Source organism: Chamaea fasciata, unplaced genomic scaffold (assembly GCF_029207755.1).
Source record: "Chamaea fasciata isolate MVZ Bird 193981 ecotype frontalis unplaced genomic scaffold, bChaFas1.0.hap1 SCAF_7, whole genome shotgun sequence".
Classification (NCBI taxonomy): Eukaryota; Metazoa; Chordata; class Aves; order Passeriformes; family Sylviidae; genus Chamaea; species Chamaea fasciata.
In genome coordinates, this window is record NW_027094092.1 from 61,025,718 (window position 1) to 61,300,927 (window position 275,210).

The following is a 275,210-nucleotide window of genomic DNA, read 5'->3' on the forward strand; positions in this document are numbered from 1 at the left end:
TTCCCAAGCTGGACATAAGAAACATCCAGCAGGTCTGGATGTCTCCTCCTTCTTTTGCCCTCAGCTGTGTTCTCTCCATCCATCTTGCCAGGACTTCTCTCTCTTTCTGCTCTTTGTTTTTTCCCCCTGGCATTTTTTGTGCTCTCATCACGTGCCCACATCTGCTGCCATCCCAAGTGTCCCCAAAAGGGGCCATTCCAGCAGTGAGAAACCCTTCAGGGTCCCACAAAGTCTTCCTTATCCCTCTTATTTTGGAGCGTGAAGCAGGTGAAGCACTGAAAACTGCCAAAGTGATGCCAGGAAGCTTTTAGGAGGTTCAGCAATCCTGAACTGGGCTCAGGGGTGGAAAGGTGCCCACAGAAAGCCTGGGAATGGCTCCACTGCAGGCCCTTCACTTGTGGCCGTGGGTGAAGCAAGTGTGTGTTCCACTGGGGAGGAAAACCAGCCTGAAAAACACAAACCACAAACTTAAAAAAAAAAAAATAAAATTCAAATCTTGTTGAAGGTGCTGCAGCAGTTATGAATGCCTTCCACGTGAGTTTGTTAGACTGTGAAAAATTAAAGATATTTTAGCAGTCAGATGAAAAAACTAGGGCTGAAGTATTTTCACTGCTTTTAAAACCACCTTTATTATCCTGCTCAGTTAGAAATTTCTGCAGCTCTGCATCCACCGTTACCTGGCGAACCTCGGTGTCTCGTTGAAATAACCATGGCTGTTCTTCCTCCTCAGACTACAGCACAAACAGATCACATTCTCCAAACCCACGTAATGCCTTATGTAAAACCACTTAACATTCCTTTTGAGGCTGGGACCCGTTCAGATGGAAGATGCAGCATAAAAGCACATTCCTGAACACGCTTGACCAGAAAAGCAGCGTGGTCTGGGGTGGAAAATGCAGTGTGTGCTCATGAGTACGGGCCTGGCAGGGCACAGGGGCCATGTCTTGCACTGAAAACTCCGCACAACTCATTAGAATCATTAGTTAAATCATTAAGGTTGGAAAAGCCCTCCAAGACCATTGAGCCCAAGCCTTAACACAGCACTGCCATGGTTGTCACTGACTCATGTCCCCCAATGCCACATCCACAATGCTCTTAAAACCATCCAGGGATGGTGCCTGACCACCCTTTCCTTGAAGAAATCTTCCCTAATATCCAACCTCAACCTCTCCTGGCACAATTTCAGGCAGTTTCCTCCATTTTCCCAATCATGAAATGGTAACAATAATACAGCCCCAGCACTGCTTTTATCTATGGACAACTCCCAGATGTGCTTTCCCAGCAGGGACTGAGACCCAGCTGGGAAAGGTGGATAAAAGCTCAGCACACGAGGTGGGCAATGAGAACTCACTCTCCACCACTGGAAAGATGGGATGAGAAACTGCACCTCCAGGTGGGAAGTGAAACTTAACCCAGCAAGGACTAAACTCGGCAGCTTTTGCAGTGAACTGCAGCCCCTCAGATCCGAGAGACGTTCTAGGAGGCCAAGTCTTAATGCACCATCTGCCACTGGAAAATGAAATGTCCTTCTTGCTGCGCTGTCATCTGATGGTTTGTCAGGAGCAGCAAGTCAGCAGAGTGCAAAGCAGCATCCAAGCCCTTCAGCTGAGGAAGGGGAAAGAAAAAGGACACAAATAGCTCCCTATCGGGAGCACAGGAAGCTGATTTATGAGGGGAGAGGTAATTGCTTTGTTAAAAATCACTTGAGGAAACACAGCTCTCTAAAGGGTAAAGAGTTCCTTATTTGTTGGGGGTTCAGGAAAACTTAGGTATTTATGTTGGAAAGGACGTACAGGATGCAGAAGGCTTGGAGAGTACAAGGGGAAATTAAATGGGAATCTCTTTAAGAAGTGAGCAGCCCTGAGCTCTCCTGTTCCTGGGAGGCGGGGCAGGTTACATTTTGCAGCCCAAAGGAGCCCATAAATAAATCCCAATAAACCCAAAGGCCACTCTGCAATTCCCAGGAGTCTGCACGCGTTGCCTTTGAGCTTAACCTAAAGCACCACAGATCCTCATGAATTCTGCTGTGGAGCCTGTGGTTTGAAGGAAAATCTTGTGCAATCCACACCACTCTGTCAGGTACTGCATGTGGGATTTCTGAATCCAAGAGCAAGTTCAAAGCCCAGGCTCCATTTTAAACCGAGGATCAGAGCCTGGCTACATTGTCATTAGACTATACTGGACCTGCCTGGGCTGTGTGGCTGCCAAAGACGCAGAATCTGTTCTGAAATAACCAATGCTGGACACCAGAGACTCCTACATCTGGCATCCATTGGAATTTTTTTTCTACCTAACTTCTGCAGACGTATTTCCTGCGCTGAGTATGTGGTAGTTTTTACGCCTAGAAAATCACACCTCCTTTTCAGGCCCTAATGATTCTCCGTGCACCAAGTGCTACTGCAAATCCCAGCATTCCTCTACTCCCTATCCCCACCTTTGGACTTCTTAAATTGTTCGGCATTGATTTCTAGACCACGGGTGAGCTTTGCCCAGAATTTCAGCTGCTCCGCTGAGAATAATTGGGAAAGGCAGCTATAAATGCTTTCCACTTTGCAGTTTCACAGCAGGTTTTTTTTTTGACTTAAGTGAGCCCAGGGAGACAAGTCCCAGCAAGTCCGAGGTAATTCTGGTGTGACTTTCATTGCACTGGCTGCCCACAAAGCTGAAATGCCACGGTACCTGATTAACCCATGAGAAGGGATTACATGATGTGGCTGCAAGGCTGCAATCCAGATCAGTCCTCCTCGTCTCCCTCCTCCTTTTCCTTCTCCTCTTGAGCCTCTCTGGAAGTATCCCAGCCTCTGGTGTGAAAGACGGAAAGCTCAACCTGGTGTTTGGTAAAAGAATATATATGGATATAAATATACATAAAATATAGGTGGTGTAGACAAACTGGGGCTTTCTTCCTGCCTCAAACCAAGGGGTACAGGCTGAAAGCTCTGCCTGTCCCTGCACTTCTCCCTCCACAATGAAGACCTGTTGGAACAGGGTCAGAAGAGGCACAAAGATGCTCCGAGGGCTGGAACCCCTCTGGAGCCAGGCTGGGAGAGCTGGGAATGTTCACCTGGAGAGGAGAAGCTCCAGGGAGAGCTCAGAGCCCCCGGCAGGGCCTAAAGGGGCTCCAGGAGAGCTGGAGAGAGACTGGGGACAAGGGATGGAGGGACAGCACACAGGGAATGGCCTTAAGCTGGGAAAGGGAAGATCTAAGTTGGATATTGGGAAGAAACTCTTGGCTGTGAGGGTGAGGCCCTGGCACAGAGCAGCTGTGGCTATCCCAGGATCCCTGGAAACGTCCCAGGCCAGGGGCTTGGAGCAACCTGGGGGAGAGGAAGGTGTCCCTGCCATGGCAGGGGGTGGAACGAGATGGGATTTAAGTTCCCTTCCAAAGCAAACCACGCCAGCATTCGGTAAGCCCGGGCCGCGGGGGCCGCGGGGGCCGCGGGGAGGGCAGCGCGCGTTAACAGCCGCACGGCAGCGGTTCCCGGAGCGGGGCCGGGCCGGCAGCGGGGCCCGCGGTGGCCGCGCCGGGGCGCTGCGGCGGCGCTGCCCGCCCGTCCCGTCCCGACCCGAGCGAACCCGGCCCGGCTCGGCCGCGGAAGGAGAACGAGAAGGAGGAGGAGAAGGAGGAGGAGGAAAAGGAGGAGGCGACGGCGGCGGTGGTGCTCCCCCTCCCTCCTTCCCTCCCTCCCCGGCGGGACAAAGGGCTGCGGCGCGCAGGTAGGAGCCGGCCCGGCCTGGCCGCCCCGGCGGACGGGCCGCAGCGCCGGCGGCACCGGAGCTCCCTCCCGCCCGGCCCCGCTTCTTGCCTACCCCGGCGCTTCCTGGTTAGCCCGGGGAGCCGCGGAGGGCGCGGCCGCCCGCCCGGCCGCCTTTGTCTGGGCCGCCCGGAGCCTCCCCCGAGCCGCCGTGTCCGCCGCAGCAGCCATGGGCCGGGGGCCGCCGCGTTAGCAGCATCCCGGGGCCGGCGGCGACGCGGCGCTGGACATGGAGCCGGCGGCGCGGGCCAGCGGGGATATCCTGAGGCGGAACCCGCAGCAGGACTACGAGCTGATCCAGCGGGTGGGGAGCGGCACCTACGGCGACGTGTACAAGGTGAGCGGCGGACGGGGGGGGCGGCCTCTGGCAGAGCCGGAGGGTTCCCGCTCGTGTGCGGGAGCATTGGCCGTGAGGGAGGTGAGGCCCCGGCACAGAGGAGCTGTGGCCGCCCCATCCCTGGAAGTGTCCGAGGCCGGGTTGGATGAGGCTTGGAGCAGCCTGGGATAGTGGAAGGTGTTCCCTGCCCCGTGGCAAGGGGGTTTGACTGAATGAGGTCTTTAAGGTTCCTTCCAACCCAGACCGTTCTGGGGTCTGTGCTTGCAGCGCCGGAGGAGGTTCTCTCTCACCGCTGCCCTTCCTGGAGGTTGGAATTGGCGAATATCGCCAATTCCACGTTACTGCCCGAGGAGGTAGAGGATATCTCTGGGCTGTACCTGTTTGCAGAACGCATCCAGTTAAAGCACCTGATTAAAAGGGTGCCACTTTATCCCCGAGGTTAATAATAGCCCGTGAAAGGCAGAAGCAGATTAGAGCTCTTCAGAAGCTGGAACGGAGCTGCAGCACGAGGTAGAGCTAACATCCTGTAGATGCTCTTGGAATGGTGCATGCAAAGAGGAACCCTGCCCATGGCACGGTGTTGGAACTGGGTGACCTTTTAGGTCCGTTCCGAGCCAAACCATCCTGGGATTCTGTAATTCCGTCTTGGTGCTCCCATCACCAGGACCACAGGCATGGGAGACAGGAGATGCCGGCAGTGTTCTTCTCATATGAGCCCTGTCCTCACCCATCAGGGGTGTCCCTCACCCATCAGGGGTGTCCCTCATACCTCGGAGGATCAGCAGCTTTCAGGGCTGGGCGAATTTATAAAGAAAAGCCACGAAGTTTTCAACCTGCTCTTGGCAATGTGCGTGTTCAGCTGCACGGGGAGGGAGGCTGTGGGATGTTTTTCCTTTGTAGAGCTGTTTGAGTGTGTTTTAAATAGACCTGACACAGCCAGGCGTGCAAGGGAAGGTGTGTTACTGTGCCACATGAAAGGCAGCAGTAATTGCTCCTGCTGGGGGAGGGCCCTTTGCTCATGTTCAAATTGAAGTTTTATAGATGGATCCTGTTCCCACCACCCCTTTGAAATGGTTGCTTATGACCTCAGGGGAGTTATTTTTAAAAGTTTTCGTGGTGCATATTTACCTTCCTCTTTTATTTTTTTTTTTTTTTTTTATTTTCTCCTACAGTGCTGTTCACAGATCAGTCAACTTCTTTCCTAGGGGTTCTAGCACTAAATCCTTTAAAAGACCATTTCAGCTGTCACAAATCTGGAACTCGGCCTACCTTGAGCTGCTTTGTTTGCGTATGTGTGTGCCTGCCCGGTGCAGGGCAGCAAGACAAGAAATAACTAGTTGCGTTGCAGGGAAGTGTTTTTGTGTCATCACTTTGTGGAAAAAAAAAATAATAAAAAAAGAAAAGAAATATTCTGCTTCTCATTATCCTGGTAATTAGTGGAGAGAGCTGTGCTGACATGTCATCCAGCTTCCGGTTCCGGAGCTGGGTTGGATGCACGGCTCTGCTCCGTGCCGTGTAAACACATCCATCCCCTCTCAACAAAAAAACCCCCACAACTTTCTGCCCCCCTCCTCCGCTCCCTGGGTTATGAAAAATGCGCCTTCTCCTCCTGAGACGGTCTCAGATAAGGAGCAAACCCAAACTTTCTCCTCGTGCAGCCTGGTGAATGGAAATCACAAAGAGGTTCTTGGCAGCCGTTTCAGGCGTTGTTACGAGTCCCAAACGAGTATGAAGTTAATGAGTTTGAAGTAGTTGGAGAGGCTGCGTTTGTTTCTAGGTCACTGGTTTGCTCTTTGTTTTTGTGAAGGCCTGCAACAGGAACTCTATGGAGGGAATACTGAATCAGATGGCACTGCCTCTTATGACAAATGTGCGCAGCAAACTTTATTTCTTCAAGTCGTTGACGTTATGATCGTTTTAAAAGTGAAGCAAACCTTTTTTTTTTCTTGAAGGGGCTTAAGGTATAAACATCGTACTGTTATTTTTCTTAGTCCCTGGTAAGTCTCAGTGCAGATGGCACATCTTGTGCTCGCTGAGGGCTGTCAGGAGTGTTTATAAAACACATTTATTAGTGAATATCCAAGTGTTTTTATGTTGCAGAGCTCGGGAAAGGTTTGCTGGAGAGTGCTCTTAAATTAAAATGGAATTTTCCCCTCACCTCTTCAAGTGGTTTCTCTGCTCCTTCACCAATAGTGAGTCACCAGCGTCTCCAGCACAGTTGTTTTTGGGATGTCTCAGCCAGACAGCCTCTCTGCTTGTGGGACATCTACCTCTTCCTCAGATGCCTTTTGGTGCTGGTGGTTAATGCTTTAAATTCTTCCTGGGAAATTTGGTAGCTTTTAGAGTAATTGGCTCTTTTTTTGGACGGTGAAGGTGGAGGTTAAGCAAATATTTCTCTTCCCTATTGGGTTACAGAAGAATATTTAAGGCTTTTCCAAAATTCTCCTGCACGCTTTGCTTTTCGTTCCTGCCATGGAAGCTTTAAACAGAGATGTGTTTTCCTTGTGTTTGTGGGGTTTATTTCTCTTGTCTGTCACATGGCGCACAATGGCTGATTGTAGGATTGCTCCTAAGTGCTGGGCTGTTGATGTTGTTTTAATATCTTTTTTTTTCCCAAACTGCATTTCAGGGCTGGGGAGAAACCATCTGTAAATAAACTCTTGTCTATTCACAGCCTGTGTAAATAGATCCAAGTTTGGGTCTAGCGGTCTTGGAAGTAATTTCCATTACAATCCTGACTTGTTACTTGTCTCATCCGTGGTGGGAAAGCTTTTTTTTTTTTTTCTCTTTTTAACAGAGGCTATTAATATCAAACCAGTTCTGTTCCATTGGAATAATTTACCCCTCACAGCATTGCACCAAGATATCTTGAATTACTGACTTGTGAAAGAGGTTGTCATAACGAAGATGAGAATTGGGACTTAGTGATATGCTGTTTAAAAAGTAGTATTTTCATGTCCCCAGTGTCTCTCAAATCTAATCTGACTTTCCTGGAAAGGACTTCTCACCGTGGTCATAAAAACGAAAATCTCAAAGCAGTGTTTAAAAATGGCACAAATTTGTTGTGTTTGCAGTCAGAAGTTCTGAAATGCGTGTGTTTCGTGCTGAAATAGATGTTGTGTGTGTGTGGTTAATGAAAAAAACACACGTTTGACTGGGGTTTTGGTGCAGAAAATGTAAAAAAAGCTGCTGGAGACTGTAAATAGAATTGAACCTCCAGCACGAGGAAGTGGCTGGTGAGATCCCATCCCAGGTAAATTCCCGGTGTGGTCAGATGTTTCCCAGGATGGGTTTTCACACCAGCATGACCCGTGAGTGAACCTGCAGCTTTTCAGTCGGGCTTTGTAGTCCTAATTTGTTCAGGGCTGGTTCGATAACGAGTCCACACCATCAGCTGCATAATCACACATTCCTGCAGCCCAGTGGTATTTTCTGGAAGTATTTGGAATAGCCTAAGACTGGCCTGTTTTGCTTAACTTGTGGAATTTGGTTGCATCAGAACATCCAGTCATTTGCTTGTGTGTAATTGTGGATCTCGGTGTCCTCATGGGGCTTTGGAAAACAAGGGTTGTATTCCGGGGATAACTCGCTGCTGCTCGTCCTTCCCGAGTGAATTTTTTATTGGGGTGTTTGTTAATGGCTCTGAAGAGGTTTGGTGGAGAGATTTAGGGGGAATATTCCAAGTGTCCAAGGCCAGGTTGGACGAGGTTTGGAGCAGCCTGGCATAGTGGAAGGTGTTTTATAGCACGGGGTTGGAATGGGATGAGCTTTAAGCTCCCTTCCAACCCAAACCATTCCCACAGCTCAGCTTTTTTTTGTGTGTTTTTCATTCCGAGTGGCCCCGAACAAGAGTTTGAACCGATCCTGGCTTCTGCAGAAGGGGAACAAAAGGGTGGTTGATGCAAATGGCTGTAAATCCATCCTTGTTGAAGGCTGTTGTTTGGCAGCTGAGCCCGGAGCCCATGGATGTGCCGGGCCCGGCACCCCGGGATGAATAGCGGGATGTCTGTGCTCCCCGATGATCAAACATGACCTTGTGCAGCAATTCTAAAGCTGGCTTGTTTGGGCTTTTGCAAGCAGGATTGTGAGCAGGGCCACAGTGGCTTTCTTGAAAAGTAAGCACAAGGGACAAGGAATGCACCAAATTCGTGGCAGAAGCTGCCTGTAAACAAGAGGCGCTTTTTCATTGAATACCATGAAAATTTCATTCTTTCTGGAGTCACCTGCTCAGTCTCTTTTCCCCTTGAGATTGTTATCATTATTTTTTTAATCCCCTGCGCCAAATAAAGGCATCAACTTAGAAGACAGAGAAACCTGCAGTGTTTTGCCACTGTTTGCTGCTGGAAAACAGCGAGCGATGAAATTGGGTTGTGGCACACACAGACTCTTTGCTCAAATGCAACTTAAAACAAGCAACAAAAATATTTGTTTTGTGTTTCCTTTTTGAAAAGGTTGCCATAAGTGTGTGACTCTGTCCAGTTTGAATCAGGCTTCAACTCCGCTTGTGTGGTCGCTGCCTCGTTCTCAGAGCTCTGCATTCTAATTCCTGGGGCAGCCAAAGGCTGTTGAGAACCTGGATTTGATGTTTAGAAAATATTTCTCAACGTCATCCTAATCTCTCAGATAATGAAAATTTATCAGTTGTAAGTGTTTTATTGCTTAAGTCAACAGGTTAAGAACAGAGTATTAAAGGGTTTTTTTCTGATGCCAGAGAACAGTTATGGCCGTGACAGCTTTTAATCACATATTCCCAGCTTCATACAAATCCGTTTTGGCAGCTGCAGACCAATTGGATTTGGCCATCCCTGACTCAGCACTTCCGTCCCTGGTGAATATACATTGCTTCCACATATAAATGACCATAAAACATCTGTCATAGGGGGGATTCCACTCTCCCTCTGCAGATCAAAGCCCTCTGGTCAGCAGTGTTTGCTGTAGCCATGCCTGAACTCCGTGTGCTCTTTTTTTTTTTTTTTCCGTAGGAATGGTGTTTGGAATGACTTCAAACCAGTGCTCTTGAGTTTTTTCTTACTGCTGTGGAGTTCCCCTTCTGGGGAATGGCTCGCTTTTCTTTTAGGATGCAGTCAGTAGGATTTCTGTTTTGAGAACTAAGATGCTCCATGGCCTGTTGACACCCTCTGTGAGGATATTCAGCAGTGGAAGGTGAAACCTTTGGGGCTCCATTTGAAAATACTTGTAATAGTTTTTCTTATTAAGGATTTGGTCTTTGATGTGGGATGTTCCAAGCTGTTTGGCTTTAAATATTACATCCTGTCACTCGTGTTTCTGTTTGTCAGGAGCTGTAGTAACAGGGCAAGGAGTAGTGGGCTCAAAGTGAAAGAAGGAAAATTAAGATTGGATGCGCAGAAGGAATTCTTGGCTGTCAGGCTGAGGAAATCCAGGCACAGGGTGCCCAGAGAAGCTGTGGCTGCCCCTGGATCCCTGGAAGTGTCCAAGGCCAGGTTTGGAGCAGCCTGGAACAGTGCAATGTGTCCCTGCCCGTGGCAGGGGTGGAACTGGATAATCTTTAATGTCCCTTCCATCCCCAACCATTCTGGAATTCTGTGTTTTCTGTTAATGAGAAGTTACATGGTGGGAGTAGTGTTTCCACAATGGTAATTTCTCTTTGAGGAGCAGGCAGTCTCCAAAATCTTAAAAATAAAGTCTGAATTTTTTCTCAATGTGAGATATCCATTAAAAGGCAGCAAACAGTGCAGTTCACACACCACCCACCCCCCCAGCATCAGGGACCTGAGAGGGAAGAACAGATCAAAGATCAGAACATTTGCCTGCCGGGATCTCCTTCCTCTCTGCCTCCAGAAGACGCAACGGCCATTTCCACTGCCAACGTTTGGAAAACCTGGGCAGCATCCAGGATTTCTGGGATGAGCGGCTGACAGAGCCCCAGTTCTGTCAGCGAGGTGCGTGGTAGGAGCTCACAGATCATCCCTGTCACAGGGAGCAGCTCTTCCTGTCGGCGAGGCCGTGACGGGGTTTGGCAGCGCGTCCCGCTGACACCAGCAACTGTCCGTCCTCATCCCAGCTGGAAAAACAACCTTCCTTGCCACCTTCAGCCGTGTTTGGCACCTGCTGCTTGCTTGCAGCTGGGAGTGAAGAGGAGAGGCAGCATCAGCCCGAGGTGGTTCCTGTCCAGCAGAGCGGGGACATCTCCATATTCATGAAGTTGTTCTTCAGCTCAAGGAGGTCGCGGTGCCGTTGTGGTTGGGATTGCCGAGGCTTTTCACAAGGACGCAGGAGTGATAAGATAAAAGGGAATGGCTTCACGCTGACAGAGGGCAGGGTTAGATGGGATTTTAGGATTAAATTCTTGGCTGGGAAGGTGGGGAGGCCCTGGCACAGGGTGCTCAGAGAAGCTGTGGCTGCCCCTGGATCCCTGGAAGTGTCCAGGGCCAGGTTGGATGGGGCTTGGAGCAGCCTGGGATAGTGGAAGGTGTCCCTGCCCATGGCAGGGTGTGGAATGAGTTGGTTGTTAAATTCCCTTTCATCCCAAAATACTCCGGAATTCTGTGACTTCCTCACACTTTGCCATTTCATTAGGTTTTCAGATTTTAAATTTCCCAAAGAAGCTAGAAGAGCTCTTTCCCAGTTTCTGAAGGATTTCTAGCAGGAAGAGCACTCAGCAAGGTTTGGTGGACGCAGCCACCTTTGATTTGGGGAGTTATGCTGGTCTCAAATCCATTCTGGATTTCCAACAAAAAAATCACACGTGGAAGCTGGATAAACCCTTCCTTCCTAGAGAGACAAAAATTCGTGAGTTTGGCACAGAGAGGTTTCTGTTCTGCTCTTCAGCTTTCTAAATTCTTTCACCCAACTGCTGGAGTAATTAATTTCATCCAGCGCAGTGGATGGTGTCTGCAAGGTCCTCCTCAGCCAAAACTTACCTTTTTCCATGATGGATGGAAAACACCGTGTGGAGAAGCTGCAACTTGCTTCCAGGATTGTCCTACTCCAGTACTTTTCCCTAATCCCTTATCCTGTGTGTTGCTCTATGTGTTTCCACTGGCTTCTGTTCTCCTTAAGATAACAAAAAGATTACACAAATATAATCATGGATACCCTCAGAACTCCCCAGTCCTGGTGTCCAAAAACTGCTGCATTTACTGATCCTTCAAAATGGCATCTTCAATGCCAGATTTAATATCTTGGCACGTTGGAATTACTCCTCCCCCAAGTATATTTTTGTGTCTTCTGCATGAATATAGTGTCTAGGAGGTTCGTGTTTTCATAGAGATGAGGAAGATTTGGCTGGAGGGAAAGAACGTCTGAGAAAAGAAAGCTGAATGAACCATATTTTCAGCTCAGTTTAAAAAAGCTGGATTTGTAGCGTGCTTGAAATGTGAACTTTGATACATTCCAGGAAGGCAAGTGGTGTTTTTCTTCTGAGTGAAGAGGTTATTGCAGGGGGGACTCTCTTGTCTTAGTGATAAGAAACCATTCCTAAGATTTTTTTTTTTTGAGTAGCTTTGTCTTGTGTAGCGTTAAAGACATAACTTCTTACATTTGAGGGAATGGCCCACCCCAAAAAGCTGTATTTGTGATGATCCACCCCCCCAAAAAAACCTATTTTTGTCCTGTTCTCAGCTGTGTGTGTGATTCTTTGCTGATCATTGCTGTTGAAGCAATAAAGAATTGAGTTCCGTTTGCCTTAACTTGCTGTTTAACGTACGGACATGCAAGATCAGGGTTGGATTACTAACATCAGGCTCCCAAAGATGTTTGGGGGATTTAGTCATTAATCCCAGGGGATGATAAGTGGTGAAGTCTCTTGTACAGGCACAGAGATGTAAACATGGTAGGTAAAAAGAATAAAGGTGGGGCCCGACCGTCTTTTATGGATGGATATTTTTTTTTTCCCTTGATAAAACGAAAAGAATTAAAATTTGACAGGAAGCAGTGCCTGATGGGTGCTCGTTGCTCTCAGTGATGGAACAGCTTCAGGTGTTTGTGTTTTATTTATCAGGGGTTGGGAAACAGCAGCAGCTGAAATTTTGAAGCATTTGGTCTGCAGTGAGTAGAGTATTTGTTGTGTTCCTTGTAAATATTCACAGCCCAGACCCCAGACAGTCCCCAGGACGAGCAGTTTCTGATAAAACCATTTAGTTTTCTCAGGCATGTGTGTGATTAAATTTAAAGCCCTGGTTGAGCTCTGATCCTCTGCTCCTTGGTTAATTATAAAGAGGTAGGAATAACCTCTGGCTTCACACAGAGCCTTCTAAACTTTGCCAAACAGTTCCTGTCCTGTGAGTCTTGTTTTTAAATGTGGCTCACAGCATCAAACAGGACAAAGGGATTTCTGAGGATGGATAGAGAGATCTCGAGGTTTGGTTTCGTGATCCATCAAGCCTGTCCAGAGCACATGAACGTGGATTTTTCCTTTTCCTCATTCCGTGGGTGTTGAGGTTTGTGTAAATCCTGCAGTGGGATGTCTTGAGTACAGACTGACTGTGCTGGCTCCAGGCAGCTCCAGGAGGGATGGAGGAGGAGGAGGAGGAGGAGGAGGAGGAGGAGGAGAGGCTGTGGCTTTGCTCCATGGAAGCATTCTGTGCAATTCCCCATCCCTGGAGCTGTTCAAGGCCGGGTTGGATTGAGCTCGGAGCAACCTTGTAGTAGTGGAAGTGTCCCTGCTCACAGCAGGGGGGTGGAAGGAGGTGTTGTTTGGGTGTTCCAACCCAAACCATTCCACGACTTTTGGAGTAACTTTCCCCTTGTGCTTTGCTGTGCTTCCTCGAGCGGAGCCGAGGGAGATTTTTTGGGAACAGGGAAGCAGCCAGGCTGTGCAGAGTCTCCACCACGATTTCCTCTGGCTCTCTGGAGCACATTCCTCAGTGGTGTCTGGCTGGGGAAGGCTGCTGCATGGAAAATGCACACAGCTGCTGCAGGGAGAGAGGGCATTGCATTCCTTGGAGATGGGAGCGGTGGGAGAGCCGAGTGTCCAGCCTGGGATGGAGGGATGAGCCTTGAGGGCTCCCCAGGGGTCCAGCAAAGGTGAATTTAAAACCCTACAGAATCACAATAAAGAAAATAAAATCCATGTAGACAAAATGTTTTGAAATGCTAAAATTTAAAAGTACTACTTTTAAAATTCCACTTAAATCGTCAGGCTCAATTTACCAGATTATTCTAATTAGGTAATTACACATATTACTTGGGCAGCAGGGTTTTGGTTCATCTTTCAAAGCAGAGTGAGGAAGTCGCTGGCCAAGTGCTTGAAATCAGGTGACTGACGTGAAACTGATGCTCCATCACTGTAGATGAAATTGCAGAAAAAGATTTCTTATTTTCATGACATCTCAGAAAAGAGCCTTTTTTTTTTTCAGGTGACATCATTTACGTGAGTTAATCAGTTAAAATTAAGAAAACAATAATTTAAAAAAAATCAGACCATTTTTTTTTTTTTTCCCTCTGTTCTGGCTAAAAATAGAAGTGTGAGAAGATAGATAACTTGCACGATTTTCAGTTATCATCTGCAATGAAATGGCAGCATATTTCCTCTTTACTTCATCAGCAGAAGTGCAAGACATATTTTATCTGTAACCTTTCTCACATACCAGCACATTTAGAAACTTCAATTTTTTCCTCACTAAAAAAAAAAACAACCTCCTGAAATGTCACTTCTGTTTATTCCAGCAGAATTCCACCTTCTGATTTTTGAGTTTTCTCCTGGATTAGAGATATTGCTGATCCCTATTTCATCACCATAAAATGAAGGCTGTAAATAATTGCTGGGGTTTATTTTAGTAGAAACAGCTGTCCCAGTATCAGAAAGAAGCATCAAATCTTCCCCATCTCCCACCCCAGCTGATATTGTCCAGATGCAAACCAAAGCTTAATTGTAGAACAGAAGAAGAATCTTCTATTTTTAGCTAATTTTCCTTTAACTTCTTCAGTTACACAGCTTCTTTATTAATTCTGTTCTGGTTACTGGTTTGTTTAACAACAAAGAGCAAAACACTGACCTGTTTTCTTCATCACAAGGCAAATTTATGGCTTGTTCCTTTTGATTTTGTAATTGTGAGTTCTTCTCTGAGGAGCTGAAATTTTAAGGATTACTGAACAGCTTTGTTGGAGGTGGAACTTTCTACCTAAATCTGCATTTTCCACCTGAATCTCTCTAGATTCGATTGGATAAATTATGATAAGGAAAAGGAACAGATACAGATTTTTACCTTTGCTTTGGAGGGCTTGATGTAACATTTGCAATCTCAAAATTCTTTTTTTTTTCCTCTTTAAAATGCAAGTGGAGCCTTCTCAGTTTTGCCTTTCTGAGGAGACACATCTCACTCTGTGTTAGCTCGTATTTACAAAGCAGTAGAAAACACCTTTTTCTTTGGTAAAGAAGGAAAGATGGTCTTAAATTCTTTATTTTTTATAAAAAAGCAACCCATCTTTTCCTTCAGGAATTTATTTTCTTCCTGTCTGGAGAGCCAGATTTTTAATTTTTTTTTTTTTTTTTTTTTTGTCAGTGAAAAGAGGACACACAGATACTTTCTTTCAAATATTTCGGTTGTCACATCTCTTAGTTCTTTCATCTCTGAGGAATAAATAAACTCCCCTGCAGCTGGTGAAATGTATAATCTTTTAATGTTACTTGGGTTTGCACTCCATAAGACTGTGAGGGTTGGTGGTTTTTTTTTGCTGTCGTGTTCTATGCATTCAACATAGGAATACAACAAAATTGTTCTACATTTCTTCTCCCTATCTTCTGGTGAATAAATCCTTTTAAAATCCATCTTGGTTCGTAGTTTAATGTATTTGAAGATATATTTTCTTTCTCTTTTCCCTATTTTATACCCTGGCCTGTAAAGCTGTTGGGCATCTGTTCATTTTTAAGTGTATCAGCAGCTCCATGGGCATTCTTTGATTCTCATGATCTTATGTTTAGAAATGTTTATTATTCCCCAGGAGAGTGAGTTATTTCTAGTAGCTTTTCAAGTCACTGTAATGCACACAGTTGTAACTTGAAAAGGTTCTTTTCTGGTTTGGTTGTTTTCTCCAGCTGAGTTCAAAACTGGAGCCTTTTTAAATTTTGTATTTTTTTTTCCCCTCATGTGGTATTTGTTTGTATCTTTCGTGCTGCATTAGTTGCTAAATAGTACTTTTGTGGTCAGGGTCTGTTTCTAGCTTTAGCTTTTCAGTTTTCAAAGGATGATGCCAAATATTTTGCAAAGGATGATCTGCCAAGAAAATTTCACAGGCCAATAACCGACCTCTGCTTGGAAGCGCACGGCTGACTTCTTTTGTTATTTTTTTGTTCCCCCCTTAATAAATGTTAAGTTGTGCGTTGATCTTTGCTTTATTATTGTTATCTTTATTGCCCCAGGTCTTTGTCCTTCAGTAATTATCACCAGGGATGAGAATTAAATGTTTTTAGTGGCTCCTGAGACCTGTAAAACCCCTCTGCTTATCCAAATCCCCCAGTCTGGTTTTCTGGAGAATAAAGGGAGTTGGCCTCACATCATTAATGAGCTGTTAATCCCTAATTGCTTGAGTTAATTGGCCCTGAGTAAGAAAGTGTCACAAGTCTCTGAGTGAAAGGTAGGTTCTCCTCCTCCCAATTTTTCCCTGCTGGAGATAAACTATCTAAATTTCACCAATTGCCAGCAAAAGTAAATACATCGAAGCCTTATTTGCATTCTAGCCCTGGTCAGGAGTGCCAGCAGCGGATCTGGGAATTCAGGTTTTAATGTGGAATTTATTTAAATCCCGGGGCTTCTGCGTGTCCTGAGTTCTGTCCTTTCAACATGGGAAGCTGTAAATGTGGAAATAGGGAGTGACAGCTGGGAATTTTTCACCCAGCCTCGTGCTGCTGCGTGTTCTGAGGCGTGAGGACTGGCAGGATCCATCTGGAGAGCGCCCACAAAATCAATATTTGTGCTCGTACAACGTTCAGCTCAGAGATCCAAAGCGATGGCTCTGTTGCGACTTACAGAATAAAACGAGTAAAATTAGCGTGGAAATCTTCATTTTGGGTTTATCCCAAAAAAGCAGTGACTGCTGGTTGGTAGAGATGATTCTCTTTTAGTGCCTTGAATCTGTAAAGTCTCTGTTTGGGAAATAGTTTCTGAAAGCCTTTGTGCCTTCCACTATAAAGGAGTCTGGTACTGCTCTCCATCTCCAAAAATCCAGCTGGAAGGTTACAGGGAGAACAATTTCCCCTGGATCTTTCTGCTTCCTAAAAGACAAACAGCCCAGAAAATTAGGAATGGTGTTCAAGTGTCGTTTTCCAGCAGCAGAGAGCAGCCAGACTTCTGCCAGAGGTGTGAGCAGACCTGCAGTGAGGAGTGGAGTGTCCCCATGGGGAGGGACAGCTGGAGCAGCACTCTGTGAGGAGACATTTGGGGTTGTTCAGCCTGGAGAACAGAAGCTTTGGAGTGATTTAATTGTGGCCTTTCAGGACCTGAAGGAGCCAACAAAAAGGATGGAGAGACTTTGAGCGAGGGCCTGGAGGGACAGGACACAGGGAATGGCTTCCCACTGCCAGATGGGATGTTGGGAAGGATTTGTTGCCTGTGAGGCTCTGGAATAGTTCTCCCAGAGAAGCTGTGGCTGCCCCTGGATCCCAGGAAGTGGCCAAGGCCAGGCTGGACAGGGCTTGGAGTAACCTTGGCTAGTGGAAGGTGTCTCTGCCATGGCAGGGGACTACAACTGGACAATCTTTACTATCCCTTCCGAGTCAAACCATTCTGGGATTTTGTGATTCTGTGACAGTTGTTTCTCTCTGGCACAAATCAGCCAATCCAGTAAGATTTGCATTAACATTTGCCAGAATTGTCCAATTTTGGGGTTTTTTCTAAGCTTTCCTCCTTCGTTCCTTTTATGCTTTTAATCCATGCCACAGACCTTCAGAGGTGAAAAAATATCTTCAGCATCTGTTGCAGAGACACTCAGCAGCAAGGAGAGACTTCCCCGGGCTCATACTCTCTTTAGGTTTTCTTGGCATGGGGCTGTGGGGAATTTTGCCTTGATTTTGCTTATTTTGTCTTCTATTAAAGAGGGTTTAAACCCCCAAACCGAGAACTGCAGCTGTGTGGGTTTGATACAGGCACCATCTAGGGAGTAATAATCCATGGATTATTCTATTATTATTAGATTATAATACCATATTATATTATAGTGCCACATTATTATTATTATCATTATTATTATTATGCCATTATTAGGAGTTTTTTGAGGGTGCTTTTTGGGTGTGCTGGGCCTGGGAGAGGAACCAACACATTTTACTCAGTCCAAAATTGGGAAACAGTAGTGTGAGCTGCTATTTTTGGCTGGAGCCAGGAGAGGTGATTCTTCCCCTTGACCCCATCCTGACACCAAGATTGGGATCTGCTCTGAGCAGATGTGGCTTTGCTCTGGCCTCTCTGCTTGGGTTAACCTGCACGTTTTCAAGGATTTTTTTTTTTTTTTAGAGCTTTCAGAGAGTTCGGGGCTTTTTACAAAAGAACTTTTCTTAATGTACAGCACTGCAAAAAGCTGCAGCGTCCTTTTGTGAAGAATGGCAATTTTAAGCTCACACAGTGCAGATTAACTCTTGTTGCTGTTAGTCTGAGTTGTTTTCTGGCTTCAGCTGACGTTTTAGGAATCCTCAGCTCTACCCTTGGGGTGTTAAACTGACCTGGTAAAGAGATTGTGTTTAAGAGGAGCAAACATCTTTCCAGTCATTAAGGGTATGTTGCTGATATTTGTTTCTTTCCACCTCTGGTTACAAAGCATTTCCTAAATCTGTCAGCTTTATGTAAATCACAAGTGTATGCAAAATTGTATAGTTAATTGTAATGAGCACTAGGGGACGTTTATTTAAACTTCTGCATTAGGACATCATTCTAACTCTGTTAGAGTCCAGCAGATCACCATCCACCGAGAATTCCCACCAAGTTTTCATGGTTTTAGGGCAGCCCATAAAAATGAGAGGCATTTCTTTGGATCACTTCAGCTGGGTGAGAGCTCTTGACAGTGACAGATGTCAATTCAGAGATGTGGGAAGGTGAATTCAAGAGTCTGCTTGATGATGCTGTGAGACCTGGAAAGAAAAACACAGCGCAGTGGGAATTTCCAAACCACACGGAGCAGGTTACGAGTTGCAAAGTGTAAGAGGTCAAAAACTGGAAAGCAGAGGAGCTTCTTTCACTCACAGGGCAGGAGGTCAGGTACCTTTTGAAGAGATATTCGGTGTCTGGGGACAAGCAGGCAGCACTTGAGGCAGCAGAAGATCGTGGTCAGTGGTGAGTGAAGCTTGGCAAGGGGTGAATAAGCTGGGGAGGGACGGGAGGGCAGCCACAGGAGCTGCAATTACGATTCAATTAAATGAAGACACGCTCCAACAAACAGCTCCTCTGCTGAATGGAGCCGTTGATCCAAGGCTGGAGATGAGACAGCGACGTTGGGGAGAGGAGAGGGTTTCACCATGGAAATGGAAAACACTAATTTGGAGCCTGTGAGAGGGATATTGCTGCATGAATCTTCCCTTTCTCTTCCTCGGTGGTTAGGAGAAAGTGGCAGGAAGAGGACGCTGAGCACAAATTCAAATGTCCAGGATTCTCCCATTTTTCGACCGTCTCACGTGGCTCAGCACTGTGGACCCCCTGGGCTGGAACTGTTGGGCTTGCACTCTTGAAAACAAATAAAACACAAGTGCGGAGTGCACAACTGGTTCTGAAACCAGTTCTCTGTGTTATTTCTGGTGGTTGGCTCCAGAAAATGTCCTCCCCAGAGTGTGTTTTCTCAGGTGTGGTGTTTGGGTGTGCGGTGGGAAGCGCCGCACACGGGGATTGCCACGGCTCTCACCTCGAGTTCCATTGTCCCACAGCGGCTGTTTGGGAAGAAAGTCAAGTCTCAGTGGGAAACCCCAATGATTTTTTTGTGTGTAATACTACAAAACTCTCCCAACTCCCCAAAATAGTCCTGCTAACAGCGCTGTCACGTTAGTGGGGTGGGATGTGCTCGGTCACTACAGCAACGCAATGGGATATCCCAAAAAAAAAAAAAAAAAGGGGAGAGTACTTGTGTTTGTACTTTATGTTTTGTTTTGTTTTATTTTGAACACAGATTCCATGTGGTGGAATTAGTATTCAGCTGCTAAAATATTCTGGAAGAGCTGTGCTCAGTGGGATGCTGTCATTCATCCTCTGTCAGGCTGTGGGACAGCTGAAGGGGTGACCAAAAGGCTGCTGCCAAACTCTTCTTTCTCAGTAAATAAACTCTGTAAATGACATTGAGCAAAATGAAATTTGCTTGTGGTTCACCTCATTCAAATACATTCTTGTTCTGATCCCATTCTTGTGTGGCTCATGTTGGAGCTTTGCAATCCTTCTCCAAAATCCTAGAGTTCTCGTTTTCATTCTGCAGGGAACTTGATCTTCAGGTTTGAGTCTCATGAAATAAAATTAGGATCAATACTAATAAAGGGCAAAAGCTTTGTCTTCCTCTTGGAGAAAGTCTTACAGCAAATGTCTTGGGAATCTGGGATCTACTTCTGTCCTGTGGAACTGGACCGCATTGCTGATGGAGATGTGGACACCAACGCTGAGCCTTTCAGCCTTTAGTGTCAGATGAATTCTTAGGAGACTTTCTTATGTATGGAACGATCAAAGCCAGAAGAATTAGAGACAATAAGACATCTAAGAAGTTTTATCTTCCTTAGAACTGAAGTATTAGATTTCAGAAGAGATCATTAAGGTTCATTATATACATGTCATCCTAATGGGATAAATGCATCCTAATGGGATAAAGGCATATAAATGGTTATTTTCTTTGTCAATAATAGCTCACGAGATACTGAACAGGTCTGGATTACTTGGCATGAAGTAATAGCTTCCCTGGCCTCTGGCTGCTTTCAGCAAATTTTGAATTGCGACTTGAAATACAGGGGAAATTTCAGGGGATGAGGAGGAGGCAGATATTTTGTTGTTGGGCTCAGAAAACATAAATAACGTGAGTCGAAGAACTGTAATTTCTTAGCCTGTAGTTCCCCCTCTGCAGTGCAGAAGTGTATGAATAAGACAGACTGATAGATCATTAACTAATTTTTCACATTAGGGACTTACATTTTTGTCAAATATCATTTCTAGTCAAATTTCAGGTTTGATTCACAAAGCCAGTGATGATGTGGTGCCTCCCTGTCTGAGACTTCCTTGCTAACTGCATGGTTCTTTTTTTAAAAACACTAGAACGATGCAGACTGCGGTGACTGGTGGGAAATGAGGATTTCTTTAACCAACACGTCCCAGAGTGATCTGAGGAATCCTGATCTGACAGTTTTCATATCTAGGTGTGTACACGGAGAACCAGTTTTTAGCCCTCGCCTTGTTGCATTTTTAATGAGAGCGGTAATTAATTATTGATGGAGTGTTCAGCTGGCAGGTGGCAGAGGGGAAGGTGGAGCTGTGTGTACCTGACAAAGCTGCTGCAAGCCCAGAGGAAGGGACAAAAGCCTCGGGTGACGTTTATGGGCGGGTGACGTCTCTTGGGAAGCATTTTGGGTGATTTGCTGCGTGCTCACAATGCCAATGTCTAGACTGGAGATCTAAACCCATTCCTTATCTGTGAGCATCCACACAAGGATTTGGGGGATCAGGGAGTAGTTGGGATTTTGCCTTTGGTTCTGGCACGACGGGCGGTACAGATCACGTGTGGTCTTGGTGTCATCAACTCAAGAATGTGTCTGGTGGAAGATGAAAGCTGTGGGACCAGAAGACACAGTGGCTCAGACAACTTGATATGTTTAGGTCATAAATATCAACCCAGTGGGGACTTTCGTGTTCCAGCAGGCAAAGTGTGATGATTGAAACCCAAAATAGTCCATGTCCAAGCTATAGATTATATATGAGCCTAATGGTGATATTGGAAAGCAGCAGGACACGATTTAGTGGAATTGTGTCGTGCGTGAGAGCTGAGAGCCAGGAACTGCAGTGATCCCCAGCCTGAACCTTGAGATCCCAGCCAAGCAGACCTTTGGCAGACTCCATCCATTCCTTCAGGCTTCAGCTCGACAGTGGCAGTTACTGCTTGTATGGAAAAGGAATATTTGGGAGGAATATGATCCTTGCCGTGCTCCAGAAGTGAAGCTGATACTCTGGAAACAGTGCTGGCGACTTCTATCTGAACAGCTGAGCTGCTCCTGGATAAAAGTTTGGATAGTGGAGCATCCCTGGCTTCACTGAGGCAGAGTGTGTGTCCCTGCTGGGAACATCCCTGTTTCACATTGGTGTAACAGGACCAGAGCAGTCCTAATCCTTTATCCCACCGGGATCCACCTGCTCCTTCAGGAGTCTGAAGGACGCCAAAGATTTTGCTGTGGTCTGAAAACACCTCGGTGGGAAGGTGCTTTCAGAAGTGGTGAATGTTTCCTTTGTGGTTTGCAGATGACTCTGATTTGGTCTGCAGATATTTCAGTCCTTTGTAGAGTCGTTCAGGTTCTCTTTGAGATCAAGTTGAGTCATATTTGTGTCCTTGGCCTGCTTTTTCACGCCCATCTCATGTCTTAGCACTGCAGGACTTGGACAGGCCAATCATTGGGTTGGGTTTGGTTTGGTGTGGTTTGGTTTGATGTGTTTTGGTGTGGTGTGGTTTGGTTTTTTTCCTGGCTGGAAAGCCTTTCCCTATTTTGAAGGTTGACTAAGTGTTAAAACTGAAGGGTTAATCCTTCAGGCTCTTGATTTTTCCTTATTTTAAGATGTCTTGTCCATGCAGAAGAGAAGAATTTTCTGTAATGATTCTCTTCACAGGGTCAAATTTCCTTTACATGCTCATCTCAAGTCCAAACTGATTTAACTTTACCCAGTTTTCCCTCAATTTCCTGCAATCCACCTCTTCACCAGATTTCAGCTGTTCAGGAGACTGCATATTTGTTAGGGTAAGAATGAAACCATTGGGATTAAACTCCTGTAACTCTTGGATGCTCAGCCACAGGGCCTAATTAAATCCAATTGTGTAAACTGAATAATAGTTTAGCTCTGGTGATGGTGCCTGAGTGGTTTAGTTACTGGAAAGTGTTCATGAAATCCCCTCTTAGAACTTTCTGTATCTGAGGCTCCTGTAACGCCTTCTTCCAGCACTGAATTCTCAGTTGGAATTTGGAACATGTCCAGAGAGGACTGTTCTGTAAAGGCTTAATTGGAGCTTCTTCTTCTGAGGAGGAGGACTGTGGGGACCAGGGAAGGAGTTTTCAGAGTGAAGCTGTTGCAGAGAGCTCTGACTCATTCCTGGTGTCTCTCCTGCCCCTCTCAGTTCCACTTTCGGGGCACACTGAGGTTTAGCACCATCAGATGCGTGAGCCCCTGATGCATCTTGGAGTGCCAGAAACTTCCCTTTAAAATGGTGGTTTTGAGAGGCATGAACTCTCATTTCCAGGTTCAGGAGGAATTTCTTCCTCGAAAGGGTGGGCAGGGGCTGCCCAGGGAGGTTTGGAGTCCCCATCCCTGGAGGTGTCCAGGGAATGACTGGATGTGGCTCTCAGTGCCCTGGGCTGGGTGACAAGGCGGTGGCAGTCCTGGACGATCTTGGAGAGTTTTTGCAACCTCAATGATTCTGGGATTTGCTGATGGATGGTTTAGAGTCTGGAAAAGAACTGCCAGGAACACTTCACAATTCCAGCCAGGCTGCTGCTGTGCTGATTTCTAAACCCAGATTATCCTCACCCACGTTGGTCTCCGCTTTGCATTGTATTTGTATCAGACAACATCATGTTTTTTGCACAATCTGTAAGACTGTGAGGTGCCTTTGACTTGCAATTAAACATATCTTAACTCTCTTGTTTCAGGCTAGGAATCTTCATACAGGAGAACTGGCTGCTGTAAAAATAATCAAATTAGAGCCTGGTAAGTTTTACATTCTTTCCTGTCTTTTTGAATCACATTTTTTCATTTTTTCCATGTGTTTATTTTCACCCACTGTGAAGTTCTAGACAAAAGAAGTGTTTGGGTTGTTTTGGGTTGGTTTTGTTTTTTTTTTTTGTTTGTAGTTTCAGTGGTTAGATGACAGGAAGCCCTGCAGGATGTACCACTGCTCTTGGCTGTGTCAGGCTCACTATTTCCTCCTTTGTTTTTATCTGCCTGATCAATTGCTGCTCGAAGAGATGTTGCAATTACAACGTGTCGTTAGTACAAAGAGAAGATTGGGGACAGATGGTAAATTGTGAGCTCTGAGCTAGTGAGGAGCTGATGGGCTGTGGGAGCTTGAGAGGGGGAAGTGATCCTACCTCCCACCAAAGGCGCACTGGGAAAACCAGAGCCCTGTGTTTGAATGTGTCATCTTTTCTTTAAGCTGTGCTTAGACAGGAGGATGGCTCCTACTGTCACTTCCCCGTGGAGTTTCTGCCAGTCCTCCTAAAAGCAGGAGAGCCAGGGGTTCTCTCCCTCGCTGCCCAGGAGATTTGCTGAGCTGAAGTTTATTCTGAGCCCTGCACAGAGAGTTGAAATCTGAAATTGTGTCCTGAGTGGAAATCATAGAATCCTAGAACGGTTTATGCTGGAAGGGTCGCAGAATCCCAGAATGTTTCGAGTTGGAAGAGAACTTAAAGATCATCCAGGGCTGAAGGGCCTCGAGGGGAGGGTTAATTTTTATTTCTGCTTGGTTCTGTGCAGAAAAAAAAAAATGGGTTTGAAGGCTGAAGGTAGAAAAAGCATGGGGAGACTTGGGGAGAAGTGAAAACCACTGCCTCTGTGTGACTGTGGCTGCTCAGTGCCCTTGGCAGAGCAGGCCTGGGTCTGTTAGGTGGACTGCAGTGCTAAGCTTAATTAGGCAGTGGGAACAAAGTGGGAATCCCTCAAACCCTGTTTGAAATGCTGTGGCCAGAGTTTGGTGCAGTGGGGCTGTGGAGAGCAAACCACTCTCGCCAGCAGGTCTGTGGTGAGGCACAGCAGTGCTTTAGTGACAGAAAAAGGATGACAATAACCCAGTGCTGCCTTGGTGAGAGGGTTCCTCCAGCATTGTGCCACTGCAGTAATCCAGGTGAAGTGTATGTGGTTTTATTCTGGATTTGAAGAACTGTTGTGAAAGCTGAAGTGAAGCAGAGGTTGAATCCTCTGTCCACAAAACTGAGGGAGGAGAAGGATTCTGCCTTTCCTTGGTGCTGCTTAAGCACTACAGTGATAAATGCAAGACTCTGGCCTCAAATCTGAGAAGCCCATTTTAATTAGGACTGATGACCACGTCTTGTGTTTAATTATGTTGGTCTGATCACCACAGGGAAGCGATTTCTTCTAGTTTGTTTTGGGTTTTTTAATCCGTCTTCTTTTAAATGTTGCCAGCCTGATCTCCATCCATCTCATGTACACCCACAGCCTCTTGGCAGGGATCTTGGTGGGTGTTTGGTTTTGAAGGAGTATTCACAGCATTTATTTACTTCTTCCTTTTTAAGTCTCATGTTCGAAATATTCCAGATTTTTAAAGAAATCAATAATTGGCTGCTACAGGCTTCAATTTTTCTGATTAATTTTAAGGGTTTTGAGTAGTTTTTGAAGACTGGACTATCAATTCCTGGACCAGGTCAGGAGCTGTGTTGGAATTACCTGTGCTGGTTTCCTGGGACGGGCAGCCCCTCCAAACACCAACACAAGTTCCTCACACAGCAGGGCACAGCTGGAATAAAATTAATAATAAATTCCCTGAGTTAGTCAGTGGAGAAATAGACTTAGGAGTTACATACAGCATCTTCTGGAGAAGAGGAGGAGGAGGCGTCTCATCAAGAGCAGTCAATTAGCTGATGGAAAAATCAGAGCTCCAAACTCAACACTTGATTAATACATAGATGGGAATTGGGAACAAAAGCCAAAAGCCTGAAGCAGAGAGTGCTCCGGGGGGGTGAGGAATGTGTTGAATGAAGGCTGAAGGAGCTGCACTCAGTAAAATGACAGGATTTGAGGAGGGTCAGGACATTGCTGGCATGGCTAGGGGGTGACTCCTGGTTTGTTCCTGTTCCTCCCTCATCTCCTGCAGGTAGTGAGTGAGTACCCAAAGAGACTCCAGCTGGAAACAGATCCCAGCATGGATCTGTCTTTTATTTCATCAGCTCTTACCTTTGTCTCTTCTCCAGACAAAGAAACCAAGCTCAGCTTCGAAGCTTGCTGTCACTAATCTGTCTGAGTTTGGGGCAGTTCTCTAGGTCTGCTCCCACAGTCACTTGAAGTCCAAATTGTGTTTTTCCCTTTTTTTTTTTTTTTTCTTTTTTCTGGCATAGACTTTGGAGAGCATTAGGCAAAAGTATTATGGCACGCTAATGACATTTCCCAGCATTCCCTGAGCACAAATGCTTCAAATAACTTGGGAGCCAATTCTATTTCAGAAACTAATCCAACTGTACTCAGCAGCAGAGCAGCCAAAACTGTCTGAAACACTAAAGCCTCTTCCTTCTATGGGTTTAGCAGATGAATCGAGGGGGGACTCAATACAAAGAGGGAACTATTTGCCAGTGGAGTTTTCAGCCACGGAACTTTCTCCCTGGGAGAATATCGTAAAAAATATTTTTAAATACGCTAATGTCTGCTTTAAATGCTGCTGTCGTGATAAATAATGCCCTCTGTCGTGTTCAGAGCCTTCTGCAAGGTTACAGAAGAATCTCACTGTTGGGGTTTGGGGGTTTGGTGGTGGGGTTTTTTTGGTCCAGTGATTGCATTTTCCATTTGAGATCCCAGAAATAGTTACCTATTTCAAGTTGGATCCTAAACTGGACACGGAGCTGTAGGAGGCAGAGTCATCCAGAGGTGTGAGGTGGTGTGCTCGGTGCATTCCAAGCCAAGATGTGCTTCATGAGGTGTGTGTCGAATGCCGTGGTTCAGCCAGCTCAGGAAGGTGATTTTCCACATGGCCACGGGGCTGAGTCAGGGTCAGAGGAGGGTCTGGCCCCTCTGCTCCCCGAGAGCAGAGCTGCACTGTCAGCCCAGGGCCTCTGGGCACGCAGGCAAGCCAGCCTCATTTCCCATACAATAAATTCCCCAAGGATGACACGAGCTGTGGAGAGGAACCAGCCTGAGGCTGATTCGAACTAAGCCTGAGGCTGATTCAGACTAAGCCTGCTGGGCTTGAGCCCTTGTTGGCAGCGCCTGGGGTTGAAGAAATATGAAAATAACTCCTCATTACCACACAGACCTTCCATGCCTTGTGCTGTGCAGCCTGGTTGGGTTTGGGATCATGTCTGGGGCTGAATGCCTGAGGTTCCAGAGCCATTAAAGCCTGGACATGGCCCGTGTGTCCCATTCCATGTCCCACGTGGTGCTGCCGCGGCCTCAAAGCTGCTCAAGCCCGCACAGAGCAAAGCAGAGGCAGCGTGGACTTCAAATCCAGAGTTCATTTCAATTTTAATTACATTCAACTTGTTGAAATGGGGTCAGATTTTACTTTGCATCCTTACAATGAATTTAAAACCCACTGTTCTTCTTAAGAAATGTGTGGATGCAGAGCAGCAATCCAGGTAGTGCAAGTTTTCACTTAAAACAGAGTTTCTGGGATGGGGAAAGTCGACCAAAGGGGTTGTGGTGGGGGAAGGAAGTGCTGCAAGTAGGGAAGGAGCTGGAAAGTCACACATTTTAGTTGGAAAGTGATGCAGAGTGTGACACTTGAATTAGGAGGCCACATCGTTTGGTAAAATACATCAAGAAAAATAGCAATAGTGAAGAGGGAGAGCGAAGATGAAAGACTGAGCTGCACAGCAGTGGGTAGGTAAGGCAAGGAGAGAAGAAAAGGAACTGCTGAGAGAGAGGAATCCCAGAAGCCCTGAATGGTTGGGGTTGGAAGAGACCTTAAGGATCATCCCAATCCATCCCCTGTCATGGACAGGGACACCTCCCACTCTCCCAGGTTGCTCCAAGCCCTGTCCAGCCTGGCCTTGGACACTCCAGGGTTGGGCCAGCCACAGCTTCTCTGAGCAATATCAATTACATGTTGAGAGGCTGCTCATAAATTGGACCCAGGCAGGGCAGAAGAAAAAAATCCACAGGGAAACTGTTCTGGTGTTGGAACACTCACTCCAAACTGTCGTGTGCTCCTTGCTGTGGAGCTCCTGGCTGCGCATGACCATCAGAAATATTTTGTGTCAGCAGAGAGATAATGAGGACCATCAGTGGTTAGCAGTTGGCAGCTCCATGCCCAGCAGGAAAATCTGCTGGTGGAAACATCACTGTTTCCAAAGAGCTGCTTCCTGCTTGGAGTCAAGTTTCTGGAGTTTCAAGTTTGGGGAATTGAAATTCTTTCTGTCAGACTGCAGGTTTCCATGAGTCCCATGAAAAGCAATCTGGACAAAACAGCATAGAAAAAAACTTACGTAGAAGATCTGGATAGAACGGGGGGAAAGCTCCTGCATTTTGGGAAAGCCATCCCTCTCATCAACACAGCCTGAACCTTCCTGAGGTTCAGGACAGTGGTTTGGAGTGAGTGGTTGGGATCTGTTGAGCACAGGGATGTTGGGAAGTCAGCACAGGCCTCACCTCTGGGAGAGCTGGGGGTGTTCACCTGGAGAAGAGAAGGCTCCAGGGAGAGCTCAGAGCCCATTCCAGGCCCTAAAAGTGCTCCAGGAGTGCTGGAGAGGAGCTCTGGGTGTTGCTTGGCTCTGGAGTTTGTGGACTGGGGCCCTCAGTTGTCATTCCCATAGGGATTCCTCTCCTTGTTTGGGAACTCAGGTTGTTGAAATAAGAAATGCTTGAGGAATGGTCCCAGCAGAGGCTGCAGTGGTGTGACCCTGCTCTTCATCCTTCAGTGTCCCTTACAAGTGTCCCTCCAATCCTGTTGTTAAATGCCGTCTTGTTTTTAAATTATGACTTTTCATTGCAGTATTAAAAATCCCAGGTCAAGCTGCCTGGAGAGGTTTGGGGGTCACCTCTCCATGTCCATCAGCGTGGTGGGGACTGTGAGGGAGTGCACACGAGAGCTGCAGCTGGAAGGTGTTCAAATGTGCCTCTGTCCCAACCTCTGGTGACACTGGGATGTCACTTGTCTCCTCCTGGCTGCCTGTCCCTCCCTCTGCTCCCACACAGCCCCAGCCCCGTGATGCAGCTCTGAAGTGATGCAGAATAAACCAATTTGAAACAAACCCAAGGGATTTCTTCCCCTGGATGTCACCTTTTAGACAGCAAAAGGACTCACAGCTCTTCCCAGGGATAGTTGTGGCAAGTGACATTCCTGCAGGATGGGACCACTCAGATCAGTGGAGCACGTGAAAATACGTGCAGGAATAAACTTGACTAAAAACCCATGGGGATCTCAGGGGTGCCCAGACTCCCAGCAGTGCTGTGGGAGAGGCACTGGAGCCTTCAGAGCCTTCCCATGCTGTAGGATCCGGGCTCCACGTGCTCTCCCTCCAGGAAAACTTAGCAGGATCTGTCTACATTCCAGCTCTGCATAGAATCAGAGAATCGTGGGGTGGTTTGGGTTGGAAGGGAACTTAAAGATCATCCCATTCCTCCTCCTACCGTGGGCAGGGACACCTTCCACTATCCCAGGCTGCTCCAAGCCCCATCCAGCCTGGCCTTGGACACTTCCAGGGATCCAGGGGCTTCTCTGGGCACCCTGTGCCAGGGCCTCCCCACCCTCCCAGCCAGGAATTCCTAATTCCCAATCCCCCATCCATCCCTGCCCTCTGGCAATGGGAAGCCATTTCCTGTGTGCTGTCCCCCCATCCCTTGTCCCCAGTCCCTCTCCAGCTCTCCTGGAGCCCCTTCAGGCCCTGCCAGGAGCTCTGAGCTCTCCCTGGAGCCTTCTCCTCTCCAGGTGAACATTCCCAGCTCTCCCAGCCCCTCACACACATGAGCTGTGTAAGTAGAACAATTCACAGCCGCTGATGTGCCACCAGTTTCCTCCATGATGTCCCGTTTAAATCCAGATTCATCACGGATTTACCAGCCCTTACCTTGCTCAGCTTCTGGGATGGGCTCAGATGCCACCCCCCAGGACAGGGGCTCTGGGTTCCTGCAGTCCCCTCCCTGCCAGCTGGGGACAAGCAGCCACTCGTGCCCATCCCAAGGAGAATATTCCCTGGTGGGGCTGTGAATTTTTGAGAGGTAAAATTCCACAGCAGAGGAGGCTGCAGTGACTCAGTCCCTGCTCGTGGGCCCCTGATGGATGTTCCCAAAACTGCCCACGTGTCAGCAGGCAAACCCCAATTTTCCCAATTCTCTCTTACGCACCGTCAAATCCCCTAAAACAGGTCTCTTGGTGTGGATATTTTGTCACCTTTGGTCTAATTCTTTTTATCTTGCTGTCTCCCTCTCAGCGAAGTATTTTCTGCAAATTCTGCCTGGCTTTTTCCCTGCTATCCAAGGGTATTTAATTTTTTGCCCTATTCCAGCATCTCTTGCCAAGATTAATACTCCAGCTGCCTGGAAACTCTGAATTGGTTTGTTTTGTATTCGTTCTTGTCGTCCTTGAGCAACTATACATCTTCTCTCCTATCTCCGTGTCTCATCTTTCAGAATCATTTCCTCCATATTTTAGCCAAACTTTTCTCATGCGTAACTTCTCTTCTTTCCATCCATTTGCTACTTCGCTCTTAGCTCCCTGTCTTCTTTCTCTTCCAAATCCTTTTTACCCCCTTTCTCTGTAAGTAACCCCCATTTCTTGCATGAATTCTTCATTTTTGAATTGCAAATCACAAAATCATCTTTGCTGTCTCCCTCTACTACAGGCAGGATCATTCCAAGTCATTCCTGGTGGGTTTTTGTTGAGTTTTCTTCTTTTTTCTTTTCTCATTCATTGGAAATTTCACAGATTCCCATCCCTGATATTACTCCAGTAGGGAAAAAAAAACCCAACCTTTTCATCTATCCAGGGAATGTAGGTTAAGGCAATTCAAGCCCATCTCTAATTGTCCTGTTATAAAACTGGCGACAGATTATCCCTTCTCCCCGCTTCCCTGTTATCTTTTATGTGCATGAAGGTTGTTATCTTTTCACTGCCAGTCCTTTTCTAGCCCAAATCTCTGCATTCCCTTCAATTTCCCCCCATTAGTCACAGTTCCTAGAGCTGCCTTGGCGAGTGGGGCAGCACGATCCACGCTGCTCCAGCTGCTGCCTGCGAGGCTTTGCTGGTTTTGGGATTGCTTCTCCACCATGATTTTCACGTGGGTCAGGATTCAGCTGTGCTGAAAGGCTGCAGCTGACCTTTCAAGGATTCTTTGGATTTGAAGAGGCCACTGGGATTTGGCATTGGATCCTCTGAGCTCGTGGACGACGGGTGGTGGAGAGAGATGGGATTTTTTCAGTGTGGGGTGGGAGGATTTTTGCTTTCAACCTTGTTTGGATGTGACTTTCTTGAAGATAAGTGAGTAGTTTGAAAATGGTCCAGTTGTTGTCTGCGAGAATTCAAGGATTTCCCTTAGGAAGTTTCTTGGAGAAATGGGAGGAATGAATCCATGAGATTTAAGCTCGAATTAAAGGATCTTATAAAAATGAATGAGAGGGACTTTGAACAAGGACAAGGGGGAATGGCTTTAAACTGGGAGAGGGTAGATTTAAGTTGGATACTGGGAAGGAATTCCTGGCTGGGAGGGTGGGGAGGGGCTGAGATGGAATTCCCAGAGAAGCTGTGGCTGTCCCTGCGTCCCTGGAAGTGTCCAAGGCCAGCTTGGACAGGGCTTGGAGCAGCCTGGGACAGTGGAAGGTGTCCCTGCCCATTCCTTGCTTCTCTAATCCCAGGAATCCTTCACTCACAGTGATCATTTATACGCAGGATGTGCGAATCCAAGTGAAGCTGTAGCTGCAAGGTAACCCCTAAACCAAGCCCAGTGTGAAATCCGTGCTAAATTTGTGGAAGTTGTGTTGCCTTTTCTCTTTCTCATTGGTTAAAAAAAATACTACTGATGTTTATAAAAAGCCTCTTGACATTTGAAACTTCTCTACTACTGTTTTCCTGCCCCAGTGAAGTGTTTCTCCGTGCAATTCAGCATCAAGAAGCCCTTGAGGATTTACTGAAATCAGTCAGGGGCGGATTCTTGCGAGTGGGTTCCCTTTTACCTTTGCATTTCATAGCTATTTTCTTAAATAAAAGCCTGGCAGACATAAAGGTTGTGATAATTTCTTTTCCAACACACTGGTACTTCTTTTACTTCTTTCACTGTTCTCAGGGAAGCTGCCTCAAAGCTCAGCAAATATAAACATCTATTTTAAAAGAGGTTATTAAAAAATATTAGCTGTGCTGCTACTTAAATAAACACACGAAGAATTCAATTTACAGCAGTGCTTGAGTCCTCTTGGACTTGTCAAAATCATCTGAATTAAAGGGAGCAAGATAAAGCACGTTGTGTTTTCTGGGTTGGACATCCCTGACTTTAATATAGAGGGGAATTTTACTGGGGAAACTTTCAACAAAAGTAAACATCCCAGAATAATTTGGGTTGCAAGGGACATGAAAGGTCATCCCATTCCTCCTCCTACCATGGGCAGGGACACCTTCCACTATCCCAGGCTGCTCCAAGCCCTGTCCAAGCTGGCCTTGGACACTTCCAGGGATCCAGGGGCAGCCACAGCTTCTCTGGGCACCCTGTGCCAGGGCCTCCCCACCCTCCCAGCTGAGAATTTCTTCCTCATATCCCATCTAAATATCCCTTTTTTCATCTTAAAGCCATTCCCCTTGGTCCTTCCATGCCAAAGGATGAAAAAAGTTAATATAGAAAACAATGAAAGCAGAGCTGCAGGGTTTGAGTTCAGGATTCTGGGGAGAACATCCTCTGCTTGGAAATTCTCCCAAGGGGATTTATTATCTCTCTCTATATATAAAATATATAATCTGATAATATATAGAGAGATAATAAATATATACAGATAATATATCTGTATATGTATAGATGATACAATTAGAATTCTGTTGTATAAATACAAACAGAAATTACATCTCTGAAATGATTGCTTTTTTGAATTTATGAAAAAATTACCCTTTTATGTTAAAGTGGCAGAAACATGCCCTGCTCATTATTGATTTTTTTCAGTAGATCCTTTTTTTCCACCCCCCCCTCCAAAAGAAACCAAAGATATTTCGGATGTGCCAATGTTCACAATCACCCAAACCCCCCCTCCTGAGGAGGCAGCTCTGAGTCAGCCCAGTGGGCGTGCAGGCCCTTATGCTCCATCCAGCTCCGTTGGGAATGAAAAATTCCTAATAACCACCCTCTGGAATGTGGGCTCTGGAGCGAGCTGCCAACAGTCCTCGCTCCTGTTGGGAGCCTTGTGCTGGGAGCAGCTGGATGCAAGTCAAGATTCAGAAGTGGAGTTTGAATTTCCTCCCGCCCCTCCCTGGATCCCTGCGCTGGTTTTCCCTCTGAGCTGGTGGATCACTCTCAGGCCATCCTTGCTCTCTTGGTCTTTAAGAAATATTTGTGCCTTCAAAAAACCCAGAACAAGGAATTCAGCTGAGGGTGACGGGCTGGCGTGCTGGGAAGGGCTTGGCTTGGCCCCAAACCTCTTGGCATGTTTTCCCAGATCCTGAGCATCCCTCCAGACCTCTGTGAAGGTTCAGCAGTTCCTGATGTAACCCTGGCTCCTTCCTGTTTTTCAGGAGATGACTTCTCACTGATACAGCAAGAGATATATATGGTTAAAGAATGCAAACATTGCAACATAGTTGCCTATTTTGGGAGTTATCTCAGGTAAATCTCACTTTTTTTTTTTCTATCAACATTCCTGCTGGTTCTCTCCTACAGCAATCCCAGTCTGGTTTAGTCCTTGTATCCTCATTAAATCTTCTTCCAGACCTTGAATTGCCCTTGGTTTTTTTTTTTTTAAAGCCAACCCAATTGGCTTTAAAAAAACAAAAGTGACTAATATTTTGTTTTCTCTGCTGGCCAAAAGGCCGGAATATTTTTATCACTAGGAACAGAAAGAAACTTTTCCCTTGGAGACTCTTGCAACACATCCAGTCCCACTCACACATTTATCAGTTCTAATAGAAAAGCAGCTCATTATTTCCTCTAGAGCAGAATTGCCTTTGGATATTTTATTTAATTATAGTTGTCTGGGCTGTGAAAGTATGGCTGGGGAGTTAAAAATTCGAGCTGCTGGTAATTACATTTTTCACAGTGTTGGTGTAACAGAGACAGAACCAAGCTGCATTACATATCATAGAGGAAATCAGGGAATAATCTCCATTTCTGTGCAGCTCTGCCATTTAACAATTGGATCTGTGGAAATACAAATCTGCATTTTGCCCGGTTGGTCTTTTTTTTTTCTACGAGACTTCATCTTTAGCTTTCTTGGAGGGCTGCATTTGAATAATCTCTGCAGCCCAAATGGACTCAACTGGCATTTAAAATTCCCCATTTGGAAGAGTTTTTTAGATATAATGAGGTCATTTCAATTCAAGAATTTAAACACTGAGTTCAGTGTGATATTTAATGTCGTTTTGCTGACGGCAGATAAGCCTGAGGTGTTTTATTGTAGAGTTAAAGCACCACCTTTTGTGTTTGATAATGTTAAAATATTTCTCAGGGACCTTGGCATAAAACTTTTGATTGGTGAAAATTGATTTTGATAACATGAGAATTTTTATTAATAAATATTAATTATTATATTTAACATAATAATTATATACATACATATATGTGCATATATATAATTATATATATACAAATTATAGGGGAATTTGTATTAATAACAACGTAACAGCTGGTCATGTATCAGAATGTGTATTTTTAACAGAGAGTGATCAAGACTAATAAGAAATAATTCAGATAATGATGATTAACTCTGCTCTGCATCCAGATCAATCAGTTTCTGATACCTGTGCTTTAATTTTGTTTTGGTAGCCGTGAGAAGCTGTGGATATGCATGGAATACTGTGGTGGGGGATCCCTCCAGGACATTTACCATGGTACTTGGGCACTTGTTTTCACATTTTTAATTCTGGGGAGCTTTCTGCAAAAAGAAAAAAAATAAATAATAAACCTGCAGGGAAGGGTTGGGACTGATGTGGGGGTTTTGGGGGGAATAAACAGTGGTTTTTAGCTGCAGTCAGTAGATTTTGAGAGCACTTTCCAGATCTGGTGACCAGCATTTTTTAATATTTATCATACTGACATTTTAATATTGACATAATATTTGACATTTAATGTTTGACATTTTATGGCTGAGCAAGTTGGATCTGGACACTGTGCATGGGGTGAGGAGGCAAGCTTTCATTGGGAAATCTCAACATTTGATCTTGAAAGGGGGAAAAATTACTCTTTATTCCTGCCCCTGTGGAATACCATCTCACTGTTGTGTTATTTTCCTTCCTGAAGTTTCATCTGGAGTTGTTGATGCTGTAGAATAATTTTTGGGAGTTGTTGGAAAAACGGTTGGGGACTTGCTCTGCCTTTAAATGATAACAATGAGTTTTTAAATGCCTGAGCTCTTTCTGCTTTATTTTTCAACTGCTTAATACAAATCCTTTAAAATAATTCCCAACCCCTTAGAAAGTCCCTGATATGAAACATCCCCATTTCTAATATTAAAATATCAGCAGAAGTCACTTTTAGTTTGCTGACAATGCAGAATACTACAAAATCACTCGTAAAATAATAATTAGATTCTGTGAAAACGGGTTTTCTTCTCACTGTGATGGGTATTGTCTTCTGTGATGGTGCTGTTGGGATTTTTTTATTTTACAGAAAGCCTTTCTGTAAAGCAAGCAAACAAACCCCTCTTTTCAGCTCAGTGTACAATAGAGATCATGTCAAACCAGCCTTTAACTTCGGCACGAACAAACCACTTTTATTTTTTTGGCTGCTTCACAATGTTATTTACGTGCTGTATGCTGTAAACTGAATTTTTGAATCTTCATTTCCAGTAACAGGACCTCTGTCAGAGCTGCAAATTGCTTATGTGTGCAGAGAAACTCTACAGGTACTGTACTTCTGCGGTAAAGTGTTTATTCCATGTAAATAAAATAGACAGAGAAAATGAGTTCAGTTCCAGCATTTCTGTTGGGAATCAAGCAGAAACCAATTAACCAGGGTAACCTGTTCTTTTCCATGCTGTAAATAAAAACGACCAAGAAATTCCAGTGTGATACAGTGCAAATGGTTGCTTAAATTTTGAACTGCCTGCCCACCCTGTGGTGGTAAATTTAATGATGTGTGGGGGTAAAATGCTGCAACCAGATAAATAAAATTCTCGTTCATTTTGTGACTGCTGATAGCGAAGAAATACGAGATGAAGCATCCCTTATCTGCAAATCTCAAATGTCTCCACTTCCAAATTGAGAAAATTAAAATCATTACATGGAACTGGCTTTTTAGGATGTTTACAAATGGCAGAATAATTCACTGTGTCTTTTTATTTCCAGGGCCTCGCTTATTTACACATGAAGGGCAAAATGCACAGAGATATAAAGGTAACTTGGAACATAGAGAAATTCATCTCACAGTTCCAAGTGGAGGAAAAATACTCCTAATAAAGATTTTTAATTCATTTTGTTCTAGGGTGCAAACATTCTACTGACAGACCATGGAGATGTTAAATTGGGTGAGTTGCCTGAATTTTGTAACAGGGATTTTTGAGCCATGTGGATGTGGCACTTGGGGACATGGGGTAGTGGTGGCCTGGGCAGTGCTGGGCTCCAGAATTTAAAGGTCTTTTCTAACCTAAATTATTCCACTATTTGGAGCAATAGATGATGATAGAAGGTGATGACGAAGGTGTATATCCGTGATTGAAAGGTTTTTTCCAGCCTAAATTACTCCATGATTATTTGGGGCAATAAACGATGACAGAAGGTGGTGACAAAGTGTGTATCCATGATTTAAAGGTTTTTCCCAATCTAAATTATTCCATTATTGTTTGGAGCAGTAGTTGATGACAGAAGGTGATGACAAAGTGTGTATCCATGGCCAGGCTGTGTAGGAGATGAGAAGTTTTGTATTCTATCAAGAAATTAGAAATAATTTCATTATTCAACCACCAAGCCTTTAAGGCTCCCAGATTTTCTTGGAATTTGCCATGCTGGCATTAGCTGATCTCAGTTTTCATCCCTGGCCAGGATGGCAGTTGTCCCTCAGTGAGGATCCCCTGTTGGGGAGAGCATCTCCAGAGCCTGGCAGGCTGTGCAGAAGTGGGATCTGCTCCTGACTCTGTGTGCGGTGTCGGGCAATTCCACAGAAGTGGAGGAGAGGAAAACTCTCATCCCACTGTCATCATCCCACTGCAGTCGGGGCACTTGTGCCTTACTTCAACCTCCAGACCCCTGTGAGAAACCAGGAGTGCTGTGTTGGGAGAGGACAGCTTTTTAAAGCAGGGAAGAATTGGAATAAAACCTTGACACTGAGAGGAGATTTTGTGAGGTTTTTATCTTCTTTTCTTTTGTTAGAGCCGGGATTAAATGCTCGGGAGACACAGTTCATGTTCAGACTCAGATGTTTATTAATTCTTATCTATGTTACAGTCTCACAAGTCGTGAGCTCTTTCTAACAAAGTGAAAAATGGCTCTGTCTCTAACTCTTTCCAAGGCCTTTTAAGCACAAATTGTCCAATTATGAAATGACACCTAAATTATTTTGACTTTTAACCCAATAACCAACCACTCGTGGCCCGCAATGTGGATTTTTCTACCCAACTACAAAATCCCACCCAGACCCATGAAGAAGATGAAAAAGAAGCACACAGCCTCTGCCCTAAATCCTCCATCTTGCTTTACATATATTACTATATTCTAAATCCTTAAATTCTAAGTTTTGCCCCCTGTGACATCACACCCTTCTATCCAAACCCCACACCCACAATCCCGGTGCTGTCACTCAATTTTGGGAGCCTTTTCCACGGCCTCAGGTCCAATGCAGTGTTTGCTTGGGGATCAGTGCCTGTGGGCACAGAAAGTCTGGAATCCTCAGTGCCCAGGGTTCCAACAAGATTCCACTCCCTGCATTAAACTTGGAATACACAGTGGTACCTGCCTTTTGCCTCACTGGATTTTCCCAAGTTATCCTCCAGCTTTCATGCCACCAATCAATCAAAATAAAATTGATTTTAAAATGATTTTTGGCTCTGCAAGACCACCTGATGTTTGAGAGTTCTGAGGCCAAGGGATGGTTGGCCCCTAGACAGAGTCTCCAGGGCAGAGAACAGATGCCCCATCACAGTTCCTCCACAAATAACACACAGAAAATGCCTTTTCCAAGGCATGGTGCTGTTTTTCCTCTTAAATTGAATATCCACAGATTCTGCTTGATGTGCTGTGAGATGGAAGAATGATCTAAGAGAGGAACTGTGTGTAGAAAGAAAACTCTTTGATTTGAAGTCGTGTCAGTGAGGACTTCAGTGATCCTGTTGTTAATCTGCAACTGTTTCCCTTAATGAATTTTTAAATTTGGATGAGACACGTGATTGTTCTTTCATAACACGGGAAGATTGGGGTCTTCAGCTCTGATTTCTAATGCTCTGATGGTTTGATTTTATTTTCCAGCTGACTTTGGGGTAGCAGCAAAAATCACAGCCACTATTGCAAAGAGGAAATCCTTTATTGGCACCCCTTACTGGTAAGAAACCACTTGGATTGCTGTGCTGCGAAGCTGAGCCTATATTTATGCCAAAAATCCTCAAAATAAACACATATGTCTGTAGAAATGGCATAAATTCCCTTTCTTCCAAGTAAAATGCCCGAAGGGTAAAAATCTGGGAAGCACTGATTGGAGCTGATCTGTTGGTGTAACAAAAGCTACTTGATATTTGAGGCAGGCTCGTTGTTTCTCCCCAAATTTATTTTTGCAGAATATTCTCCCTTTTCTTGGGAGGGATACCAGTGGTTATTTAGTTTCTCAGCCTTCCCTTTTTAGTGACAAAAATAGCGTCGTTCCAATTTCTGTGCAGAAAGGAAACCAGATTTCCAAACTTACCTTTTAGTCATCCCTCCTGAATAATGTCATTTAATATGCAAATGATCATGGTAAATCTTCAGCTGGATTAATATGCAAATTTAGCTGGGTTTAGGCGTCACTGGGATGCAGAGGAGCTGCCTGGGGTGGTGTTCTTGGGCAAACAGCTTCATCCAGACAACGGCTTTTGAAATTGTTGCTCCCCTGGAGAAGGAGGGCTGAGGGCAGGGGGATTATTTCCTGGGAATTCCCACATTTCCTGGGAATGCTGAGCCTGGTGCTATTCCCAGCAGCCCCCAAAACACCTCTGGGTGTTCCCCAAGGACATCTCAGAGGGGATTCCCTGTTGGGAATGGGGGTTGTGTCCAGAGGTGATCCAGATGCATCCCCTCTCCTAAGATGCTTATTTTTATTAGGATTTTATTATTTATTTATTATTACTGGATCTTATTTAGAACCAGAAGAAGCTTTTGAGTACTTTGTGTCACTGCCTTGCTCTTTAATGTGACTTTCTTGCTGTGTTTCATGTTTGTTTTTATTATGTTGTATTCAGCACATTCATTGTGCGTCCCTTAGTTTGCGTTCAGACTTTTCAAAAGATTATGCCCACTGTGTAAAACGTACAAAGTTCACATTAATTTTCCTTAGATCCAGGATATTTCTAGAGGTTTAGGAAAAAACAAAACAAAACAAACAAACCAACCCCCTGAAATACATACTTTGTAGAATAATATTGAAACAAATTGAATCCTCGTAAGTGTATAGCTTAAATTAGTGTGTAATGTTTTATGTATATGTAAATAAAAACTTGAAAAGTATTTCTGTAATGATCAAAACCCAATCTTAATTTACTCCATCAGACATAAAAATATTTGTATTCTTCCTTTTCATTTCCCCCCACCCTCTTCTTTCTTTCTTGGGGAGGGAGGAAGTGAGATATTTTAAACCATAAATCACTGTCGCAGACATCCAACAATCCTACGTCATTTAATTCTTTTTAATTAAGCCTATTCAACTCAATTGTTTTGTTTTAGTACACAGTTCTGTGATTTCGTGCACAGCTCTGTAATTCTCCTTGAGGGCAGGGACTGAAGGCAGGTGTTGGTTTCGCAGGATGGCCCCCGAGGTGGCGGCGGTGGAGAAGAACGGCGGCTACAACCAGCTCTGCGACATCTGGGCCGTGGGCATCACCGCCATCGAGCTGGCAGAGCTGCAGCCACCCATGTTCGACCTCCACCCCATGAGGTTTGTGCCCTGGGGGGCTCCTCTGCCCTCCAGGACCTCCCTGGATCCCAGCAGAAATTGTCAGGATTCGCTGGAAGCTTCTCCGGTGCTCAGAAGGAGAAGCTCGCACCAAGATTCCTTCACTGAATTTCGTGTCTGTCTTCAAGGCTTCAATCTGCTAAAAGCTTGCATTTGGAATGGAAATTCTAAGCAAAACTTTGAAATTGTTACGTTTCTGGTGGCACCTGGCCTAGTGGGAGGTGTCCCTGCCCATTGCAGGGGGTTGGAACCAAATGGGATTTAAGGTCACTCACAACCCAAACCATTCTGGGATTCCAGAATCAAGAATCTGCTGAGGGACAGATTTCAGACAGATTTACTGGTGATAGGAAACCACTGGAGAAGCCATACCCTAATATTCAACTTCTAAAGGATTTTAAAAGTTTTAATATTTTAATAAATTTATTTATTTATTTTAATATTTAATTATTTAGATTTTTATATTTTGAAGGATTATGGCACTAAAAATATTTTATTTAAAGATAAAATCAGCAGGTTGCCTGTATCTCTCCTTTAAACCCAGTTCAAATTCCAGCCCAGTTTCACCAGTATGATTCTCACCATAAAGTGTTAAAGTATTTAGATTTTAGATTTAAATTTTTTTATTATTATTACCATATTATATCATCATTCTTTCTTTCCCTTCAGGGCTCTGTTTTTAATGTCGAAAAGTAATTTTCAACCGCCAAAGCTAAAGGAAAAAGCAAAATGGTAGGTGGAGCTCCTTCCTTTGATCCGTATTTTATTGGAATTACATGAGCCTTAAGGTTCCTTCCAACCCAAACCATACTATGAATTTATAGATAAAGGGAAAAAAAACCCCAGTTTTTATTATTGAAATAATTGAAATTTGAAATAATAATAATTTGAAATCTGTTATTATTGAAAAATTATTGTTATTATTATTATTATTATTATTTGGTGCTCTTTGTATGTTCTGGAAGAAAAATCTCTGTCCTTTCTCCTTAATTTCTGTCCTGGGACACTTGCCCCTGTCATTGGGGCAGGTAATGGTTTAATCCTTTCCTGATTTCTTTACCCTGTGAGAAATTCCTGGTGCCATTCTTGGTTTATTTTCTGTACCAAAATGTTTTCCATGCAAATTCCATCAATCAAATGGGGTTTTTTCCCCTGTTCTGTCGACTTGGAAATGTAATTATTCAAACCTGAGGTGAGATACCTGCACAATATTCTCTTGTAATCTGCTGAGCAACTGTCCTAAAATCAGTAATACCTTGAAAACTTCAGCATAAACCTTCCTTTTCTTTAAGGTCAGCAACATTCCATAATTTTGTCAAAATAGCACTTACGAAAAACCCAAAGAAGAGACCGACAGCAGACAGACTTCTCTCTGTAAGTGATCTGGGGACATTTGGTGACCTCTTCTGCTTCAAAATGAGGAGCAGAGCAGTGGGAAACCGAAGGGAAACCAGTTTTCTTTAATCTTAGAACTCGGTTGGTGAAATCTGAGGGGAAAACGTAACGATCAGCTGTTAGCCAAGTGGATTTTGTTCGGTATTTTTACAGAGTTTTGTACAATTTTTGGCCAATCATAGAAATTGCCTTCGTGTTCTCAACCTTGCCCTTCCTGCAAGTGGCTGCCTCGGCCTTGGAGCTGTGTAGAAGTCAGACTTTCCTGACTCCCAGAAATTTCAGCGTGAAATTCCTGATGCATCTCTGCTTTCCCAAGCTCTGAACTACTGATGTGAAAAAAACGAAGTTCAGGTGTAATTATTAATTTGATCCGAGTTTAATTTGCAAGTGGCCCAGAGCGTGTTGGTCCCATATTTATGTTGTTAGCAAGTCCAGCTTTAAGGAGTCACTAAAATAACAGCTGAACCTCCAGAAAGCACAAAAAATAAAATTTAGAAACTCTATTGAATGTTTATTACTGAAAGTTATCTATTAATTACTTGTTAAAATTTCTTTTTTTGTGTGTCCTTTCCTGTGGTTACAGCACAGCTTTGTGGGGCAGCCTGGTCTCTCGAGGTCTTTAGCAGTTGAGCTGTTGGACAAGGTCAACAACCCCGAGAACCACACCCACTACGGGGAAGTCGACGATGACGATTTTGAGGTGAGGACATCTTTTATTCTCTGCCTTTTTGTTCAGGCGGGCAGTTTAAACGCCTTGCTTTGCTTTGGGAATGTGAGATCGAAGCTCTGACAGCTCGTTCTTGTTGGTTTGGTCGTTGCTGGACGCTCTTCCCTCACCTCTCCCTCCCACCTGTGCAGCCTCACTCCGTTATCCGCCACACGATCCGCTCCACCAACAGGAACATCCGGGCAGAGAGAACAGCATCCGAGATAAACTGTGAGTTCCTGCTCTGCTTTCCCCTTTTCTTGGGAGCGATTTGCCTCTGGTGTCGTCGTTTCTCAAAGATCTCTTTCCGTTTGGGAAGCAAACGCTGGAGAAGCAGCGTATGAATCTTCCGTAATAATTATTCGAAACTGAAATTAACATTGATATCAATGAAATACTCAGATGGATCTAAGCTGAAACACTGGTTTTATTTGAGTGTTTTGGGGTTTTATCTCCAGGTTTGATCCAAAGCCTTTGGTAGCACCAGCGCTGGCAGCTCCACGTGCATCACACTCTGGGAAATTTGCTCTTGAAGAGCCTTTCTCCTCTTTCACGTGCATTTCAAAGTCACAGGTGGTTAAATAGTTACGTACTTGTGACTTGGTGTTTGCTTTTGGCCTTTCTTGTGGCTTTCATATATGCAAATTCAAGCTCTCACACAATGAGGCTGACAGTGTAAGTGCTGCTCGTTTGAGAGGCAAATTCAGAGTTGTGTACACAATATTTAATTCTGTTCCTACCTGCATTTCACTGTAGTGAGCACTGAAAGGATCCCAGTGCAAGACCGTGTGTATTAATTGTGAAATTATTGTATTTTGTAGTTGATAAGCTGCAGTTTGAGCCCCCTCTACGGAAAGAAACAGAGGCTCGGGATGAAATGGTAAGGCCAAGTTTGGGGTTTCCTTTCCTGATTAAAATCACAATACCTTCAATATTTTGTGGTTCAGCCCTTAGCAGCTTGCTGGAAAAATGTTTTTAAAGTTCCCTAAGTGACCCTTACTGGACCTTCCACCATCAGTTTTTGTTTTCCTGTTACTTGTTGCTGCTTGATCTGGACATTACCCCATTTCCAGGTGCTGATTTTAACTCTTAAGAAGAAGAAAAAATAGGTTACCAATAATTGGTTTCTAGATTGTAAGATGTTATTTCTCTTTGGAATTTGATTTTACTGCTTGTGGATTGTTCTGCAGGGCTGGGAAATCCCTCAGGCTGGTGTGGTGGTGAATAATGTACTTCAAGATAATTTAGTTGGACGGGGGGGAAATAAAATGACAATTTCTGCATCTTCAGGTTGTGGCAGCTGGCAGTGGCTTTGCTTCACATTGGAATCCTTTCGTTGATGGAAGCAACAAGTAAGTACAGATAAAACCAGCTTTTATGTCTGTGACTTACTATGAAACCGAAAGAAAAATGAGTTATGTTCAAAGGATCAAACCATAAGCCCTGATCCCCTTTAATATTGATAAATTAAGGAGTTGTAACCCAGTGTGCAGCCCTCCTTTCCATTCTCTTGGAGACTGACTTTTAATCTCTTTTAACCCCCACCAGGAGCTTGTTGTAAGTTTGTAGGTGGGAAGTGAAGTGTAAATGCACCGCCAGGACAGTGACATAACCCAGCCACAGTGAATTTCCTGCAGCAGAGCTGAGTGCAGGATCCTGCTCTGGCCTCACACTTCTCTTCTGAGCCTATGGCTGTGGTTGTGACATCCTGTGACAAGGCCTGTGCACAGCCCTGAACTCGAGAAGGGGAAGGAGAAACCAGTTGTGAATGTTGAGTTTTACCAAGCTCAGTAGCACTGCACCACTCCTCCTGCTGTGGGTGTAATTTATCACTCAGCCAGGGACTGTTTTGGGATGAAATTTTTTAGGGGAAGATGTTTTTATAGCTGCTTTCCCTGGGATAATGCAGGCCTGAAGTACAGGAGCACAACTGTCTCCAAGTCAGGACTGATTTTTTTTTAGGTCTGTACCTTCCTTTGGCTGCTAAAAAGTGGATTCTGCCTTTAAAGGCAATCCCTGGATTTGCAGTCAGGAGTGTGGAGGTTCAGATGTAGGGAAAGATGATATCTGGGCTCAAATCATTGCTCAGCTCAAAGAGCCTGTTTCCCATCTTTATTTGGAACTCAGCAGCAGACAGTGAATTTCTCTGGCTTTTTTTTTTTTCCTGCAGATAAAAGTCTTGCATAAGCTGTCAGCTGACATTCCAGCCCCCTGGAAAGCTGCTGGAGATTGCCAGGATTTGAGCCTTTTTAAGCATCCTGGTTTTCCTGCTCCCACTCTGCTTGGAGCAGGAGTTTGGGCGGCTCTGGGCCTGAAATTTGGGGATCTCTGGGCCTGAATTTTGGGAGGCTCTGGGCTGTGCCTCTCCCCTGCCCTGTTTTTCTCCCTTCCCTGTGCCCTGGGATTGTTTGTGTGACCCTGCTGAGCTGCGGATTGGAGCCTTGCTGGGAGTGCTGGATTTTCTGGGAGGTCCAGGAGCAGGGAGGGAAGCTCCTCCTGGCACAGGGGCTCAGGGATTTGATCCTGTTCCTGTGGCTTTTTGTCTGTAGCAGGCCGTGCTAAAGCTGCAGCCAACATTCCCAGGGCTATAAATCAATAAATAGGTAGAGATTGATTTGGAAGGAGGGCAGGGACAGCAGTGCTGGATGGTGGATCCGTGCTGCTCGCTTGGAAACCACTTCCAGTTGGAAAGATAAACAGGAAATGCATAACTCCTCTGTCCCAGCAGTTCTGAGTAATCCCTGGGATGTCCAGAGAGGATGTGCGTGCTGGGGGGTCCTTGCTTTTCGTGCCTTTTATCGCAGTGGATGCTGAAGGATATCTTTGACTTAGGAATTATTTGACTGGGAAGGGGAATACCAGAATGTTCATCTGGTGATTGACGTGATCCCTCGGTTTTCTCGCTGCAGCATTTTAAAATTACCTTTGTGTAAACGTCCTGCATGATGGAGGTGGTTTTTATTGATGGATCCCAGAAAGATTGGGGTTGGAAGGGACCTTAAAGCCCATCCAATTTCACCCCCTGCCATGGGCAGGGACACCTTCCACTATTCCAGGTTGCTCCAAGCCCCGTCCAGCCTGGCCTCGGTCACTTCCAGGGATCCAGGGGCAGCCACAGCTGCTCTGGGCAACAAGAACCTTTCAAAAAGAAAGACTTTTTCTCCTTTAAATTTTTTTATAGTTCCTGTTGGCAACTGTCTGCTGCTCTCCCTCAGAAGTGACTTGCAGGGATATTTCACATTAATCCAATTTTGGCTGGGTTTTCCTGGTCATTGCCCTTTAAAGACACAGCTTGAAAACTGCCATTTTGCAAAATTTTATCAGGGTTTTTTTTTTTTTTTTTTTCCTTCAGGGTTATATTTTCATTGCTGCTTTGATCCTCTGATCCTCTGGTCACAATTTTTCTTCTTTTTTTTTTCTTTTTTTTTTTGTCCCTGGAGTAGCTTTAAAACAAAAATTCCCACTGTAGTGGGAAACAATCTGGGTCTTTTGTCTATATGTATAAATAAGGAAACTTCCCTTTAAAAGCTTTTCTCCATTTGTCTCCCAGTTACTTCCTCTGTTGTTTTCTTTTTTCTTTTTATATTGTACTCTTGGTAGACATTTCAACAGCATTTAAAATGCCAGATAAGGAAATGAAAGCTGATGGTGTGGCAGAGAGAGATCCAGCGATTTTTCGGGGGTAAGGAGAAGGAAAGGAATTTACAGAGTGGAAAAGGGCTCAGAGCAGAGAATGATTTGTTTTGCAAAGGGCTGGGAGATGCTGGTTGTGAAACCCAGTGACATCAGGGATGGGTTGAGTTGCACGTGTCGACCTCAGAGCTGAGCTCTTAATTCTGTAAACATTCTGCCTTAGGGGACTGCTCACAAAATTTGGCGATGGCAGTGAAGATGTTGAAGAGTGAGTGCATCTCCTTCCTGTACAGTTGCTCTGCTCCAAAACCTCTTCCCCTCAAAATGCTGCAGGAGGCTTTGCCACTCACTGAGGAAGGGCTGGCTGCTCTCCCAGCGCCTAACCCTCACTTGGCTCCTTCCCTGATCCTCAGGAGAAATCCCAAAACTCTGCTTTCTCCCCTGCTCTCCTTCCTGAGTTACCTCACGGTCCCTGTGGAAGTGCCCAAGGCATAAAAGCAGATTTTTGTGATTTATCCATCAGCCAGGAGCGAGGCCTGGCTGTGACGGGATGTGCAGATGATCCTGCCCAGCTCGGGTGGCCGAATCCAAAAGCAAGACTGCAGACTGGAATCCCAGAATCCCAGAATGGGATTAAAAATCATCTCGTTCCACCCCCCTGCCATGGGCAGGGACACCTTCCACTGTCCCAGGCTGCTCCAAGCCCCATCCAGCCTGGCCTTGGACACTTCCAGGGATCCAGGGGCAGCCACAGCTTCTCTGGGCACCCTGTGCCAGGGACTCACCTCCCTCACAGGGAAGATTTTCTTCCCAGTATCTCACCTAAATCTGTTCTTTTCCAGCTTAAAACCATTCCCCCTGGTCCTGTCACTCCAGGCCTAAGTCTACAGTCCCTCCAGCCTGAGATCCAGTCCCTGAATGTATACTGATTTACAAACTTCAAATATCCTTCCCCACAGATTGCTCTATAACATCGGTAATTGTGGAAGGAGTTCATTAAAAACCAACACTCCTAACGAGATTAATGAGCTTCTCCCCTGCTCTTGCATTTCTAGTTTAACCCTGTGTGTGCAAAGCTCTGCTCTGCCTTTTCTGTGCCTCTGGTTTGTCTCATTTCCAGTCCTCAGGGAGTTCTGGCTTTGGTTTAACTGCTGCCCTTTTCATTGCAGAGCGACACTAAAGCGAGCTGGGCCGCCCCCGCTGCCTCCCAAGGTGAGAAATGTGGGATTTAAGGGATTTAGCCTGGCTAGGATGGCCTCTTGTTCTGCATTCTGCCTGTGATACCCCATCAGAGAGGAACCTCTGAAATTATTCTGCGCTCAGATGTCTTCTTTTCGTAGAACCACAGATCTCCTGAGCTGGCAGGGACCCACAGGGATCACCCAGTGCAGCTCCTGGCTCCAACAATCCCACCCCGGGCATCCCTGGCAGTGCTGTCCAAACACTCCTGGAGCTCTGGCAGCTTTGGGAATGTCACCATTCCCTGGGGAGCCTGGGCAGTGCCCAGCACCCTCTGGGGGAAGAACCTTTCCCTGATTTCCACCTAAACCTGGCACAGCTCCAGCCATTCCCTCAGGTCCTGTCCCTGCTCACCAGGGAGCTTCTTACCTTTCTTGTATTGTGGTGCCCAAAATCACACACACATTTCAAAGGCTGCTACATTTTTTATGTAGCAGCAGTCCGACTTAAATTCAACTTGTTCTTCCCGCTTACCATTCCCAATCCCTCACATCTCCCAAGTAACCATTCCCCTCTCTGGTTCCTTGCAGCCGAGGATGAACATTTACCCCGAGGAAAACCTCCCGGATGACAACAGATGCCAGACAATAAAACACTTCCCAGACCCCCAGAGCAGAGCCCCAGCAGCCCACAGGAGACAGAGCATCCCAGTCTGTGGGCCCCAGGCAGATTCCTGCCCCGTGGGGATGACCAGCAGCATCAGCAGCCCCGGATTGCTCACAGCCAGATACAGCGACCTGGGTAAATAAATGCCTTACCTGTCCTAAAGCTGCCTGGCACCTTGGGAAAGGAATTGTTTCCAGAGCCAGCTGTTCCCAGTAGATAATACTTTAAACCAAGCTGATCACGAGGTGAAATTTTTCTTTTCCCACGTGTGGTTCTTATTAGAGCCATTGCCCTGTGGTGGGAATGTTCTTCCCGAAACAAGGACACTCAGCCAGTCAGTCCCATTGCTGTGTTGCCTGCAGGAAGAGGAGAAAAACAATGAATGTGTGGGGAGGACTTTGCCACAGGAGAAAAACAATGGATGTGTGGGAAGGACCTCGCCACAGCTTTATTCTCAGTGGGATTTGTCCCAGGGACTGTTTGGATAACGGGAAGCGTGGGCACTGTGCTGGGAAGGGTTCAGCTCCCTGAGATGTGGCTATGGAATGTCAGAGCTTATTCCTCCACTCCAGCTCAGCACAGGGGAGAAGAGATTTTCTATTTCACTGTGGCAAACAAGCTGCAAACCATGTCTGGGCTCCTTTTCAGGCAATGGGAATGGGATGCTGAAACACATCGAGGAGAACGCAGAAGGACCCGGACAAATCCCTCAACTGCCGCGGAAAAAGGAGAAGAGAGATTTCCCTGTAGGTGTTGGGACTCTGGGGCTGATGTGACTGCTGTGTCCTGCAGCTCAGTGCACAGGAGGGGTTTTAAAGCCTTTCTTTCTTCCCACAGAAACCAGCAATCAATGGTTTGCCTCCCACTCCGAAGGTGCTGGTAAGAAATCCGTGTGCACTGGGAATTATGGAAACCTCTCTCTGCTGTGGAGGGTTTATGCTGGAATAAGGCACCAACTCACTTGGGTGGGATTTTCCGCATCTCACAGCCAGTTGTTTTTCCAGTGCTGAATCCACAATATTTGTTTTCCATTTTTTAAAACCTTCCTGTCACTGTTCAGACTGGATGTGAAAGGTTGGGGGCTTCCCTGGCTCTGTGAGTTGTGATCTCTAGTGGCAGCACTGCCATGTCCCCAGGTGCCACATCCACACAGATTTTAAATCCCTCCAGGGTGTATTGTTGTTACCCAGTAGGCACCTCAAGTTGTTGGTTCCCTTTTGAGCCCTCTTTGCATTTTGGGATGTCCATAAATTGAAATTAAAAGGCGTGATAGGCTGTGGGTGTTCAGCTGTGTGTGAGTGGCCGGGAAATCAACTCTTGACACTCTAAATTTGTTTCAGGTTTCGGTTTTGGTGTCTTTCAGATGGGAGCCTGTTTTTCCAAAGTCTTTGATGGTTGTCCTTTGAAGATTAATTGTGCAACTTCATGGATACATCCAGATACTAAAGGTAAAGTCATGTTAGGTTTGCTGATGGGCTTGGGAAAGAAAATAATTTGTGAAGTTATTTTAGGTTCGCATTTGAAACCTCACAAAGTGGGAAGGGAGTAATCCCTTTGCCTTGGTTTTTTCAGATCAGTACATCATCTTTGGCACAGAAGAAGGGATCTACACTCTGAATTTGAATGAACTTCACGAAGCAACCATGGAACAGGTGAGTTCTGGTGGCTTGAACACACAGAACAGATTCGGGGATATTCTGGAGCAGTGAAGTTTGACACTGGAGGGAGAAGGTGGATACCAGGCTCTGGGGCTTAAAGAATTCCCATCAAAGCCAAAAATGAAAACCTGAAAATCATTTCTTCCCTGACCTACCTGTGCTTTTTTAGGTGCTGCTTGTGTAACACTGCTGTCAAATCTTCCATCTCCTTGGAGAACAATTCCCTGCCCCTTCTCCCTCCATTCCATCCCCACTAGATGGCACATTGCAGCTCCTTGGATGCAAAGCCCTCAATCATTTAATTCAGCTACTCTTGTTATCCCCAAGAAGCTTTTCCTGGGCTCTTTAACCCTTTCCAAAGCCTTTCCATGCAATCATGGTCTTAAATCTGGTGTTTCAGAGTCAGGATGTCCTTGGAATCTCATTCCTTGTGTGTTTTCCTAAATTATTTCATCTAACAGTTTTCTCTGGGCTTTTCCACGTGCTTTTTTATGTCCCAGTGAAAGGTTGGCTGTGCCAGTGGTGGGTAGGGAGAACATTCAGTGCACTTCAAACAAAGTTTCCTTTTCCATGAAAGCATTCCCAGGTGGCAGAGGTCAGCTGTGACCACCTCAAACCCCACAGGCTTCTGCCACACCATTTGTCCCCACATTTCCTTTTAGCCATTTGATGATTTCTCCCCTCCAAATGCACATTCTGAACTCTTTCTCCAGCTTTTAATTCTGGTTGCGTCTTCCAGTGTGCTTCCTGTCTGTCCAAGGTTAATATCTCCCAGTTCCAGGAGGATATTTTTATTCCATTTCTAGTTTTTTGTTTTTCAGTGGAATCACTGAATAAACCCAGAGCTATTCTGTTAAACAGAAAATCGCTGGGAGATACTCAGAGTTTGTGTCCAACCAGTTGGATCTTTTCTTTCTACACTTTCTCCTACACCTATTTTCTTCTTTTGTACATGAGAGTGGCATACAGGACAAAGTGTTCTAGAATCATGGAATGGTTTGGGATGGAAGGGAACTTAAATCCCATCCATTTCCACCCCTGCCGTGGGCAGGGACATTTTCCTGTATCCCAGGCTGCTCCAAGCCTGTCCAGCCTGGCTTATTCCAATATTCCATGGTCTGTCTGTGCAGGGCTAAGTAAAGGTCCAAAACAGGGAATAAACAGGAAGATGGGATTTTCTCCAGTGTGGATCCCTGCAGGAATGGGGATGGAGGTGGATCAGGCAGAGAAAATCACAGTTAAAAGTTTCTGGATGTTTCTATTAATGGAATTCTTTTCTTTTTTATCCAGTTGTTTCCTCGAAAGTGCACCTGGCTGTACGTTATCAACAACACCCTGATGTCCCTGTCAGGTGAGTGCAAACGGAGGGGAGATGATGGCAATTCTAAATAAACAGGAACGTTGAAAGTCATGACTGACTGCAGTGTATTTGGTTGGTCTGGAGAGGAGAAGGCTCCAGGGAGAGCTCAGAGCCCCTGGCAGGGCCTGAAGGGGCTCCAGGAGAGCTGGAGAGGGACTGGGGACAAGGGATGGAGGGACAGGACACAGGGAATGGCTTCAAATTGGAAAAGGGGAGATTTGGGTGGGATATTGGGAATTAGGAATTCCTGGCTGGGCTGGAATTCCCAGATTTGCTGTGGCTGCCCCTGGATCCCTGGAAGTGTCCAAGGCCAGGTTGGACACTGGGCTTGGAGCAGCCTGGGACAGTGGGAGGTGTCCCTGCCATGGCTGGGGTGGCACTGGATGACATTTCATGTCCCTTCCAACCCAGACTACTCTGGGATTCTGCGGTCCTAAAACAAAACCTGATATTGAAGGGGAACGAGGTGGCTTTCAAGCACTGCTGATCCAGCAGTTCTGCTGCTTGGATTTACTGATTCCTGAGCAATCAGTTGTCCTGGAATAGAACATTCCAGACAGGAATGAGGCACTGTGCCATGGAGGCTGATGGTGGGCCTGTGCTTTTAAACATGCAGGATTTATATAACACTTGTCTTGGTTTGTAGATACAAAAATAACCAAAGGAAAATATCTATAAGAAAAATAAGAAAAATAAAATTTATTGTTGTTTTATAATTGCAGCCTTTTAAAAATGCTTGCATAAAACTAACTAATGAAATGAGCTCTGATTTTCTCTATACTCATTATTATTTTTATCATGTTTTCTTTTACTTCATATCTGGACTTGACCTACCTGCCACCTGTTTGTAGAAGGTAATTTTTCCATGTTTGCATTTTCCTGAGCATTGCAGTTGTGTGCTGTGGAGGAGTGGCTGAGATATCAACCGTGCCTTTCTCTCTTACAGGGAAAACATTCCAGCTCTACTCCCATAATTTAATAGCCTTGTTTGAACAAGCCAAAAAAACAGGATTAGCTGCTCATATTCAAACCCACAGATTTCCTGACAAAATATTACCGAGGTACAAACCTTTCACCTATTGGCAATTATTAATAAGTGAAAATAGCCATAAATTGTGTTGGTGCTGTTGAGTTGGTGCATGAAGGGCCCTGACATCTCTTGCTGATGCCTTTTTTTTTTTTTTGTGATTATTATTCCAGGAAATTTGCCTTAACAACCAAGATCCCTGACACAAAAGGATGCCACAAATGCTGTATAGGTGAGCAAATAAATCCAGCTGGGCCATTTATTCCCCTTCCCCTTGTCCCCGGACATGGCATGTCTGAAACTCATTTCTTTTTAATAAACTTAAGAGTTCTTTGTTCAGAAGAAAGGCTGAGGGGAATTGGGGTGGTTCAGCCTGGAGATGTTCCAGAGTCACCTAATTGGGACATTTCAGTGCCTGAAGGAGCTACAGGAAAGATGGAGAGAAACTATTTAGCAGGGATGGAATGCCAGGACAAGGGGGAATGGCTTCCCAGTGCCAGAGGGCAGGGATGGATGGGATATTTGGATTAAATCCTTGCCAGACCCCTGGCACATCCACACACATCCACAAAATCCTTTCTGCTTTGTCACCTCGGCTCAAGGTGTGACCCAGTTCCAACTTGTAGTGAGGAAAACTTGAATATTTTCCACCAAGAAAGGATCAGGAGGAATGAAAACTCTGGCAGGCTGGGGAGGGCAGAGCCATAAGTGCAATTGGAAGGGCACAAAAAGAATTAATTAAAGCTTGGGGAGTTGTGGATTTGTCTGCAGCTGGGGCTGCCTACACAACCTTTGTCCTTTGCAGTGGTGGCCCTGGTGCTGTGTGAAATCAGAACCATGGAATTATCAAGGCTGGAAAAGCCCTCTGAGATGATCCATCCATTCCCCCAGCACTAACCCACGTCCCCAAGTGTCACATCTGCAGATTTGTTCCTTTCCACCCCTAAAAATGAACAGAAAGCTGCACACTTGGACATCCCGTTCAGCTCATCTGAAGCGCCCACAACAGCCATGTTTACAACTCATTCCTGAGATCAGGCTGCTCCTGCATCCAGCAGAGCTTAAAAAACCACCCCCAAACCCTGCCTCATGGATTTCAGGAGCTATCAGAGCTCCCCAGGACCTTTCCTGCTTGGGGATTGTTTTATTCCAACGCCAGCCTGACCCCGAGCTCTCCCTCCCGCCTCCCACAGCCCCAGGGGGAGGCACTGCAGCTTTTCTGCCCACTCAGCCTCTGAACTGGGACTCCAGGAATGCAACTGGTTATTAATTAAAGCTGCAATTGAATTTATCTGGAACGTGGCACGATACTAACCACTGTGGATGTTGGAATGGGAAGCCAGGAATGCAGCAAGTGGGAAACTGATGGAACGAGATGGGCTTTAAGGTCCCTTCCAAGCCTAATCATGCCATGATATAATTTTATGATGCTATTTTTTAACTCATTTGTAAAGCTAACTGTAGAGTTGGGGTTTTTGATGGTTGGTTTTGTTTTTTTTTCCAAGTATGCATTGAACTTGCAGAGCTTTAAAATGACTGTTTTCTGGGGTTTTTTTTTCTTATTTTATGCAGTACGAAATCCATACACAGGCCACAAGTACCTGTGTGGTGCGTTGCAGTCTGGAATTGTTCTGCTTCAGTGGTATGAGCCAATGCAGAAATTCATGTTAATAAAGGTAAGCATTTGCTTTTTAGTTTAGTTCAATAGTTACCCAGCTGTTGAAATAACCTTTGCAGAGTTTGTGATGGAAAGTACACCTCGGGCTGGTGCCATTTGTGGCTTGCAAGCACTTGAAAATCTGGCTGGACACATTTTGACTCAGAAAATCTTGTGACTGAAGTAATTTAAGTAATATCAAAGTGCTGGATCAAGCCCAGCACTGGCAATAACAGACCATGATCCACCTCTGCCCAGCTTCAAAAAAATTCTGTGCATTTATACTTCGTGCATGTTGTTGCAGAGTCATTTCGAGGTAAAATCAAACTCACAGAGTTTTGTTGATGTTTTGTTTTGACTTTTTTTTCCCCCCAGCACTTTGATTTCCCCCTGCCCAGCCCTCTGCACGTGTTTGAGATGCTGGTGATCCCCGAGCAGGAGTATCCCATGGTGTGTGTGGCCATCTCCAAGGGCACGGAGCCAAACCAGGTGGTGCAGTTTGAGACAATCAACCTGAACTCTGCCTCCTCCTGGTTCACAGAGATCGGGGCAGGTGAGGCCCTTGCTCCCTCTTCCAGCTGGTTTGATGGCTGGGAATGCTGGATATTTCTTCCTTGGAGTCTTTTGGAAACCCTTAAGGCTTGGTAGCTTCTCTGCCTGAAGCAGATGGAAGCTGATCCCAGATTGGAAAAGCTGGAGAGGGATTTGGGATAAGGGCTGGAGGGACAGGACACAGGGTATGGCTCCCACTGCCAGAGGGCAGGGATGGATGGGAGATTGGGAAGGAATTCTTTATTCAGAGGGTGGGGAAACCCTGGAATGGAATTCCCAGAGCAGCTGTGGCTGCCCCTGGATCCCTGGAAGTGTCCCAGGCCAGGTTGAGCAGGATTTAGAGCAGCCTGGGACAGTGGGAGCTGTCCCTGCTCATGGCAGGGGTGGAATGTGATGGGATTTAAGGTAACTTCCAATCCCAACTATTCTGTGATTCCCTGATTCTCTGTTGAGCTGACCTGCCCACATCAGTGCAAGCTGTCCTTACTAAACACCTTTTCTTATTTAAATTTCCTCAAACATCAGTCAGAGCCTGCTGCTTGGGTTCTCCTTTGTGGTTCCATGCTGTTTCCTGGGATCCTGCTCTTTCCCCTCCTTTCCTGCATAAAAACTCCCAGAACTGGATTCTTGTCCATCCTCCAGCCCTTGGGGGAGGGTTGTTATCTTCAGCTGGCTCTTAAAAAGCACAGATTTGGGTTATTTTTAAGACCTGGTTGATATTTTGCAGCTGCTTTTCTCCTTGGCCTTTGTTGGATGTACATTTTTACCTTTAAAAATTGGTTTTTTACCAGCTGTAGGAACAACTTCATTAATAAAAGCTGGGGAAAAAAAATTCTATTAAACTAGTTTATTATCATCACAATCTTTCCAGATGTGGATTTCTGGGAAAAGAGTGGGGGTTTAGGAAGTAAAAGTCCTTTTGTTTATTGTGGTGCCTCTCTATGGAGGAAGATGTGCTGAACCATCGCATAAAACGTGTTTTATCCATTTAAAGTTGTGTTTTTCTATTAAATAGCTGCTTTGACCAGAGAGGTTTGTGCTTCTCTCAGAACATTCTGGGATCCTAGAGCCATTAAAAATCAGAGTAACCAAAAAAAAAAAAAAAAAAAAAATCAGAGTAACAAAAGAGCACAGTGAAAAAAGCTTGAGGGAGGGGGAGGGCAGAGTCTCTTGTTGTGATATAAATATAAAATAATCTGTTTTTTTCCCCCAGGCAATCAGCAGTTGGATGCCATTCACGTGACACAGCTGGAGAGAGACACTGTCCTGGTCTGCCTGGACAGTGAGTAACACAAAACTCTCTTGGATAACTCACTACACCTCGTGCAAAACTTGGGCTGCCACACTTGTTGATTTGAACTTTCACCACGAGGGGGTTTTTTTGTTTTGTTTTGTTTTGTTTTCCTCTACATTATTAATTTGTGTTGTAATGTTTCCAAAAAGGTAGTTTGGATAAGTGGGATTTCATTCTGTTTTTTTTTGTAATTCCACTTTTCCCTCTTCGTGTGTGCGTCACTCTGTCAAGTCTAAATCCACACCAAGTGGTACAAACTTTCCTGGATGTATTTTGAGAAGAAAGATGCTCTTGGCTTCATCTGCAGATATTAAGTTTGGGTATTTCTATGTGCCTTAAAGATCAAATTTGTATTTTACACTTCAGTCCTTTTCAGCAGTGGGTTTTAATGCTGATTTTTCTCTTTCTCTTGAGAATTTGTGAAAATAGTGAATTTACAAGGGAAATTGAAGTCAAGCAAGAAATTGGCTTCTGAGCTGAGCTTTGATTTCTGCATCGAGTCAGTGGGTGAGTGATTTGCTGCTCTGGTGTCTCTCAGGGGTTTAAGAATTCACTGTTGAAAGCCTGACTGGTTTCTGGTCATGTCCATAGCAATGAGAACAAAAAATGGGCAGGAAAAAGTGGTTTAGTGGTACATAAATCAGTGTTAGCCTTCTAAAAGTTAAGATTTTATTTCAAGTAATAGCACATCCATTTTTTTTTTTTAACAGTCAGGGTAATAATATTTGAATGTAATTCTCAAGCTGCTGTCTTTAGACTAGGACAGGAGGTTTTTTTAAAACTTGAATTGTAGCTGTCAAACGAGACTTCCTGCTGTAATAAACTCTGAGAATCACTGAATTAAATCACTCAGAGCTGGCAGCTCTGTGCTCTCTGTGTCCCTGACTGGAAAACTCCCATTTTCCATCATACATCTATTTTGAAGTAACTGTAATAATTCAGGTGATGTGTCATTTCCAGCAGCCTGCAGTGCTTTGGTTGGCAGTGTTTGTTTTTTTCCACTTCCTGAGGGGTTCTCCAGAAGCACTGGGAAAACAAGGATGCGGGGAATGGGGTGTGATTGTGTCCCTGCTTTGCAGTGTGCCTTCAGGACAGCGTGCTGGCCTTCTGGAAACATGGCATGCAGGGCAAGAGCTTCAAGTCAGATGAAGTGAGTGATCTCCAGCCTCTCCACTTTAATTCCTCCTGTTCTTTATTTACCACTAGATCCTTTGGCTTCCCTCTCTGCTTCCCAAATGAGAATGCTCCCATTCCACAATGTTTAACATCAATTTATCCATTTCACTCCCGTGCTTTGCATTAAATTGCATCTGAACGTTTCTTTCCTTTCAACTCAGACCAATAAATTTCCTTCTGCTGCTGAAATGGATCTGAAAATCTGCATTTTTCTGCAGGTGACCCAGGAGATATCTGATGAGACCAGGGTTTTCCGCCTGCTGGGCTCAGACAGGTAATCTCCCTGCAGAAACAGAAGCCTTTTGTTTTATTTAAACCAGCTTTCCTAGTTTCCCAGCTGGGCCTGGCTGCCAGCCCAGCCCAGCTCTGTCTGTGGGCACCAAGTGTCAGGGAGAGAGGAGAGATGCTCTTGCCTTGCAGGGTGCCCAGTGCACTTCTGGAAGAGCCTGCTCCTGGTTTTGGATTGTCCTGGTGAGCTGGGAATTACCTTGGCAGGAGTCAGTTAAAAAACAACCTTTCCTGGTCTGGAAACAGCAAACTAGAACTCCCTCAGGTTTTAATCACAGTGATCCAAATCCACACATTATCCATAACATCCAGCGGATCCCTTCCAGCTGCACAGGTGGGCAGAGGTGCAGCTGTCCCCAGGTCTGCAGCCTGAGCAGAAGCTGCCCCAGGCTGGACACGTTCACTTGTGGATTCTCAGCCAGGAATGGGCAGGGATGAGTCCAGCAATCACTTCCAGCCACAGAATTCCAGGCTGGTTTGGGTTGGAAGGGACCCTAAAGCTCGTCTTGTTCCACCCCTTCCACTAGACCAAGTGGCTCAGAGCCTTGAACACCTCCTGCTCTCAAATCCCTGATCCTCTGCTCCCTCATCTGGCCTTGGAACTGCCAACCCCTTTGGTTTGTATTTTCCATCTCTGTACAAACGGGGCAGGAGTTTTTCCTGCCATTCCAGTGAGATGTGGAGTCACCTTTTTACCCTGGATCGCTCTGGAGCTGCTCAGGTGCAGAGGTGAGGATCAGGGACAGAAGCTGTTCAGAGAGTTCATTTGAGAACTCTCTGAGGAAAACAAAATGCAGAGGCAAGTTTAATCCTAAAACCAACAAGAACTGGTGCAGAGAAATGCTCAGCATTTGGGAGAGAGGGGGCAGGTCAAAGGCCCAACCACACCAGCTGATGGTCAAGGTCCAGCAGCGCTCAGTGTGCCAAGACAGGGAGAGAATCATTTTCCAGAGTGGCCCACAGGAACATGATCAGCAGGACAAAGGCAGAAATGGGCTTGAGTGATCCCTGTGAGGTGAGGGGAATTGTTGAGGTTGCTTATCAGAAGATGTAGGAGGGATAAACAATCTGGGCTGCAGATGATGGGACTGTGGAATTACAGAATGGATTGGGTTGGAGACGACCTTGAAAATCACCCAGTTCCAACCCTTCCACTACATCTTGTCCTTCAGTGTTTTTATCGGAAGTGGTGCTGGAAAATGAGGAGACTGGTTAAAGAATGAGACACCCAAGACATCTGGGGGGAACCTCCATCTCCAATCTGTAGAAACCCCTGAGTTTCCTCCTCAGGAGTTACACCAAGAGCTGGTTTTTCCTCCCTTAACTGTGGACCCCGTTTGTGTTTTGTTGCAGGGTGGTTGTGCTGGAGAGCAGGCCCACAGAAAACCCCACAGCTCACAGCAACCTCTACATCCTGGCTGGACATGAAAACAGTTACTGAGCAGCACCCACCCACCGAACACCAGAGGGAATTGGCCACGCTGGGACCCAGGAGCTCCAGGGAACCGGGACTGGCCGCTCCTGACGCCGGAATTGTGTTGGTTTTTAGGGTGGGGATCAATCCATTTTTGCAGCTGGGAACAGCTGGTTCTGTCTCTTGCCACTGTGTGGTTGGTTATATCGAGTTTGCTTAATAAAAGCTGAGATAAAGAGCCCTTTACTCGTTAGTTCTAGGGAAACAGAGCCTTGAAACATGTTCTGCAGTAAAGGTGCCATAAACTGTTAAATATTTCCCTTCCCTTGGATTTTCCTCTTGTTCTGTAGATACAGATCTAGTGCTGGCTGTTGGCCCTGTTTTATACTGAGTCTTATTCTTAATAAAACAAAGATTTGTGTAGGAAGTGAAAGTATCTGCAAAGCTTTTTGGTTTTAAATCTGCCATTGGGTATGGCTTTGTATAATAGACTATTTAATCCTTATTTATTAATCTGCTGCTAGGATGGGGTAATGTCTAACTTTTAGCAAAGGAAGGTTGCAGAGCAGCTTACTTTTTTTTTTTTTTAACTATTGTATAAAGATTTGATTATTCTTTTTCCTTGTAGGGATGTAGTGCATTACTGAGGGGTGTGTTACCGTGTTGGGTGATGATGTAAAAAAAAAAACAAAAACAATTGCAGTTTTGTACAACAAAGTATTTTGTATTGATTTTTCTGCCTGCAGAATTGCCATAAAAGGGATTTTCTTACTTCCTAGATGTAGGGTGTGTGTACACAAAGTAGAATATTGATATCAGATTTGTTGCTCCTGGGTGGCTGTGTACAATATCCATGTGTGTGTGTGTGTGTGCATGCGTGTGAAGTTGCCTGGCAGTGTGTATTTTTTATATATATATTTATACATATATATATAAAAATGTACAAAACATATATGCTTTATTTTCATAAATTAGGGATAAGCCTTGTGACACTGAAGTGGAAATTGTAGCAGGTCGTCATCCTTAATGAATGAAAGTATCATGTATCCGACTGCCCACGACGTGTGGTTTATTTATGCTCTTCCAGAGGGGAGCCTGGAGCCACAGCTGAGCCTGAGCAGCATTCCAGCTGCTGTGCTTTGGGAATGGCTGCTGCCCCAGCTGGGAGTATAAATAAACATGATAAGAACCAGTATTCTTATATCCAAGCTTTGATCACTTTTTGGTCACCTGCTTTTTTTTTTTCATTTTTTTTTCTTTCTTCCCTTTCTCTTTCTCCATTGAAGAGTCGCATCGGTTCCTTTTGTCTTCCTCATTAATTAAAATTCTTGAGGTACCATGAAATATAGACTGACTCCAGGAGAGCATCTGGTTTTACTACCTCACATTACCCTGCTGGCTTTGATGTGAACACTCCTCGGGCAGGTGCAGTAGCAGCTCAGAAACATTGGAATTCAAAGGGTTGGGGTTTTTTTAATCAAATGTCTGTTCAGCTCCTGAGATCTGCTGCCTAGGAAGGAGAGGCTGGAATTCCCAGGTCATTTGAGCAGAGCAGGAAAGGTGTGTGACAGCTGGGAATGGTTTGGTGCTGTGTTGGCATCGGGCTCCGTGATCCATAATTTAACACAGAGGGAATTGTCTGGGCCCACGTGATGGCTCAGGGACGTCTCCTTACTCAGGACAGCTGCAAGTTGGGAAGGTCTCCAGAGGGGAAAACAGCCCTGCACACATTTAGCATTTTAGCCACTGTCATTCCAAACTAATTCTTGCTGACCTGACATCCACGTCAAGTCAGGCTTTTCGGTTCTGACGCTGTGTCAAAGCTTAGTAAGTAGTAAGTGTACGGATAAAATTTACAGATCACCCCAAAGAGCATGAAAAATGTGCTTTGAGGGTGGTCAGCTGGAATTGGATCAGCAGCATTAAAAGCAGGACGTGTGATTTTTGTCTTTTAATGGCGTTCTCTAGTGTTGAAATTACTTCTCCACAGGTTAACAGTGACTGGTGATTAACCTCAAATGGTGCCGCTCCTGGTCTTTCAAACAAAAATTAAGGTGAAGTGAAGCACCAGGTGTAGATATTGTAGAGCAAACACTTTTTAATTTACCTCATTCACTACAGAAGGTAATTTCAGCTTCATCTTTGGAAACACTTAAAGGAGATCTCTAAAAGACTAGAGAAACCTGTAAATAAAATCAGAATATTTATGGGGAATAACTGGAGTAAATAACTCTTAGGTCATGACACTGTCATGCAGAAATAACGAGCTGAAAGTGTTTTTCTTTGACACGAATGGCTGGTGCTTTGCTGGATCATAAAGAATAAACTTAGGAAAGTCTTCGTTTCATCAAACCTCCTTTAGCTGTTGAAGCATTTCTGATGGCATGTTGTGAAATGCTTTCTGCTGGTTTCATAGACAGTGGCATTTATTTTTTTTCTGGCATGATCTGCAAGATGCTGTTTCCTAGCATAAAAACCTCACTTTTGTTCCGTGCCACGGAGCAGATTTGCATGTTCCGTAGTCAACCCAGCCAGCCTCGGTGACTGATCAGTGTAATTTGTGTTTGACTGTTTAATTTAGTCTGCCGTTGTCTGTATCTTTGTTTTTGTGGAATTTCAACCAGGCTTGAGAAAGCCTAACAGGGGGAGCTCGGGGGTGATTGAAGCAGAAGCTTGCTCAGCCCGTTCTTCCTCGCTCAACATTTATCAAACTTTCCATTATTGGATGCACGAGGTCACGTACCCGAGTTGAAAGCCTTAAAACAGACTCCCAGAGCTCTTGGCAGTACAAACAGCATGGGGGAGAGCAGTCTGTGGATTAATCCCTTTGGATTTCCCAACCAAATTCCTCGCAAGTGAAAAATACAGCTGGAACTGTGCTGGCATCTCTTTGAAGAAGAAAGGTACAACGCATCAGGGAGCCACGGTGTCTCTGGATGGAAAGGACAAGACTGGGAGACTCTGAAATGTGCTTTTTTTTTTTCTTTTCTTTTTTTTTTTTTACCTTCTTTAGTCGTTAGGTGTAACTGAGACTCATAACTGCACTCGTTCAGTTTGTGTAACCAGGCTTTGTTCCACGGGAGTTTCTGTTGCAGTCCAGTCTATGCCAAATAAACTGCTTTATTTGATCTGTGGCGTGGTGACTCGCTGGGAACAATACCTTGTCAGAGGGATCTGGGGAGAATCCAGCCCGTCTCCAGGCTTTGTGGCTGCTGTGGGAAGGGCCTGGCGCCGCTGGTCTCCATCCTCCAGACTGCTGGGAGCCAGCAGCAGCTCCCCGGGACAGCACAGGAGGGAGAAATCGGGGACAAATTATCCCCTGCCCAGCCCTGCTGCCAGTCACCTGGGAACACCAAGGAGCCACTCAGGAGTTGTTTGGCTGGAAAAGCGGAGGCTGCCTTGTGCCTGGGAAGAGAGCAGGGGCCGCTGGGCTTCAAAGAGCTGCTCAGAGGAGGAAAACACGGCTCAGCCTCGGATCTAGAGCAGTTCACACCTCGTCCTCACACTCTGGGCTGTTGGCTGCAGGTGCTTCAGGCGCTGTACCTGTATCCCAGATCTTCAGGGATCTGCTGAGGTAGAGGAAAAAAAGAGGTTGAAAAAACGGTGTCGTGAACGCGCCTTTGGACAACACAAAGAACTGCCAGTTACTGGCTGTTATATTTATAAATAAATATGTGTACAGGAATATTCCTCCTCTGCAAGAGATTGTTACCTCTGGGGGTCAATCCTGGCAGCTGGAATGTGAGGACTGCACATCTCCGATGGATGTGGCTTAGGAAGAAAAATAATTCACGGATCTTTGTTCTGAGTTGGGAAGCACCTCGGGAAAGGACTGGGAAGGGAGGAGGCGTGAGGTGGAGCGGGGTGCCCACAGTTATATTCAGATCTAATACTGAAAGCAATTCCCACCACAAAAGGCCACCTTGGTCAGGGGATGAGGAGAGGGATGAGGATCCAGGGACCCAGACCGGGTGCACCAGGAAAGAGAACGGGATGGTCAGGGATGGAAAAGCTCGAGCTGAGGAAGGGTCTGGCTGCTGGCAGGAGCCCATTCAGTGTCAGAGACACTGGAACCGTGCAGTGGGAAAATGTTCCAGGGAAACCTCCAGGGAAGTGCGGGCGCTGCTTGAGGCTGCGGAAGGCTGCTCCCTCTTCCAGCCCCGCAGGAAAACGGAGACAAACTCGACGACCCTCTGGAAAGGCAGAGAGGGGCAAAGACAACGAGATCACGGCAGGGAGGTTGGAGCTGGATGCTCCTTAAAGTCCCTTCCAACCCAATCCATGAGCGGTGACTCCATGAACGCGGCGCTGCGGGGCATGATGCCCGGCGGGGATGGCGAGGCGCGGAGTCAGCTCGTGACCATAGCAGCGGCCGTGGGGATCCCCCGCCGTCCCCCCCTCTCCCCCGGCGGCCGGCCCGGCCCTGGCGGTGTCCCCGGGGCGGTTCCTGGGGCCGTCCCCGCCGGGGAGACTCCCCCGCCCGGGGCCCGCCCCGGCTCCGCGCTGAGGCGGCGGCGGCGGAGCTCGGCGGGAGCGCCCGGCCATGGAGCGCTACGAGAAGCTGGGCAAGGTGGGGCAGGGCTCCTACGGCGTCGTCTTCAAATGCCGCAACAAGGACACGGGTCAGATTGTGGCCATCAAGAAGTTCCTGGAGTCCGAGGAGGAGCCGGTGATCCGGAAGATCGCCCTGAGGGAGATCCGCATGCTGAAGGTGAGCGGCCGCGGCGGGACGGAGCCCGCTGGCGGCACGGGCTGCGCCCGCCATGGCGAGCCCTGAGGGGGCTGCCGGGGACGCTCGTGAGGGGACAGGGTGTGAGGACACCCGTGAAGGGACATCGTGAGGCTGCAAGGTGTGAGGACAGCAATGGAGGGACAGAGTGTCTCGAGGGGACGGGGCGTCGTGAGGGGAAAGGGTGCGAGGGCAGCCATGAGGAGAAGGGGCGTGAGGGCATCTGTGAGGTGATGTGCTGTCTGTCGTGAGGGGGGAAGCAAAGAGACGGGTGTGAGGGAGCACCATGAAGTGCCCCGGTCAGTCAGTTCCTCTGGGAGAAAGCCGGTGCCGGGGAATGTCCGAGCTGCTTGTCCGGGGATGGCCATGCCGGGTGACCCTGCCCAGCCCAGGCGGGAGCAGGTGGGAGCTGGGACGCGGCCATGAGCGGGTGCCCGCGGATTTCTGCAGGAGCTGCGGCCGGCACGGTGTGCCCTGCACAGAGGGATTGACCCAGGCTCTGTCCCCCCATGGAGTCAGCGGTGTCCTGGCCGGTGTGGGCACAGCTCTGCCCTTGGTGTGTGTCACAGGCCCCTCTGCGCCCAGGAGATGCCGCAGAACTGCTGGAGCCAATATGGGCAAAAAAGTGAGGGCAGGCAGCATGAGGAGGGAGACAGCCGAGGGATACAGCTCTCCCTGCTCCGCAGCTGATAAATCTGCCCCAGCTCCTCCTTAAAACGCCCTTTGTGAGCCGCTGGTTGTGCAGGATCCAGCTGTGGATTGAATTCCAGGGGCTCTGCAGGGTCGGGTATTCCATCCGCATGGAAGCAACAGCAGAACCGCCGGCAGTGAGTTTTTGTCTTGTCTTTGCTGAGCCTTTCCTGACCTCTCCGTGAGAGCTCGTCCTCACACAGAAACGGGTTGCTCCTTCAGCCTCTGGCTTTGTTTTCCCGATGACATAAAAGCAGGGGAGCATCTGCAGGGAGTCACACCCCCGGGTCTATCCAGCGTGCAGAAATGAGGAGAGACCCGGGGGAAAAGGGGAGAGGATCGGGTAAGGTTTCCTTTCACACTCCCGGCTTCTGGGCAAGGATTCTGCAGCCAAAGGCTGTGCCTGTTGCTTCATGCTTCTGCAGACTGTTGGGACTCTGTCCCATCTCTTTGGAACTCGTGTGTTCCTTTGGTCTCCATAGTTTCCTGAGGCTTTAGAAACGTGTTGTGTGGGGGAAAAAAAAAAAAATTCCTTTTCTTTGTTACAAACTTGCCGCTGGGTGATGGCGCACAGTACCCTCAAGCTTTGTGTTCCAAGAAATGGGAAGTGTCCCCTTTGCACTTTCTCCAGGGTGCTCATGATTTGTACACCTGCTATCCCAGGAGAAAAAAATCCTCTAGGAAAAAGCGTAATTATTTTTCAGTTAGATTTTGGGCGGAAGCAGCCTAGGTTTTTCTCCTATGCAAAGTAAACAAAGCAGCTATATGATTTCAGTAAACAGTGCTAGATTTACATTGAGATTTAAGTGATATTAAACATCTGAAAAATAAAATAACCATGGCAGAGATGCCTTGTAAAGCAGCTGGGAACTGCATCATCCTTAAGGATCTGAAGCCACCACAGCAGGATCTGTGCTGGGGCGCTGTTGACTTTAACAAGTGCAGACCTGCTTGACTCTTTTCAGCTTTTTCTCTGCGAATAGCAACAGTTTGTTTGCTTGTTTGCTTGCTTGTTTGTTTGTTTGTTGAGGCACATCCTGGCTTAGGCAACTCCTGTTTGTCAGAGATGGGGTGAGATTGTGTTTCATCAGTAGAAAATGATAAATCCTTTTTCTGCCCAATAAACACCTTGCAGACAAAGGGATTTTTGTGGCCAGGAGCCAAGGGACGTGCAGTGGGAGTTTGCAGAGTCTTGAAGCCATGGAATCCCAGAGTGGTTTGGGTTGTAAGGGATTCCAAAGATCATCCCACCTGCTGCCCGTGGACACCTTCCACTATCCCAGGCTGTTCCAAGCCCTGTCCAGCCTGGCTTTGGACACTTCCAGGGATCCAGGGGCAGCCACAGCTTCTCTGGGAAACCTGTGCCAGGACCTCCCCACCCTCCCAGCCAGGAATTCCTTCCCAATGTTCAAATACAAGAGAGAATGGCTTCCCACTGCCAAAGGATTAGATGGAACACTGGGGAAGAACTTGCTGCCCACCCATTTAGCTCAGCTCCCAAAACAAGCCCACAGAGGCCGAGCTGTAGCTGAGCTGTGCTCACAGAAAGGGTTCAGCTGAAGGAATGGTGACCCTGCAGGAAAAATCTGCCCTCCCACACCCTCACCTCCTGACCTGCCCGTCCCCTGTGTGTTGCAGCAACTCCAACACCCCAACCTGGTGAAGCTGCTGGAGGTGTTCCGGAGGAGGCGGCGCCTGCACCTGGTGTTCGAGTTCTGCGAGCACACGGTGCTGCACGAGCTGGACAAGCACCCCCGCGGGTGAGTCCCCCTCTCCCCTGGAGCTCCCGGCACGGGCTGGCCCTGCTGCTGCCCCTGCTGCTGCCCCGCGGCTTCGCGGAGGAGTTTCATGAATTACACCTGAGGTTTCTCAGCCCCGTGCCGGGGCTGTCTCTGTTGCTGTGGTGTGGCGCAAGGATTCCCTCAGAGCCCCGCTCGCCGTGGAGGTGGGAGCGCTGAGCTGAGCATTTGGGAGAGCAGCAAACCCCAGGGCCGGGAGCAGCTTGTGTCCTGCTGCTTCCACTGCTGCCATCACTGTGGGCACTGCGGCAGGGGCACTGGGCACACGAATACACAATCAGGGACTTGCGGGAAATGTTCCTTCCCTTTGAAGGAAATGCTCCCCATTTGCTGCCTGATCACTGGAACAACTCCAGCGTGAAGGAACATGTACCAGCTGGCTGCATGCTTTGCTTTCCAGCTTTGCTAGGGCAGATGGTCAAGTCTTTGGTGGTCAGGTTAAGATGGGTGCTGATTCCAGCTCGTTTGACCAACTCCATCCCCTTTTCAAGCTCCCAGAGCAGCACTCCCATCATTCTGGGATGTTTCTGGAAGGAATCCCTACTCACAGTGTCAGCACAGTGCCACTGACCCACTGACAGCAGAAAGTGAAAGCCAAACTTGAAAGAAAAACTCAGGCTTGCATTGTTTTGGTTTATTCTGGGGTAGTTTGTTTTTTTTTTTCTTTGTTATGAATCAGAAGCTTTTCAGAATTTGACATGTGAAATAAAATTGTGTTTGAGTTGGAAAATGCCAAGACTGTCACTTCTGCCTTTCCTGGGGCTGTTGAAGATCATTACAGACAAACCAAGGAAGTTCAAGAACTGTCGCCCGGTAACTGGAAGAAAGGAGAGGGGGCTGGGAAGTGTTTGCTGGCTGTGGGAGGGAAGCAGAGGGATCCAAACCAACGCAGAGCTTTATACTCTTGTCTGAGCACCCTTCCCTGGCCCATTTTTCACCTCTCCACTCTGGACAGTCAGTGCCACGGCAGCATTCCATGTATTTATCCCATGGATACTCCAGCAGTTCCAGCCCTGGGAGTTGCTGAGGCAGAAATTCCTGCTGGCCTTTGAGGATTGCCAGGAACTGTGGATGCTGAACACAGCCACAGGACAGGATGTGACAGGGACTCACACACTTTGCTGTGTGCTCACAGTGGCAGTGGCACTGGACAGAAATCCTCGTGTCTTCTTGCCCTGCCTGGCTTTGGAAGTGTTTCCTGACTTCCCTGGTGGTTTTGCTCAGAGATCCCCGTACAGTGTCAGCACTCATCTTCCCTGAAATTGTGAATTTATTATTCAAGGCCGGAATAAAACTGTGGTTTTTCCAACAGGGTGCCGGAGTACCTGGTGAAGAGCATAACCTGGCAGACCCTGCAGGCTGTGAACTTCTGCCATAAACACAATGTGAGTCCCCTGACCTGCACTAATGATTGCTGGCACGTGGCCTTGGAGGAGAGAGGGGGATTCTGTTGGCATCCTCCTGATTCCGGAGCTTTCATGGGATGGAGTCAGATGGAATCTCCTGTTTTCACCAGGAAACACATCTGAAATAGTGGTGCATAGCCACAGCAGCTGCCTTCACTCTCACACAGGCCCCTTGGCTTGGCTGTCAGGGGATGATTTGCCCTAATGGCCTTAGATGAGCTTCCAGGAGGAATGGGAATGATCCTCGTGTCATTCCTTGTGCCCTGCACCCCTGCTGACCTCCAGGAACCTGCCTTACAGCTCAGCAGCTGGGACCTGAGCAAAGTGCTGCTGATTTCACAGGAACTCCCTCAGTTAGCTGGCATGGGGTTCAGTCATGGCACCAGTGAAAAGATTTCAAAACTTAGACACGATAAACCCATTTTACTCCCTCCTCTGCTCTCTGGAGGGAGACATGAGTTGTATGCCTGACAGGTACTTCAGTGGGAACGTTTTAAGAAGCAGGGAAGGAGAAGGAGCCTTTTGCAGAAGCACTTTAGGCAAAAACTCTTTGTTCATCTGCTGACATGTGAGATTTAAGAGTGGGGCAGGAGATGGCCCTGGAATGGCTGTTTTGTCTTTGCTGAGAGAATCATGTCCAGTTGAGCCACAGGAACTTGGCCACAGGTCTCTCCTGCTTCCAAGATTTCTTGGTTTGCATCTTTTTTCCGTTCCCCTGCTCAGCCTGGAAGATTTAATGGAGTTTGAGAGCAGAGGGAACAATGAGCTGCTGCAGCCTGACCTGCTGTAGATCACAGGCAATGAGGTTTTATGCAGCTGCCCTTTCTGGAACTCCGTGACTGTGGTTTAATAAGCAGCCTTTCAGTCCTCAGGAGGAGACACAGTAATTTACCACCAGCTTGGCGAGGAAAGTCCAAGGTGCTTGCTCTGAGGTGATGGTGGGAGAGGGACAACCTGAGGGAGACCCCAGTGAGTTGAGCAGAGCAAAAGGAATAAAGGTCTTTGTTAGTTTGATCAGCAGAAATTCTTTGCCAAGCCCAAGTTCAGTTGTGAAGGACAAGGTCACCTCCAAAGAATCACAGAATTGCTGATGTTGGAAGGGATCTCTGGAGATCTTCTCATCCAACCCTTCCAGTCAAGCTGGATCAGCTAGAACAGGCTGTTCAGAAAGTTTTCCAGTCAGGATTTCCGTATCTCCAAGGCTGGAGGCTCCACAGACTCTCTGGACAATCTGTTTGGGTGTCTGGCCACGGTCTCAGTAAAAAAATATGAAATAAATTGGTTAGGTTAAAATGGAATTTCCTGAGTGTTCAGTTTGTGCCCGGGGTCTCTGTCCTTTCACTGCACCACCAAGAGCAGCCTGGCTCAGTCTCCTTTACTCCTTCCCATCAGGGATTTAATGCACATTGAAGAGTTTCACCTGCAGCCTTTTCCTGATGGTCCCAGCTCCCTCCTCCTCTCCTTGCAGGTCAGACGCCCCAGTCCCTTAAATTTCAGTGGCCCTTGACTGGAGTCACATCTTCCCTCTGTGGAGGGTCCCAGAGGTGGCCGCAGCTCCAGGTGTGTCTCAGCTGTGCTGAGCAGAGCTCTCACTGAGCTTTGAGAGCAGAATCATTCGGCAGGAATCCCCAGGGGGTTCAGGGAGCTGACTCCGTGTTGTCCAGGGGATACAGAGCTGGCAGCTGGAGCTGGGAGCCTGCACAGTGTCACTCCCCAAAGGTCACTGTCCTGCTGCTCAGAAATCCTTCCAGCTTCCCTTTCTGCAGGAATAACTGCCCGCCACACTGTGCCAGGGGGGTGTGGCTGAATTTAGCTGAGGGACAGCTTAAATACTTCTAACCTTGCTTTTTGCTTTTTTTTCTTCTTCCAGTGCATCCACCGGGATGTCAAGCCAGAGAACATCCTGATAACAAAGCACTCGGTCATCAAACTCTGTGACTTTGGATTTGCTCGAATACTCAGTGAGTGCTGGCCCTTTATGAGTGTGGGGTGAGCCATTCCAACCCTCACTGACACCCTGCAAATCATCCTATAGAAAAGGCTGCGCGTTTTCCCAGGGAAGCTCTGCTGAACGCTGGGTTGGGATTCCTTAACCTTGCAGGGAGGGAGCCCAGACACGGCGGTGACATCTGAAAACAAGCTGAGCTCCCTGCGGGGCCGCTGGGGGTGCTGGCATTGGGAGATGGAGCTGCCCCGCCGTTGTTTATGCAGGGCTGGAGACACAGCTGGAGCTCCCTGGCAGGAAGAGCCCCTCTGGCTGCCTCTGCAAACAATGGCTTCACATTTTCCGTTGTAAATATACCCCCTAATTTGGGGTGGTTTTTTTAGCTCCTCTTCAGACAAATCACATGGGCTCTGAGAACTGCCCACTGCCTGCTGCAGGGCCCTGCTGCGGAGCTCTGCACATTTCATCTGGAGGAGAACACACTCTTGATTTGTACCAGATCCTGAGCGTTTCCAGAGTTGAGTTCTGCTGGTGGCCAGTGACTCAGCCTGCTCCAGCCTGCCCAGGAGATGCCCCAAAATGTAACCAATGCTGATGGCTCCTCTGCATCACTGATCCTGTTAGTGTTGAAACACACAATCACAGAATGATTATAAGTAGCTGCTTTTATTGAAGAGCTCTGGGAGTCAGGGGTACAGGATACAGACCCGAATCTGACTCCCACATGGATCCGGGATACATGTTTTTATACCCTTTCGTTATATAACTCTATATATTAATTATTAAACCCATATTGTTCTATTGTATACATTGATCTGATCCGAGCATGAATTCTTGTAGTTTTCATCAGGCCCCCCAAACATAATTTCTCGTGATTCTTAAACAATAATCATATTCAATTACCAAACAATCATTACATTTAACAGTTATATCATTTATCATATGATTATGCAGGTGCAGTTTCACATGATCTAGTAAAGACAAAGCCCAACCTTCATTCCCTTTCCCAGGCCTATCCCAGCTCAACCTTTCTTTCCACCTCCCCTGAACCTATTGTATACAATCCCCATGATTTTAGAAACATTTTAACCCTATGCTGTCAATCCCACATTCCTGTCGGTGTCTCTCTCTCTCTCTGCCCTGGCCCCAGCGGGTCCCAGCGACTCGTACACCGAGTACGTGGCCACCCGGTGGTACCGCTCCCCGGAGCTGCTGGTGGGGGACACGCAGTACGGGCCCCCCGTGGACGTCTGGGCCATCGGCTGCGTCTTCGCCGAGCTGCTCTCGGGGCTGCCCCTGTGGCCGGGAAAGTCGGACGTGGATCAGCTCTACCTGATCCGCAGGACGCTGGGTGAGTGTCCCCTGCTCCCACAGCTCCTCCGCAGCTTCCCGCCGTCTGTGCTGGCAATGGGGAGTGGCCAGCGGGGAGTTTACCCACATCTCTCCCTTTCGAACGTGTTGGTTTGTTTGAGGGGTTGCTGTCGGTAAGAAGGAGCTGGGTTTTCCTGGTATGATGTACAATGTGCTAACAGTGGAAGCTACTGCAGCACTTTTCCTGCCTTTTCCAGCCCTGTGGGAGATTCTGATACAATTGGAGTTTTCCCATGTCTGCAGCAGCAAGAGCAAAGGCCTTGCTGCCTATTTGCTTGTTTTCCATGTCAGAGCTGTAAAGAACTTAAAGCTCCCTTTTGCCGGTTTTCCCAATGATCCCTGCTGGCTGAGAATCGGGATCGTTGCCTGCAGACTGCCTGGAACCATCCCCTCACTCCCCTTAGCAGTGGTGGCCTCTGGGTGTGCTGCAGGGCAGATGAGGAAAGATCTGGGATGTGCTTGGTGACCACTGGACTCCCCTCCTGCTCCCTTGGGGTGATGCTGGGGTGTGGGAGCACAGCAACCTCAGCTGTCTCCACACAGACATAACCACGAGGTGCCTGTCTCAGAAAGGACCAGGTTTTGCATAAAGGTTTAAAAGATCCAGGTGTTTTTCGGGGTTTGGTACCCAGCAAAGTGGTCAGTGAACAGCTGGATTCCATTCATCCCAGCTTTGGAGGTCTCAGAAGTGTTGTCATTGCCTGTTGAGGGCTGTGTGCACATCACACAGCTCCACATGTTTCTTGCTGCTCATCCATGAATTTAGGAGCCACTCTGTATTTATTTGTTAAATAAAAGAGCCATTATCCCCCATAACACTTAAACTCATCCAGTCCCATTGATTCTTTTCAGTTTTGGTGTGTAACATCTGATTTCTTGGGTGACAACGAACAACCCCCCACTTTTAACTGAAATTCCTTGGAATAAACAGAGAGTTGTGATTTTAACTGAGCAGTTTATAAAACTACAAAGGTGACTAATGGCTTTAAACAGATAAGCTCCTTAGCTAGAAAAATAATTCATCGCTGACTGCTTCATCCTCCAGAATCCATTAATGCCAGTGTAAGGCAGTAATAATTGATTTTTAATGATAGGGCTTCAGCCAGAGGAGATTCCCATTGATTGTTGGACCCAGGTGCTGGAGCGAGGCAGTGCTCACAGAGCAAAGCTCCTTGATTGAAGCTGTGCCATTCTGGGGTGGGCACTGTACTGGCTCCCTTGTTGTGGATTTCATTTTAACATTTCCTGCTCTCTGGGGTGCTCTAAGCTTCAAAAAACGCTGCCTTGGGGAAAAGCTGCAGCAGGTTCGGGGGGGCTGTGCTCCTGCTCTTTCCTGTACAGCACCCTCGGAGTGTCCAAAGAGAATTTCACCCAAAAGGAGTTAAATTGCCCTGAAGCTGGAACACGTGTGGCCGTGCCTTTCCTTCAGCACAGTCACACGGGTGTGGGATCACTGATGGCCAAAATGGGCATTACTTGTCACAAAAGAACGTTGCCTCGGCTCACTTGGTGATATTCCTCCTCCTCAGATGTTAGATGGCATCAGCCTCGTTAGGGGATAGAGCCATGTTCACTGCAGGCACTGTAAAATCAAGCAAATTATTCTGATTTTTAAGTATTTTTTTTTTTAATTCTTGCTCGAAGGGGATCTCATTCCCAGGCACCAGCAAGTGTTCAGCACCAACCAGTTCTTCAGTGGGGTGAGAATTCCAGACCCAGAGAGCATGGTAAGCGCTGCCTCCAGCTGCCCTTCCCTCCCTTCCCCGTCCTTTGCTGTGGAGCATTTTTTCCGTATCCAAAATCTTTGTCCTGTACTTTGCCAGTGTGCACCAGACTATTACTTGGAGGTAGCTGAACCCTTCATGACATTTCAACTTCCAGCCTGTGTAAAAGCAGTCAAGAAATGTTTCATCTCTGCTGCTTTCCCCCATTTCTGGCGGCACATCCTCAGTGCTGCCGGGCCTCTGAGCACATGGAGTGATGGAGGCATTTTGTGAGGAACAGCTCATGCTCCTGTGGGAAGCTGGGTCTTGGTACCCTGGTGTTTGCTCATGTGAGTCCATTCACTGCTTTTGTTCCCTGCAGGAACCATTGGAAATGAAATTCCCCAATATTTCATACTCTGCACTGGCCCTGATGAAGGTAAGGGAACTCCAGCTTGTGGAGGAGGCCTGCACTGGGATAAACAAATCACCTGGTGTGAGAGTCTGGGACGGAGTTATCAGAGATTCAGTGGAAAATAGATCAGGTTTGCTGCCCCATGTGATTGCACCTGTTCCTTGAGCCACAATTCCTACTACAATTGTGGTGTCCCCATCCATGGAAGTGTCCAAGGCCAGGCTGGACAGGGCTTGGATCAGCCTGAGACAGTGGAAGGTGTCCCTGCCCATGGCAGAGGGTCGGAACTGATGATCTCTAAGGTCCCTTCCAACCCAAACCGTTCCATCATTGATTTTGGTAATTGTTGGATAATTAGCTGCTCCTCAAGCTTCGTGCTGCCTCTGAAAAGCCACTCTTAGAATCCCTTTAAAAAACCATGAACACGTGTACCAGTGGGAATCCTGGTGGGCTGTGGGGAACTGTGCAAGGAAGGTTTTGTGTGATCTTTCGCCAGGGCTGCCTTCGGATGGACCCTGCGGAGAGGCAGAGCTGTGAGCAGCTGCTGCAGCAGCCCTACTTTGACACCTTCAGGGAGGCAGCAGAGCTGGGCAAGGAACACGAGAAGAGCCCTCGGAAAGCATCCAGGCTGACTCGGAAACACATGCCAGGGGTGAGCTTTCCATAGGATTTGATATTCCGTGCCTGTGTCTCTGTGTGAGGCCAGCGTGTTACGAGCCCCAGGAAGGTTCATCACACTCTGAGGGTTGCCAGCAGCCTCTCAGAAATGGCTTAAGAAAAATGAGTGAGATGGCTTGATCATTAGCGTCTGGAAAAGCAAAAAGGTTTTAATTAAAGAGAAAATAACAAACTATCCAAAACAAATGAATAAAAGCCGTGCAAGGTGCAGGGAGGTTCCTTACACCTGCTAAGACACCCTGAAAATGCACTGAGAGACTCCGTGCTGTCTCTTAAGTACTCAGCGATCCAGGAGGGGTTTTTGGCCTGCTGCCCAAAAGAGAACAGCCACATTCCTTGAGGAACAGCTCAAGGGTCCAACAGGTGCCTTTGTCCTGGCACTGGGCCAGTTACAGTGAGTGGATCATCAAAGTTCCTGGTTCTTTTCCTTACAGGTGAAACGAAGACTGAGACCCAAATCTTTTCCTAATACAGGAACACCTGCTGGGGTGTGGGGGTGCACTGCAACAGGGGCTCTTCTTTTGGTGGCTCCCAGGGTGGGCTGTGCTGGCAGCTGAGGGTGTTGGGCTGGTCTCGGTTTCATCCTGAGGAGAAAACAAAGCCCCTGGCTAAAGAGTAACTCGGTACAAACTGGATTTTGCACTGCAGCTCCATGGGGCACTGGGGATAAACAGCACAGCCCTGTTTGGAATTGGGAATAAGGCACACATGGAATTGTGCACACATGATAAGGTTCATCCAGGAATGTGCACTCCTGACAAAGAGCAGCAGGAGGGCTGGACAAACTGGACCACACTCACGTGGCTGGTTTAATTATCAGTGCTCTGGTGCTTTTTAATCCTGAGTTATGGAGCTGGAATAAACACCACTTCTGTTTGTATCTGCTGATGGGACAGGATCCGCTGCTCGGTTCCACTCGTTACCCCACAAACTGGGTGTTTCTGCAGCTGGAGCTGCCAAGCAAATGTCTCCCCACTGCTCTGGCTCTTCCAGACTCCATCCCAAGTCCTCAAATCCAGCCTCACAATGCAACTCATTCCACAGTTCTTTATTCCTGTGAGCCACATTCCCCATGGCAGCTCCAGTGCTGAGCTGGGAACAGGCAGGGAAGCTGGGGGTGAGGGATGGAGAACTGCTCCAGGCTGTCAATTCCTGGGTCAAACTGATTGGCCTCTTCCATTTCTGTGACCTGGGATATTTTTCTTGCCTGATGGAATTCTTGAATGAGTTGTTCTAGTTGCAGTTCAGTCATAAACCCTCAGAATCTCAGCTTGGAAAGTACAGGATTACAGTAGGAATAGTTTTATAGCTCATATTCCACGTGGAAATTGCTTCCATGTGTGCTTTATTCCCGTTCCAAATACACATGGTGTAACTTCTCCTTTAGTTACAGCACCTGCCTCAGCTGACCTGCAGCAACATTCTCCCAGCTTTGGACAGCAAGAAGAACTGCTGCAAGACAAGGAAATCCAAGTACCACTTCCCAAACATCTGACCGGGTGGCACATCAAAACTCAGTTGTTCAAAAGTCCTCCAGGATTTATAAATGGAGGCGAGGCAGTGGAAAACTGAATTACTAAAAGTTACGGCACGTACAGGATGGTCTGTCCTCTACTCTGGGTCACTGATGGACAGGAAGTGATGCACAAAGAACTCCTTAGTGCTCTGTGTACAAAGGCAAATACATCCTGCTTTAATTCCCGATTCCTAATTCCTGGTTCAGGATTACCCCATCCCAGTGCTTCCAGTATGAAATTCCAAACTCTGCCCTGTCTGTCCCCTGCATTTCAGACTTGGCGGGAGAGCTCGACCTTGCCAAACACACGAGTCCCTTGTGTCCCTGCTCTGCGAGGAGCTGTGTGTGCTGCTGCAAGGTGGGAGATGTGCTGGTGTAGCCCAGGCTGAGAGCTCTGAGCTCCGGGGACACGCCGGGCTCCCTCCTGCCCTGACTGAGCTCAAAGTGCTGCTGCTGACTTCACAGGCTCAACAGGCACCACGCCCAGAACAGAGCAACATTATTCCTGTTGTTTAGGAGTCTTTCCAGAGCTTTCTCCTGCAAGTTTTCTCCTTGAATTCTGCTTCTGACAAGAGTGAACGAAGGCACTTGCTTGTAGTTACAAAAGTGATTTTATCAAAACTAATCATGAATGTAATTTATAACATTGGCCAGACACGGGCAGGAATTCTACCTGCGTGTTTGTGTTAGAACGACTGGGGTCTGTGGAATCTCAGAATATAATATTGTGTTCATTTTGAATAAAAGAAATGTAGCTTCTTTTTCCAGTTTACTGGAGCTATTTTACTATATAAAGCTTTACCGCTGGGCAAGAACATCCTCTTCTCATTGACACTTGAAGGAAAAATGTTTTGCCGGTACGTTTTGCGTTCCACAACAGTGAAAGCCATTTCAGCGGGGCCGATGCCACGTCCTGCGCGTGCCTGTTGGCTCGTGTTCCCTTACCCATGGGAAGCCACCTCTGAGACAGCACTGACTGCTTGGAGCTGCTGCTTTCTGCCCTTCCCTACGCCCAAAGCCAGGGATTTACTGCACGTGCTGTGTTCTCCCTGAGGATGAGCCATTCCCTCTGTGCTGGTCAGGCCCCACCTCCAGTCCTGGGGGCAGTTTTGTGTCTCTCACAAGAAAGGCACTGAGGGGCTGGAGCGTGTCCAGGGAAGGGAATGGGGCTGGGAAGGGGCTGGAGAATTCCTGAGGGAGCTGGGAAAAGGAGGCTCAGGGGGGACCTGGTGGCTCTGCACAAGTCCCTGCCAGGAGGGGACAGCCGGGGCAGGCTCTGCTCCCAGGGAACAGGGACAGGAGGAGAGGGAACGGCCTCAAGTTGCACCACAAAGCTTTAGCTTTGGGGAAATTGGGGAAAATTCCTCCCTGGAAAGGATTGTCCAGTCCCTGGCACAGCTGCCCAGGACACTGCTGGACCATTCCTGCAGGGATTTAAAAGCCGTGTGGATGTGGCACTTGGGGACACGGGTCAGTGGTGGCCCTGGCAGCGCTGGGGGAACATTTGGACTCCACGATCTCAGAGGACTTTTCCAGCCTCAACAATCCTCAATGGCTTTTACTGATCAGGAGGGATGAGGATGCAACTCCAGAGCTGACAGGACTGCTGTAGCCCATGGCAGCACACAGCAAACACGTGCTCAGGGCTGTGTCTAAGAGCTGCTGCTCCTGACCCTGCCTGCCTGCAGATCCTCAAACCAGACAAAACTCAGAGTGAAGAACGCAAAAAAGACCCAGAACCTCTTTTATTAAATCAACACCCACCCACCGGGTGAGATTCTCCCAGAGGGAACAGCACCAGCACCACACACCAACATTCCCCCCAGTGCCACTTTGCTTCTGTGCAATGAAATACTGCAAACTTGAACTGAGGTATTCAGAGCTTCCTAGTAAAACAGGAAACAGATGCCTACGTGCAGAGGCCTGCCTTGTCTGTCGTTTAAGCTTAATAAAACTTAACTGCATGATTTCTTCAAAGGTCACAAACACCTTTGAGGCTGGACTGGGAAAGCGGAGCTTATTTCCATGCTGGAAATACAGCAGTGTCTACAACTTCATTTATGCAACACAAGATAAATCCTAGGAAATCACATGTCGGTTATTGCTGCTGTGTTTAATCCAAATCCAGCTCCAGCTGTAGTTTGGGCAGTGCCTGCTGAAGGACACGGAAGGTCTTTTCTTTCTCTCTGATCCCAGGAAGGTCACTCAGATACAAATATTCCAAGTTCCTGCAAATATTTAAAAAGAAAATGGGCAACTAAAAAGAAAATGGGCAACTATCATTGAACTGCTGGCAGAGAAATTGGAGAAATTATTCTACTGCAGCTGTTTTGAGTATTTTAAATGGTGTCTGGCTCTGCTGGAAGTTTGTTTCTGAAGTGAAGGCTTGGGGTTTTTAGCTGCAGTATCCAAGTGCATCCCATTCCTGAGCACCCAGAGGTGGCAGAGAGGGTGGAGTGACAGGAGCTGTGAGGTGGAAGAAGCTCTGAAAGCTACAGAACACAGAGCTGCTGCAGGAGAGGGGTCAGGAGAAGAAGCCAAGCTGATCCTTAATTATTTATCCATCCCAAGGCAGCCACCCCACAGCCCTGTAAGCTTGGAACAGTGAGGCTGCAGCCCCTGCACCCAGAGCAGGGTGCTGGGGAAGCCCTCCGTGCCCCACTCACGTCAGCTTGTGGAGTGCAATGATTCCTTTGTCAGTGACATTGCCACAGGAGATGATCTTCAGCTGCTGCAGACTCTTCTGCAGGGTGCTGGTCTCACTGAGCCTCTGCAGACACTGGTCCTGGATGTATATGCACTTCTCCAGTTTGATATCTGTCACGTGCTCCAGCCCATCTGCAAAGGCAAAAGGGAGGATTTGCTTCATAATTCACAATTCCAGGACCAGCCTGGGCTGGTTGTTCAGTTCTCAATTTAATAACTGCCCCTAAAACCATCCAGCAACACATTCCTTTGTACGGTAACACACATCTCTGAATCTCCAAAGTGCCTTTGTGGTTAGTTCAGCTATAGGAACAACTTCAAACATTCAGAAATGTTTGAATCATTTTGCTAAGATTTCAAGAGCTTAGAAACGGGCAAGTAACAAAAAACCAACACAATTTTGGATAATAAACCATGACTCTGACATTAAAAAGTGCTAATGTCAGAAATTCAGGGTCCTTTGCTATGAAAAAATAAACCAGCCTGTTCCCATTTTGCTTTCTGTTATTTGAAGACCACCTGAAACACTTGTTTAATCTCTTCTTTTTAAGAGAGCTTTTTATTTGTCTTTTTAAAGACATCATAAATGCCTGGAGAATGAGCAGAACTACGACTTCAGAGACACCAAAATCATCCCTTGGTGCAGAAGAAAAATAATATTTACAGTGCTTTTTGTTACAAACTCATGGAATTTTGTGACTCTCCTTAGTGCTACAGCCACCTCAGGTAAAAGCTGAAGTTCTCAATGTCTTTCCACTTCATAGCACACCTCCAGCAAAGCCTTAGGGACTGATAAATATTTGTAAAGGGGGAGAAAAACCACAAATGGTTTATCAGTATCTTGCTAAGGAAGGAGAAAGTGGCACCACTATTCATGTTTTTGTGAGAAATGAGCTTTACTTTTTTTTTAGAAGTTTAGTAAGGGATGAAAAGGGACTCTACAGTGCTGGGAGCAGAACCATAGCTAGCTGTACACTGGTTTATTATAATAGCTCTTTTAATTTACTTTTTTATTGCATTGATCAAATGCATGTTTATGAAGATTATATATATTTAAATATTCCTTTGAGTTCTTTTACATGCTCTGGGAATTCTTTAGCTTGGTTTGACTCTTGACTTGATGTGTAATGCTGTAATTTGATTTTTGGGAGCTGTGTATGTGATTTTCTTATAATGTACATGCTATTTCTTTATAATGTGTATATTATTTTTTACAATGAAAAACTGGCATTATAGATAAAGGGTCAGTGGCAGAAACCCTCTTCATATCTTTTTTTAAATGTCATTTGTGTGGTTTCTTCAATGTTTTTCAACAATACAGATAGTTTTAGCTATTTTCACAAACTTATTTGAATTATTCTTACTCTTAGCTATAAAAACAAAACCATTAGCTATTTTTGCAAAAGTTAACATTACAACACACAGCTTCTGTTTTAATACTTTGCAAAAGCTTGAAATATAATATATGTTTGCTACAGTAAAATATATATGTGTTACACATGGCTAGGGCATGTATAACATCTGTATTGTACATAACATTGTACATAACACTGTACATAAGGTGTGCAATGTTTGGGCATTGGCTACAAAAGCTGACAAGTTACACTGTATCAAAAATAGTTAACAGTGATTACAAATCACTTATTATAGTTAAAAATTATTACAAATAGTTTAAAGTGACTACAAATCACATATTATATCAGAACGGTCGTGATTAATTTGCAGAAGTTAACATATAATAGCGAAAGCCAACAAGGACACAGTTATTCAACTGAGGCGATTAAAATGAAAGCCACCAAGAGCCAGGCCGGTGTGCACGTACCCAGGTAGTCGAAGCCTCTGTACATGATGCAGGAGTCGGTGGCGTTGATGGCCTCGATCTTGTAGGTACCCAGGGGCCCCGTGGGGAGCGCGTTGTAGTCCTGCTGCCAGCGGGGCGAGCCCCGGTACCGCACCAGGGCCCCGCAGCGCAGCAGCCACTCCGAGGCCGCGCGGTCCGGGCCCACGGCCTGGATCCGCTCGTGGTCCACCCTGCAGGGGACACGCAGGGACCTCAGAGTGCGAGAACACACATCGACACACACAGAGCTCCCTCCGAGTGCAGGAACACACCTACACACACACAGACCAACAACTGAGGGGTGTTTGTAAAGATCTTATTCCATTATCAGCCTTGTAAAAGGGTGAGACACAAGAGATGGAAAACCCAACGCCGTTCTATTGATGCCTTAGGTTTTATCTCCCATGTATTTCAGGTTCTGTGGTGCCCAGGGGCGCAGTTCTGAGCTCACAGTCAGTGTCACTCAGCTCTGCACACAGCAGGGACACAAAGCTGCACACCAAGGACAACTTTCAGGCCCAGCTGAAGGGAGGAACGAGCAGGACCGGACCTCACAACCTGCAGCTGGGATTGGACAATTAAACCCCAATATGCAAATGACCCAAAACTTATAAAAATATAACATCTTGTGACTGCTCAGCCATTTTGTGACCATTTCAAATCCACCTTGGGTGTAGCCCTGGCCAGGCTCTTGTCCTGCCCAAAGTGTATCTTAAAGGCCTTTCAATAAATATCTACTTTAGCTCTGTCCAGTCTCTGTTCCAGGTCAGCCTTCCCAAGGCATCACTACCAGAAGCCAACCTATTTCTTTGTTACAGTATCTTCTAATTGTTTTTCAGCCTATTAGCTTTTGCCACACAATGCTGCTAATACTTCTACCACCAATCACTTGTTATTTTACTCCATGTAAATTGTAAATTATTTCCCTCCATGTCTTGCTACAATGCACCTTTCACAGTTCTAATTCTCCAAAGTATCGGGTCGGTTCGCAAGGCGACGGTTTGAAACTTGTTTCCAGTTCCATTTCTCTCTCAAGCTCTTCTCTATTCCACGGCCTTTCTCGGTCTGCACATCTTATCCCACAGTTTGCATACAGATCTACAAGACTACGTGAGCTTTCAGTCAGGCTTTGAGAATCCTCTACAGATCCATTTCTCACAGGAGTGTGAAAGGACATCCCAATCCTCTCCCCCTTTCTCCTGGGTCTCATTCCCGCGTTCTGGATAGAGACCTGGGGGTGTGACTCACTGCAGGTGCTCCCCTGCTTTTATTTCATCGGGAAAATAAAGCCAGAGGCTGAAGGAGCAATAAATAATGGAGAACAATAATTGCTCCACAGCAAATGTCTGGTTACGTGCACGGTCAGAGAAGGAAGGATGTGATTTACTGGAAATGGTCGACGGGTAATTTCTGGATTGTGCAAGGCTCAGTCTGGCGTGAGGTTTTTTAACGTAAGTGGGAGATGCTTTTTGGTAAAAAAAAAAAATACAAACACAACCGGACTTAACTCTCCTGACGCGTCTGTAAGGAAAGAAAACTGTGCTAGTGGTTAAGGCGAGTTTGGAAGTCAAAGAAGAGCAGGATTTAGGGACGGGATCCATGTGCCCAGCTTGCCTTGGCCATTCCAGGGAAGGGGCAGAGCACACACCTTCCCCTGGAAGGTCACGGCTTTGGAATGGGAAGCAGATATGGAATGACCCCTCGCCAACAACCAACATGCAATCCGGGGGGAAAGAGGAGCGTTAAGGACAGAAAACATCTTCTGCAGCGTAGGGGCTTGGTCGTCCCGCTTCACGAACCGCGCAGAGAATTCGAAGGAACTGAAAGTTAATCATTAACCAGCGACTCACTCTTACTTGTTGAACACGGCATTCAGCCATCCCCAGAAGGCTCTACAGCTGCCCGGCGGCAGCGGCGGCTTCCTCACGAGCGTTCCCAACGCCATCATCGCCTTCTTGCGGGCGGCACAAGGGGGAAAGGGAGACGTTCCTCGGAGCGGCGGCGGCGGCAGCAGCCGGGGAAGGCCGAGCCGCCCTCAAGGCCTGAGCGGGGCCGGCAGCCCGGCGGGGCCCGCGGCTGCGGGGGGAGCCCGTCACCGCCGCCGGCGCCCAGCGGCCGAACCTTGCCCGGAGGCCGGCGCGGAGCTGCCCTGCCCGGCGGAGCGGGGCAGCAGGAGGAGGGGAGAGAAGGAGGAGGAGGAGGAGGAGGAGGAGGAGGAGAGGAGGACGCGGCCGCGGCGCTCCCTCCGCCCCCAAGATGGCGGCGGCGCTGAGGGGCCGCGCGGGCCCGGGCGGGGCGGCGGGGCTGTGGCGGCTGCAGAGCCGGCGGCGGAGGTGAGGCCGGGGGCGGCGGAGGTGAGGCCGGGGGCGGCGGAGGTGAGGCCGGGGGCGGCGGAGGTGAGGCCGGGGGCGGCGGAGGTGAGGCCGGGGGCGGCGCGGCGGGCCCGCCTCACACCCGCACCTTCCCCAGCTGGGCCTTCTCCCCTGCTCTAGCCCCGAGCCGAAACCTTATCCCTGTCCGCTGTCCTTTACCGTCACGCCTTCGCCTCTCTTCTTACCTCTGCTCATCCACTTCCCCTTCCCCTTTCCGTGTCATTTTCCCCTATCTATTTCCTCTTCCCCATTCCTCTTTCCTATATCCTCTGTTTGCTATATCACCTTTCCCTATCCCCTTTTCCTCTCTCCTATATCCCCCTGTATTCTCTATAGCCACTTCCCCTATACCCTTTACGTGCTTTCCCTAACCTTTTCCCCTTTACATTATTAATCACCGCTGTCCCCTTTCCTCTATCCCCTTTTCCTCTCTCCTGTATCCCCTGTATTCTGTATAATCACTTCGGTATTCTCTATAGCCACTTCCCCTACACCCTTTATGTGCTTTCCCTAACTTTTCCCCTTTACATTATTAATCGCAGCTATCCCCTTTCCCTCTCTCCCATACCCCCTATATTCTCTATAATCACTTCTCCTCTATCCTCTGTAGCCACTTCCCCTACATCCTCTATCTGCTTTCCCTATCCTTTTCCCCTTTACAGTATTAATCACCGCTGTCCCCTTTCCTCTATCCCGTTTCCCTCTCCCCTATATCCCCTTTATTCCTTACATCCCCTCTCCCCACTATTCCTGGCATCCCCTTCCCCTCTCCCTACCCTTTCCCCGTTCCCCCGTCCCTTTCCGCCGTCCCCCGTGCGGTGCCGGGGCTGTCCTGACGCCGTGTCCTTGTCCCCGCAGCTCCTTCGACGTGGCCGTGGTGGGCGCGGGCATCGTGGGGCTGGCGGCGGCGCGGGAGCTCATCCAGCGCCATCCCTCGCTGGCTTTCGCCGTGCTGGAGAAGGAGCAGGAGCCGGGTACGGCCCGCGACGGGGGACAGGGGACAGCGGGAGGCTCCGGGACGCGCTGCCGGAGCTTCGTGGATTCCTAAGTGCAGGGATCAGCTTTGGGGAGAGCGCCTGCCCTTGTTGTTGGAGTGGGTGCGTGGATTTCCCATCCTGGGTGTGTTCTGGACAGGGCTTGGAGCAGCCTGGGATAGTGGAAGGTGGCCCTGCCCATAGAACAAAGCGATGTGTGAAGTCCCTTCCATCCCAAGCCATCCTGGGATTCTGTGATGACTCTCCCCTAACAGAGAATTTCTTCCGCCCTTCTCCCAGGGACGTGTCCTTCAGCAGAGCTGTCATCGGTCTGGGCTTGGCTGCTGGGGCTTCACATTGGGAATTTTAAGTTAAAATATCCTGAGCGTTGCTGCTGCACTTTGTGCAAGCTGCAGTGGGATTGCTGAAGCTCCATCAGTAATGGAATGTCAGGAGAGAGGAGCAGGAGGGTGGATAACCAGGACAAGGAGTAGTGCAGGTTGTGGAAGGGCACAGGCAGGTCCTGCATGGAGCTGGGAGAATCCCAAGGGATAGACATCAGTGATTAACTCCAAACAGGACCTGTGAGCTCAAAATCTTAAGTATCTCCATCAGCCAGGCTATAAATTGTTCTTGAGATGTTCCATGACTGATACAAAATGATTTTTTACCCCCAAGACCCACACAAAGTCCTTAAAGCTGTGTGAGTGCCAGGCAGGAATGACCTCTGGGCATCCACACCTTAAGAGGGGGGAGAACCTGACCAAATTACTTCAGTAAAAATGTTTGTGGTGTTTTTCACCTCCCTTTTCATCTGTTTGCAAAGAGGAAATAGCAACCTAATCCACTTCGCAAATACTCAAAGAATCCTCCCAGGCCTGCTAGCATGTCCAAAGGAATTGTGGATTGATACTGTGTTAGATAAGGCTTAAAGAGATGCATTTCGTTGTAAAAATGGGATTTTTTAAAATTCATTTTAGCCTGTAAAACATTTGGATTGTTTGGCTTGTTCTTGAAGGAAAAACTTGTGTTTTTAGTTTGGTTTTTTTTTTTCCCTGTTGATCCAACACAATGCAGGCTGGGATGGATTCTCATTAACCAGGGCTGGCTGTCTCAGTGTTTCTCTAACCTTTTGAGGCCAGGGGAGGAATTAATTTTGCAATTCTCTCACTTGATCGTCTCTTATGATGCCAATTTAAGGCAGGACCTCAATTAACTCGTTTTTCTGACAGCTGAGGTAATTAAGTGGGAACAAATGTGTTCTAACAGTGTGTTTTTCTTTCTCTTCAGCCCATCACCAGAGTGGACACAACAGTGGTGTGATCCACAGTGGGATTTACTACACCCCAGGCTCCCTGAAGGCCAAGCTCTGTGTGCAGGGGGCAGCTCTCTGCTACAAATACTGTGACCAGAAGGGAATTCCCTACAAGCAGTGTGGGAAGGTACAGCAATTCCTGATTCCCTGCTTTCCCCTTGGAAAGTGAAGCTGTGGAATGTGGGTTACAACACGTGGCATAGGCCTGGTCCTGGATTTTCTCCACGCTCTCCCAAGTTGCACATGATTTTCCACATAAACGTGTCTAATGTGCATAATCCCCAAAGCATCCCTTCCTGCTGCTGAGTCTCAGGTTGAGGGGAGGTTTTTCATGACTCTCCCCACGCTGTCTTCATGCTGTGAACCGTTTTTAATTCGGTGTATCTTTGGTGCAAGGTGAGAACCAGGACTGGGCAGAGCAGTGGTGGGAACCCAGCGAAACAGAGTTCTGTATCCACTTCCCAGTTATTCCTAACACACAGTTCAGGTTTCCCAGCTCTCACTGGGCACCGAGCTGCTGTTTCCACTGGAGTCTCTATCCTAACCCCGAGGTTTTAGCCCTGAGGGATAAATGGGAATTTCTGTCTGGTCTGTGCTCCCCCTGCTGCCACGCCGGGCACAGGGTGGCACTGTGGATCCGTGCAGCAGCACTCCTGAGGGGACAGCCTGCTCCGAGCTCCTGTCCTGGAGGGATCAGCTGGAGCCCGGGGGACACTGAATTTGTGTGGTTTGTACCAGGGTGGCAGCAGGAGCAGGGCAGTGCCTGTCCCCTGTGCTGGCACTCACAGCAAAGCCACATGGAGGGGCTGGAGTGTGTCCAGGGAAGGGAACGGAGCTGGGGAAGGGTCTGGAGCACCAGGAGAGGCTGAGGGAGCTGGGAAAGGGGCTGAGCCTGGAGAAAAGGAGGCGCAGGGGGGACCTGGTGGCTCTGCACAAGTCTCTGACAGGAGGGGACAGCCGGGGCAGGCTCTGCTCCCAGGGAACAGGGACAGGAGGAGAGGGGACGGCCTCAAGTTGCACCACGAAGCTTTAGGTTTGATACTGGGGAAAAATCAAACCTGGAAAGGTTTGTCCAGCTCCAGGACAGTGCTGGAATCCCCATCCCTGGAGGGATTTCAAGGCTCTGTGGATGTGGCACTTGGGGACATGGTGCAGTGGTGGCCTCAGCAGTGCTGCTGGACTCTTAGAGAGCTTTTCCAACCTCAACAATTCCATGATTCCATGACACTTCCAGGGAGGATAATGGTGAAGCTTTACAAGCTTTCCCTAAAGCAGCCCCAGGCTTGGAGGGCTTCACACCTGTGGGGTGGCCCTGGGAGGATCATGGTCTGTGCAAACCTGGCACAGGTAGTTCCCAGCCTGGATTTATCTCCTGTGGTAGCTGTGAACGGACTCCTGGATTTAATGAAGTGAAACTGGCACGATTCCACTCAGAGCATGTCAGAGCACGTCCTCACTCCTTATCAAGGCTCTTTGAGGTTTGTACATCTGGGGTTGAGTTCAGTTTTACATCTGAAAGCATCCCAGTGGTTCTGTAAATTCGTATTCTCTTCTTTCACGTGCAGACTCGGAGTCTCGGGGAGCTTCTGGCAAATATTGTCAATTGATAGTAACTCAAACTACACTTTGGCATTAATTTTTTTTAATTATCTCTGATATGTCAGTGCTTCCTCAGCAACAGAATTTTGTGCAGTGAATGGCACCAACCCTTTTTCACCCTTGTTCACTCATTCACTGCTGCTTGAGCTTGATGCCACACCTGCCCTGCCTCTGTTTTGCTCACCGCTGTGCCTTTTTTTCCTTTCCCCAAGCTGATTGTGGCTGTGGAACAGGATGAAATTCCCAGGCTCAAAGCTCTGTATGAGAGGGGGCTGCAGAACAATGTCCCAGGGCTGAAACTCATTGGAGCCAAGGAAATCCAGGAGAAGGAGCCCTTCTGCAGGGTAAGGCCTTGCCATCCTTCTGATTAGCTCGTTTCCTCAGGTGAAAACATCTTTTAATTGAACACAAATTTTTTTTTTTTTTGGCCTTGAGGTTCAAGTTCAGAAGAGGCTGAAAATCCCTTCCCGTCCATGAAATGGATTTGGATCAGGCCAATTTCAGTGCAGTTGGAGTGGTTGTTATTTAGCACTTCTCAGCCTGTTTGTTTTCCCAGCGGGAGGAATGTGTGGAGTTTATAGAGCACAGATTTGTTATTGATTAGTCTGGTTTTGTTTGAAAGGAAAGCCTGGGTGTGAATTCCCTGTGCTCTTTCCTCTGGCAGCTTGCTCTGGTGTAGCTGTGGGTGGTTGTAGGTACAGACAGAAATTTTCTGGAAGATAATCTCTTTTAATCTTTTTATTTTCCCTGTAAACATTTTGGAGCTGCTCCCGAAAACATCCTTTGCATGTTCCAGATCCAGCTGAGCACGTGGGGAGGCAGCAGCACTCCCTCCTCATGGCACTGCGGGTATTCCAGATGAAATATTCCAACCTTCACTCCTCCTCTGTGTCTTTAAAACCCTTCCAGGGACTGATGGCCCTTGATTCTCCCTACACTGGGATTGTGGATTTCAAACAAGTGGCCCAGTCCTATGCCAGAGACTTCCAGGAAGCAGGTGGGACAATCTTGACTGATTTTGAAGTCACAAACATGGAGATGGCCAAAGAAAGTTCTCCAGAAAGTGAAGATGGTAAGGCTGGATTTTTTTTTTTCCCCCCAATTTTTTTTTTTTGTTCAAAACACAGTTGTTTTAACTGGAATGACATTTCTGTGAATTTTTCTGTCTCCTAGGGATGAGAAAAAAGGCAAAATTATCTTAGTGGGAGTATTCTGCAAACTCACTTGGGGTTTTTTTTTTTGCAGGCAGGTCACCCTTCAGCTGAAACATTTAAAAACTGATGGAAGAGAGTGGGAGTGAAATGGAGAAATAAAGTTGTTCTCTCCTCTTAAAATCAGATTTATCTGAATCTTGCGTGTTTATTCTTGTGACAGTGATTTCCCTTATCCTGAAGGCAGGTTGGATCTGTGCTGGCACACAGAGGGAAGAATAAAACACCTATTAATTAATTAATTAACAGTCACGTCCAACAACATTAATTATGACAACAGTAGTTCTTCCATAGCTTGGAAGATATTCCAGAGGGAAATTCCTTCATGCTAAACAAGCTGCTTGTTCTGTCAGTTCCCTGTTACTTGTTCTAGTAACTCCTTCTCTTGTCTAATTCCATTTCAGGACTGAAATACCCAGTCATTGTTAGGAGCAAAAAGGTAAGAGTGAAAAAGGAGTTTTAATTCCTTCCAGGAAGCTGCTTCTCCTTTTCTTAAGATTTTTTTTTTTTTATTTCTGATGGATTAATCATCTCAAAAAAAAAAAAAAAAAAAAAAAAAAAAAAAAAAAAAAAGAAAAAAAACCCAACTAAGGTTAAAAAGCTGCTGTTCAGCAACATGATCAGTTTGATAAAACAACTGCAATCAGTTCTTAACGAGGATGCTCAAATTAATTAATAGTTACAATAATGATGATGTAAAATAATAAACTGCAACGTTAACATCCCTTATCTGCTTTGTTTGCACAAGCTGATGCTTGTGTTTCCAAGAACTCCTTTTATGACTCGTTCATTTGGTGACAAGCACCAGTTTTCATGTTTACTTTTGACCTCTGGCATCCATAAAACGATAAGGAGCCTTTTAGCATCATTTTATTATCATTTTATCAGCCTCAGAACTGCTTCAGTAAAACAGGTGCATGACAGGAACTGTGCTTGTAACCCCTTCACCTTCAGGAGGGAATATCTGGAACAGAAACGACCTCAAAAACCCCTCTGGTGGTTTTAAATTTTAGTTCTGCTGCTTTTTTTTTCCTCCTGTTTTTTTGCTCTCTCATTAAAAAGTAACTTCCAAAATTAAGATTTTTCCACCGAATACTGGTATTTTTTTTTCAAAATATTTTTCAGTTGAAGAAAACATAAAAACATAGTTGTGGAGGCCCTTGAAAAGTATTTCAAAACAGCTACTGCGAGCTAAATAAGTAGATAATAGTTTTTGATTTTTAAAAATGTATTTATTTAGATGGCCAAGTGTTTAATATTTAGCTGCTCTCCATACCTGTGGGCTGTCAATTTGTGCAGCCTGTGGGGTCAAATCAGCCAACGGCCTTATCTAAATAAACAGCTGTGGGGTTTTCCTGGGGGGTTTTTTAGCAGATACATTGAAATTTTATGGTTTTTTTGCTTCTCACAGGGTGAGGAAATCTCCTGTGGACACATTTTGACCTGTGCAGGGCTTCACTCCGACCGCCTGTCCGAGATCAGCGGCTGCAGCCCCGAGCCTCGCATCGTTCCCTTCCGGGGGGATTATTTGGTGCTCAAACCAGAGAAGTCTTACCTGGTGAAAGGAAACATTTATCCGGTATGTACCCCCTGGTTTGGCTGTCACGCTGTGCCCTGAGAGCTGCAGAAAAGGCGGAGAAAAGGGAAAAATGTCGTGGTCGTTTCTGTCAGACAGCGAGGCACGCACGAGGCGGTTGGTTTGTGACAGCGCAGTTTGGGTTTGGTACTTTTTGAGGAATACATGGAAGTACCACGTGGGGAGTTGTTGCCAATTGGTTTGTTTATGGTTTTGGTTTCAGGGTGGTTTTTTTTCCCCTTAATAGAGAGAAAATGGAATCTCACATTGCCACATATCCAGGAAACTCTGAACTATTTCTGTGTGTCCTAAAAGAAATCTGTAGGCAGGATTCAAAAGTCAGGGAGGGATTGACAGTAAATCATTATTTAAATAATTACAACAGTCCTGTTTAATTTCTTTAGTGATAATCTGGACAAAGGGGTTGACTGTACCCTCAGGAAATTCACAGATGGCACTGGAGGACTTTTCCAACCTCAGTGATTCTGGGGTTCTGTGATGAATTATTGATGAAGGGTTTAATCTTTTGTGTTAACACCCAACACTCCGATTGAGGTGTTTCCCTCTCAACCTTATTTTTGAATTTGCTGGTTTGGCCATAAAAAAATAGATGTGGGAGAAAAAGGGACAACCTTTCTACCACCTAATATAGACAGCGGGATGAGGAGGAGCAATCCCAGACAGCAAATGTTGTTACAGAGCAAGTGGAGAGAATTCCTAGGGCAGCATTTTACATTTAAATACTGATTTTCTGAATATGAGCTTGGCTTTGCCTGCTAAATACCGAATCTCTGGGAAAATTGGAATGCTGGGCATTGCTGTTTGTCTGATCTCACCTGGGAATGATGCAGGATCCTGTCTTGGGATGGGAGGGAGGAACAACAGAAGAACATGCAGATATTTATTATTAACATTAACCAGGCCTGCTAAGTTCAGGCTGTTTTGTACACACAGTGAGGGTTCCTAATATTTTATGTTCTGTTTTATTGCAGTATAATTGCTGCTGGGGAATAACATCAGGGTGCCACTGGTTTCCTTGTGGGTTGATTTATATCCTGAGAAATCACGTGGACTTTTGTTTTTCCCCCTGTTATTTGTTTCCCTTTTCCTTAAAATCCAGCTTTGCCTGGCCCTGCTCTGTTCTCCAGTGTTTCAATTAATGACATGCCACGACTGCACAATTAACGAGCAGCAAAACCAGCTCAGGGCCAATTCTGAGGCTCTGTGACTCAGAGTTCTGTGGCTGGAAATAAAATGGCAAAATTTGCTGTTTGTAAGAGCTCTGATCACTCCTGTGCCCCATTGCAGGTTCCCAACCCTCGGTTCCCTTTCCTGGGATTCCATTTCACGCCCAGGATGGATGGCAGCATTTGGCTTGGCCCTAATGCAGTGCTGGCCTTTAAGAGAGAGGGCTACAAACTCCTGGACTTCAGCCCTGGAGACTTTTTAGATGCTGTAACCTACAGGTAATGCCTCGTGTTTGTGTCTGCTGGGTGCTCTTGTTGAAATGGAAGCCACTTCCTGCCCCAAATCCTGCTTTTCCCAGGTTTTTGGGATGTTTAAAGACAGTTGTGCTGATAAGGGTGGACTTCCCCAAGACATTTGACTTGGTGTAGTCTCATATTTGAATTTTCTGCCAGGACATGTCTCAGCCAGTCTGGGAATGTGGCTGCTCGTTGGAAGGTGCTGGTGGAGCCATTCCAGGCTTGGTTTTGGTTCAGTGCACTGTGATAACTTAATCAACTTAGCCAGCATCATTAAATACCTGCAGAGGGAGCTGGGAATGTTCCCCTGGAGAGGAGAAGATCCAGGGAGAGCTCAGAGCCCCTGGCAGGGCCTAAAGGGGCTCCAGGAGAGCTGGAGAGGGACTGGGGACAAGGGATGGAGGGACAGCACACAGGGAATGGCTTCCCACTGCCAGAGGGCAGGGATGGATGGGGGATTGGGAATTAGGAATTCCTGGCTGGGCTGGAATTCCCAGAGAAGCTGTGGCTGCCCCTGGATCCCTGGAAGTGTCCAAGGCCAGGTTGAACACTGGGGCTTGGAGCAGCCTGGGACAGTGGAAGGTAATGAGTTCCCTGCCCAGGAACACTTCCAGGGTGGAATTCAGAGTTCGATTCAACGCCACAGCTCTGTGAGCAAGGTTTGCTGAAGCAGAGAAGGGCAAACACTTGTTTCTCAATCACAAAGCATTATGTGACTCCTGAATTTGGAAATAGGAACTTGTGCCCTGCAGTTGCATTTGCTGCTTTCCTCAGCAGCTGCGCCTGGTGCATTTTGAGGCAGATTTCCCCTCACTGCAGTTGTTCCTCCCCCTGCAGTGGGCTCTGGAAGCTGGTGCTGAGGAACGTGTCCTATGGCCTGGGGGAGCTGTACAGAGCCTTCTCCATCAGTGCCCAGGTGAGGCAGCTGCAGAAATTCATCCCTGAGGTCACCACCAATGATGTTCTCAGGTAAAATGAACTTTCCTCCTCTTTGGGAAATGTCATATTTGAACAGCAGAAAACGTGGCAGGGGTTTAGTCCTTTCCTCCGGCTAAATGTGATACCAAAGCATGGAGCTGCCTCCAGCTTGGGGGTCCCAGCACAGGCAGGAGCTGGAGCTCCAGGATGAGCACAGGGATGGGAGGAGAGGCTGGGAGTTTTGGGATTGTTCAGCCTGGAGAGGAGAAGCTTTGAGGTGACCTCATTGTGGCCTTGCAGTTCTTGAAGAGAACCCACAGAAAGATGGAGAAGGGACAATTTACAGGGCCTTGGAGTGGCAGCACCCAGGGAATGGCCTCAAACTGACAGAGGGCAGGGAGAAATGGGATATTGGGATGGAATTCCTGGCTGGGAGGGTGGGGAGGCCCTGGCACAGGGTGCCCAGAGAAGCTGTGTCTGCCCCTGGATCCCTGGAAGTGTCCAAGGCCAGGCTGGACAGGGCTTGGAGCAGCCTGGGACAGTGGGAGGTGTCCCTGCCTGTGGAATGGGGTGGGCTTTAAGGTCGGAGGTTGGACTTGATGGTCTGGGAGATCTTTTCCAACCTCAGTGATCCCATGACTGCCAGATACCCTCACTCTGCCTCCTGACTGTTAAACCCCCCCCAAAAGGCTTTGTCTCCACTCCCTCCCCTCCTCCCTGGACACCTTCTCACGGGAATTGATTCCCTCACTCGCCACAACGCTCCCCTTCTTCTGGCGAGCTCCTCCTTGCTTTTGCAGGGGTCCCTCTGGTGTGCGAGCCCAGGCTCTGGACAGCGAGGGCAATCTGGTGGATGACTTTGTGTTTGATGGAGGCTCTGGGGCCGTGGGGAGCAGGATCCTGCACGTCAGGAACGCTCCCTCTCCCGCCGCCACCTCCTCGCTGGCCATCGCCGCCGCCATCGCCGACGAGGCCCAGCGCCGCTTCCAGCTCTGAGTGCTGGCAGGAACGTGGGGTTCCTGCCCCTCCGGAACGTGGGACTGCTCCTCAGGGACACAGAGACAGCAGGCAGCACGGCTGGGCAGCGCCCAAGCAGCTCTGGGGGTGTTCTCTGCTCACAACTCCTCGAGCGTCGCGTCCTGGAGCGGCAGGTTTGGAGCTGAGCAGGACCGGCCAGGGGAGGTGGGATGTGTGGTAGGATTCTCCACCTGGATTTCCCATTCCTGTGCTCCAGTGCCTCCTCGGAGGGGTGTGAAAAGCCATGGTGGCTCTCTGTGCGTGCTCTGATTCCATTTCAACTGCAGTCTGCAGTCCTCTAGATTACATGGAAGAAAATGGAATAGAAGGATAAGCCCTGCTGATATGGAATTAAAGGCTTTATCAGAGGTTGAGAACAATCTTCAGAGCCTTCGACGTGAATGTCGAGTACTGCACAGAAAAATAAGCTTAAAGAGGATTACCAAACCCAAGTCAATTTAGATCTGCGGTTCAGATCCTCTGTCTGATCACTGTCTCTGTTTTTTATAGAGCAGAAATGAAAATATGGATATAAACAATCACTTCTCATTTAATTTACAGCTGGAAAATCAGCGCTGATCAGAAACTTCATCAGTGGGTTTGGGTTTCTTCCTGCCTTTGAACGCTGCTAATGCAGCAGGAGCTGATCTTTGTCCAGCCAGCTGAGCAATCCGGGCAAAAATGGTCTTTGGAACAGGGAATGTGAAAGGAGGGAAGCTCCAGAAACCTGCCTTGAGTCATGTTTGATATTGGCTTCCCTTGGAGCCTGAACAGGGATGAGTCAGGGAAGTTTCTCGTTTTCCCTGAGCAGGAGGGGAGCTCAGACAGTGCTGGTGACTCCTCTGAACTCCATTGAGACCCTCTTTTTTATCAGAAATACACCTGGAGAGAGATGTGAAGTAAACTCAGTGCTGAGCTGAGGATCTGGGAGTGTCCTGCAGGATTTTGTGGCCTCAGGGACAAAGTATTGAGGATTTTACAGCAGAGGCTCACAGGGTGTTGGGTAACACAGATAATTGTGGGGTGTTTGTATCAGAGAATTGGACATGAATTTTTCCTTAAAAAGCTCTTTTCTGAGCTCCTCTGATGGGAGTGGGTTAGCACGGGGGGGGCAGCTGTGAGGCTGATTTTATTTTACAGATTGGGGACACTTTTTTGAGGGGAAAAAAAGAAAAAAAAGGGCTTAACTTGCCTTTTAATTTTTATTTTTCCTTGGTTTTTTCTTCTCCCGGTAAAATCTACTTCACCAGCAAATTAACCGCTGGAAATTCAAATAACAACCCTTCCAGAGCAAAGTTTTGATCACTTCAGGCAGAGATCCAGCCGTTCCAAGTCTTGCAGTGCCACGGGGCTGTGTCAAACTTCCCGCAGTGGAACAATCGTGTCTTCCCTTCCCTGCCAGAAGTGTTGCCTATCAACAGTAAATCCTACAAAAGGATTGCAAAAGCCACTTCCTCCCACACGAGGTGTGGCCCCGACGTGTATTAACAGAAAGAACGAACATTGAAATGCAAAGCAGACAGAGAGCAGGGGGGAGTCCTAAGTCAGCATTTCCCTGTGCTGCCTGCGGTGCTTTTTCCTCTCAGGTGATGATTGTTTGAGGGTCAAGTTTATTCGAAGCTTAAATTATGAACCTCGGTGCAGCATTCTGTGAAAAAAAAAAAATCTTTCCAGAGATAAAGGTTTTACAGTTTTGTTATGAAAATAAATTCGGAGATTACGATGTCAGGGTTTTTCAGGCGTCAATCCTGCTGCTCACGGAGTGTGAAAATGTTTTAATTTATTTTCCAAATGAGCCTCACTTTGATGATTTCATAAATGTGCCTTTTATGATTCAAATAGTGTGGTGGGTTTTGTTTTTTTGTTGTTGTTTTTCTTTTTTTTAAATGCTGTGTATTTCTCCTGACTCAGAGACAAGTTTCACCGGAATTTGCTCCTTCTCAGCTGAATTAGGCAGGATGTCACTGTGTGTAACAGGAATTATTTCAGGAGGGGGGCACATGACCCAACTTGCCTTCCTAAATTATCTTATCTGTGCTTCTCACACCTCACAGCTTCTCCTCACTGACAGGACTGCTCTGAAGGCTGAGCTGGGCCTGTTGTGACGGGTGGGATGAGAATTCCTGAAACTCTGAACAAATCTTTGGACAAATAACAATTTTTTTTTCCCCCCCAAAAAGTGTTACAGAATCGTAGAACCCCAAACTGGTTTGGGTTGGGAAAGACCTTAAATCTCATCCCATTCCACCCCTTCCACTATCCCAGGCTGCTCCAAACCCTGTCCAGCCTGCCCTTGGACACTCACAGGGAACAATTCCTTCCCAATATTCCCTCTAAACCAGTGCCCAATCCTAAACCCTGGGAGGAGTAGGAACTGTGGGTCTGTGGGTTGTGCCACCGTTATCCCATCTTTCCTTTTTGCTCACAGTTTGGGTTTGAGGAACAAGTGTCTTCCCACAGGAAGAAATATTTTGTTGGGAACCTCCCAGGCTGCTCTGGTGTGGAAGGAGCAGTTTCTGCCTCTGGAAGCATCAGGCTCCTCCAGGAAATCTGTCACAAAGAATGATAATGATTTTACTGGCAGGAAGGCACTTTTCCCCCCCTTTTGGTTTAATTTTTCCATTCCTTCTGTGGGCAAGTCTTAAAACGGGGAGTGGAGGGAATATAAGGTGTGAGATTTGAATATTAGGCTGTCAGGAGGGACATGAGGGGGAAATTTGGCTGGATTTGGGTGAAGACAATAGTGGGAATGGTGATCTCTGGTGGAGCAGAGAGGGAAACTGCCTCCAGAAAGGGAGAGAAACTCCTTCCAGGTAAAAAAACAGTCTCTAAACAGGGAGGAAAATGCCTCCCAATGGGGAGCAGAAGAGAATTCCCATAAGGAAGGGAAGAGCCTCCAGGTAGGAAAAGGCACAGATCTCCAGGATCGGCCTCCAGGCAGGAAAATCGGAGTCTCCAAGCAGGGTAAAACACAGCCTAGAGGTGGGGAAATAGCATCCAGGTAGGAAAAATAAAACAGCCTCCAGGGAGGGAGAGGAACATCCTCCTAGGAAGGGAGAGGCACAGCCCCAGGCAGGGATGGGAGCTGCCTCGAGGAAGGGAGGGGAAGAGCCTTCAGAAAAACTGCTCCCAGCTCGGGAAATAAATACCCTCCAGGCAGGAAAATCTCCTCTAGGGAGGGAATTTCCCCCAGGAATTTTATTCCCCGGGTAGGGGAATATCCTCCAGGCAGGGAAATGATCCCTAGGTGGGGAAACATCCCCTAGGCAAGGAAATCTCCTCCAGGCAGAGAAATCTCCTCCGGGTAGGGAAATATCCTCTGGGCAGGGAAATACCTTCTAGGCAAGAAAATATCCCCTAGGGAAGGAAACATCCCTCGGGCAGGGAATATCCCCCAGGAAAGGAAATATCCCCAGGTAAGGAACCATCCCCGGGCAGGGAATATCCCGCAGGGAAGGCGATATCCATCCCCGGGCGGGGAATATCCATCCCCGGGCGGGGCAGTCCCGGTTGCCGGTTGCCGGTTCCCGATTCCCGGTCCCCGGTTCCCGATTCCCCGTTCCCGTTCCCTCTCCCCGGTCCCCGGTTCCCGATTCCCCGTTCCCCGTTCCCGTTCCCGGTCCCCGGTTCCCCGTTCCCGGTCCCCGGTTCCAGATTCCCCGTTCCCGGTTCCCGTTCCCGGTCCCCAGTTCCCCGATTCCCGGTCCCCCGTTCCCGGTCCCCGGTCCCCGGTTCCCGTTCCCGGTCCCCGGTTCCCCGATTCCCCGTTCCCGGTTCCTGTTCCCGGTCCCCGATTCCCGGTTCCCCGTTCCCGATTCCCCGTTCCCATTCCCGCTCCCCGGTCCCCGGTTCCCGATTCCCCTTTCCCGTTCCCGTTCCCGGTCCCGGTCCCGGTTCCCGGCGCGCCGCTCGGTGCCCGCAGTTCGGGGCGCCGCCCGCAGGGGGCGCGCGGGGCGGGCGGCGCAGGCGCGCAGGGCGGCGGCCGCGGGCGGCGGCGGCAGCGGGGCCGCAGCGAGCGGGGCCCGGCCCGGCCCGTCCCGACCCCGGCCCGGCGCCTCCCCGCGCCCCCAGCGGGCCCCGAGCGGCCCCGCCGAGCCCTCAGCGGCCCCGCCGAGCCATGGCGACCCGGCCGGGCGGGTGAGCAGCCACACCGCGGCGGCCCGGCCCCCGATGCGGAGCGGCCGCCATGCAGCCGCCGCCGCAGCCTTACGAGTTCCTGGGCGAGGAGAACGGCCCGAAATGGCGCGGCCTCTTCGTGCCCGCCCTGCGCAAGGTCAGTCCCGGCGGCGGCACCTGCCGGCTGCCGGCCCCGAGCTCCCGGCGCTGAGGGCAGCTGGAGCCGCGGCCCCCGCCCTGCCCTGGGCCCCCTCAGGGGCCGCCGCGGGTGCTGAGGGAGCCGCTGCTTTCCCTGTCGCCTGCGCTCGCTCGGGTTCGCTCTCCGCTTTCATTGGGGCTCTGGCTTCCAGGGGTCGATATCCCGGACCGGTTTGGCTTGGAAGGGATCTTAAATCCCGTCTCGTTCCCACTCCCTGCTATGGGCAGGGACACCTTCCGCTATCCCAGGCTGGCCTTGGACAATTCCAGGCATCCAGGGGCGGCCGCAGCTGCTCTGGGCACACTGATAACGTTGCTGGTGTGCAGGGGAATGGCATCCTTCATCCCTTCCTTCATTCGTTCCTTCCTCGATCCTTCCTTCATCCCTGCCTCCGTCCCCTCCCCGCGCCGTTTCTCCCGACCCCTTTTCCAGGCTCTCCCCCTCTCGGGGCGCTGACCCCGAGGCGTTTGTGACACCTGTGACCGCAGCCGCCTGTGGTGCAGGGCAAAGCCGCCCTGTGTCACACCAGCCCCCCGCACAACCGAGAGGAGCCCTGCGGGGACAGCGCACAGGAGGTGATAAAATTTTGTATTTTTAGGATTTTATTTTTTTTCTTTACACCCCCGCATCCACAGGACCACCCGCAGTAGTGCGGGGACTGGGTTGAATTGAGGCTGGAGGGAGCCTGCTCGGTGTCGTTGCCAAAAAAAAAAAATATAATAATTGAGGATTATTCCATAATTCTGGCCATATTTACCTGCTCCTCTGCCTCTCTGGTGCTGGGCAGGACTGCCGTACAAATCCTTTGAGCGATGGTGAGTGGTTTGTCTCTTTTTCCCTGGAATGGATGCAGTGATGCTGTTGGATAATGATTCTCCGTTATTTTGTTGTTGTTGTTGTTGTTGTTTTTAAATAGATTAAGAGACTTGCATTTGTTTGGGGTGCCTGTCTAAGCAGCCTTGTGGCTGGCCCAGAAACCACTAATTGCCTGTCTGAAGAATCCCGGATTTTCTGCTCTTTACTCTAAAATCTTCTCATTCAAGCTGCTTTCCAGTGTCTTAGAGAATTAGAGCCCCTTAACACCAGCCAGCATCTGCCCAAACAGCTGCAAAAAGATTCCCTCAAAATCCAGAGGCGTTCCCATCATCCTGAAACACAGATACCTGCCAACGCTGGTGGATTCGTGCTGCTTTATCCTTTATTTGTGCCTTTGGTTTTGGTGCAAAGAGCAGGATTTTAACTTTCTAAAGCAGAGGGGTTGTGACGCCAGCGAGTGCCTGTTAAAAAAACGCGGATTTGCTTTTTAGCCAGGTTTTGTTTTTCTCCCTGGGAAAGTTCCTTGCCTGCAGGACCCACCCTGGAGCGTGAGGCAATCAGGGCTGGGATGCGAATTTCTGCTGCGAACACTCGGTATCACTGAGTCAACCCCAAAACTGTCTCGTTGGCAGGCTGCTGGGGAAGCACCCTCGGCTTTAAACGCAGCTCAGAGATACCCTGCAAAAATAAAACGAGCGGGAGGTTTTCCAAAATAACTGTTCCGTTATTCCCGGGGGAGCTGAAGGACCTGAGTGGGAAAGCCTCAAATTCTCTGTTAATTTCCCGATTCTTTAAACGTCATCACGGCTGTTTGCAGGTAGTTTGTGATTTTTTTTTTTTTTTTTTTTTTTTTTTTTTTTTTTTTTTTTTTTTTTTGGTCCTGAGGAGGTTTAAAAATCCACTTGTTGGCCAGCTGAGAGATGGGATTTTTTTCTTTAAAGTTTAGTATTTTTTTTTAGTTAAACACCTGGAATAGAGGTGTTTTGTTTTGTTTCTTTTTAGTTAAACATCTGAAACAGAGGTTTTGTTTTTTTCTTTTTTTTAGTTAAACACCTGAAATAGGGGTTTGGTTTTTTTTAAAAACTCTTAAGCTGTGTTTTTAATATCCCGGGCATTATTTCCCATTCCTGAAAGCTTTCCCTTTAAATGAGCACTTCCTGAAGGAGAGAAACAGCAAGCAGAAATAGAAGAGAGGTTTTGGTTCTCTTTGTGAAGTGTGAAAAATACTTAAATGCAAAATGCACAGAGATTTGTGGAGCTGGATAAGGAGCCCGTGCAGTTCACTAACAATAAAGGATATTTCTTTATTCCTTGGATTTTAAGTCCAGAACATGCTTTGAAGAGCTCCAGTCTCTTTATGATGCACTCAGCAAGTTTAAGGCAGCTTTTTTTATTTTTTTTTTCCAAACCATTTTTAAACTCTTGCTTTACTTTCATTCTATGCAGTGGACACTTAAGAAATGGTCGAACACATCGGTGTTTATTTTAATGCACGAAAAATAAAAGAAAATCTGTCTTCTGAACAATATTTTATATGCATTTACACTCTTTAAGATTGGTAGAGGGTGCCAGATTTTACCTTGGAGTGGGAATCTTTTTAGGGAAAAACCCAAAGCTGAGTGGTAAAACATCTTTAAACCAGATTTTATAGATTTATGTGCCCGCATTCTCCTGTGCTGCTGGAGGGTTTTGCTCTCCCCACTTTTCATTTCTCCACCTGTTTGGGTTGGTTTTGCTTTTTTTGTTTGTTTGCCCTTTGTCGGGGGAGATGTCAAATGGTTAAAAACCCTTTTCTAAAGCGGCATTTTGCTTTTGGGCCCGCTTTTCCTAGCACAGATCCAGTGCCAGAGGCTTGTCCTTGCCGAATTCCAGATGGAACTTCCCAGGGGTGAATTGTCCTGCAGGTTGAGGACTGGGATTCCAATCCTGTGGGAATTCTTTTGCAGCTTCATGCTGAAATTCCGCTCCCGTGTGAATTATTTTTCGGGTTGATACTGGGATTCCAATCCTTCGTGAATTGTTGAATGGGAATTTCAGAGGCAGCAGCTGAGTGTGTCGCTCCCTCCAGCCCACTGGAAGTCCCAGTTTTAATATCCTGGATGCTGCATAAAAGGTTTTTTTGGGAGTTGTAGTTGAAAAATTCGTTTGTACCAAACCCCTTCCATTGCCACTTGGAATAAACTTCTATTCCAGGCATTTGGAACAGGATTTTAAAATAAAATAAACCAGGCGGCCCCGCAGAATTAGTGTGTATTTTTGAAAATACACTAATAAATACACTAATAAATACACTAATAAATACACCAATACCTTTTGAGGAATGAGTTGTTGGATTTACAGAGATGGATTTATTCACCTTAAAATATCCTTGTGTGCCCTGAGCTTACACTTTATAAGGGCCTGGAGGGACGGGAGCCAGGGAATGACTTCCCACTGGCAGAGGGCAGGGCTGGGTGGGATGTTGGGAATTGGGAATTCCTGCCTGGGAGGGTGGGGAGGTCTTAGAATGGAATGCCCAGAGCAGCTGTGGCTGTCCCTGGGAGCGCCCAAGGCCACGTTGGACATTGGGACAGCGGGAGGTGTAAACTGGATGAGTTCAAATCCCTTCCAACCCCAACCATTCCGTAATTACCATTTGTGTGTTTTCTCCTGCAAATCCAAAACGTGTTTCTGTAAACAAGAGCCGCGTGTTCTTTGCTCTTTGATTTTTTCCAAGCTGAGTTCGGGAGCATCTCCTGGGGATTCCTGGTGTGGGATTTCCTCCACGACCCACAGACAGAGCCTGTCAAACAGGGCTCTGCAGGCCCCGCGCATCGGGATAATCCCGGCACTGGGGCACTCTGCATTTCCTCAGACAATTCCACCATTGCTCTGGAGCGCTCATCAGATTTCTAGAGCATGACTAAAGGGTTTATTCTTAGCAAACGTTGCATGGACAGATATAAAAGGCCACTTTGAGGAGGTTTTGTTTTTTCTGAAGTTTACGTTAGTTCAGCGCTTCTGTGTTTTAAAACACGTGGGGGTCGCTGTGTTGTGATGTGTGAGGCTGCAGGGTTGGGGTTCAGGTCGGGAGGTGCAGGGGTGTCCAGCTTTATTTAGAATTATTTGATTTGTTCCAACCTCATTATAGTGGATTTTTCTTTAAAACATTCTGGTTTCATTAGCATTCATTATAATTTAATGCGTTATAATTCCAACAGGAGAGTTGCTCGTTAAGAAGTTTGAAAATAATAGTTACATTTGAGTGGCCTGGGCTGGTGGGAGGTGTCCCTGAAATTTGGATTTGGGACGTGATGGGCTTTAAAATCCCTCCCAACCCAAACCAGTCTGGGATTCTGTGGATGCATCAGCCTGGAACCAAAGGGGACTGGTTCTTTTATTAAAATCTGATTATTTTCATGCATTGTTTGCTTGTACAAAGTTCCTGACGCAGGAATGTGTGGTTGGCAAACGGGAACAGGAGAGTTTTTCAGGTGAGGGTGGATTTTAGATCCCAGTGTTTTGTAGGGATGCTGTGATTCTCCAGCACAAGGAACACTTCCTACCCGTGTTGTTGGAGTGGAAATGGGAGTCTGTGTTTGCCTTGGCCTGGGGAGCAGGCACAGGAATTACAGACCACCCCTGGATCACTGGAAGTGTCCAGTGCCAGCTTGGAGCACCTGGGACAGTGGAAGGTGTCCCTGCCCATGGCAAAGGATTGGAATAAAATGATTTTTAAGCTCCCATCCAACCCAGCCCATCCTGGGATTCCAATTCCAGGTTTGAAGAATTCAGTTTTCCTCGCTGAACCGTTCTCCTTGGGATGTAAAAAGTGAGGAGAGGGAGCCCACGAGGGCTGAATTCAGAGCCCGGAGCAGCTCTCCGCTCCGTGTGGGGGAATTTTGGGAGGCCTGGGAGCTGTCAGCAGTAATCCAGGCTGGCCGTGGTGTTTCCCTCCCCTGTCACAGGGCAGGGGCTGTGCTGGGCTCTACCTCCATTTAAACCAAGCGTTTTATGTGCAGGGATAAAATCCAAACACTTCATTTTCCCGTCAGGTTTGAAGATTAAAATGAACGTGTGTAGTTTGTGTACACGTCACCAAACCCACGTTTTAGCTTCTCCTTGACTCTGTCTGAGAGGAAACAACAACCAATTAAAGAAAGAAGATTTTTGTGTCTGTTTGTGTCATTTTTAACGGCTTTTTGTCTTTTTTTTTTTCCCTGTGGGCACCAAGCAGCCTTCCCAGGAGATTTCAGGAGAATCCTTGATGCTGTTTCAGAGTCAGATCCTGTCTGCACCAACCCATCGTTCCTGCTTTAATTCACCCTCCCCTCAACTAGAATAGAGTGTAGAAAATCACTTAAAATAGCTAAAGATGGAAAAAAAAATTTTACATTTGCACCAGAGTGGTGGTGTAAGATGATTTTTAATACAGTCAGTTGAGGGATGATTTTATTTGGCTAACCATGCTTGAAGGTTTTTGGTTTTGCAGTTAAAAAAAAGCCAAATGCTGTAGGTAGATTAAAAATTCTCTTTTACTGAAGAGATTGCTTCATGCTGTTCCTCTCTCAGCATGTTGTAGTCTGATTTAAGCAAGACAGGCCAGCCAGAAATTGCTGTGCTGGAAATAAAATAAGAAATCAGCGTGGTTGTTTTTTTAAAAAAAGTCAACAGTGCGTTTTTATCGGGGATTTCTCTCCAAGTGTTTGAATCTTTGTGGGTCTTTCTAAAGAATAATGCTTGAAAATTGGGAATATCAGTGAAATTTTCACTGAATTAGAGCGACAGAGAAGCCTTTAAGTTGTTCCATATAATTCCCTTCTTCCTCTGGAGCATCGTCCGGATGCCCTCATTAAAAATGGGATTGAAGATGGGATTAAAGAGGCCTTTGGAGCAGATGTTTTGTGTCTCTCATGGTCAGGGTTATCTTCAGGAGAAAAAAAGATAAAGGAGGAATTCAAACACAGACTTTTAAATGAGAAACTTCTGGATTCTCAGGTAGCACCAAAATTCCATTTGCTGAAAATGTAGTTTTGAATCTGAGTAGAAGAAAACTGGGATATTTTTTACCCAGATATTTCAGGAATACGAATCCGTGTTTTTGTGGCGGAATGTGCTGCCTGCAGGCCCGATGTGCATGTCGTGGATTTGGGAATTTTCTGTTCCTGGGGGCTTTTTAAATGAAAAAAATCTCTTTGTTTTGCTCATGAGCTCGCTGTGGAGCTTTCTGGATGTGTTTTCACTGTTCAAAATAATCTATCAAGGAGAAATTTATTTAGGTGTTGTAGCCAAGCTCTTGGTTTGTCACAGAAAAGGCTAAAAAGAAATTCCTTGTAGTTTTGACTCTTATTTTTTTTTCCCCCTCACCTTTTGGTCATTTCAAATGGAACCCTTGGATCATTTCTTTTATTCTCTGGCCTTCTGAATTTCCCCAGGTCTGAGCTCCAGAATTCCTGTGCTTCAAAATTAATCCTGTTATTATATTGGTTAAAAAAAAAAAAGAAATACCAGTTTTTTTCTAGGATTAACACCATTTATCTCCATGAAAAGTTTTCCTCCTCGTATTTTCCGAACAGACTCCTCGCTCTGAGGATTAATAATATCTCACTGAGGAGGAATTTTTGGAGGAGAAGCTTTTGAGGATATTCACCAGATGCGCATTGGAAGGGTGGAAGAACAGGAAAAATTGGAGGATCAAGAGAAGGAGAAGTTTAGGAATTTCAACCTAAAATAAAATTGTGTCCCCCCAGAAACTTTTGCACCTGTTATTTAATTTCTTTTCTTTGGGACAGCTTGGACTGAACCTGCTTGGATGACACTGGAAAAATCAGTTCTGCTCATCCTAATCTCTCCTTAATGACTTCAGACGTTCTGCCGTTTCAGAGATAAAATAGGAAAAAATATAAAAACCAAAAATCTGTTTTCTGTGCTCCCTTCTGCTCAGCTGCTTGCAGCAGAGATCTCGCTGCGACACCTTGAGGGTTTTTTAAAAAGGCTATTTTGACCCTTCAAAGAAACAATTACCAGCCAAAATATTCAGCCTGTGTCGTTTATTCCGTGCCAGTTGATAGAAATCGTGCTCAGCTATGTCAGCCTGAAGCAGAGATCAGTGAGTGTCCCTTGTGTGAGCACCATCCCCAGTAATTGCTCCTGCTTTTTTTCCATGCATTGAGTGCTTTTAGCAGTCTCTCCTTGCTTTTCCAGTCCTCTCAGCCAGGCTTTAGGGAGTTCTGCAAAGAATAAGTGTTTTGTCCTTGGGCCAGTGGCGTCTGATGTGATCAGCTGGTGCACGGCTTTTCCTTACAGTGTGTTTGTTTTGCTCTGAAAAAAACCAACACTGTCTTGAAATTAAATTGGTTTTTTCTTTTTTTTTTTTTTTCTCAGCAATTTATGCCCAAATAACTTCTCTGAAAGCCAGGGAGGGCAGGAGCACCTGTGGGACCTTTCGGGATGCTTCAGGCAGACTCATTTCAGGTGGCAGCTGATCTTCTAAATCCTCTGGGGAGAGTTGTCTCGACCAGGAGATGCTGGCCTTTGTTGTTGGCTTTGATTTTGAAGGAAAATCGACTCCAGGACTAAGAGGGAACCACGGAGATGATTTGGGGGATGGAACAGTTGTGAGAGCAGGCTGGCAGTGTTGGGAGAGAAGGATCCAGGGAGAGCTCAGAGCCTAAAGGGGCTCCAGGAGAGCTGGAGAGGGACTGGGGATAAAGGATGGAGGGACAGCACACAGGGAATGGCTTCCCACTGCCAGAGGGCAGGGATGGATGGGAGATTGGGAATTAGGAATTCCTGCCTGGGCTGGAATTCCCAGAGAAGCTGTGGCTGCCCCTGGATCCCTGGAAGTGTCCAAGGCAGCCTGGGACAGTGGGAGGTGTCCCTGCCCGTGGTAGGGTTGGGATGGGATTGTGTTAAAAGTCCCTTCCAAGCCAGGCTATGCCAGAATTCCATGGCTTGTGTTGCTAAAATGAAGCAGAGCTTCCCTGTCGGTGTTAAAGGAGGGCTCTGTGCTCCTCAGCCTTGCTGGACATCCATGTGCTCCCAGGAAAGTTCAGGGGAGTGTGGCGGGAGCTGGAGTCAGGGACAAATGAAGTCGTTTTTTTGTGCAGTGAAATCTGAAATAAGCGACTGGAGGGAGGAGAAGAGCTGCAGTCTGACCAGGGAATGGGAGTTCCCATCTTCTCCTGCTCTTCCTCCTCTTCTTACTCTTCCTGTCCTTGTCATTTCTCTGGAGCATCAGGAAGGGTTCACTGCAGGGACACACAGAATTTCCTTAGATTTCCTTGCCGGGTCCTGCTCTTGCTCCAGTGGGACACGTGGCAGGACCTTAACCCGGCACTTCCTGCTTGGCCATTGTTTTGGGAATTCACCTCTCACGTTCAGGAAGAACACAGAATGCCCTGGCTATTGTTGAGAACCTGTTGCTGTCTTAAGTCGGGGTTTTCAAGGAGTGGGTTTGGTTTTCTTGAGGATTCTTTCCCTTCTTTCAGGATCTCGCGTCCGTGTCAGGAATCGGTTGCGTAAAGCAGAGGTTCGTGTTGGAGGCACAGAAGGCAAAATGACATTTACAGGGCTGTAAAATGATTTATAACGAGACTGGGCAGCTGGATTCAAACTCAGAGAGGGCAGGGAATTGAGAATTCCTGGCTGTGAGGGTGGGGAGGCCCTGGTCCTGTGGCTTTCCGGGATCCCTGGAAGTGTCCCAGGCCAGGTTGGACAGGGCTTGGAGCAACCTGGGACAGGGAAAGGTGTCCCTGCACATGGCAGGAGGAGAACAGGATCATCTTTAAGGTCCTTTCAAACCCAGACCACTCTGGGGTTCTCCCTGACTTGGAGGAAGGCCTCAGAGCCCCCCAGTTTTTGGGAAGTGCTCCACGGCCTTTGGAAGGGGCTGTATTTCAGAACTGAACCCAAAGGTGTTTTTCTGTCTTGTCCCAAGAAACTGCCACCCCGTTTGTCCTGTGAATGGCAATGTCAGTGTGTCACATGATTTTTTTTTTTTTTTTTTTTGAGGTGATTTACATGGAATTTGTGTGGGAAGAGGAGGGAATTTCCCCGGATTGTATTCCTTAGGAATCTTCTGGCTATAGTTTGAGATCTAGTGATTGAGAGGCTGCCAGGGAAAACTGAGCGTGGAGACCAACCCCTGACAGCTTTTTTTTTTCTTTTTAAGGCAGGGTGGTTTCATGGGGGGGATTTTCAGGAGAAAAAGAGCTCTGCTGACCCAGGATGAGTTAATTGTTATGGGCACATGCTGAGGCTGCCTGTTTTGGGTTGTCTGCTCAGGTTTAACCCGGGAAACCAAAGCTGGGATTAATCTCCGTGAAGTGAGGTGAAAGGAATTCTCCTGCCTTGCCTTGCAGAGAGGTGGGAGTCAGCTTTTCCTTGCTTTTTTCCCTGGTGGGACTGTGCTGCTCCTGTGTTGCTCACCCAGGCAGGGTGAGCTGCTGCTACAGGTAGTAGTGACTCCATCAGTCACTCCTTAGGGTTGGTAACATCACTGCAATTACTCAGAGTTACCCCCAGGGATGGTTTCACTCCTGTGCTGGCAGGAATCTGCCTTGCCTTGACACTCCTTCCCACCACAGAGTTTGTGATCCCACAGAGGTGCCAACTTGGCAGGAATGGGAATTGCCACCTTAACTCCCGAGGAAAAAAAAAAAAAAACCAAACCTGTGAGAAATATTAAAAGCGTGCGAATTTGCGGCGCTGCAGTCCAGAGTCACCCTGCTTTTGCTGGGGTTCCTTTTTAGGCCATTTTTTTTTTAGGGAAGAATCCTAATTCTTTGAATTCCTTTGGGCAGGTGCAGCAGCAGGTTCACCCCAACCTGTCAGCAAAGGAAGATTCCCTCTATTACATTGAGGAGCTGATCCTGCAGCTGCTGAACAAACTGTGCATCGCCCAGCCACGGACTGTGCAGGATGTGGAGGTAGGGCTGCAGGCTGAAAAAAACCACAAGGATTTGCCTCTGGAATCCCTGAAATTAATTGGGATCTTTTGGGAAATGCAGGTTGGATGCTCAGAGTTTCCTAACAGGACTTTGTGGTTGGCCCTGGAAGTGCCCAAGGCCGGGTTGGATGGGGTTTGGAGGAACCTGGGATTAGTGGAAGGTGTCCCGTGGCAGGGATTGGAACTGGATGATCCTGAAGGTCCTTTCCAGCCCAAACTATTCTGGGATATTCCGATTTTTATTTCAATTTTATAAGGAAATTTAACTGGAAACTCATTTTCTTACCCAGTGCTTCAGGATAGAAATTGTGGGAATTTTTTTCCTTTCAGCAATATTTTTATAAACGCAAAATGCCTCGAAGGATTTTCCACTGTCAAATGCACAGTGGATTGAAGAATTTTTCCTACTTTTTTGACATCATTATGCAAGAAAAAAAAAAATGAAATATTTCAGTGAAAGGTTACTGTTGTCAGGCCTGGATTGTGCAGCTGAGGGAACAGATTTGGATGTTCCTGGGACTTCATTGGACTCACTGAGGCTCTTGCATTATTGCAGCTGTGAGCTTTGGTGTCATCATTCCAAAAGGAGGATTTAATGGAGTCTGGAAGGAGAAAATGCTTCCATGTGGCTGTGACCCGATAGAGCTTTGTAGAGCTTGCTTAATTAATTAATTAATTAATTAGACCTCAATCTGCAGGTCCAGGATTTTCAACCTCATCCAGAATGATGTGTGGGATTCTCTGTGTCTGTTGTGGAAATTAAAAGAATTTTATATATTTTTATATATATATATATATATATATATAAGAATATAAATGATATGTGTGTCAAAACTATTGTATGTCTATATATGTGTGTCATAGAAATGAAAGAAAATTTTATATATTGGGGAATATATATAATGATATAAAACATTTTTATATGTAATGTACATGTATAATATCTATATATTTATATTTGTTATATTCATATATATATATAAGCAAAATAATTGCTCAAATGGTTTTGGATTCTTATTAGATGCCCTTTATTCAACACTAATTATTAATTTATCTTTTTTTTTTTAAATATTGATGCATGAAGATTATTGCATCACTAAATAAAAGCAAAATTTAATTGTTCCTTAAGAGCTCTTGGGATTGGATCTGCTCCTCAGCTGTTTTTAGCTGTTAAGGGGAACCATGAGAGCTGTGATCTCTGAAGTTTATCACGCAGATATTTACGTAACAACCTGGAGCTCATGGAACTGTTTGTCCAAGATGTTGTCCTGAAGTATTTGCGGGATCGAGGTCTAAAAATCTCAAATCAAAAATGTTTTCTAAATAGAAAACAGCCCTTCAGATTGTTCCTAAAGAAAACAGTGGGAAGCAGTGTTGGAGCACACAAAACCTCTGTTAGGTGGGATATTGAGAAGGAATTCCTGGACTGGAATTCCCAGATTTGCTGTGGCTGCTCCTGGATCCCTGGAAGTGTCCAAGGCCAGCTTGGAGCAGCCTGGGACAGTGGGAGGTGTCCCTGCCCATGGCAGGAGTGGAACTGGGTGGGATTTAAGTCCCTTCCAACCCAAACCAGTTTGGAATTCCATGATTCCAAGCTGAAGAATGGCTGAATGCCACTTTACCTCCGTTTTTTTTGGGAGGATCTCCTGGTAGGATCCCAAGGAAGGCTCGTTTGGGGGCTGCTCTCCAGGAGGGAATGTCACCCTGTGTTAACCTGGGAGCTGATGAGGAAGTTGGGCATTAAATGGCCACCTGCAAGGATTTAAAAGCTGTCTCTCTGAAGACCTTGGGCCTCCTGTTAGGTCCTGGGATATGTGCAAAAATCTCTTCATCCAAGAGACACAAATATTTCACCTTGTTTTTCCAGCTCATCCTTCAGCTTTTCATTCCTGCCATAAACTTGATCTGGTGTCGGGCAAGTTACACTCTATTCTCAAATAGGAATCATATCAACTTGGGGTTTTTTTAGGCTGTAAAATGTTTAGCTCTTCTTGATGGTGTTTATATTTTGGGCTCCAGGTCTCACAGAATCCCAGAATAATCTGGGTTGGAAGGGATCTTAAAGACCATCCGTATCCAGCTCCTTACCACGGCAGGAACACCTTCCGCTGGGAGTGGAGACCAAAACCTTCTTGCTGCTCCTGAAAAGATGAGCGATTTTAGGAGATTTGAGGGAATTTTTGGCGCTCAGGGAAGGGAGGTTGTTGGGGATTGCTGAAAAGAGAGAAGCCCAGTTGAGCAAGGAGAGAACAATTAGGAAAACGTGTTGCAAACACTGAGGAGGAGGAGGAGGATAATTATCTCTCCTGGGGGGGAAGTAATTAGCTAATTTGCTGTGCTGTGCTTTATTTAAACCTCTCTGGTGGCTGTGGTTGTGTCTGTGTTGGGCAGGAGAGGGTTCAGAAGACGTTTCCTCACCCCATAGACAAGTGGGCCATCGCTGACGCTCAGTCGGCCATCGAGAAGAGGAAGAGGAGGAACCCCCTCCTGCTCCCCGTGGACAAAATCCATCCTTTACTGAAGGTACCTCTCACCTTTACTGCCTCCCCCCCCCCCAGCACGACCTTTCATGGATTTCTTCCATTGGTGTGAAATTAAAGAAGTTTCTCCTCTTGGAGGATTCTTGCCGAATTTATTGTGGTGTGTAATAAAAGTAAATCCTTACGTTCATCGCGTTCAGTGTTACCGTTACTTTGAAAAAGGGTTAGTTAGGCTTTGGCATAAACAAAACTCAAATACCTTGCCTGCTCCAGCAGTGCTGCTTTGATGCTTTTATTTGTTTCAAAATGCTGCAGGAGGCAAAACAGAAGAAGAGGGAACAAGTAGATCCTGTTCCTTGTGTACCGTCAACCAAGATGTGTCAGTGTCCTTTCTGTCACTGCTCAATGTCACTGCTGCCTGGGCTTTAAAAATCAAGAGATCTGCAAAGGTGTTTCCAGCTGCTGAGAAAACTTTATTGGAGGATAAGCAGAAATTAAAGCAGTTTTTCTGGTCTCCTTGCTGTGTTCACATACACAACATCTCAATTCCTGAGGGTTCACGAGAGGGGGAGGGATGTCAAGGGAGAGAAAACAGCATTAACTAAGATCTTCCTAAACACCACTGGGGTTCTTTGGTGAAATCTGGTTTAGAAGTGTGAAACAAGCCCAGAATCTGATTTTTAGAGGATGCACCAACACATAACAAGTCTGTTTTACTCAAGTGCACAAACCCACCTTGCATTTCTTGCCAGGTAAAAGGCTGCAATGGTGCAAGCTGTGCAGGACACGGAGAGTGTTCCCAGGGCTAATGTGCTCCGTTCATCCTGGTTTTGGTCTGTTCTGACTTCCATTGTTAAAGTTTCATTATTTTATGGAGTGCACAGTGCTCAGTTGAAGTGGCAGGGGGGTGGAAGAGATGATTTTTAAAGGTCCCTTCCCTCCCAAACCATTCCATGATTCCTTGAAAGTGAGACCTGCTCAGTTCTCAGGAGTCCACATCAGGGCAGAGTCCTGCAATAAGCACAGACAGAGGTGGGAATTTCACAGGAGTAATTCCACTGAAGTCCCTTCCTTCAATGAATTCTATTTTTAGGACTCTCATTTTTAGAGGAGGGATTTTTTTTTCAAGTTCTGTGGCGTTTCCTCTGTTAAAATATTGCAAAATAACACAAGCATTTACAGACATCTCCTTCCAGGCAGATGTTCCAATTTCCACTTGATGTCCTCAGCCCTGGGTTGTTCCATTGCTCTAAATTATCACCACAGACAAAACCCACTTCAGTCGAAAATTCAATGTGCTTCTTGTCATTCTGGATGAATTTCTGGAATAAATACCGTTTGTTTTCTCTTGTTTTCACTTTGCAGGAGGTCTTGGGCTACAAGGTGGATTACCACGTCTCTCTCTATATCGTGGCTGTCTTGGAATACATCTCAGCTGACATTTTAAAGCTGGCCGGGAATTACGTTTTCAACATCCGACACTTTGAGATCTCCCAGCAGGACATTAAAGTATCAATGTGCGCTGACAAGGTAAGGGGGTTGGGATTAAAACAGAATTTAGAGGCGATTTGTTAAATTTTCTTTGATCTGGAAGGTGTGTTCAGAGGAGGACAAGAGGGAGAGGCTGGTTTTACTCAAAGGCAAAGCTTCTCTCCTTGCTCATGCCAAATGTGTCACAGCAGAACTTTAAGTTAAGCCTGGGTAAGTTTGGGAGCAGCAGGAGCCTTTACCGGCAGTGTAAGGACAGGAAATGATGTTGTCCTTTATTTCTCTGCTGTCACACCCTCCTGATGTCACTTTGTCGTATCAGCTCTCCTTCACAACACAGAAAAGACCTTTAGTTTTCACGCCCATTAAAATGAGAAACATTTTTGTTCGGTTTTTATCTTCAGCAGGAGGTTTTGTCCAAGGCTTATGCAAGATGCTTTGTTTTCCAAGTTGATTCTGCGTGAATTGTAACTTGTTTTCTAGGTCGTGCTCACTTCCAAGGGGGAAAATGGCTTTGGCAACTGCAGCAGCCTCCTGCTGCCAAAGTTGAAATATTACTCCCTTGTGAAAGTGAATGCAGCAAGGATTGTATTAAAGACTCCCAAGGATTTCTCTGAAGGCATCGAAACAGCTGAGCTGGAGCCAAGTGTGAAAACGTGGCCGGGTGGTGTAATTGTCTGGATTTCTTTGGCAGGTTTTGATGGATATGTTTGATCAGGACGAGATTGGGTTGGTTTCTCTGTGTGAGGACGAGCCCTCCTCTTCTGGGGAGCTCAACTACTACGACCTGGTGAGGAATGAGATTGCAGAAGAAAGGCAGTACCTGAGGGAGCTGAACCTCATCATCAAAGTATTTCGGGAAGCTTTTCTGTCCAACAGGAGGCTCTTCACACCTCATGTGAGTCCTTTAGTGATGAGCAACGCTAATTGCCCCATTAGCAGCCAGAACTTAACCGTGTTGGAGGTGAAATCAGATTGGATTTATTGTCTGTCAGTGAATAATGAGCTTTGTCTGTGTGTGAAATCCAGTGGGGGAATCGCCATTAATAGCGATGGCAGTGGGAGTGGAGCTTAACGGACACAATTCCCTGTCAGATGCCAGCAGTAGCTGCATTAATTTGGGCGTCTAGGTGTTAGTTTCACTTTTGCTTAACACAAAAAATAAATCATCTCCCTGCATGTGCAGTGAATGCTTGAGCTGACATTTACAGGCTGCCCCTTCTCTGTGGAAATTCCAATTAAAACAGCCCCTGGCTGTGGATTCTCTAACTGTGAAGGGAGTCACTGTTTGATAAGCCATCAAAATATTTGATTGAAATTGCCTGTGTAGCAGATTGTATTCTCAGGAGGAGTAAGGAAGGATTGGTGGATCCTTCCTGTGGGACAAGGCCAGCAGGGATTTTTAGAACGGGGATTTTTAGGTTTTAGACGCCAGCAGGTGAAAAAGAGGCAGCAGGAGCCATTCCTGGAGGGCTGGGAAGACCACAGAGTTTAACTCTCCCTTGCTTTTTTTGTTGCCTCCTCTCCTTTTACCTCCTGATTCAGACAAACCCCTCTCCCAACATTTAAATGCTCCAAATAAATGATCCCGGCCAGGTCTCAGCCGTGGTTTGTGTTTGCAGGACATTGATGTGATATTCAGCAACATCTCAGACATCCACGAGCTGACGGTGAAGCTTTTGGGATTGATTGAGGACACTGTGGAGATGACAGATGAAAGCAGCCCTCACCCTCTGGCTGGCAGCTGCTTTGAGGACCTTGCAGAGGTTTGGTGTTTCATTTGGTTGATTTAGAGGTGTTTTTTGTGTTGTTTTTTTAAATGAAATCACTCAAACCAGGGTTTTAATTCAAACGCATTGTTTGACATCTGGAATGGGAAATATCTTCACAGAGCAGGGACACCAGGAAGGAATGAAGTATCAAAGCAGCAGTTTATGGCTCAGGGTTGTAGCAAAAGTGCTGCTGATACCCACTGAGCTCTAAAATAGATATTAAAGAGTAGGAAATAAGGGAAAACCCTGCACTGGGATTGGGTGTGGCTCATACTGGAACGTTGTTCATTATTTTCTCTGTTAGTTTTGAAATGGGCACTGAAATACTGGAAGGAATTTTTTTTAAATTCTGAAATGCTTCATATTAAAACTGCTCTGAAATACAGAAGGGAGTCACAAAGCTGACGTGGGACAGAGCTCCGTTTAGTCAGAATTCCTGAAAATAGGTGCAGAACGACTCTGGAATTCAGCTGGGAGGTGCACAGGGAACAGGCAGGATCTGAGAGGCGAGAGGACAATTCAGCTCAGATTAAACCACACAAATTTAATTGTCTGGGGAGAAAACTCTTGGAGTGGATGACCAAGGTACGGATGGAAGTTTTGCTGTCGTTGGACATGGTTTAAATGGAATCTGCTTTTCCTTGGGGTGTGTATTAATCCCAGTTTTTAGGCCTAAAATGCAACAGCAATCATATAAACCACTATTAGAGAGGAAATCGATTGCTCTGAGCTGACAGAGAATGTGTCAGGTGAACCACGCCGTGAACGGCGATTTTTTGGTTTTCATCTTAAAATGATGATGTTTATTTTTAAAAAAAAATCACAATAAATCTTCCATTTCACCTTTATGTATCTTCCATTTTTTAAGATCTGAGGGTTGCATGAACACCCCAGTAGCACCTGGAGAATTATTACGTTTTTCTGGCCGTTAATAAATAATGCTTTTTGGGCACTCATTTAGGAACAGCCCATAAAGATAAAGTTTTCTTGGCATTGCTTCAATAAACCACTCGTGTAGGAAAGTTCAGTTGACCAAGTCTTAGCAGTTATTGAAGCATAATTGCCTTATAATGATAAGGAGAAGTGTTTGATCAGTGGATTAAAGTAGTTATAATATTGAAACTGATTTTAAAAACCCTTAAATTTGAAATAGTGCAGCATTATCCTGGGAGAAAAAAAATAATTCTGATTTTATTGCAAAAGCTGCTCTGAGTCATCCTGTGCTTTAATGGAAACAAATTTTAAAAAAATCTCATCTGATTTTTCATTCACTGAAAAACTTGAAGAGGAGATGAAGTCCAGATTATTTTTTTTCCTAGCTTTTTATGAAGGTAATATATTTGAATTTATTAATTCAGTTAATGTGGGGCAAGACCTGCTTAATAACCGAGCTGTTGATTTGATCATCTTCACGGGGTGAGATCATCTCTCTGTCAGTGTTTGCAGAAGGAATCACTAAAGAGAGAGATGAAAGTGAAGCGTTTATTTGCTCTGCTTATCTCTCTGCCGGGGTTGTTCATTTAGTGTTTCCATTAAAAAGGTCCTTCAGCTTCTTGGGAGGGATAATTAAAACCAAACAAGCCTTGCAAGCTGGAATCTTCCTGCTTTGTCTGGTTGTTTTTTTTCCTTTTTTTCTGCATCAGCTCCCTGGAAGGTTTAAAGACATAAATATTGCTGTGGTTTTGAGATAAGGAAGTGTGGGGAAAAAAAAAAACAACATTCATTGCATGTATGAGGAAAACAAAATATTTTTGGAGGAAATTCAAAAAGTGACACCCCCAAAGCGGCGGGTGGATGGTTGAGAGCCTCAGAACAGGGCAGAGGGTTTGTGCCTGCCTTGGGGGGATCTTCACAAGGCAGCTGATAAAACAAGGGGATTGTCAGTGGGTTGTAAACTTGTTTTCTGGTGTTTGTGTTTCCATAAGAGGAGGTTTAAGTGTCCGCCAAGGAGCAGAGGTTGGAAGCAGAGCGCACACCAGGGGGGTGAGGTGGGCAAACACCAGTCCAGGGCCATGCCCTGCACTGAGGTAATTTCCATGGACATCAGGGTGATGCTTCCATAGAATCCCAGAATGGATTGGGGTGGAAAAGACCTTAAATCCCATCCCACCCCTGCCATGGGCAGGGACACCTCCCACTGTCCCAGGCTGCTCCAAGCCCCAGTGTCCAATTCTGGGGATCAAGGGACAGCCACAGCTTCTCTGGGAATTCTGTTCCAGGGCCTCCCCACCCTCCCAGCCAGGAATTCCCAATATCCCATCTAACCCTGCCCTTCTTCAGCCAAAAGCCATCAATTTCAATATTCGAGAATTCCGTAGTTCAATCACTTTTGCAACATTGCAAGCATAAAACCCTTTTTAAAAATAATTAATCTCTTGGGGAAGATCCCTAATGCAGTTCATTTTAATCTCATGTTCAGAAAACAAACCCAAAACCATAAAAATACTGATCGAAGTCTGAGTGGAAGAAACTAAAACCACTTGTAAATGCAGCAAAAATTCCAAAAACTTCCAGAACACAGCACAGAGTCAGGAAATACGGGCCTGGCTCCTGCAGTGGATTTGCCCTGTGGATTCCACTGGGACTTGAGGCTTCACCAGTGTTCAAACAAACCTTTTGTGGGGTTGGTATTCCCAAATCCAGCAGCCTGGCAAGCACTGAGGTGAAAAGAGGGATGTGCTGATCCCAGCAGTGACTCAGGAGTGAATCAGCCCTGGGAGTGTGCAGGGACTGGGATCAGCCTGACAGGCCCTGGCACAGCCCAGCTGGGAGCCAGGAATGATTCCTGTGGGATTCCTGCAGCCAGGAATGATTCCCGTGGGATTCCTGTGCAGCCAGAAATGATTCCTGTGCAGCCAGAAATGATCCATGTGGGATTCCTGCAGCCAAAAATGATTCCTGTGCAGCCAGAAATTATTCCTGTGGGATTCCTGCAGCCAGAGATGATTCCTGTGCAGCCAGAAATGATTCCTGTGGGATTCCTGCAGCCAAAAATGATTCCTGTGCAGCCAGGAATTATCCCTGTGGGATTCCTGCAGCCAGGAATGATTCCTGTGCAGCCAGAAATGATTCCTGTGGGATCCCTGCAGCCAGAGATGATTCCTGTGCAGCCAGAAATGATTCCTGTGGGATTCCTGCGCAGCCAGAAATGTTTCCTGTGAGATTCCTGCAGCCAAAAATGATTCCTGTGCAGCCAGAAATGATTCCTGTGGGATTCCTGCAGCCAGAGATGATTCCTGTGGGATTCCTGCGGCCAGAAATGATTCTTGTGGGATCCCTGCAGCCAGAGATGATTCCTTTGCAGCCAGAAATTGTTCCCGTGGGATTCCAGCAGGTTTCCATCCTATCCTTGCTGTAGCTGATCCTGTGGAATCACAGCTGTTCTCCAAACAGAACCATAATTTTTACATCTAAACCCCTGATGTCACTTGAAGACTTCCCCCTGAGACTGGTTGTTTTGTCCCAGATGAAATATTTTCTCCAGATGAGTGTCCCAAGTTTCCACACTGTCCATCTTTAATGACAGAGAGGAGGTAAAATTGCCATTCCATGTGAAATGGAGTAAAAAGCAAAGACTTCTCTTGGTTCCCACTGCTTCAGTACAACAGAGTTTGTGTTGGCCATCAAGATGGGGAAGTTGAGGGATGCCAAGAGAATTACGGGCATTGAAAAGCTGGAAGTGAAATGAGATTGTGGTTTACTCGGTATTTATTTGGCAAAATCAATATTTTCTTGAAGAGTCCCATCAGCTTGTTAAAGGGAATTATTGTACCAGCTGGGACAGAAATAGCTTGGATCCTTCACTCCTGAGTGTAATTCTGTGTTTTTATTTAGGAGCAAGCCTTCGATCCGTACGAAACCTTGTCCCAGGATATTCTGTCTCCACAGTTTCAGGAGCATTTTAATAATTTAATGGCCAAACCTGCTGTGGCTCTCCACTTCCAGGTGAGTGCAGATGAGTGAGACTGAATGGCTTTAGTTCTCCTGTTTGATATTTAGTTCTCATGTTTCATCATTCAATTCATACTTGAATTCTGTCAATAATTCTTCGCTTCCAGCTGAGGAAGAAATCCTCCATGTCCTGCCCATTCTCCAGTGCGAGGTATTTTGACTTTGCTGTAAAAACAGGACACAGCTCTGACCCATCCCTGAGTGTTTTGCAGGTTTTTTTTCCTCCTCACACCTTGCAGGAGAACAGAGGGTGAATTCTCACACTGCCCCTTCTGTTTTGCCTTTTAAAGCCACCCACGGGCACACCCAGCACCACAATTTCATTTTCTCCCTCGCTTTCCTTCAGCACTGAGGCTGTGGCTGGTGCTTTTTCTGGAGTAATTCTTCAATAATTTCGTACTCATTGCTGGCCAGCAGGATTATCTGTGATCCTTTCATTGTTTTATTGCTTCTGTTTGCCTGTGCAGCTGGTTTATTAATGAAAGATGCTGCTCAGGCTGAGCTGGGGTTCAGAAATGCCCTTAGAGAAGCTGCCGAGCAAGTGATGGGTCACTGGTGCTCCCAGTTAAGCCCAGTTTAGTGGGACTGGGCTTAACTGGTCTCTGCAGGGTGAGATCCCTCTGAGCCCTTCCTTCAGGGAGTGTTTCCAGCTCTGAGCCCTTGCTGAGCTGCATCATCTCGCTCTTAAATACTCCTTAGGGAGTGAGGGAGGAAGGAAGGCTCTTTGCCTCCTTCCCTCCTGAATTTAAAGCTCAAATTCTAGAATTCAGTTCTTTTATTCCAGATTAAATCAGTATCCAGGTCAGGTGTCAGTGAATCTGGGCTCCTTTCTGACCCTGAGGTAATTCAGGTTCTCCTCAGCAGTTAGGCCATGGAACATGGGAGGATTTTCACCGCTGGTTGGAAAAATCTCTCCTCATCTTACAACCTGAATTATTGCCTTAGTCAACTACTCAGAATGGAAGATATTTCTCATTTTTTTAAGTGATAAACCTGTGATTCTCAGTTTCTGAGGGTGAATCTGATACTGATGTCTTCAGTAGCAACTGTGGCCTCCATATTTTCTGTGGGATATTGGGCGTCATGGGAGCAACAGTGAATATTCTGAATATTTCAGTGTAAATAATCCTGGTTTGTTTGGTTTTTTTTCCTTTCCAGTCCACAGCTGAAGGGTTTAAGGAAGCTGTCCAGTATGTCCTGCCTCGCCTCATGCTGATCCCAGTCTATCACTGCTTGCACTACTTTGAGTTGCTGCAGGTAAATGGAGCCCACACTCTTATTTCTGACTGAAAATAATTATTAATGTAGAGAATCTGAGCTGTTAGGTGGTTACATTTTACTTGCTCCCTCTGAAAATGAAAATTATTTGACACTGGTTACTTCATTTCTGAAAAGTTATTTAAAAAAATCTTACAAAGCATCTGTTGCACTCATGTGAACATTTGAGTTACATTTTATTAAACAAATCTTGATTGAACTTGAGTTCTAACGTAGTTAAAAATTTAATACACAAATCTAATCTCTTCTTTCTGTGAGTTCTAAATTTTTTGTCCATTCACAAAAAGCTAAGCAGGATCCAGTCGGAATTCTCACTCTCAGCTCACACTCCAGCTACAGCTCAGTTTATTATTTCAGAATAATCCATTCTTAATATTCAACCGTTTGTCCTAACTGGAATTAGCTGAGGATAATGTCAGAGAGGTTCTGTTTGCCCCATTGTGTGGGGAAAGTCTGTAATGCTTTAAGGGTAAATGAATTATTAACTAACAGGGATGAACTTCAATCAAATGGGTAAAACACCCTGTGGCTATAGCTGACATTTGGGAACAGCAGCAGAAATTACTCTGTGAGGTTCTCTCTGTAAAATCTGATTCTGTGCGGGTGAGTTATAGGGATTTCCTTTGTGTTTTAAAGGATTTACTTGTATGAAGGAGGAAAACAGAATTTATCTGTAATCCAACCTAAATAATTTTAGGAATTATGGCAATACCAGGTCTGTAATTAATATTTACCACAAACTTTTTTTTTTTCCTTATTCCTACTTCATTTCACTCTTGTGTTCCTCGTGTTCTGCTGTGATTTTTTTGCACGTCCTGATTTAAATAAGTAAAAATAAGGGATGATTTCTTTTGACCCATCTCCAGTGAATGGATTGCCAATATTTTGCAGAAAAGTTTAAAGTTAAAAGTTTAAAGAATGGTTTTGGTTGGAAGGACCTTAAAGATCCTGCCATGGGCAGGGACAGCTTCCAATACACCTAAATATGTGTGATTTCAGTAAATTTTCAACTGTTAAGCATTTCTAGTGATGGTCAGTTTAGAAAACAGTTCAGAAAAGCTGAAAAAACCCCCAAACAACCTTAATTTTCTACAACTTCCTGACAGGAGGGTCGAGCTCTGCTCCCAGGGAACAAGGGACAGCGCAAGAGCGAATGGCCTCAAGCTCTGCCAGGGGAGGTTTAAATTGGATATCAGGGATAAAATCCTTCATCAGAAGAGTCTCTTTGAATATCATGGAAGTTCCCTTTCCATAGTCATCACCTGCCATGGGATCATTCTCTGGAACTTCTGAAAATCTTTCAGGTTGAAAAGCCAGAATTGGGTCCTTGACCTGCCTTGTGCTGGAGGTCGGGCTAATTAATGACCCATTGTGTCTTAGAGCTGGGAAGGTTCATCAGGATGAAATTTAAGGATGAAATCCCGTGCTGCCACAGCTCTGGGGGGAATCTGAACCTCAAACTGGTTTTACAGGTGTAGAATGTGTTGTGGTTTCCCCCTTTTTAGGGAAACATTACCACAGGTGCCCTACTGAGCGCAGTTTTCCTCCTATTGTGATAAATAAAGCCTGGCAAAATCATTTTGTCATGTTTTTATTTATTTTGAAGAATGGTACAGCAGGGTGCTGCCTGAAAGATGATCATTTTAGCGATGAAAACATTTTAAATTTGACCTTTATCCACAGTGTATGGGGATTTCTGAGTAGAATCTGACACCTGACTGTCTCACAACCCTGTGAGCACAGCACAGAAATCTGAAATATCACCCTGTAGAAATGGTTGTCGATAACAGGCAAAATAATATCTGACAATTAGCACTAAAGGGTGATTTTTCTAAACTCGATGAATATCCACTGATTTTTCCTGAACCTCTGACAAATATTTTTAGTTTCATGCTTTCACATCTGCTTTGGAGTGGTGCTCTGTAAAAAGTCACTGGCTCGAAATCACCGATTTCACCGAGTGCTGCTGCTAACACCACGTGAGAAGTTCTTTCAGTCTTCTCAGCCTGCTGGAAACGAGGCAGACCCAAAAGAAAACGAATGTTTGTTCTGTCGCAGCAATTGCAGGATTGCAGTGAGGATGAAGAGGACAGGGAGTGCCTGAAACAAGCCATCACAGCCCTCCTGAACCTGCAGTGCAGCATGGAGCGCATTTACAGCAAGCACTCCCCGCGGCGCCGGCCTGGGTAAGCACGCCCAGAGCGTCCCTGCCTTCCCACCGCTGGCAGGGAGGGAAATAAATCACCTTGTCCTGCTAGAAAATATCCATTTTTCCCTTTCAAGGCGTGTCTTGTCGCTAATTTTCTTTGTAGATGGGGCAGCAGCCCAAAACCTTCACGCCCCACTTACAAGGATAATGTGAATATTTTACTCCTTCCCAACCAAAGCGGTGCATGTGGCTTATTAGGAACTTGATTAGGGCATTTCAAGGGGGGGAAAAAAAAAAAATCCCGATTTAAGCGATTTAATTTAGTTGATTATTTTGGGATGGCAAATCTGCAACGCGCCTTTTTCTGTCGTCCCTTCAAGGGAGCCGGTCTGTCGCTTCTATCACCGCCAGATCCGCAGCAAACACTTGGCCATCAAGAAAATGAACGAAATCCAGAAGAACATCGACGGCTGGGAAGGCAAAGACATCGGCCAGTGCTGCAACGAGTTCATCATGGAAGGGGGGCTCACCAAAATCGGCGCCAAGCACGAGCGCCACATCTTCCTCTTCGACGGCTTGCTGATCAGCTGCAAACCCAACCACGGGCAGTCGCGCCTGCCCGGCTACAGCAGCGCCGAGTACAGGCTGAAGGAGAAGATCGTGATGAGGAAAGCGCAGGTGGTGGACAAGGAGGACACGGCGGAGTACAGGCACGCCTTCGAGCTGGTGTCTAAGGACGACAGCAGCGTGCTGTTCGCCGCCAGGTCGGCCGAGGAGAAGAGCACGTGGATGGCGGCGCTGGTGTCGCTGCAGTACCGCAGCACCCTGGACAGGATGCTGGACTCGGTGCTGCTGCAGGAGGAGAACGAGCAGCCCCTGAGGCTGCCCAGCCCCAGCGTTTATCGCTTCGTGGTGGAGGACTCCGAGGAGAACATTGTCTTCGAGGATAACCTGCAGAGCAGGAATGGCATTCCCATCATCAAAGGGGGCACGGTGGTGAAGCTCATCGAGAGGCTCACCTACCATATGTATGCAGGTGTGCTGAGCTTTGTTTTGCTCTTACAAAAGTGAAAAAGTTCACCCTTTAGTTTAATCTTTAGTTTGCTGGGCTTTCTTTCTGCTTGTAATCGGCAGGGAGTAAAAATACGTTCTTAAATCACCTGGCTTTGCAGGCAAAGCTGTAAGAAAATTTTGGGTATGCAAACCTTTCATCCCCTAAAAAGAAACGTTTCCATGTTTCATCGTGGCCAAAGCAATGGAGCTGTTACAGGCTGAGGCTCTGTGAAAGAAGAAAAAAAGATAAAGGTTATATTTACTGCATTTATTGTATTTTTTATATTTATTACATTCAGCCTGTCGCCCTGTGAAGTATCTGGGTTGAAGTGGGTGCAAATCACAATTTTTCAGCCTTTCACTGTCTGAAAGGCACAGAAGTGAAAGCTTGAAGGAGTTCCACGAAGTGCTGAGGCTGAGGAGAATGCTGGGTCTCAGTTTTGGGGCGCAAGGGGAAGCTGGTGCTGCTGGGGCTGCTGTGCAATTTTTGTTAAACATCCCCTGTAGAACAGCTGCTCAGGGAGAGTCATTCCTCAGGGAAGGCTGAGGCAGAGGTTTGAAGAGAATGTTGGATGTGCAGTTCAATATTTTTCAGGGAGATGCACCAAAGAACTGAATGAAAATTTCCCAAGCACTGTCACTTCTGGTGTTTTCAAATAGAGAGCTTGCATTATAACCTCAGTGTCTTTTCTGCACATGAAACTTCTTCTTTGTATTTTATTTCTGATATTTTGCAACTGGCTCAAAACCCGCTGCTGTCATTTCCTCATTCGATCCTTACAGATCCGAATTTCGTCCGGACTTTCCTGACCACCTACCGCTCCTTTTGCAAGCCCCAGGAGCTGCTCAGTTTGCTGATAGAAAGGTGAGGAGGGATCCTCCTTTCTGAGGGCATGGAAAAGGTTTGGAATCATAGAATAGAATCCCAGAATGGTTTGAGAAAGGACATTAAAACTCATCCAGTGCCACTCCTTGCCATGGGCAGGGACACCTTCCACTGTTCCAGGGTGCTTCAGGCCTTGTCCAGTCTGGCCTTGGACACTTCCAGGGATGGAGCAGTCACGGCTTCTCCAGGAATTCCATTCCAGGGCCTCCCCACCCTCACAGCCAGGAATTTCTTCCTCAAATCCCATCTAACCCTCCTCTCCTTCAGTTTGAAGCCTTTCCCCTTGTCCTGTCACTCCAGTTCCTGATGAGTTTTGCTGATCTGGAATCACAGAACATCCCAAGTTGGGAGGGACTCACAAAAATCAGAGATTCCAAGAGCTCCTTTCCTGCTCAGGATCCCAGGGTCAAGTTTCAGTGTTTCAGTGAAGTTTGTAAACCAGTAACTTTAAAACAATGATCCAGGCTTTTTCAGTGCAAGCTTCCTTTTCCCAGTTTAAATGAGTTACCTGAATGAGGAATGAGCAGGAGCACCTGGGCTGTGGGTGGTGATGTTGGGAACTGCTAAACTGGCTCGTGAGAGAGCTGAGTGCAGCCAAATCTCGATGGAAATAAGGACAGCAATGTTCCAGGCAGTTTGTTTGAAGGCACAGACTTAGGGTAAACAGCATTTTAATGCAGTGTGCTAAAGCTGCTCTTAAGCTCTTGTCTAATCTTCCCTTAATCAAGCCAGCAGGTCCTTAAAAACCTTCTATCCCAGTCTAGACATGGTGTGATGAGCAGAGAAGCAGCGAATTAACAGGGTGTGGAGCTGGGCAGGAGGGAATTCCGGGCAAACTGGCTGGCAGGGGGAAGCACCTGACTCTCCTCACGCTGAATTTCTCTAAATACATTTCCATAAACCGCAGCTTCTGGTTTCCCCCCCCCCCAGGTTTGAGATCCCCGAGCCAGAGCCCACGGAGGCAGACAGGCTGGCCATCGAGAAGGGCGAGCAGCCCATCAGCGCCGACCTGAAACGCTTCCGCAAGGAATACGTGCAGCCCGTGCAGCTCAGGTGTGTGTGTGTGTGTGTGTGTGTGTGTGTGTGTGCCCTCAGAGCCCTGCCACTGCCAGCCTGGAGGCCACTGAGCTCTGCACGCGCTCATCCCTGCTCAGGGAGACTTCAGCAGCCTCGTGTCACATCCCAAATGGTGGGCTGGAGCTGGCCCAGCTGGGATCCCCACCCACAGCCACGGCGCCTGTGGGTGAGGGATGTGGAGCTCCAGAGCAGGGCTGGCCGAGCTCTCAATGCGCTCCTTGTTCCCAGGCCCTGGGAAAGATAATTCCTCTGTTCCCGGTTTTCCAGCCCTGCTGGTGTTTCACTCCCTTTCCCAGCCCTGTGGATGTGTTTGCTCACAGACAGGGAGACTCTTGTCTGTGCTGCTCACTGCAGTGGGCTGCAGGGAATCTTCAAGGTCTCGCTGACCAAGCTAATTTGGGGAACAATCAAGCATTTCTAGCATGAATGAGAGTGATTGTTGTGCTGGTTGGGGATCGAGACAGGAAGAGACACAGATCACCACCAGTGCTTGCTTGAGCAGCTTTTATTCATTACACTGATGAGAAACATCAAGATGTTCCCATTAATGGCACATGAATATTACTATCAATATTAATTCTACTAATAGCAATTAATGCAGTTAATTACACCCACAGAACCCTCAGTTAATCTGCTGCCACACATTGCTGTTGACTCAAAGGGTCACACTGACATGCCAGTGCCTCCAAGGTGTTCAGAAAGTCACCCAGGGTCCCATTTTTATCAGACACCCATGCGCATATATATATATATATAAAAGATTAAAAAGATAACCGTGGGGGTAACCCTGTAGTTGTCCTCGACACAGAGCTGCCACCAGCCCCTTGAACGTGATCCAAGTCACACAATGTCACTGTAACCTTGATACCTGCCTGCTGCTGGCCTTGCACAGCTTATCAGGCCCTTGGTGTTCCCACTTTATCAGCTCCTTTGGGTTCAGCAGGACCACAAGTCTCCACGCTTATCAGTTCCTGGGAGAGCTGCCTCTCAGCTCGTGCTTTCCCTGGCTTTTCACTGTTTTCTGGGAGCTGTTTCTGTGTATTTCCAGTAGCTTGAAGCTGTCTTACAGCTGAAAATGAAAGAGTTTGAGCTGCTGGGTTGATAAACTCAGCCCTTTGTGCATTCCAGTGTTGTTAAAAGCATTGACCTCTGCTTCAGAGGCTGGAATTTGGGAAGAAGGTGGAGAATTGAAGGTGTTTATCCCTTCCTTCCTTCCCTGCATCCCTCCACTCCAAATCTCAGAAAATGCTGTGGCCAGGCATGGGAAAGGCTTGGACAAACGAATGTGAGGTGATGAGAACAAGGAGATGTCAGCAGAGCCAGGCAATGTTTTCACCATGGGATCTCGAGGGCACACATGGATTAGATAAGATCCTGTTTTCAAGGAAACTTGGATCAAAACTTTGCCTCTTGGAAGGTGTCATTGGTTTCCAGCCTGAAGGATCTGTTGGGGCAGCTGTTCTTTTATGGGATAAAGCTTAGTTTTTACCTTGCACACTGGGAAGAGGAGAGTTAAAAGAATTTCCCGTGTGTCCACGTGGATGTCCTTCATTTGTCCTCCATGTCAGGCTGATTTTTACTCAGGTGATAAATTGCACCTGGAGAAAACAAAGTGCTGAAGATGTGAGCTAAGCTTGTTTACCTGAAGAAGAGACAAAGCAGGGTTTTTATTCTGATTTATCCTGAGTGCAAAAGGCTGAAAAGCAGCTGGAGTTCACGTTTAGAGACTGATTTATTAGTGATTTGTCTGAGAAAGAGTAGAGAGAAATCAAGAGGAAGTTTAGGGTTATCCTTAAAGGATGTACTGGATCCAGTAAGGCCTTTTGGGTCATTAAAAATGGTATAAGTAGGGCAGTAACAACAACTCAGCAACTTAGAAATTTGTGTGTAGGAAAGAAAGAATAACAAATGTGCTTCTTAACAAGTGGGAGATCCTAATTAGCATTTTTGTTAAAAAAAAAAAAGGAAATTACAAGGAAAATTAGAAATACCAATTTCATCTGATTTTGCTAAGTTTCTTCCTCTTCTGAAACCATCCCAACACTGGCATTTTCTATATTCTCTTTTAAAACGGCACCAAGCTCAGACAATCCTTTCAAACCTATAAATTAGGTTTGAAACACCTGCCAGAAAAAAAAGTGGTTTTGCTCTGCTCCTTTGTCCATGTGTGTTCTGAGAGTCACCAACTACATAAATCTGTAACCTGAGTTCTGTGGGACTGTGATTCATTTATATGGGATGAGCCATGGAGGTCCTTAAAAAAAAAAGAAACCTGAATATTTTTTTCCTCTTTTCCTCAGAATATTGAATGTTTTCCGGCACTGGGTCGAGCACCATTTTTATGATTTTGAGAGGGATCTGGAGCTGCTGGAGAGGCTGGAGACCTTCATTTCCAGTGTCAGAGGTGCAGTAAGGGGGAGGGATCCTGTTCCCTTCCCACATTTTGCCACGACTTCCCAGTCTGATCCTGATGGATTTGAGGTCTGAGAATACCTTTAAACACATGAGTAATTTTAATGCCTTTAACTGAGCTGTTTATGAGGCTCCCCTTTACATGAGGAAGCTTTGGCCTGGAGCCTAAACAGCTCCTAAAAATGATTTCAAACATTCGGATAATAATACTTTAAATAGATTTCCTTCTGGACAATATAGCCATCCTTCCCTGAGTCTGTAATTCAGGCTGTCACCTTCCCTTTCTCCATAGAGAATTCCTTCCCTTTTTGCTTACTGTGTTTTTTTTTTTTCCATCCTGATTTTTCCCATTTATATAAAATTCCAGCTGAAAACCATTATCCTTTTAGAAGAGGATGTTGGGCCCGTTTGGTATCTCCTCTTTATGAACTCGATGTTTAATCCTTATCCTGGCAATTCCAGGTTTTCATTTTCAGAGTGCCGGGCCTTACAATGGGCAATATAATTCTAAGACAATTAAAAGACCCTGGACACAGCCTCACTTTTTTTCCACATCAAAACTTTCAGAGGATGTGGTTCAATAGAACTGGTTTCGCATGTGTTTATTTGTCAGCCGATACAGGTGCAAGAACCCAGAAGAAAAAAAAAAATAGAGAAATACAAACCTGATTAATTTACATGCAGAAATGCAGAATTCTGAGTGTTCATTCAAATTTCTGGGGAGTTGGTTTCACTGAATTATCAAAAGTCATTTAAAATCAGAGGTTCTCAGAATGGTTTGGGTTGAAGGGAGCTTCAGGCCCATCCAGTCCTGCCCCTATCATGGGCAGGGACACCTTCCACTATCCCAGGCTGCTCCAAGCCCTGTCCAGCCTGGCCTTGGACACTTCCAGGGATCCACAGCTTCTCTGGGCACCCAGAGCCTCCCCACTCTCCCAGGCAGGAATCCCCAGTTTCCAATATCCCATCTATCCCTGCCCTCACAGTTTGAATCCATTTCCTCCTGTCCTGTCACTCCATCCCTTGTCCAAAGCCCCTCCAGCCTGAGCTCCAGTTCCTAAATTTATTTATTTACAAACTCAAAACGTTCCCTCCCCAAAGATTGCTCTGTAACATTGACATTTATGAAAAAAACATGAGTTAATTAAAAACCAACACTTGTCACAAGAATAATGCACTTTTCCTCTCTCTTGGACTCGGAGTTTAACCCTCCCATCTCTCAGTTAAAACTTCCCTTACAACAGCATTAAAAAACTCGCGTGTGCTTTGTTTTCTTCGGGGTCTTTTTTTTTAATGATTCCTCCTCTCCAGGGAAATCCATGAAGAAGTGGGTGGAGTCCATTGCTAAAATCATCAAGAGGAAGAAAGCCCAGGCAGATGGGGTCAGCCACAACATCACCTTCGAGAGCCCCCCGCCCCCCCTGGAGTGGCACCTGTGGCGCGTGGGGCACAGCGAGGCGCTGGACCTGATGACACTGCACCCCATCGAGATCGCCCGGCAGCTCACCCTGCTCGAGTCCGACCTGTACAGGCAGGCCCTCAGCTCTCACACCTTGCTTTTGCATTATTAAATGCTCTCACACCTTGCTTTTGCATTATTTCACCCCCCCCCTCAAAAAAAGTGCACCTCGTTCACGCCGTTGGTCGAAAACCGATCGTTTTCTGGAAATCGCAACCCGCGACTTCCAGAGTTTACAGGAAGATGTTTCCTCTTGCTGTCTGCTCGGTGTTAAAATATGCAAAAGAGTGGAGAAAAGAGGTTTTATCTCCGTGTCTGACTTGTGACAACAGAAATGCTGGGTGGATAATTCAGGACCCTTAAAAAATTCAAATTACGAAATCTCGTTCCTGCATCAGTGGCGGGAGGTTTTGCGTTGAAACCAACCGGTTGCTGCAAGTGCTTCACCTTCCTGCGCTCAATTTCTAACTTTCCTGAAGTTGTTTTTCTTGCCCTTTCAGAAAATTAAACTCACTCCTTTGTAATTTTCTTATCTGAAAACGCTTCTTCAAAATGATCCAATTTCAATTAAGATAAAAATGTCTTTTCCTTTTGTACTCCAGCACTCGTTAAAAAGTTGTGTTCTGTAGTAGATTAGTTGGGATTGGATTTGTGAACTATCAGGGGAGAAATAATCTTTTAATGCAAGCACCGAAATTACAGTTTTTATTTGCACTGAGCGTTTTTGCCTCCTGTTTTGTCAATCCCAGGGCTGTGCAGCCTTCTGAGCTCGTTGGCAGCGTGTGGACGAAGGAAGATAAGGAAATGAACTCCCCGAACCTCTTGAAAATGATTCGTCACACTACAAACCTCACTCTGTGGTTTGAAAAGTGAGTGCGGTGCAGTGGCATGAACCACTTTCACCCTGGACAGGCTTGGGCTTTGCTGCTTTATTTCTGCCAAATCCTCCCTTGACTTTCCAACCTGAGCACGCGTAAGATGTGATTGCAGAAATTCCTACATGAGATTCTGGAGAGAGTGAGCCAAAAGCTGCATGCTGGATGGGTTTTTGCGGGAAAAAAAAATTTGATTTAATAACACACAAAAGTGTCAGGTTTTCTTTCTCAGCGTTTCTCAAGTCCCATCTTTTGATCAGGTGCATCGTGGAAACGGAGAACTTTGAGGAGCGAGTGGCTGTGCTGAGCAGGATCATAGAAATCCTGCAGGTTTTCCAAGACCTCAATAATTTCAATGGTGTTCTGGAGATTGTCAGTGCTGTGAACTCTGTCTCAGTGTACAGGCTGGATCACACATTCGAGGTGAGTTTAGGAGGAAATGAAATCAGCATCCAGACCTGGGTCACACACAGCTCTGGAGTGAAATCCACTGTTGGCAGCAAAGCCTCCCTGAAGTAGAACAGAAAAATAAATGAATGAAATGGTTTGTGTTTTGTATGGCTCTGAAAGGCAGCACAAGGCCTTGAAGTTAAAAATCAAATGGTTCATTTCTGTTAAAGACTAAATTTTGTAAATCAAAAGTCAAAGTAATATCTGTTCTGTGGAATCTCAGGATCCACATGACTGAACTGTTGGGTGCTGTAATCTAGAGCAAACCATTGACAGAAGAGCTTCTTTGAAACCTTCATTTCCATTCCCAAATTTTGCTCAGAGAGCCAGGGAATTGCCTTGTATTTGCTAACCATGCTGTTGAGAAGATTTCCAACCCTATTTTTTTCTTTTTTTTTCATTTTGACAACTCAGGCACTGCAGGAAAGGAAAAAAAGAGTTTTGGATGAAGCAGTAGAATTAAGCCAAGATCATTTTAAGAAGTATTTAGCTAAGCTCAAGTCAATCAACCCCCCCTGTGTGCCTTTTTTTGGTAAGTGACGTCAAATTTTTGTGTGTGTGGTATCACTCTGAAGTCGAGATTGCTGCAGATGTTTGGTTAAAAACTGCTCTTTTTTTTTAAAATCAGGAATATACCTAACAAATATCTTGAAGACAGAAGAAGGGAATCCTGACTTCCTTAAAAGACAAGGGAAAGAATTAATTAACTTCAGTAAGAGGAGAAAAGTGGCTGAAATTACAGGAGAAATTCAGCAGTATCAAAACCAACCCTACTGCTTACGGATTGAGCCAGAAATCCGGGTGAGCGGCCATTAAATCTCCCTTTGGGGATTGAAGAGGGGGGAGAAACGCCAAATAATCTCGTAGCACTGCACCTAATTTTGCATGAATAGTGATTATCAAAAGAGAGGGGAGCAGTGGCCGGTAGGCAACAAAGAACCACACAAAGGAGCAGCCAGAAGTGGTGAAAAATTAGATTTTGAATCACTGCATTAGGAGTATTTCATTAAATTTTTTTTTCTCTGTGCATGTTTTTTAAATATTACTGATGCTTGTTTCATTCAGAAATTCTTTGAAAATCTCAATCCCATGGGGAAGATACCAGAAAAAGAGTTTACAGATTATCTGTTCAACAAGTCCTTGGAGATTGAACCTCGGAACTGCAAGCAGCCGCCTCGATTCGTGAGTTGTTTCCCTGAAATTTCATGGAATCAGAGAATACCCTGAGTTGGAAGGGAACCACAGGGGTCATCAAGTCCAGTTCCTGGATTATTTAATTAAAATTAAACAGCTAAAATTCCCCGACCACTATGAAAATAATTCATGGTTAACTGAATAAGGCAGAAACATTTTATATTTTACCACGAGCTGATTTTCCAACTAAACTTGATTTTAAAAGACTTCTACTCCTGACATTTGTCTCTACTAAAATATATTACTTTTGTCCTATTTTAAAACTCACTTTCCCCCCCAAAAACCTGAAATCCTGCTGATAAATTTATATTTCTTACAATATAGTCATATGATAAAATACGGAGTAATATTTTTCATTTCACAATATCAAGAAATATTAATACTAATCAAAATATTACTTTTATGCATAATATGTTCGCATTTCTATTTTTCTTTTGTCTAAATATTTGATATTATTGCGAACACTGCAGACTTTACCAGGTGCAGTCCTTTTTGCAGAAGAAAATGAAGTTCCGTTTAAAGGAGTAGCAATTTTGATTTTAAAGAAAACCCAGCTTCTGGAGCTCAGAGTTCTTTTTAAGGAGGAAAATCACAATTTAGAGCACTTGCTTTTTATATGTTGGAATTGCCTGAGGGACTGGAGCCGTGTCTGATTTTTGGGGAGAGCCATAAATCATTTTTGCCACCTCTTGTTAGAGGAATGAGTAAGATGACGTTACAGATGTGGCAAGAAAACGCCAGAAATTCCTGTTGCAAAAATGCTTCTTACAGTCATTTGATGAAAATAATTTCTAAATACAGGAGTCCAGTCAGCTGGGCAGGAATTCTTTACAGCTCATGATTTCCAAAGAGAGAATCTTACTGGAATTTCAGGAAAATCCAGTTGCGGGTGCTGTGATGTGCTGGACACCCCTGAAGGATGGGGACATAATTCACTTTGCAAAGCTCAGCTCTGATCTGGGCTGGATTACACCCAAGCCTAACCAGGCTGGGTTTGTCCACACAGTGACCTGGGTGTGGGAATTTTGTCCTGGATAAACTGGAGGACATGGACAACGTGTTTCCAAGTGTGTCCTTGATCCTGGCTGTGTGGAGAGGCCCGGTGACCCTCTGTGGTTTTGCTGTTTCTGTGGTGTTTGTTCTGGGGCTCTTCTGCAGCTCTGACTTGCAGTAAATTCCCGTTTCCCAAGGCTGGGACACGTTTTTCCCAGTGTTTTGTCCTGGTTGGCAGCAGCACATGGACTCTTCATTCCTCATAATTGTGGGGAAAAAAAAGATTTCTTCAGCTGCATCCACAGCGTCCAGCAAACTCCTGCTGTGTAAATAGCGCTGCAGCTCACATCAGCTGTGCTGCTCTTGGAGAAACACCTTGAAAATACCTCACAGAACCTTGGGAATGCTGCAGTGTGGAATGGCAGCAGTGTTGGGAATGCTGCAGTGTGGAATGGCAGCAGAGCTGGGAATGTTGCAGTGTTGGGAATGCTGCAACGTTTGGGAATGTTGCCGTATGGAATGTTGCAGTGTTGGGAATGCTGCAGTGTGAAATGGCAGCAGAGTTGGGAATGTTGCAGTGTTTGGGAATGTTGCAGTGTTTGGGAATGTTGCAGTGTTTGGGAATGTTGCAGTGGGGAATGTTGCAGTGTTTGGGAATGTTGCAGTGTTGGGAATGTTGCAGTGTTTGGGAATGCTGCAGTGTTTGGGAATGTTGCAGTGGGGAATGTTGCAGTGTTTGGGAATGTTGCAGTGTTGGGAATGTTGCAGTGTTTGGGAATGCTGCAGTGTTTTGGGAACCCCACAGTGTGGAACCTTGCAGTGCTAACATCTCCCCTGTCTCCAGCCCAGGAAAACAACGTATCCCCTGAAATCCCCGGGGATCAGGCCCAACACCGGCAGGCACGGCTCCACCTCTGGCACCCTGAGGAGCCACCCCCTGCCCCTGGAGAAGGAGCCCAGCAAGATCAGTTTCAGCAGGATCACGGAGTCGGAGCAGGAGTCGGCGGCGTCGGCACCGACCTCCCCCAACACCCCGTCAACCCCGCCCGTGTCGGCGTCCTCGGAGTTCAGCGTCTTCTTGGACATTGATCTCAACAGCTCTTATGGTACATGCCTTCAGTAATGGTTATTGCTGTCCCTCAGGCTTCTCAGATGTGTTGAGGGGTGTGTTCCAGCCTTGAAAAAAGTGAATTGCAAAATTTGGAGTAATTAAATTCATTCCCGGCACAACTTAAATTCTCCAGTTCAGGGATGTTTTACACGGGAAATCTTCATCCACGTTTGCAGTAGTTGAACTCGGGGGGTTTTTCTGATCTCTCAGGTTATTCAGGCATTTGTTATGTGCTGCAGTGTGGTGGTTCTGCCTGGAAATTGTTTAATGGATTTTATTTTTTTTTAATTTCCCAGGTAACAACAGCATCTTCGCTCCCGTGAACTTGCCTCAGTCGAGTGAGTGTTGGAACTCTGTTAAATATTTAACTCTGCCTTCCCCAGCTTCAGGAGAGCCCAGTGGGGATTAAACTCGGAGATCTGGGATTTTAAAATCTAAAATTCGAAATGTGGGCTGCATTCAGAAGGGTTTCCTTTTAGATCAGATGTCCAGTAAAGAATGTAAAGCCTAAAACTTAGTTTGGGTTGGGTTTTTATCTCCAGGCTCTCACATGATTTTCTTTCTACTTTGAACGTCCTTGCTGATTGTTTTGTTCGACTCAAGCTACAAATAAAGGAACTTGATAATTTCCAAATTCCGCTTAGTGAAAATAACTGCTCACTTGCTGGCAAGGAAGAGACACTTTTTCTGTCACACCTGTGAGGGATATCCTGCATTCACCTGTGTTTTCAGCTGTTCTTTTTATTTATTCCACATACCTTTTTTTAAAATATGATTAATATAAATTCCAGCTGGGCAGCACAGGTCTGATGCAGTCCCAGAGCTCAGTGCCCTCCTAAAAGGAAAAGCCAAGGTGTGACAGAAATCACCAATACAAGTCAGGGGTTGTGTTGTTTCTTAATTTGAGGAATTTTTTTTTTCTCCCTCTGTAAAACCTCACTTGGAGTCCCCTGGATTTATTTTCCTGTCCCTCAGCATTGCCTGCTGACTGTTGATGCCTTTCTTTGATACTGGACATAGGAGAACACTTAGTGAGGCCTACATCTGATTAAAGCAATGAATTAAAGGATTTCTTACTGTTGAAGCTCCTGCTTCGTGTTGCTTTGGAGCACAAAGATCTTATTTGAGTTGCTTTGAGTTCGGCTTGATATTCCAGAATACGTTCCTCAGATATTGCACAAGGAGTAAAAGATCTGCTTTTCCCTCTCCAGAGACTTTCTTCAGCTCCTGGGGGAGCTTCCCTAAACTGAGTGATGAGCCTCAGAACCCTCCTCCACTTCCTCCACGAAAAAAGATGGATCAGGATGCTTCCAATGCTAAGGTATTGCTGTCCTGGGTTGAATGACTTTGGTGATAAATTGGGGAATATCTCGAATCATTTACCTTGGAAAAGACCTCTAAGATTGTCAAGTTCGACCATTGATCCAAACAAGGCTCTGTCAGTCTAAAAGACTTTGTGATGCAGAGCTCCAGCTTCCTTTCTTAAAGTTTTGGATCCTCAAACTCTGCTAGGAATTTCAGGAACATAGTGTTCATATTCCCATCAACAGTACAGCTGCTGTGTTTCTGACAGCACCGCTAGCAGAGGTCAGGAGAATTCCTCATCTGTCTGAATACTGCTCTTTATCCAAACATCTGGACAAAGGAAATGGCTTTAAACTGAAGGAGAGTAGGTTTAGATGGGATGTTGGGAATTGGGAGGCCCTGGCACAGCATGCCTGGAGAAGCTGTGGCTCCCCCGGGAAGTGTCCAAGGCCAGGCTGGACAGGGCTTGGAGCACCCTGGGATGGTGGGAGGTGTCCCTGCCCATGGCAGGGGGAGAGGAATGGGGTGGGATTTAAGTTCCCTTCCAATCCAACCCATTCTGGAATTCTCTGCTCTCCGTTTCCTACACCTCCCTTTCCCCCGTGACACCGCAGGGAAATTCCAAGCCGGACGACGATCCTCCAGCGATCCCACCTCGGCAGCCGCCTCCTCCAAAGATCCAACCTCGCGTTCCTGCTTACACCACTCCCTTGGAGCAGCCCTTACACAGCCCTCCTCCTCCGCCCCCCCGGGACCCCGTCCCCGACACCCCGCCGCCGGTGCCGCTCCGCCCGCCCGAGCATTTCATCAACTGCCCGCTGAGCCTGCAGCCGCCGCCGCTGGGACGCTTCCCCCGGGAGCCCGAGTGGCTGCGAGAGGCCGGCTCCGGCCCCAGCTCCCCGGGCACCCCTCCCAGCACTCCTTCCCCGCGGGTGCTGCGCCGCTGCTGCGTCCTCAGCGCCAGCCACAACAACCTGGCGCAGCCGCCCGTGCCGCCCGTGCCGCCCCGGCACAACTCCAGCCCTCAGCTACCGAAACTGCCGCCAAAGACTTACAAAAGGGAGCTCTCCCACCCTCCTTTGCACAGACTGTCTTTGCTAGAAAATGCAGAAACTCCTCAATGACCTTAGCCGTAGTAGTCATTGACACTGGAATACTATTTGTAAAGTTCCTCTCTTTTTTTTTTTTTTTTTTTTAATTTATTCAGAGGAGAAAAAAAAAATGACGGCAGTGTATTTTAGTATTTTCACAAATTACGCTCTTAAAGTGCTGCTGATCAAAAAAAAAAAAAAAAAAAAAGGTTTAAATTGGAAAAAAAAATTCAAGACTACACACATTCCAACCTGTGTGGTTGGACAGCATTACCCTCAGGTGAGCAGCAGCATTGCCTTGGTTCACATCCTCAGTGCCGACCGTCGTGCCAGGACACAAAACAGACCTTTTGCACTGTAAACTACACTAAGTGAATTTAAACTGACATCATTTAATTGCACTGAGCCAAAAACAAAAAAAAAAAGGTGCGTCTGTGGAATTTTTTTCAAATTTGAGCACTAGTGGCCTTTTTTTTTTTAATTAAGGAAACCCAGAAATGGGATGATCAAACAACACGAGGATGCGGAGCGTCACAGATTTGAAAACCTCTGACCACTTGCCTTGAGGTTCCTGAGTGACAGCTCCTGGTGTGGAATATTCTCATGCCATGTCTTAATTGCCATTGATTTGCTGCTGAAGACAAAGGAAAAAAAAAAAATAGGTTGTAATCTAAATACCAAAATATTTGGTTGGTCTTGGTTCTTTGGAGAAAGGATGAAGGAGGAGTACCCGTCTCGGGTATCGGGGAGGATCCCGAGTACTTCACGTGCATCCTGTTCAGATGTGCCTTTTTTCGTTTCGATAGGCGAAGGTGTCTTAAGCTAAAGAGTTTGTCTGTTGTTGTAGAGAACAAAGCTATGCGCCTGTACAATTGTTTATATTGTATATTTACAGATATGCTAATGACATGTATAAATTGAAGTTGACTTCGAGGCCTATAACACAGTCTGCTACTCGCGGGATTGGATCCGGCCAGCAGCGTTTCCTCTGGCTTGGGAACAGTCTTGCCTTCCAGACCTAATAACTTCCTTTAGATCTCCACTTTTAACTCGTTGAATCCACTTTGGAAATTGGTAGCATTTAAACCAGCAAACACTTAAAGCTTTATTAAACTTTTTAAACTGATAAGCGAATGGAACTTTTCTTTGCCAGTCGAACGCCCCGTGTTTGAACTGGTGTGAGAGCGAGTCTGTTTTACTGGTAGTTCTGTGGCAGCATTTATAAAGTGGCCTTCACAAGCCACATTTTATTTACTGGTTTGTGGCCTTTTACTGTGCTTTGTATCAGAGTTCTTAACAAGATTAATAAATCACCCCAGTCTTAATTTTTAAGAGCTTGAGCAGTGCGTGTTCCTTGCAAGGACAAGGTTGGGAGTTGCATTTTTGACAATACAGAACGCCCCGGTTTTCCATGCTGCTGGTCTCACTTGGGCTTTCCTTCTGCCTTTGAGAGTTGGGCCCATCCCAGGCTTCCAAATCACACTCCAGCTTCTCGTCAGTCTGCCTAAGCTGCTCCCATTGTCTTGAATTTGGAAAATTCTCCTTTTTGGAAAGGAGATATGACTGAGGAGGGATGTCCGTTGGAAATAAATACCCTGAGCTGGGAGGGATCCATCAAGTCCAACTCCTGGCTCTGTGCAGGATCATACCAAGACCCCACAGTTTTCTTTTGGGAAGATGTATTTATCCAGCCTTGTCCCCTCTGTGCTCCTTCCACGAGAAGAAGAGAGGGTTGGAATCCATTCACGCAAGGGGCAAAACACGCTTTTTATAGGAGAGCTGCTTCACTTTGCTAAAATAAGGTTCAAAAAGTCCCAAATTTGACATGCACTAACTGGGAGTGCAGGTAGGAAATGGAGGATGACTTGGAAAAGTTGAATTCTTTTAAAAATTACTTTCATTCGCTCTTTTGAAATCCTCACCAGCAGCAATTGCTAAACAAGGAATAATATTTTTTCGGACTTTTAAGTGTTGCTGAAGAGGAAAAAATTCTCCCCCACATTTTAGAATATACAGATGTCAGTTTTTTGCCTTCCTGTACAAGTGCTCGTGCCAAAACCATTTTGAATATTCCACGGTAAAATACATCATAACACGGCCGTGGAAAGTGGTCAAAGGCAGGGAGATTCCCACCAGCATGGTTCAAGAGAGCAATAAATAACTTTTCAGTTACTCCATAATTAGAGGGGTAGGTAAAAACAACAACAACAAAAAAAAAACTGCTGGAAGGGGAAAAATGTGAAGTTTGGGGTTGAAGTTGGCTTGTGTGGGAAAAGGCAATTCCCTCAGAAAACTTCTTCGAGCCTCCCCTCAAGGGGAATCTGCCGACCACCCGTTGGTCTAAAAGAAATGAAGAAATAAAGTAATAAAGAAAGCTTTCTTCCACATATCCAAGGCAGGAAAAACAAATCTAAAACCTTTGCGTTTTCAAGATGTCAACGCAGAATCAACTCGTGCTCAGTTGCTCGATGGAAACCTTTTTCCGTGAGTTGATTAAAACCTTTTTGTAGGTTTGTTAAGACCTTTCCTGTAGGTTTACCAAAACCTTTTTCATCAGTTCACAAAGACCTTTTTGGTAGGTTTGTTGACCTTTTCGTAGGTTCATTAAGACCTTTTTGTACATTGATTAAGACCCTTTTAAAGCTTGTTAAAGCCTTTTTGTGCGTTGTATTAAGACCTTTTTTTGTAGACTAAGACTTTCGCAGGTTCATTAACACTGTTTTGTAGGTTTATTAAGACCTTTTTTTTAGGTCTATTAAGACCTTTTTTGTAGGTTTATTTAGAGCTTTCTTATAGGTTTTTTAAGACCTTTTTGGTAGGTTTTTTAAGACCGTTTTTGTAGGTTTATTAAGACCTTTTTTGTAGGTTTTTTAACCGGTTCTGTAGGTCTATTAAGACCTTTTTTTGGTAGGTTTATTAAGACCTTTTTTGTAGGTTTATTTAGACCTTTTTTGTAGGTTTATTTAGACCTTTTTTGTAGGTTTTTAAAGACCGTTTTTGTAGGTTTATTTAGACCTTTTTTGTAGGTTTTTTTAAGACCTTCTGTAACTTGCGCGAGGGCGGTTTGTACTAAAACCTTCAGGAGCGATGAGGGGAGCGGGGTCCTGAGGGTTCCGCGTTCCCTCAGGGACACTGCCGGCGTGATCCCGGAATACTTTCGCCTGGTAAACGAAATGCCGGAATCCTTCCGGCCGCACGCCACTGACGGAATCCCGGGATAAACCCGGCCGGAATAAACCTCCCCACCCGGCGGAGAGCGGGCGCCCTCAGGGCGCGGCCGCCATTTCCCCCCGGCGCGGGGCGGGGCGGGGCGGGGCGGGGCGGGGCGGGGGCGGGGCGGGGCGGGGCGGGGGCGGGGCGGGGCGGGGGCGGGACGAGGAGGGGCCGCGCCGCCTCAGAGCCGCGGCCATGGCGGGCTTTGTCCGGGAGCTGGAGCGGCGCGGCGGGCCGGCGCTGCGCCTGGAGCAGCGGGCGGCCGGCGGCGTGGGCTGTGTGGTGTGGGACGCCGCGCTGGTGCTCGCCAAGTTCTTGGAGACCGGCGCTTGTCCCCTCGCCCGTCGCCACGTCCTGGAGCTGGGCGCGGGCACCGGCGCCGTCGGCATCATGGCAGCCACGTTGGGGTGAGCGGGAGGCCCTGGCCGGCGCTGTCTTCTTCCCTCAGAACCTCTCTTTTCCTTGAAACCCTGTTTTCTGTCTCTTGCCATCGCGTTGTTCCCTAACCGCGTGTGTGTGTGTGTTGTAGGGCGAACGTGACCGTCACGGACCTGGAGGAGCTGCAGGAGCTGTTGATGGTTAATATTGAGAATAACAAGCACCTGGTCACAGGGTCAGTGCGAGCCAAGGTACTGAAATGGTTTGTATGAGCCTTTGTTTAATGCCTCTGGTCGGGTTTAATGGGGTGTCTGGGTTCAGGTTGGAAAAGAGTCGGTTTGGATGGGATGTTGGGAGTCGGGAATTCCTGGCTGGGAGGGTGGGGAGGTCTTAGAATGGAATTCCCAGATTTGCTGTGGCTGCCTCTGGATGCCTGGAAGTGTCCAAGGCCAGGTTGGAGCAGCCTGGGATAGTGGGGAGTGTCCCTGTCCGTGGCAGGGGTGGAATGGGATGGGATTTAACATCCCTTCCAACCCCAGACCCTTTGGGGATTCTGTGATTCTGCACTGGCTTTGTTAAATTGCTCAATAACTTCAAAACACCACTGTGAGAGGAAAACTTAATATGATAACAGAGTAGTTAACTTCGTGCTCGGTCCTTTAGCGTTATTGCTAAAGCTTCTTTTCACTTTTTGTTGGTGTTTCTCTTGTTTGTTTTTTGTAGGGGTGAAGATGTAACGGAATTTCAGCCTCCCCCTGATTATATACTCATGGCTGATTGCATTTACTATGAGGAGGTAAATGAGGACTTGGCTAAACCCCTGCAAAAAGGTTTCTTGAGAAGGGGGCGGGATCAGTGTTTTCAGTATGAGAAGTGTTCAGATGAATACTGTGCTCATGTCATGGTCCCTGTGGTTTATAAGAATATGTAGAACAAGACTGGAAAAAGGCGTTTTTAATAGATGTAAGGCCATTTGACATAGAACCAGGGGCTATTTTTATGTTAAAAATCCTAAATTGAATGTTTGTGCCTTCTCCCCCTGCCCTTTTTTTTTTAACATTGGGAAGGGTGAAGCAAAATGGGAACTGTTGAAATCACTGGTAAATGAAATTTACAAGTGCTACATCTGCTGTTTGGCTGCTCCTCACGCTTTCCTTGGGAAGGCAAGAGGAGAAATCCTGCTCCAGCTGAGTGGTTGTTGTAGTCTGCCTCGTGCCCTCAGCTGGAGCTGTGTAGGGTGTCCGTGGAGAGCTGAGGGAAGCTGCAGGAAAAGGAAAATCACCTGAAAAACCCCGTGCCCCAGTGCCCTTCCAATGGCTTTACCAGCCCCTGGCATTGAGTCCCTGCCTGCTGCTCCCATTTCCCTCCATTGTGGTCTGGATCTGAGCCATCCTCCAGGAATAATTGAGAAAACTCTCACTTTTGGGACACCCCGAGGAATACTCATTGTTGTGTGCCTGGAGGAAGTGCCCACTCAGCAGTGTGGGATGTTTCTGGCTTGGATTCCAGTTCAGTTTTCTTGGTCAGTGTGGGGAAACTCTTCTCCTGTGAGTCCCCGTTTCTCCTCTGCTTCCCAACTTTCTCCCCATGGTCTTCTCGTCCCAGTTAAAGTACTAAAAATAACTCCCTGCAGAGCTTCTCTCTTGGGTGAAGACTTTAGCTAGAGGGTATCAGAACCAGTGAAATGAACTTGAAATCCACGTGGGAAACGTTTCACCTTTTTTGGGCAGTCCTTGGAGCCGTTGCTGAAGACCCTGAAGGACCTGACAGGCCCCGACACTCGTGTCCTGTGCTGCTATGAGCAGAGGACTATGGGGAAGAACCCTGAAATTGAGAGAAAATACTTTGAAGTGAGTGAGATTTAAGCACATTTTCTTTTTAGGCTGTTCAAAGTTTTGCTCAGGAACTCAAAACTCTCTCCTGAGTGATAAGAGGTGCTTCTGAAAAAAAAAAAAAAATCCTTCTCTCTAATGAGAGCCCATTAATAGGTGTTTTAATTGAATGTTCCAGGTGTATCTTGTGTGCAGGGGAGGAAAAGGAACACTCTGTGCGGGGGGATGATGGTCAGTGCACATTTAACTCTACGGAATAACTGGAATATTGCAAAAAAAAAGGGGGAAAGGGTGAGAATTCCAGGGGGCTGGTAGGTGTTAATCAAAGCACCTGTTTGATAATTAGTGCCTCACACTCTTGTGGCGCCCTGGCAGTGAGGAGGGCTGTGCTCAGCTCTGCTGCTCCCACCATAAACTCAACAGGTGTTGGTGTTTCTGGCTGACTTCTGCTCTTTTTTTTTTTTTTTTTTGTGATTTATTTCCTTCCTTGCCTTGGGTTCAGTCCAGGCAATCTGAGCACATCCCAGAGCTGATGCTGGGGGATTTTAGAGGTTTTTTTTTTTTCTCTCCTCTGCATTTCAGTTGAGAAGGTTGGCAGACAGGCAGGTGCTGTGGTTTGGCTTCGCATTTCAGGCATTGAGGCAAAATCATGGATTCACAGAACCATTTAGGTTGGAAAAGTCCTCTGAGATCATCAAGTCCAAGCACTGCCAAGGCCACCACTAACCCATGTCCCCCAAAGTGCCACTTGAACACATCCTTTAAGTCTCTCCAGGAGTGTTTTACCCCAAGCTTCAGTAGATTTTCCTGGAGCATTGCAGGTGTCTGTAGCTTCGAGTTAGTGCTGGAGCAGTTTAAATGAGGGTGAGGTGCTGCATGGGGAGGGGAAATGTCTGGAATGGCTGTGGAAGCCTTTGTGGACCTGTTCTTTGTGGAACAGCTGCTCCAGAGGGACTTTGAGCTGGAAACAATTCCCCTGGACAGGCACGACGAGGAGTATCGGAGCGAAGACATCCACATCCTGACCATCCACAGGAAGCCCACGGTAGGTGCACAGGATCCTGGGATGCTCTGGGTTGTTGGGAAAGGACCTTAAAGCTCATCTCATCCCACTCCATGGGCAGGGACACCTTCCGCTGGAATGGTTTCATGGCACCAGCACAGCGACTGCTGCCAGGAATTCCCAGAGCTTGCTGTTTCCTTGATACAGTGTGAGCATTCCAGAGGTGGAGCTCCGTGCTGACTGTGAAATTAGGGACCCTGTGGAAGCACAGCCTGGATCCCTGCTGTACAAAGGAGCTGCTTTGTTCCCAAACCTGGTGCTCCTGCCTTCCTCTTTTGCTTCGCACTTCTCCTGCTTCCATGTGCTGGTGGGATGGGACCTCCAAACTGGAGTTTGGAGGCACCAAACTAATAAAATGCCTGGTGCTGCTTTTGGCACTGCTGTGCCACGCTCTCCTCAAAACCAGCCTCTAGATCTGATACTCAGCAGCTGCCAGGATCGCTTGGATCGTTTTGGGGTTAATAGATGAAGCGCGAAGAAAACATTTTGCACATTGTGCCGACGCAACGCGCAGGCTCGGCTCTCGAACAGAATCAGTCACCTTTGTGAAAATCTCTCGACAGAATTCCCCCCCCGTGATGCCTTTGAGCCCAGGATCTCTCCGCTGGCAGAGCTGTGGAGAAGAGGGGATGGGATAACCCCGCAGCGGGACTGCGTCTGCGGCGCGGTTGTGACTCCTCTGCGCCCGTGTCGCTGGCGGGACTCGGCGGCGGTGTCTGACAGCGCCTTCCGGCCGGACAACTGCGGGCTGGCCGTGCCCGCGGAGGTGGGAATGGAGCCGGAGCGGCGTGTGCGGGGCCTCTGCTGGGCGGCCGCTGTGTGTGCCCACCCCGGGGCGCCGCGCCGAAACCTCCGAGACGGGAAAACTCCAGGAGCGCCTCAAACCGGCCGCTCAATAAAACTTTGGCACGGGAGATGGGTTTCGGATGGTGGGTTCTTCATTCATTCCCTGTCACTCCCTCTTCGGAGGCTCGTTCCAGGTGTTGGGGCTGTTGTGGTGGTGCTTCCTGCACAGATAAAAAAATGGTTCTGCCTTGTGTTTTCACCTGTGCTTTTCCAGTGTAAAAATCCAGCGTTGAAGTTTGACGCCTTCAGCTTATTCTGGGTGAGCAGGTTCCTTGTGGCTTTCAGTGTTCCTGCCTCTTGGAGCACAGTGGTGGCTTGGAGGAGGAATTTTGCAGGAATTCTCACTTTTCTGTGGTGGAAGTTGGGTCTGTGACGGAGGCACGAGTTACTCTGTGAGTTTTCTCTAAAAAACTGCTGGGTTGGGAAGAGCTTTGTTTGCAGGCTCCCAGGACTTTGCCGCACCTGCTCTGAGTTCAGGCTCCCTTTATCTCCAGTAAGAGAATTCCTTGCGCATTTCCCACATCCCGAAGCACTGTCCTGGCTTGCCGAGAGCGGCGGCGATGATTAGGGAACGCGAGAATTTAATTTGTCAAACCGCACGTGTTATTTGTTACCTTGTTAGGAGAAGAGCTCCTTAATTACCCAGTGGCCTGCAGGAAGGGATTCACTGGAATGTTTACACCGACGTGGATTCCCGGGTGGAAGCTCTTATTCCAGAAAAAGGAGGAAAAGATCCCCAGATCCCAGCAGTGGCAGGGATGATGTCCCAAAGTGCAAAGGGACGGTGTCACACTGGGATGCTCTGGCACTCTGTTTGGTGGTGGGGCTAAAGCAGAGGGGAGCAGCCTTTTCCCAGGGGTTTGGAGCTGATGGAACAACTGTGTTTCATCTACAGGACGTGTGGTATCAGCACTTCCTTTTGCACAGGGCTCGGATCTCTTCTTCAGAAGATAAAGGGAGGAAGTTGTGCTTTTGCTTCCCTGCTGGCTGCTGCTCTGCTTTGGGCTCAGGTTGTGACTGTCCCTGGGTGACAGAGACCTCGTGGGAGGGGGCTGGGTCATGTCACCTCCTGCGTCACCTCCTGTCACCAGCTGCACCCGGGGAAGGGGGATGTAAAACCCAACTGCTGCTGCTGCTCCTCCGCAGCTGTGGAGAGGAAACCGCCGCTAACCAGGGCAGCAGGGAGGGGCCGCCTGTCCCCAGAGCCACCACGTGAAACAGCTGCCTTTTGGGGAGAGAAAAGGGCTTTTGGCAAGGGGGGTGATGGGATCCTCCTGGGGCTCGGCTCCACTGTGTCTGGAGAGGCTGGTGGTGCCTGCTCTGAGCTGGGAGAGGGTGTGGAGCCCTCACGGAAAAAGGGATGCGAGGGAGGTGGTGATCCTGCTTCTTGCCAGCCTCTCTGTTCTCTCACCTGTCCCGTTTGTCCCAGTTGGATTTGTCCTGATTGCTTGGAGAGAGAGCATGTTTTGGTGCCACTTCCATTAAACACAGGGGCTCTTTGGAGAAGTCTGGCTGTGACAGAAGTCAGCCTCTGCCTGGCCTCTGGGCGCACAGCAGGTGCTCTGGAGAACTCCTGTCCCTTGCGGTCCCTCCTGCCACGCCAGCCCAAATCTGTGCCAGCTCTCCACACACGAGAGCTCATCCCTGGGCTCTGCCTCCAGGCTGGCTGTGCTGGGAACCAGCAGCACCAAATCCACCACATCCCAGCCGAGGACCCAGCCTGTGCCTCACCTGCTGAGATTTGGTTGTGTCCCCACAGGAGAGAGCAGGAACCCTCCCTGTGCTGCTGCTGCGGGAGCCGGTTTGGTGTCACAGGCAGAGACATTTGGGAGTTTGAGGCGTTTGCCTAAAGTCACGCTTAAATTGTGGATAATTTTCTGGCTTGGTTTCAACACCAGCTCAGGCAATGGGAAACTGTGTGGGCTGTGGGTGCAGAGATCACGTGTGATTTTCCTGGGAGAGCTCCTGTGCTGGGTCAGCCCGCAGCCCTGGAGGGTGGCTCTGCCCTGCCCTGTCCCTCTGGTGACAGCAACGGCAGTGCCACCATCCCGTGCTGCCTCTGGGGCTTTGCTGGGCTGCTCACTCCTGGCTGTGACAGCCAGTGGAGCTGTTCCAGTTCCACTTGGATCGAGGGCGTGCAGTCCAGGAAGGGAGCACAGTGTGCAATGCCAGCTCAGCGCCAGCCACATCCATCACTGATTTCTTCCTGTCATGCTATCAGTCACAAACTGCAGGAGCCACGGTGCTGCATGGGCGTTTCTCCCTTCTCTAGGACAAGCAGGGTAGCTGCCAGAAAGAGGGCCAGTGTCCAGATCCAGCCATCCATGAGTGATTCCCAGTGCTGCTGCAGAGCCCCCTGGGGCTGTGTGAGGCCAGGACCTGCTCCCACACATCCCACAGGGCTGGTGGCTGTGCTTGGGAAAGCGTCCTCCCCAGCTGTGTAATCATTTTCCATGGCATGAGGTCCTGGACAAATGGATTCTCCTCTTTGAAAATGAAATCTTACTTTTTCCTGTAGCATTAAGGAAGAAGATTTTTATTCCTGTGGATCTGCTCCTGCGCCCCCCAGCTGCAGTGGGCTCCTGGTCCGTGGGCAAACTGCACCGTTAAAATGTGTCTTGGGTTCGTTCTGTGGTTGCTGCTGCTGCTGCTGTTGTGCCATTTCCTGAGCCCCACTGAGCAAACAGCACAGTGACAACGGCAGGGTGACAGCCAGTCACCAGCTCAGTGACAGGAGCTCACAGCTGGGGGTCTCCCATCCCTGCTGCACCTGCCCCCCTGGGAGCTGGGCAGCGCATGGAGGGCCTGGACCAGGGGGAATGGCTTCCCGCTGCCAGAGGCCAGGGTTAGACTGGATATTAGGGAGAAATTTTTGGTTCTGAGGGTGGGGGGGCCCTGGCACAGGGTGCCCAGAGCAGCTGCGGCTGCCCCCGGATCCCTGGAAGTGTCCAAGGCAAGCTTGGACAGAGCTTGGATCAACCTTGGATAGTGGAAGTTGGAGTGGAACAAGATGAGCTTTGAGGTCCCTTCCACCCCAAACCATTCAGGGATTTCGTGATTTCAAACCCCGGGTGTTTTGGCAGCCCCACCTGGGGGATGAGGACACTCCTTGGTGACAGTGGTGGTGTGGATGTGGCTCCTTGACCCAGCACATGTTCCCAGCGCTGCCCCACGAGTGTGGGATGCCAGGAGGGGGATCCCAGCCTTCCCCTCTGACATGGTGTCAGTTTGATCTGCTTGCTGCTGCTGCAGTGCCCTGTCAGCCTGGGCTGGGGAAGCCGTGGGACCGCGGTCTTGTAGTCTCCTTTCACATCCTGTAACAAAAAAAAGAAAGTTTCTTTTCTGAGGCCATGCAAAGCATGAGTTTTGTGCAGCACAGAGGCCCTGGGGCTCCTGTTCCTGCACCTGTGGGCAGCCAGAGCTGTGGTTTCCAGCCCCAGGGAGTGACCAGGACCTCCAGGGTGATGGTGATCCACATGTGTGTCCAAGTTTAGTGTCTTCTCCTGAGGATCAGCTTGTCCCAGCCACCATCCCCTGTGAAGTAGAAGACGACAACGAGCAGAGAAAGCAGTGGCTGAAATTCTGTCAAACTGTTTTGCCCTGTGGAGTGACATTTTTGGAGGACGTTTCCCAAATTCCCCTGTGGGATGGATGTCTGAGTCCACCCCGGGTTTGCCGTGGGAGGTCTCTCCCATCCCTGTGCGCTGCGGGACCTCATGGCCAGGCAGCACCTCCATCCTCAGCCCTGTAATTATCCTGTGCCAGTTATTCCTGCCCTCACCAGCTCCGATGGGGAATTGGGGTGACTCGGAGTCACGAGGTGAAACAGGGCTCCTGCTTTGGTGTGGCTGTTTCTTTATTCTTTGCTTTTTCGGGGGTTTATATAAAAAAAAAGGAAACTTATAAACTGGGCAAGGCTGCGGAAGTGAGAAGGCAGCAGTGGGCAGGAGGGAAGTGGGGGTGCCATGAGGAAGCGGCCGGGCTGGGATGTGCTCCCTGGTGCCCTGCCAGCGCCAGTGGGAGGTGCAGGCCGGCCCCGTGTCCGGGAGGACGCGTGGCAGAGCCCTGTCCGTGCACGCTGCCATGAATTCACCCGTTCCCTTCCTCTCCAAGCGGAAAATAAAAAGCCACGTCCTTCCTTCCCTCTGTTCCGCGTCTGCCCTGGAGGAAGGTTTGCTCAGGGTGATGCAGCGCCGGCAGCCTTGAGGCCCCATGCCGGCACGTCCCTGTCCCTGCGTGTCCCCGGCCCTGCTGAGCCCGCGCTTCCCATTGTGCCCGAATCCTCTGGCTCATCCATCCCTGCTCCGCTCCAGTGCAATCCCCACCGGCTCACGGCGTTTCTGTTCCCACTGCGGGGCAGCGAGCGGCCGCTTCTCCTCCCGCCCTGCCCGGCCTTCCAAGCCTATCCCACCTCCAGCATCAGCACAATCCTGTCCCTGACACCTTTGGAGCAGGCGCTGAATCCCGCTCCCGTTTGGATCTCGGCGTCCCAAGAGGATGAACGGTGCTGCTGTGTCCGTGCTGGGGCTTCCCTGGCTGCTCCCTGCTTCTCCACGTGCATCCGTGCCCTCCCGCCAGCTCCGCTTTCCAGTCCCGGAGCGGTGCGCGGACCCAATCCCAGTGCAGGCTCTGGGAATCCAGTCTGGAGCTGTGGGTGAAGTTGGTGACAGTTTCCCCTGCCCAGCCCAGCAGTGCCAGCCCGACCCAGCTGACGGCAGGATCATGTGGAGGAATGTTGTCCACGCTTTCCTGTGGATTCCCAGGCTCACCCTTGTTGAGAGCAGGATCCCATAGGACGCCTTAAATAAAATAAAAACCAGCAATAACCTGGAACAGCTGCCCCAGGGCTGCTCCTTCACCCTGCCGAGCATGTTGAAATGCTAAATCCAGCATGGCTGGTTTGGGGGCATCACTTTTTTGGGGAGCGCACCATTCTTGAGTGAGTCCATCACTTTTTTGGGACGTGCATTTTAGGGAGAACAGCGTGGATTCAGATGTTGCTTCCCACGGCATTTTCTGGCACATGCAGGACCCTGAGACATCCAGGAGCGCTGGCAGGAGAGGAAATCCAGTGGGATGGGACAGGCAGGCTCTGTGAATCCCACAGGAGCCGGAAGCTTCCCACTGGAGCCAGGAGTTCCCCAGGGAAGCCCAAGAGGATTCCACCACCCACACCATGGCTGAGTCACTCCTGCAGGTTTGGTACACTCAGGAGTGTTTTGCACCCACCTCCCCACGTCCTCCATCCCATCCAGGTGCCCAATTTGGATTTTGAGTGCAAGGAAGGAGTTAAGCAGCTACAGGCTCGTGTGGATTTGGGCCAGATATTTAAAGATCCAGGGCTGGGAAGGGAAAGGGGAGGTGTGATACTCTCCAAACGCTCCCTGCAAACACCTCAGAGGCTCCCACTGCCGGTGCCGTCCCCGCGCTCCCGACGGCGCCTGGTGGGGGAGAGGCAGAAAATGCCTTTCTCCTATTTTTAGCTCTTCCACGGTGTCATTAGAATAATCTGGGATTGGAGAAGGTGCAAAATTGCCTGGGAAGGTAGGACTCAAAATGTGAGGGTAGAGGTGGTGGGGACGGAGAGGAGACACGTGGCAGTGATCCAGTGGGAGCTGCCCGGGGAGCACCGGTGGTGACAGGGACGATCCGGGCTGATGTGACACAGCAATTAATAGACACGTCCTTAATTACATCCCAGGAGAAGGGGTTTAAATAGAGATGAGGCACCTGCCAGGGTGGGTTATCCAGGCCAATGGGATGTGCTCAGCCTTGGGCCAGCGCTGGGGACACGTTTGCAGCCTCGTCACTGATGCCACCAGGCTCCTCACCCTGCCCGCGACAGTGTCCCCTCAGTGCAGCCCTTGCAGATGCTGTCTGGAGCCCGATGTGTTGGGAATAAAACACATCAGGAGGAGCTGAGCTAAATGGAGGAGCTCAGCAAGGCCTTGTCAGGGAATGTCCTGCTGAACCAGGACCAAACCAGCAGAAACTACTCCCAGAAATGTCTCCCTCTGAGCCAGAGCTCGTGCAGGAGTCACAGCCCTGGGCACTGGCCCAGCTCGCAGCCACCTTCCACCCCCCTTGGGTCACCCGCCCTCCTCCTCCTTTGCCCCTTGGACAACTTGGCAAAGTCCAAAGCTAAACATTAGCTCGGGTCTGGGAGCAGCTGCCAGTGGTCAATGTGCCGCCTGCAGCCGTCCCCTGGCCGGTTGGACCTCGTCCCCTCGCACTCAGCCTCTGTTTCCACGTGTTTCTCCGCCTCACTTAAGGCACAGCCTGGTCCTTCTGCAGCTCCTGGGGCCAACCATCAGTTACTCACCTTTTACCCAGTCTGTGCCTGGAAAAGCAGTGTCTCCCTGGCACATCCTCCATGCCACCACCAAAGCCCTTCCTCATTGTCCTGCTGCCTTTGCACCCTCCAGTTCCCCTTGCCCCCCTTCTCCTTTCTATCCCAGGGGCTTCACCATCCCAAAATTACCTGATTTCACATCCCAGTTGCAGCTTGAGTTCAGCCCGGCAAAAGCTGCAAATCCAAACCATTGGGTTTTTTCTTTGCCTGCACTCTGGTCCTGGTGGGGGCTCGCTGAGACTGTCCTAAATTTGTGCTAACTCCATGCTGAGTCTTCTTTTCTTCTTGGCAAACAAGATCATGGGGAAAAAACTTGGGACCCTTGGGAGTGCAGCCAGGTTGGAAAACATCCTTCCAATCCCCAGCCATCCCCCATGCCAGGTTGGAGGTGGACCAGAGCATCTTCCTCTGCCACCAGACGTGTAAGAGTGCTCAGAGGCTCATGGCAAACCCTGAGCAAGTGAATAATAAATCTTGGAGGACGAGCGGGACCCACGTGGGTGTTTGGAGTGGGGCCTTGGAAGCTGCTACCACAACCAAGCCAACTGGGAAAAAAGGAGTCAGCCTGAGCAGAGTGACAGCCACGAGTCCCAGACCGCCTCCCCTCCCTCACTCCTTGCCCAGAAACAACTCCCTGCTCTCAGAAAATATTTTTTTGGGAATAAACACCACTCAAGGCATGGAGGGCTCCTCCACCCCCGGCTTTGCCACCCCAGCCATCCCAAGGGCTCCCGCGACTGCATTTGAACGCCGGCGGAGCGCGATCCTTGCACGGTTAATTGGATTTGGCCGCTGCGACAGAAGGGCCGGGGATTAGGGTGAAGGGGAGGAATTACAGGCGGGGGCGGGAGCTGCCTTCGGGGTCTTTTGTCCCCGAGGATTATTGGCAGGGGCTGAGGAACAGGCTTGGATGTCGTGGTCGGGGCTGGACGTTCAGGAATTGCCGTCGGTGTAATTGTGTGACGACTTTGTCGCAGCGCCGCGGGTGGCCCTGGGCAGGGTGCGGGGGACATGGGATTGGCCCCCCTCCATGGACAAACTTCCAGCTCTCCTCAGGCTCAGAGCTCGGTGCTGGAAATAAAGGATGCTCCAGGTTTGCCCAATGCACTGGACGCGAACGCTTAAAAAGTGTTAAACTAACAAAAAAAAAGCTTGGGAGTGCCAGCACTTGGGTTTTCTGGCAGTTCCCAGCTTGGGGAGGACACTGGATGTGCTCCAGGTCATCTGGGAGCTGGTAAACCAGCCCAGAGCACGGTTTATCCAAACAAACCAAAATTCAGAAGCCAGTGGAGGTGAGAAAGTGACGTAGGACAGTAGCTGGAAGTCACCAAGTCACCTCCCTGTTCAGAGACCAGGCATCCCCTGGCTGAGGCAAATTCAGCGTGTCGTGGGCAGTGCGGGAATTCCAGAGGCAAATCCTGGGGGCAAATCCCAAGGATTTGGTGAGGCAGCAGACCATGTCACCGCTCACCCTTTATCTTGGCAGGCCACTGCCGTCCCCTCCCTCCTCCCATATTTATTTTGGGAGACTGGAGAGAGCAGAGCTCGTCCTTGCAGCCACACTGGTCATGCAGGACCCAAATCCAGCTGGGAGAGCCGGGAGCTGCTGGGGGCAGCCGGAGCCGTGCAGGACAAGTCGGAGCAGTCCGGGAACAGGAAATACCTGCCGCACCTCATGGCAGCGATTCCAGGCGTGGCCACCGGGGCGGGGATGCCGTGGACAGAGAGACTCTGCTCCCAGACTCTGCTCGCAGGCTGCCCCAGACTCGTGGCTCCAGCTAGAAAAAGGAGGATGAGTGACCATCAGAAGTGCCCTTTGTACCTGCTTTGCTCCAGGCTCTCGGCAAAGCGACCACCACGGCCCAGGAGCTGTGGGAAGAGGCAGCAGCCTGCCTGAGGGTGGCCAGAAATCTCCTTTTCCACCCAAATCTCCTTCTCCACCCCAATTCCCAGCTCACAGCCAGCATCATCAGCTCTGGCAAAGGCAAGGATGTGATTTCACTCAGGGAGAACTGGGTGGTTCCATAGGGATGGGAACACAACAGGCTCTGGGCTCCGGTGTGGGGTCTGTGGTCAGCTGGACAATCTTTGGATTTTTCCCGCAGGAGAGCAGGGAGGTTTCTCGCTGCCCAAGGCGGTGCTCGGCGTCCACTGGGCAGGAGTTAATTGGGTTTTCTTTATGTTAATTGCGAGGGGAAGTGAAGAATGCCCTTAATTAATTGGAGGGCAAATCAGCCGTGCAGAACGGGCCGGATTTACCGACCCATGCACAAAAATCCCAGCTCTGCCCCTTGCCATGGCAACGGGAAAACGCGGGGGATTCTGCTCGTTCAGCCTAAAAACCAGCTGGGATACCCTCCTGCGCTACCCTCACTGGTGAATGGGCCCTTCCCAGGGAAAATTAAGACTCAAAATAATATTTTTGGGCGATTAAAAGACTCCTGGAGAGGTCTGGGTGCATGGAATGGGTTGGGTTTGCCTTGTGCTGAGAGGCCTTGGTGGGGTTTGGTGGGGAGCTCTGAGGTTTGATGGTGGGACCTTTGCTGAGCTCTGGGAAGGCTGTTTGTTCCAGGAGGGATGTGGTTCACTCCAGGTTCTCCCACCCGTCTTCCCAGCGTGACCTAAATCCATCTGTATGGGAAAAGGGGTGGGATTAACATGTTCCCTTCTGCATAAATGATAATAATAAAAAAAAAAACCTGCCCTAAAAAAAAAATAACACAATTCACTCTTGTGAATCAAACTTTGGGAGCAGAGAAAGGAAAGACCCCAGAGCTCGCCTCCGCAGCCGCTCCCAGTGGGAAATTAGATGTTTTCTCCACTTCCATTCCAAGCCTGAAACATCCCTGCCGAGACAGCTGGTTCCACAGGTCCAAAAAAAAAAAAAAAATCTTGTGTGAGTATGAAAATCATATTGAAAAGAACTGAAATTTAATTAGGTCACATCCTTGTGATCTGGTGATGCAAATCAGCGCCTGGCACACCGAGGCTCTGCCTGGAAAATGTGACAGCGGTTAATGAGGAAAGCACGCCGGTGGGATTTCCCTCCCAAGCTGCACGGCTGGGGAAAACATCAGGAAAACTTCGTATCCCTCTGGATTGCTGTCAGCTGAAACCCTCCTGTGGGGCTGGTCCAGGCCTGGAGCAAAACAGGGGCTGCACCCGGGGCTGCAGTGCTGGCAATGCATTGGGATGAAGCCAGTCACTGGATTGGCACATTCCCACTGGAGCTTTCCCAGGGAGGCCAACAGGCGCTGCCAGCCCCCCAGCTGTGGGATGTGGGTCTGTATTGACCCTCTGGCTCATCCAAACCCACTGCGGGTGCCATGGATTGATGAATGGGGGCCTCAGTTCGTGCTCCAGTTTGTGGTGCTGAGATTGACCCCCCCAACATCTCCATGCTGGGGCTGATCCCACCTTCCTCTTGGGGAGAAAACCCAATGTAATTTAGACATGCTCTCCAAGATATATCCTGGGAGTAAATCCATGGGGAGAACTCCCCACAGGACCCTTGGGGGATTTCTTATGATCCCCCATACCTCTTGTTTTCCTCTGAGATCAAACAACTCTCCACTTCCAGCTTTAGCTCTGGAAAACGAAAGGAAAACCTTCTCCCAAGCCCAGCAGCAGCTTTTCCACCACATTCCTGTGATGAGGCCTCCTGCAACCCCCACTTGAGATGTCTCAGATATTTTACACACACTTCTGAGTCTCAGTTTAGGAGGAGAGAGCCGGGCCACAGCTCCATTGCTTGGCAACAGATTTCCTTCCCAAAAATCCCACCCCAAACCCAAGTGTTATATATAATTCAGTGGGAAGGCCCGCAGGCAACGCCCTGAGAATGCTGCTGGGGCAGCCTGAGCTGTGAGAGCTTTGTGGAGGGGATATTTTGGGAAGAGAGGAGTCGGTGCCGGGAAGACACAGCTGGGAGATGAGGAGGTGCTCCCAAGGCTTCACGCTTGTGTAAAGAAAGGGCAGAAATGCCCAGATCCAGTTCCCACAAACCAAGAAAGGCTGGTGTGTCTGCCCCCAAAAAAATCACGTGGCAGCACTTGGAGCCACATCAGAGCCTTTTTTTCCTTGCCATGAGCCCCCAGCAGCCCAGAGAAGCTGTGGCCACCCCTGGATCCCTGGAAGTGTCCAAGTCCAGGTTGGACAGGGCTTGGAGCCACCTGGGATAGTGGAAGGTGTCCTTGCCCGTGGCAGGGAGTTGGAACTGATGAGCTTTAAAGTCCCTTCGAAACCAAACCATTCTGGGATTCTGTGTTTGGTGTCATCGGGTTTATCTGATCCATAAAATCTGGGATTCATCCAACACAAAAAAAGAGAACCCTTTCCATTTATTTATATACATATGTATAAAAATAGATGAATTTTTGCAATTGGAGCCAGTAGCAGTCTTTGGGGTTTTTCCCCCTTTCCCCCAGCTCACCCCCAGCACAGAAATAGATTTAGATCCAACTCAGATCCACATTTAAAGGCATTTCCATCCAGCTCCGGGCCTGAGCACGGCCCCATGCATGGACTGCAGCCAAGCTGAGCGTGTTGGATGTTGGCTCTGCTGCAGAAACATCATCCCATTCTTCTTTCCAAGAGCTCCAAGCTGACAAAGCAGCTGGCCTGGAAAGATGCTCAGGGAGCTCCAGCCCCGGATCACGCAGCCCTGGCAGCTGGGAAGAGCTGCTGGTCCTCCTGCTCCAGTTGGCCTTTTCCAGCTTGATTATGAGAGGGCAGCGCAGATCCCACCAAAGCTCACAGAGAACTTCGGGACCTGCTGGAAGATGCCAAATCCCCAACCTGCTGCTTCTCCTGGAAAATGGATCCTGCAAACCAACACGCCACGTGCATCCCCCTTCCAGCACAGACAGGGCCTCTGCCAGGACAAGCAATGCCAGCGCAGCTGGAGCCTGGATTTCCTTGTGTGTTTGGGAAGCAGCTTCATATCTTGCATTAATTGCTTTGTTAATTACCCTCATCCCCCTCCGCAGCGTCTCTGGGGAGCGCCGATGATGCGCTCGTTGGCCACGCTGGATCAACGGGGTTTGTTTTTTTCTCCCAACCCCGTTTGTTTATTAGCTGGAATTACCTTCCAAACTAACAGGATTGAATATTTTTGTTCCACTTGGCCAAGACTTTATTGACCGTGGAGAGGCAGAAATCGCTGCCACACACCCACAATGCGGGTGGAGACGCCGAGGTCGGCGGCGGGGCAGCCGGATCGACGTCCCAAATCCAAAGGGACTTGGGGAAGCAGCAACTTGGGCATCGTTTTTTGGTTTTTTTCTTTTTTCCCCTCCGTGCTGCTCCCAAAAGCCCGGCTCTTGGCACTTAACCGACTCCAGACACGCTGTGTGTGCACGTACATTCCTTGGCCATGCGATCAGACCGGAAAAGATTGCCTTCAGCCCAGGAACCGCAGCGGGAAGGAGGCTGGGAAGAGCTGTGCAGTCACCGGGGCGGGAGCGCTGCAGCCTCCAGAAAAGCTGCAGTCAACACTTTTTTTTTTCTTCTTTTTTTTTTTTCCTTTTTTTTTTAGGAGACGTGGTGCTAAAAGAGGAACCGCTGCGGGACGCGCGGATGGAAAGGCTGAGATGGGTGTGGGGAGGGAAATGCTGTTATTTCGGCAAAATCCCTCTTTCCTCTGGCAAATCTCCCTTGCGGGAGGACTCTGTGCAGCACGAGCGCCTGTCCGTGCCTCCGAGCCCCTCCCAGGATCCCGGTCCCGAGGAGCCCGGCCTGTGGCAGGGATCGCTCCCACCGGCACGGCCGAGTCACAAGGGTGCCCCAGAGCACGTTCCAGGTGGGAACCGCAGCCGGATCCAGGCACCATCCCCACGCTCCTACCAGCAGAGTGCCAACCCTCACAGCGAGTCTTGCTCCAGTCCCTCGAGCCTTGTGTTCCAGATCCCACCAAAGAGCCCCCCGAGCCGCCATTGGGAAGCTCAGCATCCCCAAAACAGCTCCAGCCCCCGACCATCGGGAATTTTGGCAACACGGGGTGTTGGGGCAGGAAGGGGCCGAGCTCTGCGCTTTGCCGAGCAGCCTTGGAGCGGGCTGGGATGCTCGGGAGCTGCGGCAGGAGGGCTCTGAGTCCCCGGTTCTGCCGGGATTGGGACGGGCCTTCCACGCTCCAACAGCCCAGCTCCGGGCCAGGAGCGCGTCAGTCACTCACCGGTGCCGCACCGGAATTTGCATAATTCCAATTATCTTTCCAAAACGGGGAGCGGGCTCTGACAACAGCTCTGCAGTGCCTCGAACAATCAGAGAAGATGGGAAATCGTTGTCTCGGACCTGACGGCCCCGCAAGCGCCTTCCGCTGGCACCGAGTCAGCGGCGGGACTGCGGCGTGGGAAAGGATGCGGCCATCCGGGGTTTGCCATCGAAACCGATGGATAGAAACGTGTTGGAGGAAGAACGAGCCTCCCCCGGGCACTGCTCTGCCTCTCTGTCCTCTTGTCCCTTCATCCTCCACCCCCTGCCTCCCCAGGGGCCATCCCAGCCACCGCAGCTTCTGCCTACCCCAGTTTTCCCCTCTGCCCGGAGGCAAAAGAAAAGCAGGAATGACGGAGCCGGCTGTGAGGAGCGCCGTTGGCGTGTTGAGCCATCGCTGCCCACGAGGCGGGCGCAGCAGGATATTTAATCTCCCTGAGTCACCTCTCCCTCCCTTATCTGCCATCTGCAAGCGCTCCGGCCTGAACGGCAGGTTTGGGAACGGGCTGCTCCGGAGCCTCGCAGCTGCGGCTGTCCCGGAGCCTTCCCCGCTGCCGCGGTGAACATTTTTGGCAACATGGGAATGCCGGGGAGTTGGTAGATGTTAAACGAGTCCGCAGCTCCCATGCTTTAAATAGCACCTGGTTTCCCAAGGGCGCATGCTGGCAGGTGGGATAGAGCCCAGGAGGAAGCTGCGGGTGCCCTGAGCCTCCTCTGCAGACTGAGGAACCGGTGGCAAAACGCTCCGGGTCTGGTGTTTAATTGCCCGCGGTTAATTGGCAATCCAAGGGAGGAGGAAGCTGCGAGGAGAGACGTCAATTCATAAACCCTCAAGTGTTGGGAAGCTCCAGATTTTCCGAAGGCCCGAAAGCAGCCCGGCTGCTGAATAATGCATCAGGCTGCCGAGAAGTTGGCAAACACCGGAACCAGTTAATCCACAGATCCCTCTCAGATGCCAGCACTCCTCCAGTGCCAACGTGATTAACCAGTTTCACTACTGGGAGCGTTTCTGAGAGCTGGAGAGGGGAAGGAGGGGCTGTGGAGCCCCTTCTCCCCTGTGGCAGGATGGGGCTGGGGGGACTCTGGAATGGTGAGGAGGGAAAAAGCGAGGGTGGCATCAGGGCAAGGGGCTCCGGGCTTTGACCTGGAGGCCTTGGGTCAGGGAAACCCACAGGCAACTCCAAACAAGGCAGAAAATCTGCAGCTCGTCCTGGTGGGGAGATGCATCCCCCTCCAAAAATCCTAACAACGGCCGTGATGAAAGGAAAAGCTGGGAAGTTTTGGTGCTGTGTGGTTAAAAACGTAACCTCACATCCAGGGGAAAATGCAGAGCAGGATTTCTCCGTGAGGCATCGGCCAAACAGGTCTGAGATCCTGAGATTGCAGGCAGTGTTTCTTAAAGGAGAACGAACAGACCTCTGCCCTATTCCCTGCAATATTCCCAGCCCTCCCTAAAGAGCCCGGAACGCTGCAGCCAACGTGGCCAGGAGCAGACCCAAAGCAGAGCTGCAGGAGAGCAGCAGGAGCATTGCCAGAGCCCAGAGCCCAGCCTGGACGGTGACCCTGGCTCTCAAATGCCACATATTCCGAACGTTTGGAGGCAAGGGCTGGAGGACTTCGGCTTCATTAAGGAGTCCAAGGTTGTAAGATGAGCCAGACCCAGGGACAGCTCGTTGGCAGCGATTCAACTCCTTCCACAAGGCAGCGCCGGAGGCCAGCGGCTTCCACACCGGCCCTTGCTGAGCTTGGCTCTTCCTGCAGCGAGCAGATGCCAGGGAAGATCATCCCAACCCTTTGTGTCAGGCAGCAGGAAGCCACCGGGCACACCGGCGGTGTCTGTCCTGCTGCTGCCCCTCACGCTTCTATTTCCAGCGCTGATGTGAAAACCAGTCCAGTCTGAGTCATCACAGCCCCAAAAACTCGTCATATCGAAAAATAGGAGTAGCTCCAGAATATGGAGGATGGAATTTGAACACCTAACAGACATTCTTTGGAGGCAGAGGTAAAGCCAATCCCAAAGCTCCCTCTCGGCGGTGCGAGGCGGGTGCTGGGGTTGGTGACAGCCAGGGCAGCAGCCTGCAAGCCACAAGTACGTGATAGGAAAAGCTTCCCGGAGAGCTGGGTCAGTTCCAGCCTAATCCAGCCCCTGTGGGGAAAGGCATCCTGGCAGATGTTGAGCTAATGGGATAACTGCGGGCACATCCCGCTCCAATGGTGCGTGGTGGTCCCCAGCCACGGGCTCGTGCCGCTCCAGGGGAGCTTCCCTGCTTGCTGGGGGGAAATGTACGGAGCTCCTCGGGGCAAAAACAACAAACATCAACGGCACGGGGACTTTGCAACCCCGCGTTCCACTCACAAAGTGCGCGGAGTCTCCCTTGGAGCAAGCACTCCAAGCCGGTGGTGTGCCCAGTTAGGAGCTGTCAGCACCCGGCACGGCAGACCCTGGAACTCCCAGCCTTCATGGAATGAGTTCCATCCCCAATAGCAGCTTTGCAGGAATGGCAGAGGTATTTTAGGGCTGGATTGGCCCTGGATGCTTCCCTCTGCTCCTCTCTGTCCCCTGCAGCGATGAGCCAGGCTGGTGCTTTCCTCTGATGGACCCCCGTGGGATGAGAATTATCCACAAAAAAAAAAAAAAAAAAAAAAAGGCGATGTGGTCTTCTCAAAAATCCAGGATAATCCTGGGAAATTCCTTCCATTGCTTCTGAGGTGTCCCAGCCAGCCCACCCTGTGTCCTACTCTCCTGTAACTACAGAGGCTGCTTGAGATTTTCCCCCCCCCAAAATGTGAAATAAAAGTGCGTTTTCATAAAACAGCTCGGCAATCATTGGATGCAATGCAGCGTTTGCTGCAGCTTTCCACAGGTTTTCATGCCTTGCAATGATGGGAGAGGAAACCTCCCCTCCTGCTCCATCAGAAACTTCGGGATGAAGCCAGTGCCTGGTCCAGGCAGTGGAAAATTAAACAAGGAATCCATTCTAGGCACAAGCATGGGGATAATATCAGGAGTTAAATCACAGAACCATAAAATCCTGAAATGGTTCGAGCAGGGACCTTAAAACTTATCCAGTGCCACCCCTGCCATGGGCAGGGACACCTTCCACTGTCCCAGGCTGCTCCAAACCCCATCCAGCCTGGCCTTGGACACTTCCAGGGATCCAGGGGCAGCCGCAGCTTCTCTGGGCACCCCGTGCCAGGGCCTCCGCACCTTCACAGCCAGGAATTCAGGCTCTTCTCTACACCTCGGCTTCCTCCTCTTCTCTGTTTAACCACCAAGGGAGTTTTCACCCACTGAAAAGCAGCTGGGGCACAGGGGTCCTGTATGGATCCAGGAGTGGCACCCCTGGGGGTTGCTCTCACCTGAAAAACCTCTAACAAAACTGAAGTGTTTTATGTGTCACCAATTTCCAAGCGTCACCAATTTCCATCTCACAGGACACCCGTTAAACCCTCGCTGAAGCATTTTTCCTAACCAAAGCTATCTTGGAAGGTGCAGCTAAAAAAACCAGGAGCAGAGGGGTTGAAGTGCAGCCTGTGGAAGGGAAAACTTGAGGCAAAGCAAGGGCCAGAGCCTGTTAAACCACTGTGAGACTCAGCAGTGAGTCACGTCTTGACTTTTTTCCCCCCCTCCTTTCTTAAGGAGGCCAGAGATACCTGTTCTTAAGCAAGAGCAGAGCCACTTCCTGGACAACCCCCCCTCCCCACCGCACACCCCATTTCGCGCCTGTAAAAACCACCTTCCACAGGCCTCTGACTCAGCCCTGCACCTTCCAGAGCTGACACAGGGTGAAAATGACACCATTCTGCTGCTCTCGGGCTGCTCCCACTTTGGAAAGGGAGACGGACTGTGGGGCTCCACCTCGGCCTGAAGCCCTGAGAGCCTTTGCTCGGACGTAATTCCGAAACGCGAGCGGCAGCGCGACCTCAGAAGAGGAACTGAGTCAGTCACCGGTGGTGACACTCACTCACCAACAGCCCCTGGGAGCTGATGCTTCCCCATGAGACGAGGGGAAAGTTTTTTTTTTAACTTCCAGAAAGCACCAAAGCTGAGGGGATTTCGGATCCCCCACGCTGAGCCCGTCAGGTTGGACAGATATTAGAAGCAAATCCGAGATAAAAAGCGCAGCCGTGCGTTAGAGGGAAGTCTGAGTCACAGCGCTCGCACCGAGGCTGCTTCCCCATCCACAGCAAGTTCTCCTCTCCTGGCAGCCCCCTCTTTTCCCATTCCCAAATCCCAGCGAGAGGGGAGATCACCTCAGCTCCACCAGGCTCTCCCAGCCCCTGTGCCCCAGCTGTTCTGATGGTTTTAAAGCCAGACACATTCCTTCGGGAGGACTTGCATTCGCAGGGATGATTTCCAGTTAGGAATGGTGGGCACACTTTTTTCCCAAGCCCTCTCCATGAGGACAGGGCCCTGCGACCGGGGGCAGAGCCCTGCTGAGGGCTGAGTCCCGGCACGGTGCGGGCTCAGGCTCACCACGCTCCGATGGCACGCGATAAGCGCCGGCATTTTGAAATGTGACTCACTGCTACAGACACCGGTTCCCCCTGCTTGTCTCCCAGCTCCAGAGGAGTTTAATTAAGTCAGGGTAAGTTCATTAACGCAGCCACACCCTGGACTGACAGCCAGGCAGAGCCTGAACACCCTGCAAGGGGAAGGCTCTGCGGAGAATGGCGGCTGCGGTGGCCCCTGTGCCCACCTGGCTGGATAATCTTGGAACCACGGAATGGTTGGGGTGGGAAGGGACCTCAAAGCTCAGCTTATTCCACAGGCCAGGTGATGATGCTCCTGAGCATTCCCAAAGCTTTGCAAACAAGGAGGCAGTTCCAGGGCTGCGGCTGGCCTGACACCTGCAGCCTCGGAGCCCTCGCCGTGCCCTCCGCCAGCAGAGCTCCGGCTGTCACCTTGCTGCCTGTCCCAGGGGATGGCAGCTGTCACAGGAGCCAGATCCCGCTGCTGCCCCAGCCCCCCCGCAGCCCCAGCACCTGCCCAAGTCCTTTTGTCGGCTCACTCGTGTCCTGCTCAGGCACCACCGGGGCCCGAGGCCACATCTGCCACTCCGCAAGCACCCCTAGTCACTCATGGGCCCCTTTGTCCATCCCTGCGTGTTCCACACCGGCCTCGTGGCCGCTCTTTCCAGGGAATTTCCTCCCTGGAAAACGGCAGTGACAGTCCCTCCGTGCCCTCACCTGCCCAAGTTCCGTGGGGCTGGCACCGAGGCTGCACGACCCTGACGATATAGTGGGACTATTAAAGCAGCATCCTCCTTTTCCACTTATAAAAATAGTCTCTCATCTAATTCTCGAAGGAATTACAGCCGGGACTTCCAGAACAGAGCCCTCTTTATGCCAGCACAACGCCCGACTCCGGCACCAGATTGCCCCTTTCTGCTTCTCTCATGATTCGACACAAGCAACGTACCAGGAGAGCTCCGCTGTATAATTGCTTTATTTTCTGCTTATTAGTTCTTTTACCAACACTACAGCCATATTGAGAACACAAAATTCCTGGGTACTTCAGTCAGGGAGATCACAGGCCACAAACTCAGTCACTTGGTCGGACACGATTGAACGCCATTCAAAAACTGAACTCCAGAAATTCACACGAACACAACTCGATGCACTCGGAACTCCAGACTGGTTTGTTCCGTACAGAATTCCCACTTTTTATCCTACTACCGGCCACTACCTCGTGCTGAGGTCCAGCTACAGCCTAGAAAGGACGTGTTGGAAGTGAAACCTGTGGGGTTTTTGTTGGGCGGCCGCGGCCGTTGATTTCTGACGGCTCCGCCACACGTTCCAGTAACTTTTTTCTCCCCCCCCCCATCTCTTCCTCCCGCTCCCTCCCACAAAAAAAAAAAAAAAAAAAAAATTAAAAAAATCCAGAAGCAAAAGCAGTTTTCTTTCACCTACAAAACAGAATTACAAAGTTCCTTCTAAGGGGATACAAAATTTTGAAGCCAACTTAATGCAAAGGCTGCCCCAGCGCTTGGAAACACAGGAAACCAACTGAGACAAAAAAAAAAAAAAAAATGAAGGTATTGAAGTTGTCGTGTTGACTGAGAATAGGTCTAAGAAAGTTCAAGAACCATTAATAGAGCTTCAAGTTTTCCAGTTTAGGCATTTACTTTGTGCTTGGCTATTTTATTGATGCTCCAGAAGAAAACAGTAACCATATTGTTGCAATTCGAAGGTTTTTTTATACCACCATGAAGTTACAGCAACAGGAAAAGAAAAAGAAAAAGCTAGAAAATAGAGCAATGATATCCCAATGGCAAAAAAAGCCTTGGATTAAAAGAAACTAATCTCACTTCCTCTTCTTTAGGGCTGAGATGGAAGAGTTATTTCTACATTAAGCGTCTGCAGACTCTCTCTGAATCACAAAGTCCATCAATGCTCTATCTTCTAGCACCAAGAACCCATCCAGTCCCATTTGCAACCCACATCCAGAAAAGTCTTTTTTATTTTTTGTTTTTTTGTTGTTTGTTTTTTTTTTTTGGAACCACACTCTAAAAGGACTTTGAAGTGCTCCGAAGCATTGGATTTCAGAAGTGAATTCAGGATTTTTATCTTCCCATACATCTTTGGTAAGAGCTCCATGTACAAGGTACTCAGCATGCAGAGTCACCACTGCAGCAATGTAGTGTAATGCCCCCGATTCCATGTAAAACTGATATTCTTGAAAAGAGAAAAACAATTAAGGAAAAAAAAAAAAAAAAAAAGGAAAATAAAAGCCATTTTCTTCTGGTTTGGTAGCATACATTCCTAGAATTCCCCAACGGAGTTTTTAACTCCTGGAGGAAATCTGAAGTTAATCCTTAAGGCTGAATAAGAACCAGCTGCTTTAACAGTTTGTGCACCCAGCGTTAATTAATAGTTGATTGAGTTTTTATGCAAATCCTCGCTCTGGGTGGGGTTTTTGATTGGCCAGTCCCAGCTACAGGCTGTGACATGGCTAACGAGCTGCTCTGCCCTTTAAGAACTAATTATGGAAGTTTACATTCAGCGTCGATTCTCTCTCTCTCTCTCCCCTCCCCGCTCTCATTAGTAGTTACTCAATGAGCCTCAGACATCCAACATAGTTCCCTTTCCTACAGGATTACAGCAACCACCGGGACACAGCGAGGCTCCAGCTGCTCGCAGGAGCTCAGTCCGGGCTTGGAAAACTAAAGCAAGGAGTGATTTCCTCAAAATGGCCATTCCTGATGGCAGAAGGCCCCGGGCTGGAGCAGAGCTCGGCACGGGACTCGCCCCTTCGCCAAGGCTCCAGCACGGAAAAAGAACAATAATAACAACAACAACGATTTCCTTCTTGCTGCTGGAAAGAATCAGGAATCCTTTCAAGGTTTAGGTGTCTCCAGCTGCCTTGAGATGGAAGCGAGAGGCAAGTCAGAGCTGGACTTTTGCCAAAACATCTGATTTAAAGTCAAACTCACTGCAACATTTTATTGCTGCATCTGCTGGAAGGAGCCTCGGCCCGGGGACCGACACCAAGTAGTAAAAAAAAACCCTGCAACTAAACCTCATTGGAGACAGAAAGAAAAACCAAAAAACCCTGCCCAGTGCCTACCCTGGAACTACAGCATCGTTCACGCCTTGTGGTGTGGGGAGCTGGTTCTGCACCCCCTCCTCCTGCACGATGGACGGGTCAGAACTTCCCAGCTGACATTCCAAAGCGGTTCTCAACATTTCCCGGTGCCCGATGCGCCCTCTGAACACGTTACAGTGGAATTCCCACTCTGTGCCACTGCAGGCAAGAATTCCCCTCGTTAGCCTGAGCCGTGGAGCCAGACTGAGTCACTGGTTAGTTACAGATTAACAGAACTTTTTTTTTTTTTCATATATTAAAAAAAAAAAAGAAGAAGAAAGTCCTCAATATAAAAAGACAGACTGCGGTTTGATTTTAAGCAACAATTTTCAGTTTACTAGATGAAGTCGACCTAGCAACATATCCTGCAGGGAATGCAAAAAAGTAGCAATCTACAGCAAAGTGAGAGAAGAGAGAGGGAAAAAAAAAATAATATATATAATCAAAAAAGTAGACTCAAGAAAGCATACACTGAAAATGGACCCCCTCCCCCAACATCCCCCGAAATAATCAAACCAGCAAAGGGCTATCGAGAGGAAAAAGGAGAAAAAAAAACCCAAAAAAACCAAACCAAAAAAAAAACCCAAAAAAAAAAGTTACTTAGCAAGTCTATAATGTGTCCTTCCCCTGTTTGCTGGAAGTCTGCCATAGCATCTAGTGCCTGTGTTCGTGTCACATTCGGAGGTTAGAGCATCCTAACGCCAAGCAGGAGGAGTTAGAACAGGAATCCAGCCAAGGGTGCAGGAGGAAAGGGTGGCAACTGGAGAAAGGTGATCATAATCCTATGGATGCGGTTTTGTTTTTACTTTTTCAGTAGAGAATCATTCTTCTGGAAAGCCACGTGGGTTATTTTAATTTTTTTTTTTTGTTTCTTTTTTGTTTTGTTTAATTTTTTTGTTTTTGTTTTTTGTTTCTTTAATTCTTTGTAGACTAAATAGTTCCTCTCCCATTAGGATTTATAATTGGACGTTAACCACGTCAGCCCTTCGTAGAGTCCATCCCCCGTCGTGGCACAGGAGGGCTGCACATACCAATTCCTATCCCTGATCCGGGTCAGGCCCAGTTTCTCCTGGATCTCGTGGGGTTTCATGGCGTCGGGCAGGTCCTGCTTGTTGGCGAAGATGAGGATGATGGCGTCCCGCATCTCCCGGTCGTTGATGATGCGGTGCAGCTCCTGCCGCGCCTCGTCGATGCGGTCGCGGTCGGCGCAGTCCACCACGAAGATGAGCCCCTGCGTGCCCGTGTAGTAGTGCCGCCACAGCGGCCGGATCTTGTCCTGGCCGCCCACGTCCCACACGTTGAACTTGACGTTCTTGTAGGTGACGGTCTCCACGTTGAAGCCCACGGTGGGGATGGTGGTCACCGACTGGCCCAGCTTCAGCTTGTACAGGATCGTGGTCTTGCCGGCCGCGTCCAGCCCCAGCATCAGGATCCGCATCTCCTTGTTCCCGAAGATCTTGGACAGCACCTTGCCCATCTCGGCGGCATCCAAGGGAGGGCGAGAGGGCGAGCGCCGGCCCGGCGGGGAAGGGCGGGCGGGGCTCAGCGCGGGCCGCGCATGGGGCGGCGGGGAGGCGGCTCCGCTGCTCCGCCGGGCCCGCGGCGGCGGCTCCGCCCGCTCCTGCCTCGGCTCCCGCCGCGGCGCCTCAGCTCATGGGTGCGGGAAGCTCCTGAGGGTCGGGGAGCGACCGGCAGCGACCGCGATGGCCCCGCAGCGTCCCGGCCGTACCTGAGGGCCCCGCGCGCCGCTCCCTCCGCCCGCGCCGCCGGAAAGGGGCCGCGCGCGCCCGCGCCCGCTTCCGCCCCGCCGCCGCCCCGCGCATGCGCCCGCGCCGCCCCGCCACGCCCCGGCCGCCGCCCCGCCCTCCTTCCGCCCGCGCCTTCCCGCCCGCCCCGCGCGCCTGCGCCCGCAGCGCCGCCCCGCCCCCGGCGGCCCGGCGGGAGGGGCGGGGCCTCGGCGCTGATTGGGCGGCGCGCCCAGGGGGCGGGGCCGCGGTGGGGAGAGGCGCCACGCGATCGCGCGTCAGCGCCGGGAGCGCGGGGCGCGTCTTAAAGGGGCAGCGCCCGGGGGGACGGGGTGGGAGCGGCCCCGGGAGTGAGCCCTGAGTGGAGGCAAAGCCTGCCTTGGGATGGGTGCGGGGAATGAGCCCTGAGCGGAGATAAAGCCGCCTTGGGATGGGTGCGGTGCTCAGCGAGGGCGGGGAAAGCCTGGCACAGGTGTCCGGAGGAGCTGTGGCTGCCCCTGGCTCCCTGGCAGTGTCCCAGGCCAGGCTGGACGGAGCTTGGAGCAACCCGGGACAGTGGGAGTTGTCCCGGGCAGGGGTGGAACGGGATGAGCTGTACGGTCCCTTCCAGCCCCAACCGTGCCGTGATTCATTGATGCATCATCGGGTTTATGACTCCACGTTGTCTCGGGTCACTCCCTGTGATTCCGGCGGGTGAAACTCCACGGATCAGCGCTGGGGACACGCGGCGTTCGGGGCACGTCCCTGCCCTGTGCCCGGGAGCTGTGCCCGGGCACGCCCGGAGCGGAGCGGAGCCGCTCCTGCACACACACGTCGGGCCGGTCCCGCCGCCGGCCCGGGTCCCCACCCCGGGACACGGGAGCGGTGCCAGGGACACGGGAACGGTGCCAGGGACACGGGAACGGTGCCAGGCTGCTCCTCCGGGCCGGGGCTTGGGATGCCCACCCAATTCCTGCCGGGAGAGCCCGGCCTGTGCTCGTGGCTGCTCCCGAACTCGTGGAGTGAATGGGGGAAGCGGCACCCGGGACACAAATCTCCCCAAATCATGGAATCACAGACTGGTCCTGGTTGGAAGGGAGCTTAAAGCCCATCTCCTTCCACTCTGCCGTGGGAATCCTTCCACCGGGATGTACTTGATCACTCTGGGGTCTCCTGGAGAGCACGGCGTGCCTTCCCTTCAGACTGTGTAGGATTGACTTCACCCTATCTCCTCCCCTTCCCCTTCAAAAATGCCAAATTTTGAGTTGGTTTAGATGGCTGATGTCCTGGCACACGGAAAGCAATCCCTCTTGGAGCTGCCCGAGGGAATGCTTTGGTGTCTTTAGAGAACGGGAGGTTTCCTAGACTGCAGAATTGTGAAGGGATCAAGCTCTTCCCTCTGGTGAGGAACGGCTGGAGCTGTGCCAGGGAGCTTTAGGCCGGAGATCAGGGAAAGGTTCTTCCCCCAGAGGGTGATCCATGCAGGGCTTGGATCCGCGATCCCTGAGGGGCCCTTCCAGCTCAGGATTTGCCCCCATTCTGTGCCGTCGGCAGGAGTTCTCGAGGAAGGCATCCATGGCCTCTCGAGAGGGAGGATGCCAAGGAAAACACGGCATCCGTGGCCTCTCCTGCTGACCCCGGGGCTCAGGAGTGTCCCTGCCTGCGCCGGCCACTGCCAGAGTTCACGCTCTGCTGATTAAACCAGCAGATAATGCTGCTAATTATCATACTGGATTGGGATTTACAGCCAGCCCTGATCCCGCTGGGTGCAGCCGGTTCAGTCTCCTCTCTCACCGGCCTGGGATATTTATCTAAACAAGAGAGCTAAATATTTGCGGGGCTAAAATTAACCTCAGGATGTGGGTATTGGTGGGTTTTCACTTGGCTCTGCTCCGTGGGACCGTTTCCGTGCTGGTGAGCTCATTCAATCGGGCAGCCCGAGAGACCACGAGGGTTCTAAATAGTAGGGAAAGGTGATGTCAGGAGCTTTAAGGTCCTTCCTTTGCCCATGAGCTGGAACCAGTCGTTCTCCCCTCGGCCTCGGAGCAGCTTTTTTTTTTTTTTTTTTTTGTGCTGTCAGGAAATGACTTTTGTTGCCTTTGTTCTGACAGTGCAAAGCGTCGAGGGGAGGGTGTGACCGTGCTGAGGTTGTTCTGCTTTCCTTTTCCAGAGCTGGGGGGCTCCTCTGGGGCTCTCTCCCAGCACCCAGCAGGTGAGGAGCGTGGCTCTGGAGTGAAAATAAAGCACAGGTGGTGGAACACGGGATGGGGTCTGGGCTCAGCTCCCTGGGCTGTGTCACCCACTGTGAAACCCCACGGGAGGAGTAACTGCAGGGTGGGGAAAGTGCCCTTTCCGTCATCTGCTCCCCGTTTTGCACCCACACCTGCTGTTCCTCGGCTCTCTCCTCTCGAGTCTCGGCTTGAGTTTGCTTTGTTGGAGACTTCACTGTCCCTCACCCTTGGGGATTGGGTGCAGGTAGGGCTTGGCCTGCTCTGGCTTTGCCCGTTTCACCTGGCAAAGAGCTTTGCTGAACTCCTTCTGTCCATTCCCTCCTGGAGAAGTGACCTGACCTGTGCAACGCCTGCCCAGAGTTTCTCTGAGCCGCTCCTGCGCTGCAGCCCTGTGGAGATCAGCCTTCCCAGTGACTCTGCAGAGCTTCCAGGACCCTGCTCCCATCCCTCTTATCCTCTGCCTGCTCCTTTCCCCCTATCCCTGGCAGGGCCGAGTTGAGCTGCTCCAGGCCGTGCTCGCAGCTTCTGCCTCCGCATGACCCACCCAAAATTGATTTTCCCGTGGTCATCCACGGCTCAAAACCCGCCGGAGGGGAATGGTGAGCTGCACATGGTCCCACAGAAATCCCAGACTGAGGTGGGGATGTGGTTACGTGCCCCGAGTGGCTCGGGTTGGAAGGTGGGGTCACCTGGTGCCACCCCCCAGCTCCAGCAGGGCCATCACGGGCTTGTGTCCAGCTGGTTCTGGAATATCTCCAGGGTAGGAAACTCCTCTCTGGGCAATCTGTTCCCGTGCCTGCTCACTCCACAGTAACAAGTTCTTCCTCTGAAGAGAAGTGGGATTCACTCAGGCAAACGCTTTTCCCCCTGTGCTGGGATTTTATCCCCAAGGATCCTCCCTGCCCATCAGGAAAACTTCCCAACCTCCCAGCCTGTGCGCCAGGGGAAGATCTGCCGTGGCCTGGCTGTGCTTTTGAAGGAATTATTCCCGCTCTTTAGGAGGATAGATGGCAACAAGACGTCTGAGCACTCAGCCCTTTGGGTAGTTAAGATCTCGAATTAGTCACTGATAAACCCTGTGCATGTCAATCCTGGCAGCTCACGATTCCCAATCCCGCGGGGAACGGGCGAGAAGCTGGAGAGAGAGCACCACCTACTTTTGGAACATTTCAGTGGAGAGCCCTCTTGGTTTCCCTAAGTGCACAGGAAGGAGGGTAAACGGGAAGCAAATGGAAATAACTTTAGTAAAGCAAAAACAAACAAACAAACAAAAAAAAAGGGCTTTGCTCTCTGAGAGATCCTGCCGCAGCTCACCTGGGAGAGCCAGGACACAGCACAGCCCTTAAAATGGGAAATTGTTCGGGTTCTCCTTTTGAAGAAATGGGTGGAGGTGGGAATTTGTCACCACAGGTAGAGTGTGATGGTCTGAGCGAAGCAGGTTCTTCATCTCAGGATGGATATAAATCACTGTAACCACCCTCAGGGAAAGAAATCTGGGCACTATCTGCTCCTCATCCTTACACTGCTGATTGATTTTCAAGGCAAAATAACCCCAAAAAAACACTTTAAATACCCAAATACGTCGTAAACTACCTGAAAAACCTGAGCTCTTAGGAGGGGTTCAGTTTCACACACCTGCTTGAGAATTAAAACCCTTCTCAGGTCCTTGGCAATCCCCAGTGAGTTACTGGGTAGCCTGCAGGAGTTAAATATTTTAGGAGCGAGTTTAATATTTTAGAAGCGAGTTGAATGTTTTAAAAGCGAGTTGAATGTTTTAGAAGCGAGGTGAATGTTTTAAAAACGAGGTGAATGTTTTAAAAACGAGGTAAATGTTTTAGAAGCGAGCGCTGGCAGTCAGCGGAGGGGCTGTCCCGTGTACCTGCTGAGGATTTACAGCCCAGCGAGTAAAAAGCAATTACGGTTGTAAAGTGATTAGGGGTAACAGCCTGGGGAGAAGGGCAGCAAATACCTGTGGGACCTTGTGGGAGCTCAGCTGGGCCTGGCTGCTCCTTATCTTTCCTTATCTTTCCTTATCCACAAGGAACAGGTACCAAGGTTTGCATTTGTTGTTTTCCGTGGATTTGTTTCCATGTTCCGCCCTCCACTCCTCCAGGTGCTGTCACGGCAACGTGAAGCACGTTTTAATTAACCGAACCTTGAGGAAACCGATCCTCACCGATCGGAGATTTTTTGTTGTTGTTGTTTTAAATCTCTTCGAATGTAAATCAAATTCCAACCACTTTGGGCTGTTTTTGATGTGGCGCAGCCCATCTTTCCTCGCTTCCCTCTCGGCAGAGCTGGGAAAAGCCTCCGTTGCCCTGATCCCTTCAAAGACCTTTGTGGCTTTCCAAGGAAGGAAAAGGGAACGTAATAACAGCTCGGAGTTTAGGACCCGTGTTAGATAAACTCTCCTGTCGTGAAAACAGATGACGTCCTCCGTACAACAATGGCATTCCAGGGCTGGATCGGTCACGTTGGTATGTGACACAATGGCCTCAGTGTCCTGTGCCGGGACAGTCGGGGAGACGCGCCTTTCCCAGAGCACTGGGCCTGGTCATCCCTGCCTCTGGCCAGGGAGGCGTGGGGATGGTTCCCATCCGTGTCTCAGCCCTGGTTCCGGAGATCTGGGATGCAGCAGCAGCTGGGATTGGCAGGGAGGTGAAACCTGAAAGCTCCAGGTGGCATCAGAGACATCCCTGGATCTTCCATTAGTGCCGTGGAGGTGGGAGGGGGTGTTGGAGAATGTCCTGACAGCAGCAGGTCTCTGTGAGCCTGGGAGCGCTGAAACGATGCCTTGAGCATCCTGAAGAATCAATAAAATCCCACAGGATTTTATTCTCATCCGGAGAAAGCCCTGGCCAGGTCTCCAGGTATTCCTCCAGCTCCCTTTGGAAGTGAGGAAGAGACTTTCCAGAGTGGTCTCCCAACAGGAAAACCAGTCTGAAACCCTGGAGAGGAGAAGGCTCTAGGGAGAGCTCAGAGCCCCTGGCAGGGCCTGAAGGGGCTCCAGGAGAGCTGGAGAGGGACTGGGGACAAGGGATGGAGGGACAGGACACAGGGAATGGCTTCCCACTGCCAGAGGGCAGGGATGGATGGGAGATTGGGAATTAGGAATTCTTTATTCAGTGGGTGGTGAGGTTTTGAAACAAGTTTTCAATATCTTTGGATGTCCCTGGATCCCTGGAAGTGTCCAAGGCCAGGCTGGATGAGGCTTGGAGCAGCCTGGGACAGTGGAAGGTCCCTGTCCATGGCAGGGATGGAATGGGATGGGATTTAAGCTCCCTTCCCACACAAACCCTTCAGGGGTTCTACAATTCCAGAATATTCAGGGTTTTTTTATGTCTCTTCAGTGCATCAAGGTGTCCTTACAGGTACTATCGACAAACAAGCTGGGCCCTCCTTTCCCAGGCTGTTCTCAGGAGCAGGGAGAGGAAACGAGGGGGGTGGATCCTGCCTGACCTAATCTTCACCTGCCAAAATCCTGCATCACCACCAGCCCGAAAAACCCCAAACAAGAAAAATCCTTGACAAGACTAGGAATAATTTGCAGCCCGTGGTGGGATTTTGGGGTGTCCGGTGCAGGGCCAGGAGCTGGACTCCACGATCCTTCTGGATCCCTTCAGCTCAGGGTATTCTGTGATTCCGTCGTTGCCTTGCCCTTGGAAGGAGGAGTTTTGGAGCTCAGTGGGATGCCCAGGCTGGTTATTTGTGGGGCTGGAGCCTGGCTGAGCTGTAACTCTGTGCACAAAGCCCCAGCTCCAGCTGCCAGCAGGATCCTGGAGCAGCTGCTCCCGCTGTGGGATGAGCTCTGCAGAGGGCAGGGCACCCCCTGGGCTCAGGGATGAGCTCCCGAGCTGTCCCCAGCTCTCAGTGGGCTCATTTTCCAGCTCAGATGTTGCTTTCGGTGTTCTGTCAGACCCTCTGTCTGCATCCTCACTGTGCCTGCACCCTCCTCAGCCTGGCAGCCCCGTTCCCGTCAGATTTTCCCTGGGAAATCTCGTAGTTTCATGTCCCTGCTCTCTCAAATCCCTCCTGCTATGTTTTTTTTCTTTCACGTGAGGAAAAATGCGCGTGTTTGTGGCAGGAAGAAGAATCCCTCGTGTCGGTGGCAGGAGGATGCCTTCAGTGTTATTTCTGTGTTATTTTCAGTCCTGTTTTCCGTTATTTGCCTTTCTCCCCTGTTTGCGGGTGCCAGGCCTCCCTCTCCTCATGCCTTGACCCCTAAACCATTATCCTAATGCCTTTAGCCAAAACTCCAGCTGTCACCAACAGCTCTTCCTTAAGGAGATAAAAAAAAAAAAAAAAAGCCCAGATCAATATCTGGGATCTCTCCCATGCAGCCATGACCCCCCTTAGGCTTCAGGCTTGTGCAGCACTGGGGAAAATCTTATTTTCCTTCTCTGAGATGGGATTGCCCTGTGGACTTTAGCCCTGGACTTTGCTGCAGGGGCTCGGGATGGGCTGGAAAAGGGCTCAGACACCTGCAGAGCAGGGCTGGCGGGGCAGGAGGAGTGACCCTGCTCCGGCAGGACGCCCTGGCCATGAGAAGCACAATCCCAGGAGCTATCCAAGGAGGAGAGAAACCAGCCAGTTATTCCCCTGGGATACCCAGGGCAGGTCTCTGTGACAGAGGCAAAACACGGAGTTAAGATGAAAAATCCTCAGTGAAAGTGTTCCCAGGCAGCTGCAGGGAGTGGATAAAAGCGGGAAGCCGCTGGATTTTATTCCTCGCTTCAGTTTTTTTTTGTTATTTTTACAGCCTTTGCAGAGAATCATTCAGCTCATTACACCTGCAGGCTGCCTCTCAGACATCCCGCAAATCCTTCTGAGCCCTCCCTGGGCACATCCCAGAGCAGGATGGGATGAGCTGCAATTTCCAGCCTACAACAGCACAACCTGGCCTGTCTAAACCAAAGCGTCTCGTTGGACGCTCACAAGAAAAGCTAAATTTTCCTTCCTGTGCCCACTGCTCCTCCCACCGCGGAGTTCCTGGGGCCGGGGGAGCGGATCCCGGAGGGATGGGGAGCGCAGGCAGCGGCCGGGAGCAGCCGGGCACGGTGGCTTGTGCCCGTAATCCAAGCTCCGGGGAGGCTGAGGCCGGCGGATCGCAGGGGATGCGTTGGGATTGGGATCGCAGGGTGCGACTGTTAAGCTGGAAATGAAAACAGCATCAGGAAAAGAGCCCAAATCCCCCTCCAAATGAGGGGTTCGGGCTGCCTCAGCAGCTTCAACCTCCTCAAGAAGCATTCCTGTCTATCCAAGCGTTTTGAAACAGAACCCGGAGGGAGCTCAAGGACATTCCCGCTGTTCCCCACTTCCACTGTGTGGGCAGGCAGGGCTCGCACAGGACGGATGTCAGGGGATGTGCAGAGCAGCTGGATTTGGGGGTTCGTGCATGGGATCTGAGTGCTGCGAAGGACGGGGTTGGGAATTTGGGCTGCAGCTGTTGTGCTGGTGGAGGTTCAGCGTGGATATGGCGCTCCCTGTTCCTAAATCCCACCGTGGGATCTCTGGGAACAACGCCCAAATCGTGTAAGAAGTGAAGAATTTGGGTTTGTGCTAAAGATGGGGAGAGGGGAGAGTTTTCCCTGCTTCCTCAGCAGGGAAAACTGAAGTGTGTGCTGGGGGTGAGAGAGGGATGGAGGGAAAGGGGAAATAGGAAAGGAAAAGGGGAAAGGGAAAGAGAACGGGAAAGGAGAAGGGGAAAGGGAAAAGAGAAGGGGTGAGGATGGGGAGAAGAAGGGGAAGGGATAAGGGAAAATGGGGAAGAAAGTGAAAGCGGCAAAGGGGGAAGGGAAAGGAAGAAGGAGAGGAAGGAGAATGGGAATGGATAAGGAAAAGGAGAAGGGGGAAGAAGGGGAATAGGAAAGGGAGGAAGAGAAAGGGGAAGGGGAAAGGAGAAAGGGGGAGGAGGAATGGGAAAGGGGAAAGAAAAGGGGAAAGGGGAAGGGAGGAGAAGAGAGGAAAGGATAAAGGGAAGGAAGGAGAAGAAGGAGAAAAAGGAGGACGAGAAGGTGGAAGAGGAGGAGGAGCAGGAGGAGGGTCAGGAGGAGGTGCCGGGGCGGAGCGGGGCGGCTCCACACAAACCGTATCGCCGGCGGAGCGGGCGGAGAGCGCCGGGCGCGGTGGCGCGCGCCTGTAGTCCCAGCTGCCGGGGAGGCTGAGCCCGACGGATCGCTTGAGCCCAGGAGTTCTGGGCTGCCGTGCGCTGTGCCGAGCGGGCGTCCAAGCTAAGGCCGCCATCAATATGGTGAGCCGCGGGGAGCCGCGGCACACCAGGTTGCCTAAGGAGGGGTGAACCGGCCCAGGTCGGAGACGGAGCAGGTCAAAGCTCCCGTGGCGGTCAGTAGCGGGATCGCGCCTGTGAATAGCCACGCCAGCGTAGCCTGGGCAACACAGAGACACGCGGGCTCCCCTTTTGCCCCACAACGCCAAAAACGCCCCCCCAAAACGCCCCCCGAAAACGCCCCCGACGCCACGCACCCCCGCGCAAACACCGCCTCCTACTGCCGCTCACCGCCACCGCACCCCAGCCGCTCCGCCGCCGGACCCGCTCACACACGCCGCGCTCACACGCCAACCTGCCCTGGAATACCAAACGCGGGCGATCGCTGCTCCCAGGGGTCCCGCGGGGTCCCCTTGCTGCCCGGCACGGACACCCGTGGGCACCTTTGCCCCGCTCAGCACAGAGACGCGGGACCTTTCCTGCCCCCCACACCCGCGGCGTCCTTTTGCCGCACACGGGACCCTCTGGCGCCCCTTTTTGTCCCTCGTTTGCCGGCCTCTCCCGGGGCCCTTTGGTCATACACGGAGCTTTTTTTGTCACCCCCGGAGCCTTTTCTGTCACCCCCGGACCGTATTCTGTCACCGCCGGGCCCCGCTGGCCGCCCGCCCGCTCAGCGCCCCCGCGCTCACAGCGCCTCCTGTCGGTGACGCGCGGCACCGCCCCGCCCGGCTCGGCCCGTGCGCGGCCGCGGAGCGCCGGGGATTGGCGCCGGGCGCGACCCGTAGCCGCCGTGGGCGCAGGCGCGGGAGCCGTGAGGGAGCGGGGTCGGCGCGGAGCCGGGATCGCGGAGCGGCCGCTGCCGGGATCCCTGCGGGGCTCGGCGGGCGGCGCCGGCGCCATGAAGTCCCGCTTCAGCACCGTCGATATCCGCGCGGTGCTCGCCGAGCTGCGGCAGAGGTACCGGCATTCCCCAGCCCGTGCGGTCCCGGGGAGCGGGGCCCGGCCCGGTGGGTCCTGGTCCTGCCCCGGGTCCTGGCCCCGGTTCTGGTTCTGTCCCCGCCGTGGTCCTGGCCCGGCCTCTCCCCCCAGTCTCAGGGCTGTGAGGGTTCTGCTCCTCCGTCGTGTCCTGCTCTCAGAGCTCTGCCCCTCAGCTCTGGCCGGGCTCTGCAGAGCCCCCTCAGCCCCTCTGCCGTCCCCTTCCACTGGCCCAGGCTGCTCCGAGCCCCGTCCAGCCTGGCCTTGGACACTTCCAGCGATCCAGGGGCAGCCATAGCTTCTCTGGGAATTCCAGCCCGGCCAGGAATTCCTTCCCAATCTCCCATCCATCCCTGCCCTGTTGCAGTGGGAAGCCATTCCCTGTGTCCTGTCCCTCCATCCCCTGTCCCCAGTCCCTCTCCAGCTCTCCTGGAGCCCCTTTAGGCCCTGCCAGGGGCTCTGAGCTCTCCCTGGAGCCTTCTCTTCCAGGCTGAACAATTCCCAGCTGGGAAACTCCTCCCATCCCTGCGGAGCTGTGCCACATTCCCGGTGTCCAGGGCGCTGTGCAAGTGGCAGAGTTCAGACCCCCAGACCAGTTCAGTGCCCGTACTGGGATTACTGGTGCCCTGTGCTGGCTCCAGAGGAGCTCCAGGATGACCAGTACATTTTACATCCCTGCATTTCTGCGTTATATCCATTAATATAAATCCCTCCAAATAATTTTCTCCCTTCTCTTAATTGCTGTGCCTCGAGAGCAGTTTCTCCATCTCTCCCTGGCTGTTGTTTCCAGCTCATCCCATTCATCTTCCTTTGCTGCCCTTTTTGGTTACCCCTTGGTAATTTATCCTGACTTGGTAATTTATCATAACTTGGTGATTTATATAACTTGGTAATTTATATAATTTGGTAATTGATCAAGACTTGCCCCTCTGTGTGCTTTAATTGCCCCTGGGGTTTTTTTCCAGCCAGCTGAGTTTTGGGGTTCTCCCAAACCATTCCTCGTTTTCCTTTTGGCAGCTTGTTGGGGATGAGGGTGAACAACGTTTATGATGTGGATAACAAGACCTATCTCATTCGCCTGCAGAAGTAAGAGCTTTAAATATCTCTGTTTAAAAATTCTTTAGAAATGCTGTGTGAAAATTAGATTATTTTTTTTTTAATTGCCTGCAGTGATTTCTGGCTCGTTTTCAGTGAAATTCTGCTGGATTTTGGTAAAATGGAGTAATTTTTACCCAAAGGAAATAGGATGTGGGGAGGGAAAGGCTCTGCAAACCAGTGGGGGGTGAGGTGGCTGCTCCTGTGCCTCGTGGCATCCCAGAATATCCTGATTTGGGAGGGATCCCCGGGGATTTTGGGGTGCAGCTCCTTTGTTTTGCCCCCCCAGGCCGGACTGCAAGGCCACGCTGCTGCTGGAATCCGGGATCCGCCTGCACCTCACCGAGTTTGAGTGGCCAAAGAACACGATGCCCTCCAGCTTTGCCATGAAGGTAAACCCACCAGGGCTTGGTGTTTTTGGTGAAATGTCTGGATGTCCAGGAGGAATGTTCATGTTCTGTCCTCGGAGGCAAGAAAATAGGGAAGGATTATCCTGGTGAATCCTGATCTGGCGGATCGGAGGACAAGGGAAGAGCAAATCTGGGCGTGGGCTCACATCACTGATGTTCAGTGCCTGAAACAGTGGATATTTCAATTTATAAAACTGCTCCTGATGTCCTGGATGTCTCTTCTGGACCTCCCAGACCTTCTGGAGTGTTGCTCCAGCAAAATCCTTTGTCATTCCAGTTGGATTGTGTGAATTTTTAGGCGCTGGGTGCAGCAGCCTGTGGTTCTCTGGTTCTCTGTTCAGTCTGCTCAGCTCTGGGGGTTCAAGCTTTTAGGTTGGGCTCCTGCAGGTGCATCCACAGGTAGATCCATGGGAATACAGCCTGGGATGACTCCCGTGGATCTATTCATCCTTTGGGTGCAGCCAGGAATGACTCAGCAGAGATTCCCTGGGGTGGCTTGCCACGGCAGAGATGGATGCAGGGATAATCCCAAAAGAAACTCTTAGAATTTGAACCAGCTGCTTCCTTGAGCTAAACAAACAGCATGGAAAAAATGTCTTCGTGTTAAAAATGTGGCTCAATTATATTTGTAATTACAAAAATGAAAGAGTTACCAATATTTTTTTTACTCCCGTGATATTTGAGTTAAATAGGAAGTGGTTGGTGCCACAGGGGGCTCCACAGCCAGGCCATTCCCAGATGTTTTCAGGTGTTTCCCAGACATTTTCCCCAGCCCTGTGATGCTGGGACAGGCTGCCTAGAATAGAGGCCAGACAGAGTTAAAGGATAGAGGTGGGTAATTATTGAAAAGCCTCCAAAGGCTCCACCTTAGCCAGTGCAGGAGTTGGCAGAGAGTACACCCAGGATGGATGACAGGCATGAGTTTTTTGGACAGACACAAGTTTGGTCTAATTTGCGTATCAGAGCCTAATTGCCCAATTCCACCTCCGTGTGATGAAGTCCCTTCCTCCAGCTTTGCCCCCCGGATGAATTCACTGTTGACATTTTTCGGGCCCTGAGGCAATCAGGCGTCCTCGAGTTCCTCTCCTGTCCTTGAGTTTCAGGCCTGGAGAGGAGCTGCCTGAACAAAGCAGGGGAGCAGTAGCCGACAGTTTTAGGGTTTCCCACTAAAGCAGCAGTGATTTGAGAGCTCTGGGAGCTCAGGCTGAGGCTCTTCCATGCCCCGCAGTGCCGGAAGCACCTGAAGACACGGCGCTTGGTGAGCGTCAGCCAGCTGGGCATCGACCGCATCGTGGACCTGCAGTTCGGCAGCGACGAGGCCGCCTACCACCTGATCGTGGAGCTCTATGACAGGGTGAGGGGGACCTCCAGCCCTGTCCCCAGGGCCAGGGGACACCGGGGGGGCCTCACCGAGCGTCCCTGTGCCCCCAGGGGAACGTCGTCCTCACCGACCACGAGTACCTGATCCTCAACATCCTGAGGTTCCGCACGGACGAGGCGGACGACGTCAGGTTTGCGGTGCGGGAGCGGTACCCGGTGGACAGTGCTAAAACTGCTGTGCCCCTGCCCACCTTGGACAGGTAACTTCACTCCCAGAGCTCAGAAGTTGTGAGGGTTTTATCTTTTCTGTTGTTAGAGCTCGGATTAAATGCTCAGGAGATGCAGCTTGAGTTTGGACTCGGATGTTTGTTAATTCTTAGCCATGTTACAGTCTCATAAGTTGTGAGTTCTAGCTAACAAGGTGAAAAGTGGCTCTGTCTCTTTCCAAGGTCTTTCAAGCACAAATTGTCCAATTATGAAATGACACCTAAATTGTTTTGACTTTTAACCCAATAACCAACCACCCCTGGCCCGCAATGAGGATTTTTCTACCCAATTACAAAACACCACCCAGACCCGTGGAGAAGAAGGTGAAAAAGAAGGACTCAGCCTTTGCTCTAAATCCTCCATCCTGCTTTATATGTATTACTATATTCTAAAACCTTAAACTCTTAAGTTTTGCACCCTGTGATATCACGCATTCTATCCAAAGCCCACACCCACAATCCCAGTGCTGTCACTCAATTTTGGGAGCCTTTTCCACGGCCTCAGGTCAATGCAGTGTTTCTTGGGGGTCAGTGCCTGTGGGCACAGAAAGCCTGGAATTCTCAGCTTCCAGGGTTCCAACAATAAATGGTGTATTTCCTGTGGGCAGTGCAAAAGCTCCTGTGCCTCTGCCAACCATGGGCAGGTAATTTCAATTTCAGAGCACATAAATTATATATTTCTTGTGATAAACCCAAATTTGTCAGAGCTGTGAAAATCTTTGGGTAGTTCCTCACCTAATCCAGGCTGGTTTTAATTTCATTTTTTTAAGGCTGGAAATGTTTTGCAGCTTCTAAGCAATGCAGTGTTGTTTTAAAACACCCTTTGGAACTGCAGCTCTCCATTTTCTCCTGCAGGTTAACTGAAATCATATCGAATGCACCCAAAGGGGAGCAGCTGAAGAGGGTTCTGAACCCACTCCTTCGTGAGTAGTGGGGCTTTGTTAGGGATGAAATGAGGTCACTCACTGTGGAAAATCTGAATAACTTATCACAGAATCCTGGGGTGCTTTGGACTGGGAGGAACTTTAAAGCTCATCTCATTCCACCCCTGCCACGGGCACGGACAGCTTCCACTAAGCCTTGGAAAACAGGGATTTATTGATTCCAGGGCATCTGCACAGAGCTGAGCCTGGCAGTGGCTCTGCTGGAGCTCTAGCTCAGGGCATTTTGCACCAAACACGAGCTGTGAGTGTAAAGTCAGGTTCTCCTGAGCGCAGAACCAAATTTGTCTTGTGTGAGGTCGGCAGAACAAGTTTGGTTTTCCTCCTGACTTGGTAACACTGCCCCAAGCAGAGAATTTCCAACTCACACCCAAGCATTACTTCCCCCATCTCTTAATTCTCTTTTTCATCACCCCTTTCTTTCTCTGCTCTGGCCTCCTAAATAATTGCTATTTAATAATAATATTGCTGTGTAATTGCTAATTATTGTCCCCCACTGATCCCAGTTTTGCTGCAATTTGGTGTTTCTGTTCCTGTCATGTAGGAGAGCTTGGCCTCACGTGGTTCTACTGATCCAATTAGCAGGCACAGCTGCTCCACTCCAAAATCCTCTCCGTTTTTTCCCTTTGTGGGAATTTTGGCTGTTTCCCAGCCCCTCCTCTTTACCCACCCATCCCTCCTGCCCCTTCCCTGATTTTTGCCACTTTTAAATGCAAGTTGTGAATATTTTCTACAGATTCACTCTTTCTTTTGGTTTTTTCTTTTTAACAGCTTATGGGGCCACTCTCATTGAGCACTGCCTTATAGAGGCTGGATTTTCTGGAGCTGTCAAAATAGATCAACATCTGGAAAATAAAGGTGTAGTATTTTAAAGGCTGGGCCACAAATATGGAGATTTTTATGTCTTTATAGTGTTTTGTTTTTTGTTTTTTGGTTTGTTTTTTTTTTTTCCCTAAAGAGATGAGTAAACCTCTGGTTCTGACTACGTGGTTTTATTTTTAATTTTTTTAGCTTGGGGACCAGGCTTGTTGACATTAAAACTCTTGATTTGTGCATAAATTGCAGATAAAATATCAGGTTGTTCCTATAGTCTAAATGGTTTTATGGTGAGACACCATGAGGTGAGTTCAAAGGGAGTTTGACAGGAAGAATTTACATCCAAGTCTTGATTTGTAGCAAACATTGGGGATTTGGTAAAGCAGCACCCTTACATTTATTGGGAAATTAAAGATTTGGGTCATAAAATCAGAAAATATTTTCCTGCAGTCTTATTTTCCTCGTGTGCTTTACACTTGCCGTAAATCCAGAGGGATTTTTCCTTCCTACTGCGTTGTGGTGCTGTAAAAAATAACTTCTCACAGCTTCTGGTTTATGCTTTGCCCCTGCAGCTTTAGTTTCATAAAGTGCTGCTATTTGTGGGGTCTTTTTTTTTCCTCCTGAAACTTGAATAATTAATGTGCTAAAAGCATCTGAATAGATTTTTATATTAAAAATTTCCCTGATGTAAACTTAGCCTCCTATTTCAAATGAGCAATGACTGCTGGAGTGAAGCACCAGGGCTGAAATATTCCTGCTGTTTTCTCTCCAGAAAACCTTGAGAAGGTTCTTTCAGCTCTAGAGAAAGCAGAAGAATACATGGCCCTCACTGACAACTTCAGTGGAAAGGTGGGTCTGGGGTGGGTTAGCAGTTGTTTGGAATTGCAGAGTTAAAGTGGCAAGCAGGAATTCCTCAGGGTGGGCAATTCCTGCTCTTCCCGGCTGTGGATTTGATTCCTGGCTGTCAGGTGGAATAAAAATTGCTTCTTCCCACAGGCTGGGCAGCAATTCAGTAATGCACAGGCAGAGTTTATAAATCCTGGGAGATTCACACTTGGGTTTTAATAAATTCTGCACACAAACTCTGCATTTATGGGATAGTCCTGAGGGTTGGAAGAAGTTCACTTCTTTCTCCAGAAGAAACTGGGAGTCAAGGCAAGCCAGTGGGTCAGGCACAGCTGGAATTATTTATTGCTGATCCCTAAACCTTTCCACGGACAAATGGTATTTTTTGGATTCTTTCAGGGTTACGTTATCCAGAAGAGGGAGAAAAAGCCAAGTCTGGAAGCAGATAAACCAGCAGAAGATATCTACACGTAAATATCTGAAGAGTGTTTCTTCCCTTTTCTTGCTACCAGCCTGCATAACAGAGATCAGTTTGCAGGTGATAATCTCCAATGTGTATTTTACAGATATGAGGAGTTTCATCCTTTCTTGTTTTCTCAACATTCAAAATGTCCCTACTTGGAATTTGACTCATTCAATAAGGTACAGTGCTTTTGCTGATGCTGCACTTGAGTGCTTGAGTTGAGTGCTGCCGCAAGGAGTAATTAAAACACGGTGCAGGGAGTGTTAATGAGAGCAGAGGAAGGGATGATTCAGTTTGTGGAGAAAAGGGCAGCTCAGACAGGATTTTAGGCTGCAGCTGGCCAGTGCTGGCTCCTGAGCTCAGCTCCTGGAGCGTGGAACCTGTGGTGGAGGTGGAATTTGCAGTCAGAGAATTCCAAATGTTTTGTTCTGGAGAGCTGGAATCTGAGCTGTGTCTGGAGTTTACACTTGTGACAGACATTTACACTTCTGTTACCGCTCTGAAAGCCTCGGGCTCTGATTTGGTGTTTGGACATTGTCCTTCCTGGTCCTGGACTCATTAACATCTGCAGTCATTCATTAACATCTGCAGTCATTCATTGCCTCTTGTTCCTGACCCTGATCTCCAGAATTCCCACTCCACGCTCCTGCCCTGCTTCCTGCCTGGATTTCTGTCATCCCCTTCACTCATCACAGAATCCCAGAATGGTTTGGGCTGGAAGGGACCTGAAATCCCATCCCATTCCCCCCCTGCCATGGCAGGGACACCTTCCACTGTCCCAGGCTGCTCTGAGCCCCATCGAACCTGGCCTTGGACACTTCCAGGGATCCAGGGGCAGCCACAAATCTCTGGGAATTCCATCCCAGCCCCTCCCCACCTTCCCAGGCAGGAATTCCTTCCCAATCTCCCATCCATCCCTGCCCTCTGGCAGTGGGAAGCCAGTCCCTGTGTCCTATCCCTCCATCCCTTGTCCCCAGTCCATCTGATGATTCCCAAACCTTCCTCATCTTGTGCTTTAAGCACAGCTGGAGCACCAGGAGCAGTTCTGGGACATTCTGGATCTTTGTGCTCGTTTGACTGACCCAGTGAAGCAGCAGGAATTCAGGGCAGACGAATCCGCCTTTGCAACCATTTCACCCAAACCAAAGCAGCTGCTTTGCCATCATTTCGTAGCCAAAAAAAAGCTGAGCCATTGCTTGGCCGCTTTTTTTCCTTCTGTGTTTGCAGTGAGACACAGCCCTGAATGTCCTGCTGGGCTCATCCCATGGGAAGGGAGATGGGAAAAGCTCCTGGAGGTTGTTTCAGTCACCTCTTTCAGTGCTTTGCAGCCCCTTCTCCACAGGGAGCCTCCTGTGCCTGCTCTGAGTCAGGCCAGATCCTCCAGAATTCTCCAGGATCTGGGGATTCTCCAACCCGGTTCTCTCCTGCAGGCCACAGATGAGTTCTACTCCAAGCTGGAGGGGCAGAAGATTGATCTGAAGGCCTTGCAGCAGGTGTGTGCTGATCCAGGGCCTGGGCTGCTGGCATGGCTCCCACATTTCCAGTGGTGATTCCCTGATGCCATTTGGATTTATATTTCTGGTTTTTTTGGCTGTTTTGTGTTTAAAAGGAAAAACAAGCCTTGAAGAAACTGGAAAACGTCCGGAAGGACCATGAGCACAGACTGGAAGCTCTCCAGCAGGCTCAGGTAAGACAGATTGTGGGTTTTAATTAAAAAAAAAAAAAAAAAGTATAATCACACTGCCATGGGATGGTTTGGTTGGGAGGGAGCTTCAATCCCATCCAGCTCCAGGAGCAGGGACACCTCCCACTGTCCCAGGTTGCTCCAAGCCCCATCCAGCCTGGCCTTGGACACTTCCAGGGATCCAGGGGCAGCCACAGCTTCTCTGGTCACCCTGTGCCAGGGTCTCCCCACCCTCCCAGCCAGAAATTCCTAATTCCCAATCTCCCATCCATCCCTGCCCTCTGGCAGTGGGAAGCCATTCCCCCTTGTCCTAACCCTACAGTTCCTGAGGTAGAGTGCACAGATTCCTACACCTCGTGTAGCCTCTTCAGGTCCTGGAATGTTGCTGTGAGGTCTCTACACAACCTCCTCTTCTCCAGCCCCAATTCCATGCCCCATCCTGGCCTGGAACACTTCCAGGGCTTGGCAGCACTGGAGCTGCCCGTTCTCCTGCGCCACCACTTCCACCCATCCCCAGATCCCCTCCCCACTCCCATTTCTTTAAGAAAGCCACTGCTGAGCGGGGTGCGTGTAGCTGCCGTGTCCCCAAGGTGCCCCTTTCCCTAAGGAAGCTGACCAGCTGAAGGGAGAGCTGATCGAGATGAACCTGGAGGTGGTGGACAGAGCCATCCGCGTGGTGAGGAGCGCCCTGGCCAACCAGATCGACTGGACCGAGATCGGCGCCATCGTCAAGGAGGCCCAGGCGCAGGGCGACCCCGTGGCCTCGGCCATCAAGGAGTTAAAGCTGCACACAAACCACATCACCATGCTGCTCAGGTGGGCGCCTGCGGGGGGAAACTCACACTGCAGCAGCAGCTTACGGGGTTAAAAAAAAACGAAACATCGGAAATAATCGCTTTTGCACCCGGGAGTTTCGGTGTAAAAGCTGGCGCGGGGCAAAGTGAAGCCGGGAAGATTTAGTCACCTTGTTTTCAGAAGGGAGGTGAGAGTAGAACTGCATGTCAGTTTAGAGAATGAACTTGTTTTCAGTCGGTTTCCTCGGATTGGAAAGACTGAAAGTACTCTTTATCTTCTGGAAAACAAGATACATGTGTGTGTGTGTATGTATATTTAAATATGTATATATTTTTAATATATATATATATCTACACACACATATAATAATATATATTTTTATAAATATTTATTTTATATATATATATAGTACTCTATCTACTGATAAAGTAGATAAAGATACTTTATATATATAATAACTGTATTTATATAATATTAATAAATAGTATAATATAAAACAATAATTCTATTTTAATAATAAAACATATATTTGTATATGTCTTTATATATATTTTTATATATATAGTATATATTTATATATATACTATATATATATTTTATATATACTATATATATATATATACTATATATATACTATAAAAATATATGTAGTGCTCTTTTATCTCCTGGAAATACTCTTTATCTTCTGTTTTTATTTTCTTTCCCCCCCCCTCTCAATTTTGGCGGACCCCAAGATCCGAAAAGGTTGGCACACGAAGCATTGCGGGGCTTTCAGTGAAAAGGGTTTAGAGGCTCCTTGGGCCAAGCTTCTGAGAGAATTAAATTAGAGAGCACATTGCACCAAGGATTAAAAATCAGCCAGTTCTCTCATCTTAATCTTGTGGTGGGGTCTTTAATCTTTTTTAGGAACCCCTATGTGCTCTCTGAAGAGGAAGAGGAGGAGGACGATGCCGATGGAGAGAAGGGAGAAACGGAAGAACCAAAGGGGAAAAAGAAAAAGAATAAAACCAAACAGTTGAAGAAACCTCAGAAAAACAAACCCTCATTGGTTGATGTTGATCTCAATCTGTCTGCCTATGCCAATGCCAAAAAGTAAGACTTTTCAGCAGGTGTGTGGTTTTGGAGGAGAAATTCCTCTGGGTGTGCAGTTGTTGGTGATAATTTTGCAGGGGAAAGGGTAAAAATCAGAGTTAAAAATGGAAACAGCAGCTAGTCCTGAGCTGTGGGATGGGAATTCCCCTGTGCAGGCCCAGTGGTGCAGAGCAGCTGCTCTGTGGCCGTCACACTGACTGAATTTGGAGTCCAGTTCTGCCCAAACAAAATGCAGAGGCCTGGGCTGAGTGGGGTGAGGATCCAGGAGTGGATCTGCTGGGATTTCAGTGCCAAACCCTCGCGGTTCACAGGTACTATGATCACAAAAGACACGCAGCCAAGAAAACTCAGAAGACAGTGGAAGCTGCAGAAAAGGTATTTTATTTTTTTTTTCCCTTGGATTTTAGAAGATGTTTGAAAGGAAAATCCTGACCTGGTCTGAGCAGCCCTAACAAAACATGAAAGGGGGAAAAACAATCAGCCAGGGTTGGTTTATTCTTGACATTTTGGGCTCAGTGGAGGATTGCAGATCCCTGATGGATCCTCCTTCTCCACCAGCAGCATTGGGAATACCCAGAGCAGGTGGAGATACTGACAGACCAGAACTTAGGATGGAAAATCAGTGGAAATCCTTCCAAAATCCAAGAGCTGGTTATTTCAGCTCTCCAGGGTGGGCTTTGAAGATCACGGCTGTGCTCAAGTCCAGAGCCATTTCCTACCAACTTTCCCAGAGTTCAGGCAGGAATTTTGGGATTCCTGCTGCCTGGTGACACTGCTTTCTCTCCACGCAGGCTTTTAAATCCGCTGAGAAGAAGACCAAGCAAACCCTGAGGGAAGTTCAGACAGTCACCACCATCCAGAAAGCCAGGAAGGTCTACTGGCAAGTACAGCTCCAGCACCCTTCTCTCCTGTCCCGTGTCAGGACGGGTTTTCCCTGGTTTGGCAGTGCAGTCGTTCAGGATTTCTGAGCACTGCACTTTGCCTGGAGTCTCCTTAAAAGTGCTGCTCCGAGTCAGAGAATCCCAGAATGGTTCCCAGGGGTGGCAGCTGTGGCTGCCACGTCCCTGGAAGTGTCCAAGGCCAGCTTGGAGCGTCCTGGGACAGTGGAAGGTGGGACTGGCTGATCTTTACGGTCCCTTCCAACCCAAACCATTCTGGGCTTCTGTGCTTTAACAAAACCAATGAAACAAAACCTCAGAGCTTTTAATCGCCCTAATGACTGAACCATTAAAATGGAAATAAATAGGAGGACTGTGGTGATGGTGCTTCTTGTTCCATCTCCAGATCTCACGGCCTGTGGTGCTATAGTTGTTCCCGTGCCTTGTTTTTATCTCCCAGGCCTGTGGGTGGAAGTAAAAAATGTTTTCAGTGTCATCAGTTGCGGATGCTGAGATGGATAATCCCGAGTTTGGTATCAAGAACCACCTTGTGCAATGTCCTGTTAGTTCCAGGTGTTTCTCACACGGTGGGTTTGCTGGAATTTGGCAGGTTTGAGAAGTTCCTGTGGTTCATCAGCTCTGAGAATTACCTGGTCATTGCTGGCAGGGACCAGCAGCAGAACGAGCTGATCGTGAAGCGCTACCTCCGACCTGGTGAGTCCATGGAGGGGCTGGGGGGGGTTTTCCTCCTCTTCCCCAGTTCTGGGAATGTCCAGGAGTGACGTGGGAAGGTCTCTCTGCTTTGTCCTTGAGCTGGGCCCTGGACCAAAGGGAATTTCGGTGGTAGGAATTTCGGCAGTGGGAGTTCCCCGTAGCCATGGGGTGAGAGCAGCTTGGATGGGCTTCCCTCAGGAGGAGAAGCTGATTCTCCCCGGGACAAGGATGGGCTCAAAGGCTTCAGTGTCCCCACCCTGCCCCTTGCAGCCCCACCAGGCATTCCCATCTAAAGCCAGAGACTTCCCCTGGCTCCAGGGCTGTGTGGCTCTGACTGAAGTCTCCCGTTTCCCAGGCGACATCTACGTGCACGCCGACCTGCACGGAGCCACCAGCTGCGTCATCAAGAACCCCTCAGGTACCCTGGGGACAGGAGCTGGCAGTGGCCTGGGGATCCATCCTTCCTGGGAAGCTGCCAGGCTGGATTAGGGCGGGGTTTAATGGGTGCTGGGTGTTCCCAGGTGAGCCCATCCCACCACGGACGCTGACGGAGGCGGGGACCATGGCCCTGTGCTACAGCGCCGCCTGGGACGCCCGGGTGGTCACCAGTGCCTGGTGGGTCTCCCACAGCCAGGTGAGCACTGCAGGCAGGAGCTTGGCAGCCACAGCATCCCGGGGGACGGGGATGTGACCACAGACACTTTGTGGATCGAGCTTCTGCCTAAGAGGCGCGGTGGTTTTATTCCCCGAGCGCCGCTGAGCACGTCCCGGGTTTATTTCCGGAGTTCCTCACCCAGGACTCCTAAAACACGGATTGAAACATCCCTTAGGAAAAAATCCCTGCAGAGGAGAGGAAGAACCCCTCGGATATGGAATGCTGCAGAGCTGTTCTCGGGAGTTCAGCTCGTGTTGAGCCAGTGTTCCTCTTGGTGCTGTTGTCACCTGATGCTGGCCTCCTGTCACGGAGGTTTTTTGACAGTTCATCGTGGTTTTCTTTTAGGTTTCTAAAACTGCCCCCACGGGAGAATATCTCACCACCGGGAGCTTCATGATCCGAGGTGAGGCGCAAGGGGACAGTGGGAATGGGATGTTTTCCCAGAGGCTGTCCTGTCAGCGGCAGCAGATCCCAGAAATCTGCTGGGAATGGCTTAGTCTGAGCGTCAGGCAGCTGCCGCAGCATTTTGAGCTGAGCCCTGGGCAGAAGTTCATTAGCTCTGCTGCTTTTGATATCTCCTGTTCTCATCCCAGGGATAAAATAAGCCCCAGTGTAATTTTTTGGTAGCCTAAAGCCTCTCATAAAAACGGATTTTGGAATTTGGCAGCATGGCTGCTAAACCTCCTCATGAGACTCTCCCTTTGTTTTTCAGGGAAAAAGAATTTCCTTCCACCTTCCTATCTGATGATGGGCTTCAGCTTCTTGTTTAAGGTACAGCTTTTCTCATGCAGCTCCTGCTGGCTTTTGTAATTTGCTTTGAGCTGCAGGAGGCTGATTTTCTGCCTCCTGCTTATCAGCATATTCCCAATTACTTCTTTTCCCACTGGGACAAATCCCATAAAAGGCTTCTTGCAGATAATGGCTCTGCTTTCATTTCCATCTGAGCCCAAGTGTGCACTGTCTGCATTTCAAACAGACTCTGCACCTTGCTGCCTCTGCCAGGGGTTGTTGTCCCAGCTCTGTTTGGAGCCTGGAAATGTTCAGGGAATCTGGGAGTGCAGCTCTGTGTGTGTGCGTCACCCTGACTTCCTGAGGTTGGCACGCTTGGCTCTGCTTTAATTCTCTCGCCTTTTGATGGCAAAAAGTGTTAAAAAGGGAAGGAAAGAAAGCTGGGTGAGGTGGTGTGTGAACACCAGCAGGCCTGACACGGAGGCTGCTGGTTTTTAGGTGGATGAGAGCTGTGTGTGGAGACACCGGGAGGAGAGGAAGGTCAAAGTCCAGGACGAGGATCTGGACACGGTTTCCAGCAGTGCCAGTGAGCTGGTGGCTGAGGACGTGGAGCTTTTAGGTACAGAGGGAAGGGGCTGGGTGCTGTGGGTGCTGCTGGGGGGGATCCTTCAGGAGCTGGCTGATCCCAGGGCTTGGATCACTGATAGGACACAGGGAATGGTTTCACACTGCCGGAGGGCAGGGATGGATGGGAGATTGGGATGGAATTCCTGGCTGGGAGGGTGGGGAGGGGCTGGGATGGAATTCCCAGAGCAGCTGTGGCTGTCCCTGGATCCCTAGCAGTGTCCAAGGCCAGGCTGGATGGGGTTTGGAGCAGCCTGGGACAGTGGAAGGTGTCCCTGCCATGGCAGGGGGTGGAATGGGATGGGATTTAATGTCCCTTCCAACCCCAAACCATCCTGGGATCATGGCTCACTTTGGTGTTTCTGTGTTTTCCTGCCCTGGGTGGCCCAGATGGAGGAGACAGCAGCAGTGAGGAGGAAAAAGCCGAGGGTGAGGAAGCTCCAGAGGGTGAGGAAGCTCCGGAGGATGTGGAAGCTCCAGAGGATGTGGAAGCCCCAGCTGAGAATCCCCACGAGGAGGGTGTTGCTGAGCTGGAGCAGGGAGGAGGGAACACTCCTGCTCCAGAGGCTGACTCCGAGGAGGACGATGGAGAATCTGAGGAGGAACATGCAGAGCCCGAGAGGGAAGCGAAGGAGGAAGAGGTGAATTACCCAGACACCACAATCGACCTGTCGCACCTTCACTCCCAGAGGTGAGAGAAGCAGCAGCTGGGGGCACCTGAGGGGCTCCTAAAACCCTGCCAGGACAAGGCTGGGATGTGTTGCTGTCCCTCCTTTCCATGCTCAGCAGTGGGAATGCTGCCTCATTGTCCTCTCAGACGCCTGAGAGACAGCCCTGAGCTGCCTCTGCTGTGCCAGGCTGCGGCAGAGCAGCTGCTCTCTGAGCCGTGGGATGAGCTCCTCTCCCTGTTGATCCTGGAAGTGGGAGCCCTTCGAGGGTGCAGGGAGCAGGGCCTGCGTGGCTGCTCGTGGGGTTTTGTGCCAGGGAAGCTGCACTTTGGGGCTCCCTCAGTGCCCCAGTTTGTGTGTCAGAGGAGCTGGCAGAGAGCTGAGGTCGTTTTCTGCGGTGACTCCCAGTATTCTGCCTTTTCCAGTCGCCAGAGCTGGGATTGCCTCTCTTCAAAGCAGAAAGTTCCAGCAAAGCTGCCCAAGTTTGGTGTGTGCACAGGGAGCTGCCCTACATCTGCTGATGAGCTCCTTTTCCATCTCCCCACAGATCCCTGCAGAAAATCAGCCCCAAAGAGGAAGAGCCCACCTTGGTAAGGTCCCAGCTGGGCTGGGTGGCCCAGAGCGGTGGGAGCTGCTGGGCAGGACCTGCCCTGAACTGCCTTTCCCTCCTCAGAGTGACAGCAGGGCCCAGGGCCGCAGGCACCTCTCTGCCAAGGAGAGGAGGTGAGGGCCAGGGGGTGTTCCAGGGAATCCCAGGATGGGTTGGGGTGGAGGGGGCCTTAAACCCCATCCCATTGCACCCCTGCCGTGGGCAGGGACACTTTCCAGCATCCCAGATTGCTCCAAGCCCATCCAGCCTGGCCTTGGACGCTTCCAGGGGCAGCCACAGCTGCTCTGGGCTGTGCCTCCTCCCCATTCCCTCCCCTTGTCCTGGGCACAGGCACCTCTGTCCCCATCGGCCATCCTGCATTTCCAGGGTGAGGTGCTGCTCCTGTCCTTTGGGAATGCTGGCTGGGAAACAGTTTTACTCCTGGGCTGGGGAGGTTTTTCTGAGGAGAGGCTGTTTCCAGTGTCCCTCAATCCCTGTGGCAGGGAAGCAGGGTGGGATTGCTGTCAGGAGAGCGGCAGCCTCTCTCATCACAACAAACGGGGATGCTGTGATTGTTCTCCTTAGAGAAATGAAGAAAAAGAAGCAGCAGAACAACTCTGAGAACTCGGAGCTGTCTGAGGAGAAGCAGAAGGAGGCAGAGACCCAACCTGCAGCTGCTCCCAACAGCCACAAGGCTGCCCCAGTCCCACAGCCCATCAAACGGGGCCAGAAGGTGGGCAGGGAGCAGGGGGACCCTGGGCTGAGCTGTTGGCATGGAAATCTGGACAGAAATCCCAGAATTCCCAGATCTCCGTGGTGGTTTTAGGATGATGCTGGTGGGGGGTTAGCACAGAGCTCACTGGGTTGCTGGTGAGCTGCTCTGAAAGAGTTTGGGACGCTGGGAAGGAAGGAAGGAACACGTGGGGTCAGCATCTGCGCCTGCAGAACTCTGCTGGAAGTTCATTTCTGAGGCTGCTGGTGTTTCCTCCTGCAGAGTAAAATGAAGAAGATGAAGGAGAAGTACAGGGACCAGGACGAGGAGGACCGGGAGCTCATCATGAAGCTGCTGGGGGTGAGGGGGCAGCTGTGCCTTCCCCGTGGTGGCTGCGGTGGCTCCAGTCACCAGCCCTGACCCCCCCCCGTGTCACCCCAGTCTGCAGGCTCCAACAGGGAGGACAAAGGGAAAAAAGGGAAGAAGGGGAAGACAAAAGAAGAGGCGGCAAAGAAGCAACAGCAGAAAACCAAACCCCAGCGTCGGGGAGGGGGCAAGGAGCCGCTCCCAGCAGGAATTCTGCACGAGGCACAGGAGCCAGGCCTGGAGGAGCTGCAGGAGGAGAAGGTGAGGAGTGGGACGGGAAGGTGAGGAACAGGGTGAGAAGGTGAGCAGCTCTCTGTCCGTGTGTCTGTCCTTTGCTGGGGCTCTATGTAGCTCTCCCACCCAGAGGCTGAGCAGCTCCCCGTGGATTTTGGGCACTGTGTAGAGCTCTGTGTCTGTTACCGGGGCTCAGGGAGCCCACTGGATTCCCAGAGCAGCCCAAAGGCCTGCAGCAATCCCTGTGCTCCTCCTGTTCCCAGCAGAGCCAGAACTGGGGCTCGGAGCAGCGCTGAGGATCCCGTTGATCCAACACCTCCCCCTCAGCCAGCGGAACTGAGCTCCCAGCCCTGGAGTTGGCCTTTGCCATCTCTGAGCTCCATCTCCCTCCTCCCAGCTCGGCGTGTGCCAGGCAAATCAGAGGTTGGGAAGAAGCACTCCACCCTCCCACCCAGGGCAGAGTGCTGCTCTTACCTGGCTTGTGCAATGAGTTCAGTTCTCTGCAAGGACGGGGCCTCCTGATGAAAGGATTTCCTGGGGAGGAGGAAGCAGCAGCTCTCTGGTTCCTGCAGCCCTGATGTGTTTGTTCTCTGTCTGTGTGTGCAGGAGGAGCAGGACCAGGAGCAGCCAGGACTGGAGGTAAATAAACGCTCGCTTGTGTGTTTGTGTGAGGTTGTGCTGTGTTCCTGCTGGCACTGGGGCATGTGGGAGCCTTCCAGGCCTGTTTGAACTCACCTTCATTTGTATTTTTAATTGTAGTTTTTAAAAATTCACCTCCTTTTCTGCCTGCCCTGCTCATCTCCACATCCACAATAAACCCGGAGCTGGCTCCATGCATGTTTGTTGTCGGTTTTTGCCTTGGTGGCTCTGGGCTGGAGGATGACACAGCCAGCAGGGCAGGTTCTTCTTTAGTTCAGAAGTTTATTTACATATAAAATTGCTCCAAACTTTCCTGTAATTCCTTCTGTGTAATTACAGGCTGTGGGTGTTGCCCGGGGCTGGGAATTAGGGAATTCCTCTGAATTCCCTAATGGAGGATAACGGTGTCTGCTGGGGGAAGCTTTGGGTGACCCTCTAACTCCATTGGGGGGCCCCAAACCAAGACCCAGCGAAGGATGTGATTTTAGCGACAAAACACGAATCCTGCCTTGGCAATTCCATGTCACTGAAGTGCTCATGGAGCCACGGAATGGTTTGGGTTGGAAGGGACCTCAGGGGGCTGCCTGTTCCCACCTCCTGCCCCCGTGGCTCCAGGGAGGGCTGAGCTCTTTTTGTCTCCCAGGACAGCGAGGCCCTGCTGGACTCCCTGACTGGGCAGCCCCACCCCGAGGACATCCTGCTCTTTGCTGTCCCCATCTGTGCTCCCTACACAGCCATGACCAACTACAAGTGAGTGGCAGCACCTTCTTGGGAGGGGACGTGCTGAGCTCGTTTCATTTACACAAACCTTTCCTCCGGGCAGGTATAAAGTCAAGCTCACCCCGGGCACCCAGAAGAAGGGCAAAGGTACGGTGTGAGAGCCCTGAACCCTTCCCTGTGCTCTGCCTGCTGAAGCCAGTGTAGTTTTCCAAGCTGCTTCAGTCTCCCCTGTGTTTTTTTCCCAGCTGCCAAGATCGCCTTGCACAATTTCATGCAGTCCAAAGAAGCCAGCGCACGAGAGAAGGATCTGTTCCGCAGCGTCAAGGTGAGGATTCCCCGCACCGCCTCCTGTGCGAAGCAGCAGCAAAACGGCCAGCAGTGCCTTCCGGGGAGGAAACGCTGCCAAAACTGAGTCCTGCTGGGGTTTGTTTCGTCAGTACTCCTGGGGAAGATCAGAGTCCCGCAGTGGTTTGGGCTGGGAAGGATCCTATCCATGGGCAGGGCCACCTTCCACTCCCCCAGGCTGCTCCAAGCCCTGATGTCCAGCCTGGCCTGGAACACTTCCCAGCTGCTCTGGGAAAAGGACCATGAGGAACTGAGCCTCGGTGGCAGCACTGGGCCCTTCGTTTCTGCATTGTGTCCCTCGTCTGACAAAAGCAGCATCTTCCAAGAAACCCTCTGGGCTTGGGATGGGAATTCCTGGAGCAGGGGCTTGCACTGGGAGTTGAGGTTGGAGCTGTCCTGTGCCCCTCTCTCCCAGCCAGCTGCTCAAGGGATCATCCCAGTGCTCCAGACTTTCCCTGCTGTGGGTCACTTTGTCCTCTTCCATGTTTCCTAGGACACGGATTTGTCGAGAAATATTCCTGGGAAGGTGAAAGTGTCTGCACCTCACCTCCAGAACATGAAGAAGAAGTGATTCCAGCCAGGGCTGGGACAGACAGACACAGACCCACGACCAGGACTGAATTCCGACACCCAGGACCTGCACTCCTGGTGCTTTAGCTGGACTCTTGAGACAAATTGCAGATAAACATGGAAGTAAATTGCTGCCATTTGGTCAGGAATGTCCTTCCCTGCTGCTGCTTCTGTGCTCGAGGGCTCCTTCCCCACACTGGGCAAAGGCTCTGGAATTTGGGGCAGGAAAACTCCGGGCTGTTCAGTTCCAGAGAGAACGCTTCCTTTGGGAAGGTGCAATCGTGTTTCCCCCCAAACATTCCCTGGCTGTGGAGAGAGGGAAGGTGCAGGCCCAGATTCCCCCCAGCCCAGCTGTGCCTGTGGAGGGGAGGAAGAGCAGGGCTGGGGGGCAGGAGGAGCCCCTGGGGTATCTCAGGAATTACAGCACAGGAATTCTTCTACAAGTCAACGGTTTTAATTGGTTTTTGAAGACAGCTTAGAACACGATTTTCCCCTCCCTTTCCCCACAGCAGCACGGCCTGGCCCTGTCCCTGTCCCTGCAGCCAGGGGACATCCCTGGGGCTGCTCCAGGTGCAGGGGAGCACAAGCGCTCTCAGTGACACAGGGCAGAATATCTGCTACCTAAGGTTCACAATTGAAGTTCCACAACATAAAAACTCCAAAAAAAAAGAAAAACAAACCCCCCAAAACCAACCCCCAAACTACAGCCAAGCAGAGAGTAGTGGCGCTTTAACATCTCAAGGTTTTCACGACAGTTTTCTCGACCGACAACGCGACAACTTCCACATCCTGCTTCTAACTTCCAGATCCCGCTTCTCTGACCTTAAGCAGCTGTGGCAAGAGGTGAAGCTGTGGCCTGAACGCCACCAAAGCCACACTCCAGAGCCGCGGTGTGCTCAGCATTCCCTGTCCCCAGGGACATCCCCCGCTCTCACCCCCTCGGGGCGCAGCCCTGCTCGCGGCGGCGGTGGCGGCTTAAGCTCAGGCTCGTCTCCTCTGGCATTCAATACATTTATTGGAACGTCTCACACACAAAGAGGTTCTCTCTAGGCCATTCACATGCACGGGAGGGCGAGAAAGAAGCGACTACCTACACACAGAGGGGTGAGCACACACCTTTCAGGTGCCCCGGGAGGGGCTCAGGAGCCCGAGGTGTTGTTGCTGCCGAAGCGCTGGTTCACGCTGTGCAGCAGGTGCTTGGGCAGGCAGTGCCACGAGCTGGCCAACATCTCCTTGAAGCAAATCACAGCCTCGAGGCACAGCCTGCAACACGGGGCTGCTGTCAGCAGGGAGGAGGCTGCACACGGAGAGCTGCTGCTTGTGCCAGGGGTGCTGAGGGGAATCCTCCGTCCTCAGCCCTGGCTGCGGCTCTGGCGGCGTTTGGCGGAGGTGGGAATGTTCTCCAGTGTTTTAGGGACAGGAGGAGGTCTAATGGTAACCCTGCGCCGCTTGTCTTAGGATCCCAGGAGGGTTTGGGTTGGAAGGAACTTAAATCCCATCGTGTTCCACCCTTTCTCCATGGGCAGGGACACCTTCCACCATCCCAGAGTGCTCCAAGGTGTGTCCATCCTGGCCTGGGACACTTGCAGGGATCCAGGAGTCTCCCCACCCTCCCAGGAATTTCCTGCCACCTAAGCTGGGACACGACAGTTCCCTGCTGAAGTGCTGCTCTCTTACCTTACAAGAGATCTTGGTTGTAGGGAGAACACAAGGATTTCGTTACTGTGAGCCTGGAGGGTGGGAGAGAGACACAGAGAATTGGTTCTGTGGGTGCTCAGCAGGGGCCAAAGCACAGCCATGGAATCAGGGAATCCCAGAACGGCTTGGCTTGGAAGGAGCTTAAAGCTCATCCCACTGCAAACGTGCCCTGGGCAGGGAGACTGGAGGAAGCCTTGAGGTTTCCAAGCCTTGAGGCATCTGCACCGACAGGAGCAAAGCCTTTCCCCCTCAGGCTTTGCACTGTTGTGATCCCCAGGAGCTGAGGACGCTGGAGTGATCCAGCACTGCAGATCCCACGGGAAAGGCAAGCTCAAAAGCAACTCACAGCTTTGGAATGGGCCAGAAGGTTGTTGGCACAGCCGCCAAAGATGATCACCTCGCCCTCCTCGCTGGCACAGGCCGTGTGCCACAGCCTGGGAACAGAAAGCAGCATTGCATTAACCCCAAATCCCAGCGCTGGGGGAAGAGCCCTCCTCGTGCCAGCCAGGCCAAGGGCAGAAAACCAGGAGACACCAGTGCTTTAACTCCTGAACCTGGCCCAGATCACTTCCCAAACCAGAGAGAGGAACACTCGTGTTTCTGGGCTTTAAACTGCAGGTCACCAACTCCCATTTCCTCAGCAGGACGCCAAGAACAGCCCCGGGTGTCCACAGGAGGACCTAAACCCCAAGGTCAAGCCCTAAACCCTGAGGTCAAACCCTGAATTCTGTGTTTCCTGCTGTGTCACACTCTGCCTGCCCTGTGTGGCCCTCCCCCAGAATTCTGGGAGCACACAACAACCTGCACCTCTGGGACACGTGGGAAAGGAGAGCTGTGAGGAGGAACCACCCCTTTTGTACCCAGTTTCCAGGGAATTCTCTGCCATACCTTGGTTTTTCAGAGTAGTTGTGCTCAAACTGTACCCACTCGTTCTTGCTGATACAATAAATCCAGGCATCACCTGAAAACAAGCAAAATCCCAGATAAAACCAGCATTCTGTCAGTTCAAATACATCCCGTTTCTGCTCTTAGAGAAATATTTTAGGAAAAACCTTCTAAAACACTGGCTGCTGTTTGACAACAGGTGTTCAACGTAACAGAGATTTAAGGTGGAGAATCGTAAAGCCGTCCCTAATTGCAATTTGCACGTTTAGACACATTTTTAGAGCAGGTGGAACCGCTGGAAGTTCTGGTGTCGCCACCGCCCTCAGCAACTCCTGCTCCGTGGAACGAGGAGCTGGAGCACAAGGGAGGAATTCAGAAGGAATTCAAGGCAAGCTCCAGAGCACGAAGGCACCAGCGAATCCCTTTGGAATGACTTACTCAGGGGCTGCTTGTCCGTGGTGAATCCCCCAAAGAGGAAGAGGTGATCCGAGGAAATGGGCGTTAAGGAATGCCACGACCGGCCCACGGGGCAGACGCCTTGGGTGAGTCTGGAGGGCAATAAAAACACCCCAAATCACCAGCAGGGACAGCAAAACCCTGCTGCTCTCTCCTGCTCTGGTGATTCCTCAGGTATCTGCAGGACACTGCAGCCACCCAAGGACAGCTTTAATTTCTTTAGGCGCACGGAATTTCATGCCTGAGCACGCACATTTCGTTCCACTCCCACGTGTCCAGGTTCAGGTAGTAGAAGTCGTTCATCCTGGACTCCTGAAACACAGCAGAGCGTGGCTCAAACCTCCTGCTGAGCTTTGGGTTGAAGCAGAGATTAAAATTGAGCTGGGCTTACCCTGTATCTGCCTCCAAAGACGTAACCCCTGTTCCCAAGCGTGGCACAGGCGTGAGCGGCTCGAGGGGACGGCGTCTTCCCCTGGGGAAGGGACAGGGACAGCACACATCAGGCACCAGGGGACAACAGAGCTCAGCTCAGCTCAAGATTTAAAGCCAGCAAGGAACGGAGTGAAAATAAAAAAAAAAAACAAAAAAAAAACCCAAAAAACACAGCCAGTAGATCATCCTGTGTGTGCAGGTTTGGTTCTTTTGATGGATGGAAGATCAGAGAACTCGTTAAAACGGGGTTTGTTTTTTCCCTCCTGAAGTGTGTAAATTTTGGTTTTAGCACAGGGGGCAGCCACAGGAGACAGACTGGAAAGGAGACAGGGACATAATAAATCCTTATGTTCATAAATCTGCCCAAGGCCAGGTTGGACAGGGCTTGGAGCAGCCTGGGATAGTGGAAGGTGTCCCTGCCTGGGTGAGTTTTAAGTTTTAAGCACTCTGGGATCCCATTAAACACCATTTTTCTTGACTTTCTGAACTACCTGAGACCTGCCTGAAGTAACCAGAGCAATTCTTTGGCAATCTGGAGTTCCTTGTCTCACATTTCCCTTCCTCCAACCCTGGTGGCATCACCAGCCCATTTCCCTGTTCCTGAACACTCCTGGGACACTCCAAATGCGTGGATTTGCAATTAGCGGTGTTTAATCGCCTCCTGACCACAAGTGAGCACCCCAGGGCCAGGTACCAACCCTGCCCTGGCAGCGAGGGTGACAGCAAAGCACACATCTCCCGTCCTGAGCACAAGGCAGCTGAAGCATCAACCAAAGAAAGAGCCGGGAAAAACTGAAGCCAGATCAACATAAAAGGCAAATTTCCTCTTTTTGCAGAGTGGATCTGTCTAAATGAATGGTTTCAATTCAGTGGAAATGCCTCCAAGAACGCTCCTAACTAACATCACTGAGCTGTGATTTCATTAACTGAGAGCAAACCGTTAATTACCGTGGTTATGGGCTGGCTCCAAGTGAAAGTTTCAAGGTCCAGAACGTGCACGTGGTCATTCCACCCTCTAGGAAGACCTGAATTCTTAAAAAAAAAACCCCAACCCCAAACATAAAGAAGCAGTAAGTTTTAACAAGCACTGATTAAATATTAAAAGTCGGAACAGAAACGGCTCCCCGGGGTTCCTTACCCAAAAGGAGGTTTCATCGAACTCGAACGTTCCGCGTTGTTTCCCTTCAGGAAAATAGCCATAGCCTCCAAAAAAGATCAGCCTGGAGGAGAACAAAGAGCTGTGAGAAATTCTGTCACACCTGCTATTATAAATAAAAATACATAAATATGGGTAAAGGTAAAGATATAAAGGCTGTGCTCAGAAAAGCAGGGCAGCTCCTTTGGTTTTCCAGGTGTGGGGCTCTGTTTGTTGCCTCATGCATCTTCCCACCCACACTAAATCCCTCTGGAGCTGTTTCCAGCCTCAGGCTCCCCAAGTTTTGCTCCACTTCCAAGTCCACGAAGCTGTCAGGGTGTGCAGCCTGGTCACTGCACTTTGGCCTTTGCCACGCTGTTCTCCTGGAGTTTAAATGGGAATTAACTCCCCAAGTTTTTATCTCTGGGGTTTTTAGCCTGTATTAGGGAACTGGCATGGCTTTGCCAGAAATTCCTGCAGGATTATGGAGTGACAGAAAAGAAATAAATATTGCAGCACCTAATTACCACCCACAACTGCAGGGATTGACATCTCACCTGATCCTGGCAGGTGTGGGAACGAGGAGCTCCCTCCCCACACCGAGGGCCTGGAAAAGCAGCACTGTGGGCAATTCCACAGAACCACAGAGTATATCCCAGGCTGGAAGGGACACACCAGGATCTCCCCACCTTCCCTGAGTGTCTGCAGCAAATCCCACAGCAAATATCCCAGCTGGGAGCTCTCTCCATGGAGTGGCCAAAGCAGCACAAGAGCGAAACTCCAAAATCATGGAATGGTTTGGGTGGGAAGGGACCTTAAATCCCATCCAGTGCCACTCCTGCCACGGGCAGGGACAGTTTCTACTGTCCCAGGGTGCTCCAAACCCCATCCAGCCTGGGGATCCAGGGGCAGCCACAGCTTCTCTGGAAAACCTCAGGGCTTCCCCACCCTCCCAGCCAGGAATTCCTTCCCAATCTCCCACCCAAATCTCCCCTTTCCCAATTTGAAGCCATTCCCTGTGTCCTGTCCCTCCATCCCTTGTCCCCAGTCCCTCTCCAGCTCTCCTGGAGCCCCCTTAGGTACCCTCACCTCTCCCTGGAGCCTTCTCCTCTCCAGGGGAACATTCCCAGCCAGCCCCGTGGTGACAGCAGGGAGGAGGGAGAGGAGGGAGAAGCCAAGAGGAGCAGAGCCCTCCCTGGGGCCTCACCTGTTCCTGTGCACCCACACCCCCAGCTTGTCCTTGGACGAGGGGGGCAGCCCCTGGCACTCCACTCTCACCCACTGCAGCACCTTGTCCGTGCACCTGGCGTTCAACATGTAGAACTGGGGAAGTAAAGAGATTTCTTGAACTCACACCGTCAGCCCGAAGCCAAGGTCTGCTGTTAAAACAGCAACTTTAAATTGATGCGTGTTGGTACAGAAACAGTGATAAAGGGGAAGCTCTTTTCCTAGCTGAAAAGCAGAGCACTGAGAGTATCTGGGACCAAATATGGATTCACAAATCCGGACCTTTCTGCGGACTCAAACACCTTTCACACCACTCACAGGGTTACGGACACGGAGCTTCCAAAAGCTGTTGTGGGTTACAATGAAGGTGTGCACAGAGTACAATTGTCTTACAACTAAAAACTTGTTAAGAAGTTTACAAAGTGACATTGTTTACAGTATTATCCCTTCTCTGCATTTATACTGAGGAAGAGAAGGGGGAATACTGTAAAAAGTATTTCTTTATATATCTGCAGGAAGAGAACCAGCTGCTGCACTTACACACAAGAACTGCAGTGTAAGAATGCCACAGCAGGAAGGGAAGACATCACACCTTACAAATGAGGTCTGGTTCATTCAAACTGTCTGCAAAAAGTCCTTCAAACTCCTTCTTGTTGATATTTACAAATGAAATACATGATCTGATATTTAAATATATCAACTACACATTTAGATAGACCAAAACTATTGAATGTAAGCCGCACTGCCAGATTATCAGAAAAATACCATTAATTAATTCTGTTTGAAGGGGTGGTGTTTGACCAGTGATCTCGGAGGACTTTTCCAACCTAAATGATTTTGGGATCCTGGGATTACCACAGAGAAACCCTTCAAGATCAGTTTCCCAGATCAGTTCCTGATATCATCCAGGCAGCTCTGGCAATTCCCATCTTTTAAAACCAGCCAGCTCAGAGGCAGGGATAGACACAATCCAGCTGCTCAGGGGGAATTGCACAAGGCCAGAGTGATGCCAGCTCTGCAGGGCTGGGAAGTTCCCAGGGCACAATCCCCACGGGAAAGGATGAGGATAAAGGAATTGCTGACCTTGTTGGTGTTGCCCCGGGCGTGGTGGCCCCCGAAGAGATAAATCACTCTGTCCACACACACGGCACAGCTGCCAGACATGGAGGGGGGAACGTCTCCCTCTGTCTTGCTCTTCTTCCTGCAAAACCAGACTGCAAGGTTTCACCTGCCCCCAGTGAATGGGTTCATTTAGGTTTTAATGACAGCAGTTCTCAGTTCTTCCCACCTTTTCAGGTCACAAAACCACTCTGCTATGATGGAAAAGGCAGTTGAGTTAATACATGGGTTTTTTTGGGGGGTAGGAATCCCATCTGCCCAGCTCAGGAGTTTGGAATGCTCAGAAGCCTCAGGCAAAGAGGATTCACCCGTGTAAACTGCAGGTTTCCACTCTGCTGCTGGATCTTTCCTGTTTGTAAACATCATAACCACGGAGAGGAGATTGCAGCCCGTGCCCAAGGTTGTCCCTGACCCCAGGGAAGGCTGGGAGCACGGCTGGGATCCCACTTCCTGCAAAGCACTCAGCAGCTCCTTTGCCTGCATCAACCTTTAAAAACAACTCCTGGAAAGGCCAAAAACTCAGCGGGGATTCCCTGACCACCACCGGCCTCAGAAGCGGCACAAACACACAATTTGCAGCTGCTCTATCCTACCCCAGGGATCCCAGAACACCTCGCACTGGTGATCACACACTCCTGTCCTGGCTGCCTCTCCGACCTCATCCTGGAAAAACGTATTGGATGCTTTTGACAGAGAAAAAACACCACCAAACTTGAAATATTTTACACCATTTTTGCAATAGTTTGATAGGTGGGAACAAAGAGATCAAGGAATTCTCTCCCTGCTCAGTCCCTCAGCATGCTTTCCACACCAATTTAAGGATTTATCATTTTAATTAACGATTTACTGTACCATCTTCCAGTTTCCATGTTGTAGATCCATATTTCATCCCTGGGCAGGTAGAAGTCATAAAACCCCCGGACCTGGGCGTTCTGCAGGACAGGTCAGAGAAGGGAAAACAGCGTTGGAAGGATGTTTGACACACGGAATTACAGACTCCTGGGAATGTTGACACCCCCTCTGGGACCTAATCAGAGCACAGATCACGGCAGGAGCAGCGCCTGTACTTCCCACACTCCTGCGCATCCCACCTGCAGGGAGAGCAGGGAATCAGCCTAATCTAGCACCTGCTGGGGACAATCAGCTCCCAGCGGAGCCACGTGGGGGAAAATGGAAGTTAAACCTCTGTTTTTCAGCCCGAGCCAAAAGCTCCTTGTTCACTCCCCCACCCCCTCCACGAGAGGAGTTTATTTACTGAGCTCGCCGGCAATAATTCCGCCACTGAAACGACTCTGTGACAGCGTGACAACAACAAACCTGAGATCCTCAACACCCGAAACGCGGTCGCGCAGATAAAATCGCCCCTCCCAGGCCGCACAATCCCACTCAGACAATACTCCCTTCGCCGAAGGCAAACACCACCCCCCAAAAAAAAAACCCCCAAACCCGCCGAGGTTTAACGCCCCGCGATTTCATTGCAGCGTTGCAAAACACCCCCGGAAAGCGGCGCGACAAATTTCCCAGAGCGACCCCCCCCCCCCGCCCCGCCCGGGATGGATGGGACAATTAACGGAGGGGACAACAACGACCGAATGAATTCGCAGGGGGCAGTGAGCGCTCAGGAGCCGTACCTTGTATCCTCCCCAGACGTACATGCAGCGCCCGTCGGTGACGGCCACGTGCCCGCTGCGCTCGGCGGGGCTGTCGTTCTCCAGCTGCTCGAAGCCTTCCTCGGCCGCCGCCGGCAGCTCCTCGTCCGCCGGCAGCTCCTCGTTCTCCTCGGCCATGTCGCGACGTGCTGCAGGCACACGGGGACACGGGATTTGCCTGGGTCGGAGCAGCTCCTGGCCCTGCACGCACACCCCAACAATCCCAGCCCGGGTATCCCTGGTGGGTGTGCAAACGCTCCCGGAGCTCTGGCGGCATCAGGGCTGTGCCCATTTCCCTGCGGAGCTTTTCCAGTGTTTATTCCACCCTCCGGGGGATGAATCTGTCCCTGAGATCCGACCTGACCCTCCCTCTGACACAGCGTGGGGCTTGGGGGAAAAAAGAGGGAAAAACCAGGAGAAGCTACACACGGTTGGAGTTAAAAACGTTCCAGTGGTGCACGGTTTGTAATGGTTTCGGTTGCCAATGTGGCTTAAAAGTGTCCGTTTTTAAAAATATTTTAAATTTTATCGATCGCTCTTTGGTTGATTTGCCCAGAGGAGCTGTGTCTGCCGCTGGATCCCTGGAAGTGTCCAAGGCCAGGCTGGACGGGGCTTGGAGCAGCCTGGGACAGTGGAAGGTGTCCCTGCCCCTGGAGAGGAGGAGCACTGAGGTCCCTTCCAACCACACCATTCCAAAACGTCCAAAAAAAACCCCCACAAACCAATCCGAAGAGGAATAAACCTGACAGCTCTGCCCACAACAGCAGCAAACCCTGGAGCTTTTCGGTGTCCCCCACGCAAACCTTCCCCCAGCGGTTCCGTGCAGGACCATGTCACCCATCCCACACGACATTCCACAGAACATCCCCGCTCCAAAGCCGCGCACAATTCCCGAAGCCCAGGCTGTCCTGGGAAGACACGGACCCAAAGCTCAGGGAAGCCAAAGAGCCCAAATCTGTGCACCCAAATCCAGGGAAAAGGACTTTAGTGGGACAATCACACCCCGCACTCCAGGGTTGGATATTCCGGCTCATGATATTCCCTTACACCGCGCTCCTGAAGGATTTTTTTCCTTGTTTAATTTCAATCACTCCCGCCGCGGAGACGCTGCACCACCTTCGGGGGGGTTATCGGTGAGCTTTAATTACGATTGCTAATTTAGATAATAGCGAGCCTTGCCCCCAGCTCCGTGAAACCTGCCTGCTTCGAGGCAGCGGTGTCTTCACCGCCTCGGAGCCATAACACGCAGATAATATTTATATATAATACATATGCATCACAGTCTGTTATTCATTTTACGCCTCAGACACGCCGGGCCGTGTCCCTTCAGCCATTTCCCCCTCAGCCCTGCGCGCTCCGCCCGCCGCCCCTCACACACCGCGGCCAGCAGGCGGGGGCTCCTCACGACACCTTCTCCTGTCGCGACATGCCCGAAGCGCAGGGCGGACCCGGGGGGTGGGGTTTCCTCACGACACGCTCAACTGTCGCGACACGGCGCCCACCCGGCGCCGTTAGCGGCGCGGCCCGAGCCCGCCCCGCGTCCCCCGGAGCCCTCGGAGCCCCCCGGGCCCGGCCCGCTCCTACCGCGGCCCCGGCGCTGCCGCTCCGCCGTCCCTCCCCGAGCCGCGGCCGCGCCGCAACTTCCGCCCTGAGGGCGGAACCTTCCGGCAGCGCCGCGCAGGCGCGGCCACCCCGAACCCGCCCTGAGGGCGCCGGGATCGCCGCGAAAATCAGCCGGGGGTGTCTGAACCCACCCCGAACCCGCCCTGAGGGCGCCGGGATCGCCGCGAAAATCAGCCGGGGGTGTCTGAACGCACCCCGAACCCGCCCTGAGGGCGCCGGGATCGCCGCGAAAATCAGCCGGGGGTGTCTGAACCCGCCCCGAACCCACCCCGAACCCGCCCTGAGGGCGCCGGGATCGCCGCGAAAATCAGCCGGGGGTGTCTGAACCCACCCCGAACCCGCCCCGAACCCGCCCTGAGGGCGCCGGGATCGCCGCGAAAATCAGCCGGGGGTGTCTGAACCCACCCCGAACCCGCCCCGAACCCGCCCTGAGGGCGCCGGGATCGCCGCGAAAATCATTCGGGGGTGTCTGAACCCACCCTGAACCCACCCCGAACCCGCCCTGAGGGCGCCGGGATCGCCCCGAAAATCAGCCGGGGGTATCTGAACTACCCCGAACCCGCCCTGAGGGTGCCCGAGAACACCCCGAAAATCAGCCGGGGGTGTCTGAACTACCCCGAAATTAACCCTGAGAACACCTGAACCACCCCAAAAATCACCCTGAAGGTATCTGAACTACCCCAGAAATCACCCTGAGGGTATCTGAACCCACCCCGAAACCCGCCCTGAAGGCACCTGAATCACCCCAAACCCGCCCTGAGGACGCCTCAATCACCCCAAAAATCACCCTGAGGGTACCTGAACTACCCCGAAATTAACCCTGGGGGCATCGGGTACCCCGAAATTAACCCTGAGAACACCTGAACCACTCCAAAAATCACCCTGAGGACACCTGGACCACCCCGAAATTAACACTGGGGGCACGGGGTACCCCGAAATTCGCCCTGAGGGCACCTGAACCCCCCAAAAATCACTCTGAGGGCATCTGAACCACCCCGAAATTAACCCTGAGAACACCTGAACCACCCCAAAAATCACCCTGAGGGCATCTGAACCACCCCGAAATTAACCCTGGGGTCACCAGGCACCCCAAAATTCATCCTGAATGTACCTGAACCACCCCAAAACTAACCCTGGGGGCTCCTGAACTACCCTGGAATTAACATCAGGGCACCCAAACCACCCCAAATTTACACTGGGGACACCTGAACATCCCAAAATCAACACTGGGAGCAAAAATAACCACGCGGGCACCTGACGCTCCTGAATTCACATTTGGGGCACTTGAGCCACCCCAAAATGAACATTGGGAACTCCTGATCAACCCCCAAATTAACCATGAGGGCACCTGAACCCCCCAAATTAACCACCAGGGATGAACAACCCCAAAAATTTACCTTGGGGGCACCTGAGCCCCCCAAAAGCAAATCTTAGGGCTCAGGGGGGGCATCTGAACTTCCCCGTCCCCAAAAAAGGAGGGGAGGGAGGTCAGCACACGAAATTAGGCTGTTAAAATAACCAGTCACAAAAGGTTCTTTTTTGAAATAAGTTTCCTCCTCTCAAACCTCTTTTCCCCCCAAATAATTCATTTTTACAGATTTGAAAACCATCGAAAGAATGCGCCCAAACGCCTCTTGGTTCAACTCTCTATAAAATTTTAATGACTGTGCTCCTGTTAACGAAATATTTGAAACAGAAAAATAACCAGGACTACATTTGCCTTATTTTTTTTTTTAAACAATAAATAAGCAACTTCCTCGTTGTTTATTTTTTTAAACAAGAATGAAATATAAACTTTGCACATCCAAAATACAATATACAACTTATTTCCAAAAGGACTTCCTGATGACAGAAAACAGTCAAACCAAGTGATGAACTGAAGTTTTTCCTATAGAGACCAGGTGATAGTTGCTCCTTGCAGCTTTTTCTTTCAAGTTTCACAATTCCCTGGTGGATTTTTTTTTCCTACTTGGAGTGTGAGGTGTGGGGCTCCACGGTTGGATTTAGGTCAGAGCCCGGTGGAATCAACATTTGGTGGCGGTAAATTTGTTTACCTTTAAGCCTGATCAAGTGTGAACGTCCCCAAGACACCGAGTTGAATTTATCTTTTTATTTTTGGGAAGGCAGATGGGGATAAGGCCAAGGAGGATTTTTAGACTTAAACCATATTTTATCCAGCTGAAATGGATCACGTCCCCTTCCAAAAGAACAAAAGGGTTGTGAGGGCTGTGTGGCCAAAACCATGAGAGCAGAGGTGAACAATTACCTAGAAATGAAGTTGTATCGGTTTTCCGTAACGCAGGAAGAAACGAGAGATTCCCATAAAAAGGATTTGTCGTCAAACTTTGACTCAGAAACCCAGGTGAACACAGAGCTGCAGTGGAACAGCAGCAAAGTTCCTCAACAAACCACCCTGAGGTGTCCCAGCAGCTCCCTGCCCTGCCTCATGAGGAGTGCAGCTGGTTTTGTCTCTCAGTCTCGGCTTTCCTCTCCTGCCTGTGGGTCATGGCAGCCCAAAAAGTGATTTTTTTCAGCACGTCCTGCAGGAGTTTGGATGGCAGGCAGGGGATTTGGTTCTCCAGGAGAGCTGCGTTCTTCCCAATGCAGTCCAGACACAGCCTGAGGACGGGAAACACACACACACAAAAAAAGAAAAAAACAAAAAAAAGGGAAAAACAAGAAAAAAAAATCGCAACAAATGGTTTATATTCTAACAAATGACACCTAATAAAAGCTGGTGATGTGCATTAATTACAGGTGTTAATTACAGGTGTTGTGGGTGCACGTGCAGGGAATTACACAGCACCGGTGATTAGACTGCTGTGCAGCATCACACGTTGAAGGGCACAAGCATTTCCCGAGGAGAACAGTAACCAAATAATTGGGTATTTCACCCAATTTCTGCAGGAGCAGGTGGCTGAAACAGCACCTGGGATAGTGGGAGGTGTCCCTGCCATGGAACACGATGGGATTTTAAGGTCCCTCCCAGCCTAAACTGCGATTTAAACCCTAATTTTAAACCCCAGTTCTGGGATTCTGTAACTCCAACTCACCTGAGCAGGGAATAAGGCTGAGTCTGAAATATCAACAAGTCACTGCAGTGACCCTGAAACAAGAGGAAAAAAAAAACCATTAAAAATGCAATCAATTTCTCTACCTCAGCAATTTTCTACATTCATGTCACATTTATTACCACACGCATGATTTAGAAATATTATACTTGACCAACTGCTTTTAAGGACTCTGAATTATAAATTCCTTTTTATTCAGTCAGTCTCAGGTGAGGATTCCTCAGTGGAATCAGTGGTGTGTAAATGATAATTACCTTACAATCTGTGGTGTGTAAATGATAATAATTTCCTCAGTGGCGTGTAATTTGTAAAGGTTTCAAGTTACTAATTTGAGCAAATTGTTTGAGCCAAACTCAATCTGGTTTTGTTTATTTTTTTTCCCAATTAAAATCCCATATAAATTTACCAATTTGAGTAAAACTCAATCTGTTTTTTTTTAATTTATTTTTTATTTTTCCCAATTAAAATCCTATATAAAAATATATTTATTAATTGATTTGCTCAGAGGTTTTGAACTCCCCATCTGTGGAAGTGTCCAGGCTGGATGATGCCCTGGAGAAACCTGGGATAGTGGGGGAAGTGGGTGGATTAAATGGACTTTAAGGTCTCTCCCAAGTGAAACCATTCCACGATTTTTAATGGATTATAATTATCCCAGTGATGGGATTTATTGTGCAGTTTACTGACCGTGTCCATAAACAGCAAATCGTCTTTGCTGCCCCCAAACACCATCACTTCTCCCTCCTGCCCAAGGCAGGCTGTGTGCCACAACCTGGAAATCAAACCACAAACACAATCAGCGCCCAAGAAACGAGGACTTGTGTGTTACCAGCAAGACAAAGCCATGATTTCAGAGGTAAAAAGTAACACCTGGAAATATATTGCTTGTTTGTTTAATAATATAAAATAAGAGAGCAATGGGACTCGCCACCTCCTGAGAGTTATGTTCATACAGACCAATGTGTTTTGTCATCACTTGATTTTTCTGTACTCTGGGCATGTCAACTTTGTCTCATTTATCACCACAGTGGAAAATTTGTGGGCAGCTCTCCAAGCCAAGCTTTTTCCTGTTGCAATTTTCCACTTTCTTTGGTTCAGAAGTGCAGTTTTCTGCTGGCTTTCAGCCTGGGGGGAGTTCTCAGTGCTGACACAGATCCCTGAGCACTTGGGATCTGCAGTTCTCCTGTCCCAGTCTCACCCTTCCCCCAGGGATTCCTGGGGTCACTTTCTGGGAGTCAATAACTGACATCACACCAAGGAAGGTTGATGATCAGAGACCCCACAAAAGCAAAGCCTGACTGGATCATCTTTCAGAAGGATGCTGCCCCTTCAGCAGCCTCTCCTGGTGGGATTTATTCTTCACCATTAGATTTTTCTGGTCTATCCCCACTGCTGCCGGACCAAAAAATCAAACGCACCACCAAAGTTTCTATTGCCAAAAAAAAAAACCCCAAAAACGTCCCCAACTTTCTTTCTCCCTTCACATCAGTCCTTAGGAGGTTCCTCACCTTTTCCCTTCCTCATACCTGTGGGCCAGATCTGTCTCTGCCTGATTTAGGGGAACTCTGGGCTTGGTCACGGAGAACACTGGGAAGCCTTTCCTGCCTGGACTCTGGTGACATTCTAGCTCGCTGAAACCTGAGGCTTTTCTTACTGCCTGAGAGTTTTCTGTCCTCCCACTGGGCTGCTCTAAACTTAATCACCTAAACATTCTAACAAAGCACGTTATTGAAATCACACAGGGCTCTTCCAGCTACAGCAACAGCATCACACGGGAATGAAAACATTTGGGGGATCCAGGGGGTTAAACAGTTGGTTCTCTATTGGAAGCCAGCATGCAAAAACGCTGGCTGAAGTAAAACTGAGAGAGGAAAAGTGTTTTCTACCAGTTCAGCATCAATTCGATTTGTTACAAATTGCTAACACTGGAGGTTGAAGGAAATTGTTCTCTACAGAATTTAGGGGAGGGAATCAGAGTTGCAGAAGCATCAGGAAAAGACACTGATGAATTTGATTACAAAATAAGAGAAATATATAAAAGAAGAACTCATGGAAGTACTACTGCTCTGCATTTTAAGAGCAACTGAACTGATTTAAAGCTTTTCCCAGCCTCTTCCGGGAAAAATCACATCACAGGGAAGGTTTGGGAGGCTCAGGAACTGAGCACAGAGCCCTGGCTGCTCCTGCTGGGCTGTTTAAAGACTCCTCAGTCCTTAAATACCATAAAAATATCACTGATTGTAAAACCAAAGTATTTAGTGAGGATGAGGTCTGAGTTTATTTGGGCTTGAAACAGTTTGAAGGGTAAGAAGGCAGAAAAGTTGGTTTGGCTGTGGCTGTTGAGTTTAAAAGACAGCCCAGAACAGGATAAAACAGAAAGAAAATTAATTAAGGTAAAGATAGTTCAGTAACAAGGCAGGGAGCAGAGCAGAACTGGACATTTTTGTATCAGAAAAAAAAAAAAAAGATATAAAATTGTGCTGGGAGCTCCTGGGTGAATGCAGGGAATGGATTCAATGAAAACCTGAATATTTACTGTCTACAGCAAATCAGTTCAGCAGTTTTTAACTCAGAAACACAGATAATGCCTCAAACACTGGGTTAACACTCAGTTTTGCTTTTGAACCCTGAAAGAGGCAGCAACTTTTTCATGGTTCTCTCCTCCCCTGTTTCTAATAATGTATAAATATCAATGAGCTTTTATTATTCCCCTTGGTTTATTCATTCCTCCAATTTTTATGCCTTTGTTCATGTAACAATAATTTGGCTACAGAGCACCAGCTTAGTTGGACACCCAGATCCTGCACCACAAAAACATCTTTTCATGTAAACAAGCATCAAATACTCCAATTAAAAATGAGGTACGAAGGCAAAAAAGGTGTTAAAGCCAACTGTTCAACCACACTGCACTTGATATTCTAAACTAGTCTTTAAAAATACTGTTCAGGAATTGAAAAATGGGTTTATTTTGAAAACTGATTCCATTTCAGCACACGTGATTTGTTTCTGTACCTGGGCCTGCTCTTGGGCAGATGGGTCAGCTGCTTCCATCCATTTGTTGCAATGCTGTGGATCCAACCATCACCTGCAATGGGAGAACACTCAATAATGGGGTTTTGGGGACAAAAAAATTACCTTTTTATTCACACAATGAACTCTAAGAGAAGGTTTATTTAGGTAGCAGTAACGTCAGCACTTCATGAAGCTGCATCTTTTCACTCTTTGCAATTTAATGTTGTCACGGAACCCTGACTGCACAGGAATCTGCAATTAAAACACACCTAATCTCCTTCTTTTTGGGCAAATTGAGAAAATCACCTCCTCCCAGTGGAATTATCTGTGAAATTATTATTTCCCTGAAAATAATTTTTGCTAATTTCAGGGTTTTTTTTTTCAGGGAAACGAGCTGCCTTTTCTACAAAAGCAACTCCTGTAAACGATCCCACACCCTTGTCTGTGTGATCTGAAATGCACAACATTAATTCTATGACTCTAAATGACTTACTCAAAGGAACATTATCAGAGCTTAGTCCACCAAAAAGGAAAAGTCTGTCGTCCCCTATGGGGGTCAGCGTGTGCCAGGAGCGATCTCGGGGTTTCTCTCCACTGATATTAATCCTGGGCGAAACAAAGAAACAAAAAAACCCCCCAAATTTTCAAACAACGCTGAAAATTGATTTGGCAGGAAATTTCAGTTTGCCCTAGAGCCACCTTGTTGTTTTTTTTTTTTCTCCCAGTGAAAAATCACATTAAATACTCAAATAAATTGCAGTTAATCGAGATAAAATTGGATGCGAAAATTCCCTCTACTCCAAGGAAAGTGATTTTAAATGACACAAGGATTGTGTCAATCCTAAATCTGATCCTAAAGCTACCACCTCTTCAACCTGATGCTCACCCAGAGTTTGAAAGAAACAGTAGTAAAGAGAGGATTTCCTAAGTACAAAACAGGTGGAGGTTTATTATTGATAAAATCCCGTGTTAAAAAACTGATCAGAAATCTATTCCAGCTGAGCTGCTTTGAAATTGATTTTATTTTAGTTGGTTTTGCTTGAGAATGTGAACAGTAAAGATCTCGATATCCCCCCAAAAAACCTGATTTATCAGAGATAATTAAACAGGGATTGCAAAAGTGCTAAATTGGGCACTCAAGTTCAGGCCAAGCTGCAATATTTATTTGGATCCAAGTGAAGAAAAGAGGCTTCTAAAATTGGCCTGGGCTTTGATGGTTAAAAAAAACCTCATCAAACACATACTGATAATTGATAAAATTTCATTTTATCATTTTTCATGCACAAGAAATGATCCCAGTGCCAGAAATACCCAAATATTGAATGACAGTTGAGTAGAGCTCAGGGTTGGGAATGCAACTTCTGGGTTTTGGCAGCAGAAATGAATTTTGCAATCTCCTGCTGGATGCTAATCCTGGATTAGCAGGTTCAGATTGAGCAATTCCTTAAGAAAGCTGTGTAGAGTTGAGTAAGGAAAAAAACCCCTTGACTGGTTAGTAAATAAAATCCTTATTTATTAATAAATGATTATTGGCTCCTTTTGTGATTAGGAGATGAAAGAAATAATGAATAAATACGAACACTTTATCTCCTGTGAGGTGCCAACAGCAGCAGACACTGTGAAAACTCCTTTTTTTTTCCCCTCAATATCTTAATTTAATTCTTAAATCTCTTTTTTTCAGTCTCTCTGTGGAGGTGCTGCAACAGCTGAACAGAAGATTCCTAAATTTAGTGATCCAATATATAAATATATAAATGTTTACATATACACTATAGTAAATCACAGATAAGTCTTATGAGTTATTCTTGGATCACAAAATAGAAATAACTCGAATTTTGGAAAAAAATCCTTTTTTTTTTTAGGATTTCATGACCTTTTATGGAAGAGACCTTTTCCCAATTTGTGCTGCAATTAAGACAGTAAACCCAGCATTCAAAAAACCTGGAATTCCATATGGATAAATGTACCCAGCCTGAAAATGAGGGTGTTAAATCACTCCACGCTGTGCTTTAAACAGCACCATCAATGCTCTGGTGCAGAGCAGGAAAAAGCTCAGTAATAACCACTATCAAATCCAATTCAATTGAAATCACAATCCAGCAGCTGTTAGGAGTCCCCAAACCCTCGTTCTCCTCTTGGAAAAGCTGCAGGACTAGCTCTGGAATTATTTAACAACCTGTTTCCATCTTCTAAATTCAGTTGGAAGCGTTAACAAAAGCAAACCTACCTTCCAGACCAAGTCCAAGTGTCTAAATTCAGGCAGTGCAAATCATTCATTCTGGTTTGCTAAAACAAAGAAATAAAATCCCACTGGGGTTATTTTAAGCAAACAAGCAACAAAATACTTCAGTGAGGCCTTCCTGGGACAGAATATTCCAAGTGGCAATAGTTTGAAGAAATCTGTACCCACGTGCCTTAATATAAACCTGAATTATGTGGCAGATGAGGAGCTTTTCCTCCTCACAAAAAACCATGCAACTCTCAGGGAAGTGCCTGGCAGAAATATTTCCAGTCATGCAACACAACTAACGGGGCCAATTTTAGCTTCTAAAAGTGAAGGATTTTGTGGTTATTTATCCAGTTCCTGCAAATGTTTTTAAACTTCCATCCACAGAACTCCTGGCAGGGAAATGCAGAAGGTGTTTTTACTCTCCTATTGTTGCCTCCTGTTATTTTTTCCTTGACACTGTGATCAGAAGTTTGGATCCTCCTGTCTGGTCACTACTCCTGGAGTATCCTGGTAGTGCTGTACTCTGTATATTCCCAGAAGAAAAAAAAAAAAAAAGAAGTCCAGCATTTGTGCTTTTCCCTCTTTTTTCCTTTCACAAAGTGACCACCAGCAAGGTTTTAGGACCTTTTGCCATAAAATAAAAAATGGGAGATCTTTCCACTTGCTTATCTGCCTGGGATTTGAGATGGAGGAAATCTCTGACTGCCTTGGGGGTGGTGCAGAAGGTGAGAAAAGGATTCCTTTGCTTGACTGGGAGCTGTGATTCCCCTGGGGACTACAAAAACCATCTGGGAAGTAGGGAAATGTTTCTTGCCTTACCTTCCAACTCCTTCTCTCCCTGGGCAGTCCATAGATCTATTAGAAAAAGCCTTTCTCCAGCTTGCAGATCCTCCTGAGGCAGAACTAGGCTGAAAGGAGCGCTTGTACCCCTAGGAGTGAGGCTGAGGGACTTCCAGAGTTTGTCCAGCAGAGCTCTGGGAAGTCTCTCAGGGATTTCAGGGAACAGCAAAGTTTTTGTCAGGAATGCTACAACCTCCTCTGCCAAGTGCTGCTAACCCTGCTGTCCTGGCAAGGGAATGGGAACCAGCACTTTGGGGAGGGCAACAGCATCAAGACGAGCAGATTGTGAGCGCTTGGGGCATTGCCTGAGACATTTTATCCCTCAAGAGGGTGACTAAAAACAACCAAGTGTGAACAGGGGAACAGATCTGGCTTCCATGACAACTCTATCCAGGTTCCTGCTCCTTCTGGAAGGGGATGAGGGGATCAAAAATCATTCCAGCAGAAAGCAAAATGCAGTTGGGAATCTTCTGCACGTCTGGGGCAAACCCAACATCCTGGCCTCTACATACAACCGAAAATATCCAATCATGGTGGAGCAACACAATTTGATATGAAGGATTATCTAGCAAAGAAAGTTGCTGTCAGGTTGACCATTAAGGTTTCAAGAGGATCCTGTTCAAGACCTCCTCACTGACTTTCCTTTCCTAGGCATTAGGCAGAAGATGGAGAAGTTCTCTGTTCCCTGCTCCCTGGGAAACCAACGTTACCATCTTTGCATTCTCAGCTGGACAGATGCAGAATTCCAGCAGCCTCATTTGGAATTCAAACCACCAGCAGCTGTCCAAGCTTCAGGCCTTTAACAAATAAGAGCACCTTTCTACCCAGCCCTTCTCTGGGGAGCTGGAACCACACAGGCTCAGCGCTCGCCACACAGCTCTCCTGCAGCTTCTCTCAGATTTCTGTTTCCAGCTCTATTTCATCACTCTGCTGCCAATCCTAAAATGATTTTTTTTAAAAATCGGTTTAAGAGCACCAAGCCTCCTAAGAGGGTTGGCATTTCCCTTGGAGCTCCAAGGGCTCCTGAGACACTCTGCTCATCTCTGGCAAGTTCATTTCTTTGCAGCCCAGTTAAGCAGGACCTGCTTCGTCTCAGGATTAGCACATGAGAGGTGGTAATGGTGACAATTATTCCCAGCTCACTGCTGGGCCAGGGAATTCTGCAGCTCTCCCTCCTGGATTTACAATCAGCTATTCCAGCTCCAAGCTTTGCCAAGAGAAGGACTGCAGCTCCATGGATCTTCTGAGCTTTGCTGACAGGAAGGGGTGACAGGGAATTAGAAACATGCTTACATTAAGGCACCAGATGTGTGGAGGGCTGCTGCAAAGGCTTTGGTTTATTTACTTCGTTCTCAACATGAAATTTTTTTCCACTTAAACCAAACACAAGACTCGCATCAACTTCTGGACTAACTCTCCTTCCTTCCCACTTTCTCCCATTTCTGTTTTTATTTTTCCAGGGGCTTACCTGAAGGAACTGAGTCCACATAACACTTCTGAGCCTGTTTTCAAATGATTCCTGGTACAACTGATTCTCTCATCATCATCATCACCATCATCATCATCATCTTCTTATACCAGTTCTAGCTCCAAGTTTGGAAAAAGGTGCCCTTTCCTCCCAGAAAGATGAATAGGAGAAGCCTCATGACACTTCCTGGCCCTTTCTGGTTCCTTGCAGAGCCTTTTCCCTGGGAAGATTTGTATTATGGTGAACTAGAAGGAGAAGGAGGAGCAGAGCAACCCCGTGTTTTGCTCCTTAAATTTCTGGAGAAAAGCAAAACTTCATCCTTTGGGGAGGAATTATTGCTGGTGTCAGGAAATTTTAAAGTGTTTTTTCTGCTGTCTTTAGCTTTTTCTTTTCGTGACTTACATGAATTCCTCAAGCCCCACTGAATGTTCCCTCACCTTTTTTTTTTTTATGTCTCCTTCCATTTATTTCTAGGATAGAAAAAGGATCAATAATAATCACCAAGGTGAAAAATTACACTTGCTGCTCTCCTACAGAATTTAAACACAGCTTTCCACAATTTCACTCTTCTCTGACACGGGTTCCCAAGTGGTTTCACTGAAATTTAGCAAGTTTTCTAAGGCAGCTGAAGAGAAAAAACCTTTTGAGGTCAGAATGCTGTAGTCAAACAGAGTTAAAACAGAAGCCTGAGGGCAAATCCTCTGAGGGCAGTGCAGGAATGACAGGTGAGCTCCAGCTAAATCTGAATTTCCCTGGAGTCAGAGCAGTTCAAGAGTGCAGCAGGGCCAGGGCGAGCACAGAGCCCTCACTGACACAACCCTGGGGGAAGGAGGCTTTGGAGGTGCTCAGGAGTAACTGGCAGGGCAAAAACCATCCAAGGGACATTTACATCTCCACATTTGGGTTTTTTTTCCCCTCTCAGCTCCCTGAGGGAGGAGCAGGACTTGGCTGTGGGCAGCAAAGGTTCAGCTGTGAGCACACAGGACAGGGCAGAGGCTCAGGGCTCACTCAGGACGTGGGTAACCCTGATTTTTCAATCTCCTCAAATCTCTTTATTTGCAGTTTGTCCAAGCCTACAGCTCTGGGAAATGCTGAGTGCAGCTCTCTCAGGCTTGAGCAACAATTCCAGAGATCCTGAATCAAAGGTCACATAAATGGCAAGAACAAACAGGATCCGTTCCCATTATTTCCTTTTCTGTTCGCTCTGGGAAGGCGCTTAAATAAAAAACTTCCTGCAGCTGTGGGAGGCAGTGGAGAGTGGGTCACTGTGCCCCTGCCTGGTGTGTGGGGCTGCTTTCTGTCTGCCTGGAATGCAGATTTGCCAGAGGAATGTTCCAGCAGGGAAATCAGGGAATGGGGAACAAAGTGCAGTTTTACACTGCTCTGTTTCTCAGGATTTGGGAATACAGGGGGTGAGGCTGTGGCAGCTTTCCAAGGTGGAGCTGGAATATGTTCATTCCCAAACTTCTTTTCATTCCCTTCTCTTTTTTTTTTTTTTTTTGTTTTTTGTTTAGACCAGAACTACAGGAACACAGCACTGGGAGCTCTCAGAAGCTTCTTCACTGTCACTTTTTGGAGATAGAAAACATCCAGGCTCATCCTCTAGCTGAGTAGGATTAAAGGCTCTAAAATCAGCTGTAGTGAAAAGAGCTAAAAACTTCAATTAAAAATAAAAAAAAAAACCACAAGAGTGCACAGTCACTGAGATTTGGGAGGGTTTTGCACTTGCCTTACAGGACCTGTTTGTTACATCAGTGATTCAGCAGAGAGGAACTGAGCAGAAAATCTCCTTTAATTAGCACTGGAGAAATTCCAAGTGTTGCTGAGAGGTTTGAGTGTCTCCCTGCTTACCAGTGGTGGCTTCATGGATTTTAATCAGGGGGGTGGTGCCTATGGGTTTTTTTTTTTTTAAAGTTAAAAAGAGTCAGGAAGAGTTAAAATTACACAGCCACAATCCAACCCTAAATTACATATGCACAGATTGCATCCTTTTGTCTATTACCTCTTCCAGACATCTGCATTTCAGCCACTAATCAGCAAAAAAAAGGGCAAAATTCAATGATAAAGCCAACTCCAATCTGTTATTTACCACACAATCATCTGCGTTTTACCTTTGCTGGGACAATCATTAGTATTACAGACAGAAATATTCTTCCTTTTGTAGAGGGTGATGACAAGCAGCATCCTGGATTCAGAGCTCTGAACATCCAGGTTAGGCCAAAGACATTTGGGGTTTTTTTTTTCCTACTACAAAATGACAAAAAAAAAAGAAAAAAAAAAAAGCCAGGAAAATAAAATAATAGGACTGTCAAGAAAATACTGAATTACCAGCACTCGTCCTCCAAAGATGTAACCTTTGTTTCCCAGCACAGCACACGTGTGAGCTGCTCGAGGCTGAGGTGGATCTCCACCCTGAAAGAACCAAAATAAATCCATCAGAACACCAAAAAAAAAAAAAAAAATCTCCTGGGCAGTTTTATTTTTGTGACCTACAGATCAGCAGGAGCTGTTACTAAAACCTCTGGAAGTCACACCTTGAAATGTGATGTTACATCCACGTGCCAGAAAGTGCTCCCTGTGGAAATCAGAACCCAAGGTGGCAAAACTGGTGTTCACTTTGCAATGGTCATTTTAGATTTTGCACTTGGTTTTAGAGGAATTTTAGAACATCTTGTAAAGCCCATAAAATGCTGCAAGACACTCTTCAAATGACTTCTGATGAGTTCTTAGATAAATTCATCTGATTTTATGAACTTGACAGAATATTTTCATCTCAATAAGGCAGAGCTCTCCTGTTATCGGGTTATCCATGGTAATTGTACATGGATACAGTTTTCCAAAGGGCTGGAGGCAGGCTGGGAGAGCTGGGAATGTTTCTCTGGAGAGCAGAAGCTCCAGGGAGAGCTCAGAGCTCCAGAGGCTCCAGGAGAGCTGGAGAGGGACTGGGGACAAGGGATGGAGGGACAGGACACAGGGAATGGCTTCGAATTGGGAAAGGGGAGATTTGGGTGGGATATTGGGAAGGAATTCCTGGCTGGGCTGGAATTCCCAGAGTAGCTGTGTCTGCCCCTGGAAGTGCCCAAGGCCAAGCTGGACAGGGCTCGGAGCAACCTGGGACAGCGGGAAGTGTCCCTGCCCAATTTCTAAAGCTCAACAATTATTCCAAACTCAGTAAATTGTGTCAAGATGTGAGACTAAAAACCACTCACTCGAATTGTTGGTTGAGACCAAGTCTGTGTGGTTGTATCAAACACATGAACATCATTGTGCCAGCCCCAGAATATCTGGCCTTCCTAAAAAAAAAAAAAAAAAAAAAAAAAAAAAAAAACAGGAAGAAATAATAATTAAAAAAAATGTTTAATTTTAAAATCTTTCTGCTTATTGGAGGATACAAAGCTGGAAGGGATGTGTCCAAACAGAAAATACACTAAAAGAGGCAATTCCATGAAAAGATGTGATGATATTTTTAAGAATGCTGCAGCAGCTTGGGTTCAGGTGAAGGTCAGCAGCACCTGGGCATGTTCAGGTTGGTGACACCTGAAAATTGGCTTTGGGCCCCAACATGAGACACTGCAGCAAATTTCACCTGCTAAATCTTATTGTAACGCACTGAGAAATAAACAGATCGCAAAAAAACTCAATTCTTGTGTGTCAATCTTTAACATTTGATGTCAGGAGCTTCCTGTCAATACTCTGCTCAGTCATCTTTGTATGAATTATTTGGAATTACTGCAGCAAAGTTGATAATCCAGGCATCTCCCTGGAGAATAAATTCAATAAATTAACTCAGACTACTTGTCAGATAGACTTGGGAAGCTATAAATTCCCTAATGTTACTTCAAAGAAATAAATCATAATTCTTCCCTGGGAGTTTCAGCTTTAAAATATGCCTTCAGATTAAAATCTTGCCCTTTTCCCTGCTCTGACAGCATTTCAGTTATTGCACTGGGAACTTGGAATATGTGGAACAACCACCACCCCCAACGTGCAATATCTAAAATTTCAAACCTTAAAAACAGGATTCCAAATTTGCATTTCTGCTGATGCCAGAAATGCAAGAAAGATCAGATTCTCATGCTCATCAAGGATGATAAAAAGGAAAAGCACAAATCAGAGGGAATGGGGACAAATCCCTTACCCAAAATGCATCGTGGACGTCGAAACACTCACTGAGCTCATTGTGCTTCCTGCAGCCATAGCCTCCGAAATAAATTAGCCTGAAAGAACAAAACCAGTTCATTCAGCTGCTCTGTAAACAAGATTAAAATGAAGAAGCTGTGTTAATGGTTATTTGGGGTTCCTGCTGCAGTCACACAAACGATGGGAATGTTTTGTGTTGATGATGCAAACCCCAAACAAGGTGAAGGTCGCAGCCACACCCTCAGCAAACCCACACAAGGAAATTTATTCAGGACACCTCAAAGTCTCTGCAGAAGTTTATTTCCAGTGCTGTTTGCAGGCAAAAAAAAGGGAAATAAAAGCCAGGAGAGTGAAATGCCTCCTTCTGTGCCCTTCCCCAGTGAAATCCCTGTGCTGCTGCTGTATTTTTTAACCTTCTGTGTCTAACTTTTGGCAAGAAAGGTTTGCCCTACAGTCTGTGTTTTGGCTGAAAATCAAAATTTTCAACCAAGCACTACTGAATCTCCCATTGTCAGGATCCTCACACACCTCCCAGCCCAACATTCCAGACCATTCATAAATCATCCTTTTTTTTTTTTTATTTTACATCAAAAGGTTCCATTCCATCATCGAAACCAGGTGATTTGCTCAGCATGCAGATGGCCCAATACTCTGAATAAATGCGTTTAGGTTTGAACAGTCTTGTGTTAACAGCTAGAGAGTTCTTCAAATATCTGTATTTTCCTATCTCCTGCAGTTAAAATTAGAATTCCAAAACCAAGATGTGGCACCCAGGGGCATTGCACAGCTTATGCAAAACCTCTTAAGACGTGGAGTCCAGAAAAGAGATAAATCATTTCCATCTGATAATGTTCACTGGAAATCACATTGCTGGCTCGTTTGTAACAGATTTAATAATAAATCACTGACAGGGCACCTGCTTGTGATCACTTCTGCCTCATTATCCAGCCATTTTCCAAAATAAACACAAAATCTGGAGGATTTCTGTTTAACCAAGTGTGTTTTCCAAACACCCTCAGTCACTTTTCCAGCAACACAAACGTCCAGGCTGACTCAGCCCTTGCAAGATAAAAATAATCACTGGAATGCCTTTGCAACTGCCAGCTGTGAAAATCCTTGGAAATACACTAAATGGATTTCTTGCAGGTAAATATTGAATGCTTAAATATTCAATAATTAAATGTCATAATGCGTATGACAGAGAAGGGAATTTTTAAATATTTTTAATGTTTTAAAATCATATAATAGATGCATAATAGCTTTCTAAAGTATAAAAAAATTCCACAAACTTCCCCTAAATATCCCAGCCCTCTCCTAACGTGGACTTTTATTTATCATTAGCTCAGCTCGCACGTGAGGAAAAAGGTACAAAGTCGTTACAGGTCAAGCTAAAAATCAGAGTTTCCTCCATCCCCAACCTGAGTTCTCTTCACTTTTTGACACTTCCCCTCTGCAATTAACACCAATTAAATCTTTCTAAAGGGTTACCTGTTTTTATACACCCAGCAGGAAAGTTTGTCACGTGGGGTGGGAGGTTGACCTTTAAAGTTGGTGATTTTTTTCCACCTGTAGGTTCCGGTTTTTGTTCTCAGATTGACGTAATACAGCTGGAAAGGGACAACAGAAGAAAAATGACAATGTTTTCAGTCTAAAGCACAAATCACCACCAGAAAAAAACCAACCCAGCACCCCCAGAAGCCTGGAAGTAAAAGAGGAACTGGCAGTGAGTTTATGATGACAAATACACCACGACAACAGAGTTCAAGTGGGAGAATTGGCAGAAAGTTTCACATTTCACTGATTTTCTACTCAGGAGTCAACTCTGACTTTATTTATATTAAATGATAAACCGACTGATTTCATCTCTTTTGGTAATTCAGTTTTCAGTTGCAAGGAAAGCTGGTAGCTCTGTTTTAACCAGAATTATTACCTGGTTATTTAAAGAAGTGAATTGCTATCACAGAGCAAAAAAATAAAAGTGATATTCAGAGATTAGTCTCAATGAAGGTTGTCAAAATATTTTTTTAAAACCACTTGGGGAAGCACTGGCATACATATAGAAAGTTTTAGAAAAAGAAAGCTTTTCCTCAAATTTCTCTTTAATTCAAATATAAACACACCAGATAACTGCAAGGTCAGTATTAGGAGTTACTAAAATACAGTATTATGGAATAAAAACAAAGACTACAATACCCTATTGCTGTATCCTTTATCATCAAATCCCCCAAAAATGTACAGCTTGCCATTGATGCTGGCCCCACAGCTGCCTGACATGGAGGTGGGCAACTCCCCTTCCATCAGGTGCATTGTCCTGCAATTAAAAAAAAAAAAATACATTAACGCCCTTAAATCTGCCCAAATGTAACAATCCCAAACAGATTTATTCAGATTTTTAGATTGAAAATACAGTTTGGGCCATAGTGAGGATTAGGAGCTACAGGTGAAGTTGGGCTCCTGTGGTGGAGTAAAACTTCCAGGTGGGTGTTGTGTGATTTATAAAGTATCTTGATTTTTCTGGAGGTGAAATTCACATTAGAAGAGCTTTAGCAGAGCTGAAACGTTAATTATTTGAAATCTGGAAATACTCTGAACTCCAGGAATTCCTGAAATGAGGCTCTGGCATTGCTGGGATGTCAGAAATGGAAAACTGAGGCTCCTGCTGTGCCCTGCACGTGTGAGACTGTGCTGAGAGCTCAGCCAGGTCAGAAAAAGATCCTGGTTAAAAAAAAAAAAAAAAAGGGTTCTGTTTAACCCAGATCACTTTCCTGATCCCTGGGAGCACAAAGTGCTGGACTGGGACAGCAGGGAAAAAAAACCAAGGGAGTGTGGAGGGGCTTTGGGCAACCCTGGGCAAAAAATCATGGTCTGCAGGGGGAAAGAAATGGGGAGAAAAAGGGAAAAGAGAGGGGGGAAAGGGGAAAAATGGGGCAAAAGAATGGGGGGAAGGGGAAGAAATGGCAGAAGAGGAAAGGGGGCAAAAGGGGGGAGAGGGAAAAAAGGGAAAAAGAGGGGAAAAGGGAGGAAAAGGGGGGGGGAATGGGGGGAAGGAAAGGAAAAAAAGGGGGGAAGAAGGAAACAAAAAGAGGGGAAGAAAGAAAGAAAAAGAGGAGGAAAAAAGAAAGTGGAGGGAAAGAGAAAAGAGGGAAATTCTGAGATATTTTTGAGTTGCAATGTATATGGAATTAACAGCAAAAATAACAACTACAGAACTGTAACTAGATCAAGAGCCCAAGTAACCAGTGTTCAGCTGTCCTAACATAAAAGTTAATGTAAAAAAAAAAACCCCAAGGCAAAATAAACAGCACCTGTGTGAACAGAGCCTGGAGCCAACCATTTCCAACATCCCCTTGCACACAACCATCACACCTCAGCAAGGCATGTGTTTCCTGGAGTTAAATTTGCCAGCACAGCTCTGCGCTGCCGCGTTTCCATCCAACACCTGCTATTTACCGTGACCAAGGTCCCTGAAGGCCTTTCCCTGCAGCTCAGCGACAAAAATCAGCTTCAGGGAATAAGGGAATGTAAATGTGAGCGTAAAATGGAATGTAAACTTGCCACAGGCCGCTGTCCATGTCGTAGATCCAGAGCTCGTCGCTGGGCAGATAAACTTCATTTTCTTCAATGGACTGAAAGGGGAACAATTTACAAATGTTAATTCAGTTCCGCTTTTCGTGTTTGCACACGAAATGCCAAGCCACGTTCCTTAGCAACACTGAGTGATGTGAAGGAAATCAGCCACCGGAGCAGGAGTCAGAGCCCAGTGTCACTGCTCTGAGCAGAAAACTCCTGAAGACTCCCTTAATGGCAGAGGTCATTAAGAAAGAAAAATAATTTGGGAACTAATGATGAGGAGAAACAACAAACAGGAGAGGAAGCCCCAAAAAAATGCAATATTCATGGTGAGTAACAGCTACAGCATTAATTACTGCCTTGGCACTAGGAAGAAATTAAAGCCTGGCACTGAGTAAGCAGCCAGAGTCAGTAAATAAATAAAAACTGGCTCAAAATTAAACGAATGTGAAGCAGTTAAATACAAAACTGAAATTTAATTAGCGACAAGACAATTCAGTTACTGATCTTGCTGACTTCAAACCATGTTTTATGATGACTCTGTCACTCTGAAAGGTGCCAAGCAGGCAGGTACATCCTATTTTTGGTACATTTATTCCGTACCAGGTACCTCTGCTCCGCTCTTACACACTCCTGGACGTTGAGTCAATTTGATCTGGATATGTCAGAGGTCAGGCACCTGCTCCAGAACCAGCTCTGAGCAAACACACTGATGCCAAAAATAAAGTTTGCTGGGCAGGAGTCCACCAGCAGCACGTGGAAAATGATTTATCTGTGTAAAGAGCTGCTTACAGAGCCACAATTTTCGTAATATTTTCAACAGTTAAATAAGTAAAACTACTAAGGACACTTGCAAAGTTTATCCGCTGAACTTCATATACGCTGTCTGTTTTAAATGTGCCCCGAACGCGCGGTTTTTTATTAAAAAACTTTTGAAAACATTGTTTGTGCCCATTAGTTCACCCTCAGTTTTAAAGACCAGAGCATAAAAGCTACTAAAGACTACCAGCGATTTACGGGATATTTAGTTATACAGAATATTATGGAGTTTAAATCCAGGAGTCTCCCACTAGAGTTCTTTGCCTGAGTATGGAAGGACAAGCTTTGAACATTTTAAAGTTACCTTAGACCGTGAAAAATATATAGATTGTGAAGTATCCTTATAGAAATAACAGTTTCCACCTGCTCAAGAGCAGGAATCACACCAAGCACAGGCACTTTTAATTTTAGGGCCAATGTGCTTAGACAGACGAGACGAACAGATAAAATACGAACAGAAAAACAACAAGCAAAAATAAGTGGATGTATTTAAAGTAGTATCATTCTTAGCTCCCTTCTGGGTTGAATTCATAAGAGTTAAAAGACACAAGTAGTTATGACAGAAGCAGAAGTGTTTTTTTCTTTTTTTAATGAAAAACAAAACCATACCAAAACAAAACCACACACACAAAAAAAGGGTGGGTTTTAGCCCGCCACCAGCTCGTTTTTGAGCCGACAGCAGCGCTTTATACGGGAAGAAAACACACTCGAAGCACCACAAGAAACAAAAAACGCGCGGACTGGGCAGCGAGAACATGAATTACACCCTGGAAAAGCTGAGGCGCAAACTCCAGCCGCGGAGGCTCGAAGGGAGACGCGCTCTGCGCGCTGAGGAACGAAGGGCGCGCTGGAAGGGGACGGGAGCGAACCGGCTCCGCCAGCCCTTCCCTTCCCTTCCCTTCCCTTCCCTTCCCTTCCCTTCCCTTCCCTTCCCTTCCCTTCCCCACACGTGCTCTGTGACGGAGGAGACCGCAAACGGGGCAGGAGGAGGGCGCTGAGCGCGGACTCCCCGCGCGGGGAAAAGGTGGCGGGACGAGGGGACCGGAGGGGAGCGGAGCAGACCGCGCCGTCCCCTCAGCGCCGTCCCCTCAGCACCGTCCCCTCAGCGCCGTCCCGCCGCCATTCGAACGGCGCGCGGCCGCCGCAGCCAATCAGCGCCCGCGCCGCGGCCCCGGGCGCCCGCCGAGGGCTGAGGGGCGGCGTGGGGACCCCCTCCCCTCCCCCCCCCCCCCGCCCCGCCCGGGGCTCCGCTGCCCGAGCCCGGAGCTCCGCTCCCGGCGCTCCTTCCCGGTTCCCTCGCCCTCCCTACGCCCGCCTTACCACGTATCCTCCCCACACGTAGAGAAAGTTCCCGTCCACCACGGCGCAGTGGCCGCTGCGCTCCTCGGCCACGCAGAACTGATCCGCGGGGTCCGCCGCCATCTTGGGGGGGAGGAAGAGGAGGAGGAGGAAGCGGCTCGGCTGCCTCGGGGCTCGCGTCCCGCCACCGCCTCCTCGGGGTGAAGCTGCGGCTCCGCCGCCGGTCGCTCCCTTGGGGCGGACGGGAAGCCAGGAGGGTCCAAAGTGTGGGGCGGCCGCCGGCGCGGCGCGGGTCGGGGCGGGAGCGGCGCGCTGCCCTCGGTGCCGGGCCGAGGTGTGAGGCGGAATGAACCGTGCGGGAGGATGTGAATAACGCGGGAGGATGTGAATAATGTGCGCGAGAGGAGGAAAGAAGCGCCGAGAACAGGAGAGCTCAAGGCAAACCACAGGGCAGAGAAGGGAAGGAGGAGCCGGGTCCCAAAGCGGGACGGGGTTTAAGGCTTGGGGCAAGGGCATGGGGTGATGGACGTGAAGGGGGAATGGCTTCAAACGGCCAGAGGGCAGGGATAGGTGGGATGTTGGGAAGGAATTCCTCCCTGTGAGGGTGGCACAGAGACGCTGTGGCTGCCCCTGCATCCCTGGAAGTGTTCAAGGCCAGCTTGGACGGGATTTGGAGCACCCCGGGATAGTGGAAGATGTCCCTGCCCATGGCAGCGGTGTAATGAGATGGGATTTAATGTCCCTTCCAAGCCCAAACCATTCCATGATCCTGTGGATTCTGTGATAAGACAAGCACAGCAGAACTTCCCGTCTCTCTGGAGGTGAGACAAGCCACGCTGCTGCCACAAACAGCAGCTGGTGTTATTTAAACAGTTGGACAGTTCCAGTTCTTACTCTGTTTTATCAACGACTGAGTCAGTTCCAGCTGAACTCTGTGTCCAGCTGGAATTATTGGAATTCAAAATAAAACAGGTACAGCTCTTTAGAAATAGTAGAACTTGGGAGAAATGTGCACTTTAGCATTTTATAAAAGGGCACCAGAAAGTAACTGTAAAGATTTTCTCGTGACAGTAGGACATACACTTCCTGCGTTGGAACTAGGAGAGAAGATGTTAATTATTCACATTGATAAACTGGTAATATTAAATCACAGAATCTCCTGAATTGGAAGAGACCCACAGGGATCAGCCAGTGCAGCTCCTGTCCCTGCACAGACCCCCCAGCAATCCCTCCCTGGGCATCCCTGGGTATCCAAACACTCCTGGAGCTCTGGCAGCTTTGGGAATGTCACCATTCCCTGGGGAGCCTGGGCAGTGCCCAGCACCCTCTGGGGGAAGAACCTTTCCCTGAAATCCAGCCTAAACCTCCCCTGGCACAGCTCCAGGTATTCTCTCAGTGGTGACACAGAGATCAGCACCTGTCCTGAACCCTTAAAATGAGGCAATGTCCTGATGGTGCATTGGGCTGGTGGTTAAAATGCAGGAGTCAGCATTTGGAAGAGGTAAAAAAAACCCCAAAACCAAACAAAAAAACCCCCATGGGAAGCAGAGCAACTCTATCTATAGATCTCCAGGTCAGGTAGAGCTGCAATGTGCTGTCTCAGGAGATGGGATTTTGCCAGTGGAGCAGTGACAGACATGAAAACGAGCTGTTTTGTCAGTGTAACAAAACAATTCCATGGATCCAGGTAGATGCACGCTGGCTGATCCTGGACCACTGGGCTCTCTCCAGCTGCCGTGATGTCCAGCAAAGCCACGGGAGGTGCTGGAGACAAAGATCTGGGCATGGCTTGCAGAGCTCCAGATGGCTCAGTGAAACACAAGTCTGCAGCTCATGCTGGAACACTTTTATATCTCCGGTGGGAGGCTCCAGGCAACCTAAGAGAGCCCCCAAATCCAGCAGGATGCTGTAGGAATGTAAAGCTTTACATTCCCTGTTTGGTCATGGCTTTAGAGAAGACTATTTTTGGACGAGGGGCACGTCCCTTCTCCAGGTGCACCTTCCTTCATGTGGCGAGACAGGAGCTGAATGGCAAGATCAGGTTTTCTCAGAAGGAGAATAAGCAGTAATTTTAGCAAATGATGGTACTTATGTAAGAATTGGGCTTATAATTTGCACCTAGCTGCATGCCTGCAACGAAAAATGAATCATATTTCCTGCCAAAATAGCTGAGACCTGTCAGATGGCAGCTTTTTGTCTGAAGAGAGCAGCAGCAGCTTCACCCATGAGCTCACTCCCCCGATGAGGAGCGATTGTAAATTATGCAATTGAGAACGGGCTACAGAAAATAGCTGACATTTTCTGTCTGTCTTTTAAATCCCTGCAGTTTTCCGATCAAACTCTCTTTCTAGAGTTGCTTTGTGAGCCTTCTGTGGAGAATCAGGCTGTACTTTGAGAGATGGCGACGAGTGTTTGAATGAAGTATCAGGTGGTTTTCATGTGGAGGGAAGGCAGCTACGCCACAGTCCTGGAACTTTCCCTGGATTCCTGGCAGTGTCCAAGGCCAGGTTGGATGAGGCTTGGAGCAAGCTGGGATAGTGGAAAGTATCTCCATCCATGGCAGAGGGTGGGATGAGATGAGTTTTAAGGTTTCTTCGCATCCAAACCACCCTGGGATTCTGTGATTATGTACAAGCAGCCCTGGAGAGCATCCTGTGCTCGCAGGACCAATTCACAGCCAGATGCATTTGATGGATACCATGGATATCCGTGGATAATTGTATTGGGTAACTTGTGTCAGTCACAGCAAGGGTCTTTTTATGGAATCAGGGAATTGTTTAGGTCGGAAAAGCCCTCTATGAACGTGGAGTCTGCCAAGGCCACCACTGCCCCATGTCCCCATGCGCCACATCCACACGGTGTTTAAATCTTCCCAAGGACGGGGACTCCAGCACTGCCCTGGAAGCCCGTCTCAGGGATGGACAGCCCTTTCCATGGAGGAATTCCTGCTGATGCCCAGCCTGAGGCCGTTCCCTCTCCTCCTGTCCCCTGGGAGCAGAGCCTGCCCTGGCTGTCCTCCTGTGCAGAGCCACCAGGTCCCCCCCGAGCCTCCTTTCCTCCAGGCTCAGCCCCTTGCCCAGCTCGCTCGGGAATCCTCCAGCCCCTTCCTCATCTCCATTCCCTTCCCTGGCCGCGCTCCGGCCCCTCCGTGTCCCCTGTGCCGAGTGGCCCGGCGGTGCCCCAGCGCAGGGCACGGCTCCCCAGGGAGCGGGGCCGCGCCCGGCTCCTCCCGCGGCGGGGCCGGCCCGGCTGAGGGGGCGGCCCGGCCGCCCTCGGCGCCATGGCCGCCATGGAGCCCGAGCGGCTGCGGCGCCGCCTGAGCTCCGCGTTCCGGCTGCGGGGGCTCGTCCTGCGCCCGTGAGTAGCGCCGCGCCCCTTCCTGCCCCGGAGCCGCTCCCGAGCCGCTCCGCCCGCGGGCATCGGCCCCGCGATGGGGTCGGGGCCGCTCCGCATCCCGCGCCGCGCCTCCCCGGGATGTGCTGCTGCTGCTGCTTTTCCCGCCTCTTCCTCCTTCCCTCAGCTTCGAGCCTCCTCCGGAGTCATCTTCTGCCTGCCCTGCTGCCCCGGGCCCTTCCTTCTCTTCTCCGTCCGTCCCTCTCATGGCTGGGTGCCGCCGAAAGCTGCCCGTGGTCTCCCCCCGAGCCCTCCCTGGTGCTGGTGCCGGGTGTTGAATTGAGGGGTTTTTTTTGTCTGCCGCTGACCCTGACAACTCTGCCATCTCTTTTCCGAGCAACACGTGCTCAGCTGGAGGAAGGAACGGCATTTCTAAAGACGGGAACGGTGTATTTCCAAATATAACAGGATGTATTATTTAGGGAGGCCAAGGTCAATGACAAGGGATTCCCGCTTGCAGTGGAAGGTGTTGTGGTTTATAAGAGGCTGGGTCTCTTACAAACTCTTATAAATTCATCCCTCTTATTTTCCCTCTCTTTCTCGTGTGTTAATTAAATTCTCTCTGTCGTGGATGGGATGTGATTATTTTGGGCAGTGCCCCGCTACTTTCATTAGAGAGGAGCGCAAGTGCTCAACTCCCGACTCCACAGTTCCTTGAGCTGAGACATCCTGAGGGTCAGGCTGATGCCAGCAGATGACATTAATAAGAAAATTAGGGGTTTTTTAATGTGAGACTCTAGTCTAAGGTTGAGGGAAGAACCGGATTTCTAAACCTCGCGTTATTGAGAATTAAAATAACTCCACTTTCAAAGATATTGATAAACTGGAGCAGATCCTGTGGGGGCTCTTGGGGGCTGTTTTGGGCTGCGGGCTGTGGTGTGTGAGGGAGGCAGGAGGAGCTGGAAGCTCTGCTCTGGTGACATCCCAGCTTCAGATCTGGAGTCCAAAAATGAGAGGGATGTGGAGAAGTCCAGAGAGGCCCTGGAGCTGCTCCAAGGGCTGGGAATGTTCCCCTGGAGAGGAGGAGGCTCCAGGGAGAGCTCAGAGCCCCTGGCAGGGCCTGAAGGGGCTCCAGGAGAGCTGGAGAGGGACTGGGGACAAGGGATGGAGGGACAGGACACAGGGAATGGCTTTAGGCTGGAAAAGGGGAGATTTGGGTGGGATATTGGGAAGGAATTCCTGGCTGGGATGGAATTCCAGAGAAGCTGTGGCTGTCCCTGCATCCCTGGAAGTGTCCAAGGCCAGGCTGGATGGGGTTTGGAGCAGCCTGGGACAGTGGGAGGTGTCCCTGTCATGGCAGGGAGTTGGAATGGGATGGGATTTAATGTCCCTTCAAACCCAAACCATTCTGGGATTCTGTGATCAGAGGGTCAGAGAACCTGACATGGAGAGGATGTGAAGGATTTGGGGATTTTTTTAGCCTCAGGAAGGGAAGATTGGTGAGGAGCTAATCCCAGTCTTCCAAAAAGTGAGAAGTCTTCTCAAGGACGCACAGTGGCAAGAGACAACGGGCACAAGTTTAATTTAATTATTCACACACGTTGAACTGTTGGACATGAATTGCTTTTTGTCCTTTCTCCTGTGGGATCAGGGATGCCCTGAAGTACCTCACTGAGGCTTTCCAGTCCACCAGTGAGGGAGAACTTGACGATGTAATCGAAAATGTCATCGATGCCGTTGAAAAGCAATCTTGTGAGTAAACAATTTCTTTCCCTTGGGCCAGTTTTCCTGGCATTTCTGGTGTTCTCAAGGCAGAGAGAGTTCCTGGCAGCAGAGGCACTGAGGTGTCATTGTTGATTGAGATAAATGTGGTTTTTGGCCTTTTGTTTTGGTTGAGCACTGAAGCTTACAATGTCAGCGGAAGACATTTGTGCCATTTAAAGAGTTGGCAGTGCAGAATATCCTGGCTTTTCCGAGAGTGGCAACATCTTTTCAGTGACAGTTACCGAAGGTTTGCGTGGACATGGTTGTACCTCAAACTGTGATTTTAAAATGTTAAAATGTTAAAATGGAGAGAGACTGTTTACACGTGGAATGACAGGACACAGGGAATGGCTTCCCACTGGGATATTTTGAAAGAATTCTTACCTGTGAGGGTGGGGAGGCCTTCAAACTAATTTCAATTATCAGTTTAAATCCATGAAAGCAATGTGCCCATCTCCAGAAGTCGTGCTGGAATACTTATGGCAGCAATGCTCTGGAACCAAATCAACCTCCAGAATGTGATAGCTCAGCTCTCACACATTTGCGATATATTTGGCAGCTTTGCATGAAATAAAAGTGTCTTGTTCTACATGTTTAGGGAATTCAGGGTGGGCACAGTGTGCGGGGGATATTTATTTCCCAGGAATGTGTCCTTTTGGTGGCCATATTAACTGATCCGTCCGTGTGTCATTACAGAAAATGTTTATTATTTGTGTGTATTCCTGTGAGGAGACTCAGCCATTTTACATGAAATTCTTGGAGACCCACTTCCCTCCTTGCTGCAGGTTTCATTGTAGGGATTTTTCTTTCCAGTGTCATCCAACATGATTGAGCAGCCCGTGGTGGAAGCAGCTGTGCAGGAATGCAGCCGGGGCCCGGATGACGCCATGTAGGGTGACACTTTTAATTTGACTGGGAGTTCTGGGAGCTGCTGTCATTTCCTTGTTCCTCCTGGGGAAGTGAATGCCAGAGCCATGCATTTTCTGCATTTCCTGCAGTTTCTGCAGAGCTCCGGGTGCTGTCATTGCTCTGTGGGTTTGCCTTCCTGGTGCTGCCTTTTCCCCAGGGGGTTCTGAATTTAATCTGGCTTTCTGGAATTGAGCATCTGGGCTTGTGTGTGGTGTGTGCCACAGGTTGAATATTAACCAACATTTCCCTCCAAAGCTTTATTTGCTTTGCCCTGCAGGAAAGTTATCTCAGGTTGGTTTTTGTTCCTTTCTTCTCTGAAAGCACTTTGGAGAAACTTTTCCTCTGGGGTAGCTGCTCCTGCTTTTTTGTTTAGTTTTTTGAAGCCCCGCATGATTTCCCTTCTGTGATAACAAAGTTGTTGAGAAATCACTGGAGTTTCTTTGTGATCCTGATGGATGTGTTTCCTTTGGTGATGCAGAGCATGAAAGGAGATGGTTTGCTGGGCATGTCAGTTAGATCCTGTCGTCCCACAGCCTCTTCTCAGGATGGAGAAAATTTGGGTTTAGCTTTGCTCCTTGCCCTTGGAATCTTTGTGATGCAGATGGTTTGAGTGGGACTTGACTTTGTGGTGCTTTTTTATACTTAATGTAGGGTTGTTTTGTTTTTTTTTTGCTGCAGAAGTGAAGAGAAATCCATATGTACAGATTCTGAGTACAGAATCCTGAAGGAAAAGCTCTACAGATCACAGGGACAAATCTTTTTAATTATTTAACTAGAAGATGCACGAGAAAATGAAATAGAAAATAGAATATAAAGTAGAGAAATGGTGGGGATAGTGAACAAAACAAATGTCATTTCATCCAGCAGATTTGTTAGCTCGTTTCATCCACCTCCTGGAATGACAGAGTGGTTTTGGTTGCAAGGTCACATTCAGTTAATGCTGTGACTGTTCTTGTTTCAGAGAAAATGTTTTCAACATCATTGGAGCCTTTGACATTCCACGTTTTATTTATAATTCCGAGAGAAAGAAGTTTCTGCCGTAAGTCTCCCATATTTTCAGTTCCAAGCACTTCTTTTCTAAGAACAAAGCCTCTATTTCTATAGGATAAATCTGATTTTAATCTTTCCCTCTTGTCTCTGCTCAGCTGAAGCCTGAGTGAGAAAGGTAATAAATGTTTAAGACCATAAAGCAAGTTTATGTTGCCTAATGAATAAAAAAGACAGTGAGGCTAAGGACATACATCACTAAAGATAGTTTGGGGTTCTTTTTTTGTCACATTGGGCTGTTTAAATTTATTTCTGTAATAAATTTGATATGCCTGTTGCCTGTATTTATTTCTTAGGCTGTATCTTGCAGCTCCCTGAAGCTCCTGGGGGGTTTCTAAGGAGAGCTCCAAATGGTGAAAAAGAAAAATTAGGAGCAGCTGGTGAGAAACTGGAGGAATAATGCTTTTATCCACAGCTGCTTAAAGGCATAACTGCTTTTTTTAAAGTGGATTTCTGCAGAGACCTCTTTGGGTGGGAGGATAAATCTCAAGGCCTGTGGGTCAGAGTGGAGTGAAGTGGATGTAGAGATGCAGAAACACAGGAATTCCTGAGCAGGAACGTCCCTCACGGAGTTCCTAAATCCTGGTGTAGCTTTTACAGCTTCCCAGACCTTTTAGATCAGTAAATCATTTTGGTGTGTGGAATATTCCCTTTTTTTTTTAAACTGTGACTGTGTTAATTCCTTGCAGCCTGTCCATGACTGACCTGCCTGGGCCGAGTTTGTTTGGGACTGCCAGGGACAAGGCAGAGCTGTTCCGGGAGCGCTACTCCATCCTCCAGCAGGTCAGGAGTGTCCACAGGGACGCATCCCACATCTCCTGCCAAAAAACCCATCCTGCTGCTGCACCTCTGTGCCTCCCAGCTTGTCACAAATAACTTCTTTTAGCACTTCGTGACACTTCTTTTAGGCTTGGTTCTATTACCCGGCGCGTTTTTTAGGCTTGGTTTTATTATCTGCCGTTATCGATCATCTGTTTCTTGGGAGCACATTCTTGTCAAAGGGGCTGAATTATTAAGAGTTGCTGGGTGAAATAGAGTAAGAACTTTCTGAAGTGTTTTTGCAGAGTGCTTGTAGCAAACTGGGTTTTTTTTTTTTGACAGTGCTCATTTGTTTTTAAGCTGAATCACTTCAATTTTGGTTTTCTGCAGAGGACTCACAGACATGAGCTGTTCACTCCTTCACCAGTTGTTGCTCATCCCGATGATAGCAAGAGCAAATTCCAGGTAAAAAATCGAGTTCTTTCCGCTTTTAATCCAAATAATCACAGCAGTTCTTTATGCTAGCAGCCATTATTGGGAATCTTCTCCTCAGCCACATTCAGAAATGTGAATTATTTTTGTAATGAGCCCATATCCTCTGGCTCATTTGTGTGTTTGTGTAAAACCAGGTCCTGTGTGGGGCTTTGTCTTGCTTGGGAAAAGGCACCTGGAGAGTTTAATTCTGATTGGATTCTTTGCCTTTGCTCCCAGCTAAAGACAGTAGAAACTCTCTTGGGCAATACAGCTAAAGTGGGAGAAGTGATTGTGCTTGGGATGATCACTCAGCTCAAGGAGGTGAGTTCCTTTTTATTGTGGAGTCTCTGAATCACTGCTCATCCACTGCTATAATACATGAAAAAAAAAGAGAAAACTTAAAATATCTCACACTTTTCCCATTCTAAGAGAATTTCCCACAAGCAGTCAGTGCCAGTGTGTGTGGAAAATGCCTTTCTTTGTCTTCACCCTGTGAAATTTTTAATGTCAGCAACCAGAAGCAGTGAGGATTTTTTGGCACGTCCCTTCTTGACAGGCTGGAGCTTCTAGCGGCTGAGTTTGGACTTGCCAAAGCCCTGGACTGTGATTTTAGGGAGGGAAGCACCAGCAATCCCAACTGCAGCAGCTCCCAGGGAAGCTGCTGAGATACATTTACTATAAACTACATTATTTTCAGTTCTTGCCAGCTTAAAACATGAAACCCAACCAAATTATTTCAAAATGCTGGCTGATAGATGCTTCTGATGGAAGCATTGGTGTGTTTGGTGTATTTGGCTTTATTAATGGATCCTGTTTTTTAGGGGAAGTATTTCCTAGAAGACCCCACGGGAGTGGTCCAGCTGGACCTTAGTAAAGCCATATCCTTTTGCTGTGATGGAAGAGCTGGAGGAATCTCCTGTAGACCTGCAGGGTTTTAAATTGAACAGCAAATCAATTTAAAATTGTACACTGAGGGTTGCAGCTCTGTCTTTCTCCTTCATTTCCGATTCCTTGGCTGCTGCAGCTCCTGCCTTTCTCTTGGACGTGGTCACTTCTCCTCCCCATGGAAGCAGAGCCTGTTCCAGTTCCTGGGTTCTCTTACCTGCTCAGGTATCGGGGAATTTCCAGGCTCTCCAGGCAGCCTGTGAACTTTCAGTGCTGTCCAAACCTATTACACCAGCTGGAAAGCAAATTTTGGTAAAGAAAAACAAAACCTACTTGAAATCTAAGAAAAAACACATTCCTTAACCTTCCTGCACCAGTTCCACAGTGGGTTATACACTGAATCCTGCTTTGTTCTGGCGGAAGGTAAAGCAGACTGGGTTTCTTTTTTAGCTTGTAATAAATGACTCTGCTGATTTGTTACAGATGTGGCTGAGCAGAGGAGTCTCATTTGGGTGACCAGCAGTGAGTTTGTGCCTGGGGTTTTTGGCCTTCAGCTTTTGCTGTGACCTCCGGAGGCAGAGAGGAGGAATTTGAGGGTGTTGGGTCATGTGAAGGTCTGGAGCAGCTTTGAGGATTGGCCCCAGCATGCTTGGGAGAAGTTATGACTGGATTAGGAAGGCAGCCTAGAATAACCAAAGGAGTGATTTAACGATCTGAAAACGCAGCTTTGTGCTGGCAAAGCTTTAATGAGGCTTCTCATTAGGGTGATGTAAGAGCTTGCAGTTTCGGAGCCTTGTTTTAGCAAAAAAAAAAAAAAAGAAAAAGGCTATTTCTGTATGTAGAATGTTCCTCCGTGCAAGATTCATGATCTCAGTCTGTTTTCTGGTGTGTTTTATGTTTGTAAGTAGAAGTTGGGAGCAGAAATGAGAGTGGGGATAAACAAACATCATGGCCCAGTTCCTTCTGTTCTCAACAGTGGGCTTCGAGTCAAGCAGCAGTTGGATGGGGCCAGCAAAATATGATTCCTGTTGCCCCGCATCCCTCCTCCTTGGCTTGGGGGGGTTGTTCATGTGGCTGTGCAGCAAATCCATTCACAGGAGTGGCTGGGGTTTAAAAAGAAAACGTTGATTTCTTGCTCAGCCCTTTTTCCACGTGGATCATTCCGTGCCCTGGTTCTGTGGAGCTGCCACAAGAGAGGGATTGATGGAGGCTGGGACTGGCAGTGCAGCACAGCTGCCAGCTCTCTGACTAATGTCTGGGACATGATGCTCTTAGGAAAACTTGAAGGGTTATTTTGCTGTTCCAAACCCTCCTAGGTTGGTATGAAGATGAAGTTTTCCATGTGAACGCGTTTGGATTTCCGCCCACCGAGCCTTCTGCCACCACGAGGTACAAAAAGTGACTTCTGGCAGCCTCACGCCATGTTTTCCTATGGGTTTCTAAGGAGGATCGTTGTTATTTTGTAATTTCTCTGCCATTCAAGTGTGTTATTTTTCCTCCTCTCCAAGTGCTTTAAAATAAATATCGTTTGAAGGGAGCAGTTCTGGGACTTGCAGGCACTAAAACCTGTAACGTTGGCAGAAAAACCCTTCCAAAGGCCTTTGGGTTCTGCACATTAATGGAAATTGGCATGTATTGCCCTCCTCAATTGCAAGGCCAGGTAACTGGTACATGGGAATGATAAATTCCTTGTTGCTGAGAGAATGGATCCCTGGGATAGTGGAAGGTGTCCCTGGGATGGGGTGAGCTTTAAGGGCCCTTCCAACCCAAATCCACATTCTAACTGGAGCATTTTCATGATGCAGAGCCTTCTATGGGAATATCAACTTCTTTGGAGGGCCCTCCTCATCCTCGGTGAAGGCTTCTGCAAAGCTGAAGCAGCTGGAGGAGGAGAATGAGGATGCCATGTTTGTGTTTGTGTCTGACGTGTGGCTGGACCAGGCTGAGGTGCTGGAGAAGCTCCGCGTGATGTTTGCAGGTGGGTGAGAATTGCCTTCACTCTGAACCTTGCTCTGAACCTTGTTTTCATAAATTCTCAGTGCAAACAGTGTTTTGAGCAGCTGCCATTTCCTGGGCTGGGATAAGAATGTTTCCCTTGCTCCTCGGAGTTCTTCCTGGGCTTAGCTTAAAGACAACTCCTTAGTTCAGAGAGGTGAATGTTGCTCCCCATTGCCAGAGGGCAGGGATGGGTGGGATATTGGGAAGGAATTCTTGGCTGGGAGGGTGGGAAGGGACTGGAATAGAATTCCCAGAGCAGCTGTGGCTGCCCCTGGATCCCTGGAAGTGTCCAAGGCCAGGCTGGATGGGGTTTGGAGCAGGCTGGGATAGTGGAAGGTGTCCCTGCCCATGGCAGGGAGTTGGAATGGGATGGGATTTAAGGTCCCTTCCATCCCAAACCTTTCCAGGATTCTGGGATCAGTAACGTGGACAACACTGGGAAAAACAAACATTTATGAATTGCTCCTTTGTACTACAGCAGTTTTGGAACAGCTTGTGCCTCCTGCCTCGGGCAGAATGGAAGTGTGAGAGAGGGACTGGTTTAAAAACAACCCAGGATTCAGGGTGGGAAACTGCTCCTCACCAGAAGGGAACTGGACACAAATCAGCAGAGGCTTGCAGAAGTTACAGATCCAGTTCAGTATCTGGATCAGAGCTGGCAAATCCTGGGGACAAACTGGGCCTGTCCCAGGACTGCAGGTGCTGAGGGCACAAAGGGACTTTGGTCAATGAGATTCCTGTGCTGAGCTCACCTGGCAGAGATGCAGACCTTGCATTTGCTATTTTGAGATTTGAACAGGCAAGTGATAACCTTCTTAATTATAAACTAAATGAGCAGCTGAAGGGGAGAGCAAGGAAAAATATTGATGAGCCATTTCTCTGGGATAAGCAGTTCTGTTCTATTTACCAGCCCCTTTGAAAAGCAGTGAAGTAAATCCAAGTGTGATTCTGTGTGTCAGGAAAATGGAGAGTAACTGGGATGTGAGAGGAATGCCTGAGTAGCTGTTTCTATTTTTATTTCAGGGATGGGAATCAGGTTTCTTTCCCCCCCCCCCCCTTTGCTCTGAAGTGGGTGATGGGCGAGCACTCATCAGATCCTCAAACTGCTCAGGCAATTCCAGTCCCTGTTGCTTTCTAATGCCAAAGGGGGAATTGGATGTTGGGAGAGCCCTTAAATTGGAATGATCATGGAGGTTAATAGCAATCCAGTGCTGCTTGCTTGCTGTTTTCCTCTTGAAGGCAATAATACATTTTAAAGCGGCATTATTTATTATAAATGCACTTTGTATAATTCTCTGCCCGGGTCAGCAGTTGGATACACACAAACACTGCTGGAATAAATGCCAGAGGGCTCCCCTCAAAGTGACATTTGTACATTGCCACCACCTTTTGGAGCTAAAAGCAGCCTGGATCAAGAAAATCAGTCAGGTGTATTAATAGCGGCGGAGCTTGAAGTGCACTTTCAGTTTGCTGCTTTTCCTGGAAGGGGCTGAGTGCTGGAAGATGCTGGAGTGAATGGATGCACTCACGGATCCTCTCTTTTCCCAGGTTATTCCTCTGCACCTCCCACCTGCTTTTTCTTCTGTGGAAATTTTTCATCTGCACCATATGGCAAAAATCAAATCCAGTCCCTGAAAGGTAGGCAAGGCTTTACAAAACAGCCAGACATGTGCGTTGAATTAAAATAAGGATGGCAAACAAATGAAGAGAGCAGAAAAGAAACCCTTTTTTTTTTTTTTTTTAATTTCAGTGCACTGCAGCAGAGGGGGGGATTGATTCACCCAAGGTGTGTTTATTCCTAACCTGGTGTTGTGTCCTGTTTTTCCCAGGTTCTTTGAAGGCTCTGGCAGATATTATATGTGAACATCCCAGCATCCATAAAAGGTACAGAGCAAGGGGGAAAATCTCTTTCTTTTGTGAAGCTTTTCATTCCTTGAAGAAGCTGCGAGTTACCCCGTTTCCTCTGTCTTGTGAGGCAGCTGTGATCAGATAAAAAGCTGGTTTTCTAACAGGCCTGCAGGTTTGTTTGGGAGCAGGATAAGTTTGATTTTATCTAAAATAGCTTGGGCCATGGAAACTGCTAATGAGGGAGCCAAGGTCTCTCCCTGGAATACTTTTCCTGGCTCCTGCTCTCTAAATTCAGAACATCAGACCTAGTTTTTTGGATCGGTTCATATAAAAGAGATTTGTTGAACTTTTTTTTTTTTATTTATTTTTGTTTGCAGTAGTCGATTTGTGTTTGTCCCTGGTCCTGAAGATCCTGGGCCTGGTTCTATTTTACCAAGGTCAGTTTGCTTCACTTCCTCAAAATCTTGGAATTTGGAGTGAAATTGGAGTTAAAGATGGTTAAGAATCTTTGTTGACACCTCTGCTATTTATTTTAGACCCCCCCTGGCTGAAAATATCACTCAGGAATTCAGACAGCTGGTGCCATTTTCAGTTTTCACCACAAATCCCTGCAGGTAACCATGTAACTGCTGTTTTTAAAATTATATATATTTTTAACTAAAAAAATGTTCAGAACTACAGATTTTGGGGGAAATTTGCCTTAATTTTTTTCAAATGAATAGAATTCTTCACTTGCATCAATTGTAACTAGTTTTAAATACATGAATACACAAAAAATCAGTGAAGAAAGGAAGTAATGCTAAAAAAATAAATATTGAATATAAAAATCCTGCTCAGAAGCATCATGTTTTTTTTCTGAAGCAGAAGGGAAAGAATTCTTTTCATTCAATTGTCTGTATTGGAACTTTGTAATGCATCTTCCTCATTTTTAGGTTAAGCTGAATTAATTCCACTGCTGTTCTCCACTCAGGATTCAATACTGCACCCAAGAAATCATCATTTTTCGGGAGGATTTGGTGAACAAAATGTGCAGGAACTGTGTCCGCTTCCCAAGCAGCAACATGGACATTCCCAACCACGTGAGCGAGTTGATTCCACCACTTTGTGCCATGATTTTTGATTTTATTGATCAGCAGGGCTGGATTCTGGGCACTCTGATCCTCGTTCTTGTGACACGTTGTGTGAAGAACCCAGAGGGGTTTTCAGGGGGATTTATACATTTAGTTTTCTTACTTTTTCTTTATTTTGACAGCAAAATAACTCAAAGCATGATAGTCAGAGCAGCCAACTGTGTGTGCACCAACCATCCATGTGCTGCCAAGAAACACTGATTCCTAAAGGCAAATTTTAATGCAGATTTCCATTTTTTAAAGATTTTTTTTTGGGGGGGTTACCCAGTGCCATTTGCAGCAAAGCAGCGGGTCACTTTCTCTAAAATTCATCTGCTTGTTTTGCCTCCTCACTTGGAATTGAAATTTCTCTTCTCACACATCAGCACAGGGCTCTGGGTGGTGGTTCCTTAATGAGTGCACAGCAGGAGCTGATGGGATTTACTGATATAATTGGATGAGAACAATCCAGGTAGTCCTGGCTCACTGCAGTGATGGATGGAGTCTGGTTTTATTTATTTTACAGGGTTTTTTTTGTTTGTTTGTTTGCTTGACTCAGAAAGTTGTTTTAGCTCAGTGTCTCTGTGAACACCCCCCGTGGACACTGAGGTACTTTGGTTTTGGTGGGCACATTTTAATTCCTGACACTTCCCCTGTCCTCATCCAGGGCTTTCCAGGATGGAATCATGAAGGAAATGCAAAACTGCAGCACTTTTCTGCAGGTTGTTTTTGGCACGTTCCACTTTTCCTCTGCCTTTTTTTGCCTATTTTAATTCAGCCATCAGTGTAAAAAGAAAAAAAGGGAGGGGAAAATTGAGGGAAGTTTTGTCACTAAGAAAGGGAAATCATCTGGGAATCAAATGATTTCTTCAGTTCGGGGAAAAGGCTTTTCAAGTGCAGGTCTTGTGGTTAACTGGGAAGCAGTAAGGAAAACAAAAACCAAAAGAAAAGAGAGTTGTGGCACCGAGTGTTTGTTGGGGTTTGTTTCTTTTTGCAGTTTGTAAAGACCATTTCATCCCAGGGGGTAAATGTTTCAAAATTGTGGGGTTTGGGGGGTTTTTTTGCAGTTTGTAAAAACCATTTTATTCCAGGAGATAAATGCTTCAAATGGTTCAAACCAAGTGTTTGTGGGGATTTTCTTTTTCTTTTTTTTGCTATTTGTAAAGACCATTTTATCACGGGGGATAAAATTTGATAAAATTCAAACCAAGTGTTTGAATTTGGGGGTTTTTTTTGCGTTTTTGTTTTTTTTTTGCAGTTTGTAAAGACCATTTTATTCCAGGGGATAAACGTTTTGAAAATTTCAAACCCAAGTGTTTGAATTTGGGGGTTTTTTTGTGTTTTTGGTTTTTTTTTCAGTTTGTAAAGACCATTTTATCCCAGGGGATAAACGCTTCAAATGTTTCAAAACCAAATGTTTGTGAGGTGGTTTTTAATTTTTTTGCAATTTGTAAAGAGCATTTTATCCCAGGGGATAAAAGTTTCAAAACTGTGGGGTTTTGGGGTTTTTTTTGCAGTTTGTAAAGACCATTTTATTCCAGGGGATAAAGTCTTCAAATGTTTCAAAACCAAGTGTTTGTGGGATGTTTAATTTTTTTTGCAATTTGTAAAGACCATTTTGTCACGGGGGATAAATGCTTCAAATGTTTCAAACCAAGTGTTTATGGGGTGAGGGTTTTTTTGCAGTTTGTAAAAACCATTTTATTCCAGGGGATAAACACTTCGAAAGTTTCAAACCAAGTGTTTGGATTTGGGGTGGGTTTTTTTCGTTTTGAGTTTGTAAAGAGCATTTTATCCCAGGTTATAAATACTTCAAAATTGTGGGGTTTTTTTGCATTTTTTAAAGGCCATTTTACACAGAGGATAAATGCTTCAAATGTTTCAAACCGAGCGTTCGTGTGGTGGGTTTTTTTTTTTTTTTTGCAGTTTGTAAAACCCATTTTATTCCAGGAGATAAATGCTTCAAAACCAAGTGTTTGAGGGGTAGTTTTTTTTTTATTATTATTATTATTTTTTGCAGTTTGTCAAGACCATTTTGTCCCAGGGCCACCTGTGCCCGCTGCCTCTGTACGTCAGCCCCGTGTTCTGGGCCTACGACTATTCCCTGAGGGTTTATCCCGTGCCAGACGTGCTGGTCACCGCCGACAAACACGACCCCTTCACCGTCACCAACACTGAGTGCCTCTGCTTCAACCCTGTGAGACCCAAATCCCAGCCTCCTCACCCCCTGCACTGCATTTCCCTCACACAAACGTGGTTTTTCCCTTTTCCGCTGCACTTTCCTCACACAAATGTGATTTTCCTTCCTTTTCCACTGCATTTTCCTCACACAAATGTGGTTTTTTTCTCCTTTTCCTCACACAAACGCGATTTTTTCCCCCTTTTCCACTGCATTTTCCTCAAATGTGTTTTTTCCCCCTTTTTCCACTACATTTTCCTCCCACAAATATGTTTTTTTCCTTCTTTTCCACTGCATTTTCCTCCCACAAATGTGGTTTTCCTCCCTTTTCCTCCCACAAATGTTTTCCCCCCCCTTTTCCGCTGCATTTTCCTCCCACAAATGTGTTTTCTTCCCCCTTTTCCTTCCACAGGGTTCGTTTCCCAGAAGTGGATTTTCCTTCAAGGTGTTCTACCCCTCCAACAAGACAGTTGAAGACAGGTAAATGGATTTTTCTTTTTTTTTCTGGTGTGCTGAGCTTCTGATTATCAGGAGGAGAAATCACAGAAAATCGGTAATATTCGAATGTTCCAGCAGCTTAACTTTACGCTTCACACTGAGGCAGCGTGACGAATTCAAATGCCCAGAACTAAAGCAATAAATGCAGAAATTACAAATATCCATGATGGGGAAGCAGAATCCAAAAGTAAAAGGAGAGATTTTACTGATTTTCAATGATACAGACCTAATTGGGAAGCAGATTTCTTTCTGGGGATGGTGGTTGTTACAAAAATTCATTAAATTTAGGAACAATTTTTGCTTCATTTCGTGATAATCGTCAAGCCCAGAAGCCACTTTCAAGGCTTTGATTTGACGTTTTTAAATCCGCACTGGTTCATTGCACTGAGTAGAAAAAAAAAAGCCAGCTGCAACACCAAGAAAAGTATTAAAATGTATCAAAGGGCTTCAAATGGATGAAAATCTACCTGTTTAAATGATGGTGGAAAAAAAGCATAACTTGAATCCTCTCCTTGTTGGAGACGCCTTCCCAGGGAATTAATAACGGGTCAGCCCATTTAACTTCTACTTGACTGTAAAAAATATCACACCACGAGAGACTTCAGGTCTTTAAATAGTTGAAAACACGACTAAGTCTTTCTTAGATAAATAGAATAGCTTTGTGAAGTATTTTTAAAAGAACCCTTCTAAATACTGTTTTTCTTTGGTATTTTCAGCAAGCTTCAAGGACTCTGAATTCCTGTGGCACTGAACCCACGTGAAGCCAGCTGCGGCCTTTATTTTTTTAACTTGCCTTAAGTTTCATGATGTATTACGGACTTTTTATAATAAATGTCAAAGTCGAAACCGATTTGTTTTGTGCGCAAACAGACTTTTACAGGAAAAGACACCGGTGTCGGTTTAGATAAGGTCAAGAGTGAAAAATAATCGGCAAAGCATAAAAAAGAGGCAAGCGGAGGAACGAGCTGTATCGAACAGGAAAGGAGCATTAAAAAAAAAAAAAAAAAAAAGGATGAGGAGGGTGGAAAACCAACCCCGCTGGAGGGAAAAGGCGAGGCCAGGATGGAGGCGGCGGCCCTGAGGGACAGCCCGCCATGTTGTTTGCCGTCTCCATAGTAACGGGCGCGCCGCCGCCATCTTGTTTACCGTCACCACAGCAACGCCCGCCATCTTGTTCGGCGTCCCCACAGCAGCGCTCCGGGCCGGGCCGGGGCCATGGCGAGCTCGGGGCGCCTCTACGACCTGGATCTCACCCCTGACGAGGTGGAGCGGCTCCGGCGAGCCTTCCGCGACCGGCGCTTCCGCGAGCTGTTCGCAGAGCTCGCGGCCGAGCTGAGCGACCCCGAGCAGTACCAGGTGTACCAGAAGGAGGTGGCGGCGCTGGAGCGGGAACGCGGCGTGGAGGTGAAGTTCGTGCACCCGAAGCCGGGCTTCGTGCTGCGGACGAGCCAGGACGGCTCCCGCCGCTGCTACATCAATGTCTGCAGCAACGAGCTGATGGGGGAGCCGCGGGCGCAGGCCGAGCCCGGCGGGCACCGCTGGGAGCTGCCCTACAGCCTGGCCCCGGGCCGCGAAGAGCTGCGCGGCGCCGGCCACCGCCGCCTCGTGTACGACGTGGTGTTCCACCCCACCGCCGTGAACCTGGCCAGACGCAGCCCCCGCTTCCTCCGCATGCTCTGCGACACGGCGCTGGAGGCCGTGGAGAGCCACTGCGGGGTGCAGCTGGACCGCAACAACTCCACCGTCCTAAAAGGAGTCTCCTACAAGGGCATCCCGCAGGCGCCCGTCATCCGCTCCCCGCTGCCCGGCGGCGCCCCAAAGCCGCCCGACGACGGCGAGTCCCCGCTGCCGCCCTTCCCCTTCCCCTTCCCGCCCGCCGCCGGAGGCTCCTCGGCCGCCGCGCCCCCGCCGCCTCCCGGTCCCACCACGCCGCGCTGGAGCATCCGCCACCGCTCCTACGTGGAGCTGCAGGACTACCGGCACTGCCGCGACTCGGCGCCCAGCCCGGTGCCGCGGGAGCTGGTGGTGACCGTGGAGCTGCCGCTGCTGCGCTCAGCCGAGCAGGCGGAGCTGGAGATCCGCCGGCGGGAGCTGCGGCTGGACTCGCAGAGGCCCGCCTACCGCCTGCGGCTCCCCCTCCCCTACGACGTGGACGAGAGCGGCGGGCGGGCCGTCTTCAACCGGAACAAGCGGAACCTGGAGGTCACGCTGCCCGTGGTGCCGCCGCCCGGGCCGCGGGAACCGCGGAGCCTGGACGGGGAGCGGCTGGAGGGGGCCGAGCCCGGCGCCGAGGGGCCGGCGGAGGAGGGCGGCGGAGCGGCTCCACCCCCGGAACTCGGCCCTGGCGGCGCGGCCCGGAGCACGTGTGGCGGCGGGGAAGCCGGTGATCCACTCGCCCAACCCTCTGCTGAGGAACTTTGTGAACCTCCCGCCGCTCCATCTGCCCGGCCGCTCGCTGAAGCAGCCGCTGACCTGCCCGTAGAACCACTCTGTGACCCACCCGCTGAACCCCTCACTGAACCTCCCGCTGAACCTGCCACTGATCCAACCACTGACCCCTCCTCCGAACCCTTCACCGAACCGGCCGCTGAACCAGCCACCGAGCCCCCGGCCCCACCGCTGCCCTGCTCCGGTGCCGCTGTCCCCATCGCCAGCCCCGAGCCAGCCATGCCCACCGGGGACACCCCTCCCGAGGCCACCGAGAGCCACCCCAGCGACACGGCCACCTGCCCTCCCTTCCGTGCCCGGCAGGACGAGGCTTCCCTCACCCTGCTCCTGCTCGTGCCCGGCATCCAGCCCCAGAGCTTCCACGGGGACGTGGGCACCCACCACTACAGCCTCCGCTTCTGCACCGACACGGCCGCCTACGGCCTGTTCCTGCTGTTCCCCCCCGCAGCCGCGCTGCTGTGCCCCGAGAGCAGCATCAGCATCTCCGCCCACAACGCCGTGGTGGGGCTGGCCAAAGCCCCCGGCAGCACCGGCCTCTGGGACAAGTTCAGCTTCGGCCTCGACCCTTCCTCCCTGCAGGTAACGGTGGCACGTCTGCGGTGTCACCTGCCCGAGGTGCCGCCGCTGGTTGTGGCCGCTGTTTGCTCGGCGCTGTCTCAGGGAGGTGTGAGGGGCAGTTCCCAGTTGCTGCTTCCTCCCAGAGCTGCTCCCGCATGTCAGAGCCGTGACCTGATTTGTGCGAGTCTGGTACGAGCAGCGTCAGGGTCACGCCGTGCTGCTGACACCTTCATCCTTGGAACTGGAATGATTTCTGCCTCCCATACCGTTTTGTTTTTTTTTTTGTAGGGAAATTCTGGTGGTGAATGAAAACGGCGCCTATGTCCTCTATGTCCTTAGTGTTCACTTTTAAAGCCCTGTAAATTGCTCGTGCAGCCTGTTCGCACAATATGGTACACCAGGCTTACACACGTGTGCATACACCCTCATGGAGTGCAGGGGGAGTGTCCCTGTGTCTGCATTTTGGGACAGGATTCCCATTTACAGCTCCGGGAACACCCATTAGTTCAACCAGAGCAGAACAGCAAGCAGCAGCTGTGAACTCTCCCGGTTTGCTGGGGTAAATCTTCACCTGCTCTGAGTCTGATTCTAATTTAGTATTTTCTCATTTTATGGGTTGTTGGGCAGTGATGCTCCCAGAGTGGGAGAAAGTGGGGTGGCTGCATCCAGTGTCCCCAAAGGGACACTCCTGTCCAGAACCACTCAACACAAGTCTTGTGGAGAATCACGTTCCTCTGTGAGCTCAGACTTTCAGACAGTTTCTCATGAGCAGGGATTAAAGCTGCACAGTTCTTGTATAACCTCCCAGCCATGGGATTTGCAGTTTGGCTGGAGTTGAGAGCAGTAGAATCCTCTGCAGTTTGGATCACGTGCCGTGGGAGTGCAAGTCCAGGAAGCTGGCAGGCTTCAGGCACATCCACTGGGATGGACTTGCCTTGGAGCAGCTTAATTGCTCCATCCTTCCAACCAGAAATGACTTGGGCATGATTTTGAAAGATATTTATCCCATTAGTGTTTGTGCAGCTGAAACCACGGTGGATTTCCCATTTAGCAGCCACACACCTTTTACAAGAGCAGCTCCTGTGAGGGAGGAGCTGAGCATTTCGGGGAAGGCTCAAAGATGATGAATTGATGGAGAGCCACCCACGCTGAGCTGTTTGCAGAGCATTTCCTTTGCTTTAACAGGAGCAGGAGCCTGCGAGTCTGTGCAAGTGGGGCCACAGAACACTCAGGGCTGCTGTTCACTGAGCGCTGGGATCTGGCACTGCCTGCTGCTGCTGCTGCTGCCACGTCAAAAAAAGCCACTGTGTAAACTCCTGCCTGTTTTCTGGGCAGGTACGGAGGCTGCCCAGGGCGCTGGTGGAGTCCCCACGCCTGGAAATGCTCAAAAAAATCTGTGGCTGTGGCACTTGAGAGCGTGGTTTAGTGCTGGACATGGTTGGTGGCTGCAGTAATTGGTTGGAAGTTTGGGATGTGCATTTGTTGTTGCAATTGGAGGAACGTTTTGTGGTTGAAAGTTGTCAAAAGGTCACCCAGTGCTGAGTTTTTTGACTTTGGGAGTTATAAAAACCCCCTTGAACGTGCTGATTTTATTCCATATTGCAAAATGTTTTGGGTGGAGCAGGAGAAAGAGGTTGGGAATTAGTCACCAGCTTCCTGGCCATTCATTCACAGCAGACTCCAAGAGATTCTCCTGGCCTCCAGTCCTTGTGGACACTGGGCCTGCACATGGAAGCAGGAGAAATAAACTGGAGTAATTTATCCTGTTTGAGCTTTTTCAAATCTCTGCTATTTCCCCGAAGTGCCTGAGAGCTGCACTGCCTCAGAGTGGAGGGAGAAAAATGAATATTTAATTGGAGCCACTATTACATTCTGCCTCCTGGCCATTAACCACTTGCTCCTGGTCACTTTTCTTCTGCTTATGTTGATTTCTTCCATTTGTCTGATGCCACCTTGGGGCTTTTTTCTGCCTTGAGTCTCATTCTATAAATCAGAGCCGTGGTTTTCTCACTGAGACCTGTAACGAGGGGCATCAGTCACTGCAGAGTGCAGAGCTGTGCCCTGTTAATGCCTTCAGGGAGCTTTTGGGGCTGAGGCCAGCAGGGGTTTTCTCCTGGAGCAGGAATTTTATCCAATCTGCTGCTTGGTCATCTCCTCTCACACAGCAGCGTTGCCAGAGGATGGTGCCTGGCCAAAGTGAAATGATTTAGGTTGGAAGGGATTTTAAAGCTCCACCAATCCCACCCCTTGCCATGGGCAGGGACACCTTCCCCAAGGCCAGGTTGTTCCTGTCCAGCCTGGCCAGTGTTCTTAACAACTCTGGAATTCCTGCTCTGCTTTATTCTGGGGAGTTGGTTCCTCCTCTGGATTGCACATTCCTCAGTGTGGGTTAGTTCAGAGTCTGCCCCTCCTTGGTGCCTGGTGCTCTTCAGTGCCCAAAATCATTCCCATTTACTGCCAATTCCTTCTTGGAGGTTGGTCTGATCCACACATTGGGAGAAGAACGAGTTGAGCTCGTCCTTAGAGCACCATGCTTGAAAACAGAACTTCAAGAGCTGCTTTTCCTTTTGCAGTCAGCTGTGGCTGGATCCCTGTGCTGGAAGATGATCTATTTAGAGCTCAGTTTCCGTAGAGGCTGAGCAGTTGGATTTCCCATCCCAGCAAGTGCCTCTTTTCAGGAAATCTTTATCACTTTAACTGTGAGGAGTTTCACTCCTTGGCCGAACCAGGATGTCCACACTGCAGCTGGACTTGGTGATCTTGGAGGTTTTTTCCATCCTGTTGATTCCATGACTCGTTCTAGTGCCCAGAAATCCTATAAAAATAAAAGTTCCATAACTTGGGATGTTGTGGGCTTAGAGTCCCATATTTCAGGGGTTTAGGAGCCACCTTTTGTCACTGCTCTGGTGCTCAGTCCCTGCACCAGAGACCACAGGGCTGATCCTTCTGCAGGGCTTGCTCCAGGCCCTGCTTTTCCAGGGAATAATCTCCTGACCTGAGGAAGCTGCCTGATTTCCCCACTGCCAAAAATCTCTGCTCTTTGCCTCCAAAAACCAGCCATGGGCTGTGCTCTCTTCACTGCAGTTCCCCCTCTGTAACCTTCTAAATCCTGGGAATTCCGGCTTGGGAAACTCCTGCGTCAGAGAATTCCCCTTCATTTCCAGACAACACAGCCTGGGGAGTAAATGAGGAGGGAAGAACAGTTGGGAGTTAACTAACCATTAATGAAACCTGTGAGCCTGCCAGGCAGAGGGTTCCTGAGAACATGTCCCAGTGTGTCCTGCTTTGTGGTAGTGCTGGAGCTGGGCAGTTATGGAAATCGAGCCTTTGGAATGTCTTGGAATGTTTGGCCTTCTGGAGTTCAGTTTTAGATTCCTAACAGAAATAAAAAGCAGTTTTTGGGGGGGCTGCACTGAGCTGCTGAGACTTAGGGGGGGCTCAGTTCTGGGAGCATGTGAAAAACACATTTGGCAGGTAATGAATTCTGCCAGCGGTTCTGGGGTCGTGCCTGCTCCTTTTCATGGGCTTAGAAAAAGTCTGGTTCCTGCAGGAATTCCCTTTTAGGCTGATCCACACCCTTCCTGCCCTTCTCAGAGGCCTGGGATGGGTTTGTTCAGAGGATGTGTGCTCAGCCCTCGGCTCAGCTCCCCCTTGCTGGGCAGGGAATTGCAGCCAGCCCATCCCTTTCCTACAAGACCCCCTCAGATCTCCTGGAGAAAATCAGGATTTACCTCACAGAAACCCCCACGGGGCTCCAGAGACCAGCGGGGAGCAGAGCAAAACGGAGGAAATATTTCCTCTGCTTTCCTATGCATTGCTTTTTTTTTTTTTTTAAAACATTTCCAGGCTGAAAAAGATTATACTGAACATTCCTGAGGAGTTCATGGGTTGGAGCTGTGTGTGTGTAAGGGATCCAAATGGGAATTGCTCAGAGATAGGGAAGTTTTGTTTAACTTTTCTGGGAGTGTTGAGGCCTCCATGCAGGATGTTCTGCATGGATGGGATTTTTCTGCCTGGCACAGCCAGCAGTGCCTTGTGAAGGAGAGCTCCTGGTGCTTTTTTCCTTCAGAAAGCAGCTGGGAAAAAAAAAAAAAATGATGTGGAGGTGTTGGAGCAAGTCCAGAGAGGCCATGGAGCTGGGAGAGCTGGGAATGTTCCCCTGGAGAGGAGAAGGCTCCAGGGAGAGCTCAGAGCCCCTGGCAGGGCCTAAAGGGGCTCCAGGAGAGCTGGAGAGGGGCTGGGGACAAGGGCTGGAGGGACAGGACACAGGGAATGGCTTCCCACTGCCAGAGGGCAGGGATGGATGGGAGATTGGGAATTAGGAATTCCTGGCTGGGAGAGGAATTGAGCAGAGGTCACAGAGTGTCACACTCATTTATCATTGAACCCCAGAACAGTCTGGGTTAAAGGCGCCTTAAATCCCACCCAGAGCCACCCCTGCCATGGGCAGGGACACCTCCCACTGTCCCAGGCTGCTCCAAGTCCTGTCCAGCCTGCCCCTGGGCACTGCCAGGGATCCAGGAGCAGCCACAGCTTCTCTGGGAATTCTATTCCCGGCCCTCACTCCCCTCATATCCAAGAATTCCCAAGTCCCAAAATCCCATCTGAATTTCCCTCCATCACCTGCGTGGAGCTCTGGGTGGCAGAGTTTTGTTGCTCCTGGCGCTGGCACCGTGTGGAAAAGGCCAAGGGCTGAGAGTGCCCTCGTGCTCCGAATTTGGGCTCTTGTGGATAAATGTTTCCTTTGGTTGGAGAGTCAGCCAAGCATGAAACCTTGAGGGCTGTGCTGGGAAGTGTCAGACACGGGTGTTTGAAACCTTTGCCACCTCTCCTGGAGAAATCCATCCTGGAGAGCTGTTCTGCCCTCATTGCCAAGCTGTTTGGAGCTGTTACACAGTTTCTTTGAAAGCCGGGGTTGGAATTTTCAATTTCCAAGGTACTATAAAATAGTCAGGGGTTACTTCTAAGGAGATGCTGCTGGAAACTGGGGCTGTTGAATGTAATCCTCCAACAGTTTATTTTTGGTTCACTTAATTCTGTGCTCAGCATTTCCAGACTCTTGGCAAGTTGTTTTTTTTTTTTTGGGGGGGGGGGGGAGGTCAGAGAAGGACAAAGAAGGAGAGCACAACAAACTTATCATTTCACATTTCTCAAAGTAATCTCTTCCCCCAGCTACATTAAGGGCCATAATTAGTTTGCTTCTGCTCTAAAACAAACTAATTTCTGAACAGTCTTTAATTGGGAGCTGCATTTTGGGAATAACGTGACTACACACAACAGTTATGTCAGGAAACATTATTAACCTACTGATGAAGCTCATCAAAGCTTTCTTTGGAGCTGTTTCATCTTTGCAGTCATGAGCACCTCGGAAAAGTTCTCCAAAACTTTACGTGCACCAAAACTTGGAGCTTCAAATTCCCAGGGCTCAGAGCTGCTTTGTGCTGGGACCCCAGAAATGCAGAGGTGAGGAAATCCAGGTGCTTTTCCATATTGGCATGAATTGTTGGGTTTTGATGAGAGAGGTTGTGGCTGCCCCATCCCTGGAATTGTCCAAAGCCAGGTTGGATGGGTTTTTGGAGCAGCCTGGGATAGTGGAAGGTGGCCCTGCCCATGTGGAAGTTGGAACTGGATGGGATTTCAATCCCCTCCCAACCCAAAACATTCTGAGAATTCCCTGATCCTCTCATTACAAGAACCACAAAAAATAATTGAAGCCTGAAATCTGTGCCGCTTTTCAAACTTGCAGCCTGTGTGGGAGGGAACTCTGGATGGAAAGCGGGTTCAATTTGGATAAATGAAGGCAGAATAAACCCGTGTGAGTGCTGAGGGCAGCCGGGAGAGGTTGGTGCTGTGAGACACAAGGACGGGTTGGAATGATGAAGTGTTCCACAAACCAAAGTCATCCCTGCTAACGTTTATGTTAATTTCCTCTCACTTTAGTCACAGGGAAAAATGAATGTGTACCAAACAGCAGATGACAGCGTGCGCAGGGAAAAACAAATTAAATTCCAAGTTGCTAAGAGAGCATCATAAATACCAGAAAATAAACGGCTTCAATGGAAGAATTATTGTACAGGGTCGTTGAAATCAGCTGCAGATGGTTGTCCTCTGTTTGCTCTGGCTTGGAAGGCAGAGCAGGCTTTAGAATAAATTCCTGAATCTTTTTTTTTTTTTTTTTTTCCCCAAGGTCTGTGCTCTGATAACATCTGCAGTAATAGAAACGCCTCGGTGTGTGCTCCCCATGAATGCAAAGTCTGAGTTACAGCAGCTGGTGGAACAGGCTAATGATAATCACCTTTATTGGCAACAAACACTTCCCAGGTCCTTGATTTATGGCAGGCCACGGGGTAGGGATGGGATAAAATGGGAAATATTCAGGGGAATTCGGTGTCGGGCTGGGGTGAAACTTGGTAAAATTGGTTTGCAGTGACGAGTCCAAATTAACAGAGCAGCATCACATTTCGTTAGTTTTTCATCCTCATTTAAAGTACTGGTTAATCATAGGATTAAAAAATATCCTGAGCTGGAAGGGACCCACAGGGATCATCCAGTGCAGCTCCTGACACCTCAACAATCCCACCCTGGGCATCCCTGGCTGTCCAAACACTCCTGGAGCTCTGGCAGCCTCGGGAATGTCACCATTCCCTGGGGAGCCTGGGCAGTGCCCAGCACCCTCTGGGGGAAGAACCTTTCCCTGATAATAAACCTCCCACTCGGTTTTTCCTTTATAACAACATTTTCTGTGAAAAAAACCAACAAATTCTTTTGGTTTTAATCAGGAATAAATTCTCCAGAAAGATTCAGCGCGTTTGTTGCCAAATTGGAAAATCCTGCTTGTGCCGAGGAGGAGAGGGTGTCCCTCACAGAGCAGATTCACAGGGAAAAGGGATTATTTTCCTCGTTTTATGGAGGAAAAGTAGGACGGGACATGGAGCAACCTGGTCTGGTGGAAAGGAATGAAAGGTCCTGAAATACATCCCCTGGCAGGGGGTTGGATTGAGATGAGCTGTGAGGTCCCTTCTCAACCCAAACCACGCCGTGATTCCCTGACTTTGATTTCTCACCTGGGTGAGGAGAGTCGTGCTTTGCTCTCCTTGGAAGTGCAGGCAGAGCACCAAAATCCCAAATCCTCCCTAGGGGAGGCTGAGCTGTCTGTTGCTCTGTGGGCCAAGAAATCCAGGGCAGAGCTGGGAATTCTTCTTCTGATCAAGTTCAGGAGCTTGTGGGAGTTTTGGTGCCGCACAGATTTTGTGTCTGCAGCCCCTGCCTTGTCCCTGTACTCTGACACCTTCCCCTGAACTCTGCAGAGTGTTTCCACAGCCTGGAGCTCTGGCAGATCCCTCTCTGGCAGGCAGGAGAGGATGCAGCACCAGGGAATAAGAATTTCAGGCTTTGCATGCAGAACTGCAAGGAGTAAGGATGTTTTGAGAGGGTTTTCAGGCAGGGCAGCTCTGCTGCACTTTAATCTCTCCCCAGACCATCCCAGCATCCAGCGCTGGCTCTTTGCCTGGATTGTAATCTTCCTGGACAGAAAATGAATCCAATCCTCTGCCTTCAAAAACCAACAGCATGTATGTTATGACTTTCCATATTGTGATTTCTAGTTTAACTAGTGGGAAAAAAAAAATAGGACTCTGCCTTATTTTTTCCAATCCTGGTTTGGTTTTTTTTGGGGGGTTTTTTTTGGGTTTTTTTTCAAGATGACAGTTAAATTTTGTACCTCAGACACACTGTGACATCTGGCTGTGCATAAGGCTCCATCCACAGGGGGCCAAAAATGTGCAGAATTGCCTTTTTTTGCTCCTCGGTCTGCAAGATGTCAGCGATAATTGAATTTAACTTGGATTGGATTGACAAGAGGCTTGAACTGGACCGAGAAATTGAAAAGTGTGGCTCGATGTGGAAGGTTTGCAACTTGTCCCTGTGATTTCCAATTAAAAAAGGAAGGTAATTCGCAGAACTTGAACTGCTCCTCTGGGTCAGGCTGTTTTTCTGGTGTCTGTCCTCACCCTCAGCCTGCACAGATGATGCAGGAATAACACAAGGACGGGGAAAGCTCTGCAGCTCCTATGAAACAGCCCCTCCAGGATAGATTTTAGGACCTTTAATTACCTGGAACTGATTTAAATCTCCAAACCTGTAGCAGCACGTTTCAGGTTGTTTATGAACAGCCTGGAAACACACCCCAGGCTGTGTCTCTGCCTGTGGATACCTCTCCTTGTTTGTTTTTCTTTCTTTTTTTTTTTTTTTCCTAACTGGCTTGTCTGCATGGAGATCAGAGCAGCTCAGTGGTTGGGTGTGAAATGGATCCAGCCCTGAGCGTTCCAGCTCTGATCTTGGAGTGAAGATCCTGCAGTGAGGCTTTTGTGTTCTCCTAAAGACAGACAGGAGACAATCCCACAACGGTCTAACACCTTCCTGGTGTTGAGACAGGTGAGGATGGTGGAACGAGGTTGGCACAAATCATTTTTCAGAGAGAGTCTAAATCTTAGTCACCCATCCAAAGAGAGAAATAATATTTCTTTTATATTTGCTACCATGCAGGTTTGTACTTTCAAGCAGAATTAGCTAAGCACTGGTCTTAGTGAATTTCACCTCCTTCTGGCTTAGAATTTCTCTGTCAAGACCTGAGCGTGCTGTGAAACTTGGGAATTGCTGTCCTGGCTTTCTTTGCAGTGAGTTTTTAGCTCCAATGCCTCTGAAGTTTAGCACAGAAAGAACTTAACCTGCTGTTTTCTCTCTTTTTCCTTTAGGAAAGGTTGTTTGTCAGCGAGGAGAACGTTGATGGATTTCTAGGCACTGCTTTGTGCCCTTCCCCTTGCTCCCAATCAGCCCTGGAAAGGCAGCCATTAATTGAAGTGCTGGATGTTACTGAGGACAGAATTCAAATCAGGGTGGAGGTAAGGATCCAGGAACAGCACAGGCTGATTTATGTTCTTCAGCAAGATCCTATCAAATCCCACTGAAACAGCTTTGTTCCTGTTTTGTCCTGAGGAAGCAGGGGAAAACCCAGGGCTGGGGTTATTTGTAAGGCTAAATGTCAGTTGGCACGAGTCAAGCTTGTGTTTGTGTCATTTAATGGGACCAAAGGAGTGAAACCTCCTCTTGTTTCATTTGGAAGATGCAGAACTGTGATCCAATCGTTTTAAAAAGTGTTTTTTCCTTGCAGAAATAGCTCATTCACTCAGCCTCGTACAGGTAGAGAAATCTTAGAGGCTTTTGTCTGGGACGAATCCTGCCTCATCTTTATTCAATCCATGTATTGGAATACTTGGTGGGTTCCTGTTGTGTAGATAATTAAACATGAGGCTATTAATCTTAAAACACTGGTCTCCAATTCAATCCATGTAGTTTCAGGCCTCATTCAAGCTCTTCTTCCTCTGTCTAGAACAAGACAGGCTGTTTGTGGGATCTGCCACGGGATTAAACTGTCCTCCCTTGGCAAAACAGATGAAGAAATCAAGATGTTCATTTTGTAAGGAGGAAAACGGGAGGCAAACCCCCCCCGCGTTCACTGGGATTTCTGGGTAGGCACTGCATCCAAAATTCAGGGGAAAGTTTTCTTAAAGCAAACATAAAAAGCAGGAACAAGCAGGTCACTGCTGTGGCCACGAACTGGGGCCTGCAGCTGGGGTTAATGTGTAGCTGCTTTATGGGGAGGCAAGTTCAGATGAAGCACGTGACCTCTGGAACTGGGCTGGAAGCCTCAGGAGTTTCCCAAAGATTGTGGATCCAGCTTAACTTTCACAGCTGCTGTGGGTTGGACATAAACAAACAAAATTCTAAGTGTTGGAGAGCAGATGAGTCCGTTTTGGGACCCAAAGGCAGCTGAGGTACCTTAAATCATCACACTCCTGTGTGGGGCCAGGAGCTGGAGTTGATGGTTCTTGAGGGTCCCTTTGGGAGAATTGTCCAGGTTGGAAAGGACTGCCTGGTGTTTCTCGTGTTTCCTGCTGGGGTGAGCAGTGGTTTGGGGGTGTGAGAAAGAGATTCTGTCTCCGAGTCCATGAACCCAGCTGCTCTTGGATACATCCCTCCCTGATCCCGACTCTCCACTGACAGGGACCTGTGAATAACCAGCAGGTTTTTGCCAAAACACCCGGTGGTGGTGAAACTGGGGAAGTGCTCTTTGGATAACACCTCTCCCAGTCCCTCCTCTTCTGTGCCCGCCGGGATGTGGAGATTTGGGAATCCGGGTGTGGTGAGTGGCTGCTCTGCCTTTGGCTGCTGCCCAGCGCCATTTCCTAGAGCAGGGGAAACCCTGGGGAGGCACAACGACCTCCCCGCCACATTCCCACGTGCCACGCAAGAGCGGGAAAACCTCAGCACCCGCTCACTTGGCTTCTAGGAGGACAATCATGGAATCACAACCTGATTTGGAACCTTAAGGATCATCTGCTTCCGAGGGACACTTCCCACTTATCCCAGTGAAGCTGAGCTGTTGGCGAAACAAATCTCTCCTGCCTTCGCCTGCACAGTTTGTTCCAGCTATAAAACAATTCATTTCTTTCCTTGACAGCCACAGGAACGTGATGGAGAAGGAACTCCTGGCAGCTCAGGAAAGAGCGACGGCAACTACCCCGAAACAGAAACAAAGGCAGAAACAAAGTGTCCCGCAGCTGAGGCACGTGCTGCAGGATCCAGCCCGGCTCCCACAGCTGCAACAATAGGAAAAGCGGGCCGTGCCTCACACCATTGTTTGCGGCACCAACCTCCTGCCACCAGTTCAGCGATTCCTGGCGGAGCCGGGAGAGAGCAGCCCGATTTAGAAAGTGCTGCAGCAGCAGCCCCAGCCCCAGCCCCGGGCTGTGGAGAACCAGGAGAAGCGCAGGGGGGTGAGGATGAGGAGGCAGCCCCGGGGCCGGGCAGCGGGGCAGGCTCCGCCGTGCTGCGGGAGGTGAACCCCGAGGACGGCAGCGTGCGGCTCCTCCGCCAGCACCGAACGCGCTGCCCCGTCTCCTTCCAGAACCCTGTGCTCTACCAGCTGGATTAGCCCCATTGTTTGAGCGTTTCCTTCTGTTGTTTGATGCTTGCTCTGACTTGTGCGTGCTGCTGGACGATGACAAGGCTCAGAGGAGGCCACGGGTTCCCACTGCAACCGGTGCAACATCAAAACTTCCCGTTGGTGACAGTTTAACAATCTTCTAATCGCAGCCACGGCGATCATTTTACTCACAAGGAAAAGTTGCAGTCTGAAGCGACTCTGAGCTCCTGGAAAAAATAAATGTGTCTTTATTGCTCGCATACGTTTTTTATTCTCTTCCCTCGTTTCAGGGATTATTTGTGTATATCCTCGGTCTAATGGCTCCCTGGGGAATTGAGCAGTAGTCATCATTTTCCAAACCTTTCATTTGGCGATAACTGCAGGATTAGACTCGCAGTGATTCTTAGCAATCAAACGAAATTTCTAATTACCCGGAGAAGTCCCAATTAGTCTCCTAGAAATAATCAACATTTATACCCTGTATTCCATGCTAGTGCAGCGCTTCAGATCTGCAGCACCCAGATATCCCCGGCTGAACAAATTCCATTGCACAACATCCTCTGGGTGCTCTGAAGTATTTACAACTGGTGAAATGGATTCTCTTTATCCAGATGAGATTTATTTTCCTCCGTTTCCCTCGAGTTTCAGCGTTTCTCACCTCCCTGAAGCACAATAACCGAGAGAACACATCTAATAATAAACTTCCTGTTCCCCTTTCTCACTGGTGCTGGACCAACTTCTGCTTTTGTTTGAGAGGTGCTTTAGAGCAGAGTTAATTTTGCCTCGTTTCGGGGCTGCTCTGGCATTGCTGTCACATTTCTCCGCGAAACACCAGTTCGGGTGTGTGGTTTCAGAGTTCAGCAGGAGCCACAGCTGCCCAAAACAGCTGCCCTGCCCTCCACCATCCTGCTGGAGCTTTGCTGGGCTCAGCTTAACCCCATCAGCTTTTTGGGAGAGGTCTCTGAGGGTGAGGCACCAGCACAGCTTCAGCACCAGCCCCCACCCAGTGGGAACAGAACACTGAGGGACTACCCTGCAAAACTGTGGTTAAATAACCCCTGGGAAAAAAAAAAAAAAAAAAAAAGGAAAAAGCAGCATTTTCTTTCTCTGACATATTTCTGTGTTCTACAAAAGCTGCTGAGGTGCTTCTGCCACAGCTGAGTTCAAAGAGGAGTGGCGTTAAAGCCGCTGTGGCATTCACAGAGTGCTCCACGGCCCCAGCTCAGCCCTCTCCCACCACACAGCAGCAGTTTTTACACAGCTAATTTGAAACAACTTAAAAAAAAAAAAAATCTCCAAACAAAAGAGGTGTTGTGCCACCAATTTGCTACTCTTTTCTGCCTCAATTAATGAGCATCATTAAAAATTTAATGAAGTTAAATGCACGCTGGTAGAAGGCGTGATGGCACGTGTCCAGCCCTTGGGATTAAAGAAGAGAAACTCCCCCCTCCTTCCCATCCTGACTTTTTAGGAACCCCACATGACATCATCTTTTTGCTGACAATCAAGAACTTCTCCAGTTCTTACAAAACAACGGCATTTTTTTATTTCAGCAGAACTAAAAAAATCATATATTTATCTACATCGTAGTAAAAACAATGAAATTTATTTTTGCTTTTGTGTTTTGTTTTTTGTCATCCTTCATATATTCATCGACACAGCGCAACCGAACCGGGACTTGGGGGGGGGATCAGGCGTGAGGTGACCCCGGGTGGGACCCCCCCCAGGCACCACCAGAGCTTTGAAGCACCAAAAAAGATGCACTTAAAAGTGTTCTCCTCCTCCTCCTCCTCCTCCTCCTCCTCCTCCCAGCAAACACAGCAGCAGGTCACTTTTTGCGTAGGGGGCTGCAGCACGTCACCCGTTTCCAAAACGTGGTTGCCAAACATGAGAGATTAACTATTTTGGGACACCTTTAACAAGAATGTTTATTCATATTAAAGCAGAAACCAACCGATAAATGCTGTTTATACACGTGTGTGTGCCTGGCAAAGACACGATGGGACAAGTCAAAGGAGAACAGGCGGCGGCGAGGAGGAGCCTCACTGGAGTCTGCGGTAACTCTTACAGAGTTCGTGGTCCCTGATGTCTCCCCAGCCTCCGTTCTTGACGTGAGGGGACAGGGGAGCCATGGAGTACCTTTTACTGACGCTCATCGCCTCGGGAAACAGGTACTGTTGGTTGCTGTTCAAGAGAGAGTCGATTTTGGCACTCTGGGTGGACGGTCTGCAGGACTTCTTGTGGTGCATGCCACAGTCCCCCGTGTGAAAAATCCTGGGGATTTCGGGGACCAGCACTTTCCAGAACTTTGGAAGACAAGAGACAGTCAAGTGCTGCAGAGTCCAGTCCCAGTTGTAATCATCGTAGGTGCAGAAGGCGTCCGTGCACTCGATGAGCTTCTGGTAGGTGTCTCTGCCGAAGGCCATGCCCATGTTGTGCTCCGTGGACTTCCACGTCTTCATCTCCACCTTGTCGGCGCGGCCGGCGAAGCCGCCCCGCACGGGGCTGTAGGTGCCCAGCGACACGAGCTGGCACTCGGGGCACTCCCGCTGGCGCAGCGCCCACAGCTGCTTGAGGACGTGGTAGAAGTCTGGCGCCAGGTAATGATCCTCCTCCAGGAAGAGCACGGGCCCCGCGTGTTCCCGCAGCGCCCGCACGCGCTCCCACACGAAGTGCAGCTTCCACCACCAGTGGTGCTTGGTCTGGGCGAAGCGAGCCTCGCGGTAGTGCCCGAACGAGTCGGGGAACTCGGCGTTGATGCAGCCCAGGCGCAGCGCCGCCGCCTTGCCCACGTCGCGGGGACAGTCGCGGGGGTCGTGGCCCGGGAACTCGCGCGGGTACAGCTGGATGCTGAACGGGAAGAACACCTGCAGCACCGGGCAGAAATCCACGCGGGCCGCCAGCCGGTTCAGCTCCTCGGCCCACAGGTCGTGGCTGAGCACCAGCAGCACGTTCTCCACGCCCGGAGCTCGCCGCAGCGACTCGAGCAGCAGCCGCAGGTGCTCGGCGCGGTCGTGCACCTGCACCACGAGCACCACGTCGGGCCGCGCCGGGAAGCGCCCGGCGTTCCGCACCGGCTGGTCGAAGTTCAGGCGGTACACCAGCGAGCGGTAACTCAGCGTCGCGTTCTCGGACAGCACCTCCGCCGCCACGGCGGCCGACGCGTTAGCGGCGGAGCGGCGCGCTACCGGCGGCGGGGGCTCGCTGACCCGCGGCGGCTCCCCGGTGCTACCGGGACCGCCTCGCTGCTGCTGCTGCTGCTGCTGCTGCTGCCGCCGCCGCCCGCCGCCGCCGGTGCCCCAGAGCGCCAGCGCGCAGAGCGCCAGCGCCAGCGCCAGCAGCAGCACCTTGCGCTTGTAGACGCGCAGCCGCATCGTCCCGGCGGCGGCGGCCCCGCTCCGCCGCTCCCGCCGCCGCCGCCGCCGCCGCTCCCGCTCCCAGCGCGCGCGCGCCGCCGCCGCCCCGCTCGCACACGTCGCCGCTCCCCATTGGCCGCCGCCGCCGCGGCCGCCGCCTCGCTATTGGTGAGAGGAGCCGTCAATCAACCCCGCGGCGCTTCCGCCGCACCGCGCTCTGATTGGGCGGCGCCCACGAGGGGGCGGGGCCAAGGCGGGGGGCGGGAAGGGGCGGCGGGATCCTTCGGGATTGGGGAAAAAAAGGGAGAATTAAATCTGGAAATGCGAGAAAAACACACGGAAAAGCAGCCGGGAGTAACAAAAAACCAGAACTGAATATTAGGTTTGGAAAATAGCAAAATTTTTAAAAATTATTTATTGATTTTATTATTTAATTTTTTAAAAATTTATTTATTTTATTTAAAAAAATTTAAAAAATCATCCCGCAGTGACAAGAATAAGGTGAGAAATCGTTCTAGAAAGGCAGGAACAAGATAAAACCATTGTAGGACTGAAAGAATAAGATAAAAGAATTCTAAGGCTGAAAGAAAAAAAATCTAAGATTGACAGAAGAAAATAAAATAATTCTACATTTGAAAGATCAGGATTATAAGGCCATTCTCGAATGATAAGAATTAAAACATTCAGATTAATTAATTCTAGAATCATAATCACATTCAGATTAATTAATTCTAGAATCAAATGACTCCAAAGACTTCAACGTTATTATAAGAGTATAATATTTCCGGAATTGCAAGAACAAGATAAGGAAACCGTCCTAGATTGGCAATTAAAATATATAGAAAGAGAAAATAATTCTGGAATTGTAAGGACAAGGTAAGAAAACCATCCTGGGTTGGAAAAAAACCCCCAAAACTATTCCAGGATTGCAAGAATGACAGAATAAAATCCTTCTAGGATGTCAGGGAATAAGAGAAAACTGTTCCAGAATGGTAAGAACAAGGGAAAATATGTACAGATTTGAAAGAATCAGATAAAACCTGGAATGGTAGCAATAAGAAGTTTGTTCTAGGGATTGCAAGAACAATTTATTGGAGATTTGCAAGAATACATGGATAAAATAGTTCTAGAAAGGCAAGGATACAAGAGGGAAAAAAAGCCTGGAACTGCAAGGATGACGCATTTCAAATCACTGGGCTGGCAAGAATGTAAGAAAATGATTTGGGAATTGAGAGAATAAGGTAAGACAAGAGCTCCAGAACTGCAGGAGTAAGGTAAGAACGTAACTGCAAGAATTCAAGAATAATAGTAATCAAGTAATTCTGTGATTACAGGGACAACGCCTCATAAATCTAGAATTTCAGGAACATAAGGCGTTCTAGAATGAGAAGAGTAATGGGTAAGATACTGAAAATTTACGAGGATATAATGAAATAAAATAAACCCGTAATCACAAATCCCTCTGCTGATTTTCCTGGCGCACAGGCAGCACCTGGCTGGGCTGGAATTCCCAGATTTGCCGCGGCTGCCCCTGGATCCCTGGCAGCGCCCAAGGCCAGGTTGGAGCAGCCTGGGACAGTGGGAGGTGTCCCTGCCCATGGTAGAGGTGGAATGGGATGGGATTTAGGATCCTTTCCAACTCAAACCAATCCTGGGATTGATTCTGTGATGGCTGGGAGGCAAAGAGGGCTCCAGCAGCCCCTCTCCACGCCATTCCAGAGGATCGAGGGAAGCCAAGGCACTTTGGGAACGACACCTGGGAGGTTCTGGTCACTGCACAGACACTGCCAGAGCTGCATCCCAAATTCCTGGAGTCCCACAGGAGCCCAGGGTTTTGTGCCTGCCCCAATTTCCTTCTCCACCCAAAAGTTGTTTTCCCAGGAGGAATCCCTGCAGCAGGAATCTCTCTCCCTTTACAGTAAGATCAGCCCAGGGTTACATGGGAAGAGTGTAATTCACAGGGTTATGGAATCATTAAAATTGGGAAAAACCTCTAAAATTGGGTCCAACCATCCCCAGCACTGCCCACCCCATGTCCCCAAGTGCCACCTCCACAGGGATTTGAAATCCTCCATCAGTGCCCTTTCCATGAAGGAATTTCCCCACTATCCAAATTAAACCTCCCCCAGCTGACACTTGGTGTCACTTCCTTGTGCTGCCTCCAAAGCCGTCACAAGTTCCAGGGAATGGGAATTCCTCAAAACTTCCGAAAGGACCTTTGTTCCCTGCTCTTCCCATCTCTCCCAGCCATGGAGAATAAAAGAATTTGTGGATACGCTCAACGTTTTGGTGTCCTCCCCAGAAATGAAACGCCAGCAGTCCACGGAAAGGGTTTCAAAATTTATTAAGTCAACACAGTGAAACAAATTCAAGAATCGTTAAAACAGGAGGATTAAGAAACGAAAGTTTCAGGCACGTATTTAGAAAAAAAAAGACATTTCTGGTATCACAAAGAGAGAAACCCCCCCCAAAAAAAACCCCCCATTTGCTCTGGTAAAAACTCAGCAGTGCCGGTCCCTGCTCCAAGTGGGAATGTCATAACAGAACCTTTTAAAAAAAAGAAGCACCTGGAAATTCCATAACCGGTCTGGATGTGGTTTCTCCTCCTTTGGGAAGAGCGGAGCGCAGTCCTTGCCCGTGGGCAGAGCTCAGAGCCTCCCGTGGGTAAATCTGCGATCAATTCGCTTTGTCCTTCCCCACGAAACACAGAAAACCCTGAGCAAAGCCCCCGGGAACAGGAGAAAGGGAAATACATTCTACGGAAAGCTCCCTCCAGCTCAACATCGCTTCGTGTTCCAACCAGAGGAGATTCCAGAAGAGCCAGACCAAGTCGGGCCGCGTCCCCTCAGAGGACACAAACTCCCAGAGGGATTTGGGAAGGAGCAGGAAAACACCTGCAGGCTCCTCCATGCCCCACAGAGCCTGAGGATCCCGTCACCCGTTGCTCTGGAGGTGCCTGTCCAGGAACTGGGAGTAGCAGCCCAGGGAGCAGAAGTAGCAGAGCACGGGCGCGTCCGTGCCGCCCATGTTGTCCACCAGCACCACGGCGTGCGCCACGTGGTGCAGGCTCATGGTCACCGTGATCTGGATGAAGCTGCTCAGGCAGGCGCCGCCGCACCGGCACGTCTTGGCCACTTCCAGGTCCTTGCACAGGTGGGAAGGGAGGAGGTGACAGCCGTAGGGGATCCTGCGGGGTGACAGGGATGAGGGTGAGTTCAGCACGGAGTTCTCCGTGGCAGCCAGAGGACACGAAAGGACCACACTCACACCGTCCAGTTGGGCGAGCAGAGAGAAGGAAGTTTATTCTGGGATCAGGGTTTAAATAGCGTTTGGAACTTGATCAGCGGTTGAGACATGAGACATTGGGCCACTGACACCCCTCTAACCCCACCGGTGAGGTTAGAAGTCCATCAATTTGTCCTTCCCCCAGGAAAAACTGCGACACCATTCTTCGTTTATGTTACAATGCATGAGGAAACTCCAGGACAGAATGTGAACTCAGAAGGCTGAAAAATCAGGACATCACCTGCGTCGTCCCGGTACGTTTTTATGTCAAATGTTTTGTGTTCTGTTGTCGCAGCCGGGAGATGCCATTCCCAGGCCAAGTTTTAGCTTCCATGTTTTCCAGATTCTGTGCTACACTGGTATGTAAATACACCAATCAGATAGGATTTCATGGAAAAAGTTGTCCCCTTGATCTCTCTCAGCCTTCTGATGTTCACATTCTTTTACTGGAGTTTTTCACAGACTTTGAAGTAGAGAGTGATGGTTTGAAAACTGTGCATTCCTCCTTAGAGAAGGGACAACTGATGAACTTTTAGTTTCACCAGTGAGGTCCGAGAGGTGTCAACCTCATTGTCCAATCTCTGGTCAAACTCCAGGATCTATATAAATCTAGGCTGAAAATCAATCGTCTCTTTTTGCTTTTTCAGCCTGAGTGTGGTTCTTTTGTGTCTGTCTAGTGATGAATAATATATATCAGTATATAATAGCGTATAATTTCATATAAATTTCACGTTAGCAAGTTCTCTTCACAGCTCAGTCAGACACAACAACCCTTTTCCAGCCCCAGGACCAAGGAAACCATTGGAGCTTCAGTCCCCAAAAAGTGCAAACAATTGCAAACACAACTCAGGAGATAAATGGAGCCTTTTGCGCCGGCACTGCCCTGCCGGCATGAAATGAAACCCCCTCCTGCTCCACAGCTCTCTCCATCCATCGTGTCAGCAACGACATCCAGAGTTGGGAAGGGGAATTGCTCCTTTTGGGATTTACAGCACAGCACTGTGGAGTCTGGGCTACAAAATAAAGAACTGCCCTGAGGAATTGTGCAGTGTGGCTCTGAGCAGGGCCCAGCTGGCACTCCACACTCAGCACGCATCCCACTGACTCACATCCTGCCTCCACCTACACGGCCCCAAGTCTTTCCACACACCACCACTCACACAGCTAATCCTCTGGGGTGTTTGATTTCGCACCACCTTCATTTCAGGACGCCCCTTTTTTTCTGGGAAAAGCACAATCCAGAACTCTGGTCCTTTCCCAGGGTGAAGACTGATTTCCAAACATCATTTTTGCACCTTCTCCTTCTGTTTCGTCCCTTTCTCTATGTTTTTTGCAGGAACTGAAATCTGATCAGTGCTGAGGGATTAAATCCTCTAGATAAAAAAAAAAAAAGCCTTGATATTTACATCAAACCCACTACAATTTATATAAAGTTGGGAGAGGAGCTGTGTGGGGTTTAATTATAAAACCAGCAAGGTCAGAAGTGGGTGATTCGGCCCAGCTCCCTTCAGGGTGTGCCCGTGGATGCCTTTGGTGCAAATTTCTGCACAATTACCCCGGGTTTATGGGGCACTCCCCACCCTGAAGGCAGGAATGGGCACAGGATGCAGATTAGGGACACTTCCAGCCTCTCTCTGCCCCCTTTCTGTGCCAAATTTCTGTCTCTGTGCTCCCTTCCCACCCAGGGCAGGGTGGGAGCAGCAGCTGCTGCTACCTGGAGGCCTCCTGGCACACCAAGGATCAGGAGTGCCGCGATGGAAGTGCTGTGGGGGAAGAGGAGGGAGCTGATAGCAAACAGCAGCCTGGGAGGATGGTATTTACTTGGTGAAATCGTATTTTTTAAATTACCCCAGAGCTGGGCTTCTGTGAATAAGGCAGAACGCCCTCCCTCCAGCACCAAGGGAAGTTGGGAGCTTAAGGGACAAAAAAGAGAATCAATTCTACAACCCTGAGTCACTTCCCCGGGGAGAAGCCTGCAGAAGAAGTGGCTCAGGGTTGTAGAACTGATTTTCTTTTCCCAAAGTTAACCAGAAATATTCTGCTCATCCCTCTTTGGTGGATGAAAACACCCCAATCTCTGCCTTTCCTTCAGTGCTTCCAAAGGCACCAGTTCCCTTCCTTATCCTGATGACTTGACAAGGGGAATCCGAAGGCATTTTAACCTCATGAAGTGAACAGGTGAGAGAACAGGCCCTGAGGGGCAAGGAAAGCACCAGGTGAGGGAGTTCAGGTGTGCAGGAGCTCACTGCGCCCTCCCTGCCCTTACCTGTGGTTGACGGTGGCCCTGGCAGCGCACTCCAGCAGCGTCGAGGGGATTTTCAGCTGGATGTTGGGCACCAGCGGGTTGGGCTGCTCGAAAGGATTCCCAAAGAGATCCAGGTTCTCCAGGGACAGCCTCCTGAAGTCGGAGGGCAGGAAGGGCAGCTTGTTCCTGGCGGCCGACAGGAAGCGCAGGCGGCTCAGCTGCCCGATGCGGCAGGGCAGGCGCAGCAGCGCGTTGTCGTCCAGCCGCAGCCGCACCAGCGCCCGCAGCTGGCAGAACTCCAGCGGCAGGGCCTGGATCTGGTTCTGGCTCAGGTCCAGCACCTGCAGGGATTTCTGCAGGCCCGAGCTGCACAGGGCCCCGCTGAAGGCCTCCAGGTGGTTGTCGTGCAGGTCGAGCTCCTGCAGACACACCAGGTCGCCCAGAGTGGCCGGCAGCTGTTTGATGTGGTTGTGGCTCAGGTCCAGCTTGCGGAGCTTCCTCAGGCACAGCACGCGGGCGTCGATCCTGGCCAGCTTGCAGTAGGAGGTCTGCAGGTGCTCCAGGGAGAAAGGGAAGCTCTTGGTGAGGGGGTAATCCCTCCTGGAAGTGATGATCATTTTGGTTTTGGGTTTCTCCACGTCGGAGTTCTTCGCTGGGACCAGAGGCGAGAGAGGGAGGACGCCGGCGTCGTTGCCTTGGTGAGCCAGTCTCACGGCTGAAAGGAAAGTCTTTAAATTGGTCACATTTGCCTGCAGGGGGAACACAAGGCTGGAGTTAAAAGTTCATTATCCTGGTTATCGACACTGGCTGAGCTGTTCTGTGTGTGTCACCCAGCAGGGAGAAGGAACAGCTCTGCCATGAACAACCCGAGTCAAATCCTGCGGCACCCAGGGAAGGAACAAAGCACCCAATCCACAGCTGGAAATGAAGGACAGAAAAAAAAGACTCCTCGTGCACTGGGAGCTCCCTAAAATTCACCAGGATAAAGAACAAACACAAACTGGGAAATCACAAACCTGAGGCAGTAATTCCTGGAAGTTTCTAGGAAAGAAAAGGATGGAAGCTGGAGTTGAAGTCAGCAAAAGGAAGGTGGAAGCCAAGTCAGTGCTTGTGGCCACACACAGCTCCGGCTGTGCCAGCAGCAGGCAGGAGGGAAACTCTTTGCAAAGACCAAATAATGCTCGAGGCGGGATACAACATTTTGGCAGAAAATCCCAGGACGGTTTGGGTTGGAAGGGATCCTAAATCCCATCCCATTCCAACCCCCTGCCATGGGCAGGGACACCTTCCACTATCCCAGGCTGCTCCAAGCCCTGTCCAAGTTGGCCTTGGACACTTCCAGAGGCAGCCACAGCTTCTCTGGGAATTCTATTCCAGCGCTTCACCACCCTCACAGGGAAGGATTCCTTCCCAAATCCCACCTACTGCTGCCCTCTGGCACTAAAGGCTCCCACTGGCTCTCCATATCAGAGTATCAAGTGATCTGTATTTTAGATAAAGATCCAGAAAGCTCTGCTGCATCTGTTGCACTGATTTCATTCACTTTTATGAACATTTGCGACCAAATATTTCTCTTCCAGATTTTCCAGCAAGTCTCTGCTCGAGCTCATGTGCGGCTGACAGGCACTGAGCTAAAAAAAGTGAGTTCTAAAACAAAAATCCAAATTCCAGCCACAGAAGGAAAAGCAAAGAACAAACTTGGAGTTCTGAGAGGCCAGAGGTTGTCCTGTGTTGCCAGCTGTCACCTGCCCAAGCCCAGTGACACGTTTTGCACCTCAAAGGCAATTCTGCTCCTAAACGTGTTTGTTGAGGCCGAATTTGAGAGGGTTCAGGACTAGAGCACATAACGTGCTACAAGCACAAGAAACCAGACACTAGAGATAATCCTGGATGGAAATGTGAGAGGAATAAAGACATTAAAGGTCAAACTCAATGAACTGCATCTGTAAACCAAAATGATCATTCTCCTCAAGCATTCCATGCACAACTCCTGCTGTGCCACCTTCCAGAGGTGGGGGAGATGCACAACAAACACCTTTGCATCCAAGGTTATCCAGAGAAGCTGCGGCTGCTCCTGGATCCATGGAAATGTCCCAGGACGGAGAGGGTTTGGAGCACCCTGGGATGGTGGAAAAGGTGGATGGGATGGGATTTAAGGTCCCTTCTGTCCCAAACCATCCTGGGATTCCAACCCTCACTGTCTCAGCCAGTCTAACACACACAGATATTAGAATTTCCCCTAATTCCAGGCAGATCTGTGGCATTTCCAAGAGAACTAAAACGGGAATTAAAATCCAAAAAGTCCTCCAGATCTGTGAGGACCAAGTGAAATCAACATTGTACCCCAGAATGAAGCTCCAGGCAGGGTTTCTTTGCTCTCAAGCGCCAATTCCCTAAGGGCCATGTAGGAAAACACACATCTAAGGGGAAAAAAAAAAACAAAACCCAACAGACAAACCAATAATTATTTGGAAGAGCTCAGGATGCCATTTCCTGCCACAAGCCCCGAGTCTCAGCCACAGAGATGATGTTGGGAAGGGAGTTTTTGTGTACTGAAGTAATAAAAATCCGGCAGGAAGCTGCAGGAAAGTGATGAAACATCTTAAAATTTGGGTTCTGGATTTGCAGAGCTGAAGAGGAACCTGTAATATTTTGAGATGAGCTTTTTGACTTCTCACTCTTCAGCAGAAAAATTCAGAGTAAAGGAAGCAGAATTTATTCCGGCTCTAATACAAAAGCCCAAATTTTTCCAAAATACAGAGCTCATTGGCTTCTAACAGGAAAAAAATAACCGGGTTTGGTGTCCTTCCTTCCTATTTAATTCTTAACAGGTTCATAAAATTCGGGCTGCTTTCCTCAGATTCAGAGAACAGAAAGGAAAAAGGATTTTCTAAACCAGCCATCAACATTATTTGCTTTTATTTACACAGCCTGACTCTAAAGCTCTGGGTAAGAACTCAGAGGTCTTAGAAAACCAGACCCACTTTTCTCTCTTATGGGGCTACAAAAGATTCCTGCAACAGGCACAGAAGGACATAAGAATTTAGTGATAATTTAGGGATTTTTGGTGAGTTTAGTGCTGTTAAAAACACTTTACCAATCCTCTAGGGGCTGTGAATAAATACAGTGGTATTTGAAATAGGGTGAGATGGTGCCTGTGCCCTGCTCTGTGTGCTCTGAAAGCCACGCTGAGCACACTGATGGTTTTGTCCACGAAAACAAGAGGATTCTCCATTCCTTTTTCCGCGAGAAAGGCTGGAAGGAACAACTATTTCATGGAATTTAAGGCCAAAGATCAACATTGCATCAGAGGGTTGAAAAAAACCCTTTTTTTCTAAAGAAGCTGTGAGGCAAAGCACGAAAATGGACTTCTGAAGCAGAAGAGGAACGCATCCCAGAAAAAAAAAAAAAAAGGAATGGCTTCCCACTTCCAGAGGGCAGGGATAGGTGGGATTTTGGGAAGGAAATCCTGGCTGGAACAGAATTCCCAGAGCAGCTGTGGCTGCCCCTGGATCCCTGGCAGTGCCCAAGGCCGGGTTGGACATTGGGCTTGGAGCAGCCTGGGACAGCGGGAGTTGTTCCTGCCCATGGCAGGGGGTGCAATATAATGGGATTTACTGTCCCTTCCAAGCCAAAGCCTTCTGGAATTCTAACGTCCCTTTCCCCCTCGGCGCGGCGGGTCCGAGCCTGTTCCCGGTGCGGTTCCCGGTGCGGTTCCCGGTGCCGCTCCCACCTTGCTGAGGCACACATCCACCGCGGGCTCCCGCAGCCGCACCGTGGCCTTTCCCTCCTCCACGAAGCGAGTGAAGAGGCGCTCCACGTTCTGCTGCACCTGCGGGGGCACAGCGGGCTCAGCGGCCGCCCCGGGACGCTCCCCGCCGCCCGCCCCTCCGCCCGCCGCCGCCCGCACCTTGTAGCGAGCCCCGCCGCGGTCCCGCGCCGTGCACACCATCAGGTAAACCCCGGCACCGGCAGCGCCGGGCGGCCGCCCGAGCGACAGCAGCGCCCGCGCCGCCCGGCCGCGGCCCCGCAGCCCGCAGGTGGGCAGGAGCCGGCTGAGCACCTCCACCTCGCACTGCAGCCGCATCCCGATCCCGGTCCCGGTCCCGGTCCCGCTCCCGGCCCCGCTCCGGCCCCGGCCCGCGCACGGCGGGCGGCGCCGCCGGGGGCCTGCCTGGGCTGTGCGCGCACGGGCGGCCGCGGCGCCGCCTGCCCTGCCCGCCGCCGGGCCAGCCCGCCGCGCCGCGCCGCCCCGGCCCGCCCGCCGCACGGGGAGGGGCGCGGGGCCGCCCGGAGAGCGCGATGGAGCGGCGGCAAGGGAGCGCGGCGGCTCCGGCGGCACCGGCGGCACCGGCACCGGCACCGGCAGCACCGGCAGCGGCGGGCAGCCCGAGCGCGGGGCCTCAGCGCGGGGCCGGCCGCTCGCGCCTCCTGCTGGAGACGGCCGGTGCGGCTGCTGGGAGAGGGCGAGAGGGGCGGCGGGAGGGACCGGGGTGAGGGGACACGGGGGGTGTGAGGGGACACGGGGGGTGAGGGGACACGGGGGGTGAGGGGACACGGGGGGCGAGGGGACACGGGGGGTGAGGGGACACGGGGGATGTGAGGGGACACGGGGGGGTGAGGGGACACGGGGGATGTGAGGGGACACGGGGGGTGTGAGGGGACATGGAGGGTGTGAGGGGACACGGGGGGTGTGAGGGGACATGGAGGGTGTGAGGGGACACGGGGGGTGTGAGGGGACATGGAGGGTGTGAGGGGACACGGGGGGTGTGAGGGGACATGGAGGGTGTGAGGGGACACGGGGGGTGAGGGGACACGGACGGTGTGAAGGGACACGGGGGGTGAGGGGGGACACGGAGTGTGAGGGGACACGGGGGGTGAGGGGACACGGGGGGCGAGGGGACACGGGGGGTGAGGGGACACGGACGGTGTGAAGGGACACAGGGTGTGAGGGGACACGGGGAGCTGTGGGAGGACACGGAGGAGCTGAGGGTGCTGCCGAACCTCAGGGCCTCCAAACACGAACAACGAGTCGGGTTTAGAGAGGAGACATTGTTTATTCTGCGCAGGGCGCAAGGTGGAAATTGTCCACAATTCAGGAATAAAAAGCAAAATGGTTTATACACTGAACTTTACATAAATCCGCCCATCTAATCCCCAGTCCCCGCCTACCTAATGCACAGTCACGGGCAAGCACGACATAAAAAATATAAAATCTTCCATAAACATCAAGTAAAGCGTAACACACCTGGTGGCATCTGTTGGCATTGAAAAGAGGGGGGTAAGAAGGGAGGAGAATGGTGCCACCAGCAACAGGGAGCAAAGGCAGGGACAGAGAGTTCTGTGTCAGGACATCGAGGGGACAGCGGGCGTCAGGCAGGGGACATGGAGGAGCTGAAGGGATGGTGGGTGTGAGGGACACGGGAGCTGAGGGGACACAGAGGAGTTAAAGCAGGCGGGTGTGATAACAGCAGCTCAGGCTTCATAAGCGACTGAAAGGCGCAGTGAGGGCTTGGTGTCGGTGCCGCCTGCCCGCCCCGAGCCAGCTTTCACCACATTAACCGCCGTTGAGAGGAAAAAAAATAAAAATAAATCGGGGGCCCCTTTCACGAGTGTTTGCCCGCGTTTGGTATTCCAGGGCAGGTTGGCGTGTGAGCGCGGCGTGTGTGAGCGGGTCCGGCGGCGGAGCGGCTGGGGTGCGGTGGCGGTGAGCGGCAGTAGGAGGCGGTGTTTGCGCGGGGGTGCGTGGCGTCGGGGGCGTTTTTGGGGGGCGTTTTTGGCGTTGTGGGGCAAAAGGGGAGCCCGCGTGTCTCTGTGTTGCCCAGGCTACGCTGGCGTGGCTATTCACAGGCGCGATCCCGCTACTGACCGCCACGGGAGCTTTGACCTGCTCCGTCTCCGACCTGGGCCGGTTCACCCCTCCTTAGGCAACCTGGTGTGCCGCGGCTCCCCGCGGCTCACCATATTGATGGCGGCCTTAGCTTGGACGCCCGCTCGGCACAGCGCACGGCAGCCCAGAACTCCTGGGCTCAAGCGATCCGTCGGGCTCAGCCTCCCCGGCAGCTGGGACTACAGGCGCGCGCCACCGCGCCCGGCGCTCTCCGCCCGCTCCGCCGGCGATACGAGCTTCTGCAGCAGTGACGTCACGCGGGTAGGCGGAGCGGCACCGCCCCGTACAGTGACGTCACGGATGGGCGGAGAGAGCGGCCCCGCCCACGTGCCCCCGGCGGTGACGTCACGGGAAGCGCGGTGCACGCCGGGAGGCGCCGTGCGGGGTATAAAGGCAGGCGGCGGCCGCCATCTTCCTCTCGGCCCCGCGCAGCCATGGGACACCAGCAGCTCTACTGGAGCCACCCCAGGAAGTTCGGGCAGGGCTCCCGCTCTTGGTCAGTGCTGCTCCTTGCTCTCCCCGCGTCGTGGCTGATGTCTCACCCCCGCGCCTCGCGCCCCCCTTCCTCTCCCGTCCCCGCTCTCCTCCCCGGCGCCGTTCCCCGCCCTCACCCGCCTCTCTCTGTGTTGCCCTCACAGCCGCGTGTGCTCCAACCGCCACGGCCTCATCCGCAAATACGGGCTCAACATGTGCCGGCAGTGCTTCCGCCAGTACGCCAAGGACATCGGCTTCATCAAGGTGAGCCCCGCGGCGGCCAGAGGGGCTTGGGGGCTGCCGGGCCCCGCTGACCGCCCTCGCCTCTCTCGTTGTCTTGCAGCTGGACTGAGCGCCGCGAGGATGAGGCGGCGGCCAGGACTTCCCGGGGCCTCCCCGACACATCCACAGCGACTCGCCTCAGCCTTTTTTAATAAATGATCTCCTAACCCAGATGCCCCGTGCGTGCTTCCCTTCTGTGCGGGTTTTAGCTGCTGGGGGGGTTCTTTGTGCGGTGCTGCTCCCGGAGCGTGGCTCGGCTTCCCAACCTTCCTTCCCAGGCTGCTCCAAACCCTCACCGGCCTGGCCTTGGACACTTCCAGGGATCCAGGGAGCTCCTCTAGGGAGCGAGTTAAAGACACACTTAAATATGCCCGAGGTCTGGAATAAGGTTTCCCGAGTCCTTTATAGGCCATTACAATTGTCTGGGTGCTCTTCTGCTATTCCAGGCTCTGAGGGGAGTGACCAGGGTAATGCTCCCTCCCAGCTGAGTGCCCTGCAGATCCTTTGGGAATCCCCAGGAGCCTTTATTTTGTCGCTCTGGTTCGTAAATCAATGAGATGAGGCCGTGAGGAGGGAATGGGAGCAAACCCAGGTGTGCCCACAGCAAAAGCTGAGGGGCTTTTCCCGGGATTTGAGGGATTATCGCAGAGTTTGGAATGGTTTTGGTTGGAGGGGACCTTAAAGCCCATCCAGTTCCAGTCACCTTGCACTGCATGGTGAGGAAGCAGCTCCTTCCACCTTCCCCTACTCAATCCATCCGTGTGTGGCACAGGGATGAGGGTTTGGCATCCTCTGGGAGCCCTGGGGAAGGGTTGGCTTTCCTCACCGGCAGGTGGCTGGGCCTCTCATTTTGAGTGAGAAATGCTTAAATCCTGGTTCTTACCAGAAAACTCTTCAGTGTGAACGTTCTACACTGTAAAAATTAAAATACTCAATTGCTCTGGTGGTAGTTTTGGGCTTTTCCCCCCACCAGGGAGGGGAATCCTCTGGGATGTGTTTGTTCGGCCTCAGTGTGGTTCTGAAAAAACCAGAAAACTCGTTGCCTTTTTGACTAAAACACTGAATTCTAACTGAGGTGTAAAACTTCAGAGAAACACAAAACCGGTGAGGATGCCAAATGCTGTGTCCGGCTTTCCTCCCGCTGCCTCTCAGAGGTGCTTGAGGCACTTCCCAGTGAGAAATCCATGGTTTTTTTTCCCGAGATGGGGGACGCAGGAGGATGCTGCCATGCCGAGAGCCTTGGAAATGGCAGCAGGATTGGAATCGTTTTGGATCCTCAGAGCTGCAAGAGCCGTTCGAGGCAGGCAGGGGGTTGTGGATGTTTGTCCCTCTTCCCTGAGCAAAGCTCCTTCCTGATGGTAAAAGGGATTTGGGATCGTTTTCCCTGTGCTGCCTGCCCCGAGGGTCTGAGCCCCAAATCTCTGCCAGAACATTTTTTTTCCCCCCCACAACGGAAAACAAAAATAAAAAGCTGGGGATGGTAATTGCAAAGCAAATCCCTATTGAAACCAAAGCTAAAATACGTTTTAAAATTACCTTGAAAACATTCCAACACCTCCGTTGGCACCTAGTTTGGTAAAATTAGAGTTACAATTCCCTTTTCCCCCTTTTGTTGCTCCCATCTTCTGAGCCCGGGGAGAAAGTGGTGTAGGACAAGCTGTAATTCCTTTTTACCTCATCGCTGCCTTAACCGGGTATTTATCGCCCAATATACAACGGAGATGAGGTGCCAAAACCTTGAATTTCCTGAGCTCAGCGTGAAAATTGCATTTCGTTCCTGGTGGCTCCGAGTCTCTGGAGGTTCCTGGATGCGGAGCTGGAACTTAATTTGGATGCAGAGTGTTTTGTAAAGAGCTGCTGATTCCCCTAAAGAGCAGGTGAAACCAAAACCCGCTTCAAGGACTTTGCGTTAATAATAAACAACTAATAAATGTTTTCCTTTAGGGAAATGAAACGTCCTGCTCGGAGCCAAGGAAAACACAGTGATGCCTTTGGGAGAGAGGAGCTCCCGGCTGCTGGAATTGAGTTTAGAGGGGATTTGCTCTGCTGAAACCCCACTAAATTGCGTTGGATTATGCGCCGGATAAAATCTGTGCTTGTCACAGGCTCCGGGAGCAATTTCAAAGGCTTTGGGGAAAACTTTGGCTCCTCGGCTCATCCCGAGGCTGGAAAAGGGAGCTGAGAGTGCTGGGATAGGGAAGCAGCCCCGTTCCTGCTGGAAATCCCTCCCTGTGCCTCTGCTGTCCCCTCTGTGTTCACGGGGCCGGGCTGGGGGTGATCTTTGGGCTCTTCTCCCGGGTGGATCCCAATCGCCTGGATCAGGAATTCCCCAGCTGTGAGAAGCTTTCAGCTTGACATTCTCAGTCTGCCATTCCCGAATTCCTGCAGGGATCAAGCTCCACCCGGGGCGGTTTGGAGGCTGCAGGTGATGCTTGAGTGAGTGACGCTGATTTCATGTCCAGCATTCCAGAGCCGAGGGGAAGGCACAAACCCAAACATGGAAAGGGAGGAAACCTCCAGAGGGTGGGAGCAGGGCCAGGCAACCTGAGGGGGTACGGGGAATTTATCCAAGCACGCAGGAATCGGGAAGGATAAAGCCCTGAGAGAATTAAATGTGGCCAGGACCATCAAGGGTGACAAAAATGCTTCTAAAGTACCTCGGTGAGAAAAGGAAGAGCAGGGAACATGTGGATCCTCTCCTGAAGGAAACAGGGCTGGAGGCAGGCTGGGAGAGTTGGGAATGTTGCCCTGGAGAGGAGAAGGCTCCAGGGAGAGCTCAGAGCCCCTGGCAAGGCCTGAAGGGGCTCCAGGAGAGCTGGAGAGGGACTGGGGACAAGGGATGGAGGGACAGGACGCAGGGAATGGCCAATTCCCAAAGCCAGTGCAGTATTCCCCCGCAGCAGCAGCTAGATGGCACCGTCAGCCTGCGATTCCTCCTCCTCGCTGTGCCCACGAATCCCGCCTTCCCTCCGTTAGCTGGAGCGTGCAGGAATTTGTCCTGTGGGTTCCCTGTCCTTGCTTTCGTTTGGAAAATCCCAATATTTGGTATCCTTGCTGCTGGGCAGCAGGATTGGCGCAGAACCCAGCTCTCCTTGCTCCCACTTGAGTCTGTGCGATGCTGGAAGCAAAATTCCTTTCCTTTCCTTTCCTTTCCTTTCCTTTCCTTTTCCTTTCCTTTCCTTTCCTTTCCTTTCCTTTCCTTTCCTTTCCTTTCCTTTCCTTTCCTTTCCTTTCCTTTCCTTTCCTTTCCTTTCCTTTCCTTTCCTTTCCTTTCCTTTCCTTTCCTTTCCTTTCCTTTCCCCCCGCTTCTTCACCAGCCCGTGCTGAGCTCTCCTCATCCCCACTGGGACCACGAATATTCCTGACCTGAAGGGTTTTTTTAATCCATAAATTCATTTCAGACGACTCAAACTCAGTCAGTGACATTTGGGTGTCACTTCCCGCGCTGAGCTCGAGGGACGCCTGGCTCCCGCATCCAGCACCAGAGATTTGGATAAATCCCGTGGATTTGGGCAAATCCCGTGGATTTCTTTCTCCCTGCTGATTTCCGGCACCAGGCTGGAACTGCAGTGATGCTCACACATCCCGAACTCCCGCTTTGTAATTTGATTTATTCCTTTAGCACGGTCCTTTGCTAAACTTCCCCCATCCCAGAGCTGGGAGGAGCCCCCGAGCACCGGGTGTGGTGCCTGCTGAGCAGGAGAATTCTTCAGGAAAACAAAATTCCTCCATGGAAAAGGTGTTTCAGGCCTTGGAATTGGCTGCCCGGCGAGGTTTGGAATCCCCATCCCTGGAGGAATTCCCCCAGGAATTCCTGGATGTGGCGCTCACAGCTCCGAGCTGGGGACAAGGTGGGGATGGGGGCACAGCTCGGACTCGATGATCCCAAAGATTTTTATTTTTACTTTTTTTTTCCCAACTCGATGATTCCATGATTCTGCTCCAACATCCAGGAAAACCCAGGCAGATGGGATCAGGCTCTGTGGTGAGCAGAAGCGTTTCTAAATGAAACATCCCCAAGGGCTGGGAGGAGGCAGCGGTGGCTCCATTCACGCCTCTTGCTGGGCGTGTGTCCCTTGCAGACGACGTTTGTTTAGGGCACGGGGAAATCTATTTCGTGGTAAAACTGCTTTAAACAAAGTTTAAAAAAATAAAAAAAAAAAAACCAACACTTTTTTTTTTTTTTTTTTTCAAATTCTCAGGATTTGAAATTCAGTTCCCAGAATCTCTGTGCTTTCCCAGGCATCAGCAATGGACAAGATTGGAATTCTCATTGCAGCTCGAAGGGCCTCTGTGTATTTATACCTTTAATCTCAGAGGAAGTTGGTTTAGATGGGAGGTTGGGAAGGAATTGCTGGCTGGGCTGGAATTCCGCCTTTTTAGGGCAGAAATCTCCGGGTGGGAGAGTCCCGTCCTCTCTCTGGAGTCTGTTTAGAGACCTTCCATCCCAAACCATTCTGGGATGAACCGGCGGTGCTGGAGTCCCCATTCCCGGAGGATTTAAATCCCTGGGGAGGTGGCACTTGGGGGACTAGGACTAGTGCTAGGACTTGGATGGGCAGCTGTGCCCGGGCTGGGAAAACATTTCCAGGAATAAACATTCCCAACATCCACCCTGAGCCTCCCCTGGCCCAGCCCGAGGCCGTTCCCTCTCCTCCTGTCCCTTTTCCCGGGAGCAGAGCCCGAATTCCCCCGGCTGCCCCATCCTGTCAGGATTTTGGACGCTGGGATCTCCTGTCCCTCTGAGCAGCCCCAGCTCCATCCCACAGCCCTGCTGAGCTGCTCCCTCTGCGTTTCTTCGGGCGCGAGATTGGGAAGAGGCTTCTCAGGAGGTGATGGAGGCTTGAAGTTAAAATTCCTGGGAATGAGGGGCCCTCGTGGACCTCCTGGCAGCTCCCGCTTGTGCTGGCGAATAAATCCAGCTCCACACCCGCTGGTGGGATGCTTCCCCCAGCCCTCAGCACGGAGCGGTTTGTAAAACCGTGCCCAAACCTGGGATTTCTTGGATTTCATCCCGTAAAAAGCTGGAATCACGCCTCTGGTTAAAGCTCCCTGCTTTGCAGAGGGGATTTTGCTCACCCAGCAGCATCTCCTGGCTCCTCTCCATCCTCCTGTGCCTGGGGGGGGCTCGGCAGAGCTGGGATTTCTTTGGGAAAGCGGGAGGATTTCAGCCGGGATCTCACCCGGGCTGCGGAAGTTGCCGCCGGCCGGGCAGCCGGGATGCTGCCGTGCCTGCAGAGCCTTCGGATGCCTTCGTGCCCTGTTCTTCTCTGTCAGCTCGGGGGAAAAATGGGAAAAGGGGACAAACCCCGCAGCCAGCCCTGCCTGGGGCTTGGCTTTGCTCACGGTTATATATACATAAAAATATAAAAACATAAATAAATATAATGTAAATATATAAAAATAGAAAAAATAGAAAAATAGAAAAATATAAATAAATAAAGTATAAATGTATAAAAATATAAATGAATATAATATATAAAATATATAAATATATAAAATAAATATATTAAATATATAAAAATATAAAAACATAATAAAAATATAAAGTAAACATAAAAAGTAAACATATAAAAGCAAATATATAAATATGTATGTATAGAAAAGAAATATAGAAAATAAATACATAAAAGTAAAAATGTAAAAAGAAATATAAATAAATATAAATATCAAAATAAATATATATCAGATATATAAAAATATATAATGGATATAAAATATAAATATGTATAAAATATAACTAAATTAAATATAAATAAATACAAAATAAACATGAAAATAAGTATATAAAAATAAATTAGTAAATATAATAAATATAATAAATATATGAAATAAACGTATAAAAATAAAAATGTAAAAAGAAATATAAAAAATATAGAAATAAATAAAAATAAGATATATAAAAATATATAATATATAAAAATATAAAAATAAATAAAATAAATATAAGCAAATATAGAATAAATAAACATATGAAAATAAATGTATAACATATAAATTAATAAATATAGATAATAAATAGAAAAATAAATATATAAAAATAAAAACATAAAATATAAATATGAAAAGTAAATAAATTTAAATATAAAAAATCTGTATAAAATCTATATAAAATATAAAAATATATAATATAAATATATATAATATATTTAAATATATATATATATATATTTAAATTTAAACCGATGTTTCTTGGAGCTCTGGGACCACAGAGAATATTTTTTTGTGTGTTCAGGCATCGCTGCTCTCTGCTTTGAGAGGGGTAAACACCATCCAAACCCCCCAAAAAGGAAATGTCCTGCGCCTTGGGAGAGCAGGAATCCCTCTGGAATGACGTCCTGAGTCCTTGTGCGGGGCCAGAAGTTCTCCCGGGAGCTGGAAAACTCCCTGGGATTCCCAGGCTCGGGTGGAAAGTGTCACAGCAGCTGGTGACACAAAATCGACGCCCGGCTCCGCTGCTCCCTGCTGGAATTGGGGCTCCTGGAATTGGGGCTCTCACGGCTCGTCCCTCCAAAGATTTGTGGAGCTCGCCACTCCGTGTGTTCTCGGGTAAACATCGTCGCTCGTTCGCGAGGAATTTTGGGTGGATGTGGGAGGTTTCTGGATTTTCGGGGATGTTTGGGTTGTGTTTGAGGGGTTGGAATGGTGAGGGGCTGGCACAGCTGCGGCTGCCCCCATCCCTGGAAATGTCCAAGGTCAGGTTGGAGCAGCCTGGGAGAGTGGAAAGTGTCCCTGCCACGGCAGGGGTGGGACGAGATGGGATTTAAAATCCCTTTCCAGCCATAATTCCATGATTCCATTCTGCCCCCGCGCCAGCCCTGATGCGCCTTTGAAATTTTCACATTTACAGGTCTCCAATTTATCTCTTTGCCACCGAGGGGAAAAAAAAAAAATAATTAAAGGATCGGTTTTATTTGCGGAGGGGTTGTCCCAAAAATATTGGGACAAAAATAGTGGGAAGGGCGGTGAAGAGGATGGAATGATGCCGCCCTTCCCAAAGGGCCTGCTCAGAGCGCGGATGTCCCCACGAAGGACAGGAAAAAATTTCCCTTTTCTGGCCGAGAACTGATGGAAGCTTGGCTGAAAACTCACTTTTTGGGTTGAGTGAAGAACCCACTGGCTCATCCCTGCCAGGGCCAGGCTTCAAAACAGACTCCAGAGAGAGGACGGGACTCTCCCACCCGGAGATTTCTGCCCTAAAAAGGCGTCCCCCTCTCCTTGGGGGGACTGCAGATCCCAAAGCCCCACAAAGCAACCGGCAGCGTGCCCAGACTGGGATTCACCATTTCCCCAAGCCCGGGTTGTGCTGCGAGGTGCAAACCCCAGATCTGTTCCCTGAGTGCCAGGAAAGGGAAAAAAACCCCAAACCGTGAAAGGAATTGTAATTTCCTCGGTGTTTTTCTCCCCTGGGCTGAGTGGATGGGCTGGGATTGGGATGGGAAGGGATCAGAGCATCAGGAAGGGATAAAAGGGGCTGGTTTGGGGCTCTGAAACGGGATTTTGGGGCTCAAATGGGATTTTGGGGCTCTGAAATGGGATTTTGGGGCTCTGGAATGGGATTTTGGGGCTCAAATGGGATTTTGGGGCTCAAATGGGATTTTGGGCTCTGAAATGGGATTTTGGGGCTCTGAAATGGGATTTTGGGGCTCGAATGGGATTTTGGGGCTCTGGAATGGGATTTTGGGGCTCAAATGGGATTTTGGGGCTCAAATGGGATTTTGGGCTCTGAAATGGGATTTTGGGGCTCTGAAATGGGATTTTGGGGCTCGAATGGGATTTTGGGGCTCTGGAATGGGATTTTGGAGCTCTGAAATGGATTTTGGGGCTCAAATGTGATTTTGGGGCTCTGAAACAGGATTTTGGGCTCTGAAATGGGATTTTGGGGCTCAAATGTGATTTTGGGGCTCTGAAACGGGATTTTGGGCTCTGAAATGGGATTTTGGTCTCTGAAATGGGATTTTGGGGCTCAAATGGGATTTTGGGGCTCTGAAATGGATTTTGGGCTCTGAAATGGGATTTTGCTGCTCAAATGGGATTTTGGGCTCTGAAATGGGATTTTGGGGCTCTGAAATGGGATTTTGAGGACCTGAACTGGCTGGTGATTAAAGCTGAGGGAACTTTTATCAGATAAATAGATGACCACATGTCCAGGCGTGCGTTTTTCCTCCCAGGCCCATTCCAAGGACGGGCAAAATCTCAGGAAATGAATCCTGGGCTGACTTTCTTTGCTCCCAGCCTGGATAGAACTGTCCAAAGCCCTCACCAGGCAACCTGAATTCATTTAAAATAAATCCAAATTCCAGGCTTTTTTTTTTGTTTGTTTGTTTTTTTTTTTGTTTTGGCTTTGATGAGCGGATTTTCCTCTCTGCAGAGGCAGAGCAAACCCAGTAAATGAAAAGTCCGCGGCAGCAGGAGCTGGATGGCTGCAACTGGAAAGGTCTTGGAGCGTCTGGAGGGAAGGGAACGGATTGATTTATGATTTTAACAAGCCCGGCTGGGCAGGGAGTCGCGCCTAGATGGTTTGAAAGGCAGGAGGAGATATTAATCAAAATTAAGGCCGCTCTGAGCTGCTCTCTGAGCCACTGGGCCGGGTCCTGCCTAATTAATTCCAGGCCTAAAGCAGGGACGGGGGAAAGGACAGGCCGGGATGAGGAGCTGGGGCTCAGAGCTGGATGAGGAGGCAGAGCCTTGGAACGAGGGGAGTAATGAGGAATAACTGGGATCACTTGGAGGGGCCGTGCTCCCGTCCCTTCGGATCAGGCCGTGCGGGAATGACGGATGGGAACGCGGCACGGGGAGCGGCGGCGACATTCCCCGAGCTGCAGCTGAAATCGCGCCCTGCCAAAGGGCAGCTGGGCTTGGATCGGGAACTCCGGCGCTGGAAAATGATGTTTTGGGGGAAGGAGTCCTGGCTTTTGAGCCGGGCTGGAGCTGTAAAAGCCGTGCGGGGTGAAGGAAAACGGTGAAATGCGGAGGGAAAAGCATCTGGTTCCGCGAGGAGCGAAATCGGGGTTTGAACCCTTCTCGTGACAGGGGTGTGGGCTGGGGCCATCCAGATGTTCCTGCTGGTCCCTGGAGCAGCTGGAGAGGGGCGGAGCTGAGCGTTCTCAGGGGAAACTCCTCGAAAAGGCTGTGCGGGGGGTGCTGATGGGGCTCCCCCCCAACCTGGGTGAGGTCACACAACAGCTTTTGTTGGAAAAGATTCCAAGGTCATCAGGTCCAAGCTGTGACTGATCCCCACCGTGGTTTTCAGGACGCAGGGGAGCTCTGGGTGTTCCCTGAGGTCCAGGAGGGGCACACGCGGAGCAGTGATGCCAAACCCACCTGCCGTGGCCTGGACTTGGAACGGTGCAAAGCTTGCGTGTGTTGGGTTGCACTGCAGGATGTAACCAGGGGTGTGTATTCCATCATCGTCTGCTGAAAACGGCTGGGGAGCTGTTAACGGGCAGCTGTGAAACCAGGCGGGGCCGTGTTCTTTATCCCTTCCAGGACCCATCCTCCCTCCAGGGATATCTGCTGTCCATGGGCCATCCAGGCTCACTGCAGGGCTGATACAATCCCATCATCCCACGGGGAGAGGCTCCACCCAGGGGGAGGAGCCCAGCATTCCCGCCTGGATCAAAGCTGGCATTCAGAACAGCAGCACGGCCTGTGTGCACTGGATTCCCAGAGGGAGAGCGGACCCATGTCAGCACCACTGGAGCCTTCTCCAGGATCATCTCTGCTCCAGCAGAACCACATCTGTCACTGCAGGAGGACTGGGTTGGGCTGACACCAACACCCTGACCAACGGGGGTCAGCTCCTGTCCTGACTCTGCCAGTGGTTTTTTTGTTCTACTACATTTATATTTCAATATTCCTAGTCAAGAACTGTTATTCCTATTCCCACATCTTTGCCTGAAAGCCCCTTAATTTCA

General features: G+C 48.8%; 15 protein-coding genes across 19 annotated transcripts; 9 read left to right on the forward strand and 6 right to left on the reverse strand.

The window, feature by feature from the left end:
* The first annotated feature begins 3,549 nt into the window (after positions 1–3,549).
* Positions 3,550–60,266, forward strand: MAP4K5 (mitogen-activated protein kinase kinase kinase kinase 5). The gene is made up of 33 exons (XM_066189169.1): positions 3,550–4,092; positions 22,868–22,925; positions 32,584–32,674; positions 33,830–33,894; positions 34,852–34,907; positions 35,350–35,397; positions 35,486–35,528; positions 37,462–37,534; positions 38,984–39,115; positions 39,803–39,865; positions 40,426–40,507; positions 41,112–41,228; positions 41,387–41,465; positions 42,056–42,114; positions 42,525–42,586; positions 45,091–45,135; positions 46,037–46,079; positions 46,637–46,847; positions 47,361–47,458; positions 47,550–47,591; positions 48,076–48,160; positions 48,285–48,364; positions 49,661–49,721; positions 50,582–50,584; positions 50,677–50,791; positions 50,931–50,989; positions 52,330–52,433; positions 52,790–52,967; positions 54,180–54,248; positions 54,675–54,767; positions 55,340–55,410; positions 55,655–55,710; positions 57,078–60,266. Exons 1-33 carry the CDS (start codon positions 3,985–3,987, stop codon positions 57,163–57,165), a joined length of 2,637 nt encoding a protein of 878 aa, XP_066045266.1. The 5' UTR covers positions 3,550–3,984; the 3' UTR covers positions 57,166–60,266.
* A 1,366-nt stretch (positions 60,267–61,632) lies between these two features.
* Positions 61,633–74,171, forward strand: CDKL1 (cyclin dependent kinase like 1). Its single transcript, XM_066189171.1, has 9 exons — positions 61,633–61,849; positions 64,196–64,317; positions 65,669–65,741; positions 67,633–67,723; positions 68,858–69,058; positions 70,723–70,805; positions 71,164–71,220; positions 71,693–71,848; positions 73,262–74,171. Exons 1-9 carry the CDS (start codon positions 61,682–61,684, stop codon positions 73,367–73,369), a joined length of 1,059 nt encoding a protein of 352 aa, XP_066045268.1. The 5' UTR covers positions 61,633–61,681; the 3' UTR covers positions 73,370–74,171.
* A 946-nt stretch (positions 74,172–75,117) lies between these two features.
* DMAC2L (distal membrane arm assembly component 2 like) lies at positions 75,118–80,131 on the reverse strand. Its single transcript, XM_066189173.1, has 4 exons — positions 79,793–80,131; positions 77,919–78,127; positions 76,057–76,228; positions 75,118–75,618 (listed from the first exon to the last, which is right to left on the reverse strand). The coding sequence occupies exons 1-4, from the start codon at positions 79,882–79,884 to the stop codon at positions 75,504–75,506; spliced, it is 588 nt and encodes a 195-aa protein (XP_066045270.1). The 5' UTR covers positions 79,885–80,131; the 3' UTR covers positions 75,118–75,503.
* A 61-nt stretch (positions 80,132–80,192) lies between these two features.
* Positions 80,193–92,400, forward strand: L2HGDH (L-2-hydroxyglutarate dehydrogenase). Its single transcript, XM_066189172.1, has 10 exons — positions 80,193–80,269; positions 81,167–81,282; positions 82,573–82,724; positions 84,409–84,540; positions 85,106–85,268; positions 85,812–85,846; positions 86,819–86,986; positions 88,292–88,449; positions 89,305–89,436; positions 90,186–92,400. Exons 1-10 carry the CDS (start codon positions 80,193–80,195, stop codon positions 90,379–90,381), a joined length of 1,329 nt encoding a protein of 442 aa, XP_066045269.1. The 3' UTR covers positions 90,382–92,400.
* A 2,115-nt stretch (positions 92,401–94,515) lies between these two features.
* On the forward strand, positions 94,516–132,818 carry SOS2 (SOS Ras/Rho guanine nucleotide exchange factor 2). The gene is made up of 23 exons (XM_066189174.1): positions 94,516–94,675; positions 104,317–104,442; positions 106,854–106,985; positions 108,308–108,472; positions 109,125–109,328; positions 110,053–110,196; positions 114,037–114,147; positions 115,312–115,410; positions 117,490–117,617; positions 117,961–118,616; positions 119,417–119,498; positions 120,450–120,572; positions 122,897–123,000; positions 124,320–124,539; positions 125,217–125,336; positions 125,603–125,765; positions 126,207–126,324; positions 126,421–126,593; positions 126,858–126,974; positions 128,824–129,085; positions 129,387–129,428; positions 130,302–130,411; positions 131,010–132,818. Exons 1-23 carry the CDS (start codon positions 94,589–94,591, stop codon positions 131,517–131,519), a joined length of 3,996 nt encoding a protein of 1,331 aa, XP_066045271.1. The 5' UTR covers positions 94,516–94,588; the 3' UTR covers positions 131,520–132,818.
* Positions 132,819–134,884: 2,066 nt separating this feature from the next.
* On the forward strand, positions 134,885–141,103 carry VCPKMT (valosin containing protein lysine methyltransferase). 2 transcript variants are annotated; one of them, XM_066189175.1, is made up of 6 exons: positions 134,885–135,106; positions 135,229–135,339; positions 135,801–135,873; positions 136,808–136,927; positions 137,850–137,954; positions 138,536–141,103. In XM_066189175.1, the coding sequence occupies exons 1-6, from the start codon at positions 134,895–134,897 to the stop codon at positions 138,608–138,610; spliced, it is 696 nt and encodes a 231-aa protein (XP_066045272.1). In that variant the 5' UTR covers positions 134,885–134,894; the 3' UTR covers positions 138,611–141,103. The 2 variants fall into 2 exon arrangements, with proteins under 2 accessions (XP_066045272.1, XP_066045273.1); XM_066189176.1 differs by having other exon boundaries at positions 135,229–135,312.
* Positions 141,104–156,811: 15,708 nt separating this feature from the next.
* Positions 156,812–160,744, reverse strand: ARF6 (ADP ribosylation factor 6). Its single transcript, XM_066189177.1, has 2 exons — positions 158,951–160,744; positions 156,812–158,058 (listed from the first exon to the last, which is right to left on the reverse strand). Exon 1 carries the CDS (start codon positions 160,443–160,445, stop codon positions 159,918–159,920), a length of 528 nt encoding a protein of 175 aa, XP_066045274.1. The 5' UTR covers positions 160,446–160,744; the 3' UTR covers positions 156,812–158,058; positions 158,951–159,917.
* A 9,213-nt stretch (positions 160,745–169,957) lies between these two features.
* NEMF (nuclear export mediator factor) lies at positions 169,958–189,002 on the forward strand. The gene is made up of 33 exons (XM_066189180.1): positions 169,958–170,106; positions 171,142–171,210; positions 171,509–171,611; positions 172,858–172,983; positions 173,061–173,209; positions 174,071–174,138; positions 174,928–175,014; positions 175,745–175,821; positions 176,218–176,288; positions 176,385–176,460; positions 177,712–177,774; positions 177,891–177,968; positions 178,573–178,781; positions 179,667–179,852; positions 180,164–180,227; positions 180,644–180,732; positions 181,341–181,444; positions 181,800–181,862; positions 181,966–182,078; positions 182,445–182,502; positions 182,812–182,870; positions 183,327–183,447; positions 183,843–184,143; positions 184,668–184,710; positions 184,794–184,843; positions 185,295–185,442; positions 185,704–185,781; positions 185,863–186,048; positions 186,628–186,660; positions 187,304–187,410; positions 187,484–187,527; positions 187,626–187,705; positions 188,219–189,002. The coding sequence occupies exons 1-33, from the start codon at positions 170,048–170,050 to the stop codon at positions 188,294–188,296; spliced, it is 3,240 nt and encodes a 1,079-aa protein (XP_066045277.1). The 5' UTR covers positions 169,958–170,047; the 3' UTR covers positions 188,297–189,002.
* Positions 188,728–198,578, reverse strand: KLHDC2 (kelch domain containing 2). Of its 2 annotated transcripts, none has more exons than XM_066189181.1 (14): positions 198,481–198,578; positions 196,879–197,045; positions 196,100–196,179; positions 195,212–195,329; positions 194,109–194,224; positions 192,905–192,986; positions 192,715–192,798; positions 191,726–191,806; positions 191,588–191,646; positions 191,317–191,426; positions 190,882–190,954; positions 190,340–190,427; positions 189,973–190,025; positions 188,728–189,558 (listed from the first exon to the last, which is right to left on the reverse strand). In XM_066189181.1, the coding sequence occupies exons 2-14, from the start codon at positions 197,032–197,034 to the stop codon at positions 189,435–189,437; spliced, it is 1,224 nt and encodes a 407-aa protein (XP_066045278.1). In that variant the 5' UTR covers positions 197,035–197,045; positions 198,481–198,578; the 3' UTR covers positions 188,728–189,434. The 2 variants fall into 2 exon arrangements, with proteins under 2 accessions (XP_066045278.1, XP_066045279.1); XM_066189182.1 differs by lacking the exon at positions 198,481–198,578 and adding an exon at positions 198,275–198,418.
* Positions 198,579–200,157: 1,579 nt separating this feature from the next.
* KLHDC1 (kelch domain containing 1) lies at positions 200,158–219,427 on the reverse strand. The gene is made up of 13 exons (XM_066189187.1): positions 218,990–219,427; positions 216,836–216,906; positions 215,474–215,591; positions 214,769–214,887; positions 213,279–213,357; positions 212,350–212,433; positions 211,469–211,552; positions 206,830–206,888; positions 205,096–205,208; positions 204,603–204,675; positions 202,278–202,362; positions 201,573–201,625; positions 200,158–201,138 (listed from the first exon to the last, which is right to left on the reverse strand). Exons 1-13 carry the CDS (start codon positions 219,089–219,091, stop codon positions 200,964–200,966), a joined length of 1,215 nt encoding a protein of 404 aa, XP_066045284.1. The 5' UTR covers positions 219,092–219,427; the 3' UTR covers positions 200,158–200,963.
* Positions 219,428–222,219: 2,792 nt separating this feature from the next.
* POLE2 (DNA polymerase epsilon 2, accessory subunit) lies at positions 222,220–236,621 on the forward strand. Of its 2 annotated transcripts, none has more exons than XM_066189184.1 (19): positions 222,220–222,325; positions 223,953–224,053; positions 224,879–224,954; positions 225,936–226,013; positions 226,711–226,804; positions 227,123–227,245; positions 227,492–227,575; positions 228,076–228,131; positions 228,513–228,562; positions 229,456–229,528; positions 229,945–230,117; positions 231,686–231,775; positions 231,967–232,021; positions 232,363–232,422; positions 232,522–232,599; positions 232,956–233,064; positions 235,115–235,291; positions 235,686–235,753; positions 236,488–236,621. In XM_066189184.1, the coding sequence occupies exons 1-19, from the start codon at positions 222,249–222,251 to the stop codon at positions 236,504–236,506; spliced, it is 1,641 nt and encodes a 546-aa protein (XP_066045281.1). In that variant the 5' UTR covers positions 222,220–222,248; the 3' UTR covers positions 236,507–236,621. The 2 variants fall into 2 exon arrangements, with proteins under 2 accessions (XP_066045281.1, XP_066045282.1); XM_066189185.1 differs by having other exon boundaries at positions 227,171–227,245.
* A 101-nt stretch (positions 236,622–236,722) lies between these two features.
* Positions 236,723–250,988, forward strand: DNAAF2 (dynein axonemal assembly factor 2). Its single transcript, XM_066189183.1, has 3 exons — positions 236,723–238,798; positions 247,531–247,677; positions 249,297–250,988. The coding sequence occupies exons 1-3, from the start codon at positions 236,987–236,989 to the stop codon at positions 249,768–249,770; spliced, it is 2,433 nt and encodes an 810-aa protein (XP_066045280.1). The 5' UTR covers positions 236,723–236,986; the 3' UTR covers positions 249,771–250,988.
* A 680-nt stretch (positions 250,989–251,668) lies between these two features.
* MGAT2 (alpha-1,6-mannosyl-glycoprotein 2-beta-N-acetylglucosaminyltransferase) lies at positions 251,669–253,135 on the reverse strand. The gene has a single exon (XM_066189186.1). It carries the CDS (start codon positions 253,133–253,135, stop codon positions 251,804–251,806), a length of 1,332 nt encoding a protein of 443 aa, XP_066045283.1. The 3' UTR covers positions 251,669–251,803.
* A 2,309-nt stretch (positions 253,136–255,444) lies between these two features.
* Positions 255,445–262,810, reverse strand: LRR1 (leucine rich repeat protein 1). Of its 2 annotated transcripts, none has more exons than XM_066189188.1 (4): positions 262,558–262,810; positions 262,381–262,479; positions 258,669–259,396; positions 255,445–256,304 (listed from the first exon to the last, which is right to left on the reverse strand). In XM_066189188.1, exons 1-4 carry the CDS (start codon positions 262,732–262,734, stop codon positions 256,052–256,054), a joined length of 1,257 nt encoding a protein of 418 aa, XP_066045285.1. In that variant the 5' UTR covers positions 262,735–262,810; the 3' UTR covers positions 255,445–256,051. The 2 variants fall into 2 exon arrangements, with proteins under 2 accessions (XP_066045285.1, XP_066045286.1); XM_066189189.1 differs by lacking the exon at positions 255,445–256,304 and adding an exon at positions 256,319–257,775.
* Positions 262,811–264,922: 2,112 nt separating this feature from the next.
* On the forward strand, positions 264,923–265,466 carry RPS29 (ribosomal protein S29). The gene is made up of 3 exons (XM_066186967.1): positions 264,923–265,033; positions 265,176–265,275; positions 265,355–265,466. The coding sequence occupies exons 1-3, from the start codon at positions 264,972–264,974 to the stop codon at positions 265,361–265,363; spliced, it is 171 nt and encodes a 56-aa protein (XP_066043064.1). The 5' UTR covers positions 264,923–264,971; the 3' UTR covers positions 265,364–265,466.
* The last annotated feature ends 9,744 nt before the right edge of the window (positions 265,467–275,210 follow it).

What these genes read in the sequence shown, in the direction of transcription:
- MAP4K5 (XM_066189169.1), top strand. Translation starts at nt 3,985, where the DNA reads ATGGAGCCGGCGGCGCGGGCCAGCGGGGATATCCTGAGGCGGAACCCG. An exon ending in CTAAAGGAAAAAGCAAAATG is followed by an intron (nt 39,866 to 40,425) that starts GTAGGTGGAGCT and finishes CTTTTCTTTAAG; the next exon opens with GTCAGCAACATTCCATAATT. An exon ending in CTCCCACTCCGAAGGTGCTG is followed by an intron (nt 47,592 to 48,075) that starts GTAAGAAATCCG and finishes GGTGTCTTTCAG; the next exon opens with ATGGGAGCCTGTTTTTCCAA.
- CDKL1 (XM_066189171.1), top strand. Translation starts at nt 61,682, where the DNA reads ATGGAGCGCTACGAGAAGCTGGGCAAGGTGGGGCAGGGCTCCTACGGC. An exon ending in TGGATTTGCTCGAATACTCA is followed by an intron (nt 67,724 to 68,857) that starts GTGAGTGCTGGC and finishes CCCTGGCCCCAG; the next exon opens with CGGGTCCCAGCGACTCGTAC. An exon ending in TTCCAGACCCAGAGAGCATG is followed by an intron (nt 70,806 to 71,163) that starts GTAAGCGCTGCC and finishes TGTTCCCTGCAG; the next exon opens with GAACCATTGGAAATGAAATT.
- DMAC2L (XM_066189173.1), bottom strand. Translation starts at nt 79,884, where the DNA reads ATGATGGCGTTGGGAACGCTCGTGAGGAAGCCGCCGCTGCCGCCGGGC. An exon ending in CAGAGGCTTCGACTACCTGG is followed by an intron (nt 76,229 to 77,918) that starts GTACGTGCACAC and finishes TTGCCTTTGCAG; the next exon opens with ATGGGCTGGAGCACGTGACA. An exon ending in ATTGCACTCCACAAGCTGAC is followed by an intron (nt 75,619 to 76,056) that starts GTGAGTGGGGCA and finishes AAATATTTGCAG; the next exon opens with GAACTTGGAATATTTGTATC.
- L2HGDH (XM_066189172.1), top strand. Translation starts at nt 80,193, where the DNA reads ATGGCGGCGGCGCTGAGGGGCCGCGCGGGCCCGGGCGGGGCGGCGGGG. An exon ending in CTGCAGAGCCGGCGGCGGAG is followed by an intron (nt 80,270 to 81,166) that starts GTGAGGCCGGGG and finishes TTGTCCCCGCAG; the next exon opens with CTCCTTCGACGTGGCCGTGG. An exon ending in ACCACCAATGATGTTCTCAG is followed by an intron (nt 89,437 to 90,185) that starts GTAAAATGAACT and finishes TTGCTTTTGCAG; the next exon opens with GGGTCCCTCTGGTGTGCGAG.
- SOS2 (XM_066189174.1), top strand. Translation starts at nt 94,589, where the DNA reads ATGCAGCCGCCGCCGCAGCCTTACGAGTTCCTGGGCGAGGAGAACGGC. An exon ending in TATCAATGTGCGCTGACAAG is followed by an intron (nt 108,473 to 109,124) that starts GTAAGGGGGTTG and finishes TTTCTTTGGCAG; the next exon opens with GTTTTGATGGATATGTTTGA. An exon ending in CTGTGGCTCTCCACTTCCAG is followed by an intron (nt 114,148 to 115,311) that starts GTGAGTGCAGAT and finishes TTTCCTTTCCAG; the next exon opens with TCCACAGCTGAAGGGTTTAA.
- VCPKMT (XM_066189175.1), top strand. Translation starts at nt 134,895, where the DNA reads ATGGCGGGCTTTGTCCGGGAGCTGGAGCGGCGCGGCGGGCCGGCGCTG. An exon ending in ATCATGGCAGCCACGTTGGG is followed by an intron (nt 135,107 to 135,228) that starts GTGAGCGGGAGG and finishes TGTGTGTTGTAG; the next exon opens with GGCGAACGTGACCGTCACGG. An exon ending in CGAGCCAAGGTACTGAAATG is followed by an intron (nt 135,340 to 135,800) that starts GTTTGTATGAGC and finishes TGTTTTTTGTAG; the next exon opens with GGGTGAAGATGTAACGGAAT.
- ARF6 (XM_066189177.1), bottom strand. Translation starts at nt 160,445, where the DNA reads ATGGGCAAGGTGCTGTCCAAGATCTTCGGGAACAAGGAGATGCGGATC.
- NEMF (XM_066189180.1), top strand. Translation starts at nt 170,048, where the DNA reads ATGAAGTCCCGCTTCAGCACCGTCGATATCCGCGCGGTGCTCGCCGAG. An exon ending in AATTTGACTCATTCAATAAG is followed by an intron (nt 176,461 to 177,711) that starts GTACAGTGCTTT and finishes TCTCTCCTGCAG; the next exon opens with GCCACAGATGAGTTCTACTC. An exon ending in ATCTGTTCCGCAGCGTCAAG is followed by an intron (nt 187,706 to 188,218) that starts GTGAGGATTCCC and finishes CATGTTTCCTAG; the next exon opens with GACACGGATTTGTCGAGAAA.
- KLHDC2 (XM_066189181.1), bottom strand. Translation starts at nt 197,034, where the DNA reads ATGGCCGAGGAGAACGAGGAGCTGCCGGCGGACGAGGAGCTGCCGGCG. An exon ending in TCTTTGGAGGCAGATACAGG is followed by an intron (nt 191,647 to 191,725) that starts GTAAGCCCAGCT and finishes GCTGTGTTTCAG; the next exon opens with GAGTCCAGGATGAACGACTT. An exon ending in TTCTGGCCCATTCCAAAGCT is followed by an intron (nt 190,026 to 190,339) that starts GTGAGTTGCTTT and finishes CCCACCCTCCAG; the next exon opens with GCTCACAGTAACGAAATCCT.
- KLHDC1 (XM_066189187.1), bottom strand. Translation starts at nt 219,091, where the DNA reads ATGGCGGCGGACCCCGCGGATCAGTTCTGCGTGGCCGAGGAGCGCAGC. An exon ending in ACGTCCACGATGCATTTTGG is followed by an intron (nt 212,434 to 213,278) that starts GTAAGGGATTTG and finishes TTTTTTTTTTAG; the next exon opens with GAAGGCCAGATATTCTGGGG. An exon ending in CAGCCTTATTCCCTGCTCAG is followed by an intron (nt 201,139 to 201,572) that starts GTGAGTTGGAGT and finishes TCCCGTCCTCAG; the next exon opens with GCTGTGTCTGGACTGCATTG.
- POLE2 (XM_066189184.1), top strand. Translation starts at nt 222,249, where the DNA reads ATGGCCGCCATGGAGCCCGAGCGGCTGCGGCGCCGCCTGAGCTCCGCG. An exon ending in CAGCTGGACCTTAGTAAAGC is followed by an intron (nt 228,132 to 228,512) that starts CATATCCTTTTG and finishes AACCTTCCTGCA; the next exon opens with CCAGTTCCACAGTGGGTTAT. An exon ending in AGTGCCTCTGCTTCAACCCT is followed by an intron (nt 235,292 to 235,685) that starts GTGAGACCCAAA and finishes TTCCTTCCACAG; the next exon opens with GGTTCGTTTCCCAGAAGTGG.
- DNAAF2 (XM_066189183.1), top strand. Translation starts at nt 236,987, where the DNA reads ATGGCGAGCTCGGGGCGCCTCTACGACCTGGATCTCACCCCTGACGAG. An exon ending in TCGACCCTTCCTCCCTGCAG is followed by an intron (nt 238,799 to 247,530) that starts GTAACGGTGGCA and finishes TTTTTCCTTTAG; the next exon opens with GAAAGGTTGTTTGTCAGCGA. An exon ending in GAATTCAAATCAGGGTGGAG is followed by an intron (nt 247,678 to 249,296) that starts GTAAGGATCCAG and finishes TTTCCTTGACAG; the next exon opens with CCACAGGAACGTGATGGAGA.
- MGAT2 (XM_066189186.1), bottom strand. Translation starts at nt 253,135, where the DNA reads ATGCGGCTGCGCGTCTACAAGCGCAAGGTGCTGCTGCTGGCGCTGGCG.
- LRR1 (XM_066189188.1), bottom strand. Translation starts at nt 262,734, where the DNA reads ATGCGGCTGCAGTGCGAGGTGGAGGTGCTCAGCCGGCTCCTGCCCACC. An exon ending in TGGATGTGTGCCTCAGCAAG is followed by an intron (nt 259,397 to 262,380) that starts GTGGGAGCGGCA and finishes TTCCCCCTGCAG; the next exon opens with GCAAATGTGACCAATTTAAA. An exon ending in AGGGCCACCGTCAACCACAG is followed by an intron (nt 256,305 to 258,668) that starts GTAAGGGCAGGG and finishes GTCACCCCGCAG; the next exon opens with GATCCCCTACGGCTGTCACC.
- RPS29 (XM_066186967.1), top strand. Translation starts at nt 264,972, where the DNA reads ATGGGACACCAGCAGCTCTACTGGAGCCACCCCAGGAAGTTCGGGCAG. An exon ending in GGGCAGGGCTCCCGCTCTTG is followed by an intron (nt 265,034 to 265,175) that starts GTCAGTGCTGCT and finishes TTGCCCTCACAG; the next exon opens with CCGCGTGTGCTCCAACCGCC.